The sequence below is a fragment of the Culex pipiens genome, chromosome 3 (genome assembly GCF_016801865.2).
Source record: "Culex pipiens pallens isolate TS chromosome 3, TS_CPP_V2, whole genome shotgun sequence".
Lineage (NCBI taxonomy): Eukaryota > Metazoa > Arthropoda > Insecta > Diptera > Culicidae > Culex > Culex pipiens.
This window is the reverse complement of record NC_068939.1, coordinates 49,175,054-49,461,546: the sequence shown is the minus strand read 5'-3', so window position 1 is coordinate 49,461,546 and position 286,493 is coordinate 49,175,054. Positions and strand designations below refer to the sequence as shown.

The window sequence follows — 286,493 nt, the reverse complement described above, 5'->3', positions numbered from 1 at the left end:
AAGAAACAAATATATGTTTTTATTTAGTTAGCTAAGTTTATAAGCTTTTAATTAAAATACAGATAAATTTTCGCTAAAATTGTTGAAAAGTCAGAATTTTGCCTTAAATTCGTCAACACTAAGGTTTTTAAATAATAATTTAGAATCATCTTGTATTTTAAACTGAATTCGAAGCACGAATCAAAAGTTTTCACATTTTATATGAAATTTATTTTACTGAAAATGCCATTAATTTTGGAGATTTGGAGATATTTATTATCTAAAAACTCATTGTACCTTCTCTTACTAAACATTTTCCGAAGAATCCGAATAAGAATTTAATTTTCCGATTCGAAATCATGTTTATTGAGAAAATCGTGACACTTTGAGAATATTAAAATAATACTATTCATCAACATTTTCTTAATTATACTAACTTTTTTAAACTTATCAAAAGATTATGAAAACTTCTTTTAGTAGTACTTGAAACACTTCTCTACCGCGGTTACGTATTTAATTTGTACTTTTCATTTTGCGGAAAAATCTCAAACCTATCAAAGTCTGATTTATTATTCTGATTTTTTTTCTATTGAAAATCTTCAAAATAAAACCTGATTTTTTTAAATCGTTATTAAGCCAAAACATTTATTTGAAAAATGTAAAAATCATAAAAAAATAAAATGCTACAGAGGGTAATGATTGTCAATTTTGTTAAACTTTGGCCAAAATAGTGATTTTACATTTGGTATTGTTTATAATAGTTTACTTTGCTTAAGATTTAGATTTTTGAATGCAAGTTGTTTGAAAATATCGAAAATTTACATAAAATATGCTTAATGTTTCCAAAAATGCCGTGTAAAAAAAAACTAAAATTAAATATATTGATTTTTATTTTTTTCAATAAATATCATTTCTTCATATTTGTATACTCAACATTTTCAACAGAAACTAATATCTTCTGTCCCTCCCACAGACCCTCGCCCTGCTGGTGCTGGCCGTGGCCATCGTATCCGCCCTACCGGCCGTCCAGGACGAGTCCCTGTTCGGAGGCCCACTCGGTGAGGCGCAAGAGGTGGACATCGTCAACCCCCAGGACCCGCAGTCCTTCATCAAGTGGCGCAAGCTGAAGCGGCTGCTTCTCCTGGGCTAGAACGTCAATTTTTCCCCGCAGCAAATGGACCTCGTTTTTTGTTTGTAAATTTTTATCTCGACTAATTGTTAAGTTTTTTTGTTTTAACTGTGCGCTTTTGCGTCGAAAGTATTATGTATTTAGAAGTAACGAAACGCCCAAAACACCTAACACTAGAACTGATGATGATGCAGTAATTCGTTCCGGAAGCCCGAGCTAATGGGTTCAAATTTTGCGTTCAAAGCAAAATGGAACCCCTCTCGACGATGATGGACGAGCAGGAAGAACAGGCAAAACTGATTGAATAAATGTTATTGTTACACTCAAGAAGTGAAAAAAAACGCTGTTTGTTTGAAATCGACGCCTATCCGAACGAAATAAGTGGATCTAATTGGCATCGTTTAATCAATTTTGCGACTTCATTATGCACGGAGATTTTGTACGAACCAGCCATTGTCGATTTAATATTGTAACCTTTTGCCTAAAAGGGTTTTATAATGAATTTCAAAAGAAAATAAATTTATAAAAAGCTATTTTTAAAAGTGTTTTAAATTTGAACAAAACTGATTTAATCAATTATTTAGCTTTCAAACAAGGTCTTCCCATACTTTTCAACAACCCGGTTGTTTACTCGCTACCACCACCACCACCGCTGACCGTAACGGACTGGGGTTCAAGCATCTAAGGCGGTTTCCCATAAGGTGTCGAACCCAGAGTACGACCGCCTCGGGGCAACCACTCGTCGTCGTGCCGTCTTGGACGATTGAGTTCAACACTGCACACTTGTTTTTGGATTCGGCAGCTTGATTTTTATTGTCTATATACTTTTACTATCTTTGATGTTGTATGTTTTGCCTATTCGAGCTGATGGCGATGCAGCAGCACAAGAAAGATGATTGATCTTCTTAGTGTGTCTGTTATCGAAGACCGGCGAGATTGGGCGCACTTTTTTTGCGGCTCCACCGGCTAAACTGGTCGTTTTTTGGGCCAACTTATTAGTAGGCTTTGCTGTGTGTGACAATCGCCAGCCAAAGACTTTTGCAAAGCTGGTTTGTTTGGTTTTGAATATTAACTCTAGCTGATTTTGACAAAAGATTTTGTTTTGTAGCAAAAAAAAAAGGAGGTTTGAAAATCGCAAATTTAATTTTTAGTACTAAACCTTGAAAAAAAATTAGTAGGTTAGTTTTTGTGCTAATTTTAAGTACAATTTCATTGCCATATTGTTGTATGGTTTGATTTGTGTTTTTTCGACTAATGAATAGTTGATGATCTCTCTATAGTTTGCACTCTAGAACTGAATAGAGAACATTCAAGCAAAGTTTGTTCAAAGACGTGTAAACTCCGGCGATGATTTGACTTAATTGGCGACGTATGGAGATAATTGATTCAAGTCGTTGAACTTTGTTGTGTTAAAACAAACAAGGCACATTTTCAAGTTTGATTTATATTTGTCTTCCTCATTGAGGAAAGGTTTGGTATTGGTTTGTCATATCATTCGGTCCGTCTTGGGATGCAATAAGTCCCTTTTGATTATTGTTTTACATAGAAGAGTACCGTAAAACGTGGTGACTTTGATAGCCGGAGTGACTTTGATAGGTTCGCGATTTTTCCGCAAATGAAGAGTAGGTATAGTTAAGGGGTTACATACATGTAGAAAATCGCAAAATTTCATATTACAGAAAATTTATTGAATCCACTAAAAAGATGATTTTCAATCACTCCTGAAAGTTTCATGAAGATATTACATGATTAAACTGAGTTAGAAACGATTTTAAGCTCAACATTTTGCCGTTCGCAAAGCGATTTTTCAGAGCGTTTTTCTCGAAACACAGAGTTGATTTACGGGTGCCAAGATATCTCGAGATGGGATGAACCAAATTGGCTAAAATTTGGGGTGAAGACTCTCAAGACATATCCCGTGTGCATGACGAAGCCCGATTTTGAAATTAAGCTTTTTTAAAAAATACAAAAATCAAAAACTGACGATTTTTTATATGAAAAACACAAAAATATTTTTATCTTTTTTTAAAATAAGTTTTTTTGAAAATCGGCCTTCGTCATGCACACAGGACCGGTTTAACGAGTCTTCACCAAAATTTTGAGCCGATTTGGTCAAGGCAGTATGGAGATATTGTGGCACCCGTTTTTGGAAACTGATAACTTCAAATAGCTATACCTCGGCAATGATACAACCAAATGTCTTCAAATTTGTTTTGATAATAGATGAAAATGTTTTTTTAATGCCCTGATAATAGATTTTAAATAAAATTAAGTGTGTGTTCACACCAACCTCTGACTTTTTTGTCGATATAGGGGAAATATACCCATTTTAATCACACTAAGCCGTTCGACCAATTCTCATCACTTTTGCATTTTTCCGCTACCAAATCAACATTTTTAGATACATCAACAATGGAGAGTTGCTTGCTCACTTTTATTTGAGCTATTTGTTACTTTGGAACAGTCAAAAACTCTTTATGAAAGCTGTAATTCATGATCAAAGTGCTGATAGGCCGATAATAGAAATAGGCTGAGAAAGGGCATAGTTCCCCTACATGTATGTAACCCCTTAATTAAAATACTTAAAAATGGTTTAGAATCATACTGACTGTGGTAGAGAAGTGTTCAAAGTACCTAAAGAAGAGCTTTCCATTAAATTTTGAAAAGTTTGAAAAGTTAGTTAATTATAGTAAAGAAAATGTTGATGAATAGCATTATTTTAAACTTCTTACAGTGTCATGATTTTCTCTGACTTTGAATGGGAAAACGGAATGCATTTTCTGATTCCCTAGTCAATTTTCCACTAGAAGAAGGTGTTAAACAAGTTTGTAAATAATAAATAATCTAAAGTAATCATCACAACGTCCTTCCTTAACCTGATACAAAGTGTTATACTAACAGGCTATCGTTTCCAATAAATTACAAATTACAAATTACAATAACAATAATATGTGTTTTTGAAACACAATTGGAAAAAATCTCCAAATTCATAAGCGGTTTCAGTTTAAAAAATTTCATGTAAAATATGAAAACAATCAATTATTTAAAAAAGTGCGCTTTCCATAAAATTTTGAAAAGTTTGCTACAATGAGTTCAAGTCAATTTCGCACAACTTTCCAGAGCCAATCTAATTGTTTTACCCATATGCTGACGAGATACAGGCTTGGGATCAAGTGTCCCCGGGGATCAAGTCTCCCCACTCTCCCCTAAGTGCTCTAAACACTGCTGTCCATATTCAGACTGTAGTCCCGATTCACCCCAGATGACGGTACTTAAAAAGTTATGCTTATAAAATTAATTTTGCTCAAATCCGGGAGCAATTCTCTACCAAAACCGGAAATGGATTTTATTTGTATTTTTTGATTTGGCTCAAACTTTGTGGAGGCCTTCCCTATGACTGATGATCCCTATTCTGATCAATTTGGTGTCTTCGCCAAAGTTGTAGGTATTGTTGAGGGCTATAAAAATTTTGCAGATTTTTATATATTTTTTTTTTTTCACGAAAACTCAATTTCCCAAAATACATATTTTTTGATTTTCGAGATTTTTTAAAATGTTTTAGGGGACAAAAACCCGCAACTTTGGAGCCATAGCCATCTGCCGCCGAGTTATGATTTTTTGAAAAATAGTGATTTTTCGAAAAAACGAAATTCATGCAAAAACAAATTTGACGTAATTTTTTTTATGTAAAATTGAATTTCCAATCGAAAAGTACTCTACAGATTTTTTGATAAAGGGCTCCGTTTTCAAGATATAGCCACCGAAAGTTTGATTTTAGCGAAATATTTGCAGTTTTTCGATTTTTAAAAATAGTGACCATGAGTGACCATTTCTAAAAATATTTTTTTTAAAGTTCAGAAAATTTGCTATAAAATTGTCTAAGAGACATTGAAGATTGGACCTCTGGTTGCTGAGATACAGCGGCTTAAAGAAATAGAAACAGGAAAATTGAAGTTTTCTAAGTCTCACCCAAACAACCCACCATTTTCTAATGTCGATATCTCAGCAACTAATGGTCCGATTTTCAATGTTAAAACATGAATCATTCGTGAAATTTTCCGATCATTTCGAAAAAAATATAAAAAAAATAAATCATTTCAAAATTAAATAATTTTTCAATGTTTGGCTCTTTTAAAATGTAAGTCTTAAATTATTTTTTTTTTTTAATATTTTTTTCGAAATTTCACGAATGTTTCATAATTTAACATTGAAAATCGGAACATTAGTTGCTGAGATATCGACATTAGAAAAGAAAACTTCAATTTTCCTGTTTCTTTTTGTTTAAGCCGCTGTATCTCAGCAACCAGAGGTCCAATCTTCAATGTCTCTTTGACAATTTTATAGCAAATTTTCTGAACTTTTCAAAAAAAATATTTTTGGAAATGGTCATTCATGGTCATTATTTTTAAAAATCAAAAAACTGCAAATATTTCGCTAAAATCAAACTTTCGGTGGCTATATCTTGAAAACAGAGCCTTTTATCAAAAAATCTGTAAAGTACTTTTCGATTGGAAATTCAATTTTACATAAAAAAATTACGTCAAATTTGTTTTTGCATGAAATTTTGATTTTTTCCAAAAATCATTATTTTTCAAAAATTCATAACTCGGCGGCAGATTTTTTGACCATGTTTCTCTATGGCTCAAAAGTTGCGGGTTTTTGTCCCCTAAAACATATCAAAAAATCTCGAAAATAAAAAAATACGTATTTTGGGAAATTGAGTTTTTGTGAAAAAAAATGTTAATTAAAAAATCGGCATTTTTCCATGTATTTATTTTTTTCTCAATAGTCCTTAACAATACCTACAACTTTGCCGAAGACAACAAATTGATCAGAAAATTTATTCAAAAGTTACAGATATTCGAATATTTACGTACCATTTTGTATGGACAGCTGCCAAAATTGTATGGAGACTTGTATGGGTGAACCAATGACACAAAATAGCTTCTATGGTCATAGGGAAGGCCCCCACAAAGTTTGAGCCATATCAAAAAATACAAAAAATAAAAATGGTGGAAATCGGCCGATTTCGTAGAGAGTTGCTCAAATACACTTTAAAGAAAGACAACTGAAGATTTTTTCCATTCATCCATGTTAAACATTCTAAACCACTTGAGCTTAGTTTCGGGATCATAACTAAGCTCGACAATAAAAAATAAAACAACAAATAAAACGTTACTAAATCCACCTTTAGGTGGTTGGCGCCTTCCTCACATTTAAAGGGTACTATCCAAAATAGACACAAAATGGCGGTGTTTTCAGTGTTTTATCAGTTTGACTCATTATTCATACCACTAGATTGGGTAGTCAGATCTTCATATTGTAGGGCACTTATGTGCTTACAACTTAGGATAGGGTAGTCCGATCTTCAGTCCAATTCGCGCTCGTTGAAAAGATTTTTTAATTACCTATCCAAAGTAAGGTCGCATGAATGTTAAGAGATAAGATGAGATGATCATGCGATCCGGCCTCCAAAAAGTGCATAAATAGCACTTAAGTGCTTATAGATTTTGATAGGGTTGTCAGATCTTCAATGTCTTGGACGCGTTGGAAAGGTCTTTTAAATACCTTACTGAAAATGTATAGCATAACGGGGTTTCTTACAAAAACCACCCTTTTTACAATCTTCCGAACTTTAGTCAAAATCGTTTTTTTAGCATAACTTTTGAAGTACTTAACTAAACTCCATAATTTTTATGGGACCCCAAGACGGATCGAATGAGACCAAAACGGTCCAAATCGGTTCAGCCAGTGCCGAGATAATCCAGTGCAAATTTTTTTGATCAACATCCCACCACACACATAGACATTTGCTCAGAATTTGATTCTGAGTCGATATGTATACATGAAGGTGGGTCTATGAGGTCAAATTAAAAATTTCGTTTTTCGAGTGATTTTATAGCCTTTCCTCAGTAAGGTGAGGAAGGCAAAAATATGTTGTGATTCAATTATCCGAAGTGATATTTTTTTAAAGGCCTTCGGACTATCGAGTCCGAACCGTTTGTCACTTCCACACCAATCGCTACTGAAAACTCTCTCTTTTGCTCTCCCTCTCACTCGAATCAGGTAGTACAGCGCCACTGCTCAGAGAGCCCGATTGCGCTATGTCGCTCAAAGCTGACTCAAAAAAGTCTGCGTTTGGCTCTGTTTTGATCATTGGATAAATTGTTTAAAATCAATGTTATCAACAACAACATCAAAGACACATTTGACAGCAATTTCCGCCATATTCGCTTGTGACTCGGGTCGACGGACGGAGTAGGAAATCGATTGGCCAAGGAGCTGACAGCTAGCGAATCGAGTGCGATCGTGAATAATTGCATGCTCCATTTGGACAAAATTTCTTCACCGATTTCTAATCTTTGAATCGAAAATCAGAACCCTCGATCGAAATAATCGTGAAAAATTAGGCAAAAAATAATAATTGTAGGTTATAGAACAGACACAATACTACCAGAAACAATCAAAAACAAACAAATTAGAAGTGATTTTTTTTGTTCAAGCAAAAGTTGCTCAAAATGATCTCTTTTTTGAAAGAGAATATTTAAATATTTGAGCATGCGTATGATTTTTTTATGTGACACAATTTTTTTCTGATTTTTAATTTCTGTAAGAAGTGTTCACGAAGTCTGTGGAATAGCATTAGCATAAGCATTAGCAATAAAGGTCGCACAATTCCGGATGGCTGCACAACGCTTATCTTGCTGTTTAACTGTAATTAAACGTATGATAGCACTAGACTCTCATCCGGTTACAATATTCCAACACGGGAGATACCATGTTTTTCTCTTTAGATGAGCGTGTAATACTATCCAGTAATATAAGGGGCTCCTGGCCGGTACCTTGCTAACCTCGGGGATTGGAAGGTATGTTAGTAAACATCTATCTAGAATGCGCAGAGATCTCTACGTCACCTAGTGGTATAGATGTTTGTAGGGAGGTTTTGGACTCAATGTTAGTAAATTGAACGTTTGTTTTTTTAACACCACCACCACCAAAACCATACCATCACCACAAAAAGCCATGCTAGATTTTAATACAAATACATTACAAAACGAACACAACAATAAAACCATCTTCCTGGCCCTGCTGCCCACACGATACTGACGCGCAATAATATTAATTACCACAATGACCCCCCACTGCATGCATGACTTGAATATGAACACGAACATAGCACAAAGAGAACACCACAAAAATCCACCTTCCCATCACCATTACTTGCATGATACTCGTGTTCACGAAGTCTGTGGAATCTTTAAATATTATTTTTGTTATTAGTTTTTTTTTTTCTTTTTCATTCAAGGCTAATGTATATTCCCAAACTCAATTTTGATTCAATCTGGTTACGTTAAGACCAATTCCGGGGGATCCAGGATAAAACAGATACAGTGAATTTCAGGGCTTAGGAGTCAGTATCGGAACCGGTATTGCTGAGGTTTTAGAAGCTGGCGACGGAGTCGAAGTTGTGCCTGAAGCTACGCAGACTACGCAGCTCTGGTTAATTCAATATAAAATTTGTAAAATATGACAACACTAACATCACTATTATTTTTATGGAAGTTTCGGAACATGGTAAATACCAAATACTTTACAAATAGTTTAGCTTTATTTCCATTTGTTTCAGTTTGTACACTAGTAATACTCGAAAAACTAATGTTATGCAATTACTACACACACAATTTATTCTCCTGATTAGCCAAACAGGATCCGTCAACGTGACTAGCTTTGCGCTTGACTTGATACAAATCATAATCATTCTTCGTGCAGCCCAAACCGCTTTCCTCACACGATTCCCTTCTTCGCGCCCGACTTACACACCACGAAATAGGCCGTATTGAGCAGCGTAAAAACGGCCATCCCAAACGCCCCTCCGATGGCGCCGACCACATTCGGCACCGGGTACACCTGCCAGGGACGGTCCCAATCGAGCGGTGCCACCACCGACGCACCCCAAGCGCCCAGAATTACTCCGATGCAGTTATTTTTTAGCAGCGTAAGATAGGAATTCGCCAACGGAGTGCGAAGGTCGAACGCTTCCGAGAAGAAGAGGCGAACTGTGTCGGCATAGCCGATGAACAGGCCGATTGGGAAGACGGTGAGGGTGGTCAAGGTGGCGGCAAGGGACACCGTTTCTTCAAACTGATCGAGCGGCGCTCCCAGAATCAGGCAGATAAATCCGTAGAAGAGCATCGACAGCAGAAGAATGCCCAGCAATCCTCCGACCTCCTTGAGCGGAGTGTTGGCGCCCTTCTTCGCTTGGTACTTACCGGAGGAAGACTTGGACGAGGAGGATGACGACGACGTCGTTCCGGATCGTACCGTGCCATCCAGCTGGAAGGCCTTCCGGACGTACTGCTGCTTGAGCAGTTCGATCACCGGAAGCAGCAGCAGCACGAACGAGGACCAGCAGTGGCCAATGTCGAACAGGCGGTCCGAGTAGATGAGATACGCGAAAAAGGTCGCGTTCAGGGCGATCGATAGGACGCTGACGTTGATGTACAGCTTGGTCGACGGGTTCAGACGGCACCCGTCCGTGGCCGGCATTTTTCTGGGTTGGAAAGGGAGCAAGTTAGTGGAAATTGATTGCTAGTTTATAGAATGACTCACCAGCGGACGATTATTACCTGCAACAGTACAAAATTGTTACAAATTCACTGATAATTCATTGATACTTCATCAAATTGATAAGAATCACACAAACTCATTAAAAACACGAAAACTTCTTGACTTTTTGGAAAATCAAAACAAATCACTCGGGCGGGCAAATGCTTGACAGTTGACCTAATCGAAGCTGATTCAACCGCGGAACCCTTCTGTTTTCATTTTGAGGAGAACTGTCAAAAGTGGGTGACATGAATAATGTTTTGGTTGCGTTTCGAGGAGAGATTTGAATTTTGTTGCTGAAAATCAGTGTAAAATCGTGAAATTAAGTGCAATTTATGGTCACTTATTAGAACGGAAGCTTATTCTACCGTTCTAAGCTCAAGTTTTTAAGGTAACAATGGTTTGAACTGAGATTAAACAAAGTTTTTGATTTCACTTGAGACGAATGAAATTTTTGATTAGGGTACCTTTGCTCATTGTTGACTTATGCTACAGAAGACAAAAACTAGGCACCAGTATCTCGCGTCTGCATTCGAAGTTCAACTTGACAAATTGCTTTAAAAAAAACAATGAAAATTCTTTGTTTCAATACACTCAAACCCCGATGGTTTTACACCAACTGTTGTCGAACTAATGTGGTCACTTTTTAGTTTGACACTCCTTTCATACGGAGTTCACACACACTACCAAACGTTTGTTTTGATAGTGTGAGTAAGCGCCGTGTAAAAAGTGACAGTTCGTCACTTTTTAGTTTGACTTTGTCAAACCAACGGGGTACAAACTAAAAAGTGACCAACCACCGGGGGTATGTGGATACAAAAATTTAGCTATAGCTATATGCTGTTCCGTTAATGATCAGCTGAAATTTAACAATTAATCAAAATTATCAGTGAGAACCAACCATCCGTTCACGATTTAATCCCTAAAACGCCTATTTTATTAGTCAATACCGGCGCCTACTCAAGAAACGAATATCCCAAGCAAGCTTCCCTGTACCGTGCGGTACACGCGGTACACTCGTACCGCGGGTTTGCTTTGCGCCTCCTTTGTTCGGTTTACACCCGTACCCGACTCACACGAGCCGAGGGTAGTTTGGTTCATCGTACCAGCGCACCACGACACTCTCGGCTTGCCCCGTCAGTTTTGAGTCTGGCACTCACCCATGGCATGAACCCAGTGTATGAATCAAGGTGCTTCACTCGATACGAGCCGAGGCACGTGCCGTGGCATGCGCCGGCGTCACCAATCGGGTTCAGGCCGATTGGTGCCGTTCGTTTCATTTGATGATGAACCACCACTGGAGCGTGTGAAGTTCTCGAAGGTTCGTGTGTTTTTAGTGGCCGTTGTTTTGGTTGGGGAGCGTTCTTTGATTACGCTGCTGTGTCCCCTAGCACGGGACTATGTAGGGGAAATATACCGTAAACCGGGGTGACTTTGATAGGATTTCAATTTATTATTGGAATATTTCCCAACTGGAAAGGTATTTCTCAAGATCATTATTTTTAAAAAATGTACTGGGGTAGGCCACACAAAGTCCATGCATTATTTCGGAAAAAAAAAATTCTATAATGTTAAGAAAAATGGTTACGTTAAAAATAATCATTTTAAATTCCGGGGTGACTTTGATAGTCATAGTTTTTCTTGGTAAAATCAGATTAAAGGTGTTCAAACTTTATTTTTACATTAAATGTAGTATCACTATGGTTGCTGATATAGTTTTCAAGAAAAAAATAATCAATGTTTATATTTAGTTAACTAGGTTTTTAAGGTTTTTAACAAAATACATATAAATTTTTGGTAAAATTGTTAAAAAGTCGGAATTTTGTCTGAAATTCGTCAAATCTAGTATTGTTCATAAAATTATCGATTTATATTACATTTTAAACTGAATTCGAAGCACGAATCACAAGTTTTCACTTTTTATATGAAATTGTTGCAATTTCACCTATGATTTGGAGATTTTCGAATTATGTTTCAAAAACACATATTATTTAATATTTACAAAATTAGTTTGCATTCTCGTAATGGAAAATTGTCCAAAGAATCCGAAAATGCATTCCATTTTCCGATTCAAAATCATGTTCATTGAGAAAATTATGACACTTTGAGATGTTTGAAATAATGCCTTTCATCAACATTTTCTAAACAATAGTTAACTAACTTTTTAAACTTTTCAAAATGTTATGAAAAGTTCTTCTAGAGGTACTTTGAGTACTTCTCTACCATGTTCAGTATGATTCCAAACCATTCCGTACGTATTTAATTTGTACTCTTCATTTTGCGGAAAAATCTTAAGACATATAAAAGTCACCCCGGCTGTCAAAGTCACCCCTTTTACGGAACCCATTTTCTCCACACTAACCTTTAGACCTATTATCGTTACTTTTGCAGAGAAACCGAATATTTCCCCTGCATGTTGCTTTTTGAATTGTTAAGGGAAAAATGTAATGCTTTTCTCGTGAGCGGATAAGTTTCCATTTAGATGGTTTTGTAGGGGTCGGCGGGAGATTACGCTACAAAATTTTAATTAAATTTAGTTTTAAGTTTTTACTTTTATGATTTGAGTTTCAAGACTTTCAACTATTCAACTAACCCAGATGGTTTACCACCACTTTCTTCACTTACTACTAAGCGTTTGGCTTGATAGTGAGAGAGAGTGTCATGTAAAAAGTGACAGTTTGTCACTTTTGAGTTTAATTTTTTAAACCAATGGGGTATAAACTAAAACGTGTTGAACGAAAAAGTGACCAACCACCGGGGGTAGAGTGTATGTTAAGTATATCAAGTACAGTCCAGACTCGATTATCCGAAGGGCTTGAAAAAATGTCACTTTGGGTAATCGAATCAACAGTATGATCCCTAAATAACTCTAATGTAAGTTAAGAATTTTTACATCCTAGATCGTGGTCAAAATAGTGGCGATGAAATATTGAGAAATATTTTGGACTACTATACGTAATTGATTATATTATACCATATAAAAGATATATATATATAGATAAAAGATTTTAAATTGTAATTAGTTGGGATACGACGGAAACGGACATGAGGTGCGTGGGATGTTGGAAGGTTAATGATCGGCAGCTGCGTCCGAGATGTCGTGTCTCAAGGAGTCCCTGTTGCGACTCTACACAGCCTTGTACTATTTGTTACCTTGATCATTTACGGACAAATTAAGTTAATATTACTGGAAGGCAGGGTTGTTAAAATATCAAAATATCAGCTCTCAGCAACTACAATTATCCCGCCTAAATATTCATGCCTCAAATACAACTGCTCTTCTCTTTTCATTTAAACTCTCAGCGCCGAACATAGCCGAACACGTTTTCGTGTTTACCCACTCGCGATTGACATTTTCCTTTTCTCTCTCATTTCCGCTTCCACGATCATCCTACCGCAACAGCGTTTAACCACAAAAGCCGCCATAAAAACAATTTCGCAAACGCAGTTTAACGAGAGTTCTCTCATTGCAGTTTTCGGAGATATTGAGAGATTCAGTGGTGAGAGGGCATAGTCGAGGAAAAGGGAAGGAGTGATAGAGAGAGAATGACATCGCTGGGACTCACGAGGCACAAAAAGAGATCTTACAAGCTATTAGGTTTTACTCCGACTCGATTTTTAGGTTAGAAATTTGACAGTTCGGCTGCACTGTTTACATTTTTTGCACGTGTGTCTAAGTAAAAATGTGTGTGCGTGTGCGCTCGTGACGTCACGCTGTAAAACCTAATTAGGTTGTTTATAGGACCTATTAAAAAAACTAGATTTAAGCATAGTGAATAATAAAACATTTTTTTGAATAGTTTTACATACTTCCATAGAATAGAATTTAAGCCAAAAAAAGTAAGGTAACAACTAATCCTTACTTAAAACGAGAACACTAAACTCACTGAAATATTCTAAATTTGAAACTAATGGCTTGATCAGTGGTCAAGGAGGGCTAACTCATTCCATTTTTTCAGTTCAGAGACCATTATAGAGTTTTTTTTTAAATGGACCAATAAACTATTGTCTTTCATATGTTTATAGGATCTAATCAAAAGAAACTTTAGATTTATTTAAAAACAGTCGTAGATCTAAGCTACTACTCATCATGTCAGGGTTGGCATTACTACTAAGCGATTCAAGAAACACTTGGAATGGTAAATAAAAATCCAGAACTACACTGTTGGGGCCAAATCCCCCAACTGGATTGTGCGGGTGGACTGAATTTCGGTTTCCGGGTGATAAAAACACAAGAGGTTCGATTTTCTCACTTTTACTCCAAAAAACTCTAGAAAATTCCGATTTATATTTACACTTGCGCGACGTGTCTCGATCTCGTCCCGAAAGAAACGGATTGAAAATTTTCCACTCTGTCTCTCTCTCTGCGCTTCGGCTCGCGCCGTCTTCTTCCGTTGCATCGTTTCGTGCTGTCATGTTGGTAGCGCCGTCGCTGACAGCGACGCAGGGCTAGACTCACGCACACTGGGCGACAGTTGCACATCCGGGCAAAACATTCGGCGTCGTGCCGAACACACACTTTTATAATTTAAATTGTGTATTTTGTGAAAAAAATGTGTGTGTGTGTGTGTGTGTGTGTGTGTGTGTGTGTGTGTGTGTGTGTGTGTGTGTGTGTGTGTGTCGTTTAGCACTACAAGGACAAACGTACCTTTTACCAGCAGCAACTTATCCAATGTCGAACGCCTAGATAAACAAACCTGCACTGCCCATGATCGCATAAATGTCCCATATGCATTTTCATCACTTTTGAGTTATTGATGCTGTTTGGTTCAAAATCGTGTGCTCTTTCAAAAGAGCACATAACATCCAGTACTTTGTTCTAGAAATCAGGAGGAAATCCAGTTTTTTTTGTGAACGTAGCCTTATGTGTGGGACAAACTTCAAATGCGTTTTTCTCAGTTTGCTGTTTTTGCATATGGGACATTTATGCGAACATGGGCAGTGCAGTTCAATTCACACTCAAACGCTCGGGTAGTCATTTGACCCCTATTTTTTTTCTTAGAAATCTCATAACTGTTGGTAGAATTGACCAATTTGGATGCTTCCGGTTGCAAAAGGTCCAGATTTGTCTATATTTTTAACTGTCAGACGGGGGACAAATATGGTTCACTTTTACCGGAGATATTCCGGATTATGTTGGGGTACCTCGGCCCTCTTATTTGGGGTTTTGGTCAATAGAACAAAAACCATTTTACAGAACATTGCCGGAAATGATGCAAAACTTCAAGGCATCATTCTAATACATCATCCAGCAAAAATAAATGATATGGTTAAGTCCTACGGGGCACCGGAGCCGATTCCAGTTGGGCACCAACTGACATCAGCGCAGTGAACCGTTTCCGGTTGGAACCTGTTCCGGTGCCCGAAGGTCTTGACCATGTCAATTATGTTATTATTCGCTTTGATTTCGCTTCACGAGGCTAATGTAGTATTTTATTTGACAGGTTGACAGGGCTATATAAACAATCACTGCTGATGTCAGAGATTTTGATTATGCTACTTTATTTAAAATCATTATTAAATAGACTTCACTGAAGTAACTCATTTTTGCATTTGCTCATTTTTGGTGGAGAGATAGCTTATTAGGAGTACTTTCAAAATACGCAACAACCCAGAAAGTGACAAAATGTTGCCGTTGAATTATAAAATTTTGCAAACAAAAATTAACAAAATAAACATAACGTGTTTAATAAAAAAATACATAGGGTTTTACGGCCATGTTACTCTACTCCAGTTCTTAATGAATCTTGAGAAAAAATCATCCAATACAAAACATTAAAAAAATATATATTCGGTCTACGCTTCGGTGCTCAAAAGACAGAATGCATCACGTGATTTTCGAATGATCCCCTCTACTCCATTTCGCTAAACCATAGAATAGAGAAAGATAGAATTGCCACTCATTTACCGACTGGGGGACAAAACTGTGCTGCCTAACTGATGCCAGCGGCGAAACGGGAAACTACAACACCCTGCGCATAATACTGCCAAGAATGTGGAGAACTGGTTGGCACATATATATTATTCATTAAAAATGTAAAATGATTTTTAAAAACATGGAAAACAAATCAAAACAATTATGAAAATTCAAGATAAGTTTCTCCTGTCTCGTCAGAGGCGCTGGAGCAGAAATCCCACGTTAGAGGAAGACCATGCCCCGGGGGGCGTAGTGCCAATAGTTTCGTTTTTCGTGTATCCCTTAACTAGGATTTTTTTAATATAAGATTAAATGATTTTTATTTCGCATCAGCATCTTTTTTTTCTAAATTCCAAGATTATGCCAAATAAGTTAACACCCGTTTTCACTTCTCCAAGACATCTGTTTTTCATGTTGACATTTCGTTGTCGTTGTCAAACCAAGTGAAGAACCGAAAGAGGAAAAGACTATTTTGCCGTTCGGAGTGAAGAAAAGTGGTCGTGGTGTTCCAGCTTGAAGATTCTGAGGAAGAAACCCGGCCACGCCGGCAACGGTTCCCGAGTTGTGCTTGACGTCGACGGGCTCCTCCTCTTGCTTGTTGTCCGCCTTGCCTTGCCTGTTGCTTGTTTCGACCATGATTTGCATCAAATTTTCGTCATGGCGCTCGACAGGCGCTTCTCCTTGCGGGTAACGTCCAGCAGGGTGGCGTCCGGGTATTTCTTCAGGAATTTTTCAATCGTGTAGCACTGCGAAATTGCCGAGAACCTTTAAGCAGGCACCCACGAGATTCGCCCGGGCAGGTTAGGCGGAAAGTACTAGAAGTCTTCACCGTGTTCCGGAACGTACGCAGTATGACGCAGTCTTCTTCCGGCTTAAAATCTTGTTTCTCAGTGGCATCTTCTTCACCACTTTGTTCCACTCACTCGGTTCTCGTCGACCAACCTGACCAGCAAAGCCTCCGCACTCCAACTTAAACCGCAATTTGCGCCCAATCCTAACGTTCAACCGCCTTCACTAGTCTCGTCTTTTCACCCGGCTTCCAAGCACCATTTCACATTTTTGATCGCCAACTGAACGTCAACAAGCCTTTTTCCATCTGTCACTGTCAAACAAAACGCACCCTCCAGAATGCACAGGGCAGTTCCATCAAAGTGCACAGTGCGCATTTCGACTGAAGTTCCCCGTTTCGAGTAGTGGTGGCGCTGTCGGCAGTGTCCCTTGACGTTTACAAGGGGGAATCGGCAAGTGGCAATTCTACCTATCTCTATTCTATGGCTAAACATAAACAAAATAGTAGGATATGGTCAAGCTCAAAAAGCTCGGACAAATCTAGAGCAAATTTCGGCCGAAGAGGGGACACGTGCCCCCAGTCCCCTAACCTGTTACCACCAGTGCTAAAAGTGTAAAACATTAGATACAAATCTTTGAGTTATTTTATTGATTTTATGTGAATTTTTAAACATTCCAATTTATTCCAATGCATTTAATAGAAACGAATAATACTCATAGCATAACAAAGCCGAAAAACTTTCTTTTACACCACCCACCATAAAGTGTTACGTAATATTTGAATGAACCAAATGCACAACACAAAAGTTGAAATATGCACAATGCTATTTTATCCAGACAGTTTGAAACGATTTTCCAACAAAAAAAATGTCCTCGCTAAACACTAATATATCTACCTTTTCAACTTTTTCAATAATTTATCCTTCTCAAAACAATTGCACTAACGATCGCGTACGCAAACAGTCTACACAACAACCTAAGCAGGCGACGAAACTTCAACAACTGTGCAACCTAACGGTTTGCTGGCTCGCAGTGACAGTGATTCGGAACGAACCTTGGCTTGTACCGAATGAACGCACCTCGGTACACACGCTGGGTTCATGCCACGGTTGAGTGCCAGACACTAAACCGAGGTGATGAACTGAGTGCCTTGGCACGCTGGTACGATGAACCAAAATACCAATACATAAATGGGTGCAGGTTCGTACCGAAGCTAGAAAACCAAACCCTCGGTGTGCTTTGTCACTGGCGCATGGGAAGCTTGATCCCAAGTTTGATCACATGCTAGAAGAGAACGTGAAGCAACCTTTCTATACTCATACGGTTATCTCCGGACTCAAACCTAAGGTTTTCACCCCAAGATGAACCCATGACTTTCCGCTTATGAGGCAAAACTCGTAACCATTAAGCTACAGGAGGTTGGCTACATAATAATGACAGTTAATTTGCCGAAGTTGCAGTTCTTACTTCGGTAAAATCAAGGGTAAAATTTTATCGAACTGTGCAGAATTTGATTGAAAACCAATAAGCCACTCTTCTTGTAGACTTAAGTGAGAGGAAGGATATTGAAAGACGAGATTTTTTTCTGTGAAAACTTCGTCAACCGATGCAAACATTTTTCAAATTTATGTTGTTTATATTTTCAAACGTATTTCAAACCAAATTCAATTATCATTGTCTATCTTTTCTCCAGAATCCCATAAAGAGCTCTCCACCCTCGCCACCATGATCCACCTCACGGGCCAGAACCTCTCCACCAAGGAGGTCATCCAGAACATTTTCTCCCCCATCGTCGGCTCCATAATCTCCCCCCAGGCGGAGGAACTATGCCAAAAGAACAACCTAACCTTCGTGGAAATGCTGCAGCCCTTTCTGCGTCTCTCCTCGGACGCCCACTTCCGAGACACCGCCGGCACCAGCGTCTCCATCAAGGGCCTCCGCATCAACGTGTGCGACGTCAACTGGCGCCCACCGCAGACCATCCTGGCGAAGAAGATGCTCAACGAGTCCGTCACGTCGGCGGTCGGAGAAAAGGTCAAGGGCGTCAAGCTCGAAGACGGTTCGTTCGTGGACATCCCGACGTCCGAGCCGTGGTTCGAGCAGTGGCGCGAGACGTTTCTGACGGTGCAGTTTCCGTCGGATCACGAGTTTACGCGGCATTTGCTGTGCTCGCTGATTGTGGTGTCGAGCATCGACGTTAATCCGCTCGAGGTGGCCGGCCAGCTGACCAAGAAGATCCAGATGATGCAGAACATTACGCCGCCACGGCTGCCCAAGTGGTTCTCGGCGGACACGTTGAACTGTTACGTGATGCTGCACGACGGGTGCTCGGGGGATATTGGGAAGTAAGTATCCAGGATTTAATAAACATGGTAGTTGTCAGTAGTTGTGTCGACACTAACGCTCACGCCATTTTGGGACTGTCAAAAAATTTCACCTGCATGCCAAGCTCATTCGAGTTATTGTTTATTTAATCAAGTTGACTTAATCCTATACATGGCCATTCGTCACCGGACTCATCCGAGTATTCAGCTTCTTGATATGATGAAGTAATGCTCGTTCTAATGCTGCAAACGCTCTTCGAAATTGCCAACATTCATATGACACTCACGCTCACACAATTTTAAGAAATACTGTCAAAAAATTCAATTGCAAACTCAACAAAAAAAATTGCGGTAATGTTTGCACTAACGCTTCTAACCCTCGTGAAAATGAGCAAAGTACATTTGAAACTCACGATAACATAAAAATTAGTTCTGTCAAAAAATTCAGCAACAATTACATTTCTGGAGTTTTTTTTGAAAAGGACCAATAAACCAAATTTTCAGTTTTTGCTTTTTGGGTGTTTTTTAATACCCCTGACTCAAGGCGGTTCTAAAAACACCCAAAAAGCAAAAACTGGAAATTTGGTTTATTGGACCTTTTCAAAAAAAAAACTCCAGATTTCATCCCCGTAATAATAGTGTAATAACCATGCTAACGCTTCAAACGCTCATGAAAGTTGTGAACGTTGATTTGACACTCGCACCATTTTAGAACTAAGTTTACTATCTTAAATATTCTCCAACATTTTGAACTCATCCCTGCATTCAAATCATTATTAAAACTGTGTAATGCCCGTGCTAACGCTCAAGCACTTGCATTAAAAGTCAGCTTTTTTGATAGAATTTACTGTTAACACGTGCGTTAGTATAATTTCTTGACTTCAAAGTCCATGTTTGGGAAATGCTAACCTTTCAGAGCCCAGCAAGCGTTCGAGGGTCTCAAATCGACGTACGGCGACCACAAGTGCTTCCTGCTGCAGATCAACTCGCATCAGGGCCCCCCGATGGAGTGTCCCGACCCGTGGCTGCGCTATCTGAAGAAACACCAGCGGCCGGAGCTGACCGCGGCGGAGATAGACTCCGCGCCGAAGACGCCCCAGGACATGGGTCCGGTAATGACGATGCCCACGACGGTGCAGAGCGTATCGATAACGCCGGGTGGGAGCAGCACCACGTCGGATAGTCTTTCGGTGTCCGGGATTGTGACAGGGGAGGTGATCGCCCATCCGCTGAGTCCGGTTCAGGAAATGGGCGTTGAGCTGCAGGAGACTTCCAGCTTGACGTCGAGCATTGACAGTTTGTCCCAGCAGACGATCAACCCGAACGTGTGGACGGTTGAGAGTGACGTGGATATTGCGCACGGGACGTTTTTGACGGCTGGGGATTTGGACAACTTGAAGCACTTTGTGCAGGACTTTGCCGTGAGGGCGTTGATTCCGTACGTGGAGAAGTTGGTTGGGGTATTGAACGATTCTATTTCGAATAAGAAGGGCGTTAGTCGGTCATTGCTGAGCGCTACTAAGCGGTGGTTTGTGACGAACAAGCCGGGAACTGGGACCAACCAGAATGCAGTGGTGTACACGAACGAATCGACGGAGCTGCAGACGCGGAAGTTGGGCGATCTGTACTTTATGTTCGGTCATTACTCGCTGGCATTCCAGGCGTATCATCAAGCGAAGCGAGACTTCAACGCGGATTCCGCTTGGCAGTACTACGCTGGAGCGCTGGAAATGGCTGCGCTGGCAGCGTTCATGCAAGGGACGCCAAGCCGGAAGACTTACGACTACATGGAGGAATCGATTGTAACATATTTGAACAGCTGTAAGATGCCTCAGTTTGCAACTCGAGCGACCTTGCTTTCGATCGAGTGCTTGAAGTCTGCCAAACTGTATCAGGAGGCTGCGAAGCAACTCATCCGCATGACCAGTGAAGACTCGGATCTGCGATCGGCACTGCTTTTGGAGCAGGCGGCTTACTGCTACCTGCTTGCGACTCCTCCCCAGTATCGCAAGTACGCCTTCCATTCCGTACTGGCAGGTCATCGATTCTCCAAGTCCGGTCAACGGAAGCATTCCTTCAGGACGTACAAGCAAGCCTACCAGATATTCGAAAACCGCGGCTGGAGCCTAGCTGAAGATCACATCCAGTACACGATCGGTAGACAAGCTATCAACCTGAAGAAGCTGGACGAAGCCAGCAATTGCTTGGCCCATCTACTACGACCTTCCAGCTTACAAAGCGCTACCCAGCAAGCGTTCTTCTTGAAGGACTTCCTCGCCACCCAGAAGGCACTGCTGGGCAAAGGAGAAATCAACGACATCCTCACGATTTCCCTGCCGAAAATAGTCCAAACCATGACGCGCGTTCTCGTAACGTCTCAACCTCCGGTAGCGAACCCACTGTTTATCCCAGCCACCAACATCACGATCGCGTCCGCGCAAATCGAAGAGAACATCTGGAACAAGATGGAGGAGATGCTGGTCCAAACGGCCTCCAAGAAGTCCATCATGATCTTCAAGCCGAGCAAGTCGCTGTTCACGCAGGAATCACCGGCGACGGACAACCCGCGCAGCGTGCACGGCGAACCGGTCGAGATTGCGTTCAACCTGGAGAACACGATCAAGCCACCGATCACGTTCGAGCACATCAACGTGTTGTGGGAATTTAGAAACGAAACGCAGGCTATCTTCTCCAACAAACCTTTGTTTATGGTGAACGAAGTGGGCGCTGAAGAGCGCAAAGAGATCGACAACATCGTGGCGACCACGTCGGTTCCGATCGTACACTTTGGCGAGTACGAAACCAAGACGATCTCGTTGAAGCTGACTCCGCGATGCATCGGGCAGCTTCGCATTCTGGGGATCGTCGGCAAGATTTCATCCAACGCTACCGGAACCACCGATGCTCCCAATCTCTGGGGTAAGCAGCTGTTCGAAGCACTGCCAATTCGTAGCAACGCCAAGGACAACCGCACGGTACAGTTCGATCGCAAGCTCGAGCTCGAAGTTCTTCCCCCGGCTCCAGCTCTCCACGTCAGCTTCTCGCAGTGTCCCACCGAAGTCCTCGCCGGCGAGGTGATCCCGATCAAGATCAACATGACCAACGCGGGTGTTTCCGCGCTAAGCGACATCCTGATCTGCGTCGATAACCCACGGTACGTGCTGATCAACCCGGAAGAGTCCGAAGTTCCGCTTTCGATTAGACGGGATTTGCGTAACTTGGTCAACGAAAACCTCGGCAAGGAGAAGGAAGCTCGCAAGCAGTACGTGTTCCGGGCGTTCCGTGAGTCCGAAGGAAACTTCATCAACCCGAAAGAGACCAAGGTTAGCACCATCTGGCTGCAGGCTCCGTACGTCAAGGGCCAGAAGAGCATCAAGCTGCTGATTTACTACGGAATGCCGGCGGATTACCCGAAGATGAAGTAGGTTCCAACTCATCATCGTGTAGAAATACTCATCCTGATACAATCCCCCTTTCCGTGTAGATACCGCCTCGTTCGACACACCTGGAACTTCAACGTGAACGAGTCCCTGCTGCTGGACGCCAACTGCAACGTCAGTAATCCCGTCACCAACGAGCTCGGCATCGATGTGAACGTGCGCAATTTGAACCAGGTGCACCATCCGCTCATGACGGAGATCACCGTGAACGAGATCGTGCTGTACTGCTCGACGTACTCGCTCAACCCGGCCAAGATTGTTTGTAAGTCTTCCTTTTCGTCATCCCGGTGTAGATGCCCTTAAAAATCTGTTTTCTCTCCATCAAGACATCAAAAACCCCGGCTACCAGAAGCACCTCGTCGAAGGCGTCGGCCTCAAGACGAACGAAACGCTCAGCCTACGCTGCAACCTCCAGAAACGGCCCGAGGACGTCCGCTTCGGCGGCGACATCCGCGAGTACATCAGCGACAAGCTGTCGACCGTCTCAATTCGGGCGCCGGATGCCGAAGCCGTGCGCAGCCTGCCCAACTTCCATGCGATGGACAGCTTCCTGCTCAAGACGGAAACCAAGTACATCCGGGTGTACGAGAGCAGCAACAACGAAGAGTTCAACCAGATCATCTCCAGCCTGGACCGGCACATGACGGTGTGCGTCAACTGGAGCGGCCACATCAACGACAACGGGTCGTCGCGGGACGCGTACGGGCAGCACTTTGTGCAGCTGCGGAATCTCTACGATTCGTGAGTCTTGAAGTTGTGAGTGCTTGCGGAGAAAAGGGAACTGAATTTGGTTTTTCTTTTCCAGCGCCTTCTGTCCACCGTCGGAACGGCAGCAGCAGCAGGTGACGACCTTCACCCACAACGAGGTAGTCTACAGTATCTACGACAACCTGGACGAAGTCATTCCGAAGGCTGATGAAGCACTGGAGGACGGATGGGGAGTTAATAACAAGTTAGTATCTAGGGATTTAACTTGGTAGGTAAACTTGCTTAAATTTTAATATTTTTCAGCTTTGTTGCGCAGCGTTGCTTCCTGGAGGAGAACATGCAAACGGTGGAACTTGTAGCGAGTGCATAATTCTTGAGTAAAACACATTATACCTATAGACTAATCATAATTTATAAGCTAATGCTGATAACTATTGTGATTTTATTTATTCCATAAGCAAAAATAAATGTTTTCTTTAGATGTTATTCCAATAAAATTAAACATTTCGATTTTGAAAATAATACTATGGTAAATTAATACTACAGTAAATTTATGGTTTACATTTCCGTTTTGAAAATATTAATTCTGTCATTCTATAGTCACTACATGACCTACTGATCATCAACAAAATTAACTTGCAATTTCATGAAGTGCAACATGGTTTCTAGCGTGGAACCGTTTTGATGGTACCCTGGAACGCCTGGAACCGGTTCCGGATTTGCGCAGAGCGTAAACTACACTGAGTGGCAGTGCGTGGCCGAATGGTTACGCTGTCCGCTTTGTAAGCAGATGATTCTAGGTTCGATTCCCATCTGCTGCAACCTTCCATCGGATGAGGAAGTAAAATGTCGGTCCCGGCCTTGGTTGTTAGGCCGTTAAGTCATTCCAGGTGTAGGAGTCGTCTCCATGCCATAAGTACAAACAACACACCAAACCAAGCCTACTCCGGTGGAATCGCTGGCGGCGGTTGGACTCGCAATCCAAAGGTCGTCAGTTCAAACACTGGGGTGGAAGGTTCCTTGGAGTAGGAGGAGGTTTGGGTGCTCTCCCCATTCACGCCTTCGGACTCCTAGGTTCGAGCAGAAACTTGCAATAGAGACCACAAAAGACCCGGGGGTCGTTAACCCTCTAACGCCCAGAGCTGTTTGCTTATCGTAAAAATAGTAAATGGCTAAATTTTGGTACAATATTGCAGGAAATACTTTACTTTGACCCATAAACATCAAATTGGTGCAAAAAAGTTGAATTTGAAGTGGTGCACCAGAGCACCATCAGGAAGATGAGCGACTTTTTTTTAAATCACAAAATCTCGCTTTCTTCAAATCTATTGGTTCAGTTGTTTGAAAATGCTTCGAATTGTGTTAAAAACTACTTATTCTTGTCTGTAAGACCATATTTCTGAAGTATGAATTACAAATTCTAAAATCTCTGTATTTTCAGATTTCTTTGATTGGCTCATTCAAAACTCACAAACAACCATTTTCATGAAAAATAAGGAAAATAATAAAACCATCGGTCTAATAACAATGTTTTGTCTTGTTTATGAATAGTCAAAACGTTTATAAACTTTTGTTTTGGTAAAAATAAGCTTTTTCTGTAATTTAGAAAAAAGTGCTCCTAAATATTTAGTTGCTCATATGCCTAGGTGGTGCTCTGGTGCACCAAATGAAAAAGGTTGAAAAACACTCAAAATTGGTCCAAACTCACAATGTTATTCACAGGGGTTCTTGTCCAAGGTTCAAATGATAGCAAAACATTTTTTGTTTCATAAAATTTTGTGTTTGGTAATTTTTACGGGCTTTTGAAAACAGGTCTTATTTATTTCCCTAAAATTTGCCCATTTTTGTTTACATTTCGTACTGTAACTTTGCTTGTGCTTGACCAAATTTGATAAAATTTGGGGAGATGTTAGTATACATTCTACATGAACACCTGCAACTTAAAGCACAATGAAAAGTTGTGTCAGTTCCGAGATATTTGAGTTCAAAGTTTTGGTGCTCTGGAGTAACCATGGGCGGGAGAGGGTTAATGTGGATCGTTTGATTTTGTTTTTTTTTTGTGAACTACACGGACAGCCCGACCATGGTATTTTTAAGAATATTTGCTAAAAATGCTGCTTATTAAATTAACTGCGGCTTTTTGGTAAAAGTAAACGCAAATATGGTGAAATGTACCATGCTTCCACATTGCATGGTAATTGCAATTGCATGGTACCCATTACGAAGTCATTATCATTCTCTCCATATTGGAGGGTTAAAATTACCATACCGCTCACGACATAGTAAAACTGACTGCGTTAGTCAGTCAATCAGGCATGCCAGATTTTGAAGATTTTCGGGCACATCACAAAAATGCAAATGAATTTAACTTGATGGCAAAATAATATTTTACAAATCTGTTTTTGGCAAAAGAAGCAAAACATTGTTATCATTTTCGTGAGTAATTCATTTAATTGAAAATCATCGAATAACATGGCAAAACAATACGTTTGAGCATTGAGCCTGTGCCAGAAAATCTTCAAATGTGGCATCCCTGCAGTCAATCCAAGCACGGAATGTTTTCAGCAAAAATACGTCGGTGTGTGTTCTCAATTTAACCCTACAATATGGTAGCAACTACCATGGTTGGGTTTCAGTGTAGAAACAAAAAAGAGCCTTTTACATGATTTTCCCTGATCGAGGAAAAAATCCGTTTGACAGTTTCTTTTGCAAAGAGGTGAAAATATTTGAGAGGAGGAATTCCAGGAACATTTAAATGTTACCAAAAAAGTATCGCCTGAAGTCTCCATTTCGATGCCAACATTTCAAAAAGCATCATGTACACACCATCCTTTTTGAGAAAAACGCATTTGAATGTTGAGCATCCATTTTCAATTCCCATTTTAATATAAAAGCAAAATAAGATGTTCTAATGATAACAAACGATGAAAAACGTTGCTTTTATTGATACTTGATCATCCAAATTCAATAAAACATTATTTCCGTAATTTTATTTGAGAAAAACAAACATAACTTCTTTTGAAATCACCAACGTCTATATCACCCTGCTGTCATTGAGGGGGACGCTTTGTTATGATTCGTTTTTCTTCGCCGAATGTACATGGCGCTTTTTTCATGATGCTTTTTTTTCGTCACGAGGTTCATGTAGTCTTTTATTTGACAGGTTGACAGGGCTATATAAACAGGGACTGCTGATGGCAGAGATTTTGTTTATGTTACTTTATTTAAAATCATGATTAAACAGACTTTACTGAAGTAACTTTTGCTCATTTTTGGTGGAGAGGTAGCTTATTAGGAGTACTTTCAGAATATGCAATAACCCAGAAAGTGTCAAAATGTGATTCTATGACAATTTCCGGAATTCCATTTCCCGGAATGGACATTATCCGGAATGGACGTTTTCCGGAATGGACGTTATCCGGAATGGACGTTATCCGGAATGGACATTATCCGGAATGGACGTTATCCGGAATGAAATTTCCCGGAATGGACGTTTCCCGGAATGGACATTTTCCGGAAAAATTAGTTTTTTATATATTACCTGATGTGACAATGAATTGGTTTGACCTAGTCACATTTAAGGAACTCGATATTTTGACAACAATATGAATGATAAATACATGAATGATAAAAAAGAAAGTGAAATGCTCGGACACGAACAATAGAAGCAAGCGTTGACTATTGAACCAATACTTTATTACCCACCACGAGATGTAACAATGCAAGGGGCTGGAAACTCTTAGAACTTAACCTAAGTATATTAATAAGTATACTTAAATAATGTTAGTATACTTACGCTCTTCCACCCTAACATGAATCATCTTGTAAAAAAACGTCGGGGTGACGTCTAGAAATGTCACAACTTTTTTTTTGTTTATTTTGGTTTCTGCCAAACCTAACCATCAAATCGACGGAACCGGCAAGTTGAGAAATAGTTCCTCCAGGGCTTGAGAATCATTCTGGAATAAATTAATCGAAAATCCCCTCTTATTCTTCAGGGCAGCGCCAAACTTACATCCGGTTTCAAAGCTCTCCCGGAGTGGTGACTTTCGTTGGCTTGGAGGGGGCTTCTGGCGATTACATTTTGATATTTTTCAATGATATTATCGCAGATTATGCGCGGATACGGGGACTGTGCGGACTCGTTGCGGGAATGATTTTGGTGGAGAAGATTGCGCCAGTTGCACGGAATTATGCATGAAGCGATTGATCACTCAACAGACCGGCAGGCCAGTTCGGTGCTGCCGATAGGAGAGCTTAGAGTACATTATAAGGAGGAATCCGTCGTGGGTTACTGAAGGGGGGGACCTTACTTTTGGGACAAAGTATTTGTAAAAAAGATAAAGGATCTTTACGCGACCGTTTTTTGGAGCAGGGAGGTTTGGGATCAAGTTTTTGATCGTATTTGGACGAGTCGGATGAGGTATCTGCCAAATAGAAAAAACGACAGAACCGGCGGGTTGTGCCAAAATTCTTCAAGGTTTTAGGAAACATTCTAGAATAAATTCTCGATTAACTGGGCTCTTGACCCGGAACCCGCGAGGCAAAAAGCTGCTGCGATTTAGTACCTATAGATAAAATTGTCACAGACCGAGGAATTGCCCTTTTCGGTATTTGAAAAAGGGGATATGCTGTCTGGCTATACAGCTGGGTGATCGAATGGTGGTTCTATTATGTGAACCATGTCGTTTTTATTCAATTTTCAGCTTTAAATCTATGATCAAACTAAAAAAAACTGCCACCTCTTGAAAATTTTAATGCTCAGCCTCGTGCTCAACGTAAACATAAAAACAGGCAAGCAAACGAACGAATTGAACTGTCAAAGCCAAGAAGCGTAACGTTAAGGTGGTCTCATGATTCGAATTTCGTTAGTATATTAACAAGTATATTAAAATAACGTAAGTATACTTAAATTGACTAATTATACTTGGAGTTTCCTGCCCCTTGTAACAATGTAGATGGTATTTTCTTGAGACTTTCCCTTCTTTAAAAATACACGATCTTTCATCAATGTGATAGGATTTCGCGTAAGAGATTTCCCTTCTTGTGTTAATCAGTTGACTATTGTGACTAAATTCTACCAAATTTTATTATAAGGCAGAATGTTTATTTTCAAAGAAGGGAAAACCTCAAGAAATTAAAAATCTTTTCAGAAAATTAATGCATAATGCGTACTTTCTTGAGATTTTCCCTTCTTTAAAAATAAACATTCTGCTTTATAATAAAATTTGGTAGAATTTAGTAACTGATTAACACAAGAAGGGAAATCTCTAACACGAAATCCCATCACATTGATGAAAGAGTGTTCATTTTTTATAGAAGGGAAATCCTCAAGAAAATACACATTATACTTTGATCTTCTGAAAACTTTTTATTTTCTAGAGGTTTTCCTTGGGTTTTCCCTTCTTTGAAAATAAACATTCTTCTGTATAGTTCAGCTTTCTTTAAGGAAAAAAAACTTCTGTATAGTTCAGAGTTTTTTATCGAAAAACTAGGTAAAATTTAGTAGAATCAACAAAAGAAGGGAAAGTTTTTATATTAAATCCCATTACTTTGATGAAAGATCGTGAGAAGGGAAAATCTCAAGAAAATACACGTTATAGGTAGTTTGATTTTCTGAAAAGCTTTTTATTTTCTTGAGGTTTTCCCTTCTTTGAAAATAAACATTCTTCTTTATAGTGCATAGTTCTGTAACGAAAAACTAGGTAAAATTGAGTAGAATTAACAAAAAAGGAAAAATTCTTATAAAAAAATCCATTACTTTGATGAAAGAGTGTTCATTTTCAAAGAAGGGAAACCCTCAAGAAAATACACATTATACTTTGATCTTCTTTCATTTTCTAGAGGGTTTCCCTTCTTTGAAAATAAATATTCTGCCTTATAATAAAATTTGGTAGAATGTAGTCACAAAAGTCAACTGATTAACATAAGAAGGGAAATCTCTAACACGAAATCCCATCACATTGATGAAAGAGTGTTCACTTTTATAGAAAGGAAACCCTCAAGAAAATACACATTATACTTTGATCTTCTGAAAACTTTTTATTTTCTAGAGGTTTTCCCTTCTTTGAAAATAAACATTCTTCTGTATAGTTCAGAGTTCTTTAACGAAAAACTAGGTAAAATTTAGTAGAATCAACAAAAGAAGGGAAAACTCTTATATAAATCCCATTACTTTGATGAAAGATCGTGTATTTTTAAAGAAGGGGAAATCTCAAGAAAGTACGCATTATACATACATTGATTTTCTGTAAAGCTTTTTATTTTCTTGAGGTTTTCCCTTCTTTGAAAATACACATTCTGCCTTATAATAAAATTTGGTAAAATTTAGTCACAAAAGTCAACTGATTAACGAAAGAAGAGAAAATTCTTACATAACATCACATTGAAAGAATGTTAAAAACATCTAGTGTTTGTCTAATATCTATCGATCTACAGTGTTACATAAAGTATTGGTTCAATAGTCGACGTTTGCTTCTATTGTTCGTGTCCGAACATTTCACTTTCTTTTTTATCATTCATATATATTATATTCAATATTGTTGTCAAAATATCAAGTTCCTTAAATATGACTAGGCCAAACCAACGGGGTACAAACTTAATAATTCTTAACCACAAGTAAGCGAGTAGGCAAGATTCCATTTATTGTAAAATCAGGTAATATAAAAAAACTCATTTTTCCAGGAAATGTCCATTCCGGGAAACGTCCATTCCGGGAAATTTCATTCCGGATAACGTCCATTCCGGATAATGTCCATTCCGGATAACGTCCATTCCGGAAAACGTCCATTCCGGATAATGTCCATTCCGGAAAATGTCCATTCCGGGAAATGGAATTCCGGAAATTGTCATACAATCTCAAAATGTACATGATGCTTTTTGAAATTTAACCGTCGATTTAACAAAAAAAAATTCACGCTAGACTGCTGAGATTACGGGGTCAAAAATAAATCGCCAGTGTACCCTCTCGGTTCAAGATGTGCCGCACTGCCGCATGCCTTTCTCAGCAGTTTTCGCAATAATGAAATCATTGTCCAACCAGCCTGGTCTTACTGTACTCGAACGAAATTGATTTTTCTGTTTCTCCCAAAGTCCCAAATTTACACCAAAAAACGGTACTGTCAATCCCGCCTGTTGACCTCACCGCCATACCCGCTTTCCATAATTTTTGACATTTCAATTTTTTCTGACAATCAAATCAGCAGCAGCAATCCAGGCAAGAAAATTTGATAATCCTGCAAATCCGATTCGGCGATTTTATCAGTCGAATCCGTCGAATCAGAAGGTCGGCTGAGCAAGTGTCCACTCGAATCGCTTCCTAATCCGGTGCCCAGTGACTTCCGTCAAACTCGAAGAACGCGATGCCGACAATGCTGGAACGGGACGATAACGAGACCGAATACGAGGTCAACGAGTGGATGCGCTTCGGACTACGGCTCGGAGTGTCCACCGCACTGCATCCCTTCGAGTACGCCAAGGTTCTGATGCAGGTGAGTTGTAAGACCTTCCCGGTGTTGCTAGCTGGTATTGATCGGGGTTTTTCTTTCTATCCAGATTGGCTTCGAGCCGATTGCCCCCGTGCCGGGACGGACCCTGTTCGGGAATCCGACCATGATCCTGCCCAACGTGTTCCAGTATGGTGAGTTGGTGTTTTAAATTACTAGGATTAACATCAATTAATTATGATTTTGTTCCCCAGCGGCCTACATCAAACAGGTGGATGGATTCGCGGGTTGCTTCCGCGGACTGAGTGCGAAGATCCTGGGAAACCTGCTGAGCGCGCACTACAGCGAACGGATCGCTGACGAGCTGGGCTTGGAGGCTTGCGAGGGCAAGCGAGGCAAGAAGAAAGACGACCGCGTCGAGTCGGAACTGGACGACGACGATGACGGGGCCGCGTTGGACGATAAATTCAAGAAGCAGCTGAAGCGCAACCTCGTGGTCCACACGGCCGGCGTGATCATCTCGCAGCCGTTCCACGTCATCTCGATCCGGATGATGGCCCAGTTTGTGGGCCGCGAGCGCATCTACAGCGGGCTGTGGCAATCGATTCGGGAAATTTGGACCCAGGACGGACTGTTTGGGTTCTTCACTGGGTTCGTGCCGCGTTTGCTGTGCGACCTGGGCTGCCTAGTCATCTCCAGCTCGGCCACGTACCTCGCGAGCAAGTACCTGATCCGGGAAGCCGAGGGCCGAGTGTACTTCTCGAGCATCTCGCAGTTTGTCGTGTCGAGCATGTTCTACCCGTATCACGTGGTGTCAACCTGCATGATCGTCAACGGGTCCCGGCTGCGGGCCGGCAGCCTACCGAACATGGAACCGTACCGCGACTGGCGCGATTGCTACGCCAAGCTCAGGGCCGCCGGCAACCACAAGCGGGGCAATTCGCTCTTCTTTAGGTGAGTTTACCCCAGTTTTGACCATACCACACCAACTAAACCATTCAAACCCCTCTCCCAGATACGCGGCGTCTCGTCCCACCAAAATATCCCCGGCCGGTGCCGGATTCGCACCCTATCCGGAACTGAAAAAGTTCTAGAAAACCTCGGCCAATGGAACGCCATTTAGTCAGCGCGAATCGCCAAGCAACAGTAAAACCTCGACCACCTAATTGAGAACTACAATTTGCCGCTTGCAAGCAACAACGGAAAACGGGGAAAGACAGACAACTTCATCTTCGTATTGTGTGTGCGTAAACTACTGTAAGTAACTGTTTTGACTTTAGAAATTTCACTTGTTATCAACTTTACCTGCAAAAAAAACTCTAGAGGTGACCAAAACGTTCGTAAAAGATAAAAAAAAAACACAATCACATACACAGAAAAAGAGGAATATTATAGAATTATGACGAGCACCGGGGGAAGGCGGCAGAGAAAGACAAACAACAAATATTATTACTCAACTTAAACTTAACACACTTGGTGGCATTTTTCGGTCGCATTTGCAACTTATCAAATAGTAATCTATATTATGCACTCTGAACACTGAACGCTCGACTATCTTGGAGAGTTGAAGCTACTTCAGTTTTATGGCTCGAAATGATACACTGTCATACCGTGTAAGGGTGGGTTCTCTTCGTTTTTTTTTTGTCCTCTTATTTTATGCAAACAACAACAACAAGAACAACACTGCTGCTTCAGATTGTCGCATGTAAATACATTTCAATTCAAAAAAGTATCCTAAAAGATAGTTTGATTAGTTTTGTGTTAGGTTTTTGATATCCGAAAGCCTGTTTTGAGCAGTTCATTAGCTGTTCTCAAATTAAAAAAAACCCGATTTAATCCCACCTGGGGTGAGATAGAGCCTTTCTTACTAAAGAATATAACAATAGTAGAACTTCTTCTTTAAATTCATAACAACGACTTTGTTTATTTATAACGTCAGAAAAAAAGAAAGTCTAATGATGAAAGCAAAGTATTATAAATGATATGCTTTTGAAAAGAAATTAAAAACTCAATTTTCACCAAAAGAATATTTGTAATCGTACATATTCTTAATCAAACAAGAGTTTATGACAAACGCGAGCATAGCAAACTTCCCATGCGTCAGTGACAACGCACACCGCGGTTTTGGTTTTCTAGCTTCGGTCGAGCCCTTTTGTGTGTTGGTATTTTGGTTCATCGTACCATCGTACCGAACAAAGCAGGCGTAAAGAAAAACCGAGGTAGGGGAACTATTCCCTTTTTCAGCCTATTTATATTATCGGCCTATCAGCACTTTGCTCATGACTGGTCCAAAGTAATAAATAGCTCAAATAAAAGTGAGCAAACAACTCTCCATTGTTGATACACTTGAAAAAGTTGATTTAATAGCGGAAAACGGCAAAAGTGATGATAATTGGTCGAACGGCTTAGATATAATTAAAATGGGTATATTTCCCCTACAAGTGAACCGCGTGTGCCACACGGTGCAGAGAAGCTCGCCATTCAGCTTCTACACACTAAATCGCGACTACCTTAAGTAGAAAGCCATTGGCGTCACCAGCATTGAAAACTTTGAAAACGATATAAACGATGAAAAGCTTAGAAAGCTCCTATTGGAATCCAATGAACCCTGTTAAATAAACTTACGACAAATGAAGTCTACATTTAGGCGATTTTAGGAGCGCACGGGAAACAAATTGATTGTAGCCGGATGAATGTCCTATGTCACAAAAGTTTTTGCATAAACATTGGACAGTTATGCAAAAAGGCATAGGGCAAAAGAAAACGAAAAGCTACGATATATTACACGTAGTAGGAAACATCGGTAGACAAGCTACTACAAAACGAGTATAAGTCGAGCCACAAAATAGATGCGCCAGCATTCTTGCGCCAGTGTTTGAAGCTCAACTTGACAACTTGTCGACTTGGCGACGAAGCGTCGAATGTCGATGCAGTGTGATTTTTTGACGATTTTTCCGATTAAAATTCATGCTGAATCGACATATTTACGAAGATGAAAATGACGTCCAGCCTTAAAGTAAAACCTATACCTTTCTTTAGTAAGAAAGGCAAAAAGTAAATCGCTCTAAAAATTGATCCGGATTGCCGATAGATGTCAAATTTGTTTCAGATGCTCACTCATGGTCTGTACTATGAATGTAGAAAAAAATTTCGGATAAAATCGGAAATAAAAAGTGTTGGCGAAGGTCACCAGGTGGGCTTTTACCTTTTTTTAGGGATTTTTTTTCTTTTGGTAGGTTAATCAAACGGCTCTAACTCCAGAACCAGATTATGGATCTGGATGAAAATTTGGGAGGTTGTAGAGCTCGAAAAATGCAATTTTTGAGATAAATAAAAGATATGAAAATGAAAAATTTTGACCATATTTTCATTTGAAAACTGTGTATTTTGTTGAAAAGTCTGGCCGCATCCGAAAACAGATGGATATTTCGAAATTCGGTCTCAAAATGACCCTTGTTCAGCACACCAGCTTTCAAATGCACTTTTAACAATCAAAATCGAAAATAGGGGAGCCGAGGATTACGTGACACAAAATTTGGCAAAAATTTTACCACACACGGACATCACTCGAACTCCACGGAATTTATTTTCTCAAAATTCGAGGGTTGGAGATAGACGAGTTCTGTCAAGGTGAATCGATAGAGCGTCGAAAATCGATGCAGTGTGATTTTTTGACGATTTTTCCGATTAAAATTCATGCTGAATCGACATATTTACGAAGATGAAAATGACGTCCAGCCTTAAAGTAAAACCTATACCTTTCTTTAGTAAGAAAGGCAAAAAGTAAATCGCTCTAAAAATTGATCCGGATTGCCGATAGATGTCAAATTTGTTTCAGATGCTCACTCATGGTCTGTACTATGAATGTAGAAAAAAATTTCGGATAAAATCGGAAATAAAAAGTGTTGGCGAAGGTCACCAGGTGGGCTTTTACCTTTTTTTAGGGATTTTTTTTCTTTTGGTAGGTTAATCAAACGGCTCTAACTCCAGAACCAGATTATGGATCTGGATGAAAATTTGGGAGGTTGTAGAGCTCGAAAAATGCAATTTTTGAGATAAATAAAAGATATGAAAATGAAAAATTTTGACCATATTTTCATTTGAAAACTGTGTATTTTGTTGAAAAGTCTGGCCGCATCCGAAAACAGATGGATATTTCGAAATTCGGTCTCAAAATGACCCTTGTTCAGCACACCAGCTTTCAAATGCACTTTTAACAATCAAAATCAAAAATAGGGGAGCCGAGGATTACGTGACACAAAATTTGGCAAAAATTTTACCACACACGGACATCACTCGAACTCCACGGAATTTATTTTCTCAAAATTCGAGGGTTGGAGATAGACGAGTTCTGTCAAGGTGAATCGATAGAGCGTCGAAAATCGATGCAGTGTGATTTTTTGACGATTTTTCCGATTAAAATTCATGCTGAATCGACATATTTACGAAGATGAAAATGACGTCCAGCCTTAAAGTAAAACCTATACCTTTCTTTAGTAAGAAAGGCAAAAAGTAAATCGCTCTAAAAATTGATCCGGATTGCCGATAGATGTCAAATTTGTTTCAGATGCTCACTCATGGTCTGTACTATGAATGTAGAAAAAAATTTCGGATAAAATCGGAAATAAAAAGTGTTGGCGAAGGTCACCAGGTGGGCTTTTACCTTTTTTTAGGGATTTTTTTTCTTTTGGTAGGTTAATCAAACGGCTCTAACTCCAGAACCAGATTATGGATCTGGATGAAAATTTGGGAGGTTGTAGAGCTCGAAAAATGCAATTTTTGAGATAAATAAAAGATATGAAAATGAAAAATTTTGACCATATTTTCATTTGAAAACTGTGTATTTTGTTGAAAAGTCTGGCCGCATCCGAAAACAGATGGATATTTCGAAATTCGGTCTCAAAATGACCCTTGTTCAGCACACCAGCTTTCAAATGCACTTTTAACAATCAAAATCGAAAATAGGGGAGCCGAGGATTACGTGACACAAAATTTGGCAAAAATTTTACCACACACGGACATCACTCGAACTCCACGGAATTTATTTTCTCAAAATTCGAGGGTTGGAGATAGACGAGTTCTGTCAAGGTGAATCGATAGAGCGTCGAAAATCGATGCAGTGTGATTTTTTGACGATTTTTCCGATTAAAATTCATGCTGAATCGACATATTTACGAAGATGAAAATGACGTCCAGCCTTAAAGTAAAACCTATACCTTTCTTTAGTAAGAAAGGCAAAAACATATTGGAGTTGGTATTTTGTTTTGTGATTAGTAAATAGTTCGTGACATTATCATAATTTCACATTCTTGCCCAAAAATGAGGTTATTTTAATCCGCTTGCAAAAATAAATTTTATAGATATGTATCATGATTATTTTTTTTAGATCATGTATCGAAAAAAGACGTGAAACTTAAAAAAACATATTTCCTTTTAATTTGTTCTATGGTAGCACAACTGTTCTTATGTATATAACTGTGTGGACGCAGTGATGCCGCGTGGTGTATTTTTTGTGTTTTTTTTTTGTTTTATTCCTGATTAAGTTCGATTTGTGCGGTGGAGGTTTATGGTCGCGGGCTGTAAATTGAAATTTTATTTCGTCAGTTCTGTGCAAGCAGCGAAGCCGCGTGGCTGTTTTTTGTGTTCTCTTTTGTTTTATTCTTGGCCGAAGGCAATTGCGAGCAGCGAGGCCGCGACGATGCTCTGTCTGTTTTATCTGTTTTGTACTGCTTTTCGGCGTCCATTTTGTTGGTTATTAAGTCTTGTTTTTCATGTTTTTTTTTTGTTTCATTTGTGTCGCTGTAGCGTATAATAATTGAATAATGGCACAAGTAGCGCGCTGGCAGTGGAGACGCGATGTCTTGTTTGCAATTTTTTGTGTGTTTCACTGTTTTTTTATCTGTGTGCTAGAATGGAAACAGGTGTGCGAAAAAAAAGTTAATCATCGTTGATCGGCACAAGAAAAGTTCAATGGCAGCAATGGATGTGATCGGTGGTTTTTTCACGTTGAGTCTAATTAACAATGGGAGTGCGTGATTGTGAAATATTAATTTGGCAATTTTGTGTGTGTGTTAATATTTTATGAGAACATTTATCATTTGTTTAAGAAATCCTTCGTATATCATCGTTGATAGGAAGGCACGGCGTTGCAAAAATTAAAACATATTGCTTATTGCGAGATAAAATCACGTTTCTCCATTTCTGTGAATGACAGGAGATTATTGCCGCCTAACTACCGCAGTGTAAAAATCAGCAAGTTGAACTGAAATTCTGCGTTGATTTGGCTGTCAACTTGATTTGTTTTGAATATTTTCCAAAAAGTCAGCTGAAAACTCAAGGCAATCTTTGACAACAGCCAAAAATTTGTTCTGCGGTTGTCATGCGGCTGTCATGCGACCATTATCTTGCGGTCGTATCACCATAGACTAATTAAAGACTACTCACTCCGAACAAAATTTTCCAAAAAGTATGACTCATAAGCTGTGAACCGCGGGTACAACGTTGAACCGCATATCGGCTCGCCCCTCGTATGACAGATCGACCTGGCAGCGCTGGCTTTTTCGATTTCGTTTTGTGCGCGCGCATCTTGTTTGTGTTGTTTTGCTTTGCAATGAAGGCAGCAAATAAGTCAATCAGCAGTGCAGGGATTTTTGTTTAGCGAGCCAAATCTGTTCAACACGAACACCTTGATCGCCCGCGGCCTCGCCGCTGGATGTGCCAATGCGTGCCCCCATCTCGAATCCGGTTAACACGCTGGACATTGACCGTGCCGGAGTCGACCCACAAGAGGTCAACATTCCGGTCTTTTCCTTTCGGATATTACCAAGGCCACTTACTTCTCCACGCCGCTGCTGCTGGGCAAGAACGGTCTCGAGAAGAACCTTGGTCTGCCCAAGGTGAACGCCAACGAGAAGGAGCTGCTGAAGAAGGCCATTCTGGAGCTGAAGAAAAACATCCAGATGGGCGAGGATTTTGTCAAGAAGAAGTGAATCTATAGATCAAGTTGAAAATATTTGTAACCAACAATTGAAAATAAAATTTGAAGTACATGATAAAAAGTATCCGCGTTTTTGTTTTCTTTGTAGTAAAGTTTATTCTCATTCTACATTCTTGGACTTAGCAGCGGCGCAGGTTTCGGTTCCGTGACGGGGTGGCTTCCTCCAAGTCTCCCTCTACATGGGACAAACTGTGCTGACCTCCGCTAGTAACTTTAAGGATCCGCATGCCCTGCACCTGCTTGCTGACAAGCTGCGTTGTTCGTCTTCCTCTTGCCAGTTCCAAGTTGCTGGTTCGAGCTCATGCCCCCGGGTTCGGAATGCCAGTTCGGGGCAAAGATCTTGGGCGTGTTGAGGTTTTTTAAGTAGGTTCAGTACGTCGAGACCCAGATGGCGTCTGCAAGGACTTTCTTGCCTTTCAGGAAGAAGATCCCGGGTTGAAGAAGTTCAGTCTTGCCCGGGCAGTATCAACCGGAGGCGAGCCACGACTAGATACGCCGCTTTGCTTGGTAAACCCGACGGTGTTCACGTGGTCGTTTTCTGGGAGGATGACGATTAACAGCCCGAAATGATCTCGATCGGGAGCCACTTCTTGCCCTCGATGGTGAGACCCATGTTGCCGTTCGAATCCCGGAATGACCTTCAGGCGTAGGCGCGTCCATCATTCAGCAGACACACGGAATCGCTAGAAATTCGACCACCCTCAGGATCCTCCCCCGGACGATGGTTCACTCTAGATTTATTTTCCGTTTAATTCAAAACAAAAACATAAACATAAACAATAACATTGCGTGAAATTTCATGTCAAATTCAGAGCTGCCAGTTGATGACATTTCGATCTGTCATTTTTGACAGTGAACCGGTCGTGCCGAGGGGTCATAAAAAGGTTGAGTCATGGTTCAGAGCCTACTGTGTAGTCTTTTATTAGTCTATGGTATCACCGCGCGTGAACTCTAATTATTAACGCCCGCAGTAATATTGTGCATGAAAATCATCGTTGATCGAAAGGCATGTGACGTTTGGGTCGTTGAGTTAGTCGCGTTTCAACATTATTTTTATTAGACATCAAAACATGCGAGTTTTTTTTTTTGTGTGTAGAAAAAACCTTCTCATAGCTTCGTTTCTCGGAAGGCTCGACGTTGGGTGTATATGTGGCAACTTGGCATCGAAAACCAATTTCTTATAAAAAAAAATCATCTCCGAAACGGCTGAACCAATTTTAGGGCGCCACGTTTCAATAAAAAATAACGAGCTGAATATTTGAAAAGGTACTATAAATGGGTAATTCTCTACCAACTCACACGAAATCTGGAAAAGTTGCCCCGGCCCCTCCTCGATTTGCGCGAAACTTTCTCCTAAGAGGTACTTTTTGTACCTAATCACGATTCTGAAGTCCGCTTTTGACATCTCGTGACGAAGGGGCGGTACGACCCTTTCCATTTTTGAACATGCGAAAAAAAAGAGGTGTTTTTCAATAACTTGCAGCCTGAAAAGGTGATGAGATAGAAATTTGGTGTCAAAGGGACTTTTATGTGAAATCAACGCCCGATTTGATGGCGTACTCAAATTTCCGAAAAAAAAATAATTTTTCATCGAAAAAAATCAAAAATAGTTTCCAAAATTCTGCAATTTTTCGTTACTTAACTGTAATTTTTTTGGGACATTTCAAGAGAAATTTAATGTACTTTTCGAATCTGCAATATCCCAGACGGATTTTATTTTATTTAGAACTTTTTTTTATTTTAAGATGTCGTATTTTTTCTTACAAACAATTACACATTTTTGATATATTAACATAAGAGATTTGCTTGTAACCATCACAAGCTATCGCAAAAAAAGTAATGAAAAAGTTCATCGTCAATGGCGACACGACACGAACCGCGAACACGAACGACGAAACAAAGAGAAACGCAAAAAATAACTTTTTCAAAACTTTTTTTTTCGTAAAATCGCGATAACTCGTGATGGTAACAAGCAGACTCCTTATTTTTATACATACATTTTTTTGTAATTATCGGCTCTTTGTAGAACATTATTACACTCTTAAAATAACCCTGCAAAGCTAGAAAAAACAAAAAAAATTTAAAATGAAAATTCTGACTCTGATTTTTTTGAAAATAAAAACTGGATTCTTTGATGCGCAGCGTGGAATTGCCTTCCTTCAGAAATTAAAAAAAATCAAGTTAGCACTCTTAAAACAATAAGATGCCAACATTTCAAAAAGCATCATGTACACACCATCCTTTTTGAGAAAAACGCATTTGAATGTTGAGCATCCATTTTCAATTCCCATTTTAATATAAAAGCAAAATAAGATGTTCTAATGATAACAAACGATGAAAAACGTTGCTTTTATTGATACTTGATCATCCAAATTCAATAAAACACTACTTCCGTAATTTTATATGAGAAAAACAAACATAACTTCTTTTGAAATCACCAACGTCTATATCACCCTGCTGTCATTGAGGGGGGCGCTTTGTTATGATTCGTTTTTCGCCGAATGTACATGGCGCTTTTTTCATGATGCTTTTTTTTTCGTCACGAGGTTCATGTAGTCTTTTATTTGACAGGTTGACAGGGCTATATAAACAGGGACTGCTGATGGCAAAGATTTTGTTTATGTTACTTTATATAAAATCATGATTAAACAGACTTTACTGAAGTAACTTTTGCTCATTTTTGGTGGAGAGGTAGCTTATTGGGAGTACTTTCAGAATATGTGTGTGGTGTAGATCACCCTATTGTGGTGTAATTGAGCGCACTCCACTGAGTGCCCCTTTGTCCAGCCCTGCAATGACAGATCAAACCTGATCGGTGAGAGCCACGCACACAGGCAAGAGTTCCGGGCAGACTCTTCCGCCTTCTTCGGCTGACAGTTGGACCAATCGGACGTGAGCCCAAACTCCGCGCAGCGACTAACCTCAGCAGACGATTCCCGATAGGAATGTAGGACCACACATTGGCGACCGTGACGGAGTTGTAATTTTATTTACAACTTCAAGAACCTGTGGGGAATCGTCTGCTGAGGAGGATTTTCATCGATTTTGGTTTTCATGGGTAAGCAAAGTGAGATAACTGTTGAAGTTGTCGGAGAGTGGCGAGAGTTTTTTTGTGTGAAGCAAGTGTGAGTGTGTGGTTGCTTGAAGGTGGATTTGGCGGACCGTCAAAATGTTTGCAAAGTGCGGTGGAGTTTGCGAGCCTTGACAACACAATCGCGTGGGGCACGGTGGGTCAAAAGGGCCCGCCGTGGTAAATAGCCTGGAAGGCCGCGATTAGTTGCAAAAAAGAAAAGAGTCGCGTTGGGCACGGTGGGTCAAATGGGCCCGCCGTGGTAAATAGCCTGGAAGGCCGCGATTAGTTGCAAAAAAGAAAAGAGTCGCGTTGGGCACGGTGGGTCAAATGGGCCCGCCGTGGTAAATAGCCTGGAAGGCCGCGATTAGTTGCAAAAAGGAAAGAGTCGCGTTGGGCACGGTGGGTCAAATGGACCCGCCGTGGTAAATAGCCTGGAAGGCCGCGATTAGTTGCAAAAAAGGAAAGAGTCGCGTTGGGCACGGTGAGTCAAATGGGCCCGCCGTGGTAAATAGCCTGGAAGGCCGCGATTAGTTGCAAAAAGGAAAGAGTCGCGTTAGGCACGGTGGGTCAAATGGACCCGCCGTGGTAAATAGCCTGGAAGGCCGCGATCAGTTGCAAAAAAGAAAAGAGTCGCGTTGGGCACGGTGGGTCAAATGGGCCCGCCGTGGTAAATAGCCTGGAAGGCCGCGATTAGTTGCAAAAAAGAAAAGAGTCGCGTTGGGCACGGTGGGTCAAATGGGCCCGCCGTGGTAAATAGCCTGGAAGGCCGCGATTAGTTGCAAAAAGGAAAGAGTCGCGTTGGGCACGGTGGGTCAAATGGACCCGCCGTGGTAAATAGCCTGGAAGGCCGCGATTAGTTGCAAAAAAGGAAAGAGTCGCGTTGGGCACGGTGGGTCAAATGGGCCCGCCGTGGTAAATAGCCTGGAAGGCCGCGATTAGTTGCAAAAAAGAAAAGAGTCGCGTTGGGCACGGTGGGTCAAATGGGCCCGCCGTGGTAAATAGCCTGGAAGGCCGCGATTAGTTGCAAAAAAGAAAAGAGTCGCGTTGGGCACGGTGGGTCAAAAGGGCCCGCCGTGGTAAATAGCCTGGAAGGCCGCGATTAGTTGCAAAAAGGAAAGAGTCGCGTTGGGCACGGTGGGTCAAAAGGGCCCGCCGTGGTAAATAGCCTGGAAGGCCGCGATTAGTTGCAAAAAAGGAAAGAGTCGCGTTGGGCACGGTGGGTCAAATGGGCCCGCCGTGGTAAATAGCCTGGAAGGCCGCGATTAGTTGCAAAAAGGAAAGAGTCGCGTTGGGCACGGTGGGTCAAATGGACCCGCCGTGGTAAATAGCCTGGAAGGCCGCGATCAGTTGCAAAAAAGAAAAGAGTCGCGTTGGGCACGGTGGGTCAAAAGGGCCCGCCGTGGTAAATAGCCTGGAAGGCCGCGATTAGTTGCAAAAAGGAAAGAGTCGCGTTGGGCACGGTGGGTCAAAAGGGCCCGCCGTGGTAAATAGCCTGGAAGGCCGCGATTAGTTGCAAAAAGGAAAGAGTCGCGTTAGGCACGGTGGGTCAAATGGACCCGCCGTGGTAAATAGCCTGGAAGGCCGCGATCAGTTGCAAAAAAGAAAAGAGTCGCGTTGGGCACGGTGGGTCAAATGGGCCCGCCGTGGTAAATAGCCTGGAAGGCCGCGATTAGTTGCAAAAAAGAAAAGAGTCGCGTTGGGCACGGTGGGTCAAATGGGCCCGCCGTGGTAAATAGCCTGGAAGGCCGCGATTAGTTGCAAAAAGGAAAGAGTCGCGTTGGGCACGGTGGGTCAAATGGACCCGCCGTGGTAAATAGCCTGGAAGGCCGCGATTAGTTGCAAAAAAGGAAAGAGTCGCGTTGGGCACGGTGGGTCAAATGGGCCCGCCGTGGTAAATAGCCTGGAAGGCCGCGATTAGTTGCAAAAAAGAAAAGAGTCGCGTTGGGCACGGTGGGTCAAATGGGCCCGCCGTGGTAAATAGCCTGGAAGGCCGCGATTAGTTGCAAAAAAGAAAAGAGTCGCGTTGGGCACGGTGGGTCAAAAGGGCCCGCCGTGGTAAATAGCCTGGAAGGCCGCGATTAGTTGCAAAAAGGAAAGAGTCGCGTTGGGCACGGTGGGTCAAATGGACCCGCCGTGGTAAATAGCCTGGAAGGCCGCGATTAGTTGCAAAAAAGGAAAGAGTCGCGTTGGGCACGGTGGGTCAAATGGGCCCGCCGTGGTAAATAGCCTGGAAGGCCGCGATTAGTTGCAAAAAGGAAAGAGTCGCGTTAGGCACGGTGGGTCAAATGGACCCGCCGTGGTAAATAGCCTGGAAGGCCGCGATCAGTTGCAAAAAAGAAAAGAGTCGCGTTGGGCACGGTGGGTCAAAAGGGCCCGCCGTGGTAAATAGCCTGGAAGGCCGCGATTAGTTGCAAAAAGGAAAGAGTCGCGTTGGGCACGGTGGGTCAAAAGGGCCCGCCGTGGTAAATAGCCTGGAAGGCCGCGATTAGTTGCAAAAAAGGAAAGAGTCGCGTTGGGCACGGTGGGTCAAATGGGCCCGCCGTGGTAAATAGCCTGGAAGGCCGCGATTAGTTGCAAAAAGGAAAGAGTCGCGTTGGGCACGGTGGGTCAAATGGACCCGCCGTGGTAAATAGCCTGGAAGGCCGCGATCAGTTGCAAAAAAGAAAAGAGTCGCGTTGGGCACGGTGGGTCAAATGGGCCCGCCGTGGTAAATAGCCTGGAAGGCCGCGATTAGTTGCAAAAAAGAAAAGAGTCGCGTTGGGCACGGTGGGTCAAATGGGCCCGCCGTGGTAAATAGCCTGGAAGGCCGCGATTAGTTGCAAAAAGGAAAGAGTCGCGTTGGGCACGGTGGGTCTAATGGGCCCGCCGTGGTAAATAGCCTGGAAGGCCGCGATCAGTTACAAAAAAAGAAAAGAGTCGCGTTGGGCACGGTGGGTCAAATGAACCCGCCGTGGTAAATAGCCTGGAAGGCCGCGATTGATCATAATGGTGAATATAAAAGCTTTGAGTTGATTAATTCCTGTTAAACGAGAGCAGCTCGTCGGATAATAATACATGGAATATATAGAGCAAATCTTATGAGAAGCGAGAAAAGTTACGATTTATTTTTGATAGCAGAAACATACGAACATGTTGTTCAACTTGTTCAAGATGTGTGAGTATGAGGTACCTGTCCGATGGTGCTAAATCTCCAACTGAAAGTCTCATCTTGATGGAGAAAAAGGGCCCGCTGGATTGCCCTGGGAATGTCCGAATTCGCTGAGAACGGAAATTATGGAGATGTACGCAAGACTGCGGTTTCTAGTAGAACGGCTAATCAGAAACCGTAGGTGCAAGAACCTACTAATAGACCGGATTGCAGAGGACCAGCTGGAGCACGTAAAGGACAAGCGGATAATAAAAGATATTTGGGAAACATTTAAGCGCTCCTCCTCCAGTTAGAAGGTTCTACGGGAGTAAAGTGTGGCCGACGTTAAGATGAAACGGAGAATTGACGGAGAACGTCTGCTGGCGCATCCTGGATCGTTCAACGCGCTGGTTACCGATCGAGCCCTTTTGGAGAACGTTAAAAAACGCCTGCTTGACGAGGAGGGAAAAAGACAACCGAGCTTAATAGACGAATCTGGTCTCTCTTCAATTGTCGAAAAAAAGACGGCCAGAGCAACGGAACCGGAAAGAACCAGGAAATAACCACAAAGTCTTTCCATCGTTGGGTGGATGATGCTGTTGAAAGCAATAATAGTGACACAGCGCGTGTCATTTCTATAGATAACGGAAGAGGAAAAATCGAGAAGATTCACGACGCTGATGCAACAAAACACATGGTGTGCGACAAGACGTTGTTTGAAGATCTTCAGTCCTATTAAAAATAATTTCTGTGATCAAGTCCAGCCAAACGCTAGTGACGGATTCAGCCGGAGCTGTTCAGTAAAGACGCAAGTGAACAGTTGTTGAACTAAAAGATGTTGTTGAATTGAATGACGAAAGACAGCTTGCTTAATTCTTGTCAAACTCATTTTATAGGAAAAATAAAGCTGTTTTTTTAATGGAGAAGAGGAGAGATGTGTGGTGTAGATCACCCTATTGTGGTGTAATTGAGCGCACTCCACTGAGTGCCCCTTTGTCCAGCCCTGCAATGACAGATCAAACCTGATCGGTGAGAGCCACGCACACAGGCAAGAGTTCCGGGCAGACTCTTCCGCCTTCTTCGGCTGACAGTTGGACCAATCGGACGTGAGCCCAAACTCCGCGCAGCGACTAACCTCAGCAGACGATTCCCGATAGGAATGTAGGACCACACAATATGCAATAACCCAGAAAGTGTCAAAATGTACATGATGCCTTTTAAAATGTTACCGTCGAATTGTGAACACCAAAAGAATCAATGTAAAAGCCACTTCCTTTCTTCCTTGAGCACTACTTCCACTACAATAAATCTCTTCACACTTCCCCTCAGTAAATCGCCGAAACCTCCGCTGAACCTCATCCCAATCGCACGAACCTCGCTCACACCAATCAAACATCAGCACCTTCTCGTTCAGAAAGAACTTGATCTTCACCGGACTCACAACGTCGTTACACTGGTACCGCACGGCAGCCACATTGGCCGCAAACGGTGTCCACTCGCTGCTCCGAAACTGTCGGTTTCGCATAGCTTCGTAGTTGTCCGATCGCAGCGGGTTGGGATCTTTTTTAGCCCCCAACGCAACCAGGAACAGCTGAATGATCGACTCGTGGCAAAAGTACGCGATGATTGAAGGTTCGCCACCGGCCTGTCCCAAGTGCCGCATCATGTCGGCCATCGTGAAGCACGCTAGGTCACCAGCCCCGGCATAGCCGTGACCACTCTGGTAGTAATACCGCAGGTCTTCCTTGTACTCGAGCACGTTGATCTGCTCCTTGGTGAAGACCGAACACCACGGACTCAATTGGGGAAGGTACCAAGCCTGTTCGAACCTGCAATGGTCCCACATGTCTTCGATCTGGTCTAGGGTCAGGTTGTACGGGAAGCCCAATCGGGTGGAGATGTCCGCGATGGTCTGCTGAAACAGTGCCGATTGCATGAATTTGTCCTGCTCCGAGCCCGGTCCCCGGATCTTTCTCTTGTTCTCATCGTAATCCGGACAGAAAAAGTGCGGTTTCAGCAAAGTGTCCCGTGTGGGTTCTCCTTCCGGATGGACCCGCGCGTACGCCCCATCCCCAAACAGACCTTCGGCAAACGCCCGGAAGCTGGCAACGGTTCGCTGAGTGTTGGTGTACCGAAAGTGGAAGCGATCTTTCCGATAGGGACCGTGGAACAGTGCGCCGAAACGAGTCTTCTCGCGCGTGGCCAAATTTTTCAGCTCGTTCCAACCGCTTTCCGTGAGAAAGCCCTCGTAGTCCGTGGTCATGTTGCTGTCCCAGCGCCAGTGTCGCAGCAGTGCCAGATCGTCCGGGCACATGCGACTGTCGTTGTTGGCGAGAATTGTGTCACGGAGCTAGAAATTGTTTAGAGAATGTAACGAAGGTTTCAACGAGTGCCAACTCACTTTGTTCAAACTTTGAGGCAAGAAGTTGATATACTTGGCACCATGAAGTCTGGTTCCATGACGAGCCAACAGCCAGTACTTGGTAGGGATGCAATCTATAAAACATAGCATTCATGATCGTTCTTCAATATCCGACCTTTACTTTGAGTAGAAGATCATCTTACCAGCTACAAAATAATCCCGGCTTGAGGACGAACCACGGACGACTTCGTAGCCAGTTCTGGTCGCGAAATGGCCCCATTGAGTTCGGTTGTCATCAAGACTGTAGCAATACGCTTCGTCGACACTAGCAGCAGCACCAGACAGTATCCGAACTCCAATCAGAGTGATAACAAGCACGTGGCTCATGGTAAGAAGATTTATGTTTCACTTGCTCGAAGCGCTGCTCTAGTTTGTACTGTAGCTATACCAATTCTTAAAATGTGCAACACCTGTGCAGCCTGCACAAGTTGGAAGAATTCTCAAACCAGTTTGTACTGTTCAGGTTCAGACTAACCGCACCTCGGGGCAAGTCTGTTTTCCATTTGCATTTAACTATCACGCTGATCATTGAACTTGATCGATTTAACATTCCTCAAAAATATCTTCGACAAAAAACCTAATGATTATTTTAAGTTTTTTGAAATTTGAAATCAAAATTAAAAGCAACTTGAAAGCTTAGCTCTGGATTTTTTTGTAACTTGTATGTATTGTTATATTTATTTAGGTAAATCTTTTCGATCAGCTCAGTTAGCAAGCGAGTATCGTGTTAGCAGCAGTGACGGGATGATGAATTTTTGTGGTGTTCTTTTTGTGCTGTATTCGTGATCGTGTTCAGAGTGCATTATTGGCAAAGGGAGCGTGTGGTCGTAAAAATATTCGGAGTGAAAAGTGATTTTTTTGTGTGCCTTTTGTTTCGCTTTTTTGTCGCGAATTGTGTGCTATGACGAGACCACGCGCTTTCCTTACTGAATTATTTGCGTCTTGAGCGTAATTTTCGTGGAATAATTTGTGTTTTATGTGCTTGTGTAATCTTAATTAATTGTTTTGTGATTTTCAAAGCCCTTTCCATATCAACGTTGATCGAAAGGCACGGCGTCGGGTAATGATATGATCGAAAGACGCGCTAACATTTTGGATCGTCGAGATAATAGTGGAGTAAAATAACTGTGTGTGAGTGATTTTGTGTGTTAAATAGAAAGACCTTCCCATAGCATCGTTGCTCGGAAGGCTCGCCGGCGGGTCTGTTATGAAAGTCCTCCCCATAGCGTCGTAGCTCGGGAGGCATCGAAAAGCCAATACCTTATCCTACTAACCCAAAAAAATATTAATCACGTGATGCTTGAAGGAGATGCTGTGGATTCAACGGTCTCAAGCGGTATCAACAAGTATATAGCGAAAAACTATGTGCTTGATGAGTCTGCAACTTCAACTATCGGACTAACATTCCTCCCTTTCGTTGAACTGCAGGCTTCTTGGGAGGGCGCCGGTATTGACTAATAAAGTAGGGATCTTCAGAGGTTAAACAGTGAACGGATGGTTGGCTCCCACTGATCATTTTTGATTCATTGTTTAACTTCAGCTGATCTGTCAATAACGGAGTAGCAGCTCATTGGCAGTCAACCATGCTCATGCTCATGCTCGATCAGCTCAGTAAGCAAGCAGCATTCGGTAAGTGGGCTGAGCCCAGTTAACGAACGAGTACTGTATTTATTTTTAATGTATGTAAAAGGCAATCAACCATTCAAATTTGGCTAAAACGTGGTCGATGAGATTGATTTTGAAATTTTGGTGATAAACTTAAGAAAATTAAAAAAAACGTTACTTAATCCACCTTAAGGTGGTTGGTGCCTTCCTCGCATTCATGTTGTATTTCAGGTTGTATTGCGGATTTCAGAGATTTTGCAACAATCGTGCAAGTTGTAAAAAGCTCTCCAACAAAGTGCACACCTCAAACTACAGCAGAAAAAAACTATCTAAAATTCACACCCTAGTTTGAAACAGTTCTAAAGTAGTCGAAAGCAACAAAGCTCAGTCGAGACACGCACCACTCTAGGCGAGCGGGGGGAAGAAGGGATAGGATTTCAAGTGTGCACATATTTGGTGTGCAGTTATGATTTGCACAGGGGGAGAATTTGGTGCAAAGTGTGCAATACTTACAAATTAATTTAAGAGTTTTTTTTTTAATTTTTTTTATTTTTTTTTCATTTTTCAATTTTTTTATCAACTCTCCAAAATAAAGGAGAAAAGTCTCATGAGTTATATATTTCAGTAAAAAGTTCGTGTAAATATTTGTCGAGACAAAATGATGTATTCAGCAACATAATTAATACAAATTTTTTCCAGAAGAGACGCAGACACTGCTTAAGCAATGTGGCAACCGGGCGATACGCATGCAAGAGGGTGTGGCTGCCAATCCCCCGCGTGGTCTGACCAAAATCCCTACGCATGCTGCGCGACTCTCGCGCGTAAGCAAAAAGACCCGGCCTTTAAGGTTATGCAAAAATCACCCTTTTTTGTAGCTACAAAAAAACTTTTTCTTGGCATAACTTTAAAAGTACTTCACTAAACAGAATGAAATTTAATAGGGTCTTAGGGGACCCCAAAACGAACAGAATAAGGCGGATCCGGCCAAAATCGGTTCAGCCAGTTCTGAGATAATCGTGTGGAAAAAAATCATGTCTACACACATCCCCACAGACATTTGTTCAGAATTTGATTCTGAGTCGATAGGTATACGTGAAGGTATATCTAGGAGTCGTATTTAAGAAGTTCATTTTTCGAGTGATTTTATAGCCTTGCCTCAGTGAGGTGAGGAAGGCAAAAAAACCAAATTCATTCATAAGCTCCTTAAAAACCTTGGGATAACCGCAACATTGGATTTTCGAGGCTTCGGATAATCTAGTTTGGAGGATGGACTGTTATTAGTGCATTTACATTCAACGTCACAAAAAATGTTTTTTTAATGTGTTAAATTTACGGATTTTCATAATTTTTTGATTTCTTAAAACTTTTGGCTCTTGAATTTTGGCTTTTATAAAATTAGTATATGCTTAAATTTCTAAACTTCGGATATGGATTTTGTCTCACTTTGACAAATTTTGTTTTTTTGACAATTTAAACATCAAAATTTTAACTTTTTTTTATTATAAATTACACCTTGTTTTTATTTTTAAAAAAGAAAAGATATAATTTAAAAAAAAAACTCAAAGTTGACCCCAGAGAAAAAATCTTTCAAAACATTGGCACGATCTCATACAACAAATAAAATCGTCAAATACACTTTTGAATAAGGCCGTTGCAAATATTGTTTTGAAGTTTATGTCCCTTGGCTACCAAAGTCGAGTGGGAAGGGGGGTGGGGCTAGAAAATATAAAAATTGAAATTACAAGCCTAGGTTTCAACATTTGGATGAAAAAGGTGTTTTAAAATGCATTTTACACGCGTCCAGTTGCTTTCATGAAAATTAAAAAAGGTTTCCAAAGGAGTTCAAACATGCTAAATTTGATTATAAACATTAACCCTCTACAACCCAACCCCGCCTTTAGACGGGCTTCGATTTAAAAAATCGCCAAAAATCAATTTTTCAACCAATTTTTGATCTTTAAAAAGCATTGGAAAGAAGAACTCTTAAAATTTTAGAAAATTTATGGGTTGGAAGTTTTACTTGTTTTATGTGACTTTGCCAATGTTTTTAAAAATGTCATTTTTTAGGGGTCAACTTTGGCTGTGTTTTTTACTAACATTTCCTATATTTTAAGTAAAAAGAAGTATGCAGTAATTTTTCTAGTGTCCCAGACTATGCCTCTACGCATTTTTTTACAATTTAAATGATAATGGTGCCATTCTATAGCAGAAAATGTGAAAAACAAGCAAAAAATTGAAAAAGTGACTGTAAAAACATGAAAAAAATAGATAGGCAAAATGTAATGATAGGAGGTGGTAGAATAGGCCAAATACTACCAAAAACAAACATAAACTAAACAAGATAAATGCAAATTGAAATACTAAAAATGAAACAAGAAAAACATAAAACAAGAGAAGTAAAGTTTTTCGTAGAACAAAAGTTGCTCAAAATGACCTCCTGAACAAGGGAAAAAAAAATTCTCGAAAAAAAATTTGGGCAGTAGAGGGTTAAATTCCATTAAAATTTTAAAGTTTTTCGAAAAAAAATATTTTTTTTGCACCCTGATTATTCAGGCCGACTTTGAAGGGGGGCGACATAAACTTTAAAAAATATTTGCAACGGCCAATCAAAAATGCTAATTGTGAATTCAAAAATTAAAAAATCAAAGGTTCAAGAAGTAAAACAAATTACAATACAAAAACAAAAAAACAAAAACAAATAAATTTAAGATTGATAAAATCTAGGGGTTTCAGAAATAAAATAAAGCTCGAACACGATTATCAGAATCCATGTCGAAATTTCAATGCGCAAAGTTAAAAAAATATGTGATTTGCAAAATTCTAAATATCACAAATTAAAACATTATTTTATTTTCAAAAATTATTAAATTTAAATTATAGTAAAATTTTTGATTTTAAAATTGTGAAAAAAAATTATGATTCAGAAAATCCTTTTTTATTGAAAAAAACATAAAATTTTAAAAACTGAATTTCTAATAAAACTGTGGAATAAATTTGCATGAACTTGAAAGCTGAAGATTTGTTTGTCAATTTTACTTTTCTCGTCCATTGTAGTGTTGAATCTCAATTTTAAGCTCGGATGAAAATCTTGTCCTAAAGTGCTATTTTCTGTAGAACAGGCTTGAAAAAATATAATATCACCGTGTAAGTTTAAAGATTTTGTTTATTTTATTTCTCTACTATCTATTTAAAGCTAACATTACAATCACTTTCTGGCAATCGCTGCCAAAACAACCGTCAACACTACACTAACCAACATGATAAAGCCTTCACCAACGTTCACCCGTTTCGCCCCACTCCCCCCGCAGTACAGCTTGGCACAGTTTCCCTCGGTGTACCGCTGGTACCTTCGCTGCACCTCGGACCAATCGCACAGCCCAACCTTACACCAATCGAACATAAGGGCCTTCTCGTTCAGGAAGAAGATCACCTTGACGGGTTCACGCGGATCGGTACACTGATAGCGCACGGCAGCCACGTTGGCCGCAAACGGCGTCAACTCACTCGACCGGAACTGGCGGTTCCGCATGGCGTAGTAATTGTCCGCGCGGGGTGCTTCCCGGTCCTGCTTTGCTCCGAGGGCGTTCAGGAAGAGTTGGATTTCCGTTTCGTGGGTGAAGTAGCCGATGACGGTGGGGTTTTCGGGGCGGGCGAGGTGTCGGATCATGTCGGACACGGCGTAACAGGCCAGGTCGGCGGCTTTCGGGTAGCCGTAGCTGTTTTGGTAGTAATAACCGAGGTCTTCCTTGTACTCGAGCACGTTGACCTGCTCCTTGGTGAAGACCGAACACCACGGGCTGTACTCCTGGATGTGCCAGGCTTGCTCGAAGCGACACTGGTCCCACATGGCTTCGACCTGGTCAACGCTGAGGTTGTACTGGAAGCCTAACCGGGTTGAAATGTCTGAGAGAGTCTGCAGGAATAGGGGCGATCGCAGGAACTTGCTCTGCTCGGAGTTGGCGTCCTTGTTGCGGTCCTTGTTGGCGTCGTACGCCGGACAAAAGTCGTACGGCTTCAGCAACGTATCGTCGGCGGGTTCCGGTTCGGGGTTGACATGCACGTACGCCCCATCTCCAAACAGACCGTCGGCGAACGCCCTGAAGCTAGCCTCGGTTCGCTGCGTTTTAGTATGCCTAAACAGGTAGTTCTCGCGGACGTACGGACCGTTGAACACCTCGTAGAAGCGGTCCTGTTCGCGCTTAGCCAAAAACTTCAAATCGTTCCAACCCTGCGCCGTGAGAAACGACTCGTAATCGGTGGTGATGTTGCTGTCCCAGCGCCAGTTACGCAGCAACTCCAAATCATCCAGGCACAAACGACCTACGTCCGGTCGCGTGCGCCGCACGTCGTAGTTATCCAGGATGGAGTCGCGCAACTAAAACAATCAACACTTGTTAAGATCATTAATTTTGAATCATCAACCCCAACTCACATTCTTCAATGTTTGCGGCAGCGCACTGATGGCCTTCTTGCCCGGAAGGCGCGTCCCGTGGCGGCTCAACAGCCAGAACTTGGACGGGCGGCAATCTGCAAATTGGTCAACATTAATTTCATTACGACGTGAGAGATCATGCAAGAACTCACTGGGCACGATGTGCTCCCGGCTGGAGGACGGACCGTGGATGACCTCGTACGCGGTTTTCGTGGCAAAGTGTTTGACCTGGGTGCGATCGCTGTCCTGGCTGTAGCAGTACGTCTCGCAGCATCGTGGTGCAGGGAACTGGGCGGAAACGGTGCTGCAGATCGTCACGAGCAGCAGAGCCCGGGCGACGATGGACGGAGGTAGGGCGGTCATGGTGAGGGTAGAACTATGCGGCGTTTTGATTCTAGAAAAATGAGACATATAAATATTTACAAAAGGACGTTTTTGAGATTTTTCCTTAAATTTATTTCTGGTTAGTTTGCAAAATGTCGTAACAGCCATCGCGATCTCCGACACTTAGGGGCAGGGGGGGCAGAATGGCCCGCCTAAGTAAAATGCGCCAAAAACCATAGAAAAACATGAAAACTTATGAATTCAGTGTACATAGTAGGCTTATGCTTTGGGATGTTCCCTTCAATGTTGTATACTTGGTTGATGAAATTTTTTAGCTTAAAACTATTTTTGAGCCACTTTTAAAAAAAAGTTTTTTCGACTACTTTTCCAGGGTGCGGGGCAGAATGGGCCACCCTGCGGGGCAGAATGGGCCACCTTAGAAAACAAGCCATTTCGTCTAATACAACGTTGAAGGAAGATAAGAAATGACTTAAGGTACCTTTCTAACATAGTTTCCATGAAGTTAGACCACTTTAATAAAAATAGTCGCTTACCAAAACAAACATTTTTGAAAACAGTGTTAATATGTTGAAAAAGGACACTATTTTTACAAATAATCATCAAAACAACTAAAAAATCAACAAATGTTGCATTAAACGTTATTTGTGAAGCTACCAGGAGTGAAATAATCCATTTAATCCAAATTTCATAACTTTTGATTGTTTTTATAAGGCAGGATAAGGGTGGTCCATTCTGCCCCCAAGTGGATTTTAATTTAACACTTCCACCACCAAGCCTCTAAATGATTTGAAGGTTCCGTTGTTGTTTGTATACCTTGGTAGTAACATCTAGTAACGTTATAAGCATTGAGCAAACTTTTTCAAACAATCCAACTTTTCAGAAAGCTTATTTAAAAACCTCGAAATAAACAACATTTGCGTGGTTTTTCTAATAAATTTACATTTTTGCTCATAATTCGAAGAATACAATGAATTCAAACGTCGTTTTCGGTATGGTGAAGTTATTTGACGTCCTTTATAAGACCCTTCCTTACAATTGGTCTAAATCCATTCTAAAGCCCAAATCCAAGGATGGCCCATTCTGCCCCTATTTGATTTTTGCTCTGAAACAAATAAAATTTTCATTGTTTTTCAGTCGGAGCATTTAAAGGACGTGCAAATGAACAATTCAAAGCATTTTTGAATTTGTTAATTCGTAAACGGGAACCGTGGTGTAGGGGTAAGCGTGATTGCCTCGAGACGAGATTTGTCTGATCACGCCTTCCGTTGGACGGGAAGTAAATGTTGGCCTCGGACTAACAAAAAAAAAAGGTTAGGTCGTTAGCTCAGTCCAGGTGTGTAGGAGTCGTCTCCTGTCTCGGTGGAGTCGCTGGTAGGTAATTGCTTTGGCGTTCTCGATTGCGAAATTCCTACTCGAAACTAGGTGTCCGAAGGCTTGATTGTTGAGGCAATTGCAAACCTCTTTTTACACCTTAGCTCCATCCATCCCGGGGTTCAAACTGATGACCTTTGGATTGTTAGTCCAACTGCCTACCAGCGACTCCACCGAGACAGGACCCAGGAAGACGACTCCTACACCTGGACTGAGCTAACGACCTAACCTTTTTAGGTTAGTCCGGGGCCAACATTTACTTCCCGTCCGACGGAAGGCGTGATCAGACAAATCTCGTCTCAAAATTTGCCATCGGGACCTTCTGGGATCGAACCCAGGTCGACTGGGTGAAAGGCAACCACGCTTACCCCTTCACCACAAGTCCCGGACTGTCCATACATAAATGGTACGTAAATATTCTAAAGTCTGTAACTTTTGAAGGATTTTTTTGATTGTTTTGTGTCTTCGACAAAGTTATAGATATTGATGAGGACTGTTAAAAATGGGTACACGGAAAAAAAATCTTGCCGATTTTTTAATTATCTTTTTCTTACAAAAACTCGATTTCTCAAAATTGGTATTTTTTATTTAGTTTTGAGATTTTTTTTTATGTTTTAGGGGACCATAACCCGCAACTTTTGAGCCGTAGAGAAATATGGTCAAAAAATTTGCCAGCAAGCTAAAAATTAAACAAAAATAGTAATTTCTGGAAAAAAAAATAATTCAATTTATTTTTTTTTTTTGCATAAAAAATAAATTTGAAATTGCAATCGAAAAGCATTTTTTCGCCGTCATCTTTTCGAAAACAATAACAAATAACCAAGGTTAATATTTCTAAAGGGCCAAACATTCAATATCACGACTTTACGAGGGTGGTTAAAAAATTGCCTACCTAATTGCCAATGACCTAATTTAGATTATACTTGAAATTTTCGATGTTTCCATACACAATTAAATGTAAATATTTTATTTCTTTGTGTCAAATTGTTTAAAACTTGCTCGTTTTTACTTTTTAAATTATTCCTTTTTAATTATATTTTTTATTTTTTTTATAAATTTTATTTAAACCATAAAATTCTTTTTAAAAAAATTAATTTAAAATCACAAAGAATCATAGAAAAAAAAAATAAACAAAATTAATTAATTTACAAAAAAAAACCAGAAAACCACAAAAAAAATTATGCATTAATTTTTTGATTTTTTTCATGTTTGTCAATTTTAGATTTTCTAGAAATTAAAATGTTTTTTGTTTTATTATTATTCTTAGTTTTAGCAAACTGGCTCCAAGTTTAACTTTGCTACCATTTTGTTATCTTCGTCAAATAAAAAAAAAGAAAAAAAACTTAATTTTCGGGCAATTTATTTACTAGCGTAAAAATGAATCAAAGATCCTGAAATTCAAAATTTATTGGCATTGATTTTTTTTTTAATTTTGAATTTTTCAATTGTTGAAAAACATCTTCAAACTTGCCCCGGCTTGCCCGTACTTATGCGTGAATTTAAAAAAATTGGCGTATGAGTCATTCCAGGTCAACTGGGTACACTTTTGGACTCGACCTTCACCGATTTGGACCAAACTTGGAGGGAACGTTCATCTATCGATAGTTAACAGAAATCCCAAGTTTGGTGCTGATTGGACCATCCCTCTATTTTTGGCACCGCCCTCTTTTTTGACGATTTTCTAAAAAAACTTTTTTTTTCTTTTAATCATAACTTTGCAACTATTTGAGCAAAAGACTTTCTACAGATTGCATTTTATAGAAAATTGCCAAGAAATTCGATAAAAATAAAAAAAAAATCTTTCAAATTCCCCCTGATACTCTATTTTAACGTTTTAAGTATTAAAATTCAGTTTTGACCAATTCCTTATATTTTTATTTTTTTTATTTTATCACCATCGTGTTCCCCGGACAATTTTACATAATAATCAATGTAAACCTCAAACTAAAATGAACTATTGGCGAGAAACAGCGATTTTACTGAAAAAAGTTTGATTTTGCGCAGCACTCGGAAGTACATGGTGTACTTTTCAACAAAAAGGGATGAATCCCGCATAGTCGGGTTAACTTATTTTGGATTTGAATTCATAGGACAGAGTGCTGCGCAAAATCAAACTTGGTCTATCGGTTATCCCCAAAATTTCATAAACAATTTAAATTGAAAGATGCGATCTGTATACAACATTCACAACATCAGATCAGCAACTTTTGGTCTGTAAATTTCGTCTGCTAACTCGTAAGACAACTGATACAGTCGTCATAGTACGTGACTATTGTTTGATTGGGCACTTAGCATATCTCATTGCCACAAAGTGCTTCGCTACTCAACACATCTCGGTTTAGTATTCACCGGTTTCATCTACTTCACTACCATTTCTATCAGACCACAACACTTGAAATTTCATTCATTCGACATTGTAACACAAAATTGCTAGTAACTACAAACTCCACAGAGTTGGCATCGCAATAATTACAGTGCTTAAAACGACGACAACGTCGCGTTCAATTAATCATTGTACGTTCGCTCACCCGGCCCTAGTTTGGAGAAATTTCATTCTCTATTCGCTCAAACCGTACTTTTTTGTTTAATGTGGTCAGGTCACTGACCCGCAAACTCGCACCGGTTGGCGACGGTGGCTGTTTTTTAATTAATTGATAGATTCCTGCATTAAAGCGATTCTTCCTTCCACACTCTTGCTAGATGAACGCAACATCCGTGAGGTCATCTCTCCAGCGACTTAGACATTCCAAACTCACATGCGACGTGAAACCGGTTTCACGAGACGTGGGGTGGGACACGCCCGAACCAAACTGAAGAACTGATACCGTCGTCATCGTGGAAAATGCTTCCCGTGCAACTTTTGCATTGTTTCGCCAGCGAGAAAAGATGACGCGAGTTGAGTTGCTAACTGTTTCGAGTGCGCGCACACTCTCTTTGTAGCAATCTAGCTAAGATCTGAAGTGCGCAACGGAATTACCTGAGCCTCTTCAGCGCTGAGCCGATGACGACGTTTGGGATAACTCGTTTTCCTCCCGGAGCCGCGCTCCACCCCAATCGTAATTTCGGATCAAAACTTTTTTCGCACTACTTCGGGCCGGTCACATTGCGAAAAAAGGTGCTGATTTTGCGTGGGATTTGGAACCTTTGCCGGAACGATCGACGAAGGGTGAGGGCGAAAAGTGAGTGTGTACGATGACCGCGGTGGAAGATTGATGACTGACGACGCGCTGCTCGTCGGATCAGCAGCACTGAGTGTTGAACGCGGTAGAAAGAGCGAATCTTCTCTCGCGCGAGAGAAATCCACAATCAGCTGATTGGGAGAAAAAAAATGGTGTTTCGAAGAGGGAGGCTAAAACGAGCGTATTTTCTTGTTTGAATTTGTTCTGATTTTATTTTATTACGCATAGTAACATTAAGAGTTCGACTGGTTCGACCTGGCTACCAGGTGTAAAATAATTAAGAATGAACGTAAGCGTAAGTTCACCGCACATCAACTACGAATAGTTTATCTAAAACAAAATCGTCGTCAATGGCTTTTTTTAGAGCATGTCTGTGTTTTTAAACGAATAAAAGCTTCTGTGTTCCCCCGTGTGTGTTGGTGTGTGCTTAATTATGTGTCTAGAGCTTAATCAGTCTCTCCTTAGTCGACCTCCTCCATGTGGGAAGCGTCCTCGGCATCGTCCACGAGTGGTGGCGCATCGCCAGCACCTCCGGCCGGCTCGGCGCTGGTCTCCTCGCTGGTGGCGGCCTCATCGTCGTCGATGCCCAGTCCCAGCTTGATCATACGGTAGATGCGGGCCGCGTGCACTCCGGGTTCGTCCAGCGAGAATCCGGACGAGAGCAGGGCAGTCTCGAACAGCAGCACGACCAGATCCTTGACGGCCTTGTCGTTCTTGTCGGCGTCGGCGCGCTGTCGCAGCATGTCGACGATCGCGTGGTCGGGGTTGATTTCCAGGTGCTTCTTGCCGGCCATGTAGCCCATGGCGGACGAGTCACGGAGGGCCTGAGCCTTCATGATACGCTCCATGTTGGCGGACCAACCGTACTGCGAGGTGACGATACAGCAGGGCGAATCGACCAATCGGTTCGACACCATCACCTTCTCGACCTTCTGGTCCAGGACGGACTTCATGACCTTGCACAGGTTCTCGTACTTGGCCTTGTCCTCCTCGAACTTCTTCTTCTCTTCCTCGTCTTCCGGCAGCTCCAGACCTTCCTTGGTGACGGACACCAGCTGCTTGCCCTGGTACTCCTTCAGCTGCTGGATGACGTACTCATCGATGGCCTCAGTCATGTAGATGACCTCGAATCCTCGCTTCTTGACGCGCTCAACGAAGGCCGAGTTCTTGACCTGGTCGATGCTCTCGCCGGTGATGTAGTAAATGTGCTTCTGGTTCTCCTTCATGCGGCCAATGTAGTCACCGAACGAGCAGTACTCATCTCCGGACGCGGACGTGTTGAAACGCAGCAGATCGGCCAGCTTCTGACGGTTCGAGCTGTCCTCGTGCACTCCCAGCTTCAGGTTCTTGCTGAACTGATCGTAGAACTTCTTGTACGTCTCCTTGTCCTCGGACAGTTCCTCGAACAGCTCCAAGCACTTCTTGACCAAGTTCTTGCGGATGACCTTCAGGATCTTGTTCTGCTGCAGCATCTCACGGGAAATGTTCAGCGGCAGATCCTCGGAGTCGACGACGCCCTTCATGAAGTTCAGGTAGTCTGGGATGAGCTCCTCGCAGTTGTCCATGATGAAGACACGGCGCACGTACAGCTTGATGTTGTTCTTCTTCTTCTTGTTCTCGAACAGGTCGAAGGGCATACGACGCGGGACGAACAGCAGCGCACGGAAGTCCAGCTGACCCTCAACGGAGAAGTGCTTCACGGCCAGATGGTCCTCCCAGTCGTTGGTGAGCGACTTGTAGAACTCGCCGTACTCTTCCTGGGAGATGTCGTCGGCGTTGCGAGTCCAGATCGGCTTGGTCTTGTTGAGTTCCTCGTCTTCGGTGTACTTGACCTTCACGGACTTCTTCTTCTTGTCCTTCTTGTCTTCATCGTCCTCAACATCCTCGATCTTGGGCTCGTCCTCCTTCTTCTCCTCGTCCTTCTTGTCCTCCTTCTCCTCGGCCTCATCGTCGCTGACTTCCTGTTCGCGTTCCTTCTCAACGAGCAGCTTGATCGGGTAGCCGATGAACTGCGAGTGCTTGGTGACGATGGCCTTGATCTTGCTCTCCTCCAGGTACTCCAGCTGATCTTCCTTGATGTGCAGGACGATCTTGGTACCACGGCCCAGCGGCTCACCGGGGTCGGTGCGAACCGTGAACGAACCTCCGGCCGACGATTCCCACACGTACTGCTCATCGTCGTTGCTCTTGGACGTGACCACGACCTTGTCCGCGACCAGGTACGCCGAGTAGAAACCCACACCAAACTGACCGATCATGCTGATGTCCGCTCCGGCCTGCAGCGCCTCCATGAAGGCCTTCGTGCCGGACTTGGCGATCGTTCCCAGGTTGTTGACCAGGTCGGCCTTGGTCATGCCGATACCGGTATCGATGATCGTCAGCGTGCCGGCTTCCTTGTTCGGGATCAGCTTGATGAACAGCTCCTTGCCACTGTCCAGTTTTGAGGGATCGGTCAACGACTCGTAGCGGATCTTGTCCAGGGCATCCGAAGAGTTGGAGATCAGTTCTCGCAGGAAGATTTCCTTGTTCGAGTAGAAGGTGTTGATGATCAGCGACATCAGCTGAGCGATCTCAGCCTGGAACGCAAAGGTCTCGGTCTCGACTTCCGGCATCTGGAAATGCATTGAAATTGTTTTTATTAGTCAAAGATTTTTCGTCAAAAAACATTTAAAAATGGCACATCAAAAATTCAGTTTTATTTTTGAATGAAACGTTTGAATAATTCAGTCCTATAAACATATAAAAGAGAATAGTTAAGAAAAAATCTCTAGAATTGAACATTCTAGAAAATCATTAAAATGCAGAAAGGGGAAACCATCGAGAAATTAAAAGTGAGAGTGTGTGCAACATGGAGTTAAACTTTCTATGAAGTTGCTGTGAAGGTTACCATGGCACTTTGAAAAGTTTAACTCCATGTTGCACGCACACACTCTCACTTTTAATTTCTCGATAGCTTTGTGTGTGTGTGTGTGTGTGTGTGTGTGTGTGTGCATGAACCATAAGGTTTACTTCACAGCAAATTTCATGCCGAGTTAAAAAAAAATGATTTCAAATTATTTAAATTTATCAACTGCTAAAAACGCGTAACATTAGTTTTATGTTGAACTAAACTCAATCTAGTGTTCCTGGTACTTCTCCAAATAAGATGCAAGTAGGGAAGCTCTATGCGGCATGGCCTACTGACATTGCGCAATTTCTGCCCTAATTTACCTACATTTGAAAAAAAAAATCCCGATAAAATCAAATTAGCTTGAATGCAATTTAGCCTTGCAATCAATAAGTTGAGAAAAAAGATCAAAATATTGAAAAGCACATTTTCAGCAAACTTTACCAAATTTCCTTTGTCTGGAGAAAAACGTGGTCTTGTCGCGGCGATGACTCGCCGACGAGCCATCTTGAGTTCCCGGAACCAACGGCACGAAAAAAAATAATGCAACTCTCACCTTTAGGCTTTTTCTGCTTTACACACGGGACAGCAAAAACCAAAAAGTCACCACAACCAGCACTTTCCAAAATCACTTTTCACTTTCTTCAAGAAGCTTCTTGAAAAACCTCGAGTTCGGAATCTTCCGGCACGCGCCTCACGTCCTTTCTTGTCAAGCGGTTAAATCAGAATGATAAAACGAGGAGAAGCCGGGCGGAAAAAGTTGCGAAAAGCGAGAGCCGTCGCGAACCGGTTCGAATGAAGAGAGAGCGCGTGAGAGAGAGAGCGAGTGGTGGGGGAAAACCGCGTGTGCGCGGCGCGTTTGCCGGTAGGTTCGGATGGGAAGGTCGAAATTGAGAAGTAGGTCGAAAGGCAGTTGTCAAAGCGATGAATGCCCAAACGTTTTTCCTGAGTTTTTTCGGCATGTTTTCGGCAAGGTTAAAAATATGCAACTCAATCGGAATTCTGAAACAGAATTCAATTCGAAAAGTTTATGTGTTCCGTTTCAAACGCAACAACTGGTTCCGTGTACGTACCGGGAAATTAAGAATTAAAGAATTCTGGAGCAACAGGAGAAAAGGGCGGATAAGGGTTCGTTAAAAAATAACGTCCATGAATAGTGGGTTTGTGACAGCCCATGTTAAAGTTATAGGAAAAGTGCGTGACAGGGGGAGGGGGAGGGGGGGGGGTTCTGAAACCCTAAAATCTCTGGACGTAATATTTGAACAAACCCTAAGCAATTGGACAGTTTGAACTAATTTGCGAATTCCTCGAGAATAACTTTTTCTCAAAACTCGAAGTGTAAACCAATAGCTGGCCTCTCAAGCTACCTTACAACACCGCAGGTTTTGTTAAATCTTTAAATGACTGTTGTCTAGGAATTCACGAAATAGTTCCAGCTGTCATAATACTTATGCGCTCTTTTCAAATGTTGCTTCAGAATTTAAGAATAAAACAAAATAGAATTGAAGAATTTAAGAACTTAAGCATTAAAAAAAAAGTTTAAGACAATGTTTCTCAACCTTTTTCGTTCCATTCTCCCCTTGGTTAATTTTCATGAACTTCATTCCTCCTTAAGGCTGGTATGCTGATCGGAAGGAACGCAAAACTCCATATAAAAAAACGCCCAAGAAACGGTCAAGGAAAGGGTCACGAAAAGATTTTTCTTAAGCGGTACGCAGCTGAAAAGTAACAGAAACGGAAAGATTGCGTTTGACGTTTCTTCGCGCGGTGCTTGTTTGTAATATGTTTTAATGAAAAAATCAAAGAATTGTAATTTTCCTTTTTGATTGCGACTGATAATTACAAACGTTTTAAATAATTTTGTATTGGATATAATAATATTTAAAATTCCCGCCGAATCTCAAAATGCAGAATATTGAAATTAAAAGGACAGATTTAGTTTTTTGGTCGAAATGGAGTAAAAAAAAGAAGTTGTCTTTATAGATGTCGGCCATCGTGTCACCAACTATTTATTGCTAGTACCAACCAGTACTCTGTATTACGAGTCCCCTGCGCTGTCCGATTGATCCACACTCGCGGGACCAAAATTAAGTAATTCAGAGTGAAATTAAACTTGACAATAATCAAACAAATATCTATGTTCTTACTGAAAATACAATAGTAATCTGAAATTTTGAAATCCAACCAAACAACAAATTTAAAAATATGAAAAAAAACAAACATTTCAGAAATTTCAAATAAATTTTTTTTAAATAGTAAAAAAAATTCAACAAAGATCTTAAATTTGGAAATTAAAAATGTGCAGGATTGAATAATAATTTTAATATTTTTTTTTTATAAATTCAATAGCTCAAAAATGTTAAAATTCGGAACGAATGTACAAGTTGAAATTTCAAAAGTTTTAAAAATCGGAAATATAAATACAAAATACGAATTACAAATTTACGAAAAACTCGAAATTATAACAATCAAAAACTCTATTTCTTTCAAACTTAAAAAAATCTAGAATGAAAATTTCAGAATTTAAGAATTTAAGAAATTAAGAATTTAAGAATTCAAGAAAAAAAAATTAAACATTTGTACCCAATTGGGTCCTAAAATGAAGCTTAGATTTGCTGATATTATTGTTTACAGCGATAGGGGACCATAGTTGATCCATTGAAAAAATGTTGTCCTGTCAAATTTTTTTTGCATTAAAATGAAAAAAAAAGTGATCAGAAATGGTTTTTAATCGTGTTTTTTTACCATTGTACATAAAAATTTACATAGGGCTTTAGTACCCAATTTGTACCAGCCTTATTTAATAATTTCCAAATTTCCTGATTTACTAATTTCCTAGTTTCCGAATATCCTAATTTCCGAATATCCTAATTTCCTTATTTCCTAATTTCCTAATTTCCATATTTCCTTATTTCTTAACTTCCTAAACTCCTAATTTCCTAATTTCCTGATTTCCTAACTTCCTTATTTCCTAACTTATAACTTCCTAATTTCCTAGTTTCCTGATATCCTAATTTCCCAATTTTCTAACTTCCTAACTTCCTCACTTCCTAATATCCTAATTTCCTAATTTAATTTCCTAACTTCCTTACTTCCTAATTTCCTAGTTTCCTAATTTTTCCTAATTTCCAAATTTCCTAATTTCTTAATTTCCTTGTTTCCTTATTTCATAATTTCCTAATTTTCTTATTTTCTTTATTTTACTAATTTGCTAATATCATAATTTCCAAATTTCCTAATTCCCTGATTTCCTAATTTTTTTATTTCCTTATTTCATAATTACATATTTTTTTAATTTCCTTATTGCATAATTACATAATTTTTTAATTATAGTTTTTTCTTAATTTTGTTTATAATTGTTGTTAAAAAATTTTGAATAAAAATTTTTAATCTATTTAATTTTAACTTTTGAATATTTTTAATCTTTTTATTTTTTCCTCGAAAGAACCTCAAGCGCGCACACCGTCAATCGCGCTCATACCGAACTGTCAACTTTTCTTGGGGGGGTCACGAAAAGAACACGCAACATTTCTTGACCGCGTTCCTTCCGATCAGCATACCGTACTTTAAATTTGAAACACATTTTTATAAAATTCATAATTTAAGATTTAATGATTATCATAAGACAGAAGTTTCAACAAAAAACAAAAATCATGCAAAACATATAAATATGCAGTTTGTGAAATAAACTACACAATGTAGTTAAAATTGTTAAAACTTTGTTTCAAATATAGTTAAATTATTCTGGCTGTGAAAGAAACGTTTAAAAAGTAAAAAAAATATGATTTGAGCAACAGAATTTTTAATTTCAATGAAATTTTTCAAAGTACTGTTAAATTTAAGAAGAGTTTGTACAACCTCTTAAAAATAGAACAAAAACTAAAAAAAAATTGTAAAAAAAAACATTTTATTTTATAAAAAACAATTTAAGTTTGAAACCCAAAGAATTCTTATTTTAAAAGTTGAAATATTCTTACCAGTTCTATACTTTCAAATAATGTTTCAGACATGGTTTATTTTTGCAAGCTCGTTTAAAGGCATTACATTTCTATTGCATCCTCATTCCCCCCCAAGAGTAACCAATGTCAATTTTTATGTACAACGGTAACTAACACGATCAAAAACCATTTCTGATAACTTTTTTTTTTATTTTAATGCAAAAAAATTGACAAGACAACATTTTTTCGATGGATCAACTATGGTCCCCTTGGAACGAGCTGTCAAGTAGGACCTTTTCTGTCAAGGAGGACCACGAGGTTAATTTTTCAAAATTGATTTAAAAAATCCATTTTAAACTCTTTGTGGTCGTACGCTGTAAACAATAATGTCAGCAATCTAAGCTTTATTTTAGGAACCAATTTAAAAAAACGTGACTTAATCCCCCTTTAGGTGGTTAGTGCCTTCCTCACATTTAAAGAATGCTATCCAAAATAGTCACAAAAGGGCGGTGGTTTTCAGTGTTTTATCAATTTGACTCATTATTCACAACACTAGATTGGGTAGTCAGATCTTCATATTGCAGGGCACTTATGTGCTTACAACTTATGATAGGTTAGTCAGATCTTCAATGTTGGAAAGGTCTTTTGATGACCTATCCAAAGATAGGTCGCATAAGAGATCCGGACAACGGTTTCATCAAAATATCTGAGATCCGGCCTCCATAAAGTGCATAAATAACACTTAAGTGCTTATAACTTTTGATAGGGTTGTCAGATCTTCAATGTCTTGGACGCATTGGACAGGTATTTTGATGACCTATCCAACTATAGGTCGCATGAGAGATCCGGACAACGTTTTCATCAAAATATCTGAGATCCGGCCTCCAAAAAGTGCATAAATAACACTTAAGTGCTTATAACTTTTGATAGGGTTGTCAGATCTTCAATGTCTTGGACGCATTGGACAGGTCTTTTGATGACCTATCCAACGATAGGTTGCATGAGAGATCCGGACAACGTTTTCATCAAAATATCTGAGATCCGGCCTCCAAAAAGTGCATAAATAACACTTAAGTGCTTATAACTTTTGATAGGGTTGTCAGATCTTCAATGTCTTGGACGCATTGGACAGGTCTTTTGATGACCTATCCAACGATAGGTTGCATGAGAGATCCGGACAACGTTTTCATCAAAATATCTGAGATCCGGCCTCCAAAAAGTGCATAAATAACACTTAAGTGCTTATAACTTTTGATAGAGTTGTCAGATCTTCAATGTCTTAGACGCGTTGGAAAGGTCTTTCAAATACCTTTCTGAAAATATATAATATGACGGGGTTTCTTACAAAAACCACCCTTTTTACAATCTTCCGAACTTTAATCAAAATCGTTTTTTCAGCATAACTTTTGAAGTACTTAATTAAACTTTATAATTTTTAATCGAGTGATTTTATAGCCTTTCCTCAGTAAGGTGAGGAAGGCAAAAATAAGAATTTAAGGATTTAGGCATTTAAGAATTTAAGAATTTACTGAATTTACTGAATTTACTGAATTTACGTGGAATTTACAGAATTTACAGAATTTACAAATCTGCTCTGTGTAAAACAAAATGCAAAACAAAATTTCACAAAATATGAGTGTGTTAATAGCCCCATTTTCCCTATTCAATCAACGCCCAAAATGGCTTTTCGACCCTCCCGACCGATACCGAATTCCCCTTCTGCGGAGTCCCGCAGGAGAATCGCCGACCACGAACCGAATCGGTTCACGCCGTCCAGAACATTCTAGAACGTTCTAGAAGTTTCGCGAATTTTCTGCGCGTCTGTTTCCGTCTTCTCCTTCGCTCTCCTGAACAAGCCCTCTCTCTCTTTCTCTCGTCCTAGCCAACGACGAGTGAGCGAAAGGAGTTGGGAAAGCTCGAGAAAGCACTGGATTTTGTTTACATCCGTTTTTATGCGAAAGCTTCGGTGCGCGCGCTTTTCATGAGAGGAGCGCGGGTGGGAAAATTCTGGAAAATTCGAGATTTCTTTAGGAAATTTATGGAAAATTGTAAATGTTTACAAAAAAAATAATGGTTTTTTTTTTTCAATGTCAGATTTTTTTATACGTGCTTTTTAAAACATCTTCTTGACGTCTAAAGTTTTGTGTCATTTTAAAATATTTAACCAAAACAATACAAATATCAGCTGTTTTTGTTGTTTTATGTTGTCAATTTTTTTTATGGTTTGACAACCTTTCGAATGTTTTCGTTAAAAAAGTGCCGTGTTTTTATGTAAATTTAAAGAATAAATTATTTTTCGATGATTAAAAGTGCAAGCAAATAAAATTTCTTCAAACAAACCATGGCCAGCAACGGAAAACGGCCCCACAGCGAACCGGCCCGGAACTTTTCCGCATTCCGGACGTGCGGTCCCATCCGTCGGCAACGGTTGCCCTCGACGGAGGATCCGCTGTCCGATCTGGACTACGATTACGGTTCCTCGTCCGACGATGGCGAATGGTCGACGTCGACGGGATCGGAATCGATGGACATGGACATGTACGACACGGAGGAAGAGGAAATGATGCTGCTCGATGCGTTGGAAGAGGAAGAGGAACTGGAGGAGGAAGAGGCCACGGATGACGAAATGGACTACGTCGATTTCAGCACCGACGAAGAGGACGATTCCGAGTTTGAGGAGGAAATGGACCGGGAATTGGCCCGGGTCGAAATGGAAATGTACAGAAAGCAACAGCGAAAGGTAGAAATATCAAAGAGAAAATTTGCCAAAGCTAAAGCCACTTTTCATTTCTAGAAACTGATCCCGCCGGAAATGATCCCCGACGGAATCGATTCCGACGACGAGGAAGCATGGCAGTTCCTCGAGGACGAGTGGATGTGCGAGCAGGAGCAACTTCTGCTTCTCGAACAGCAGCAGCAAAACGAAGCAAATTCAAAATGCGCCCAAGATCCGGACGTTCCCGATTGGGACGCGCTCGATGCCATCAACCGGCGCTTTCTGATCCGGGGCAACGTGGCCGGCAAACCGTGCACCATGACCAGCTCGGTCGGGGTTCGTCGGGCGCGCATTTCGATGCTCGGAACGATCGTTCCGGCCACGGAGATGCTGCGGAACTTCTTCCGTGATGCTCGGCGGAACGTTGGCGGGGTGAAGGAGAATACCGGGAGGGTGGTGCCGGTGGCATCGAAGAATGTGGCGTCGGTCACCCCTCGGGCGGTGGTTCGGAGTAATGGTTCCGGGGGCCAGCGGAAGGCGCTTTCGGAACGGAATCTGTGAGTTTTTTTTGTGATCGAATGGACAAAATGCTCGAAGCATTGCATTTGTTTTAGTAAGTATTCAAAAGACTGAACTTAAACGAGGTTGATAATTTCTTTAAATACATAAATAGTATGTAACATTGACAAAAAAAGAAGATTTTCTTAGGAAAAACTTGATTAATCCACATGCAAGACCTTTTAATGGTTTCCGGATAATATATCAAAAAGATTTCTTAAAACTCCACAACATCCAAGCAGTCCTAAATCGAAATGATTTAAAATTCCAAGCAAAATGTGCGTTTCTCAAACACCGACGTGAACTTCAAATACCGTCATCAGGGGTGACATTGGGTCTGGGGGTGAGTTTGTCTTACAAAAATGCTAAAATTTATATGATCCAATCTCACCCCCCAGACCCAATGTCACCCCTGATTACGGTACCTAAAATGCATAAGACACATTCCGCCGTGACGTTGCAACGCTTTGACTTTTCTTTTTTCAGTTTTTCGGCTGTAACTCAAAAAATACATTGAAAAGGTACATATGTTATTACAGATTCGGAAAGTACATTAGATGTCCTATAAGAAACAATGTTGAAACATTATTTTAAGCGAATATTCGATTTTTGAGAGGAAAATGTAGCGTGACGTTGCAACGCGTGCCTTTTTCTCAATCCTGACCCAATTCATGTTTCGCCACTAACTCTGCTCTGGTAAACGGCAAATTTGGAGTTCTTCTTCCATTTTTAGTGTAAAATTGGCCAACAAATCGAATGCAATTATTAGTTTTTCGGAAAAATCAAACCTCAATTTTTAAAGACCACATACATTTCGTGACGTTGCAACGCTCTGTTTTGGAAAACAGGGTTTTTCGTTGCGTTGCAACGTCACGAAATTCTAGTTTCAAAATAAATCATAGTTTTTGTTAGTTTTATAATTGTAGATTAAAATTTTATTATAAGACATTAATAGACAGTACAAGGACATGTGAATTGACTGGCCCGCCCATGTTAGACCCCCTCCCCCCCTCCCCCTATACCGCTTTCAAAGTAGCAGTACGATTTACGAAGTTTTCCAAAGCAGTTTCAAACAAATTTTTTTTTGTATTATTCCATTATCACGCAGCACACCACCCCCCCCCCCTCCCCCCCTCCCCACTCTCCCCTTCTCTATCCATGTAATGGGACGTCCTTGCATTACGTAACGGCGTGATATCAAGGAGAAGGGGGGATTCGAGGATTTACAAAAAAAATGTATCGGAAATGTATTACCAGGGGGTGGAAAATGTTTTGTTACGTAATGCAAGAACGCTCCCTTAATATTTTAATGGTTTTGGGCAATTTACAAAACACGTGGAAGTTTTAGAAGGGAGGTAAGGAGCTTCAAGTTTTCAGGAAGGCTGAAATTTATAAATAAAGTGCCCATATCGTTTGTTGATGGCTAAGGGGTGATCTGCAAACAACGTAACTTATTTTGTTGACTTTTGTGCTTTTTAAATTAAATTTGAGGAAATAATAAAACTGTTTAGCTGCGCAACATAACATTTTTAATTGCGAACAACTAAACGTTACATACAACTTATTTAGGCAAGGGTTCGTCCAACAACAAAGTAACAAAAGTTTCTAAAAAAACAATAGAATCACGTGATTTTTTTGTTTATTGAATTTCACTATAATTTGGCCTACATAAGGGTGTGGGATAAAAAAAATCGTTGCGTTGTATTAGAATGAACCCGAAATATCAAAATGATTGAATTTTTAGTTTTCTGTTGGCATAAACAACTCGACGGTAACATTTCAAAAGGTATCATGTACATTTTGACACTTTCTGGGTTATTGCATATTCTGAAAGTACTCCTAATAAGCTACCTCTCCACCAAAAATGAGCAAAAGTTACTTCAGTAAAGTCTGTTTAATCATGATTTCAAATAAAGTAACATAAACAAAATTTCTGCCATCAGCAGTCCCTGTTTATATAGCCCTGTCAACCTGTCAAACAAAAGACTACATAAACCTCGTGACGGAAAAAAAGCAACATGAACAAAGCGCCATGTACATTCGGCGAAGAAAAACGAATCATAACAAAGCGTCCCCCTCAATGACAGCAGGGTGATATAGACGTTGGTGATTTCAAAAGAAGTTATGTTAGTTTTTCTGAAATAAAATTACGGAAATAATGTTTTATTGAATTTGGATGATCAAGTATCAATAAAAGCTACGTTTTTCATCGTTTGTTATCATTAGAACATCTTATTTTGCTTTTATATTAAAATGGGAATTGAAAATGGATGCTCAACATTTAAATGCGTTTTTCTCAAAAAGGATGGTGTGTACATGATGCTTTTTGAAATGTTGGCATCGAACTATCCCTTTTTCGTGACGTTGCAACGCAATAAAATGGTAAACTTACACTAGTTTGAAAAAAAAAACTTAACTTAAGATAAACTGCAAATCCATGACATTTCCGTTTAGAACATCTATAAACCTACAAAATGCAATCAAAAGAATATTTTTTGGATTTTATTTCGTTGAAAACCAGGAGTTTTCAGAAAAATGTTTTAAAACGATGATTTTATCACGAATTGATGCATAACTTAATCAACTTGTACATAATGATATTCAAATGATCAATTAATGAAAACCATGATTTTTGAAGCTTCAAGTAGTCTAGAATCGAGGAAAAATATCCAAATAGCTCATACACGCTTTTCAAAATTTCATCCTAAGAGCATCTCCACCGGTGCGCACATAAATTAGTGACTATTTTGTTCACCCACAGCGCTACTATTTTAGTTTAGTCACCCTTCCCACACCGGTCGTTGATAAAACGGGTTGGTAAAATAGTCACTGCCAACCCCACCGGGGGTGAGTATCAGCTTATTTTGACGTTTCGAAATAAAATTTGTTTTAATTTATTGGCATGACCAATTTGCCAAAATCTTCAAAGCCAAAAGTAATTATTTCCAAAAAAAACTGGATTGATAGTAACCTGGATGGTTCCGGGTTTCCCGGGGGATGTTCCGTTGGAGGGACATTGGCGACTCCTATGAATATGGGCAATATTGGTGTTAAATTTCACGATTTGCAATATCACATATGAAAATAATGAAAATGGACTTTTTTAGTGGACCCGGATGGTTCAGGGTTCCCCGAGGAATGTTCCGTTGGAGGGAGATTGGCAGCACCGTATGAATATGGGCAATATTGGTGTCAAACTTCACAATTTTCAAAATCAAATGTGAAAATTACGAAAACTGACATTTTAAACGGACTGGCCGGAACCCGAATGGTTCCGGGTTTCCCGAAGGGATGTTCCGTTGGAAGGACATTGGCCGCACCGTATCAATATGGCCAATATTGGTGTCAAACTTCTCGATTCTCAAAATCACATATGAAAATTACGAAAACTGACATTTTAAACGGACTGGCCGGAACCCGGATGGTTCCGGGTTCCCCGGAAGATGTTCCGTTGGAGGGACATTGGCGGCTACGATGAATATGGGCAATATAGGTGTTAAATTTCACGATTTTCAAAATCACATATGGAAATCACGAAAAGGGACATTGTGAGTGGACTGGCCACAATCCGAATTGGTCCGGGTTCCCTCGGGGATGTTCCGTTGAGCGGACAATGGCGGCACCGTATGAATATGGGCAATATTGGTGTCAAAATTCACGATTTTCAATATCACATATAAAAATTACGAAAATGAAAATTTTAAACGGACTGGCCACAACCCGAATCGGATGTTCCATTGAGGGGACATTGGCGGCACCGTATAATATGGGCAATATTGGTGTCAAAACTCACGATTTTCAAAACACATGTGAAAATTACCAAAATTGATATTTCAACGAACTGGCCACAACGCGGATGGTTCTAGGTTCCCCGAAGAATGTTCCGTTGGAAGGCCATTGGCCGCACCTTGGGCCGCACCGTATGAATATGGGCAATATTGGTGTCAAACTTCACAATTTTCAAAATCACATGTGAAAATAACGAAAATTGACTTTTTGAGTGAACTGGCCACAACCCAGGTAGTTCCGAGTTCCCCTGGGAAGTTATATGTATATGTTGGTGTCAATCTTCACGGTTTTCAAAATCACCTATCGAAATTACGAAAATGAACATATAAAGTTTATTCGTTGTTTCGTTGAAGGGACCTTATCGGCACAAATAAATAAATAACAAATATTGAAGTTGAAAAGATCCACAATCCACAATTTAAATTAATTCAAAAAATAAATTCCTTCAATGTCCCTTCAACGGAACATCGTCAGGGGAACCCGGAACCATCCGGGTTGTGGCCAGTCTGTTTAAAATGTAAATTTACGGAATTTTCATATGTGATATTGAAAATCGTTAATTTTGATACCAATATTGCCCATATTCATCGGTGTCGCCAATGTCCTTCCAACGGAACATCCCCCAGGGAATCCGGAACCATCCGGGTTGTGGCCAGTTCGTTGAAAATGTCCTTTTTCGTAATTTTCACATGTGATTTTGAAAATCGTGAAGTTTGACACCAATATTGCCCATATTCATACGTGCCGCCAATGTCCGCTCAACGGAACATCTCCGGGGGAACCCGGACCAATTTGGATTGTGACCAGTTCGTTAAAAATGTCCATTTTCGTAATTTTCACAAGTGATTTTGAAAATCGTCAAGTTTGACACCAATATTGCCCATATTCATACGGTGCCGCCAATGTCCGCTCAACGGAACATCCCCGGGGGAACCCGGACCAATTTGGATTGTGGCCAGTTCGTTAAAAATGTCCTTTTCCGTAATTTTCACATGTGATTTTGAAAATCGTGAAGTTTGACACCAATATTGCCCATATTCATACGGTGCCGCCAATGTCCGCACAACGGAACATCCCCGGGGAAACCCGGACCAATTTGGATTGTGGCCAGTTCGTTAAATATGTCCTTTTTCGTAATTTTCACAAGTGATTTTGAAAATCGTGAAGTTTGACACCAATATTGCCCATATTCATACGTGCCGCCAATGTCCGCTCAACGGAACATCCCCGGGGGAACCCGGACCAATTTGGATTGTGGCCAGTTCGTTAAAAATGTCCATTTTCGTAATTTTCACATGTGATTTTGAAAATCGTGAAGTTTGACACCAATATTGCCCATATTCATACGGTGCCGCCAATGTCCGCACAACGGAACATCCCCGGGGAAACCCGGACCAATTTGGATTGTGGCCAGTTCGTTAAATATGTCCTTTTTCGTAATTTTCACATGTGATTTTGAAAATCGTGAAGTTTGATACCAATATTGCCCATATTCATACGGTGCCGCCAATGTCCGCACAACGGAACATCCCCGGGGAAACCCGGACCAATTTGGATTGTGGCCAGTTCGTTAAATATGTCCTTTTTCGTAATTTTCACATGTGATTTTGAAAATCGTGAAGTTTGATACCAATATTGCCCATATTCATACGGTGCCGCCAATGTCCGCACAACGGAACATCCCCGGGGAAACCCGGACCAATTTGGATTGTGGCCAGTTCGTTAAATATGTCCTTTTTCGTAATTTTCACAAGTGATTTTGAAAATCGTGAAGTTTGACACCAATATTGCCCATATTCATACGTGCCGCCAATGTCCGCTCAACGGAACATCCCCGGGGGAACCCGGACCAATTTGGATTGTGGCCAGTTCGTTAAAAATGTCCTTTTTCGTAATTTTCACATGTGATTTTGAAAATCGTGAAGTTTGACACCAATATTGCCCATATTCATACGGTGCCGCCAATGTCCGCACAACGGAACATCCCCGGGGAAACCCGGACCAATTTGGATTGTGGCCAGTTCGTTAAATATGTCCTTTTTCGTAATTTTCACATGTGATTTTGAAAATCGTGAAGTTTGATACCAATATTGCCCATATTCATACGGTGCCGCCAATGTCCGCACAACGGAACATCCCCGGGGAAACCCGGACCAATTTGGATTGTGGCCAGTTCGTTAAATATGTCCTTTTTCGTAATTTTCACATGTGATTTTGAAAATCGTGAAGTTTGATACCAATATTGCCCATATTCATACGGTGCCGCCAATGTCCGCTCAACGGAACATCTCCGGGGGAATCCGGACCAATTTGGATTGTGACCAGTTCGTTAAAAATGTCCTTTTTCGTAATTTTCACAAGTGATTTTGAAAATCGTGAAGTTTGACACCAATATTGCCCATATTCATACGTACCGCCAATGTCCGCTCAACGGAACATCCCCGGGGGAACCCGGACCAATTTGGATTGTGGCCAGTTCGTCAAAAATGTCCTTTTCCGTAATTTTCACATGTGATTTTGAAAATCGTGAAGTTTGACACCAATATTGCCCATATTCATACGGTGCCGCCAATGTCCGCACAACGGAACATCCCCGGGGAAACCCGGACCAATTTGGATTGTGGCCAGTTCGTTAAATATGTCCTTTTTCGTAATTTTCACAAGTGATTTTGAAAATCGTGAAGTTTGACACCAATATTGCCCATATTCATACGTGCCGCCAATGTCCGCTCAACGGAACATCCCCGGGGGAACCCGGACCAATTTGGATTGTGGCCAGTTCGTTAAAAATGTCCTTTTTCGTAATTTTCACATGTGATTTTGAAAATCGTGAAGTTTGACACCAATATTGCCCATATTCATACGGTGCCGCCAATGTCCGCACAACGGAACATCCCCGGGGAAACCCGGACCAATTTGGATTGTGGCCAGTTCGTTAAATATGTCCTTTTTCGTAATTTTCACATGTGATTTTGAAAATCGTGAAGTTTGATACCAATATTGCCCATATTCATACGGTGCCGCCAATGTCCGCACAACGGAACATCCCCGGGGAAACCCGGACCAATTTGGATTGTGGCCAGTTCGTTAAATATGTCCTTTTTCGTAATTTTCACATGTGATTTTGAAAATCGTGAAGTTTGATACCAATATTGCCCATATTCATACGGTGCCGCCAATGTCCGCACAACGGAACATCCCCGGGGAAACCCGGACCAATTTGGATTGTGGCCAGTTCGTTAAATATGTCCTTTTTCGTAATTTTCACATGTGATTTTGAAAATCGTGAAGTTTGATACCAATATTGCCCATATTCATACGGTGCCGCCAATGTCCGCACAACGGAACATCCCCGGGGAAACCCGGACCAATTTGGATTGTGGCCAGTTCGTTAAATATGTCCTTTTTCGTAATTTTCACAAGTGATTTTGAAAATCGTGAAGTTTGACACCAATATTGCCCATATTCATACGTGCCGCCAATGTCCGCTCAACGGAACATCCCCGGGGGAACCCGGACCAATTTGGATTGTGGCCAGTTCGTTAAAAATGTCCTTTTTCGTAATTTTCACATGTGATTTTGAAAATCGTGAAGTTTGACACCAATATTGCCCATATTCATACGGTGCCGCCAATGTCCGCACAACGGAACATCCCCGGGGAAACCCGGACCAATTTGGATTGTGGCCAGTTCGTTAAATATGTCCTTTTTCGTAATTTTCACATGTGATTTTGAAAATCGTGAAGTTTGATACCAATATTGCCCATATTCATACGGTGCCGCCAATGTCCGCACAACGGAACATCCCCGGGGAAACCCGGACCAATTTGGATTGTGGCCAGTTCGTTAAATATGTCCTTTTTCGTAATTTTCACATGTGATTTTGAAAATCGTGAAGTTTGATACCAATATTGCCCATATTCATACGGTGCCGCCAATGTCCGCTCAACGGAACATCTCCGGGGGAATCCGGACCAATTTGGATTGTGACCAGTTCGTTAAAAATGTCCTTTTTCGTAATTTTCACAAGTGATTTTGAAAATCGTGAAGTTTGACACCAATATTGCCCATATTCATACGTACCGCCAATGTCCGCTCAACGGAACATCCCCGGGGGAACCCGGACCAATTTGGATTGTGGCCAGTTCGTCAAAAATGTCCTTTTCCGTAATTTTCACATGTGATTTTGAAAATCGTGAAGTTTGACACCAATATTGCCCATATTCATACGGTGCCGCCAATGTCCGCACAACGGAACATCCCCGGGGAAACCCGGACCAATTTGGATTGTGGCCAGTTCGTTAAATATGTCCTTTTTCGTAATTTTCACAAGTGATTTTGAAAATCGTGAAGTTTGACACCAATATTGCCCATATTCATACGTGCCGCCAATGTCCGCTCAACGGAACATCCCCGGGGGAACCCGGACCAATTTGGATTGTGGCCAGTTCGTTAAAAATGTCCTTTTTCGTAATTTTCACATGTGATTTTGAAAATCGTGAAGTTTGACACCAATATTGCCCATATTCATACGGTGCCGCCAATGTCCGCACAACGGAACATCCCCGGGGAAACCCGGACCAATTTGGATTGTGGCCAGTTCGTTAAATATGTCCTTTTTCGTAATTTTCACATGTGATTTTGAAAATCGTGAAGTTTGATACCAATATTGCCCATATTCATACGGTGCCGCCAATGTCCGCACAACGGAACATCCCCGGGGAAACCCGGACCAATTTGGATTGTGGCCAGTTCGTTAAATATGTCCTTTTTCGTAATTTTCACATGTGATTTTGAAAATCGTGAAGTTTGATACCAATATTGCCCATATTCATACGGTGCCGCCAATGTCCGCACAACGGAACATCCCCGGGGAAACCCGGACCAATTTGGATTGTGGCCAGTTCGTTAAATATGTCCTTTTTCGTAATTTTCACATGTGATTTTGAAAATCGTGAAGTTTGATACCAATATTGCCCATATTCATACGGTGCCGCCAATGTCCGCTCAACGGAACATCCCCGGGGGAATCCGGACCAATTTGGATTGTGGCCAGTTCGTTAAAAATGTCCTTTTCCGTAATTTTCACATGTGATTTTGAAAATCGTGAAGTTTGACACCAATATTGCCCATATTCATACGGTGCCGCCAATGTCCGCTCAACGGAACATCCCCGGGGGAATCCGGACCAATTTGGATTGTGGCCAGTTCGTTAAATATGTCCTTTTCCGTAATTTTCACATGTGATTTTGAAAATCGTGAGTTTGACACCAATATTGCCCATATTCATACGGTGCCGCCAATATCCGCTCAACGGAACATCCCCGGGGGAACCCGGACCAATTCGGATTGTGGCCAGTCCACTCACAATGTCCATTTTCGTGATTTCCACATGTGATTTTGAAAATCGTGAAATTTAACACCAATATTGCCCATATTCATAGGTACCGCCAATATTCTTTCAACGGAACATCCCCCGGGGAACCTGGGCCAATCCGGGTTGTGGCCAGTACAATGAAAATGTTCATCATCAATGTCCAGTTCCATGGAACCATAAAAAGTCAATTCAAAAAAAAAAAAAATCTTGATTCTCCTTTCACTTCAAGCAGATGTCAAATATTTGTGCGCGCTACTAGCGGGCGACTAAATTTGGTCACCCGCTGTTCACCCAGGGTCGAGCTGCTATTTTATGAGCGCGTTTATGAGCGACCGGTGTGGGGAAGAGTGATGGTGGAGCGCTTCCAAATCCTTACTGCGCGCGCCCGGTGGAGATGGTCTAAGGTGTACATTGCCGGAGAATGAGTCATAATAATTTGGAGCTGACAAACATTTACCAGACTTATAGTTTGATTTCTAGATTACTTTTTCAAAACAACCAATAATTTCCGATCCGCAAATTGCAAATTTGTATAAGTGCTAATATAAAAATATTGCGTTACGTAACAGAATTTTTCATCACTTCCCCCAAAACCGAAAAAAAATTCTTTAAAAATTTTCAAATTCAAAAACACTGAAATTTCAGTATTGTGTAATTTAAAATAAAATAAAAATCCTCTATTTTTAAAATTTACAATTCATTCAATTTAAGAATTCTAGAGTTTTTTTTAAAGGTCTTATTATACATATGAAACCTTTAAAAAACTCTAGAATTCTTGAATTCCTAAATTTTTAAGTTCTTCAATTCTTAAATTTTTAAATTTCTAAGTTGTGAAATTCTTTAATTATTTAATACATTAATTCTTTCATTATGTCATTCCTCGCGGCAAGGTTTTCCGTAGGTCTACACTCGAACATGCAACATGGGACAGCATGAATCTTCAGCTGAAGCCGGACGAATGTATTCCGAAATTACAGAATTACAGAATTACAGAATTATGTCATTCTTAAATGCATAAATTCTGAAAAAATCACATTTTAAAATTTTTTAATTACTTGTTTTTTAAAAGATAAAAGTATATCTTGATTGGATTGGAATTTTCTTTTACTAGTACTTGAATTGTTTTTAACAAATTTTGAAATGCCAAAGTTTGAAAAATACCTGATTTTGTAAATTTTCAAAATAATTGAGGGATTAAAATTTGAATATACATTTTTAAAATCATTTTTTGAACTTTAAGGTTTTTTAAATTTTATATTTTTTATATGTAAAATTTTTGAATCTTAAAATTTCTAAAATTTTAAAATACCTTTGGAAAATTTTGATTAAGTGCACCGTTTTTTAGTTATAGTAATTTTAGGTTTAATTATTAGACAAAATTGTCTTTTTTAAATGGTGTCCATCCTTGCCCATCTTTGAAAATAATATATTCGAAAAGGTGAGAATATTCTCTAGAATTTGCTTCTGGACATTGTTGATCCAACCATTGGTTGCTGAGATATAGCCTTGGAATGAATTTTTTGGTCAATTGACCCGCAATTTTCAAACATCATCGATTGAAATATCATATCGACAGTTGATTTGACCAGATTTTCAACGTTAAAAAGTGAAACTAGTGTGAAATTTTCCCAACCTCTTCAATCTTTTTTTCAGATTCAGACGACGCGAAATTTTGTATAGATTATATTTTTAATACAATTTTTAGTGTAAATTACTAAAATTTGCACAATGCATTGTTTAATTGAAAATACTTAATTTTTTAGATTTGTAATACGGCTTTCACGACGCGAAATTTCGTAATGATTCACTGTATAACATTTTTAAAGTGAAATACTAAAATTTTCACTAAAACCGTATAAAGCATTAAAATTTTCTGCCTTTTTTAGGTGTCTGAAAATCTTCAATTTTGCGTTGCGTAACAACGACAAAAATACGCTACGTAACTGTCAAATTATCACAAAATACCGTATTTTTATATTCGTATTTTTATATATATTTTTTGCAATATAGCAATGTAACGTAAAATTTTCTATTTACAGTAGAGACCTAGGTAGAGACTCGATTATCCGAAAGCGTAAATATGGTGATGAAGTATCGAAAAATAAATATTTTGCAAATTAATAGACAATTTACTTTGAAATTTTGACTAAAATTGGGTCACAGAATATGAATTTGACGTTAAAAGTAAGAAAATAAAAAAACGAAAAAAATTGGTTCATGATTCGATTACCCGAAGTCGCATACAAGATCAGATAATCGAGTCTGGACTATATTTTCACTATAGTACAATTTTTAGTGTTAAATATTCAAGACCCAGAAAAATAAGTCACATTTATATCAACATTTATTTCGTAGAAGAAAAAAAAAACAATACATCGTTGCTTATTTGCAAACGAAATTTACTTGCTTTTGTTTATTTACTACAAATTACTAAAAAAAAATCTGAAAAAAAAACTCAAGAGAAAACAACTCTTGCCAAATTAATGTCATTCCATTCATAACATTCTGCAGCGAAAATTCTCGTTCATTCTTACCGCCTTCCCCCATTTCCCAACGTGTTATCTGCACCAAAAAACCGCGCGCGCGAAAGCAGTCCCTTCGACCACGTTCTCTGTTGCCCATTTCCCCTAACAACGCGCGCGCTCACGAAAAATCCCGAAGTTTCTCCCCTTTGCGAATCGGTTCAATCCGCGTGGCTTTGGCTCTCTCTCTCTCTCAGGCACTCTCAGCAACTGCAGTGTAGTCTCAGATTAGGCCGTTTTGCTCTGGAACCTTCTCGAAGCTTCTAGAAACTTCGCGACGTTTCTGCGGGCCGACTTCCGCTTTCTGCCTGCTCACTCTCCTTCGAGAGATGGGCACGTGCGAGAGAGAGGGCATGCGGGCTGATTAGGGTTGTTCCGGGTGCTGGTCGAGAAGCTTCTCGCGGGTGCCGGCAATTTTGTTTGTTGACATAAAAAGAGGGGTTCGGGCCGGGCACGAGCATCATTCGTTTGAAGAAAGCCAGAGAGACAACACATCGAAGTTAGTCCGAGTGCGCGCCTACTAGGAGCTATTCTAAGCTAAAGAGTGCTGCAAATTCTTGAGTGAAAAGTCGATTGAAGAAAGTTCTGTGAACTATTAATTGATAAAAGTGATCAAATTCTTTATTCTTGAGAAGAAAGCAGAAAAAAAGCAAACAAGGTGAGTAGGAAAACTGTTTTTGAAAAAGTGAAAAAAATTTCAGTGAAAAGTGAATGAAAATCATTCTGGAGATGTGACCTTGTTGATTAAAATTGTTCGAATCTATTCTAGAAAATGGGAATTGCTTGCTCGAGTAGTGTTTGCTAGTTTTTCCTGTCATAAATTTCAATTTTAAAATGACTTAATAATGATAATTGTAAAAGTAGCCCAAACGATTTTTTTTGCTGAACTTTATATTAAATTTTAGTTTTATTTCTTCATAAAATCGATTCTAGATTTCACTTGTTAAAATAATTGATTTTTAAATAATTTGATAAGTTATTTTCATACATTTTCATACTACATAGTAGTTCAGTTTGCAACTTTAAACAACACTATCCTTTTTAATTGTTGCGAAACATGCGACATGCAATAATTTGTTCCCATGACAAAACGCGGGAACATCCCACAGAACACTCCAGAAGGGTTGAGTCATCGATTTTTGCTGAATGAATCTAGGAAAAATATCATAACTGAAAAACGTTGCTGGAAAATTAAACTAATTTTCTCCCGCTTTTCTTCCAGATGCCGGAAGTCGAGACCGAGACCTTTGCGTTCCAGGCTGAGATCGCTCAGCTGATGTCGCTGATCATCAACACCTTCTACTCGAACAAGGAAATCTTCCTGCGAGAATTGATCTCCAACTCTTCGGATGCCCTGGATAAGATCCGCTACGAGTCGTTGACCGATCCCTCAAAACTGGACAGTGGCAAGGAGCTGTTCATCAAGCTGATCCCGAACAAGGAAGCCGGCACGCTGACGATCATCGATACCGGTATCGGCATGACCAAGGCCGACCTGGTCAACAACCTGGGAACGATCGCCAAGTCCGGCACGAAGGCCTTCATGGAGGCGCTGCAGGCCGGAGCGGACATCAGCATGATCGGTCAGTTTGGTGTGGGTTTCTACTCGGCGTACCTGGTCGCGGACAAGGTCGTGGTCACGTCCAAGAGCAACGACGATGAGCAGTACGTGTGGGAATCGTCGGCCGGAGGTTCGTTCACGGTTCGCACCGACCCCGGTGAGCCGCTGGGCCGTGGTACCAAGATCGTCCTGCACATCAAGGAAGATCAGCTGGAGTACCTGGAGGAGAGCAAGATCAAGGCCATCGTCACCAAGCACTCGCAGTTCATCGGCTACCCGATCAAGCTGCTCGTTGAGAAGGAACGCGAACAGGAGGTGAGCGACGATGAGGCCGAGGAGAAGGAGGACAAGAAGGACGAGGAGAAGAAGGAGGACGAGCCCAAGATCGAGGATGTTGAGGACGATGAAGACAAGAAGGACAAGAAGAAAAAGTCCGTGAAGGTCAAGTACACCGAAGACGAGGAACTCAACAAGACCAAGCCGATCTGGACTCGCAACGCCGACGACATCTCCCAGGAAGAGTACGGCGAGTTCTACAAGTCGCTCACCAACGACTGGGAGGACCACCTGGCCGTGAAGCACTTCTCCGTTGAGGGTCAGCTGGACTTCCGTGCGCTGCTGTTCGTCCCGCGTCGTATGCCCTTCGACCTGTTCGAGAACAAGAAGAAGAAGAACAACATCAAGCTGTACGTGCGCCGTGTCTTCATCATGGACAACTGCGAGGAGCTCATCCCAGACTACCTGAACTTCATGAAGGGCGTCGTCGACTCCGAGGATCTGCCGCTGAACATTTCCCGTGAGATGCTGCAGCAGAACAAGATCCTGAAGGTCATCCGCAAGAACTTGGTCAAGAAGTGCTTGGAGCTGTTCGAGGAACTGTCCGAGGACAAGGAAACGTACAAGAAGTTCTACGATCAGTTCAGCAAGAACCTGAAGCTGGGAGTGCACGAGGACAGCTCGAACCGACAAAAGCTGGCCGATCTGCTGCGTTTCAATACGTCCGCGTCCGGAGATGAGTACTGCTCGTTCGGTGACTACATTGGCCGCATGAAGGAGAACCAGAAGCACATTTACTACATCACCGGCGAAAGCATCGACCAGGTCAAGAACTCTGCCTTCGTTGAGCGCGTCAAGAAGCGAGGATTCGAGGTGATCTACATGACGGAGGCCATCGATGAGTACGTCATCCAGCAGCTGAAGGAGTACCAGGGCAAGCAGCTGGTGTCCGTCACCAAGGAAGGTCTGGAGCTGCCGGAAGACGAGGAAGAGAAGAAGAAGTTCGAGGAGGACAAGGCCAAGTACGAGAACCTGTGCAAGGTCATGAAGTCCGTCCTGGACCAGAAGGTCGAGAAGGTGATGGTGTCGAACCGATTGGTCGATTCGCCCTGCTGTATCGTCACCTCGCAGTACGGTTGGTCCGCCAACATGGAGCGTATCATGAAGGCTCAGGCCCTCCGTGACTCGTCCGCCATGGGCTACATGGCCGGCAAGAAGCACCTGGAAATCAACCCCGACCACGCGATCATCGATATGCTGAGACAGCGCGCCGACGCCGACAAGAACGACAAGGCCGTCAAGGATCTGGTCGTGCTGCTGTTCGAGACTGCCCTGCTCTCGTCCGGATTCTCGCTGGACGAACCCGGAGTGCACGCGGCCCGCATCTACCGTATGATCAAGCTGGGTCTGGGCATCGACGAGGACGAAGCCATGGCCACGGAGGATGCTGCTGCCCCGGCTACCGAAGGCGGTGATGCTCCGCCACTGGTTGACGATTCCGAGGATGCGTCCCACATGGAGGAGGTCGATTAAACAATTCCTTCGCACCCCCAGTAACTTGAAACTTTCCATCGCCAGCACACGCTAGATTCTACTTGGTTTAAGTTTGATATAGTTAGATCTTCAAATGACGGGTTTTAAAGTTTGCGGGTTTCTAAGCTTTGATTTATTTTTTAATTTTTGTTTCCGCGTTCTAGCGGCTTCAAACAGAAAGAGATGGTACAATTCTGGTCATTTATTAGCGATACACACAAAACCTGTTGTATTTAAAGAGCAAACCCCAAAGCCGCGAAAAGAAATGTTTTGGCGAACGATAAGACCCCTTGAAAATTTCGAACTGATTACCTTTAACGTATGTTTTAAAAATGTATAAAATAAGTAGACCAAATACAAACAATTCAATTCAAATAATGCACCTGCTTTCTTACTTAAAAATTAATATCACACGCAAAATCGATTACTAAAAGAGATTCCGATCAGATGGTCACGAATAAATCGGTTATCTGTGATAATAAATTTGAAGAGGTTCAACGAATGAATGAACTTTTATCATGTTTTTGTCGTTGCAAAACGAATTCATTCTGTTCATTTTGCCATGCGCTCGTGGGGGCATGTCTAAGCTTTGTTCATCATGTTCATGTTCATCCGTTCGTAAGTGTGTATTAGTAACAACAAATCAGTCAACGGTCACATTACACTCCTAACAGTAATTACTCACTAAATGTTTTTAAAGGTGAAACACTTCGAGAAAAATATTTTTAAGTGAACTTACGAAATATCTGGAGTTTTTTTTAAAAAGGTCAAATAAACAAAATTTTCATTTCAAGGCGTTTTCAATAACACCAAAAAAAAAAAATCAAATGCACTCAAACCCCGATGGTTTGACACCAACTGTTGTCAAACGAACGGGATCACTTTTTAGTTTGACACCCCTTTTACACGAAGTTCACACACACTATCAAACGTTTGTTTTGATAGTGTGCGTTAGCGCCGTGTAAAAAGTGACAGTTCGTCACTTTTTAGTTTGACTTTGACCAACCAACGGGGTACAAACTAAAAAAGTGTCAAACGAAAAAGTGACCAACCACCGGGGGTTGAGTGTAGTAGGCTTATGCTTTGGGGTGTTCCCTTCAATGTTATATACTTAGCTGACGAATTTTTTTAGCTTAAAACTGTTTTTGAACCACTTTAAAAAAAAAAGTTTTTTCGACTTTTTTTCCAGGGTGCGGGGCAGAATGGGCCACCTTAGAAAACAAACCATTTTGTCTAATACAACGTTGAAGGGAGATAAGAAATGACTTAAGGTACCTTTCTAACATAGTTTCCATGAAGTTAGACCACTTTAATAAAAATAGTCACTTACCAAAACAAAGATTTTTGAAAATAGTGTTAATATGTTGAAAAATGACACTATTTTTACAAATAATCATCAAAACAACTAAAAAATCAACTAATGTTGCAATAAACGTTATTTGTGAAGCTAACAGGAGTGAAATAATCCATTTAATCCAAATTTCATAACTTTGGATTGTTTTTATAAGGCAGGATAAGGGTGGTCCATTCTGCCCCCAAGTGGATTTTAATTTAACACTTCTACCACCAAGTCTCTAAATGATTTTAAGGTTCCGTTGTTGTTTGTATACCTTGGTAGTAACATCTAGTAACGTTATAAGCATTGAGTAAACTTTTTCAAACAATCCAACTTTTCAGAAAGCTTATTTAAAAACCTCGAAATAAACAACATTTGCGTAGTTTTGTCAATAAATTTACATTTTTGCTCATAATTCGAAAAATACAATGAATTCAAACGTCGTTTTCGGTATGGTGAAGTTATTTGACGTCCTTTATAAGACCCTTGCCTTACAATTGGTCTAAATCCATTCTAACCAAGGGTGGCCCATTCTGCCCCCCTGGTCCATTCTGCCCCCCTGCCCCTAATACACATTTGAAAGTAGCGATGACTATTTTTTCCTGATAAGGTTGTTCTAGAAAACACGCCGTGTATATCAATGTGAGGAAGGCTTCAACCACCTTAGGGTGGATTAAGTCACTTTTTTCTTCTATTTTTGCAAAATTCTGTAAGTCGAGTGGCAACAGTAATGGAAGAAGTTTTATGAGCTTCTTAAATCTAAAATCACTTTTTAAAGAAAATTGATCACATGTCCGGTTCAACAATTATGTTCAACATCTAATGAGTAAAATCTACGCAAAGCTCGTCATTCATTAACAGCATAGAAGTTCATTCAACATAACACTTCAGGTGTGTGTATGCGTGAGATCTCGCGCACTCTGCCGCGAGCCGAGCAGGTGTGTCACGATCATTCATAAAAAAAAGAAAAAAATATTTGTCTGGGGTGTGTTTGCAGCGGAGGAGTACATAAACAAAAGAGCGTGCGTACGGTTTCTATTCACATCATTGTTTGGTCGCTCACAGACTGTGTTTTTCCCATTGTTGGGCGTTTTTCGTTCCGACGTCCAACGTGAAGATCAGGTGGTTGAGGATCGTGATCGATGGACGCGATCCAAGTTTGAGCTTGACTTTTTGGTGACTTCTTCTTTGGAGGATGGTAATTAGAAGGAAAGGGTCTTCGTCATCAGTGGCGTTGCTGGTTGGTGTGGCGATCGTAACCGGTTGTGGGTTGGTGGCTGCGTCGTCCCAACGGGGGTTTTTCTTCGGGTGTTACCAGAGGGATCGGTCTGGTCAGCTGGAGATCATCACCGATCAGTACGATCGCTGCGTGAGCCACTGCGAATCGAACTACTTCAGGTAGGGTGGGGTCATTAACCCTTTTGGGCGATCTTTAAAGTTGATGGTGTCTTTCAGATATGCGGCTTTATCCGATACGCAGTGCATGTGTCTGAATTCGATCCGGACGCGGGTTATTGAAGATAAGGAGTGCGATTTACGATGTCGTCAGAATCCCGATCAGACTTGTGGTGGTGCCAACGCACAGAGCTTTTACGAGACTGGTGTTGAGGTGGCTGGGCCGGTGAAGAATCTTCACCTGACGGATAAGGAAAGTGAGAATACGATCAAGATCGCGTGGAGTGCGCCGGCGCTGGATGGAGTTCCGGTGCTTTCGTACGAGATTGGAGCTCAGGCGTTGACGACCTATGCAAGTTTTCGCCTATACCCGATGAGCTGGACCGTCCACAACAACACGATCGCGTTCGAGCTGTCCAATTTGACGCCCGGAACGCGGTACAACATCACGGTGTCCACGGTGTCGGAGAAGGGTACCGGTGGAATGCAGTGGCTGACGGCACAAACGGAGATCGGGAAGCCCGACCCGGAGCCGGAGGAACCGTTGATACTGCGCCGGCTGGACTCGACGATCCAGATCGAGATACCGAAGGCGACGAACGACAATGGACCGATCAACTACTACCGCGTGGTGGTGCACTACGTGAACGACGATCTGGTTCAGCAGTTTGACGAAACGCTGCTGGACACGTTCCAGCGGTCCAAGGAGAAGGGCGTTCCGTACTATATCGCGGCGGAGGTCACGATGGAGGGTGACTCACTGCTCTTCACCGTCGGCGATGGCAAGTACCACCGGCAGTTCTTCAACCCGCCGATTCCGCCGCGTGCCCACGTCCACATCTCGATCGGCATCGTGAGCATCTTGAACAACGTGTTCAAGGTGCGGTACGCTACGACAACGCACGAACAGCACCAGCACCCGGATCATCACCACGTGAACTCGACGACGGCTCCGGAACGGAACGAGGCGCTGATTACGGTGTTGACGGTGGCTTGTGTGCTGTTTGGAATTGTGTTGCTGGCTAGTATCGTTCTGTATGTGTATTTGAGATATAAAACTCCAGGGAATACGCGTCCGATGAACGATCACCACGAGATGGCGCTGCAGGGACCGATTTTGGAGGTGGAGAACAATGGCTACATGCCGGATATCTACGAGCAGCGAGGATTCGAAGCTGAATTACATGACATTATTGACTCGCTGGAGAGTTGGCAGAAGCACGGTCGGAAGTTTTTGAGCTTGGAGATCAACAACGTGATCGGCTCGGGCAAGTACGGTGACGTTCTGAAGGGAAGACTGCAGCGTGAGGGAGTTGATATGCCGACTCAAGTGCACGTGATATCGGACGATATGGACAAGATTGACCAGATTGCGTTCTTGAACGAGTTCCGGCGGAACATCAAGCTGGAGGACCATCCGAACGTGCTGCAGTTCTACGGAGTTTGCGTCACGCCCGACTGGTGTTACGTGCTGTTTGAGGAAATGCAGACTACGCTGAAGCAGACGCTGCTCAACGCGCGCATTCCGGTCAACGTGAACAGTCCAAAGTTTTCCACGATTTCCGAGGAAATTATCGTCAACATCCTCTGTCTGGTGTGCGACGGAATGCAGTTTCTGGTGGAGAATAATGTAATGACCTTTTCGAACAACCTTCCTCGCCATCCCAATAACAACCCCCCTTCTTCCAGATCATCAACAAGAAGCTGTGCGCCCGCACCGTGTACGTCAACACCAAGTTTGAGGTGAAGGTCAGCGGCTTCGGACCTCCCCTGTACGGCGAAGACAACCAGCAGATCGAAATCACCCGCTGGAACGCACCCGAGGTGATCAAGTTCCAAAACCACACCGTCAAGAGTGACATCTGGTCGTTCGGGCTGCTCATCTGGGAGTGCTGCTGCCTGGGTGCGACCCCCTTCGGAACGACCACGATCGATAACCTGTTCGCGGCGGTCCGCTCCGGAGGTCGGCCCGAGAAGCCCGCCTTCATCTTTGACGATCTGTACCAGATGTGCCTCAACTGTTGGGATCTGGACGCGGGCGATCGGCCCGAGTTTGACGACATCAGCCGGTACCTGCGCCAGACACTGCCCATGCTGCGCTACATGTTGTCCTTCGAGCGGACGCAAAACGCGCAGTTGCCACCGTACTTACCGCATTTGGAGCTGAAGTGACAGTGAAGTGCATTTTTAGACGTGTAAGACTTTGTCCATTCGAACATTGAAGTATTTTGGGAAACTATCCGTCCAATCGAAAGTATTCTTCAGACTGCTAAAACAATCTCTTCTCTCATAGTTTAACATAAGTGCTTACCGTACGATACAAAGCTTGTTGTATTTTTTATAGATATATTACGTAAATGTAGTAAAGTAACATTTTTGAATATAGAATTGTTTTATTGCTCACGACTCATCAATTTCGCCACCTCCAGGCACTTGGCCATACGTAGTACCTTTTTCCAGCACAGCCTTCTCTCCGAGCCACGTAGCCTAGTGGCAACGCTTCCGCCTAGTAAGCGGCAGATCGAGGTTCAAATCCCGGCTCGGACCAACACAACTGGTGATCGTTTCTCTTCTGGATTCGATTGTTTAGTAAAGGGAAGGTAGTGTATCGTCACAAACTGGACCTTATCACGACACCTTAGGGAGGCGACCTATGGAATGTTAACATTAACCTTAACATGTTAACATTAAGTTGAGAATGAAATTGCCACTGAATCCGCTTTGTAAATGCCGGCCCCGATACTCTTCAAGGGTGTTCCCATCAGGAACTGGGAAAGATTTACTTTTTTTTACTTCTCTACAAGTATACAGGGGAAATAATATTATACCCATTTTAAGCCTAATAAGCGGTCGTGTTTGAATGATGCTGGATAATCTGGAGTGTTCCTTGAAATTTACTAAAACCAAGTACACCAATGAGTAGAGCAACTTTTTGTGAACATTTCTGTTTATTTTCACTTCTACTAAAAGTTATTCTATTCCTTTTACAAGCATTTAAAAATATATATTTTCCAAATGAATTCTAATCAGACGAGAATGCATTGGACCACGCCCATTTTTCTATTTTCAGCTAAGTTCTTTTTTATTCCAGCGCTCTTCTGGGTCTGCTTAGTGCTGCCAATTGGGTACTTAAGCCCTATGTCAATTTTTATGTACAACGGTAAAAAACAAGTTTCAAAACCATTTCTGATCACTTTTTTTTTCATTTTAATGCAAAATCAAAATTGACAAGACAACATTTTTTCGATTTTTTTTTATTGGGGTCTCAATATTCTTGTTCGTAAAATCTGTTAGGAAGAGGTTTAAAACTGTTTGATAATGGGGAGGAATAGTTAGTTTTTTGTAACTTTTTCTAGGTTGTTTTATAATTTCAGACTCCAGTTATGTGTAAGCCAGTTTAGGAATGCTATCAGAATTTCTGATTTCAATTGAAGTGGTATACTAACCATTCTGAATTGTCAACAAATCCATAGAGTCTCGATCAATCAATAATGAAATGATATCGGACAAAATTCGTTAATCTGTTGAACTAACGGTTTTCGGATTATGGTTGTATCGACCATTGTTGCGAATCGAGGATCTACTGGAGTTTTGACGATCAAATAGAGCCTAACATTTCAAAAGGACACACAGGTGTGAACAGGATTGTGTCTCTTTCACTCAAATGACAGTTTACGTAAGGTATTGTGGCGCACCGCTCGCGCCTTTCTGGCAGCACTGCCTACTGCAATCAACTGTCATCCTCAACCACGTTTCGACTCGAAAGAAATAAACATTAGTCTGTAGTTATCCTAAAGTAACGCACGCGTTTATTTTATCTCCGGAACCGTCCTCACATTCCGGGATCTCGAATCGTCCCCACATTGGTGACCGCCGACGAGTTAACGTTCCGCTGTCGGTATACAACGCGAAAAGAAAATGTCCACAGAAAACGTCGCCGCAGCTTCCGCCGCCGTCGCAGTCAAACTTCCGGACTTCTGGAAGTCGGATCCGGCGATGTGGTTCGCGCAAGCTGAATCCCAGTTTGTGTTGGCCGGAGTCAACAAAGACGAAACGAAATTCCACCACATCGTTGCTAAAATTGACCAGACCGTGATTTGCCACGTGGCTGACCTGGTCAGGAAGCCTCCTGAGGCGGGGAAGTACGAGGCCATCAAGGAACGTCTCATCGCCCGTTTCGAACTTACGGCGCAAGAGAAAATGGAAAAGCTGCTCGGAACTTGCGACTTGGGCGACCTCCGCCCCACGCACCTCTTGGCTAGGATGCAGGAGCTGGCTTCCGGACTTAAGGTCGACGACTCGCTGCTGAGAATGCTGTTTTTGCAACGACTTCCGGCGAACATGCGTTCAGTACTCAGCATTAACGATGGAAGTCTTTCGAAGCTAGCGGAAATGGGTGATAAAATGGCGGAACTGGTTCCACAAACTTCCGCTGTCAAAACCTCTGCGGAACCAGATTCGCAGGAAAGCCTGGTGGATCAAGTCGCCGCCTTGACAGCCGAGCTGCGACGAATGAAGGCACAACCGGAGCGGCGTCGATCTCGTTCCGCTTCCCGTAAGCGCGATGACGAGAACATCATCTGCTGGTATCATCGCAAGTATGGGAGCCGAGCTGACCGCTGTCGAAGCCCCTGCAAGTTCCACCAGTCAAAAAACTAGCTTCCCGCCCATCTGCAATTGACGAGGTGGGCGGATTAGCAACCAGCCGCCGTCTACAGATTTTTGACAAAACCTCCGGGATCCGGTTCCTCATTGACACTGGCTCCGATGTGTCGATAATACCAGCATCCCGGGCGGAGAAATCTTGTGGACCATCTCCATTCCTACTCCATGCAGCAAACGGAACAACAATACGAACGTACGGGAGCAAGTTCGTGGCCACGGATCTCGGATTACGCCGGAAGCTTTCGTGGAATTTTTTGCGAGCTGACGTGACCTCAGCGATTATCGGCGCAGATTACCTCGCACATTTCGGCCTTCTCGTGGACCTCGGAAACAGACGCCTCATCGATGGAGGTACGAAGCTGCACACTGTTTGTGGATTGACGGAATCCACAGTCTATGGCGTGACAACCATCGCATTTGATCATCCCTTCCGGGATCTTCTTGCAGAATTTCGAGAGATCACTGCCCCGTCCACGATGCGCACCGAGGTACGGCACGATGTGACGCACCACATACAAACCACCGGTCCGCCGGTCGCTTGCAAGCCACGCAGAATGCCGCCGGACAAACTACAAGCCGCCAAGAAGGAGTTCGAGACCATGATGGAGCTCGGGATTTGTCGTCCATCGAACAGCAGCTGGGCAAGCCCACTCCATTGTGTACCGAAGAAGAACGGCGAGTGGCGGTTTGTCGGTGACTACAGGAGCTTGAACCGGATCACCGTGCCAGACCGATACCCCGTGCCACATATTCACGATCTACTCAACAACTTCTTGGGTAAGAAGATTTTCACAACTTTGGACATGGTACGAGCGTATCACTACGTTCCGGTCGAGGAAAAAGACGTGCCCAAGACAGCCGTCATCACACCGTTCGGGCTGTTCGAGTTCACGAAGATGCAGTTCGGTTTGTGCAACGCGAGCCAAACATTTCAGCGCTTTATGCATCGTATCTTCGGTGATCTCGATTTCGTTGTGGTGTTTGTCGACGACATCTGCATCGCCTCGTCCACCGAAGAGGAGCACCGGAAGCACGTGAGGACAGTCTTCGAACGACTCAAGCTGAACGGACTGGTGTTGAACCTGGACAAGTGCAAGTTCGCGCAAACCGACGTGGACTTTCTGGGGTACCATATAAGTGGATCCGGTATACAGCCCCAAGCAGATCGAGTTCAAGCCGTCGTCGACTACGGCCTTCCCACTACGGTGAAGGAATTGCGACGATTCTTAGCGCTGCTGAACGGATACAAGCGTTTTATCCGGGATGCTGTCTCGTTGCAACGGCCGCTGCAAGAACTGGTTCCTGGAAATCGTAAAAACGATACGCGAAAACTGCAGTGGACGTCTGAAGCCGAAACCGCATTCGCGAAGTGCAAAGAGAGTTTGGCAACTGCAGCTCTACTGTGCTACCCGGACTCGTCCAAACGGATGGGTCTAATGATCGACGCGTCGGATACCGCGGCGGGGGCGGTGCTGCAACAGTATGTCGACGAAGCCTGGCAGCCGTTGGGATTCTTCTCGCAGAAGTTTTCGCCCTCCCAGAAGAAGTATTCTGTCTTCGGCCGCGAGCTGACGGCGATGCAGCTGGCCGTGAAGTACTTCCGGCACCTCCTCGAAGGCAGAGATTTCACCATCTACACTAATCATCGCCCGCTCACGTACGCTCTAAACTCAAACTCAAACCACCTCCCACACGAAGAGCGGTACCTGCAGTACATTTCGAGCTTCACTAAAGACATCCGACACATCAGTGGTAAAGACAACTCTGCTGCTGATGCTTTATCCAGAGTCGACGCGATTGCAGCTCCTTCAACGGTGGACTTCGAGCTGCTATCAAAAGCCCAGCAGGACGACCCGGAACTGCAGAAGCTGTTGGCCGATCGAACTTCGTCGATGAATCTACAGCAGAGGGCGTCTTCACATACAGACAAGTCTTTGTATTGTGACGTCTCCGAAGCCGGACACGCTAGGCCGTATGTTCCAGAGAAGCTGAGACTACAAGTTCTTCGCAGCATTCATGGCCTTTCTCACCCGGGCGTTCGAACGACGAGAAAGATGGTCGCTGAAAGATACGTGTGGCCATCAATGAACCGGGACGTCGCCCGATTCGTCAAGTCCTGCAACGATTGTCAGCGATCCAAAATTCATCGCCACACATCTGCTGCCCTCAACGAGTTCGATCTCCCCAAGAGCCGCTTTCGCCACGTACACATCGACCTGGTGGGACCACTGCCGATCTCAAATGGAAACCGGTACCTGCTAACCATGATAGACCGGTACAGCCGTTGGCCTGAGGCAGTACCGTTGCCGGACATGCAAGCGGAAACAGTGGCCAAAGCGTTCTGTGGAGGGTGGATTTCTCGTTTTGGCGTTCCGGAAACAATCACGACGGATCAGGGTCGCCAATTCGAATCCGAGTTGTTTCTGGAATTGACGAGACTTCTTGGTGCTCTTCGGATCCGCACTACGGCATACCATCCCGAAGCTAACGGTCTTATCGAACGCTTCCACCGCACGCTGAAGACATCGCTCACCTGCGTCGACCCGAAACATTGGTGCGAGAAGCTTCCGTTGGTCTTACTCGGTTTACGTACCGCGATCAGGGAAGATATCGATTGCTCTGTCGCCGAGATGACTTATGGACAGCCACTGCGGATTCCCGGTGAGTTTTTGGAACCATCTGCCAAGGAGATGTGCCGCTCGGAATTTGCGAAGCAATTGTGCCGTAGAATGCAGCAAGTCGGTCCAATCCAAAACTCGCACCACGCCAAACGATCCGTTTTCGTTCCAAAAGACCTGCGTAGCTGCAAATTTGTGTTCGTAAGGATCGACGCAGTGAAGCGACCACTTCACCCACCGTATGAAGGACCCTTCCAAGTAATCGAACGGCACGAGAAGTTCATGGATGTCAACATCAACGGACAGAAACGAAGGATTTCCATCGATCGCATCAAGCCTGCTTACGTCTGCAACCAGGAGTCGGACGAAGACGACGGAAGGACGAAAGTTACGCCATCCGGCCACCGGGTTCGGTTCTTGGCGTAACTGAGGGGGACTCTGTGGCGCACCGCTCGCGCCTTTCTGGCAGCACTGCCTACTGCAATCAACTGTCATCCTCAACCACGTTTCGACTCGAAAGAAATAAACATTAGTCTGTAGTTATCCTAAAGTAACGCACGCGTTTATTTTATCTCCGGAACCGTCCTCACATTCCGGGATCTCGAATCGTCCCCACAGTATGATAGGGATACACTCTTGTTTGCAAAGCTTGTGTGCCCTAATGAAATGGAAGGCACGAAATAGTCGTCTTAAGAAACGAGTGTTCAACTTGTAAAATATGAACGTTTCATTCATGTTTATTGTTTTTGGAAGCAGCAAGACAGGTTTAAAAACTAGGTAAAGGAATGTTTGAGATTCAAGTTACTTTCAGACAGTTTAGTTGAGGTTGTTTATTCAAATTAGTTAGTTTTCCTGAAATGAATAATTGGGCATAAATGATAAGTTAAATTGGTCAAAGCATAGACTAAATATATATAGATACGCCACTCCCCTGTTGGGGCTGGCGACACTACCGCCACGCCAAAATTGCACCTGGTGGCAATTCACAGGTACTAATTTTGGGTGTTGCCCTTTAGGAATATCGTCCTAATCAGTTTCAGTTCAATTGGTTCAGTTGCATCGCAGCAACAGTGGTTTTTCAAACATTTTTTAACTGTCAAAACTTCGAGGAAATACGAGACGATTTGCAAATCGTTATTTTTCGTATCTTCCAAAAACCGGACGTATCCGCTCACCGAGGATCATGTCAGGAATTTGCTTATAGCCAGGTCCTGAATCTGCTGCCGCAATCTAGAGAGAGAAAAAAAACAAAACAAGAAGCTCGGCAGCTGTGCCGCAACCATTTCAGCGACGACGGTGCTAGTGAGATCGTCGATCAATTTGTTTGGAGAAAACGGGGGAGTCGTGTTGGGATATAAATGGGACCGATTCCAACTGTGTTGGTCAACGTTTGGTGTGGAGACGTGTCAGCAGGTTAGTAGAATTAAATTCTACAAAAAAAATGGCATATGAAAAAGTTTTATTTTACAGGCCCCCCCAAACAAATCGCTGGGCCAAAAACAAAGAATTTTGACTATTTGGGTAGCTCTGCGGAACAAGTCGGTGATGGAACCTGCACAATCTGTCCTCCAGCTTGGACCGCCTTCAAACATCGTAAACATTCACCTGCAGCCTTTGCCAGCGATTCTTTCGTCTACGTCACGCCTCTGGTGGCGCGCGGGCGGTTTGACGGAGCCCATTTCCTCAAGAACCACGTCGTGAAATAAACCAAAATTAAATGTTTTTATTGCATCATTTTCTATGTAATCAGTTGATAATAAACTATTGGATTTAAAAATCTAGTGTCCTGTACTCCGTCCGTCCAAGGCTGTTCACGCGGCTCCAAGTCACTTCTGGGGTTGGATGGTCAGAAACACCCCTCTGAGACGATGGTGAAAGCTTCATACAACTTCATTTGATATCCACTTGCAGCCAGCGGGATCAGTGCTAGCTTTTTGACAAATATTTAATGGCCTCTTCTCATCTGGAAGAAAGTAAAATTTAGCTTCTAAAACGATGAGCCTCCTGATGCAGTTTTTTAAACCACCTTGCATCAGCAAACATTTCCTCTTAGCGCGGGTTGTTGTTAAATTTACTCACCGGAACCACATTAGAAGAGGCACAATTTTGCTGCGCTTTCGCCATTGTCCACGATCGGCTTGATGTGGGTCACCTCCTGCTCTTGTTGGATCCTTAGGTTTGGATTGCTGTTCGGAATCGTCACTGCTGCTGGCCTGGCCTGGCCTGGCGACGGAGGCCGCGCTCCACTCATTTGATTTGGGAAAAATCCGAGCAAATTACGACCGAAAAACACGCGTTGAACCATGATGGATGACATTTTGTCAAAAACAAACAAAGTTTGCAACGGGCACTTGCAGAGGTTGCTAAGATTTTTCCAAACATTTTAGTACCTGTAACTTGACTGTGGTGGCGCTCGGAGCGCTAAAGGGGTGTCGCCAACTGGATGTATGGAAAAATCCCGAAGTGAGACATCTAGGTAATTAATAATCTATGGTCAAAGTGTACTATTTCATTGGAAGATCTGCTTCTAGTTGTAATGTACGACAAGAGTTCCCTTGACAAGTTAGTTTTCATCTTTCATTTTCCAGTAAATTTATTTGATTTCCTTTAAATTTGAAATACATCATAGGTTCCCTTTGTATAAATCTTAAGTTTTTGATTGAATCATAATTTCAGATTTCCTCTTAATTATTCAGTTTTAAAGTTAGATTAACGTTACTGCTCAAGTCATCCAAGTTCTTACAACTCACACCTACACTAATTTTTTTTCACCTTCCCCCTCCCGATCCCCTATATCTTCCGGTGGTGTTCATTTTGTATGCAATACTAGTTCGGCCACTACCCTTTTTTCCACAAGAAACCGGACTTGGACTGACTTGAGGCCGCGTCCCCCACCTTGCTCCGTAAAACGAAACGAAAACGAAAACGAAAAATCCATTTTAAACTCTTTGTGGTCGTACAAAGGGACATTGTACTCAGAAAAATAAGCTTTATCGCTGTAAACAATAATATCAGCAATATAAGCTTCATTTTAGGCCGCTGCTAGTGTTGTTGGTGCCTTTGCTTCTCGCTCGGTTTTCTTCAGCCTTCCATTGGAATGGGTCGTCAAAAGTCAAACGTCAAAAAACTTGGCGCCTTTGTTTTTTTGATGTTGCTGGTAAGTCATAGCCTAAATTGTATTTTTGGAGCTTTAATCGAGCATCAAACTCTCCATATGATGAAGATAGGAGTTTGATTAGAAAGGGTATATTTCCCCTAACGTAATCATTGACGCAACATGTCTTCTGTAGTCGTATGGAAACCCCCTAATAATTTTATCCAAATCTAAAAAAATCAAATAAAATCCATTACCGGTTTTCGTTGAGATCTGTTCATTTGCAAAGGACTGTGATACAATAAAGCCAACCCCCTCAATTTGTCCCAGCTTTCGCTCCCGTCTGGTTACGTCTGGAAAAAATACTCTATTTGCATATAAATAAATGATTGTAACAATATAAAATTCACTACTAGCACACTACCAACTAGGGAACTACTAAACATCGCCGGAGCGCCGTCGGCCGCGTACGTCGCGTTGCAGCACTGCGCCGCAAAGCTGATCACGTTCGGGTAGTAATGGTTCCAGAATTTGACCGCGCTGAAGCTCATCGTGGTGTGGTCGGACATGTTGAACGATCGATCGATGATCAGCACGCCCGGCTCGTCCATCGTAAACTGATCCCACTTGATGTACACTCCGACCTGCGTTGGGTTGGTGTACTTTGCAAAGTTGGCCCACAGCGTCATGACGATGTCCGCGACGCGTTTGTCCGCGCTGTCCCACTGCATCTGGTCGGCCAGCGCCAGCCAGTACGGAAGACCCCAAAGGAAGATCAGCTCAAAGTTGTGCGGCACGCCCATCCAGTCGGGAATGTCCTTGACGGCGGCTTCCGTTCGGGGCTTGATGTCGAACCGGTACACGTACGTTTCAGCCTGCTGACTCATGTGCATTGCCAGTTCGATCGTCGGTGCCACGTACTTGCGTTCCGTTGCGAACTCAATGTATCGCCTTCTTAAAATCATTGGATCCGTTGTAGCCGGGTATGGTTTGTACTGGTAGTGGACGGCTTCCAGCACGGACTCCATGTTGCCACCGCAAACCGTATCGTTAAACTCCACCTGAGAGAGGTCCATCATTACGGCATCCCCAAGCAACGTCTCAAACATCTCCGCTCCAATCCCGTGCTCCAGCATGTCACCCATAGCCAACTCCAGGCCCTCCTCCATGTCCGTATGGCCAATCAACAGCGGCACCTTCCTCAGCTTGCCCTGGTGCACCAACATCATCGGCAACTCCGGTATAAACGGTGTCGTAATGTTACTCAACCCGCTGTCCACAACCGGACCCCAGTCAACGACCGGTGAATTCTCCGCCAATATCTGCCCTCCAACGCGCCTCAAACAATCAACCAAACTGGACGTCGGCTTCCGAAAACATCCAAACGCCGTCGCAATCTCATCCAACCCCGGTCCATAATAGCTCGGCATCTTGACCATCGAATCCAGCAGCACGCTCCCGGACATGATAATCGCCTTATGGAACATCTCCTCCGTCCACTCCCCCGACGTCAAATGCAACCCCACACAAACTCCGCCCGTCCCATGGCCCACCAACGTCACCGACGCCTCGTTCCCGTTGAACAGCTTGACGTTCCGTTTGATCCACAGCAGCGCCGCCGATTGGTCCATCAGTCCAAAGTTCCCTGGCGCCTCGCCGTCCATCGTCGTCAGGAAGCCAAAGATCCCCAACCGGTACTGCACCGTGATGACGATCAGCTTCTGCTTGAACACCATCTGGAACGGGTTCAGCATAAACGGGGTGTCCCCGTCAAAGTCACCGGTGGGGAACCAAACCAGCACCGAGTATCCCTCGGTTGGCATCGTTGCTGGGGAGAGGAGAAAGAAGGAAAGGGTTACATTAGTGTCTCTTCACGTTGGGTGCAGTTTGATCACGTGACTAAGTCTTATTGTTGGTTTTGGGGATGTAATTAGACCATTCAATGAATTCTTCATCTGGATAATTCAATTAAAGTCTTTCAAGAAGTACTTCAAGAGCACATTTACCGGGCTGTGCGTGTCTAAAATGTAATCATTAGGTAGAATGATTTCTGTGGACATCTACAAAATCAACATCGAATTTCAACTTAATTGATTTTCGTGACTAGCTGACAACTGAATCGGAAGAAAAGGGTCAATAATTAAACTTCAAGTAACTTAATGATTCAATGTGTCGAATGGAAGTCAACGTGACTAAGAACAAGATTAGTATTACTTGATTGATTCACTAACTTGTGAATTAATTAGGATAATTTCCCAATGCTTACTGGACTCGATGGGAAAACAATTTGTAAACTTGTACCGCAAGCATTTTTGTTCAAATTGGTCTTTAAAATAGCATTCCTTTAAAAATATTCCTTATTTTTCTTGCAATGCATGTAGGCCTTGAGCTCATGCGAAAATCAAAAGTTTTTTTTTTATCTTTTGATGGTTGTTATCTGCATAATGGCTTGTATTGCCATGAATTGATTTAGAAGTAAACTTGTTTGGGAACACAATTGTGATTAAAGTAATAAATACCTACTAAAATACTAAAATAAAGGATTTGTTCAAATTCGCATTTCAAGACTAAATGTCTTAAGGTATTTCTTCATCCTACTATTTAAAAAATCAAAATCCTTAAAAAAAACGTGAATTTGACAGTTCAAATCAGTTTCTAAAGCTAGAAACTCTAACTAAAAAGTTAAAAAGTAAATCGTTTTTCTTCTATTGCTGCTTTCAAAGCTGGTTCTATTTACCAAAACAATACAAAAATATAAAACAACCAACCAAATCTATGTTTAACCAAATATACTTAAAATACTTAAGTTACTTAAAATACTTAAAATACTTAAAATAATTAAAATACTTAAAATAATTAAAATACTTAAAATACTTAAAATACTTAAAATACTTAAAATACTTAAAATACTTAAAATACTTAAAATACTTAAAATACTACTTATACATGAAAAAAATCACAAAATTTCAAATTTCAGAATATTCACTAATTTACTAATAAGATTATTTTCAATCACTCCTGAAAGTTTCATGAAGATATTTCGTGACTGAACTGAGTAAGAAACGATTCAAGTTCACATTTTTGCCATGCGCAAAGCGAACTGTCAAACTTTGTGAACGTTTTTCTCTAAACACCAAGTTGATTTACGGGTGCCACGATATCTCGAGATGGGATGGACCAAATTGGCTGAAATTCAGGGTGAAGACTCTCAAGATATATCCCGTGTGCATGACGAAGCCCGATTTTAAAATTTTGCTTTTTTTTTAAATACAAAAATCAAAAATTGACGATTTTTTATATGAAAAACACAAAAATATTTTTATCTTTTTTTAAAATAATCTTTTTGAAAATCGGCCTTCGTCATGCACACAGGACCGGTTTAACGAGTCTTTACCAAAAGCTTTGAGCTGATTTGGTCAAGGCAGTGTTGAGATATCGTGGCACCCGTTTTTTGAAACTGCTAGCTTAAAATAGCTATATCTCGGCAATGGTACATCCAAATGTCTTCATATTTATTTTGTTAATAGATGAAAATGTATATTTAAATGCCCTGCAAAAAGATTTAAAAAAAAGTTTGAATGTGTACTCATACCAACCTCTGACATTTTTGACGATTTACATGTATGTAACCCCTTAAAATACTTAAAATACTTTAAATACGAGCAATTCCATGTCAAATAGGGAATCGGTAGTACCCGACCCTCTCCGATTTCAATGAAACTTTGTAGATATGCTATCCTACGCTTATATAAGCCATTTTTGTGTATATGGAGCCAGTTACACTCGATAATGACATTTGAGAAGGGCGTAAGTGTTTTAAATATTTTTGTATTTCGTAATTTAAATATTGCTGTATCTCGAAGCCGTTGCATCGTATCAAAAAGTGGTCAAAGACAAACTTGTAGGAAATTTGATGGGCTTTCCGAAAAAAATACACTGAAACAAAAAAACACTCCACTTTTATGAGATTTTTTGATTTTTAAGTTTAAAAGTCAAATTTGAAGGTGAGCCCACGATTTTTTTTCGTTCAATTTTTTTGTGAAAATAGCCTAAGATGTTACAAAAAGACTCACGAAAAATGCAGGATGGAGCAACTCACCTAAAAAAAATACAAAAATCATTTACTGAAACTGTTTTTTTGAAAAGTGCTCTAAACGTCAAAATTTTCAAAAACCGAACTTGAGAGTCGATTCTCCAGACAATTTTACATAAAAGTCTTCATATTGACCATTGTCCTAAGTCCAATCCTTGTGAAGTTACAGCGGTTTTAAAAATAAAATTGTTGAAAAAATAGGTTTTTTGATGGTTTTTGGCAATTTCTATATGACAGACTTGATTTTTCAGTCTCAAAAATATTTTTACCGAAAAGCTCGTCCAATTTCCCATAAGTTTGTCTTTGACCACATTTCAATTGGATGTATGGGCTTACAGATATAAGCTAATTTACTATCCAGGTTACTATACTACACTGAAAAAATATTATGTTTTCAGTTATGAGCAATGTAATTAGCTTAAATATTTTAAATTCTTTAAATACCTAAAACACTTAAAATACTTTTAATACTTTAAATACTTTAAATACTTTAAATATTTTAAATATTTTAAATACTTTAAATATTTTAAATACTTAAAATACTTAAAATACTTAAAATACTTTAAATTCTTTAAATACTTTAAATACCTAAAATACTTTAAATACTTCAAATACTTTAAATACTTTAAATACTTTAAATACATTAAATACTTTAAATACTTTAAATACTTTAAATAATTTAAATACTTGAAATACTTGAAATACTTGAAATACTTGACATACTTGAAATATTTTAAATACTTTAAAGTATTTAAATACTTTAAATACTTTAAATACTTTAATTACTTTAAATACTTTATATACTTTAAATACTTTAAATACTTTAAATACTTTAAATACTTTAAATACTTTAAATACTTTAAATACTTTTAATACTTTAAATACTTTAAATACTTTAAATACTTTAAATACTTTAAATACTTTAAATACTTTAAATACTTTAAATACTTTAAATACTTTAAATACTTTAAATACTTGAAATACTTGAAATACTTGAAATACTTGAAATACTTCAAATACTTTAAATACTTGAAATACTTGAAATACTTGAAATACTTGAAATACTTTAAATACTTTAAATACTTGAAATACTTGAAATACTTTAAATACTTGAAATACTTGAAATACTTGAAATACTTGAAATACTTGAAATACTTGAAATACTTGAAATACTTGAAATACTTGAAATACTTTAAATACTTTAAATAATTTAAATACTTTAAATACTTCAAATACTTTAAATACTTTAAATACTTTAAATACTTTAAATACTTGAAATACTTTAAATACCTGAAATAAATGAAATACTTGAAATACTTGAAATACTTGAAATACTTGAAATACTTGAAATACTTGAAATATTTTAAATACTTTAAATACTTTTAATACTTTAAATACTTTAAATACTTTAAATACTTTAAAAACTTTAAAAACTTTAAATACTTTAAATACTTTAAATACTTTGAATACTTTTAATACTTTTAATACTTTAAATACTTGAAATACTTGAAATACTTGAAATACTTGAAATACTTGAAATACTTGAAATACTTGAAATACTTGAAATACTTGAAATACTTGAAATACTTTAAATGCTTTAAATACTTCAAATACTTTAAATACTTTAAATACTTTAAATACTTTAAATACTTTAAATACTTTAAATACTTTAAATACTTGAAATACTTGAAATACTTGAAATACTTGAAATACTTGAAATACTTTAAATACTTGAAATACTTTAAATACTTGAAATACTTGAAATACTTGAAATACTTTAAATACTTTAAATACTTTAAATACTTTAAATACTTTAAATACTTTTAATACTTTTAATACTTCTAATACTTTAAATACTTTAAATATTTTAAAAACTTTAAATACTTTAAATACTTGAAATACTTGAAATACTTGAAATACTTGAAATACTTGAAATACTTGAAATACTTGAAATACTTTAAATACTTTAAATACTTTAAATACTTTAAATACTTTAAATACTTTAAATACTTTAAATACTTGAAATACTTTTAATACTTTTAATACTTTTAATCCTTAAATACTTTTAATACTTTTAATACTTTAAATACTTTAAATACTTTAAATACTTTAAATACTTTAAATACTTTAAATACTTTAAATACTTTAAATACTTTAAATACTTTAAATACTTTAAATACTTTAAATACTTTTAATACTTTTAATACTTTAAATACTTTAAATACTTTAAATACTTTAAATACTTTTAATACTTTTAATACTTTTAATACTTTTGATACTTTTAATACTTTTAATACTTTTAATACTTTTAATAATTTTAATACTTTTAATACTTTTAATACTTTTAATACTTTTAATACTTTTAATACTTTTAATACTTTTAATACTTTTAATACTTTTAATACTTTTAATAATTTTAATACTTTTAATACTTTTAATACTTTTAATTTTTAAATACTTTTAATACTTTTAATACTTTAAATACTTTAAATACTTTAAATACTTTTAATACTTTTAATACTTTTAATACTTTTAATACTTTTAATACTTTTAATACTTTTAATACTTTTAATACTTTTAATACTTTTAATACTTTTAATACTTTTAATAATTTTAATACTTTTAATACTTTTAATACTTTTAATCCTTAAATACTTTTAATACTTTTAATACTTTTAATACTTTTAATACTTTTAATACTTTTAATACTTTTAATACTTTTAATACTTTTAATACTTTTAATACTTTTAATACTTTTAATACTTTTAATACTTTTAATACTTTTAATACTTTCAATACTTTAAATACTTGAAATAATTAAATAAGTACGAAATACCAAGAAAATCCAAGCTGAAGGTGAATTGGGACAGTTTACTTAAATTCATTTCTGGACTTTACAGATTTCTTGCTATAAGCCCAACACTGGTGGATTTTGTTTTAGTCCCTAATATTTTAATTTAAAAATACTATACATCTGCAAATTCAAAAAAACATCAGTTGTCGGTTAATCTAGGAAAAGTATTTTTTTTAAATAACCAATTTTTCACATAAAATATTAAAGAAGCACGAAATACCAAGAAAAGCCGAGTTTCATAGCAACTGGACAGAAAGATAGACTCACGTTTATGTCTAGCGAACTAGCAATCAGGGTCTGCTATTTTACAGATTCGAAATTGGTTAATCTAGCTCAAATTTAAGCTGAAGTTAGCTAATTTTAAATTGTAAATTTTATATGGCTCTCCTTTCCAAGTGACGTTTAAGGTTTACATTTATATGAAATTTATGAAATTTCTTGCACCTTTTTCTACAAAATGCAACTCGAAGTTTTTTTTTGCCTATTTGTTGCCAGCTCAAGTAGTCGTTAGTCACCAAAGATGGACTCTATAGAGAAGTGTTGCATGCCGCACAATTAGATTAGTCACGCAATACTCTAAAGGGCGAGGAGAAGAGTCGCGATTAACCCTCTACAACCCAACCCCGCCTCTAGACGGGCTTCGATTTAAAAAATCGCCTAAAATCAATTTTTCAACCAATTTTTGATCTTCAAAAAGCATTGGAAAGAAGAACTTTTAAAATTTTGGAAAATTTTAGGGTTGGAAGTTTGACTTGTTTTATGTGACTTTGCCAATGTTTTTAAAAATGTCATTTTTTTAGGGGTCAACTTTGGCTGTGTTTTTTACTAACATTTCCTATATTTTAAGTAAAAAGAAGTATGCAGTAATTTTTCTGGTGCCCCAGACTATGCCTCTACGCATTTATTTAGAAGTTAAATGATAATGGTTCCATTGTATAGCAGAAAATGTGAAAAACATGCAAAAAATGGAAAAAGTTACTGTAAAAACATGAGAAAATTAGATAAGCCAAATGTAATGATAGGAGGTGGTAGAGTAGGCCAAGTACTACCAAAAACAAATTTAAACTAAACAAGATAAATGCAAATTAAAATACTAAAAATGAAACAAGAAAAACATAAAACAAGAGAAGTAAAGTTTTTTGTAGAACAAAAGTTGCTCAAAATGACCTCCTGAACACGGGAAAAATAAAAATTTTCGAAAAAAAAAATTTGGGCAGTAGAGGGTTAATGGGTGCAACGGGTTCGTCCGGCAAAACCGCACGGAGCCACGTGACCCGTCATGAAACAGACGACAACCGACGACCGGTGGCGAAAATTATTCAAACTTTTGAGTTCATGCCGAGGGGGGACTCGCGCTGGTGGGTATAACTAAATTTAACAGCTCAATTAAAAACCAATTTGGACGGTTATGTAGCGGTTTAGTGCTCGATTGGGGTGGCTTCTAATTGTGGTGGGGAAATTGAGAACAAAAAATCTACAATTGGGTCACTTTGAAGAAGCTTTAGAAGTTAGAAAAAAAATATGTGTATTATATTATTATAACACAAATCAGAATTGAACTGTTGAAGGAGCAACAGTAACAAAGACTCCAAATTCAACTGGATGTAACGCGCAAAGGAAATCTCCTCACCTCTACACAACAGTTCGCGTCGTTTTGGGTCGCGTGTTTATTTTGTGCCCTATGAAAAATGTAATACAGGGATTCAGTATACATCACAATTTGCATATTGATTTTCGAGGTGAAACAATTTGCTGTATATAAATTTCATTAGCGTTGACTTTCCTTGGCAGTCAGCAAACCATCAGGTAGCAACATTGAAGAAAATCTTCTGATACAGTCAAGGATACAAAGTTTTACTTCGATCGGATAGTTTAGATTGTTCCACGACTTGGGCAAGTTCGAGGAAATCATATCTGACTCCCGAAATGTTCCGTGTGTATAATATTCGCCGAGGTTTTCTGCATAGTTTGTACAAAGTTGCTGCCACGTGATTATGGGAACGATTTTCGGCGAAGGTCCCGTGCTTCTTCATAAATGTCAGGCTGGCTGGTTGGCAGGCAGAATGCGTCGAAGGTCGGACTAGTAGTTTTACTATACGTGGAGTTTTTGGAGAGCAATTTTGCTGCGGAATTATGGCAATTTGTTGCTGCGGAAGGATGCAAGACCTGTACAAGGGGGTTTATGTCCGTGTATGACAATCGACCCTGAAATGATGGCAGCAAAAGTCAAATTGAGACAGCTAAGGGTTTCTGCACGTTTACTATAAATACATGTACACTCAAACCCCGATGGTTTGACACCAACTGTTGTCAAACGAACGGGGTCACTTTTTAGTTTGACACCCCTTTTACACGAATTTCACACACACTATCAAACATTTGTTTTGATAGTGTGCGTTAGCGCCGTGTAAAAAGTGACAGTTCGTCACTTTTTAGTTTGACTTTGACCAACCAACGGGGTACAAACTAAAAAAGTGTCAAACGAAAAAGTGACCAACCACCGGGGGTTGAGTGTAGAAAATTTCTCAAAGTTTTGTGTGAGGAATAAATATTTACGAAAATTTTGATGAATTAGAGCTCACTTATAATAATAAATTGATTATTTGATAAATAATTAAGGCATCTCCAGCGCTGGCTCATGAATGCCGAGATCAAATTTGCAACCTTTAAAAATCTCCGTCATTCCCACCCTAGGGTAGCAAATTTGCCACCGAAACAAGCCCACCGCGGATGGCAAATATGGGTTTTTTTCATTCTTTGCTCTCGTTTACCTCGTTAATTATGCGTTGATTCATGCCTAGAAATGCTAAAAGTTTATAAAACTATTGAAAATTTTGAAGAATTTCATTTTTCGAAAATGTCGAAAGCTCAACAATTTGCTACCCGATTTGATTTCCACCAAATTTGCTCTCGAGTCTCCCACCGCGCGTAGCAAAGCAGGTACCAAATTTGATCTCAAGTTCATCTGTAGAAGAAATATATGTGTCGGTACCTGTCGGGTACTCATTTTCTGATACCCGACAAGTACCGGCAAGCCGGGAGCAAAGATTGAATGCGTGTTTGGAGATTTTTGGACGCTGCTCTGGTTGATGAGAGCAAACATGAACAAAATAAAAATTCCGAAATTTAGAAATAAAAAAAACTAAAAACAAAAAAAAAAAATCTAAAATTCTGAAATTCTCAGATTTTAAAATTATGTTTTTTTTTTAAATTGATGGATTTTCTATCTGTTTTAATTTGTTGACGATTAATTTTGGCTCCTTTTGAATTTTGGCTTTTTCGCTCTTATTTAAACAATATTTCTTAATTTTTGTTTTTTTATTCATTGATTATTTTTTTTTCAATATAAAAAAAAATTAAGATTGTTTTAAAATAATAACGAAAAACCCAAAATTAAAAAGGAAACAAAATTAAAAATAAATCTTCAACAAATTAAAACAGATAGATAATCTATCAATTTAATAAAAAATAATTATAAAATGTATATAGAATTCAAAATTTTAGATTTTTTTTTAAATTTTGTTTTTTTAATTGCATTTAATTTTAAAATCTTTAAATTTTAAAACTTTTCAATTTTGGAATTTTTAAATTTCTGATTTTTAAATTTTTCGAATTTCTGAATTAAAAAAAATTTAAATGGGTAATTCTCTACCAACTCACACGAAATCGGGAAAAGTTGCCCCGACCCCTCTTCGATTTGCGTGAAACTTTGTCCTAAGGGGTAACTTTTGTCCCTGATCACGAATCCGAGGTCCGTTTTTTGATATCTCGTGACGGAGGGGCGGTACGACCCCTTCCATTTTTGAACATGCGAAAAAAGAGGTGTTTTTCAATAATTTGCAGCCTGAAACGGTGATGAGATAGAAATTTGGTGTCAAAGGGACTTTTATGTAAAATTAGACGCCCGATTTGATGGCGTACTCAGAATTCCGAAAAAACGTATTTTTCATCGAAAAAAACACTAAAAAAGTTTTAAAAATTCTCCTATTTTCCGTTACTCGACTGTAAAAAATTTTGGAACATGTCATTTTATGGGAAATTTAATGTACTTTTCGAATCTACATTGTCCCAGAAGGGTAATTTTTTCATTTAGAACAAAATTTTTCATTTTAAAATTTCGTGTTTTTTCCTAACTTTGCAGGGTTATTTTTTAGAGTGTAACAATGTTCTACAAAGTTGTAGAGCAGACAATTACAAAAATTTTGATATATAGACATAAGGGGTTTGCTTATAAACATCACAAGTTATCGCGATTTTACGAAAAAAAAGTTTTGAAAAAGTTACTTTTTGCGTTTCTCTTTGTTTCGTCGTCCGTGTTTGTCGCGGGTGACCATGAACGGCCATGATCGATGACGACCAACTTTTTCAAAACTTTTTTTCGTAAAATCGCGATAACTCGTGATGTTTATAAGCAAACCCCTTATGTCTATATATCAAATTTTTTGTAATTGTCTGCTCTACAACTTTGTAGAACATTGTTACACTCTAAAAAATAACCCTGCAAAGTTAGAAAAAACACGAAATTTTAAAATGAAAAATTTTGTTCTAAATGAAAAAATGACCCTTCTGGGACAATGTAGATTCGAAAAGTACATTAAATTTCCCATAAAATGACATGTTCCAAAATTTTTTACAGTCGAGTAACGGAAAATGGGAAAATTTTTAAAACTTTTTTAGTGTTTTTTTCGATGAAAAATACGTTTTTTCGGAATTCTGAGTACGCCATCCAATCGGGCGTCTAATTTTACATAAAAGTCCCTTTGACACCAAATTTCTATCTCATCACCGTTTCAGGCTGCAAATTATTGAAAAACACCTCTTTTTTCGCATGTTCAAAAATGGAAGGGGTCGTACCGCCCCTCCGTCACGAGATATCAAAAAACGGACCTCGGATTCGTGATCAGGGACAAAAGTTACCCCTTAGGACAAAGTTTCACGCAAATCGAAGAGGGGTCGGGGCAACTGTTGTGTGAGTTGGCGGAGAATTACCCAAATGCAAAAAAATATAAAATATCTTATTACATCTAATTACATCGCCCAGTTGCTTTCGCGAAAAAAAACTGTTCGTCAGACTGTAAATTGGTATTTTATGAAAATAAAAAAAAAATGCTAGATATAATTTTAAACGCAGGAAATGCATTTTAACTGGTTTTCAGTTGATTAAACTTTAATTTTCATCAAAAGTTTGAAGTTTTCCAAAAACAATTTTTTGCCCCTGATTTTTTAGGGCGAAGTTTATGGGGCCCCCGCCATAAATTTTGAAAAATATTTGCAACGGCCTTATATTTTTATTTTTTTAATTTTTTAAATTTTTTTTTTTAATTTTTAAATTTTTTTATTTTTTTTCAAAAAATTTTAGAAATTAAAAAAAATTAAAATTTAATTTTTTTATTTAATTTTTTAAGTTTTTTTAATTTTTCAAATCTTAAAAAAAAATAAACTCTTTGAATTTTTGTAATTTTTTTCCGTGCTTGATTCGATTTTCCGTGCATAATTTCATTTGATGCGGTAGCAAACAGGCTGAATACCGGGAAATCCCGAAGAACTGAGAGCAAATTTGCTACCGCGACAGGTACCGCGGTGGGGTTGACGTCGGGTGCAAATTTGATTTGCTTCGATGTTTGCCACCAGCGCTGGAGATGCACTAAATGTTTATCGATTTTGCTCATATTTGGCGCTTGTGGGGCGAGGTTTTAAAAAAAAATCCATATTCTGGGCACCCTTGTCTTTCTAAATCATTTATTCTCGTTTCTGAAACATTTGTGCGTGCATTTATGACGCCCCTACCCCTTTTCAAAATAGGCAAAATTTTAATATTTGACATAATTTCAATGAATCGATAATAAAATCCTCAAGTTTCACGTCTATTTACGATCCGTGATCTCAAAAATAACAATAAATAATTGCCAGAAAAAATGAAGGACGGTTAAGGCAAAAACTTAAAATAAAATTGAAGAAACCTAATAAAAGTTCAAAGTTTAGGATTTTTATTAAATAAATTTATAGATTTGACGAGATTTTGAGTTTAAAGACATATTTTGGATTTTGTTTTCTTGAAATTTTCGAGGTTTTGTTAAAGTAAAATTAATTTATATTATTGGGTTCAAAAACTGTATTATGTATCATTGAACATCATTGGTAAATTAAGCTTGATAGCGTCAACTGGAGCGAATCGGGACTACAGTCAGAATAGGGACAACAGTATTCAATGCACTTAAAAGTTTGATATTCGGATAACGATGCACTTTTTTTTGCTGTTCTGCATTTGATCTATCCGAAACTAATCAAAAGTATCCAAATATGGTGCAGTAACAAGGCCGAGCCACGTAGCCCAGTGGTAACGCTTCCGCCTCGTAAGCGGTAGATCGTGGTTCAAATCCCGGCTCGGACCAACATAACTGGTGATCTTTTCCCTTCTGGATTCGATTGCTTAGTAATGAAATTGCCACTGAATCCGCTTTGTAAATGCCGGCCCCGATACTCTTCAAGGGTGTTCCCCTCAGGAACAGGGAAAGATTTACTTTACTAACAAGGCTAAAATAGCTGTCCCAATTCGCAACATGCGTCCCGTTTGACAGTCCTGATTTCTTCAAACCACACATATTTTTGTATTTGCTCCATGATTATTTGTTATTTCTGTGCATACAAGGTCAACTGAAGCTCATTCCAAAGTCCATTATTCGTTGGAATTTCGATAACGACAAACTGATTACATTGCATGCCTCCTACAATCTCTAGACCAAAATAGTTCTTCGATATCGAAACGGAAATCGCGAGCCCCGGTCATCAACGACCGAAGAATCCTTCAGCTTGAACTTGACTTCTATTTGACATTCTTTGGCCGGTTCAGCAACATCACTGCGAGGCAGCAGTTCGGCTAATTGTTTTATATAATGTGTCTGAAATACAAAAGGACCAATCCTCCTTCGCCGTGGGATGGCCGAAGAAACCCGCTGACCTTGGACGCGTTGGTTGACCGGACCGAAACTCATTAACGATGTCCTGCGCCGGCCATTTTCGGAACGAAGTCATTTGTACCACGAACGAAAGTGTTGTGTAACACAGGATCCTTTGGAGGGTGATAAATATGCATACTAAAGGTGCCACCTCTCATAAAAATGCTAATGAACGACAAATCACGCCAGAAGCCAGAATTTGAACGAAATTGATGGCCTGAAAAAGCACTTTTGTTTTCTCCTCCCAAACAAGTCCTCTAGCGTTATCCGATCAACTGATGGAAATTCCTGGCCCATTTCAAGTTAGATCCACCTTACAGATAAAGTCAATTAAAGTTGAAAAGTCTTTTCAATGCCAACGGCAGACCACTTCAAGTCTGATCCAATATCCTTTGTTCGACTACAACCGTGTGGGGATCAAGTTCAGCACGCATAAACCGCGGAAAAGTTTGCCTTTTTCAGCAAACTTTCACGCGCCAATTACTGACGGAAAGACTTTTTCAGTATTTAGCCGAGCTGTTTCCGCTGCCACGTGGCTGGCCACGCATCAAAGTTCAAACAACTTATTTCGAGTGCCGCGTGCACTAATCGATGTTCGAAGTTTCTCTCTCCTCAATTCACTTAATAAACTTGTTGAGCCCGTTCCAAAGCATTGGAAGCGGGAAAGGGGGACGGGTATTTTGTAGAAAATTTAAATCGATAAAATTCAAAACGCGGCTACTTTCTATGGCAACTGAAAGTTGGGGTGCCAGCGAAAGTATTATTTTGCACTACAAACCTACATTCGCGTCAAAGTCAGCGCCGCGTGGTGTGAAATTATTTAAAAAAAAGGAACATGGTGGCAGTATTTGGGGTTTTATTTTTGACACGCTACGCACGTGTAATGAACGTGCTGGCGTAATGTTGGTAGTGAGGTTAAGTGGATGTTTTTGTTATTAGCTTGTTAAGGTTCTGGAAGGCATCATTCCAGATCGGCCATTTGGCATCCATGTTTCTTTTAGAAAAACCTTCAAATTTTGATTCAGAATGTTTCAATCAAAAAATGGTTTTCTTCATATTGTTTGTAGAAGCATTTTACATATCGTGATTTTTTTTTTCATTTCAATTTACTATTTCTGGACCCTGAATTCAAAACCATCATCGACCCAAAAGTGAGGGACACTTTCTACGACCTTAAGCATTTTTTAAATGCTTTCTACGGACAATCATCTTTTTAAAATCCATCAGTCAATAATTTAACGTTTAATTTGAATGTATGCAAACTCACCGTGGCAATTTTGAAATTTGAATTCATTACAACTCATTTACAAGCATTTTTAATTTTAAAATGCGTCATCTACATTTTACCTCTTTCTGGATTGTTACATATACTAAATAAAAAAAACTCCGCATACATATTCTAAATGCTTTAAAGGCCAATTCAACAAAAAAATTCAAAGTTTTTAAAATTACAACACACAATTTCAACATTTTAATGGAAAAGTTGCTTGAAAATTCAATTTACACTATTACAAAGCTTTTATTAAAATTTACATCAGCCTTATTTGTTTGGAAACAAATGATTTTACTTGTGCAATCTGTTTTCGAGGTCATAAAAGCGTAAATCGAATAGGGGGCGCGAGAAAGTATTCTATGAATTTATTATGTTTTCTTGCCTAAGCTAAAAAATGTGAAAAAAAAGATGAAGTCTGGAGTTTTTTTTTCAAAGGTCATATAAGCTATTGTGTATCATATATTTATAGGACATATTTTAAAAAAAAACTCTAGAAGTGAGCACCTAAAATTCCTGGATATGACCTTGGAATAGGACACAATATTTTTGGAAAAATATTTAGAAAAAGCCTTTCACAAAATGTTTTAAACAAAATTCGAAATTTCTAGAAAGCCTTAAAGTGCCTTACAAAAATCAACGGCAACATTTTTAATTAAAAGAATCATTAAAAAAACAGCAATCAAATAATCAACGAAAGTGATTTTTTAAGCCTTATACACCCAAAGGAAAAATATAACTCAAAATCTGCAATAGTGGATTTGCTGCAGAAAATGTCACATTTTATAACATTTTTTGCAGCAAGCCCGTAGATCATTTTTGCCCGCGTGTAAACATTTCAGCGATCTGCAGTTCTCACCAACACATATAATGCTGGTGCGTCCCCGAGCAACACTCCAGAAAGAAGGATATGTTAGTGCTCGGTCTCTCACAACTTATCAAGCGTCCATGGCGCTGTGGTAGCGTGTCGGATCAATAACCAAGAAGTTGGTGGTTCAATCCTCATTCTGTAAAGGGTTTTTTTTTTGTGAAATACAGTGAAATACAGCCGTCGGTAATATCGATAATTGTCGGTAACGGGTAAAAATGTCATACCCCTAAATCGCAAAAAATGCATGAGGACAGTTTTCATGCAGATACTTTCATGCCGCCATGCATCACAATCATGCGACCGCCGTTTGGGTGTAGCATAATTCTTCTCTACCAACTCACACGAAATCGGAACGAAATTACACGAAATGGTGTACTTAATATCGAAAAAATACGAGTTATCGCTATTTTACGAAAAAAAGTTTGTCGTCGATGGCCGTTTAAGTCACTCGTGACAGACACGAATGACAAAACAAAGAAAAACCAAAAAAGTAACTTTTTTTAAAAAAAAAACTAGTGAAATCGCGATAATTCGTGATGCTGACAAGCAAACCCCTTTACGTTTATATAACATTTATTTTAATTATCTGCTCTACAACTTTGTACAATATTGTTACACTCTGAAAGAAAACCTGCAAAGTTACAAAAACACATAATTTTAAAATGTAAAAAAGTGTTTAAAATTTAAAAAAATGATCCTTCCGGGATATAACAGATTCAAAAGGTACATTAAATTTCTTTTAAAATTACATGCTCAAATATTTTTACAGGTGAGTAACGTAAAATTGCAGAGTTTGAAAACTTTTTTCGCATTATTTTCGATGAAAAATACGTGTTTCGAGTACGCCATCAAATCGGGCGTCAAATTTTACATAAAAGTCTCTTTGACACCAAATTGCCATGTCATATTCATTTCAGGCAGCAAATTATTGAAAAACACGACTTTTTTCGCATATTCAAAAATGAAAGGGGTCGCACAGCCACGAGATATCGAAAAATGGAGCTCGAATTCGTGATCCGGGACAACTGTTATGTGAGTTGGCGGAGAATGACCCAAATGCTCTCCAATGCAACATAATTTGTTCAAAACTCGTATTCACTTGGTTTTCAAACCTAAAAAACACTAGTTCTGCAACTCGTCCGAGAGCACCGTTCATAACCTGATGATCCGCGCCGCGAAAAAAAAAAAATCCCCGTCATATTAATTCAACGTCCGTTTCCGCCCTCGGCCCCAAGCGAACCGTCGCGACGTCGTCGTCGTCGCTGACTTCCGGCCACTCGGGTGAATTATTATAACCTCGCTCTTGGCTTTCTACCGTGAGGCCATTAGCTTCCCCCGAGAGGGGTTGAAAAAACCACAAAACCCCGTGGTCAAGTCATTTAGTTTTCCGTCTGTTTCGACTTCTCCCTCCACACAAATTTGTGACTTTTCCTGCACCCGGTTGTCGTACTCGCGGGTGAATAAGTGGCCCAGTTAATGAGCCTCCTTGTTCGATGCCTTTAAAATTTGTTACTTAAATAAAGTATGTTTAAGAATAACTGTAAAAAGCACACATTTTTACTGTGCAACATCGTATGCAATTTAGGGTAAACCTGTGACGAAGAAATGGAAAGCAACAAAGGTTTATTGCATCCTTTGGATAGTCCCTGGTCTTCGCCAGGACCAAGGGTAGGTGGGTTAGTTTCTTCAAATTCGCGCATGAAAACTGGGGACTGGTAAATAATGTTTCATTGTTTTTCCGACCATTGAATCACTGAGCTGTGACAGAATGTTGGCTGGTCGGTTGGTTCCAAAGTGAAATATGTTTTCAAAGAAAACTGTGTCAAGCGATTAATCAATGTTGCTTGGGTAGGTCCTCTGCTAATATTTGACTCAATCACACTTTTTTATCACTTTGTAAAGCTTTGGTTCACAATTAATGTAAATCCTTTTTTAAACATTCTTCACAGACAAAAATACAAAAAATATTTTCCTTGGCATGAAACTCTTTCGAAAAATGAACAAAATTTTCAAATCTCCATATAAATTTCCAGAGTTTTTTTTAACGGGTTCCATAAACATATGAAACACAATAGTTTATAAGACCTTTAAAATAACAACTATTTTTTGACAGTCGAAAAAACCGCTCTACACGCAGAAAAATATTTTGTAAAATCAGCCTGTAAAAAAAAAAACGAAGTTGACTTTATAGCTGTCAGCCACTATTGCAAGTATGTACCAACCACTAGTGTCTTCCTTTTTAACTACAAGGACTTCGCCGCCCTGGGCTCCTAAGTGTTTGAGTACGGCACGGAGTGACGGCGTCGGTTACCCATATTTACACAAAAATTTTAGAGCGCCCGCCGCGGGATTCGAACCAGCAACCTCTGGATTGTGAGTCCAGTGCGCGGTCCGATTGATCCACATGGGCGGGACAGCCTGTACGAGAGTTGATTCAACAAAATATTTTGTTGAATATAACCAACAAAATGTTTGCGTTGAATCAACTCTTGACTTTTTTTGTTTTAAATCGCGACAATTTGTTAAATCAAAGCTGACTAAATAAATAATTTCACTGCAGTTTAGGTCACACGAAACAAAATTGCCACTTAAGTGTTGTTTTGAAGTACTACCGCCTGCACAAGAAAAATCAAAACTTCACCACAAAGAAGAAAGAAAACTTCTTCCTCCAAACCACTTAGGGTGTTATTAGTACTTGTATGAAATTTCCCAGTTCGTCGCCACTTCGGCCCAAGATATAATATGACCCAGTTTGGTGGTTTTTGGTGTCACCACACACTTGCCACAGGTTAAAAATTGTTTAATTTTGCAAAAACACGCACATATTCCGGCGGTTTTTTTTTCATTTTTTATCGCGCATGAACTAAATACTATGACCCTTGGGCGAAAGTTTTCCCGGACGCCACCAAACACGTGTTTACCATCAATCATTAAGCTTTAGTCTCAACCCACCCAAAACCCGCAACAGCCTGTAATTTCCGCCAACGGTGGTCGAAATTGCCGGAACCATCCTCGAAGGTGAAAGATTTGAATCTCTGAAGGGGCCAAAAAGGAGGGTCATTACACTTATCAGCAAATTTACGTCGGTGATTATTATGATCAAACAACATTTGTCAAAAAGCACGCTTTACCCTGTATGATAACCTACAAAATTTAGTAATTTTAGTTCCAACAACCTTAAAGGTCAGTGGAGCGCGCGAAATGGCAAACGGAAAACACTAACTAGGTTACAATCAAGCAGGGAAACTTACGTGTGAGTTCCAAACACTTGATTTCCGTTCACCGCGCCTACTTATGTTGTTCACTTTGGCCTCAACTTAAGCTTTACTCCGCTTTACAAAAAAGTGTTGTGATTATAATCTTTGATGTAAGGAATGCGGCAGTGGCTCCCTCCTATATATGGACGATTTTCTCGGTAATTTAAAACTGGCACGAAAAAAAAAGCGCGACTAATCGGGTGGAAAATGTGGAAAACAGTTGCTTGGAATTTCCTTGATGCTTTTTTGCCACGAGATTTCGCTGGAAATTATTTCAAGTGGGGTTTTTTTTTTGTGCAGGCCAGTTTAAATTGCTTAACTCCTCAAGAAATCAATAAAAAAAACAATACTTAAATAATCATCAAATTTCTGTGAAAATCTAAGTGAATTTAACTAATGCACCGACTCATACTGTAGTCCCGATTTGCCCCACTTTTCCCAGAGAATCGCTCACTTTCGTGCTGGAATGCAACGAGTGACACCGAAGATTATCCGTTATGCGTTGCCAAAACATTGAACTCCGGGTTTTTTTTCCCGGGAAAACTTTTACCAAGTTTAGAGCCGAGTTTTTGGCGCGGAAAAGAAGTCACGCAAGAAATAAACAATCGCACAAAGTCATGTACAACAGTCTGGTGTTTTGTGCAGGGGTGGAATTAAGTTTGGGTGATGCAAGCCTTCATGTTATGAATGAGGTCTTTAACCTACATTTCTTCGATGCCACGCGGTATTTTGGCTAGGGCTTGAAGACTGAAACTGTGGTAGGGACTTTATAAGTTGATTTATAGAAACGATTTATTGAACTTATGTCTGATATTCGCTGATATATCTGATATTCCACAAATGAGCTAGTTGCCACAACTGTATTTTGTTCGTTTTAGTAATAATCATGCCAAACTCTACTATCCAACTGTTTAATTTTTTGACAAGTTTTAAATTAAAACTTAATTTAAAATATCGAGCATAATATTCAAAAGATTGATACAAATGCTTTTTACAATATAACAGTTATGCTAATGTGAAAAATTGGTAAAATTTCAATGAATTTATGAAAATAAATTTTGCAATTCTGTATAAAATCCGCCGATTTCGAGCAATATTATTTTTTTGTATTTTTTTTTATTTGGTTCATACTTTTTGGGTGCCTTCTCTACGACCAAAAACCCCATCTTGCCTTTGGTTCACCCATACAAGTTTCTATACAATTTTGGTAGATGTCCATACAAAAATGGTACCGTCACCATGGGCGAATTGGGACAGCTTTTTTAGCCTCATTACTTCACAATATTTGGATATTTTTTTATCTGGTTTCGGATAGAACAGACACAGAACAACAAAAATAGTACATCGGTTTCTAAATTTCAAGCTTTTAAGCTCTCTAAAAACTGCTCTCCATATTCATACTGTAGTCCCGATTCGTCCCAGATGACGGTATGTAAATATTCGAAACTCTTTTGAAGGAATTTTCAGATCGATTTTGCGTTTTCGGAAAAAAATGTTCGTAATACAAATTTAAAAATCCGTAATGCATTTTTTTCAATTATTTTAATGTTTCAATGTGAATTAAGCCGGCAAAACAAATATTTTTTCGAAAAACTTCAAAATTTAAATAAAATTTCAAGTTTAATTAACTGAAAACCAGTTAAAATGCATTTTCCTGCGTTTATAATCATATTTAGCATTTTTTAACCCCTTTGAAAACATTTTAAATTTTCTTGAAATACCAATGTGCAGTCCCACGAAAAGTTAACTTTTTTCACGTTAAAACAATTTCCGTCAATACCTCGATATTTTGAAAATAATGATTTGAAAGTAACTGAACGCGTGTAAAATACACTTTAAAACACTTTTTTCTTCCAAATGTTGAAACCTAGGCTTGTAATTTCAATTTTTATATTAAAAAAATAATAATTTAGGAATTTTGTTGATATTTTGAAATTGTGTCCATCTTTGTCCATTTCCGAAAATATTTCTTGCTAGTGGCTTAGAAATTTCTTTATAACTATCGAAATTGGACAATTAGTTGCTGGCTCGAAAACCGCGACTCATATTTCCAATGTTAAAAAATTAAACATTTGTGAATTTTTTGAACTTGAACTTGAACTCCTTTCACATATTTTTGGATAATTTAAAGATTTCAAAGTATAATATCTAGATTACATTTTCAAAACAAGCAATGCGCCATGGATTTCCTATGCTCAAAGGACCATTTGAAAAAGTAAGCGAGATATAAGAAAGATGGTGGATGGGTGAATGGCTTGCAACTATTTTTATGTTTTGATTTTTGGGATACTTTTTATGATTTCGGGATTTTTTGCAACAGACTACATTTTATTTTTTGATTTTTAAGTGTTTTTGAATACCCCTAACTAAAGGTGGATTCAATAACAAAAAAAGGCAATATAGTTTATTGGACCAAAATCATGCCTACGAACAATCATTTTTTTCCTGACCACATTAGTATCACTATACATCATGAATGAGTTTCATAAATTAATAACGTGATTTCATAAATTCATTCATGGGGAAAATTTACTGCGTAAATTTGCGAACCAAATAAATTTTTCATATTTGCATTAATAAAAAGCATGAACTCGTGACACTTGTGAATTTTGTTCATGTTCATGATAAGAAATCTTGATTAATCAAAAACACTTTTGCACGAACTGTTAAATTTGTTTTTTTTCGGATTCTTCTATCTTTTGTTAATCCTTTATAACCCAACTACGACCCTAGGCGAGCTTCGATCTAAAAAATTGCAAAAAATAACTTTTCAACCAATCCACCAATGTTAACCAGTCATGCGACGTTTCAAACTTCTTGATTTTGGATGGGGACATGAGTTATACACTCCCCTCTTGAAAACATGAAGTTTGATATGTCGCAAGAGTGGTTTCAGGAATTTGCCAAATATGATCTTCGGATGTGGCCACCGGAGAACCTGGGAACCGGTCACCGGAGGTATAAATACATTTTAAGGATACTATCCATCGAAAATCAAGAAGTTTGATACGTCGCATGACTGGTAAACACTGTTTCCTAATGCGGTTCCGGATGTGGCCACCGGAGATCGGTGGAACCGGTTCCGATGGGTCCTATGGTATTTAATATTATTCTAGGATCGTTTTGCATGACTTTTCATGGTAGAAGAAAGCTTATCAGTTCACAATTGGAATAATCTGACACTTTTTCCAAAAATCCGGATCTTCCGGTGGCCAGTACTCCGGCCACCGGTCCGTGCAGTGCGATTTTTCATCGGATTATTGTTCCTGGTGCAAAAACGAAGCTTTTGGTGTATAGCAATCGATGGTTTGCGTGAAATCATGTTGCGGTAATTTTTTGGGCCCTTTTTTCCCACTGTGCAATGTTAGATCTTCAAAAAGCACTAGAAAGAAAAACTTTTGAAATTTTTGAAAATATCAATGTTGAAATTTTGACTAGTTTTCTGCGACTTTGCCAATGTTTTTAAAAATGTATTTTTTTGCTGTGTTTTTTACAATCTTTTCCAATATTTTATGCATAAATAAATATGGAGACTATGAATAAGGAGCGGCCGTGGCTGACTGGTTACGGTGTTCGCTTAGCAAGCGAATGGTTCTGGGTTCGATTCCCATCTGCTCCCATCGAGAAAGTTAAGGACATAGAAATACTTGAAATGCTGAATATGAACGAAAAATCAAAGTTGCTGGAGGCGGGGTTCGAACCCCCGTCCTTTGGATTGGTAAGCAAAAATGCTAACCACTAGGCCATGGCGACTTGGTGAGCCTAGACTGGAATTAGGAATACTGTTGCAACCAACCCGCAATGCCTTTCGAGGTGTATCCTAGGGTTCTACCTCTCCCACTAACATTGAGTCCAAAACCTCCCTACAAACATCTATACCACTAAGGTGACGTAGGGGTCCTTGCGCACTTTAGATAGGTGTTTACTAACGATCCTCCCCATCCCTGAGGATAGCTTGGACCCGGCCTGGACCCCCTTATGCCCTGGGTTGTATTACACACTCATCAAAAGATGAAGACATGGTATCTCCTGTGTTGGATTATTGTTCCGGATGAGGGTCTAATACAACCACACCAAACAGTGGGATAAGCGTTGTGGAGCCTTCCGGTGGTGGGGCGTCCTCCAAATGCTAATGCTAATGCTAATGCTAAATAAATATGGAGACTATGAATCTACGTATTTTTGACGTTTTGTAAAAAAAACGAGCAGAAAAAAATTAAAAAGTGACTGTAAAATCATGAAAAACGGGAAAGGCAAAAGGTGGTAGCCAATTACTACAGGAAAAAAAGAACTAAACATCATGAATGCAAATTAAAATTCTTAAAATTCAACAAGAAAAACATAAAACAGGAGAAATAAAGTTTTTCTTAGAACCAAAGGTTCTCAAGTTGACCTCCTGAACAAGGGAAAAATTAAAATTCATGAATAGAAATTTGGGTTTTAGAGGGTTAATTTCCAAAGTCAATTCCCTTCAGAAGACACTAATTTGATAGAAAATAAAAATAATACGGAATAAATGTTTGAAATCACGTAGCATCAAAAATGTATTCAACATGAATGTTGTCACAAAAAAACCCTTTATATTGCAACATATTTTAATTTCCTTCTATTTTCACTTTACCAGTTTGCTTCACTAATCCAAAATGAAATCTGTAATAGGCTGCCGAACTGTATTGAAAATAAAAATGTTTTGTTTTATTTTTTGAAATTGTGCAATTTTAAGAGGAACACCAAAACTTTACTTTTTTTTACGAGCCCAAACTAATATTGTTACAAAGTCACGTGTTCAACAACTATCCTCGATTATACTCACAGTCCGGCACGTAGATGTTCAGGAACAGACAATCCTCGTCGTACTGCTTTTCTCCTTCGTCAACGGCTCCCGCCTGGATCAGCTCCAGAAACAGCTGGTTATGTCGGCGATGGGTTTCCCGCGGCGAGGGCCAACACTGGGGCCCAAAGGTGGACGCGTTTTTGGTTCCCTCCCAGGCAGGGAGATTGTCCACAACCGGCGGAGTGAACCGCTTCTCGTTGATCGGTGCCTGGGCGTACGGAATTCCGAGGTACGCCACGACCCGTTGAGTTCTAAACATCTTCATGAACGTTCCCATGACCATGCCCTGGCCGGGGATCTCCACCGTTGGCGGGTCGCGGGCACAGGTTGACCGGTGGACGAGGAGCACCAGCGCGAGCAGTCGCACCAGTCGATTCGGGGTCATTGTGCGTCGATGTGCGTCCGGATCCGGGGTCTTGAAACACTTTACACCACCACATGCAGAACAGATTCCGAAAATTGCATTCGTTTGGTTTTCAGGCCATAAACAACCCGGGTAACGGAATCGGCCCAGAAATGGGAACAACGGCACCAGGTAACATAAAACAACACAAACCAGAACGGCGGCACTCCGGACACCCGACTCTTCTTTCTCTGTTGGTATAAATCAAACCACCCAACAAACAAAATGAGACTGGTAACCTATAAAACAATACTGGAGCAGTGTAGTTAATCCTTGTTTTGCGCGCCACGAGAGCCAGAGCACTGGAATCGGCAACCCGAACGGACCGAGCACTGAACGTCGAATGAGGCAGAACCTCGGGCGGGCCGGGAATTCCGACTACAAAAGGACTCTTTGCTCCGTTCTGGGAGGGTTGGAGTGCAACCGTCGACGAAGTCGTCAGCAAACGTCGTGAGTCACGCGATCTCTCTGAAGGTACCTTCTGGGGACCGTTGAGAAGGGTGGTTTTGGTCACTCTGTTCAGATTTTATCCTTATAGATCGTCTAGTAGCAGTAACTAGAGACTTAAACGCCAGAATGTTTGTTTCCAGTTTAAAATTTTACAAAGCAAACTAATTTTGCTTCTGAAATTAAGCAACCTCAAATTGGTTTTTCTAAATCTATCTAAATTTTATTTTCAAAACATTGTAACCTCCAATTCAAACCAACCCCACCCAACGGCCAAATCCGTTTTCGTCGTCGTCGTCGTCCTGTGTGTGATGGCTTGAACTTTTTTTGCGCGGTGCCTCCCCGTGCCAGGATTTGAACCGGCCGCCAGAGTATGGAAAATGGTTGGCCTAGTGTAGTGTACAAGGTGGGCAAGGTGTGGAAATCTTCGTCAGAGTCGTGTCACTGAACGGACTTTTTTTTTGGTTTTTGCTTTTACGTTTTGATTTTGCTGTATGTGTTTGGAAAGTACAGGGAGGAAGAGGATTTTTGAACCGCATTTATTTTTCATACAAACTTTGAAGGAAAACAATTTGGCCCTGGCGGCCTTCTAGTGTCCCCATAAATTGAGAAAGTGCAATAAAATGATTGGTAGGTAATATTTTTAAACCTACCAATCTTTCAATTTTTCAATTTTTCAATCTTTCAATCATTCAATGATTCAATCTTTCAATCTTTCAATCTTTCAATCTTTCAATCTTTCAATCTTTCAATCTTTCAATCTTTCAATCTTTCAATCTTTCAATCTTTCAATCTTTCAATCTTTCAATCTTTCAATCTTTCAATCTTTCAATCTTTCAATCTTTCAATCTTTCAATCTTTCAATCTTTCAATCTTTCAATCTTTCAATCTTTCAATCTTTCAATCTTTCAATCTTTCAATCTTTCAATCTTTCAATTTTTCAATTTTTCAATCTTTCAATCTTTCAATCTTTCAATCTTTCAATCATTTAATCATTTAATCTTTCAATCTAAAAAATAAAATTTGATAAAAACGGTATTTTTTATTATTTTGTTTGACCTGTTCGTTGTAAAGGTAGACCAATTGATGTCATCGTATTGAGCAACTAACTTGGTTTTAAATCGTTAAAAACAGTTTTTTTAGATTCGAATGATCATCGTTGAATGACAAATAGTTCAATGAACACGATATTATGAATTCATGAATAAACATTATAAACACATTGGCATTAATTTTTACCTAAATAAATTAGCTTTTGAAAGTGTCCTAAGAGCAATTCCATGTCAAATAGGGAATCGGTTGTACCGGACCCTCTCCGATTGCAATGAAACTTTGTAGACATGTTATCCTTCGCTTCTGTAAGCCATTTTTGTGTATATAGAGCCAGTTTCACTCGATAATGACATTTGAGAAGGGCGTGAGTGTTTTAAATATTTTTATATTTCATAATTTAAATATTGCTGTATCTCGAAGCCGTTATATTGTTTCAAAAAGTGGTCAAAGACAAACTTGTAGGAAATTTGACGGGCATTTAGAGCACTTCAATAAAACAGTTTCAGTAAATGATTTTTTGTGTTTTTTTAACCCGTATAGGCCTGGGTGAAATTGGAATCACTAAAATGACCATAACTCAGCGAAAACTCAACCAATTTGCATACTTCTTTATTAGTTGGACTCGTTAGAATGTCTATTTTCCGAAAATGACCCGCAGAACCCGGAAATGTTCCGGTGGCCGGAGATATTCCGGTGGGTCACTGGGTCAAATGGGGTCAAAAATGGCAATTTTTGGGACCCGTATAGATTTTCAAACAGAAGTCTTGGAAAAAATACATTTTTTCTTGTTATGATCATTGTTCTACCCACAGACAATGCTAACCATCAATTTTGAACCACCGGAATTGTTCCGGATTGGACGGGTAGGTTCCATACCGCGGGGGAACCGGTCAGGGGGCGGCCAATAATACAAATATTTTTATCATGGCAATATGGGTGTCAAAGTTCACCATTTTCAAAATCTAGCTCATCTAGGATCCCCAAAACCATTTTTGGACCGATCTGGCCACTTTGGGACCGGTTCCCGGTACTCCGGCGAATCCCGGAATACGGCAAATTGCGGAATTATTTCAGAACAATTTTGGACCCAGCAATATGGGTGTCAAAGTTCACCATTTTCAGAATCTAGCTCATCTAGGATCTCCAAAACCATTTTTGGACCGATCTGGCCACTTTGGGACCGGTTCCCGGTACTCCGGCGAATCCCGGAATACGGCAAATTGCGGAATTATTTCAGAACAATTTTGGACCCAGCAATATGGGTGTCAAAGTACACCATTTTCAGAATCTAGCTCATCTAGGATCTCCAAAACCATTTTTGGAACGATCTGGCCACTTTGGGACCGGTTCCCGGTACTCCGGCGAATCCCGGAATACGGCAAATTGCGGAATTATTTCAGAACAATTTTCGACCCAGCAATGTGGGTGTCAATGTTCACCATTTTCAAAATCTAGCTCATCTAGGATCCCCAAAACCATTTTTGGACCGATCTGGCCACTTTGGGACCGGTTCCCGGTACTCCGGCGAAACCCGGAATACGGCAAATTGCGGAATTATTTCAGAACAATTTTCGACCCAGCAATGTGGGTGTCAATGTTCACAATTTTCTAAATACAGCTCATCTAAGATCACCAAAACCATTTTTGGACCGATCTGGCCACTTTGGGACCGGTTCCCGGTACTCCGGCGAAACCCGGAATACGGCAAATTGCGGAATTCTTTCAGATCAATTTTTGACCCAGCAATATGGGTGTCAAAGTTCACCATTTTCAAAATCTAGCTCATCTAGGATCTCCAAAACCATTTTTGGACCGATCTGGCCACTTTGGGACCGGTTCCCGGTACTCCGGCGAAACCCGGAATACGGCAAATTGCGGAATTATTTCAGAACAATGTTGGACCCAGCAATATGGGTGTCAAAGTTCACCATTTTCAAAATCTAGCTCATCTAGGATCCCCAAAACCATTTTTGGACCGATCTGGCCACTTTGTGACCGGTTCCCGGTACTCCGGCGATTCCCGGAATACGGCAAATTGCGGAATTATTTCAGAACAATTTTGGACCCAGCAATGTGGGTGTCAATGTTCACCATTTTCAAAATGAACCTGTCAGTTCAATTGTTCAAAATTTGTGTTGAACTGACTTCATTGTTTGTTTACTTTTTTTATATTTATTTCATAAGGTTTTACGCCGTGCCTTTATTTGACAGCTCGCGTGCAATGTTTACATGTTCTTCGTTGTCGGTTTCGATGTAAAATGTGGAAAACTTTGTCTAAAAATGACAACGCTATCCTCGTACAAGCCATGTAGTTGCGCGAGCAGGAAACCTAGCTTATTTGGCGCGAACCTCCAAACCCAACCCAAAGCAAAATATAAACCTCTTATATGGTGCGAAAATTCTGTTGCGTTGATTGCATCGAACAAAATTGGGTGAGTTGTCGTTAGCGTGTACATTGTGTGGCGCATCAGCTTTTGACAGGTTGCGCTCGTCGCTTCCCAACCCTGCGGACCAGTATCAGTGTTACCAGAATTAAATCGAAAAAAAAATCTGACAAAACTATCTGGGAAAATCTGGCATGCCACTTTCTCATAATTATTGAGCAAAATTGTGTTCAAAAATTGTGCAATTTTACATTTTATTCATTATCGATTACAATATGGATTTTTTAGCAAAGCCTTTATCTTTATCTGGCAACCTGGCAACTGTTCCATTGACGTCTCTTTGGTAAACGCGTGGCAAGACAGAGAGCAAGAGAAAATTTCTCCTTCTTTCCGTTTTATGCTTTAGTTCGTTCTCGCTTGCTCTCGACTTGTTCCTTGGTGATGAGGTTTCATTCTAGATTGAGTTCTTGATTGCGTCTGATCAAAGCATTTTTTTTGACCGAGTGATGGATACAGAAAGTGAGAGTGAACTTGATGATTACAATGAATCTTCTGATGCAGCGACAGTTTCCGATCTACCAAGTGAAGATGATGAATCAAATCAATCTGCAAGGTAATTTTTTGACTAAAAAGTTTTAAAAAATGTGTGAATGAATGTGTGTGTTTTTGTTTTTTCACAGCAGTGGCACTTCCGAGAGCGACGAAGATTTCGTCGCGAGGAACGGAGTAAGATGGCGAAAAAAACCGGATAAGAAAGCTTTTCGCGGTGAATTCGACCAGTGTAATCATGGGTTGACTGATCATTCGAAGGATTTCAAAACGGCCCAGGACGCATTCGAATTGTTTATGTCAGTCGGTATGCTTGGTATAATGGTGAAATACACCAATATGCATGCGAGATCGAAGCGCCGAAAATGGAATGATGTTACGGTACCGGAAATGCGGGCATTCATTGCTGTCCTAATCGGAGCAGGTCGTCTTCATATGAACGACGTCAACACAAACATCCTTTGGAGTTCAGATGACGTTTGGGCACCAAGGTTCTTCAAGTTGGCTATGGCACGCGATCGGTTCAAGGACATCTTCAATTTTTGGCGATTTGATGACCGAAAAACTCGGAAGAGACGTTTCCGAAAATCGAAGAACAAGTTGGAGCCGGTGAGATTGATTTACGACGATTTCGTGAAACGTTGCATCCGTAACTACAATCCTGGCAGCAACCTAACGATTGATGAGCGACTGTGCGTGTTTCGGGGTAAGTAAAAATTCAAAAATTTAAAAATTCAAAAATTCAAAAATTCAAAAATTCAAAAATTCAACAATTCAAAAATTCAAAAATTCAAAAATTCAAAAATTCAAAAATTCAAAAATTCAAAAATTCAAAAATTCAAAAATTCAAAAATTCAAAAATTCAAAAATTCAAAAATTCAAAAATTCAAAAATTCAAAAATTCAAAAATTCAAAAATTCAAAAATTCAAAAATTCAAAAATTCAAAAATTCAAAAATTCAAAAATTCAAAAATTCAAAAATTCAAAAATTCAAAAATTCAAAAATTCAAAAATTCAAAAATTCAAAAATTTAAAAATTCAAAAATTCAAAAATTCAAAAATTCAAAAATTCAAAAATTCAAAAATTCAAAAATTCAAAAATTCAAAAATTCAAAAATTTAAAAATTCAAAAATTCAAAAATTCAAAAATTCAAAAATTCAAAAATTCAAAAATTCAAAAATTCAAAAATTCAAAAATTCAAAAATTCAAAAATTTAAAAATTCAAAAATTCAAAAATTCAAAAATTCAAAAATTCAAAAATTCAAAAATTCAAAAATTCAAAAATTCAAAAAATCAAAAATTCAAAAATTCAAAAATTCAAAAATTCAAAAATTCAAAAATTCAAAATTTCAAAAATTCAAAAATTCAAAAATTCAAAAATTCAAAAATTCAAAAATTCAAAAATTCAAAAATTCAAAAATTCAAAAATTCAAAAATTCAAAAATTCAAAAATTCAAAAATTCAAAAATTCAAAAATTCAAAATTCAAAAATTCAAAAATTCAAAAATTCAAAAATTCAAAAATTCAAAAATTCAAAAATTCAAAAATTCAAAAATTCAAAAATTTAAAAATTCAAAAATTCAAAAATTCAAAAATACAAAAATTCAAAAATTCAAAAATTCAAAAATTCAAAAATTCAAAAATTCAAAAATTCAAAAATTCAAAAATTCAAAAATTCAAAAATTCTAAAATTCAAAAATTCAAAAATTCAAAAATTCAAAAATTCAAAAATTCAAAAATTCAAAAATTCAAAAATTCAAAAATTCAAAAATTCAAAAATTCAAAAATTCAAAAATTCAAAAATTCAAAAATTCAAAAATTCAAAAATTCAAAAATTCAAAAATTCAAAAATTCAAAAATTAAAAATTCAAAAATTCAAAAATTCAAAAATTCAAAAATTCAAAAATTCAAAAATTCAAAAATTAAAAATTCAAAAATTCAAAAATTCAAAAATTCAAAAATTCAAAAATTCAAAAATTCAAAAATTCTAAAATTCAAAAATTCAAAAATTCAAAAATTCAAAAATTCAAAAATTCAAAAATTCAAAAATTCAAAAATTCAAAAATTCAAAAATTCAAAAATTCAAAAATTCAAAAATTCAAAAATTCAAACATTCAAAAATTCAAAAATTTAAAAATTTAAAAAAAATGTTTTGTAAAATAGATTGTTTTGTTTCTCCCTCCAGGTAAATGCCCTTTCAGGGTTTACATGAAATCGAAACCAGGCAAATATGGCATGAAAGTTTGGTGCTGCTCTTGTGTCCATTGTCAGTACATATGCAACTTGCAGGTGTACACAGGAAAAGTCGACAAAAAACCGGAGAAGGGACAGGGCAAGAGAGTGGTACTGGATCTGATGCAGCCATTTACGGGTCTTTGGAGAGAGGTGACTACAGATAATTTCTTCAGCTCTCTCCAACTCTCCGACGACCTGTTCAAGGACAACACCCTTTTCACGGGAACGGTTCGAACGAACAAACCAGATTTGCCGGATAGCTTCGCCAAGTCGGCCAGCCGGGCACCCAACTCGGTACTGGTCGGCTATAACGGCGTAAGCACCCTGACTTCTTTTATCGACGGACACAAAAAAAAGCCGGCCATTGTACTGACATCAACCCTTACCAAAACCACAATCTGCGGCAAAAAACCACCAATCGTGCTTCACTACAACGGGACGAAGGGCGCTGTTGATGCAGGCGATTTCATCACTCGCAAGACGAACTGTGTCCGAAAGACCAGGGTATGGACGAAGAAACTGGTGATGGAACTCCTGAGCGTCGCCTGCTTGAATGCGAGTTGCCTGTACCGGTTGAAGTACCCGGAGCGGTGCAAGGGCAAAAGTTGGAGATCAAATTTTCTGCAACAACTGTGCGACCAGCTCATTCAGGAGAACGTACAGGAACGTGTAAAATCTCAAAGGCTGACAAAGGAGTTACGAGGGCAGCTGAACGCGTTTTCTTCTCGCCAAATGGAAGCGGGCGCAAAACTGTGCAACTGGTGTGGCAAGGAGTCTAGGCCAATCCGTACCTGTTGTATTTGCGCGGAAGCAGTCTGTAAGCAACACTACACTGAGATGGACCTAAAGTTTTGTAGAGAGTGTAAGAAGCAAGGCCTGAAACCAAAGACGACGAACACAAAGATAAGTCGAGTTCGGTGCGAGACGTGCAAAGTGGATCGGAAAACTGAAACGAAATGTGCTCATTGTGAGACTGCCATCTGTGGCGTATGCGGAAAGTCAGCCAAAGTAATGTTGTGCGAAAAATGTTCAAAAGCTTGAGAGAGAGAGAGAGAGAGAGAGAGAGAGAGAGAGAGAGATAGAGATAGAGAGAGAGAGATAGAGATAGAGAGAGAGAGATAGAAAGAGAAAGAGAGTGCGAGCAAGAAAAAGAGTGTGGAAGAAAGAAAGAGAAGGACATAAACAGTGAAAGGGCAACAGAAAAACTGAAAGAATGAAAGAGAAAGAAAAAATAACAAACGAGCGAGCGAGATAGTAAAAGAACAGAACGAATGAGAGACAAAAAAGGAAAGTGAGAGAGAGAGAGAGAGGCCTGAATATCTTCAAACTCAAAAAAATATAAATACATTGGACTAATCATGAACTTTTGATTTCTTAGTAAGTAATCCCATAATTTGCCGTTTTCCGGGTTTCGCCGGAGTACCGGGAACCGGTCCCAAAGTGGCCAGATCGTTCCAAACATGGTTTTGGGGATCCTAGATGAGCTAGATTTTGAAAATGGTGAACTGTGACACCCATATTGCTGGGTCCAAAATTGTTCTGAAATAATTCCGCAATTTGCCGTATTCCGGGTTTCGCCGGAGTACCGGGAACCGGTCCCAAAGTGGCCAGATCGGTCCAAAAATGGTTTTGGGGATCCTAGATGAGCTAGATTTTGAAAATGGTGAACTTTGACACCCATATTGCTGGGTCAAAAATTGATCTGAAAGAATTCCGCAATTTGCCGTATTCCGGGTTTCGCCGGAGTACCGGGAACCGGTCCCAAAGTGGCCAGATCGGTCCAAAAATGGTTTTGGTGATCCTAGATGAGCTGTATTTAGAAAATTGTGAACATTGACACCCACATTGCTGGGTCGAAAATTGTTCTGAAATAATTCCGCAATTTGCCGTATTCCGGGTTTCGCCGGAGTACCGGGAACCGGTCCCAAAGTGGCCAGATCGGTCCAAAAATGGTTTTGGTGATCCTAGATGAGCTGTATTTAGAAAATTGTGAACATTGACACCCACATTGCTGGGTCGAAAATTGTTCTGAAATAATTCCGCAATTTGCCGTATTCCGGGTTTCGCCGGAGTACCGGGAACCGGTCCCAAAGTGGCCAGATCGGTCCAAAAATGGTTTTGGAGATCCTAGATGAGCTAGATTCTGAAAATGGTGTACTTTGACACCCATATTGCTGGGTCCAAAATTGTTCTGAAATAATTCCGCAATTTGCCGTATTCCGGGATTCGCCGGAGTACCGGGAACCGGTCCCAAAGTGGCCAGATCGGTCCAAAAATGGTTTTGGGGATCCTAGATGAGCTAGATTTTGAAAATGGTGAACTTTGACACCCATATTGCCATGATAAAAATATTTGTATTATTGGCCGCCCCCTGACCGGTTCCCCCGCGGTATGGAACCTACCCGTCCAATCCGGAACAATTCCGGTGGTTCAAAATTGATGGTTAGCATTGTCTGTGGGTAGAACAATGATCATAACAAGAAAAAATGTATTTTTTCCAAGATTTCTGTTTGAAAATCTATACGGGTCCCAAAAATTGCCATTTTTGACCCCATTTGACCCAGTGACCCACCGGAATATCTCCGGCCACCGGAACATTTCCGGGTTCTGCGGGTCATTTTCGGAAAATAGACATTCTAACGAGTCCAACTAATAAAGAAGTATGCAAATTGGTTGAGTTTTCGCTGAGTTATGGTCATTTTAGTGATTCCAATTTCACCCAGGCCTATACGGGTTAAATGAGTTGCTCCATCCTGCATTTTTTGTGAGTCTTTTTGTAACATCTTAGGCTATTTTCACAAAAAAAATTGAACGAAAAAAAATCGTGGGCTCACCTTTAAATTTGACTTTTAAACTTAAAATCGAAAAATCTCATAAAAGCGGCGTGATTTTTTCTTTTAGTGTATTTTTTTTCGGAAATCCCGTCAAATTTCCTACAAGTTTGTCATTGACCACTTTTTGATGCAATATTGTTTGATACAATGCAACGGCTTCGAGATACAGCAATATTTATATTATGAAATACAAAAATATTTAAAACACTCACTTACATAAGCGAAGCATAACATGTCTACAAAGATTCTGTTTCTGTTTTGGGCTGGAATTGCTCCTAAGCAATCATTGTTAAAAATCCATGAGACAATATTTATTTGAACCTTAAACAACATAATCTCTAACTTTTTTCCCGCCAGCCAAAAAAAAAAAAACTTAGCTTTTACTAATATTTTAAAATTGTTTCTAAATCAGCTGGTAAACACTAATTTTCAAAAAGTTTGTTTCTTTTTGGAATAAAATGTGTCATTGTTTAAATTTTCAGCATAATATATTAATTTAAAAATATTTGTTGAATTTTTTATTCAGCAATATTATGATGGTCAGCCGAAAATTATTTTTTTAAATAAAGAACATTTTCACCAAAACCAGCATAGATTTGATTCAGATAGAAAATTTGATCCTCAGCAGATAGTTGGAAGAGATCCTAATTGATTTATTACAAAATGTTGACTTGTTCTTTTCAATTTTTGGCTTTAATAGCAAAACAGTGATTAGAAAAAGGTTTTTACTTGGTTGTAAATTAAAATAAACATAGGTCTGACAAATATCTAAAATTTTGAGATAAATAAATTTATTTTTTTAGGATTGTAAAAAAAAGTTTTTAGTTCAGTTTAAAAAATTGTGCACTCCCTGTAGTTCAAAAAATCATTGCACTGAAACTTTCCGGCCACGACCGAACAACGGCCACCAAAGTCTCCGCTGGCGCCTTCGGAGCCACCTTTTTTCGCGTGTTTTCCCCCGTGTAAGAAGCAGATGTGGGAGTATTGGTGTTGTAGTTTTAGTAGTTTCTACTCCAATATATACACAGACGGAAAATTTCGCTGCTTACAGAAGAAGTAAACGGCAGGTCCAAATTAGCATATTTACGATAGGATCACTTTCGAACGAAAAAACAAAGAGGGGGAAAACGAGAGTGAAACTAATACATAGGACCCTATAGGGAGGGTGGTTTTCCGATTTTCTAGAGGGGGTGAAATAGTTTACAAATAATCTATGGGCGAAATTTCAGCAATGTTGGTGACAATAAATAAACGCCACCGGAAAGCGATGTTTAACGACACATTTTTTCTGATTCTTCAATTTTTTTTTTGTTTTAATAATCAGAGATTCGTTTGATCAAAACTAATTGAGCATTAAAAGCCAATTTGTAAAACAAATATTTGATGCATTTTCCAGACAACGCTTGACGTCGCATAGTTGGAAGCGATGTTTACCATTATTAAAAATTAGCACGAACATGTTTCTGTTTGATTTAGAAGCGCCAGCAAACGGGTTGCAGCAGGAAGTGCACAGAGAGTGTCGAACGGAAGGGCCACTTTAGCCCCAGACCAGACCAGACCGTTTGCATATATGTATGTAAGAAGCACGTTTTGCATGAATGGATTTAAGCGAGCGAGTCGAGTCAAGTCGCATGTCGTTTCTTTTTAAAATATTGCGCGTGAAGAAAGGCGTGTGCCTTGCCGGTGAGGTGAGAGGTCATTGTGCTAATTTTTCACCTGACCACGCGGTGCTTTGCTCGATTGCAGAGGGAAATACTCTGCTGTAAAGCCGAGTCTAATGAATTTTATGTTGATTTTCTTTATTGAGACAGTTAAATTTTAACTTGATTTCTAACGAAGTTGGAGTATCAATAATTTTCAATTTAATATTTTTTATAAAGCTAGATCAAATTATGCAATTTATCTGAGAGTGTTTTTTACTCTTTTTCAATAATGATAAACCTATCACTTACAACATAAGAGAATACAAGAGGTGACGACTTTCATTACTGCTAGGATTTCCTATTCATGTTGATATTAATTTTGCTATGCCAACAATACTTTCAACATAATTCCTGCTATAGGTTGTTAGAAATAGTTAGTAATCTTCAGAGCGATTTTAACTTTAGCTACGATTTAAAAAAAAATAACTCTCTAAAGTCCCTGGTACCAGTGCACCAAGAATTTGAGATTGAATTTCTCGGAGATGTGACAATATTTTTTGAACTGCTTCTTTTGCACATGTTTAGGAAACGTAGAAACTAACTTCTGACTAAATTTCATGCTTATTGATGTACAAGAGTACAAGCCGTAAATACCAAGCCGCAGACCAAAACGCAAATCGGGTATAAATGAGAAAATAATTAAACACTGTTTTGCCAGCTTGTATGGCACAACCGACACGAAAGCATTTTAGATGGAACTAAAAACTTGTTTTTGTAAAGTTGATTTTTTGCCGGAACAGATAAAAGTTCCTTATCTTTCTAATAAAGCACTGAATTCCACTCCAAATTTTGAAATGTTTTCGTAGTAAATTAACACTTTTCCAGAGATATTGGGCCAACATTGACCCATTTACTGTTGTTAAAACAGGTGAAATGCTCTGGACGTTAGAGGGTTAATCAACGAAGGTCGACCAGAACGAAAATTGTTGCATCATAAAATTAAATAAATTTTAGGACAACTTTCACAGAAAAAAATGATGGTAATATTCATCAGGAAATGGTGACAGTTTATGTGTCGAAAAAAATGATTAATTTTACCCCAGAAAATGATGAATTTACATCAGTTTTTGATGAATATTCATCAAGTTCACATTTTTACACATTTTTTATGTAATATTACTCAAAAAATGGGTAATATTCAACCTACCAAATTTTCAACATCCCAAAATTCAACTTTTTTTTCTGTGTTGTTTAAGAATCAAGGGTGCTCAAAGTTTGTGAATGACGGGCCAAAATTGAAGCTCACATGAGATTGCTGTTCAAATGAGAAAAAAATGATAAACCTTCAATCTTTAAAAATGAAAAAATCATTTATCGACTTATTTTTTCAGGTATTTTTAGAGGATTTTCGTCATTTAAATATTAGAAAACAAAAAAATGGTTTTGTAAAAAAGCTTCCAATCAATTGGTCAAATTTGATTATTTATACTATATACTATGTTGCAAAATTTCCTTGTATGATTTTTGATAACAGAATGCGTTATTTTTCAAGTTATTATATATGTTATTATTTTGAGTTATTATAACAGCTAATCTGGGTGTTTAAGTAACAAGTTCTGACCTCCTGACAATATCAGAACTTGAACTTTAAGAACCATAAATCATAAATCATGAATATTGGTATTTAAGACATAATCAAATTTCAATTTATTTTTATATTTTATACTTTTGAAACATGTACTGTAGAAGGCCACGCAATGTCCCACAGTGCTTCAGAACAAAGTTACGGTGAAAATTGATATTTTGAAATCTAGGGTGACTATCAAAACTTTGTTTCTTACAAATTCAGATTGAAGGTTGAATTGATGACGTGAAATTGGGTTAAGTGCAGGCAACAATAATTATCTTTTTCCTAAATAGAGTCCATATATGTTTATTATTTTTAAAATTTCATTTTTTTTAACCTTGGAAAAAATTGAATAAAAACGTGTTTCTCAATAAGCCTTTAGTTTTTACTAACGATGAGCAAGTCCGATTTCAAATGCTAAAAATTAAATATATTAGTTTAAGCTAGTTTAATTAATTGAAAATAACTAGACATTATTTTTTCTGTGTTGATTACCATATTTAGCATGTTTGGGCTGGTTCAACAATAATTAGTTTTTTTGTGAAATTCCGATGTACAATACCTAAGACAATACCGCAACAAATTTGTATTCACGAAAAAATGTTTTTAATCAATATTTAGATATTTTGACAACTAATGCAAAACAACTGAACTGGTATAAATGCATTTTAAAGGCTAGTACGCAGATCGGAAGGAAGGGGGTCAAGAACCAGCTTTACGAATAGCAGAACAAAGGAGAGGGAACGATTTCTTGGGGCTTTTCTTCACCCTATCTGGCTTGCTTTCGCTGCCGCTGCTGCCCATTTGAAATTTTTCTTGACCGATTCCTTCCGAAGTCCGTTTACCGCTTAAAACATTTTTCTCGTTCAATTGTTGGAACCATGTTGTTGTAAGTCCAATTTTCAAATCATGTATACAATTTAAAGTTTCTATGTTTTAAGCTCAACTATAACACAACTCGACATTCTAAAGTAGCTGTCAGTAAATGCTTCACTTTCCTCAAGATATGATAAATTTTGGCTCCCTGAACACGTTCAAATTGACATAATATAATTTTAGTGAATTTCCTGCCAATGAATAAAAATGTAATATTGGATATAGATGCTATAGAATTACAAGCAGCACTTTATAATTCCTAATAAAAACGCATGGTGTGCAAAATAGTTCCATAGCATTTATATCCGAAATTTACAATTTTATATATTATCAAGAAATTTACTGAAATTCAAATTTGTCGATGTTCAGGGAGCCCACATTTATCATATCTTGACGAAACTAAAGCATTTACCGAACTTAAAAAATGTAGTGTTATATTATCTAGGAATTTATCATTCAGGATGGTGGCCAATAATGGTAATGGCATTATGAAAAGTTATTTGGCAGGCAATCAATTTTGAAAAGTAACTTTTCAATAGTTTTCTCAACAGTCAATTCAAACACTCACCTGCCACATTCCGATCCCGAGTCCGGCAACCCTAGCCACCGCACATGCGCCCACATCCTTTCGCAGCTGTGACTCTCTGACCCCGAAAAAGGACTTGCTCTCGCTGGTTTGCCACTTTTGCTCCTTCAACTTGTTTGATAATACCACCTCAAGCTCAGACAACGACTTCCTCGGCGGGGACACATTACAGTATATTCCGTTCCGTTTTTAACTCCAAACTCTGGTGTTTTATGTGTTTTTTTAGAATTGTAAAATTTTAGTGGAATTCCGAATTAATGTGCTTCCGTAAAATCGACGGAATTTGAGAAATAGTTGATGCGAGCTGTTTAAATTTCTAATAATACAAAAAATCTTATGTGTCGTCTGTCAAAAGCCTGGAGGTAGGCAATTTCGTGACACCGAAAAGGATTTTAAAGGCAAAACGCCTGAAAGTAGACAGAAACTGTACGAAGAACTCGTTTTGCAATGCAATCTTGACCAAGTGCATAGTGGGTTGTTTGATAAGAACTTGGCTTCGTGAAAATTTGGTGGATCGGAAGAGTGTGTTACATCAGTGCAGTCCGGAAAATTTTGGGAGAACTACTTCCTGCAGCTGCTCGGGTTCTCCAACAGAATGATGCAAAAATGTCAATTATACTAGCAATCGTTCTTATCGGATTTCTGGAAGCTGGTAAAAGGACAACATCTAAACAAAAAGGACTTGAAATTAATTAATTTCCGGTTGACCCACTTCCAGGCTGCTCGCAGTATCTAACCAACACGGTCCACAAGACTCCGGCCGCCGCCGAGAAGCCCAATGACCTCTTCTGTTACTCGTGCAACGCCACGGAGGACGGCGATGCGTGCGCGGATTTGTCCGGAAATAATGCAACCTACGCCAAAAAATGCTTCGCGGACGAGTTTATCTGCATGGTGAGTAATGAGCAATATCCACCCCTTTCCAGCTTCCTATGTGCCTGAAAGGTGTTAACTTTTGTGAACAAAAAAAAAAAAAAAAAACAAAATCGAATTTTAAAAATTACTCAGTGAATTTCAAATTTTTCACAGCTGCCGGGTATTAATTGAAAAAAAAAAACAAAATTAAATAAAATTTTTTTACCTAAAATCATCTTGTTCTGTAGACACGGGAGTGAGAACAACAGTGTGTGTGCACAGGAAAGATATTTTTAGAAATGTCTGACGAGTCCCCAACCCCCTTGGCCTTTGTGTGTGTGCTTCTCACTTGGAACCGCACTTGCAGGAGAGAACAACCTCGAGAACTTTTGTCGCATCCTAACCTACATACAATGTGTGGAAGCATAAATTTAGGGGCAGCGTGTGGCGCAATGTGGTTGGCTTTTGTTGTTTTGTGCGAGCATTTTTCTTGTCTTTTGCTTAATGATGGCTGGAGCGTGACTTTGTAAAGTTATTTATAGCACTCGTAATGTTTTGCCTTCAAAGGACCAAAGGGCGTGAAGAGCCCTTGGGCTGAATGTATTTATTCTATACTGTTGAATGTTTTTTTCTGGCAATTATAACTCTACAATATTTGAGATTACAAATTTCGATTTTAAAGGAGTGCTTTTGATAGCTCAAGGTGGTTTCAAAAACATTCAAAAGGCAAAAAAACAACTTCAGAAATACAAAACATCTTAAAACTTTATTATCTAATCTTGAATTCTGAAAATAAATAAATTAGAGCCTTTGCACTTTTTACTTAAAATTTTGGACCCAAATTCCCAAAAAATCAGAAGGAAAACAATTCAATTAGTTTTTATTAAAAAATAATCAATTTACAATTTCGCAATTCTCATAACCTAATAGAGTGTTGGAGTACCTTTCAACTATGATTTGTACTATAGTTCATTTTGATGTAATTGGATAATCTAACAATTGATTTGCCAAGAGAAGGAAAAATTATTTTAAAAAACATTCCAAAAACACCATTACAGTTACGCTATTATCAAAAAATTGCGTATTTCAATCACGAAAATGTTGGTACCCTAACATGTATAGGTCATCGCTTAAATTTTTTTAGTTATCGCAATTTTAGTGAAAAATCGATTTTTTGCCGTTTTCGTCTTTTTTCAATTTTTTTGCGTGGCGCGTCGAAAACCCCAATTTTAAAATCGTATCTCAAAAAAATTTAAAACATAACTTCACCATTTTTTTATATGTTATCTAAAATTTTCCGAGGAATCAGGTAAAAATATTTTCAGACATAGGCTCTTTGATCCAGACCTTCAAAACAGCATTTTAAGTTTTCATACGACCTTTTAAAATGTTAAGCTATATTTTTGAAACTTCTTATTATTTTTTTCCAAATAGCCAAACTAATCACCTTTGAAAAAAGTGGTTTTTTGCGAAAATCGACGAAAATGGTCATTGTTTTTGGCGTAGGTAGGGTAATGGCCAAACAAAAAAATACGGGTCTAATTATTTTGGCATAGGAACCCCCAGAAAAATTTGGAGCCCGATCGGAGAACTTTTTTTCGAATCATGCTGTTTTCGTGGGGAATTGCTGTAAAGCTGTCACTTTTCAATACAATTACTAAAATTACAGCCCAGACTCGATGAACCGGAGACCTTGGAAAAATTTCACTAAGGATAGTTGAATCTTAGAATAATTGTCCTAAACTTTACTAAAGTGATTTCGAATATTTAAATCCAAGATTGTGGCCAAAATGGTGGTGATAAAATATAGTTTTTTTTTTTTAATTTATGAATCTATAAAATATTCAATTTCACTATAATGGAGTCGCAGAACTTAAAAATGAATCTTTAATAAATTACCGTAGTGCGTACACGGAGAAAAAATAATTCTCAAAATCGTGAACAAGCGTTCATGAAATTCGGAATTACGAACAAAGTGTTCAAATTTCATGGTTCATGGTTTTTCAAAATCGTAGCATGGAATTTGAACACTTTGTTGTGGTTCCGAATTTCATGAACGCTTGTTCACGATTTTGGGAACTCTTTTTTCTCCGTGTAAACTAACCAACTTCCAACTTTTTTTTTCACCCTCCAGGTCAAACAGTTCTCGTACACGACCCACGCCAACAACGCGAACCTGTCGGAACCGAAGCTGTGGTCACTGGAGCGGAAGTGCATCAACACGTGCGAACCGGGCTGTATCGTAATCGGCGAACGGACCAAACTGTTTGCCTGCACCAGCTGCTGCCAGGAATCGCTGTGTAACGTCGGTCGAGCCGGTTCCAGGAGCGTGCTGGGCCAAACCTCTACCGCCGGATGGTCACTGGCTGGGATCCTCGTGGCGACACTGGCGTCGGTTCACCTGCTAGGACTCTAGTCTGGTCCCGGATCGGAGTGTTCAATGTTTAGACTAGACTTGCCAAATTCCCGTTTTTAGGAAAAGAAATCATTTCTTGCCAAATAGTTTGTATAAAAGAAGCCAAACCTTTTTAGAAGTGACTCGTGAAAATTATGTACTTATTCTTACTACAATACACGAAAAGAAACGAATTACAGAAAAATCTGCACATCCAAATACACTAATTAGCGTTTAGGATTTTTCTTATAAAAAATCTAATTCCGTCGAATAAGTTCTCCATGTACAATAAACTAACAAAAGCTATCTATATTATTTTCGACCATTTAATGCAAATTCAATAATCGTACTTTGCACCGAAAATTTTGCTCCGCCGGCTTAAACAAATTGGTAAAAACGTATTCTAAATCAGCGCACTGCTCTATGGATGTTAAAAGCGATCGGTAATATTTTTCTAAATTCCTTAAAAATTCCAAATCTAATATGAATCAAGGGCCAAATACACTGTAAGAAGCGATGCAGAAGTTGGATGATGGATGGGGCGAACGTATCGTTCGTGAAAGTACGACATGCCAGAGAGAGAGAGAGAATAAAAATAACTAGAATAGGTAAACAATGTAATTTTTATGTAATCCATTGGATGCAATAAAGTTTTATTGAAAATACGCAAAAAATCTTTATTTTACTGAAAGAAATTAGGAGGAGAGAATTCGCTTGCTCGTTAATTTAAAATTACCTTGTGGATGTGCCACTTTATAAAATCTTTGCAAAATATTTAATCGAAATCGCTACAAATTAACGCACAAGGTGTCTTCCCCCTGTACACATAACCACACTTTTCACACTGGGCGTCTCTTCTGTCACAGACATCAAAACAAAACCAACGATAAACATACGACGAAACGTCAAACCAACCAGCCAGCTGTCACTCGCGCTCACGACGGTGGACGATCTTTTTCAGACTTTCTCGGTAGCGTAAATTTTTAGATTTACAAAAAAATTCAAATAACCGGCGTCAATTGTCGCTTTTATTTGGTGCTCCTTATTTCAGATACTGCCACCTCCGACCGGGCATTGAAAACGGTGTGTTTCGAGCGCAACCATGGTCGTCACGAAGGATGTTTTTCTGCCGACGGAGGAGGAGCTCACCGTTCCGGAGGTTAATCTTTCCGGGCCGGCCCTGAGAGCCGGTGCCTATCACCTGGGCAAACAGTGCGAGGCGGAGAACAATGTGAGATCTTGGGGTGCGGGTCGCGGGCAAGCGCTTCCAGCGAAATTCGGATTAAAACCGGGTTTACTGGAAGCCAACAATTGTTATATAATTTTTCTAACCTGGCGGTGAACAATAACAAACGGACTGCGTGGGGTGGAATTGTTTGTTTGGAATGAGTTCAAATAAATCTTTTTACACTTTAGGAGTTTATGTTGTGCCGTCAAGAGTTGGACGATCCTCGAGCTTGCCTGAACGAGGGCAAAGCGGTCACCAACTGTGCGCTGGAGTTCTTCCGCAAGATGAAGAAAAATTGCGCCTCAGAGTTTGCCCAGTACGCCAACTGTCTGGACAAGAGCAGTGGCGATCTGAACTTCCAATAGTGAGTATCGGGTGGCAATCAACCAATCTGAAAAAAATCTCACAAATTGTTTTCCAGCTGCCGCAAAACGCAAGGAGTCCTGGACAAGTGCGTGCTGGATAAGATGAACATCGAACGGCCGGACTACGGATACTTTGCCAGAGCGAAGGTACACGCCACCGACCGTCCAGCACCGCCAAAACAAGAAAAGGCCGTCTATCCGGACGCCACCCCGGGTCTGCCGGCAGATTACCCTCGGCCGGATGCCAAGTACGGTTCCCGCTTCCACTGGCTGAACTAATGCGGCCGGTGTTTCAAACAATTGATGCTATGTAGAGAAGAAAACTGCTTGTTTCGCAATATGTCATTAAAACAGTCGGAAATTCATTACTTTGGCGTGTGTGTGAAAGTGAATTTTCTTCGAAGTGACCATCCCAAGACCCATCACAGACCATCAAAACTAGTCGCAGAGAGCTTGGAAATCTTCAAATCGTGCAAAACAAACAGTGAACCCCGCTCAAACGAGCTGTAAGCATTCACCAACGCAAGGTATTTAGATACACTCAACCCCCGGTGGTTGGTCACTTTTTCGTTTGACACTTTTTTAGTTTGTACCCCGTTGGTTGGTCAAAGTCAAACTAAAAAGTGACCCCGTTCGTTTGACAACAGTTGGTGTCAAACCATCGGGGTTTGAGTGTATTACAGGATCGAGGAGTCGAGTAGCTTTTTCAGCGACCCAAATTCCTGCTATTGAAAATTTAGCAATTTCTACTCAGATTCTAATAACTGCTCCCAAACAACTTTGTTGGAAATTAGTCAACTTCGACTTCGGCTTCTCAATATTTAGCGACTCCAAGTCCGGCTTCTCAGAATTTGCCAACTCCGACAAAGGTTCCTTAAAATGTACCCGACTTGATACAGTTTTTCTATTGGTCATTCCCCCTCCAACTTAACAGCATTCGAAATCATTTTTTTCTGATCATTTTCCAATTTGCTGAGGCAAACAAGCAAGATTCCCGATTTTCACCCAAATTGGATCACCTCCTCTAGTCGTAGAAGGTCGATCCAGGAATCATTACGCAGCCCACTTCCGATTAAAATTACCGTGATGCTCAACTGTAAACTTTAGGCTTAATTTTCACATTAAGCTCTATTGAGACGCGAGAGGATGTCGAAACGGACACCGGTTCTGTGAGCGGGATTGTCAAAGTAAACACCTCTTTTCCATTCGCTACATAACTAGAAGTTGATTTCCTAGTTAACCACATGAATATTCCACAATTTAACAATTACCCACATATTCGGTGTCTTTTCCCAACTGACCTGTACAGCTACGTCCGTGCAACCCGCTTGCTCAGTTTTGTTTATGATTCTTCTGATCGATCACCAAGCAACAGCACGGGCATCTGTCAAACAATAACAAACAATACACAAAAAATGTCTTGCTTCTTCGTCGTACGAGAGACGCGCTAAAAATTCTCAATATGTATCATGTTCCGGGAAAAGAATGATATTTGGAGTTTCAAAAATAATGGTCCAATATCTTGTCCAATATACAATTCTTTTTTTTCTTCCTTTTTTTGTGTTTTGGATACCCTTGACTTGCCCTTGACTTAAGGTGGTTATCATGGATACTATCACAAATTATAGATCACTTCTTCTCACTTTTCAATGTTAGGTTTATATTTACCAAATACCTATATAGGAGGGCCGAGGTACCCCAACGGAATCCGGAATATCTCCGGTAAAAATGGACCATTTTTGTCCCTCATCTGACAGTTCAAAATATAGACAAATCTGGTTCTTTTGCAATCGGAAGCATTCAATTTGGTAAATTCTATCAAAAGTTATAAGATTTTTAAGAAAAAAAAATAGGGGTCGAATGACTACCCGAGCGTTTGAGTGTTATCATTATTGCATCGAGAAATCAAACCCCTTCTGTAAAGCAACTGGTTAGAGTTAAACCAGAGAAAAGTGAAATACTCTTTGGTTGAACCATAGAAAAACATACGTAAATCTTTTTCAAAATCCAACAATTCAACGGTCAACAACTCATCACGGCTTTTTTGAATTCATCACAGGTCATTTACATGCGTTGTCTATGTGGTTTATGGAGGTTCCCCAAAAATTAAATGCTAAAGAGTTGCAAAACTACCTAAAACTATTAACTAAACTAGTCAAAGTCTATTTTTTTTTAAAATGATCTAAGGATGCCGTTTTTTTTTCTGAAAAATCCGATGGTAAAATCGCATGCACATCACCTTCGTCAAAATAAACACTTAATATTACACAGCATGTACAATTTTTGCAAACACAAAAAAAAGTTGCAACCGACGGGATTCAAACCCAGCACCAACAGTAAGGACTGGCGCCTTAGTCCACTCGGCCATCAGACCGATGTAAGGATAAACGCATATATGAACTTGACATTTCGGTCAAGTAGGTTTCCCATACTGATAAGCCACATGTTTCAGGGTGTCAAATCACATAAAATTGCATAAAATAGTGCAATATTTATTTTACCCCTAGGCCTTTTCCACGCAGCTGGATTACTACTTTTTTAGCTGTGGTATGATCATACTTCCTTTTTGAGTATTTTCGAGAATGGTGAGAATGAAAATTATTTCAAGCAGAAAAGGACGATTATTTGGCAGCTTAACGGTATGGAACCGTACACTGAGGTGAATCGGGAAAAAGTCTGAATAGGGACAGCAATTTTAAGTGCACTTTAAAAGCTTTAAATTGGGCAAACGACACCACTCAAAAATATCCAAATATTGTGCAGTAGCAAGGCTGAATGATTGAAAATTTTAAAGAATTGATAAAAAAAATAAGCTCATACTAATTCAATAATTCCGAATTTCAGTTTCCGAAAACTGTGTTACTTCCAACTCTACATCTAACGATTAACCATTCTTACAGCAACATACGACCGACGATACGACCTTGCAATCACACCGGCTAAGTTGTTCAAAAACAGTTTTGCATATACCTAAATGCAGACACGGCTCTAGCAGCATCTTAATTCGTATTTCAACCGTCAAGCCATCAACATTACTTAAAAGACACCATCACTATTAGGGTGGCTTGAAGTTGTATGGGAAAATTTCGAAATGGACTAATTCAATCAGAACAGGCATTTTCCGGTCCCATTTGGGCTCCCAAACAACCCCCCAAAATTTGGGAGCGATTGGGTTTGACCCGGCTTTCCGCAAAGCGATTCAAATTTGTATGGAAATTTGTATGGGAAAACCCTCTTTTTTACATTTTAATTTTTATCATTTTCATTTTTCACTCAATTTAAAACCCAACACCGTAGAAGTATAGTCCTGAATGTTCTCTAAAACTTTCCCGAAGAAAGTATGGTCCTATCTTGCTTCTAGAAAAAGATATAGAGTTTTTAAAAGAGGCATTTAAAAAAAAGTGCTGAAAATTATATTTCTTGCCAACACTGCCAGTACTTCGGTAGATATTTCAAAATCTTATTTTTTAACGTAATACGGAAGCAACCTAGCATAATGGTGTCTTAGGAAAAGTTGTTGTATATGAATGTGGCTTTTATTTAAAAATATTGACATGCAGGGTGACACACCTACAGGGTGTCAACCAAGCCTTAACTTCTACTGGTGACCTTTTAGAGCGTTGGTGTCTTAGGAAAAGTTGTTAAGCTACTTATTCCAAGAAATTTTGACATGGTTGGAAGACAGGGTGGCACATCTACAGGGTGTCAACCGATTTTTCGTTTCTATTTAAGACCTTTTTTTTTGGGTGAAAAAGGCCACAAATCGCAAATTAGGTCTGCCACGCAAAAGGAGGCTGAACAAAAATTCGTCAAGTAATTTTTTCACATAAAATTTTCTGGGGAATCGATTGCACATGATTAAAAACACGGTAAAAAAGTTAATATGCTAGTTTGGCAACTTTCTGATAAGTTGTATTTTTCTGTAAATTACTCTATAAAATAAAAGGAAGCTGAATAATGGATTTTTTTTCCTGTAAAAATGTTCAGAACATTGGAGCAATCTCTGAAAAATCGGCCGATTTGGCTTAAACTTTATGGAGGCCTTCCCTATCACCAAAGAAGCCATTTTGTGTTATTGGTTCACCCATACAAATATCCATACACTTTTGGCAGCTGTTCATACAAAAATGGTACGTAAATATTAAAAAATCTGTAAATTTTCAAGAATGTTTTTATTGATTCGGTGTCTTGGACAAAGTTGTAGGTATTGATGAAAGCTATTCAGAAAAAATAGAAACATGCCGTATTTTTTAATCTTTCATATTTTAGTTTTTATTTTAGGTGACAAAACCCCGCATGTTTTAAGCCATTTAGAAGTTTGGATCAAAATTTTTCCAACGAGTTATAATTTTTTTAAATAGTGATTTTTGTAAAAAAAATAAATTTTGTACTTAAAAATTTTTGACTTAATTTTTTATGTTAAATTTAATTTGCAAGATCGGAAACTGTTTTTAATCATGCGCAATCGATTCCCCAGAAAATTTTATGTGAAAATTGACATTTTACGTTATTTTGTTCCTTTCAAGATTTGTGCCCTTTTTCGCCCACTTTACAGTGATCAAAAAGGTCTTAAATAGAAACGAGAAATGGGTTGACACCCTGTAGATGTGCCACCCTGTCTTCCAACCATGTCAAAATTTCTTGGAATAAGTAGCTTAACAACTTTTCCTAAGACAACAACGCATTAAAAGGTCACCAATAGAAGTTAGGGCTTGATTAACACCCTGTAGGTGTGTCACCCTGCATGTCAATATTTTTAAATAAAAGCCACATTCATATACAACAACTTTTCCTAAGACACCATTTTGCTAGGTTGCTTCGGTATTACGTTAAAAAATAAGATTTCGAAATATCAACCGAAGTACAGGCAGTGTTGGCAAGAAATATAATTTTCAGCACTTTTTTTTAAATGCCTCTTTTAAAAACTCTATATCTTTTTCCAGAAGCAAGATAGGACCATACTTTCTTCGGGAAAGTTTTAGAGAACATTCAGGACTATACTTCTACGGTGTTGGGTTTTAAATTGAGTGAAAAATGAAAATTATAATTTCCATACAAATTTGAATCGTTTCGCGGAAAGCCGGGTCAAACCCAATCGCTCCCAAATTTTGGGGGGTTGTTTGGGGGCCCAAATGGGACCGGAAAATGCCTGTTCTGAAAATTCGATCATGTCGAGCCACCCTAATCACTATTCAACCCTAGCACCGGTTTTTTTTTTCCTTTTTGCGCAAATGGTGCGAATTGAGCGCAGAACAACCATCAGAACAAAAACCTCCGATACCATCATCTTGTGAGTGTGAACGAAAATTAACAATCGACAATGCGGCGTTTTTGCGGCATAGTCGCCACCACTTCAGCTGCCAGCAAATATTGTAAAGGTGAATAGACCAAAATCATGCCGACAAACCTGAGAAATCGGTAATAATGCACCGCGTGTAGTGTCTTAAATGCAGCTAGGTCATCGGGGAAAAAACACGAAATGATTAACGAAAAACTGCATGCAGAAACTTGAGCTGTGAATGAAACAAAGAAGCATGACTAAAGAAAAATCAAGTATAAAAGTATCTTTCAAATGGTACCATGACGAGAAGATTTTTAAACGAATGAATGAGTCTACTCGAAAAGTAAATCTAAGAAATCATTGTTTCATTACATAGAATGATTTTTGAACTCCAGCATAAAACATAGTTTCAATTATCTAGTTTGTATTAAGAATTTAACTAAATACAAGAGCAAGGAATCTTACAAGGATATTATAAATCACTGTTCCTTGTGTGAGATTCTTATCTGCAAAAAAAAATATTTCGGGTTTAAAGAAAAAGATAACTGACCTCGTGACCATGCTCGATTAATTCCAGAAATGGATTTACACTCAACCCCCGGTGGCTGGTCACTTTTTCGTTGGTTGGTCAAAGTCAAACTAAAAAGTGACGAACTATCACTTTTTACACGGCGCCCACTGTTAAAATAAATGTTTGGTAGTGTGTGTGAACTCCGTGTAAAAGGGGTGTCAAACTAAAAAGTGACCCCGTTCGTTTGACAACAGTTGGTGTCAAACCATCGGGGTTTGAGTGTATTTGTTTCAAACCTTGTGGTGGTATTCTCTACAAATGAGACATTATGCAACATTGGTTTGTTCATACGACTTTGGCACACTCTCTTTTTTTTGTATTTTGAGGCTGGAAAAATTAATTCTTAATCACTCAAATTTTAACTTGCTTTCGAATATTGGATCATCATACTGCAACAAGGTTGCCACACTCTCTTTGTTTTGGAAAATCGACTTTCCTTTGTATTGTTTCAATGACCAATTTTCCTGCTTTTAATATTTTAAAATTGCAAAAAAAATTAAAAATTTCGAAAATTTGATCCGAAACTGTTTCATTCTCAAAATATTTTTATGGAAAACAAACGGTACAAAATTGCTTTGACGTAAGTAGGGAATGCATGAACCAAGTGTCATGAAAAAAATTCTATAGAATCACTCATATTTATTTTTTTTTACTCATGTTTAAACATTTGAGGAAATACATTATTTTTAAATGTCCACATATCTTAAATTATTTATAAACTTTAAATGATCCTAAACATCAACCATATCAACTCTTAGCAAAATCTCAGATTCAATTTGTGACCCATCAAGTAATCGTCATACATCCATCTCCATAGACAAGCTGAAGTGCAAAAGCTATATCAGGGATCAGCAGCAGCCATAACTTTGAGACTGTATAATATGCAAGGCACACGATATGATACCAACACCATAACGTGACAATCTTGCGGGTGTATTATGGTTATAAAACTACTAAACTTGATTACAGCTTCATCCCCAGAGCTTGACTCGATTTACGTTTGTCTTAAATTAAGCTAGAAAAATTAAAAACAATTCAAGTTTAAATGGTTTTCGTAAAAAATAGAGTTTTTTTCGTCACTCCAAAATATTCCTGTTGGAATCACGTTTTACTAAATTCCCCGCACTTGTTGCTTGCTTTTATATTGAATCAAGTGGCTAAACTCGACAGCTTTTTGTTCGTTTGTTATTGTTCCATATTAAGGTGATGATGCTGATGCTGATGATGATGGGATGGGACGGGATTTGTTCTGTAGGTTGAAAAAAAATCACATAGCTAAGCCTCAAGTTTCAGTGGAGTGTCGCTTATCTGTGTGTGGCTGTGATGAGTGTGCAACAACCACTCTCACATTACTCCCGAAAGAAAAAGGTCCCACCGGAGATGATGATTGTGTCGTGTGCGGATTACGACAAACACGGAGAGTTTCGAAATTTAATTTGAGAGTTGGATTTCGGTTTCATCGATTCTTAATTAACAAACTATTTGAACCATAAGTTGTCTTAAAAATTGCGGAGATGAACAAAAAGACTGAAGCCTAAAAATCTCATGAGTTAAGATAGTTGCAAAAATTGTTAAAAAATAAAAAAAAAGTATGAAAATTGATATTACGAGCCATGGTTTCAACATTTTAAATGAAAAATGGGTTTTAAAACGCACAAAACACCTGTCCCCTTGTTTTGCAATCATTAGTTTGCAAAATATCTAAGTATTGACGAAAATTTTATTTTTTTGCGAATAAAAAGTTTTTGCGGTACTGTACAACGGAATTTCCTACAAATTCAAAAAAAAAAATAAGTTAAAATTAACATGCTAAATATGATTATCAATACAAAATAATTCATTTTAGATCGTTTTCAGTTCATATACCTCTATTTTCAAGGAAATTTAGAAGTTTATAACAAATATTTGTTTGCCCCGTGATTTTTCGGACCAATGTTGAAATATATTTTTACCATTTTACAAATTTTGAAGTTTTGCTTCACGGATCGGAAATATTAATGTCGTGAGGAAAATAAATATTATCATATAATCATTGATATTTTATATATGAAATTTATAAATATGAAAAAATGTCTGCTCTATAACTTTGTACAACATTATAACACCCTTAAAAAATGTCTGCTTTACAACATTATAACACCCTTAAAAAAAGCAAGAGACACAAAAAAACATCTAATTTTAAAATTAAAGTTTTTGAACTGAATGAAAAAACTACCCTTCTGGTTTATTTCAGATTCGAAATAAACATAAAATTTCCCTTCATATGACATGTCCCACGATTTTTGTAATTTTGTTGATGAAAAATATGTTTTTGACAGAAATGTTGAGTACGTAAGGGTTCTAAATCAGCACCATTTACGGAAACAAATAATTGAAAAATGCGTATTTTTCAAATCCAGCGTTTTTTTAAAGGTCTAATAAGTTATTGTGTTTCATAGGACCTTTTTTTAAAAAAAAAACTTTAGAAAGGTTGAAAAATGTAAGGGGTCGTACCGCCCCTCTGTCACGAAAAATCAAAAAAATAATCAAAGAAGGATAGGGGCAACTGCTGTGTAAGTTTGCTGTAATCTCAATGCAACAAATGGCAACAATTGATAATTTAAGCATATTTTTTTTTTATTTTGAAACATTTTTCGATTTTTTTTGGATTAGGTCCTATAAACATATGAAAGACAATAGCTTATAGGACCTTTTCAAAAAAAAACTCTGGATTTTTCGATAAAAATACGTTTATATAAAATTTTATTTTTTTTCTGTTCAATATTTTTAAAATTATGTACAATAGTAACAATATTTTTTAACAGTCCTCATCAAAACCTCAAAATTTTGTACAATCGATCAGAAGATCCGTACATATATTTTAAAATGTTTCTATACTCACTATTTTTGTAAGCATTGTTGCCCAGGATGTTTGCAGATTTGTATGTATGCTAAATGCATTTTTTAGTCTCTTGAAAGTTTTGAACAAAGTTTAAGCAAGAAAGCTAATTTAAAGAAAACAGTTATTTTCGGAGAGAATGGCTCACTATTGGACAATTATAATTATTATAAGGATTAACGTGGAGTTTTGATAATTTTGTATAACTTGAATACAATTGGGAAAGAATACCGAAGAATAAGCTAACAGTCTATCCTGTTTGTGTCGGTTGATGTTTATATTAGAAACGAGCACGATGTACTGTTTGTTTGCACTTCGACTTTAACCATTATACATTGTTTTGCTTGATTTATCGCCTTTAGACTTCAACGACGAAACCTAAAGGCAAGTGACGAACCGAGCAATCGTTTTAACATTTAGAAAAAAATACTTTTGTTCAAAACAAAACATGATTTGCTCAATCGGCTCTTCGAGGCTTTCAAACAATATTTGAAGCAAGTTAGGCTAACTTACAAACTATTCCGCATACAATTCCACCTGCTTCGAACCTTCCAGTGCATTGCCAGCCATTAAAAAAAGGTAAGCTTTCAACAGCCCAACCAGCCAGGCCAGCATCAGCTGTATAGGTGCGTGTATGCGCAGCTAGTGCCACGATCGCGACACCAACGATCGCCGACGATCTTCGTTCGTCAACAGGTCGAGAGCGAGCTACGTTTGTCTGTGTTTTATAGAGATGGAGAGGCGCACACACCAGTAGACTGTACAATTACGACGACAACGTCGCGCGTTCGGATTGTTCGGTCACAGTTCGAGTTGGCTAGTTGGATCATTTTTGATTCGTGCGGTTGTTTGGTCGGTTTTCAGATTAGGTTTGAATAATTCTGTTTTTGATTTGTATTAAATGTTTCCGACCTATCCTATCCCACCTGTGGCGCCATGTTGTTTCCTCTTTCGTACATTCGATTCCAGTTTCCAGAGATCGTCGGCTGGCTTAGCGCTTGGTAGTAGTGGTAGTACGTACCGTGATCATCTGCGCTCCTCCGGAAAACCAGCTCCGATCGGCTCCAGCCGCGTTCGGCCTGGTCAGTGCCAATGTACAGCTGAACGAGTGTGCTTCTTTCCCTCTCTGACGCGTGTGCAAGCAACGACGCAGTTGTTTTGTGAGGTGTTCTTTTTGAGGTTTGTGTGGTTTGTTCGCGTTTCTTGGGTTATTTACTTGTTTTTTTTTTATTCCGTTCCTGTTGCGCTCTCTGTCTATGTCGCAGTGTCTGTGATATTTGTGTTTCAGTGCGCCTGATTGGGCTCGCTAAATTTTGTTCAGTTTTTTTGTTGTTGTTTATTTGGATTGTGCCCTTTTGAAACGTTGTGTGGAATTTAGTGCTATTTTAGTGCTCCCTTTTGTATTGTTAGATTCTGATGTTGCACTTTTGACTTGAATTCGGGATAAATTTGACACTTTTAGGCGTTGTTCGTACACTCTAAAAAACATTAAGCTACTTACTAGTTTGCTGACAAGTTGAGATCTGGGCACAAAAAAGGCACTGATCGAAAGAGCCAGAAAAAGGTACGTGTATTATACGGGGCACAAACGCGAGAACGAAAGGCAAGAAGGTGTGCAGAGTCACCTCTCATGCGAAGCAACAACAACTACTACAAAAGAGTATACTGCATTGAAGGAACAAAAAACCCGATCATTTGTTGTAGGATAAATAGTTGAGAAACTCGCCAAATTAGCAAAGTGCCTTCTCAGGCTCTTGAAATTTGAAGTATTCGCGTGACGTTTAGCCAGGACACCAACCGTTGTATGAAAAATAAAATACTCAGTGTTTCCGTTTCCAGGGTAACCGGGCAGAAATTCGGGAAAGTGAGTACGATCGGTGATTGTGAATGCGTGTGCCGTGCGTGTTGCCTACATTTCGGAAGAAAAGTGCAAGTGAAAGTTTGCCAAAGTCCTTGAAATTGGTGCAATTTGTGCGCAAGATTGTGGATTAAGCCTGAAATATCACCACACACTGTAGCTGTGTAGTAGCGGTGGAACCAGCGCCCCAGTAGAGCCGCAGTTGAGACCCCAACGACGACACACGCACACGTACAGAACAGCGAGCGTGCACACATACAAGCGTAGCAAATTCACGAAGACACGGAAATCGCGCAGGCAAAGCGAGTTTTGCAGTAGGAATACAAAAAAAAAAAACAAGCAGCACTACACAAAGTGCTCAAAGCAGTGACGACGACGTCGTGTGTTTGAAAGTTCGCCAAAGTTAGGTAACGTATATGTCCCCCCTTAACTCCCCCTTCTGTATGGTCACCCCCTCACCCCTTAATTTGTACCTTAAACCTTAAGATTAAGGCCTGAGGCGCTCTCGCGCGCATGTATTTGTGACTTGTGGGGTTATCCCCATTTCTTTCACTGCTGGAAAATTTGTCATCGCGAAAGATCAAGCTGTGGAATGTCAAATTTTACTGCAGAAGTTGCATTCAAAGCTAAAATATAGCTAATTTAGTGCAAATCCCATTCTTCAACTCGTTAAAAAAAACAAGTTTGCAAAGTTTCCATGTGATCATCTGATTTTCCCTCTCGCAAACACCCAGAGAGCTATTTTTATTGTAGTTTTTTTTTCCTGCATCTGATTTTCTACAGCACAATGCAATGTGTGTGCTTACAAGTGCACATTACACACAATTAAGTGCACAATGGGGGCTGTGTGTATACGAAATGGGCAATGAAAGTGTTTGTGCGAGTGTGTTTGTGTGTGTGTGTAGTATGGAAATTGTTTCACTTTCGGAGCCCTTTTGATGCTTCTCGTGGCAGAGTGAAATTGTGGTGGCACGTTTGCTTTTCTGCGTTCAGTTTTTGAGCATTCGACTCTTTTTGTATGAGAGTAATGAACCAAAACCTGAAACTACTTGAAACCAAACAAATCTGTTGTTCGAATCTATGACATTTCCCCGAAACCCACATTCCCGAAGAGAAATTTCCCCGAATTCCACATCTCCGAAAAGACACATCCCCGAAATGTCATTTACCCGAAAATCATCTCCCCGAACAATCCCTTTCCCCGAACGGCCACATCCCCGAATGGCTACTTCCCCTAAAAACCATTTTCCCGAATGGCCACTTCCCCTAATTTTCCACATCCCTGAAAATCATTTTCCCGAATGACCATATCCCCGAACGGCCATTTCCCCGAACGCCACTTCCCCAAACCCGGTCAGACCGGGTTCGGGGAAGTAGCGATCAATGAAGTATCATGTCCACAATTGAACGTTCAAAAAATTCCGAGCTTCACTTGAATTTTGAATATTCAAATTGATGTTAGTACAACAACTGGCCAGAGGGATTTCAGGTCAGAACGTGTTTGACACACGTTCAGGCCCGACTATCGCAAAAAATTGTAATTGTTACTCGGGACATTGGCAACCAAAATCAACCAAACTTCGGGACAATGCACAGAATGGTCAACCAAACAAAACGTGTTTGGCTCTATTTTTCGTTTATTCAAGGCCAAACATTAAAGCGCGTTTTCTCGGAACGTCAAAAAGCGACAAAGGACAAGATAACACAACAACGTCGATTTGATACATTGGTCATTTCGCAAAAAAGGCATTTAGTTGAAAATCAAAATACAGTCCAGACTCGATTATCCGAAGGCCTTGTCAAAAGTTCACTTCGGATAATCGAATAATAAAAAAAAATTTAGTCGTCTTTTTTTTTGGCTGTCGAGTCCCTAAACTACTTTAAAGTGATTTAGTAATTTTAAATCTAAAATGGCGGTGATGAAATATTCAAAAAATGCATTTTGTAATTCAATAATCAACTATTTAGATTTGATTGAAAGGGTTGGTCGCAGAACTCGAATTGGACGTAAAAAAATAAATAAAAAAGTTGTTCATAGCCTTCATCCAGCTAAAATTGATAAAGACAAATCAGTTCAGTTAAACAAAATCTAGAACAAACTGAATCCTGCGCATCGAGTCGTCGCATAAAGCTATCGTTGCTGTTCAATCCTTACCACGTAGATACCGTTTTGAAAAATTGTCCTTTGCTGAAAATCGCCGCTACAAAAAAATACTTTTTTATGGAACGTGGATGATCTCAATACCCCGCACTCATGAAGCGTCCGCGTGGTTTATGGATGGCCTTCTACGGTTTTAATCTTAAAAAACACGTAGGAGAATTTAATATTAACGTCATACTTTTATAAAAAAAAATCCCAAAATAACAATTTAGTTTATATCAAGGTTATCATTCGGGAAAATTGATTTTTCGGTGAAGTAACCATTCGGGTATATGTAAATTCGGGAAAACGACAGTTCGGTAAAATGGCCATTCAGGTAAATGACATTCGGGGATATGGAATTTTCGGGAAAATGATTTTCGGGGATGTGGAATTTTCGGGAAAATGATTTTCGGGGAAGTGGCACTTTCGGGGAAATGATTTTCGGGGATGTGGAATTTTCGGGGAAATGATTTTCGGGGATATGGGATTCGGGAAAGTGGGATTCGGGGATAAGGGATAAAACCTGTTGTTCCCTCCTAATAACATGTTATAAATCCAGAGTTTTTTTTTAAAGGACATATAAGCTATTTTATTTCAAATGTTTACAGGACCTAATCAAAAAAAAAAAAAAACTCTGGATATCAAAGATATAAGAAAACATTAAAATTTAGGTTTAAATGTATCATTCAATCCAGTTGAAAACAGTAACCCTAGGCTAATTTGACAATCATTGTCAAAGGTTTGTTTTGGAAGTTTCAGTAACAATATGGAAGGTGAAAATTCGTCACTCTTTAGATTGACTTTGTCAAACCACCGGGGTTTCACTGTACTGCTCATAAAGGAAAAGTTGTCTCACATGATTTTTTGTCATTTTTGAGTTGTTGTGACAATTTTGTTTTTTTTTCTTTTTTAAAAAGTTTCGGGAAAACAGATAAATTGCTGCATTGTTCTAAAGATTCCAATATAAAACATACAAAACGAAGTTGACCCTATAGCTGTCGGCCACCATTGCTAGTACCAACCACTAGTGTTTTCCTTTTTATCTACAAGGACTTCGCCGCTCTGGGCTCCTAAGTGTATGAAAGTACGGCACGAAGCGACGGCGCCGAATACCCATATTTACACAAAGAATTTTAGAGCGCCCGCCGCGGGATTCGAACCGTCGACCTCTGGAATGTGAGTCCAGTGCGTGGTACGATTGATCCACACGGGCGGGACAAGTTAAAACATATGTTTGGGACAAATCGTCCCATACGATGTGTTCGAACAGAGCTAATTTTTCTAACAGCATTCTAGCAGAAATGTTTACTATTCTAACAGTATTCTGGAAGAACCAGAACCAGAACCAGAACTGAGCCCAGAATAACTCATTATCACTCAATTTATGGTGAAATAGCTTTTAAAAAAACACATGTCGATATTTTCAGCTTCTTTTCTTTCTTTCTTCAGCATTTTTTTTTACTTTAATTTAAATTATTTTATTTGTTTCCTTTGAGACAATAATGTTTTTGATTGCAAGAAGTGTAAATCCTAATCAAAATCTATTCAAAAGTAAGGTTTAACATACTGTTTAAGAAGTATTTAGTTACAACACATGAACGGAAAATAATATTTTTGCTAAACATTTCGGCATTTTGCACTGGCAGCATAGTTCCATAATTTTAAACTTATAGTGTAACGGTTTGATATCGAATATTTCATGATTTAGAGGTCAATCAACGGCCCAAAATAGCTTGCGATGGTACTGTTAGTTAGGAGAATTGTACAACAATTTTATATTTTGATTTGGTTTTTAATGCAAAACTTTCATAGTTTTGTGAGATATTAAGAGAGTTATGTGCGAGAAACTTTTTTATTATTCCCGTGCTCAGGATGTCATTTTGAGCAACTTTTGTTCTAGGAAAAACTTAACTTCTCTTGTTTTATATTTTTCTTGTCTCATTTTTAGTATTTTAATTTGCATTTATCTTGTTAAGTTTATGTTGGTTTCTGATAGTATTTGGCTTACTCTACCATCGTCTATCATTACCTTTTGCCTATCTAGTTTTACCATGTTTTTAAGTCACTTTTTAAATTTTTTGCTTGTTTTTCACATTTTTTACTTTAGAGCGATGCCATTATCATTTTGTATGGTACACTCCAAAAATTACTGCATACTTATTTTCACAAAATATAGGGGAAATATTAGTAAGAAACACCCAAAGACCCCAGAAAAAATGACATTTTCAAAAAACATTGGTAAAGTCACATAAAACAAGTCAAACTTCCAAACAGTCAATTTTCTTAAATTTTAAGAGTTTTTTCATTCCAATGCTTTTTAAAGATCAAAAATTGGATTAAAATTTGATTTTAAGTGAATTTTCAGATCGAAGCCCGTCTAAAGGCGGGACTGGGTTGTAGAGGGTTAAACTTCAAATGCCAATATCTCACTGATGATCCAATTATAAAATGTTGTTCACGGCGGACGAATATTTCTCGTACCAAAATTCTTTTAAACTGTTAGATAAACAGTCATTCGAGTGATTTTTCATCATGTCTTAAACGGTCGTGTTGCCGAATTTGTCTTTTTGTGTTATTTGCACTGTTATTTTGGACAACCACCTGTTTAAATAAAGACTTTGTTCGTCAAAGACTTTGAAAGGTAATGACGCTAATCCGTCCAGAACAATGTAAGCGACTGTTATTTTTGTTTTCTTAGCTTAGACAAATTTTGTTGTTTTGTCGTTGCTCGTTTTATTGATACGACAAGCAAAAATTACATAAACCTCCCAAATGCTTGTTTGTCCGACCAAAACAGAATTGTATTGACGTTGGAGTTATGTGAGTGTTGATTTTTGTTTAAGTATTGATTTTCACCTTTGTATTATGCGATTTCTTATTCTAATATCAACTTTTGAAAAGAACCTCTGAAAAATAAAATTTTCCCCAATATTATTCTAATAATTATAATTAATACAATATTTCGCTCGAAAGCCTCTCTGCACCTTAATAAATGCAAATTTCGTAACCAAAACCCGCCGAAAAGAAAGTCGAAACGCACAACTCAAAAAGTCCTCTGCGCCGCCGTCGCGCAGGTATCGTTGTGTCATATATTCCAAATTTAATCATTTCCTGCAAAACGAGTGGGGACGACCTTTTTGCGCGCGCGCGCACGATGTTTGGTGACCGGCGGGCTCTCGTAACCCACTTGGGTCCGTGTTTGTTTTTTGTTGCTGCGTCTTTTAAAATTGTTTGAATTGGAAGACTAAAGACCCAATGGCCTTTTCAAAGATTAAAAAAAACATAATTGAATTTTTTTTTTTAGTATAATGACGTCATTTAATGAGAAACAAGCAAACAAAGAAGAAAGTGTCAAAAACAGTAAAAAAATGAACTATAGAGTTGGTCATCAAGAGGTTAACAATATTTTTTGTTGTTTTCCTCTGTCGGATGGAACTCCGTTTCGTTTGCCAATTCGTTGCGGTTATCCGTTGATCATTGTTGGTTTTTTGTGGCGGTGTGAAAGTTTTGCGTGTAGGTGTGTGTGTGTGTGTGTATGTGTGTGTGTGTGACTTTTCACTGCATGTGATATCAAAAAACCGTGTTATGAGTTTAGTCGAGCGCTCAGCTGCAAGAAATGCAAACGAGTTGTGATTCATCATCGGATTCAATGGTTTACTGTTTTGTGCCGGTTGAGAAATTGCTGTTGGCAAACCGTACACGAAAATTAATTTGGAACCATTTGGACCATTATTTGTCAATTTGTGCACACCTTTCTCTAATTGACTTTGACGAGTTTTTTGTCATGCCAATTTAATGCCAAAATTAAGTTGGAGACACCTTAACATTATTTTGAACAATCAAGGTTAATGTTTTGAAGATTTTTTAAGTCTTTTTCTTATTTTACTTAGTTCTGCCCTTATATTTCAACCAAAAGAGAGCAATAGACTAAGTGTAAACCAGCAATAATAAATAGCAAATGAAGACTATTTTTCAGACAAACACTGTTTTGCTTGATTTAATCGGATTATTTAGTTTCAATGCTTGTTATTATTCTACGGAACAGTTCAAACAAATTAAATATTTCTGTATTTTCAGTGTTTTGGATGATATCACGTTTTGATTAGACTATTTTTTCAATTTATACTCGTCATCAGTTAGTAAACTAATCCAAGAAGTGCTATTGATACATGAAGAATTGTCTCATTCCTACTCCAATTCCGTAAACTCATCCCCCTAAAAGCAACAAAATCCCACTTTCCAGAAACTTCTCGCCGTGTTATCTGTTTGGCCCCGGCCCGGCCCGTGGTTCGCGGTCTGGTCGTAAACTGATGTGTTTTGTACACAAAACAGTTTCTGAATAATTGCCAACTCGGCATCAGCCGGCCCTGAGTGTGGTCGACTCTGGGGCTCAGCGCGCAAAACTTGTTTTACACCCATTACTGCCGATTCATCTTCGCTGGGTTGACTCTGGTTGACTGGCTCGTTGGTGCGGTGTACTCTGTCTATGTACAGGTATATTGGTATATTGAGTCGACCTGGCCGGGGCTGACCTTGAAAAACTATCAAACATCACGGCAGCCAGCCTGGGGCTGCTGCTGCTCACTGATCGAACAGCGGCCTTTGGGTGATTTGTATTGGAAGCTTATTTGTAGGGGAAATTGAGGTGGCAAGATCATCATAAAATTTGATGATTTTTTTAATCATTAAAAAAAATAAGCACTTAAATAACTATCATCTGCGACTGCGATGTCCCGACCTAAATGCTATAGTTTGCCTGATATTTAATGATGAGATCTGCTCGACGTGGAATCCCTGGCGTTAAGGCCTGCGGGTCTACCGCAGTAACAAGTAAGAGGTCGGCGGTTTTTGACCACGGATCATGCCCGTAAAACATCATTGAGTATGGCAGACTACTTAAATGATATTTTGGAATGCTCTAGGTCATCAGAGGACTCACGGGTTTCAATATCTGGGTCCTTAGAGTTTAGGTATACCGGGCCTACCTCTATAACAAACAAAGGTCGTCGAATTTTGACCCCAGGTCTTTTTCGTATTGCCTCAGTAGACTACTTTACTGCTACAATGGGATATTCTAGGTCATCCGAGGACTCCCTGGAGTTAAGACCTGTTAGTCTACTGCCATAACAAGCAAGAGGTCGTCGATTTTTGCCCCCGAATCATACCCGTATTGCCTCAGAGAGCACGATAGATTACTTTACTAATTTTGGGATGTCCTGGGTCATCCAAAGACTCTCTGGAGTTAATATCTACGTGTCTACCGCGGTGACACGCAAGAGGTCGGGGTTCTATGACCCCGAACCATATTTACAGAGCTTCAGTGGGTATGTTAGAATACTTTGCTAATGTTTTGAGAAGTCCTGGGTCCTCCAAAAAATCTGGTAGACCATAGGTCTCATCTTCACATTTCTTGGATGCCCTAGAACATTACATAAAAACAAGTGTTTGATCCGGAGTTAAAAATCCCCGATCTTTTGCTTGTTATGGTGGTAGACTCGCAGATGACTTCAGGGACTCCTTGGACGACCCAGGACATCCCAACACATTAGCAACGTAGGCTATGGCTTTTTTAAATTTTCTTATTCTTGTGACTATACAAATCCTAAATTAGACTAATTCGAGGGGTTGCTTGTCTGTCACATTACCAAATGAATTTTTCAGTATTTAAACACCGCCATTTTGGCCGCCATCTTGGATTGTGTTTTCCCAGATCACTTCGAGCCAAACATATCATTAGGGCACGAAATCAAAAACCGCGATTCGAGAAAATCGCTGGCAAAAAGTGGACAACTTGTTTCAATTCCTATTTAAAAAGAAAGCTTGACTGGTGGTATTTTTACTGATGATACGATAAAACACATCATAATCCTCATTTCTGCTTTAATGCGTCTTAATTTATGTTGATTTTCGCAATAAAACTCATAATTTTAAAAAAATCTCGTTATTGGGCCCTTTTAACTTTCCAACTGTTGATCATAATGGGCCCTTTCTAAATGCAATTTCGAAGAGAACTGAAAGGGCTTTAAAGCGCTGTCACCTGATTGTTGTTTTTAATGATGTTTATGGGCCTTAGAAATAATGAGAAATTCAGCGGAAATGTTGATAATTGGTGATGTTTTGTGATCGAATGGTGTAGATAAGGTATGTGAAACATAAAAATTCTTGAAAAGTGTACTGAACAGCAGCCGCGGGTCGTATTAAATATTGTATTTCAACGAAGTTTTTTTCTGCAGAAATCCTTGGTGCAACGTAAACCAAACTTTGCTTTGAAGTGAATTAGTGTTAAGAATGTATGAACAGTTCACTTTATAACATAGAAAGTTCCTTAAGGCTAGTATGCAGATCGGAAGGAAAGGGGTCAAGAAACAGCTTTACGAACAGCAGAACAAAGGAGAAGGAGCGATTTCTTGGGGCTTTTCGTCACCCTCTCTGACTTGCTTGTGCTGCCGCTGCTGCCCATTTGATTTTTTTCTTGACCGGTTCCTTCCGAAGTGCGTATACCGCTTTAACCATGAAAAACTAACGATAAAGAAAAGGGCACAATTGAACTTTATTTCTGGTTTGGAGTGAACATTGTTATGTGCCCTTTTGTTTTTGCCTTCCTCACCTCACTGAACAAGGCTATAAAATCACTCGAAAAATGAACTTCTTAAATACGACTTTTAGATATACCTTCACGTATACCTATCGACTCAGAATCAAATTCTGAACAAATGTCTGTGGGGATGTGTGTAGACATGATTATTTTTCCACACGATTATCTCAGAACTGGCTGAACCGATTTTGGCCGGATCCGCCTTATTCTGTTCGTTTTGGGGTCCCCTAAGACCCTATTAAATTTCATTCTGTTTAATGAAGTACTTTTGAAGTTATGCATCATTTTGTCTCGACAAAGATTTACACGAACTTTTTAATTATTTTTTTATAACTCATGAGACTTTTCTCCTTTATTTTGGAGAGTTGGTAAAAAAATAATTGAAAATTGCTGTTCAAGTAAAATCAATAAGGCCGATGCAAATATTTAAAAAAGTTTTTGTCCCTCGGCCCTGGCCGAGGTCAAGGGGGGGGCAAAAAAATAAAAAAATATAAAAATTTAAATAACAAGCCATAGTCTTCACATTTAAATAAAAACAGTGTTTTAAAATACATTTTACACTAGTTCAGTTGTTTTGCAATCATTAGTTTTCAAAAATCTAAGATCTGACAAAAACAAAAATTGTATCGAAAAAAAAGATTTTGCATCGAAAATTTTCAAAAAATCTTGAGATTTTTTAATAAACCCAAACATGCTAAAAATGATTTTAAACGCAGAAGAATGTATTTTAATTTGATTTCAGCTGGTTGCACTTGAATTTTCATTGAAATTTTGAAGTTTATTGTAAAAATATTTTTTTTGCCCCCTGATTTTTCGGGCCAATTTTGAAGGGGGGGGTGACAAAAACTTTTAAAAATATTTGTACCAGCCTAATTATAAAAAATAAATGAAAAAAAAAATTAAAAAAACTCTTAAATTAATTTGTAAATACAACCTAAAATACAACATTAATGCGAGGAAGGCACCAACCACCTTAAGGTGGATTAAGTAACGTTTTTTTTTTATTTTTTCAATAGCAAATTGTTTGCTATCAATCTGATTCTTGGAGGGCATGTAGGGAGTGTACCAATGAATGGAATAGTGGAATAATCCCAAATGTTTACGTTTTGGTTTTGTGCCCTAATGAAATGTTTGGCTCGACTTTTGAGTATTGTCCTAAAATAAGACAACGAAACAAAATAAGAGGCACATCGTATAAGTATTAGTGAGGACTGCAAAACGTTGTCAAATGCTATCATTTGATGCAGCAAGAATAGAATTTCAACTTGTGTAGCATTTCGATCTTGTGGGTGTAGATTAAATTTGTACAATTTTGTCTTTATTGGTTACTTTTTCCACAGATTCTTTTTCTCCTATATTGGACCATCGCTCTATCAGCGCGTCAAACGTATTGCGTCACAAATACAGTGTTAGAGATCCATTCCGTTCAGTTAGTTTGCTGCTGCCGAGGCACTTCTAACAGTCGGAGCACGAGGCCTCGTCGTCGTAGATGTCCATATAGAAGCCTCCTCATATGAATACAATAATGTCCAACCTGTCCATAAAGCCACATTTGCCGGGGACCGGTCTTCTCCGCGCTCGTTGGAGTTCACAGCTTTAGAATTTATATTCTTTTTCAATTACCCGCCCCGATTTCGACAGCACGAAACTTCAACGAACGCGGCCTGGTTGCACCAGCAGCACACCTCTCAGATTGGCCCCTTGAACTCCGCGCGTACATCGCGGAGTTGAGCCGTTGAGTTCAGTTCAGTTCGGCTGAGGTTAATGGTGGCGCTGCTGTTGGTCTGTGGGGCCATTTGGGATGCGTGGAGATGAATTTCGACAGTTAAAATGAGATTTATGCGGTACTTCTAGTCGCTGCAAGACAGGTTCCCAGGCCCAGGTTTTGGGTCACCACCGGGCTTGTGTACTGTGCACGTAGTTGAGGTATGTGTTATGCGGCAACTGCGGAGTTATAACTTCGTCTTTATAGGGTTGTATCAGTGCATTGACGAAGTCGGGGTAGTTAACAACTGTACCGAGATATTGCCAGATTGTTTGAAGTTGAAGATATTCAAATTGTAACGAGCTCTTGCTGTTTAAATACGGCAGAGAAGAAATCTTGAATATTTCAACAAGTGCCCAAACAAATATTTTATAACTTTTTAAACAGCCAAGAGCAAAATTTCTCACTGCAAAATTCTGATGGTACGTTCGTTTGAAGAGCCGGTGCGGCACTGAGTGCCGCACTCGTCGAGTGCCAGTTTTGGTTCAAACGAACGGTCCAGTTTTGCTCTCAGTTTTTATGCTTGTGTGCGTGCGTGGTGTTTTGTTTTGGTTCAAAAAACGTCAGTCAAAATGCGATCGTTGCAAATTGAACGTACCTCCGCGCTGGTATTAATGGTGTATGTCGTATCCTGTCTCAGGAACGATCATTGGAACCCGGAAAGCGGTTCGTAAGAACCTGGAGCTTACTTTTGGTTTGAGATGGCCGTTTTCTAATGAGCTTCAGGTTTACTAGCAAGAGTGTTACCAACGAAATTCCATAAACCTGATGTTCTTCAAATATTCTTTAAATAATAAAGTTAAAAATTAGTCTTATAGAATTTAAAAAAATATATATATTTTTAATGATTATACCAATTTAAAGAAATATATGTCATTAATAAATTTTGGAATTTGAAAAATTTCTATAATTTTATTAAATTTTTACACTGGAAATTCATATTTTTGGTTAAAGTTAGATTTTTGGGATTTTTTTTAATACTGGAATTTAAGAACTTAAAAAAACGGGATTTCAGGAATGTTAGAAGCGAGGTTAAAAGTATTAGAAATTTTAAAATAGTTTAGATTTTTTTGTTATTTTCAAAAATTTAAGAATTCGTGGAATATTTAGATTTTCTGAAATTCCTGGAACTTAAGAATTTTTGGAATTTGAAGATTACAGAAATTCTCAAAATTTATATATCCAGAAATTCCCAAAATTATCAAATTTCAAAAATTGCTTAAATTCTAAAAAAAAAATTCTGAAATTCCGTAAGCATTTAAAGTTTATAAAAATAAACCATAATTTCAAATAATTGAAGAATACAGTAGTTGTTCGGTAACTGGGCTGAGGACGTAGCCCAGTCACCGAATGTTGCTCGTTAACTGGGCTGAACAAAAAATAACGAGGGGACCACCGATGCATAATATTTTCCAGATGAAATATAAAAATAAAAGTTACTCAAATTTATTTACAATGCTTACTTTTCATATTACTTTGATTGTAACTTGAAATTAAACAAAAGTTTGAAAAAAGTTTTTTTTATTATTGAATATGATTTTTGCATCCATTAACCCCTCGGTCATTTTGGTTTGTTTTGGTTTTTTGACGTTTGTCTGCTTTTTAACTGGGCTACGGCCCAGTTATCGAGCGCCCAGTAAAAAAGCAGCCCAGTTAAACAACGCCCAGTTACCGAACAACTACTGTATTTGAAAATGCTAACATATCTAAATTCCAAATTCTTTAAAATCACACATTTTTTTAATTTAAAAAATCCAATTTTTTTTAAATTTCCAAAAGGTTTAAATTAATGAAGATTTTGAAATTCTAATCATTCATAAAACTCTTAAAATTCCAAAAACTACTTCAAAACAATCCAATAAAATACTTGAATACATAAATTCCTAATATTCTAAAATTTAAGACATTTCTTAAATGCCTAAATAACCTAAAATTTCTGAATTCCCGAAAAAATAATTCTTAAAATTCTTAAAACTCCTTAAATTTCAGAAATTCTAGAAAAATCTTAAATTCCAGATTTTTTTTATTTATAATTTCTAAATTTTCTTAAATCTTTTATATGTCATGGAATATCAAAACTACATTAGAAAAAAAAAACTATAATATTCTGAAATTCTTTGATTCCAGAAATCTCTTAAATTCTATTATCCCCAAAAAAAGTACTGCTTAAAATTCCAAGTTGTTTAATTTTTTTAATAAATATATATGAAAATATAAAATCACGCATTTTTTTTTAAATTAAAGAATTCCAGGGGTTCTAAGAGTTAATTTTATTTGAGGTATTTCTGTAATTTTACAAATTTATGATTGTTTTTTTTTAAGAATTTCACATATTTTTCTATTATTTTAGGTATTTCTGGAATCATAGATTATATACAATACCTGGAATTTTGAATATTTCCAGGGCTGAGCTGTAGGTTAGTCGAGGTTAGTCGTCGACTAACAAGTTCATTAGCAAAAAGGTCGCCCTCCTTAAACAGTTTGGCGCCCTTAGCAGGGCCCAAGAGAAACTTCGCATTTTGCAAATTTGCCAAGTTGCCGATTTGTGCTGCGCCTTTTTGAAAAAGATAAAACGCCCCCTCAGGTAGCCCCAGGGCGCCCAAAATGTCATTTTTGCAAATAAAAAAAAAAGAGCCTAAGGGAGATATTTCTGGAACATCGCGAATTATAAGAGTTGATAGAATTTCAGGATTTTCTTAGATATTGTTGAATGCTTGGAATTTTTGGGAATATTAAGAACCTATAAAATTTAAGGAAATTTGTAGAGTTTGAGAATTTTAGGAATTTCTGGAATCTTTGAATTTTAGAATTTTTTTGATTTTTTGGAAGCCTAGGAATTTTAAGAAATCTAGACATTTTAGGAATTAAAAAAATTTCATTTATTTCCTAATATGTACAGGAATTGTAATTGGCTTGGGAATTTGAATAATTTATGTTATTTTAGAATTTAAGAAATTTCTTTTTTTTAATTCATTCAAGAAACTTTAGGATTTATAAATAATCAAAAGCTTAAGGTTTTGTTTTTAATTCAAGGAATTTTAAGAGTTTAAATAATTTTGGATATTGTAAGAATTTTAAGAACCTACATAATTTTAGGATTTTTTTATAATTCTTGGAAATCATGGAATTTTAGGAATGTTAAGAATTTTTTTTTGAAATTTATGTTGAATTGTTTTTTTTACAATTTCCTAATTTTTTTCGAATTATAAATGTTTTATAATATATTATTTTAAAAAAATAATTTTTATAGTTCAATTATTTTGAAAAATTTCTTGATATCTTTAGAATTTCAGAAATGTTAATGGTTTTGGAAATTTTATTAATTTTATAAATATTAGGAGTTTTAGAACAATACGAAATTTCAGAGTTTGAACAATTATCATTTTTTTAAAATGTTCTAGGAAGTATAGGATTTAAAATTATTTTTTTGAGTGAATTTGGATTTTTTTCGTGTTTTTTTTGGAATTTGTAATTATTTGGATTTCCTTTTTTTATTATATTGTAGTTTCTGCAATGCATTTTTGCCTGAATTTTAAAATTAAAGATTTATTTGTAGCGACACATGGTACATATTGCCATCAGATACTATGGAAAACGTCCTGGACGGAACACTTCGCTCAATTAAGTTAAGACAAGTTCATTCCGTTAATCCAACTGCTTTGTCCCGGGACCACATTTGGCTGGTCCAACCCGACTATGTCCACGGCGGGAAAGTTGACTTACTTATCGCAAAATATTTCAAGTATCCAGTCGAATATATTTTCTAAATTTTTTAAATGATCTCTAACATCAAACCATATAATTCAGAAAATACACGAACAGTTTTCCTGATCTTATTGATTCACTGATTCGTTAGAATCGCCGCGAATATCCGTGATTATCAATTGATCTGGAACCTGGAGTGCCGCATGGCAATCGCAGCGGGATGGTTAAGCTTATTCACTACGAAGTTTTTTTTTGTATGGGAAACAGTGGACTTCGCTGTTATTTCAATGTAGAATTTCTCGATTTAAAACGTCGTTCAACAGTGCTTTAACAACGACTTTTTCCTGTAAATTTTACAATGAAAAATGCTGTTCAATAGTGAAATTTAATTTCAGTTAAGAATAAATAAAAACAAGTCATTTTACGCTGAAGTATATATTTTAAAGCAAATTATTTCACAATTTTATTATTAGCACTCGATTCAACTCTTATGGTGGCCCTTGAATCCCAAGTCCAGCTACGGTCTGCCTCGTCCAGCACGGGAAAGGGAATACAAGACGTTTCTTTGACTATTTGAAGATTTGCTTGTCCAACTCACGAATCGGTGTCAGCACCAGTTCCAAAGGGTACTGCTTGCGACGGTTGAAGGACCGATTTGAGCTTGCGCTGCAAGTTGCGGAGGATATCGCGATCATTCATACCTCCGATCCAGGTACAAATCAAACTCGTCATCGTCCAGGGACTTCGTCGTAAACGTCATCCTGACCACGGGCGGCAGCCTTCTTTTCGGCCACCTGGTTCTTGGCCTCGGCGTTTTTTTTTCGAAGAATCTGGAATGTCGAAAGAAACTTCAAACACCTTACTAGCGAAGTAAAAAAATGGGACTCGCCACTTGTCTCCGGTGCAGTGATCTATGGTGAGAGTGTGCTCCAGCAGCCCGTGCGATCCGCTTGGTACGCTTGGTACGTACTCGCCCATCCGCTGCACCACCACGATAATCTTCCGCATCGGCACTTGCCTGATACCCTCGCCCTCCTCCGTCTTGAGCTTCTTCGGGTCCTTGAATGAGAATCGGTCGAAAAGTGCCCCAGCGAAAAGTCCAGTCGTCGTAATAGCTGAGCGGAAGAAAATACAGGAAAATATTTTAATGATTTATTATATTTTACATTCCGGATGGTCACAGAACCGGGAAAACCAATCCGGAAGGTCATCAAGCATCGTCACTCTTACGCAGGGAAACCTTCAGAATGGCCACGGAATCGACAAACCCCATCCGGATGGCCAAAAATCATCCACCCTCTTGCGCAGGGAACCCTTTCCGGATGCTCACAGAACCGGCAAAACCCTTCCGGAAGGCCATGGGGCATCATCACTCTTGCGCAGAGGGATGAATTCGGGATGGCCAGACCATCCCGAAGTCCAAGAAGCATACTCCTTCTTGCTCGGGAAGCCTTATGGAACCGATTCCGTGGTCAATAAAACCGGAACCATGATAAATAAAATGATACTTACTGGAATTTTGATAACCGCAATCCAATTTGTCCAATTTTCACCATTCACACGCGAACAAATCGAAAACAACAACAAAATCAGCTTCTCGTATCATGTTTTGAACGAACAGCTGATTTCGATGTTTACAAACATCGTTTGTTGGTGTGCGAGAAACTCGCACGAAACTAGAAAAAAATCGAGTGCGGCACTCGCACTTTCAGTTCCAAGATGGAGGCAAAACTCGTGCGGCACCAGCGCTAGTTTCTTCAAACAAACACTTTGACAGCTCTGAGTGCGGCACTCAGTGCGGAACTAGCCCTCAAACGAACGTACCATGAGTGTCTGGGAATTTAGAGCGACGACCGGCCACGACCGGTAGACAAGAGAGCGTATGACACGTTGCTGCCGCTACGCGATGTTCGCACGGGCTAAATTATGGCGGGGAGGTTTTTCTCAGCTTTTCCACCCTGCAACGGAAAGTCACGTCATCCGTCGAGAATGCAGCTCTATGATAGTGATCTCGTAAACTGTTGCCCCAGCTGATCATCCCCGGCTGCGGGGATCATGTTGAGGTCGTGCGACAGGAAAGTAGAACTTGAATCTAATTAGTTGATTTGTTAGTATTAATAATTTAGTAGTTGTTTACATTCGATCGAGTCAAGGATGGAAGGAAACATTGCAATTATATAACACAAAATCCGCCATAAAAATGCAGCGTCACCAGCGGAATAAGGTCGAACTACGCGATTGTCATTTTGTCGTGATGATGCTCGCTTATCACACGCTTCATCTAATCAGTTTTCAGTTTTGGATATCAGTGTTACGGATATAAATGTTTTCTTGAATTTCTAAAGTAAATCGAACCATTTTCAGATTCAATCTAGAACTTGAGAAGAACGTGTTGTTTGGCCTCAATTAAAAAAAAATGCACATATTTTACACCCATAACAGTAATCCCAGCACGATATCAGATTGAAGTTTCGGTCACTGGTTATTAACAGAGATGGTTATGCTACATGCTGCTGCTAGTCATTGCACTTATTTGCCGAAAGTCATGCCGCGCTAGCACGGCCAAGCTGCCCATACCTGCCCGAGAGCTTCGAGTGCAGTGGAAAAGTGCAGAAAACCGCATCATGCGATTGCATTTTTGTAAAGTGAGGAATTTATTATCGCTTGTACAATGAATGAACGCGAAGGGGGGTTCAGTCATGTGTTCAGCTCCTCCTCTGAACAGACGCGATGATGCCTCTCGATTTGTTGGGCCACCCATACCTGCAAACACTAACATCAGTGTGTGGAGCGCACCCACACTAGCGCGAGAAGAATGTTTTCAAATTCCTTATTAATCACAGGTGTACTTATGTGAGTACAGAGGAGAGACGTTAAGGTATTTATTACAACAGGCCGCGTGTGGTCGAACGCCCAAATGCAAAACATCCACGATTCCATGCCTTTTAGGAGCACTGTGAACACTGCACGTTGAGTTGTTTCGTGGCTAATCGTAATCTATAGCTGCAACTCTGGACGAGATTTATATGGAACGCATTGCAAGTGCAAGCTAGAATTTTAGCCAGGTAATTTGAACTAAGCGTAGAATGGCTTGTAAATCTGTCTATTCCTCAATAAGTTATTTGTTTGTAATTGTTAAATCGAACAATTGTGTTAAAATCTACACTCAAAGGAACAATCCATGCCGTGCTACCGTTAATGACGTTAAATGTGTCTCGAAAGTTATATATTTTTGTTTGTTTATTTATTTTTGTAAACATAATTATTTCCGCTTGAGTTACTCTATCACTAACTGTCTTGTCTGGTGTTTTTTTTTTAATTTGAGGTTGTTTTAAAAACTAATTTTAATGAAAGTTTGAGCATATTGCTATACTTTCAGCTTATGTTTCAAAATTAAGCTTGAAATTCAAATTTAGCTTTTTGTGTCTCAACTAGCAACTTTTGCAACAAATCATTTTAAAGCAACGTGCTTTGAGCAAAAAAAAAGTTGCAATCAAGATTACTTTTTCATTACCACCGATGAGATTTGAATTTTCTTCGCAGATATGTCCTTTTGAATAAACGCAGTAAATTAGCTCAAATCTATATCACTTTTCGGAAGCTGAGCAGCAGTTTTAAGGCTACAGAAAAACATCTTTAGAACACAGTAATTCTCTAGATTTGCTTAAAATATTTTGTAATTTTTAATTTCAATTTTTTTGATTAGATGAAACTTTGTCCATCGATTCTTTATGTCCAAAAAAGCCATTTTTCATAATTGGTTTCTCCATACAAACTCGGAAGCTGCACATACAAAAGGGCTATGAAAACATCGAAAACCCGCAACTGGAGAAGAAATTTGCAGATCGATTTTGTATCTTCGGCAAAGTTGTAGGTTATGATTAGGACTTTTCAGAAAAATTAGTACATGGAAAAAAGTTCGATTTTGACCAACTCAAAAAAAAAGCAATCTTGACAAACTTTAGCCCCTTCGATTTTTTATCATTTTTATATTGGTTCAAAACTTTAGAAAAAACACTTTAAAGGCCATCGCAAATTTTATTTCAAGTCTCCCCTCTTAAAAATTTCCGTAAAAAATGAGGAGCAAAAAAAATAACTAAATTTGAAATTTCAGTTGAAAAAACTTGTAAAATCTATTGTAAACTGTTAGAAATCATTGTTTAATGCTTATTTATGTTTTTTGCCTTTCTTAGGATTTGCTTTTGGCTCCGACTAAAGATTAAGCTTCGTAATCCGATAAATTCTCGAGAAATATTCATTGAAAAAAAAACTGAAAAAAGTCATGGACGATCGATTTTTTTTTTCAATTTTTTAGGCTTTTTACAAGTTTTAATTTGGGACAACAGATCGATTAAAGAAGGTAAAAGAATAGGTTTTTTTTTCATAAATTCATTAATGTTTTGCAAATTTTTGATAGTAGCATAACTGTAATGATGTATCAAGCTTTTGGGTACTTTTCACCTATACATTTTAAAATCCAGGCTTGAAATTTAGTTTTTTTGACCCTGAAAAGTCATAAAACCTACAACTTTGCCGAACATACCAAATGGATCAGATCACAATCTCTTTTCAATATATTTTCAAAACTTTTGAATTGCTCAATCTTCAAGAGAAAATCAAACTAAATAAAATGAGGATTTCTGAATGTCAACAAATTAGCAATCAATATTTGAAAATGATCTTTCGAGAAAAATATTTCAACTCTGAAATTTAAAATGTTTCTAAAATGTGTTTCACAAATAGGGTATTTGTCCCTATTTTGGGCCTACTAGGCAGAGCGCACTTTTAATTTGATGTATTCTCAAAGGCTGCTATTAGCAGCCTAGTTTGTTATACATGAATAAGAAGGTTTTGTAATGCTTATGCTCTTCCAGTATCAACATGTTGATAAAAACACCTTATATCGCTGTATAAGCACGAAAACCTAAAACACTTTTTGCCCCTATTTTGGGGATATTGCTTCTAGCATACGACCTTCTTTGTGCATATTTTCGGCCTAGTTTCTGATTGGTTGAAATCTCGAAGCACGTGGCGAACTTTTTTGACGTAAATAAGAAAAATAAGGGCAACAGCATTTAATTCCGTCAAGCACCTAATATGGGCATATAAGCACTGTGGTGTTCAGTGATAGCTAGTTTAAAGCTGTTTTGACTGAAATTTAATAAGTATTCAATTCATTTTAAGCCAACGGTCAAGAAGAATCAAACTAATTTAATTTTATTTCAAGGTAACTGAAGCTATTAAGATTTTTAGTTTAGTTTAGTGAGTTTGGTTGTATTGTATCGTAAAGTAGAACTTTGTTTTATTGATCTAATAAATGGAAAATGTGGAAAAATTTACGCAATAATTGTAATTTTCTCGCATATATATGCAAAAGATAGTTATTTTTTTATTTGTCTGGCAAAAAAATAATCTGGGAACAAAATTTATGTATTTATTTCATACGACCTTTTCAAAAACCACACGTAAACAATATTGACAGCGCCTCTGGCGGGGACTTCAGGAAACTGCATGCGTGTCAGATCCCTGGGTTCAGCCCCAGCTCGTACAGTACAGCCGCACAAATTCGGTCGACAAATATGCTAAATCATTGTGATGTTTTAAGCCACAAAAAAACAAGCGACTTCCCGAAGGTTAAGAGGAAAAAGTGAATTATTCTTGCCCACCAAAATGAAGATAATGACAGCACGAATCATTCTCAAGTGGCAGATCCCTGCCAGATTTGGTGAAATGCTCAATTTCGTTGAATTAAGTTTGGTAGACCCAAAATAGGTACTAGGCCCAAAAAAGGGACAAATACCCTATTATTTTTTTTCTTATTTTGTGAAAAACGATAAAAAAAACTATAATTAATGAGTTAATTTTTATTAATGAATCTCTATGTGATATGTATCGTTAATCGCAAAGAATTTAGTTCATGAAACGGGGAACCAGGAAGAAACTGTTCAACTTGTATTGTGCATTATTTGATTTGTGCTCATGAATGTTATACAGATTTTTCTTATTCCCGATGGCATGAACTTAAAACCTCAACCTTTTTTTTTCGTATAACCTTAGATGTCAACAAGAACAAACACTACCTACCTAAATATTCATTAGATTGAGCGGGACTAGCAGTTTATTGACATCTAAATAATCTTAACAACACGAATAATTAATTAGTTTAAGAGAACCTATCACTGTGTAAAATAGTTTTATTGAATCAAGCAAGCACACAAATTGTAACAATTAAAAAGATTTTATCTTACGTTACATGAATAAATAAATAAATAAATAAAATAAATAAATAAACGTTCTAAAATACCTTAGAATCCCAGAACAGCTTCTTATCTCATTATCTCTCTCAAATTTGTCCGGAAATGTGTCAATTTCGGCTTGGGTGCCAGTCGTGGCTGTGATTCCATCTTTTCGCGTTAATTGTTGTATTTTATGCCAGATCCATGACTGAACCGCGAGACCACTGTTGACACCTTTAATCACCGACGCCGTGTGCCAAACAGTAAATATTTATGTAAATTTTCAAGTATATTCCCTTGCTTGCTACCTGCCACCTCGGTCCAAACAAAGAATTGTAAAAAATACACGTTTGCTCAAAGATGAAACCAACCAGCCGGCGAGCGGGTGATCGTAACGTGTGCGGAGATGACGTCGATAAAGACGTTAAGGTGCATTCGAGATCGGCGCGACAATCCGGTGAGGTCGCACGTACGAATGCTAACCATTCTCTTGGAAGCGAATCTATATGGGTATACGATCTTTGTCTCCAGATTTAGGGTGCTTTACCACTCGTTGCACGAAATTCTCATAACTAGCGGATCTTCGATTTGTATTCCAATCAGTTGCTCAACAATTGACAAACTTCCCTTCGTGTAACTGTCCTCACTCTCTGGTGGATGCGATCTTATCAGGATGAGGACCGCTGAAACGTGACCATCTCCAATTGCTTCCACGACGCGTCGTCTGACCACGGTGGACCTGACCGGGTCGTCGTAAATCTCGATACCCAGCCACCGGAGTCGCACAAGGACGCTGCTTCAAACGCTACTGTGCAACAGTCGTTGGTCATTAATTTCCAATCCAATCGTCAACTCCACAAAGGACCATTCATTCACCAGGGGAGATTACAAAACTGTCGTGATCGGGGACTTTCTTTTATAATAAAAACACAGATATTTTGCAATTAACAAACAACACGTCTTATTCCACAGAAATTAACCACAAAACTGATTTGACAATCTTCATTCTCTCTTTCGCCGGCCGCGCGCATCTCGTTGTTTTCTCGCTCGTTGTTCTCTCTCGCAGCTCGCTAGCGCGCTCTCGCACTCAAGCCACAATTAGCTAACAAGGCAATATTCATGAAGGTGCGCACTTTTTGTTGCGCTCTTAACTCTTATTTATGAATTATATCAATCTTATAATAAATACTCATTTAATAATTTATTACATATTCAATCCTGCAACCCATAATCCCTACATTCTCCCTCTTTTCTACTCTCAAGATGACGAATATCAATCATAATTCCTAACAGAAAAATTGCATGAATGCTAAATCAATCTATTTTTTTTTTCAATTTCCTAAAAGATTTTCGTCGGGTTCCTCGACTTTGTTTTCATGCTGATCTAAATACGAAAGCGCAGTCTTCGAAATGTTTCATCTATGTTGTCCAAGACATCCGATCGCAGGAGTTGTAGAAAATGGAATGCGCTGATGAGGTTGAAAATTTAAAACACCTGAAAATATTAGAAATAGAAAAAAAACGAGGAGAAAAACAAAAACCACAAATATTTCTCAAATAAACGCAGGTTTATCAATTTTTTAAGCAATACGAGATTAGTGATTGTTTACCTGATTTTCTTTAAATTTTATGTAATTTAAAATTAAAAAGCAAATTTTACAAACATTGCTGAAACAACACAACACGATTTAAAAAAAATAATAATTCAAATTCAAAAGCAATTTTTATTTTTTTTTACATTTCGAATTAAATGGAATCACATTATTTTTAATTATTATCATTTTGTGAATATGAAATATAAAACAATGTGTTCTAAATTCAAAAATCTAACATGTTGCTGACTTAAATAACAAATGAAGCATAATCCTGGCGTTTTTAAAGTTTTAAATTTATGTGTATCATACAAAAACAAAGAATAAACATTTCTAAAAATATATACAATGTGGTAATTTATTTAACTTATTAAAAAAAAATCTGAAGCAAAAACTATGACAGGCACACACAGATATTGTTTTGACTCAAATTTACACTTTGAATTTATGTGCGCCCGCCACGGAGTTCAAACCAATCTATGGATTATGAGCCCAAGCCCAGTGCCACGTCCGATTGATCCACCAGACGGGACTTGAAGGTAAACATAAACTGATTTTAATATTAAATGCAGACGTGACGAAAAGTATATGTTTATAATTAATACCCAAAAACACCCAAAATGGATCTACAAGCAGGCTTATTCCTTCCTCATTTTCAATATTTTTATCTGTACTTTTCTGTAATTTATTCCCAACCAAGCTGTACAGCTAAAACAAACAACATTTTTTTAAAAAATAAAGGCTAGTATGGAGATCGGAAGGAAAGGGGTCAAGAAACAGCTTCACGAACAGCAGAACAAAGAAGAGGGAGCGTTTTCTTAGGGCTTTTCTTCACCCTATCTGGCTTGCTTTCGCTTCTACTGCTGCCCATTTGAATTTTTTCTTGACCGGTTCCTTCCGATGTGCATACACCGCTTAACATTGTATCAAAAATTACCGCATTTTAACTAATTTTGAAACTGTTAATAAATCATGGCAAAAATTACTAAAATGCAAAATCAGTAATATTTTCGAAGAATTTGTTTTCATCAGTACCGGTACACTTTTATAAAATAAAAAATAGTCCATATTTCAGTTTAAGATGATTTCTTGAAAAGCAATCTCAATAAATGAAGCAAATTGCAAAAATAATATAAATAATTCAATTAATGCTCAAAATGTGCTTTTCTGCACAAAATACATTTTTTTATAAAAAAATAAAATCAAATGATGTTTATTCTTGCCACAAAAGCTTTCTTAAAAAAAAATTACCGATTTAACGATTTTGTTCTGTAAATGCATGGTAGTATCAACATTTTTCAACTTTTATATTAAAAATTTTGAACTTTCTATAAATATTCACTTACGCGATCTTTTAACCAGACAAACGATAGTTTTTACCGAATAGTTTTTTTTTCTCTGTTGTGTCTACTTAATAATATTTTTGTTTATCTTGAAACAAAACATAGTTCAAAAAATATTATTCTAATGAATAAAACAAAATCATGTGGTAAATTGTTGCAATAAAAATAAAATATATAAACTGAAATAAATGCCGTTCCGCTATATTCGATTTCTATTATATGTCAAATTAATTTTCTCTTCAAATTGTATTTATTGTAGCTAAAGGTATGGATTCAAGCACTTTTGATATTACCGTAGATTAGATTATTCAATGTTACATTTAATCATGATCAAAACAATGTTTAGGGTCATTTTATTTATATATACCTTCAAAATGTACTGTGCTTATCAGATAACAACAAAAAACATATTTTAATCAATTATTCTTGTAATGCATAGATGTATAGATTCCAATCTGACTACTTTCTCAAAGGGTTCCAGCTCAGGCGAAACATTTTTCAAACTACCACCGCAGAGGTCTGTCAGGCTCCAACACGGAGGAGACAATATCCTAACCATAAATTCTTTCAAAACGTATCTTGCTTATCTAAAATCAGCTGAAAGATTTTTTAATGTTTTATTTTTAAATATTTTGTTTTATTTTTCTCGTAATGTAAAATGTGTTCAAAGCTACTTTGATATATTACTTGAGTAGATTGTTCACAGAAACTTAATTTTTTTTTTAATCACGATCTTTACGATCCCTGTCAATAATTTCTTTTCTTATTTAAAATTTTAACTTTTTCTTTGCTGATAAACTCCTGTTATGTAATTTGATAAAATTTGGTTTCATAATTAAGTACAATCGATTGAAGAACCCCAAAGTTTCCTTAATTTATTTCAAAATAATGTTTCTCCTTATTGAATTTTGATATATTTACTTTACTAAAATTCTGAAAGTTTTGTTTTTTTTAACTCAATAAAATGATACAGTGTTAAAATATAATTTCTATCGAAATTAATGAATGATTTTGAACTATTTTGATACAAATAACAGATATTGCATTGAAAAATAAAAATAAATATAAATATTTCCTATTTTTTTTTTAAATAATGTTTTTTTTTCGTTGCTCAATTTGTCACTCATACTTCTCAATTCAAAATTAATATTTAAATATTTGTATTATTTTCTCATGTGACGCAACGCTCTCACACTTTAAATTATATTTTAAGCATTTCTGATGATTAATCATTCCTTTATTTATTATTAAAAATTGCATCAAATTAATTATTAAGTGAATTATTTTTCCTTTTTTTAACTAATAATGTATTGTTCATGTTAACGATTACTTAAATTTTTACCTTCCTGTGAAATAATGTTGGGTTTCAAGCAACTTTTGTATCACAGCTGAGTAAATCGATTAAAGTAACAATTAACCATAACAACTATCAATATGGAATACTTAATCATTAACGTCTTTCAATTTAGAGGTTTATATTTCAAGAGAGGACAACTCCAGTGTTAGTTATAGTGACAAGCGTTTTAATCCTATTCGATGAATTTGAAATCATCTTTTTTTCAGGCAGTTCACAGAAATAACGCCAAAATACATATTGCTTTATCTGTGGATACCAAAAAGTGCTCACTTTCACATTTAAATTTATTTATTCATTTTCTTAGGTCAATTTATTTTGTGATGTTAAAGACGGTCCTTAATTGAATGAAAAGATTTGCTGAACAATATATTTTTAAAATCCATAAGGCTCCTTCTGCGAAGTTATTTAAAAAAAATCATCACAAAAGTCTGTCGGGTTCCTTTATCGAGGAGATTGTTATCTGATGCTTTCGCAAAGAACTCCAGTACAGATTATCAATTTTTTTTTTTATCTGATGATGTCAGAGGTCTGTCAGGCTCTAACACAGAGAAGACTTTTTTTCTGACTACCATCGCAGAGGTCTGTCAGGCTCCAACACAGAGGAGACTTTTTTTTCTGACTACCATCGCAGAGGTCTGTCAGGCTCCAACACAGAGGAGACTTTTTTCTGACTACCATCGCAGAGGTCTGTCAGGCTCCAACACAGAGGAGACTTTTTTCTGACTACCATCGCAGAGGTCTGTCAGGCTCCAACACAGAGGAGACTTTTTTTTCTGACTACCATCGCAGAGGTCTGTCAGGCTCCAACACAGAGGAGACTTTTTTTTGACTACCATCGCAGAGGTCTGTCAGGCTCCAACACAGAGGAGACTTTTTTCTGACTACCATCGCAGAGGTCTGTCAGGCTCCAACACAGAGGAGACTTTTTTTCTGACTACCATCGCAGAGGTCTGTCAGCCTCCAGCACAGAAGAGACTTCAAGATTAACTATGACTAATCAATTATAACGGCAAAAAACGTTGCTCAAATCAAATTTCAAAGCAAAACATTGTTTGTCAATTTCTGCATAAATCTATAAAATTTTCATTAGAATTTTAAAACGATAGTTTTCAATTTCCACAGCATCAAGCAACAATCTAATATTGCATCAAATTCACAGTAAAAATTTATCGTCAATAATAACAACAATCAAATCTTCATTCAAATGAGAACTAAAAATTTTTGATTAACCATAAAATTAATAATCAAATTTTGCATCAACTTCAAAACAAAACATTGGTCATCAATTACCATATAAACAATCAAATATTGCGTCAAATTTAAAACTCAAAATTGCCCATCATAAAACAACAATCAAATATTGCATGAAATGTAAAACCGAATAAAAATACCGTTCTATAATAACAATACTCAAATTCAGAAAACAAATCTTGGCCTTCGATTGCCACAACAAAAAGCAAATCTATCATCATATTCAAAATAATAACTGGTTTTCGATTACCACAATATCAATCAAACCTCGTATCTTACTCGAAACAAAATATTGGTTTTCATTTATCGCAAAAATAAGCAAATTTGTCATCTTATCATAACAAAACATTGGTCTTTAATTCCCTCATCAACAATCAAATCTTTCAATCAAAATTAAACCTGTAAATTTTGTAATTTGTGATTTTGTTGGACTTTGCATTAAGTCATTGCCACAACAAGCATATCTTTCATTAAATTTAAAACAAAACTTACAAGAAGCAAATATTTATCTTATTCAAAAATAAACATTGGTCTTCAATTACCAAAGTAACCAGAATCCAATCCAAAATAAAAAATAAAAATAATGATCATGATCATCAATAATAACAACAATCCATAACAATCAAATTTTGCATCAAATTCAAAACAAAACATTGGTCGTCAATTATAATAACAACAATAAAATTCAAACAACAAATTTGATTTCAATTACCAAAACAATAACTAAATTAAAAACAAATTATCTACCTTCAATCGCAAACTAATCCTCCATCAGATTCAAAACGAAATATTGATTTTCAATTTCCACAATCTTGTCAAATCTTTTGTCAAATTATAAACAAAATATTGATTTTTTATCAATCACAAAAATAAGAAAAAAAATTGAAGTCTAATTCGTAACAAAACATTGGAGTTCAATTTCCACAACAACGATTAAACATTGCATCAAATTAAAAACAAAACATTGGTCGTCAATCAAAACAACAACAATCAAATCTAAAGCAAAAATGTGATTGTAAAAAAACAATCAAATTTTGAGCAAATTATTTGCCTTCAAATTCCACCATAAACTTAGAATAAAACATTGGTTTTCAATTATCACAACGAAAAGCCAAATTTACTACTTCAAAACAAAACATTCGTTCCCAATATCACAACAACAAGCAAATCATTCATTAAATTTAAGACCGTCAATTATCGCAGATAGTTTTATGCCTTTTATCAATTTCAAATAACAAGTTCAAGCAAAAATCTACCTGTTTCAAAACACAGGCAAAACAACAAAGCGAAACTTTGGACCTGCATCCTGGCAGGTAAACAAAACTGTTAGATTTCACAACACAACAATTCAAGCAAAACAAATGATCTTTCATGAATCAAAAGGTTCGACTTACCGGACTGTGCCATTGTCGTGATCGGGGACTTTCTTTTATAATAAAAACACAGATATTTTGCAATTAACAAACAACACGTCTTATTCCACAGAAATTAACCACAAAACTGATTTGACAATCTTCATTCTCTCTTTCGCCGGCCGCGCGCATCTCGTTGTTTTCTCGCTCGTTGTTCTCTCTCGCAGCTCGCTAGCGCGCTCTCGCACTCAAGCCACAATTAGCTAACAAGGCAATATTCATGAAGGTGCGCACTTTTTGTTGCGCTCTTAACTCTTATTTATGAATTATATCAATCTTATAATAAATACTCATTTAATAATTTATTACATATTCAATCCTGCAACCCATAATCCCTACAAAAACGTTGCATTTTTCGCTTCAACGCGCGCGCGGGAAGTCTCTTTTATATTGTTTTGACACCGAAAACATTTCACACCATTTCGACCGCGGGTTGACACGGCGGTGTCTCCCCCTTTGACCATCTTGACCCAAGTTCGGGAGATGTGGATAACGTAACCTCAACCTCTCGCGATCAACGTGCGATAAATGCCACTGAACTCACTCTGTCGTCGAACTTCAACCGGGGTTGCCATAATGGCGCCCGGTGGCTTTTGACGTTTCCAAAACAAATCGTTTTATAGCACACACACAATCGAAGGGTGTCAAAACATTTTAAAATTGCGCGGCACATCATTCATCATTCTGTTCCGTCAATCCCGTATAGAATTTGCGATAACCTGTAGGTTTGCCGAAGCGAGCGAATCGATATTACATAATGCCATAAATGCAAAACAGGACGTTGTGCTTGTCAAACTCGTGAGGACAGGCTTTGTGATTAATATATTCGTGCTTTATGGGTGGAGGGAAGTTTTCAAGCGGATTCCGGTTCTGCTGGGTGATGATCTTGCATTGTTTGCAGTGTTTCAAATGCAAGATGATGAAATGCAGTATCAAATTGCAGATTGTAGTCACAACTCAGGAAGTTATGGGCCCTTAAAGGTTCACATACTGAATCTAAGGAATGTGGGATGGAAATTTAAACTATAATGATTGAACGAAACTGTTTATACTGTTTGAGTTACATATTATTTTTATGAAAATACTAACTTTTACATTTTTTCTATTATTTTCAGGTAGGAGAAACGATTCATCACTCATTTAGTAAGTTTTGGAGAAAGATTGTTTGTGTTTGCTGATAGTGCCTGTTAATGGTTTAGAAGAACCGTCCAACAAAAACTATAAAAACTAACTTAATCCACCTATGTGGTTGGTGCCTTCCTCACTCTTTTCCAACAATGGGTGATATGTGATATTATGGGTTTGGATACAAATATGGTCTAATTTCGTCAAGTTCCGGAATACAAAAAAACACACATATCACTCAAGGGCTCATAAGTGGCATCATAAGTGGTCATAGCTTGATACAGGGTTGGCAGATCTTCAATGTTGTGGACTCGTTGGAAAGGTCTCTCGATTACCTTACCAACGTTGGGTCGGATGATGGATCCGGACATCGTTTGCATACATTTAATTGAGATCCGGGTTCAAAAATGTATATAAATATCACTTATGTGATCATAACTCGAGACAGGGTTGCCAGATCATCAATGTTTTAGACTCGTTGGAAAGGTCTTTCGATTACCTTTCCAACGATGGGTCGGATGATGGATCCGGACATTGTTTACATACATTTAGGTGAGATCCGGCTACAAAAAAGTACATAAATATCACTTAAGTGGTCAGAACTCGAGACAGGGTTGCCAGATCTTCAATGTTTTAGACTCGTTGAAAAGGTCTTTCGATTACCTAACCAACGATGGGTCGGATGATGGATCCGGACATTGTTTACATACATTTAGGTGAGATCCGGCTACAAAAAAAGTACATAAATATCACTTAAGTGGTCAGAACTCGAGACAGGGTTGCCAGGTCTTCAATGTTTTAGACTCGTTGGAAAGGTCTTTTGATTACCTTACCAACGATGGGTCGGATGATGGATCCGGACATTGTTTACATACATTTAAGTGAGATCCGGCTACAAAAAAGTACATAAATATCACTTAAGTGGTCAGAACTCGAGACAGGGTTGCCAGATCTTCAATGTTTTAGACTCGTTGGAAAGGTCTTTTGATTACCTTACCAACGATGGGTCGGATGATGGATCCGGACATCGTTTACATACATTTAAGTGAGATCCGGCTACAAAAAAGTACATAAATATCACTTAAGTGGTCAGAACTCGAGACATGGTTGCCAGATCTTCAATGTTTTGGACTCGTTGGAAAGCTCTTTCGATTACCTAACCAACGATGGGTCGGATGATGGATCCGGACATTGTTTACATACATTTAAATGAGATCCGGCTACAAAAAAGTACATAAATATCACTTAAGTGGTTATAACTCGAGACAGGGTTGCTAGATTACCAATGTTTTGGACTTGTTGGAAAAGTCTTTCAATTACCTAACTAACGATGTATAACATGATGATGTTTGGTTCAGTTTACTGCCATTTATTCAACTTCCGAAAATATGCGAAAACACATTTTTATACATAACTTTTGAACTACTTATCGAAACTTCAAACAATTCAATAGCACCGTATGGGACCCTAAACCAAGTCGAATGCGACTGGTTTGGTCAAAATCGGTTCAGCCAGTGCTGAGAAAACTGAGTGACATTATTGGTCACATACACACACACATACCCACACACATACCCACACACATACACACACACATACACACACACATACACACAGACATTTGTTCAGTTTTCGATTCTGAGTCGATATGTATACATCAAGGTGGGTTTTCGAGCTTTAAATAAAAAGTTCAATTTTAGAGCAGGATTATAGCCTTGCCTCAGTGAGGAAGGCAAAATGGTGCACAAAATACTAATCAAAATTTAAAGCAAATTCAAAGCCAAATAAGATCTTTAAAATACTTTGACAACTTCAAAATTATTCCGACAGTCGCCATTATGGCATCGTCTTTGTTCTCTCCAACATTCGCGGTTCTTCGTACTTTGTTGCAAAGCTACAACTCTTTGTTGACTCCATCAACGATGGGCTTTGACAAGAACTTGCTTATCGCGACGGGCTTGCCTGTCAGCTATTTTCATCTCTTTGTGGCGTAGATCTATGTCACGTGGAATACATAAATTACCTTTTACTGTACGTTCTGTACAGTGTAAACCAATTGAGTATTCCCTCCGTGCTCGTGTTGGCTACCTCAGCTGCATTCTAAGTGCATTTCCCGGTGTTATCAATAAACTATTGCATTTTTATCATATTTTCTTTGTTTAGTTGAAAATCTTGACGAATCATTTTCGATTCGTCTAAAACGTCTCTGTCTATACGTAACGAATTTTCCCAAATTTGGCTTACTAGAGAAGCTTTAACCTAGTTTTCGTTGCACCGAACTCCGTTCCAGCCGGCATGATTCGCGTTTCAATTGCTATGCATTAGCATAAATCACATAAAACTCGAGGAGACCCACATTCATCAGAAACGACGACGACGACGTCGGAGCTACCGCCGAGTAGTCTACTGAATATCAATTACTCACTTTTCCAAAGTTACCTCTTGTTATGCTACACAACTAATGTTGTATGCTTGGCGTGTTATGCTCAATTGCATCTCGGTTTATAGCACAGTTGAGCAAAACGTCAACGATTGCCATAAAGACGAGCTAAATTGAAAAAAATCGCGGAAACGTTTCAACTGTCAAGCGTTTTTATAGCGAAGCCGTCATTATGGCGGTATTCCACGTACCGTGCGATGAACAAACAACTTTTGTTTATAAATATTGTCTTTATGTTGCGACTTTGCTCGAATCGCTTGCCGACTGATCTTTCAGAGTTTAAACAACAGCTTGTCGGAAACCTCGACGGGCACGGGAAAATCCCGGACGTTCTAATATTACCTTGAGGCCGATCCCCCTCTACACCGATACTGGGAACGATGACTTGCAGCAAATAGGAAACCCCTTAATTATCGATTTAAAATACCCCTTCGATACCCCGGTGAGCAGCAAATGGTTTTGCGCGATTTCATGGGTCGTCAAAAGTCGTATTTTTGTGCTGCCTTTTTTCACAGCTTACAGATGCAATCACCTAACAAGGGTACTTAAAATTCAATCAGTCAGCAAGACACGGCACACAAAAACATGACTTTCCATATTCGTTTATAGCCCGCGCACGGGAGCCTCATTATCGACAGCCTCAGCCATTATGGCGCTAGAACCTTTTTGACAGGAGCACGCGCGCGATTACGCGAGTTTTTATAGCAAACGCGAGCGCGGCCATGATTACTTGTCACTTCTCGAGGTTCAAAGCGAGGGTCACCGCACGAAATCGGTAGACCGCGCGAATCCTTCGTGCAGTCGTCAAGGTGGGTTCGGTTCAGACATTCACTGAACCGGTGAGTCATGGGTGGCGTATGGATTTGAGGGGCTCCAAGCCGGGGGCTAACCTTGAAATTATGGCTTTGGTTCAGCTGCACCGTGATCGTTTCGTTTAGGAAGTGTCAGACGGTGCAGCGGTAGCGATTTGAGAGGTGATGGTTTGCTGAACATCTTTTCGGAAGTCACCTTTGATTGGATCGGTGGAGGATAGAAGGTCTTTAACAGAATCTTTGTTTCCTGAATTTATTTAACGCAAATTTATAGTATAAGCCGGTTGAAAATTCGAAAATTAGCGAATTAGTTGGATCTAATAACTATGTCTTTACTCGTACGAGATCCTACACAGCTAAAAAAGTAGTAATCCAGCTGCGTGTAAAAGGCCTGGGTGTAAAATAATTTTGCATTATTTTAAGCAATTTAATGTGATTTTACACCCTGAAATATGTAGCCCATTAGTATGGGAATTTCTAGCTCATATATGCGTTTATCCTAACAGCTCTTCATTGGTCTGATGGCCGAGTGGGCTAAGGCGCCAGTCCTTACTGTTGGTGCTGGGTTTGAATCCCGTCGGTTGCAACTTTTTTTTGTGTTTGCAAAAATTGTACATGCAGTGTGTAATATTAAGTGTTTATTTTGACAAAGGTGATGTGCATGCGATTTTACCATCGGATTTTTTGCTGTGTATCGTCAGAAACCAAATGTGAAATTAGAGCCTCAATGCATCACTCAAAAAAATATTCACGTTGAAGTTACGTGAAAAGCTATGTGGTATTTTTCCACTAAAGTTTTCACGTAACTTCTACGAGGCGACCCTAGTAGAAACGGAATTTGCTTGGCCAGATCATTTCACGTCGTTTCTACGTGTTTCACACGTGAAAGCTAAATGAATTAATTGACGATTTTTACGTGTTTGCTGTAGTAAATGTTATATGATTTTTATGGTTTTAGGTGATAATTTTAATAGATTCTTTTTTTGTCGAATAGAAATAAGAAGACATAAAGATGAATTTGCTAAAACTCTTTATATTTATTTACCAAAAGTTTTTTTTTGGGACAATCCCATCGTTTGCTACTAAATTAAAAAGAACGCGGGGCATAACCGTGCTCTCGAGTCGAGTCCCTAGGCCAAGTACAAAATTGCCACAAAATGGCCACGTGTGCTGCTCCAATTCAAGTGCATTGCGCTTGGCCACATCGCTCATGTAGCCGAGCAGGAGGGTGTTCGAGCGAAGCAAACCGAATACGACCGCGAACGTGATCAGATCATGTCCGTGACATCTTCGGTGGCGTCAAACACCATGGTAGAATTGGCCACTACGTAGAATCGGGGGCTGATATTCCATTGACCGCCGGGGGAAAAGATGCTGCTCGCAAGGATCTGCCAGAAAAATATTATAAATTATTAATGAACAAATTCTAACTTAATTCAACTTACCATTCAATTTTCAATCGAATTTTACGGGCAAAAGTCCCACAGCACGTCTTAACCGGACGCAATCAATTTTCATACTAAAATAATCACGTAAAAAAATCGCTAAATGGCGCACCGAATCCCGTTGAAGTAACATTTCAAAACACATAAAAGCTACATGGAAAAGCCTAGTGGAAATATACTATAAGGTTTTTCACGTAACATTAACGTGAAAACATTTTTGGTCCAGAACATTTTCACATTATTTTTACGTGTGTCACGTAAAACGGGTCTTTGGAGGGGAAAATAGGGGTTACGTGATTTTTCACGTAGCATCAACGTGTGGATTATTTTGAGTGGCACGATCAATTTCGATCGACCCCACTCTCCACCACCTCAGATATAAAAGATGTTCTGCGGCAGTGCAACCGTTTAAGTGCTAAATTTCTCCAATAGCCTAGTAATCGTGAGTTGCTAATAAAACGATTACAAAATATGGTGTAACTAAATGCCGCCGTTAAAGATACGAATATCTTACGTAAAAAAATGGAACAATACTTGCTAGTTGAGCTGCAGTTGCTACTGCCTCCAATAGCCTCATAAAACACAGTTATACGGACAATTAACAGTTTATAGTTGCCCAAACTCTGTACACTAACCAGGTCTTCCGCTAGTTCCGACGACTGGTGTAAGAGCGCTTGTTTTTTCCCTGCAACACACTTCCTCCAAATGTCGAACATTGCCGGCCAAGTTTCGCTTTCAATTGTTACGGCCTTTACGACCCCGGCATTAAGCAGTTTGCTTTTCTTACTTTTTTGTTTTGTTTCAAACCTAACCTAGAATTCCTTAAAACCGCACCCCAATTGTCAATCCATAGCCGATGTTCAAAAGCAGGCACAATAACTGTTGCAGCAAGTTCCAGCCAGATTTTCCCACCGTGGCAAATTCTCGTGGGAGGCCAATTTTCCGCACCGGCTGTGGGACACACCGAGACTCAAAACCCGAGGAAAATTTATCAACGCGATTAGCCTAATGTGGCGTGGCGGTTTTAAACAGTTCGCAGCGAAGCTCATTGGTACAGGCTGGCTACCGCCATGCTATTGTTGGTACTTCTCCGCGGTTGTAATGAACTTGTTGGATTATGGCTGGCCGAAACCGAAACGATTGGCTGCGGTTTTTTGTGCAGTTTTACATTAAGATGTAAATCGCCCAATTTTCTATTAGATTGTGGAATAATGCTATTACAGTGATACGCTTATGAGATAAAGATATCAAAAGATTAAATTGAGAGGGCGTTTATGGAAGTGTGTTCGAAACAGGTCGAATCTAAAGCAATTATCACTTGTTTGGCACTATTTTTCAAAGTTGGAAATTTATAAAGTTTTATTGGACAGTTTCGATTGAACCCGGAACCGGATCCTGGATATCACAAACAAATTATCATCAAACTTCGTAAACTTGAAAGATATGACAATCTATGGTCGTGCAGTTATCCCATCCTGGCTACAGACCCTAAGTAGTACTTTGCTAAATCGATCTGGCTGGCAACGTATGGTTTGGGCTTGGCAACACTGGTAAGTTTTGCTGGACGATACGTCAAATTCACTTCGACCAGTCTCCTTATTTAGGGTCTCTAAACCTGGCCCCTCCGGGACAGGATACCGGTGGCCGCTAGGGGACACTTTCAGAATATGCACGGTGTCGTTAATGTTTACGGGTGGCAGCTAGGGGAAATTTCTGGAAAATTGGAAAAAGTACAGATCGTCAAATTGGGAATTTGGGATTTTTGGTGCTTATTTAAGTTTGTCTATCCCACTTGCTTAGTGAGACATTTCACGTTCAGCGTGAGTGAGATAGGCAGCTTGAAAATTTACTACCGTCATCTGGGGCAAATTGGGACAGCTGATTCAGCCTTCACGCAGAAAAATGTTCTGTAGAACCAGCCTGTACGAGGTTTGAATCAACAACATTTTTGTTGAATAAAATCAACGAAAAATTTCGTTAAAACAAACCTTGATTTTTTCAATTCTACAAAAGTCTTTTGTTGTTTTGAAAAAGCTGTTTTGACGTTTAGCGTTGATTCAACAAAAATCATAATTTTCAAATCAACAAATCGTTTTGAGTTGATTACAACATTTCTTGCAATTCCGAAAAACATCCTTCGAATCGATTTATAAGTCGAATGTCCATGTGTTTAGTAAATTCACTGTTCTCATCAAAACAAAATTGAAAAGTATTATGGCATATCTACAATCACTTAGCTTAGAATAGTTTAGTAAAGTAAAATAGAAAAGTTACTAGAGCAGTTCTCTAGGATTTCGGTCATTCGATTTTTTTTGTATTTTTTAATCCGACTGAAACTTTTTTGGTGCCTTCGGTATGCCCAAAGAAGCAAAATGATGTGCACTATTTTTAAAAAATGAAAAACTGCGACTATTTTCAAAAAAGTCACCTAAATATGGATTTAACTTGAAAACGGTGCACTTTATCAAAATTTCACTAAAGTACTTTTTGATTGCAAATTTGATTTTACATCGAAAAATGAAGTTGAAAATTTTTTGCGACCAATTTTTCGATTTTTTGAAAAAATCAGTATTGATTCAAAAACTCATAACTCGCTCAATGATTTTTTGCACAACCTGGAAATTTCTGAAAAGTTGGCATTTTAAACGAAACGAAACTATTGGCACTACGCCCCCCGGGGCATGGCCTTCCTCTAACGTGGGATTTCTGCTCCAGCGCCTCTGACGAGACAGGAGAAACCGGGACCGACGTTTTACTTCACCATCCGATAGAAGCTCAGTGGATAAGGCGGGAATCGAACCCGCGTCTCATAGCATCATCGGGATCGGCAGCCGAAGCCGCTACCCCTGCGCCACGAGACCCACAGTTGGCATTTTATGTCCTCTAAAACATATCAAAAAAAAAAAAAAATTAAAAGTAGTGTTTTTTTTGCAAATCAAGTTTTAGTGACAAAAAGTTAAATAAAAAATCACCAAAATTTTTTTTACCGTGTATCATTTTTTCCAGTGTAGTCCGTATCCATACCTACAACTTTGCCGAAGACACCAAATCGATCAAAAAATTCCTTCAAAAGATACAGATTTTTGAATTTTCACATATCATTTTTGTATGGACAGCTGCCAAATTTGTATGGAAAATTATATGAACAAACTAATGATGCAAAATGGCTTCTTTGGGCATACCGAAGGCACCAAAAAAGTTTCAGTCGGATTAAAAAATACAAAAATTTAAATTGAAGAAAAAAGACCGAATTCGTAGAGAATTACTAACTTATGGCCTATCTACAATCACTTAGCTTAGAAAATTTCACTTAGCTTAGGAATTTGAATCAATGGAAATGAAGCCGAGCTTCTACAATGGAAAAGTAATCAAATTAGAAACTGACGTATGGTTTGAAAAATTTCAAAATCTACGGTAAGATGACGTTTCAATATCAAAGGTAAACAAACAACTGCATAGCAACGTATATCAGCCCAGCAAAATTTCTAAGTTGATTGTGGATGACGGCCGTAAATTGCGTACTTTCCTAAGTAACTTCTTTACTTAGATGTTCTAAGCTAAGTGATTGTAGATAGCCCATTAGAAAAAAAAAATTCTTAGAAAAGTACGCAACTTACGGCATTTATCTACAATCAACTACAGCCCAGACTCGATGATCCGAAGTTTCGATTATCCGAAGTTCGATTATCCGAAGGTTTGTATAGGACTTCGAATAATCGAATCACGAACAAAAAAACTTTTCTTTTGGTTTTTTTTATTTTCTTACTTTTAACATCAAATTCGAGTTCTGCAACCCCATTTTAGTCGAATTTGAATGCTTGATTGCTTATTTAATTAATAATTGCATTTTTTTTTTCAATGTTTCATAACCGCCATTTTGGCCGCTTTCTTGGATTTAAGAATTCTTAATCACTTTAGAGTAGTTAAGGGCTCATACTAAAGCTTAACAATCAAAAATAAGACATTGAAAAAAAATTGTTTTCGTGATTCGATTATTCGAAATGAATTTTGGCCAAGGCCTTCGGATAATCCAGTCTGGACTGTAGTTGAAATATGTCACAATGACTTAAAGATTGAAATCACTTCAAAAAAATAATTGTATTAAACTCTTGGTAGAGTTATGAAGCTTTTAACGTTGCTCACATTTTTTTAAAGCAATCTAAAAAAAATCAGGCCTGAAACTCGAGTTAAGTTTCTAAAATGCTAACATTAAAAACATTACCAACATTAAAAAAATCATGGTAATATTACATTTGGAAAGGGGAACATTTTTTTTATATGAGAAAACGTGTAATTTAACTTCTGAAAATGTGTAATTTTACCACTTTTCTGGTGTAATGTAACTTTTTTAGTCTAAATTGAAGTAAAATTACATCATTGAAGAGGTAATATTCAAATTCTTTCCGAAATTACATCTTGGGACCATCCATAAATAAAGCATTTTTATAAATTTTACGATGTAATTCAATGTTTTAACCAGATTAAACATTGAATTACATCCACAGTTCACACAAACGCAAGACGTATCTTCAACTAAGTTGAGCGCTCCGCTCCTACTATCAACTCAGGAAGTGGTTAATGTAAAAAAAAACACACAAGTGACCACGGTTACATACATCTCTACACTGATTTCCAAGAAGGTTACACGATGCACGAGAAATCCGCCCATCGCTGGACCGCAATCACTGCCCCCGTTGCGAGTGTGTCTTACAGTTTACACTGGTTCACAGAATTAGGTCATAACATGCATCAACTGTTAAAAGGTAGTCTTCTTTCACATCTTATCAGTTTTCTTAGCGTGTCTGCCGGTGTAATCCTTGGACATTAGCAGCAACCATTATCCACTCCATAAATTTATTCCAATTGGTGTTGATCGCCCAGGCTGTATATAATGTAATTGAGCCGTGCGGCACATGATCATAACAAACTGCCCCTCTGCTGGTCACTATGGAGACATGGTCAAGCTGATGCTGCTGCTGGTTTAGTTTCAGTTCCAGAGTGATATAAATCTGGGTCTAGTAATACCCAAGGCAAACAGACGTTAATCTTTTTTAATTCATCCATCAGCTATTTAATAATCGATTTGGTATGTGTGATAACAACTAGATGGCTAGATTTTTGATAGACATGTCCAATTATGTACATCTATTTATCTGTGGAATTACGAAGTATGTTATGACTTAATAAATTTTGTTTAAGAATCTCTAAAAATAGCAGAGAATTTTTGTAAAGTAAAAAGAATTAAACACAAAGTAAACGAAATTTAAACTAAACATTACTAGCAAAGTACTTAATGATGTTAAAAAAAGTGACGAATCTCTGACAGCTGGACAGTTTAGTGTACCACTCTTAAAAGTGGACACGGGACTGTGGCAGTAGTCAGTGGTGAGCCCTGGGTGAAAACCGGAAATTTCATAATTCGTTTCAGTATCACCACAGCAGCAGTAGCAGCATTGATATAATCACAAAATGGGTCTCCCGTGTGCTGTGTGAATGAGCCCGTTGATTAGATTGAGCCGACTTAAGTGTCTGTGTGTGTGTGCCCATATGTGTCCGCGTGTAACGCCGGCACGTGAAGACTTGCTGCTTATGCGCGCCACCCATTTGTCAACGTTTGTGATGATGGGAGAGAAGCAAAAAAAAACTGAGCGAACATGGAACCACCCTCAAAATGCTGACCATTATGTTAGAAGGGGGGTTGGTTGGTTGGAGGAAGTTACATGAGGAGACCCTTACTCGGATCGACATCAGCAAAAAAAAATAGAGGCGCACATTTTGAGGCACGTGAAAAGTGAAATCGCGATGCGTATGGTTTCTGGGGTTGTTGGGGGTGAGGGAAAAGGTTGAAATTTTTTCTATTTTTTTTTCTCTTGCATTGGATCTTTTTTCGAGGTTAGGAGGTACATGTCAATTGGTCACGAGTGATTAATGCGTAATCTTTTTTGTACTCATGCTATTTTTAGAATCGATATTTTTTTCGCATTTTGTTTCAATTTTTTCATTTATTCATTCATCCATATCTTCAATGTGAAAGGCTTAAAATCCGAACCTAGGGGAAAAAGGGGCGATAAGTATTTCGATAGTTTAAACTAGTTTGCAAATTCCAAGATAAAAGTTAAACAACAACTAACATGCAAGCTACCTTTCAACACTTCAGATTTTGTGAAATTATGTCTGGAAATTTGCACAAAAGTTCCAGCTGTCAAAATGCATATGCGCTTTATTCAATTATTGCTCAACGTCATCCCACTGAGAATTTTGGCTCGAGATCAAGCCTGAATCGAGTCGAGGCTCGAGCCAAAATTCTCAGTGGGATGTGTTGGTTAGTCAGCAATTCTCTCACAATTCGATATTCGAATGCCGATATAGTGAAATGTTATTTTTTGTGATTTTCCTGAATTTTTTTGGGGGTTTTTCTATAACTTAAAAAGTTATTTTTATAAATGATTCGCCAATACAAGTTTGCCATACAATTTTGACAGTTGTCCATACAAAAATGGTATGTAATTCTTCAAAAATCCGTTTCTTGAGTAGGAATTTTCTGATCGATTAAGTGTTGATAATGAGTTTTTTTTTAATGGTCATTCATTTAACCTTTATTTTTCATAAGACGAGAGCACGGGAGCCTTTCTTCTGATTTTCAATATTTATTTTAAAAACGAAACATTTGTAAAATTTTCCGCTCTTTTCGATTTTTTTTTTCAAAATATAAAAATCTAGCCTGATGTTTGAAAAGTTTTTTTTTATTATGGATTTACGACCTTTTCAAACAGTAAGGCACACGGAAAACCACGACTTTTTATTTGACATTTAATTGTTAATAATTCAATTCTCAAAATATTTTTTTTTTGTTTCTGAGATTTTTGGTAAACTAATAAAATAATATGATTTCTGCAAAACCTAGAAAATGGTAATAAAAAGTTTTTAAATTCCTTATAGACGCAATGTCAAATTTGCAACCTAAATTGACCTAACACTTATTTTGGTAATGTGTATTGTTTTCAAGTTATAGGCATTTTTGGTTAAAAAAATCGGAACATGTTTTTGAAAAAATCACTTTGAAAATATTCCACTAAGCAAAAAATTCTCTAGAAAAAAAATGTTTAGATACCTGCATTTTTTACTTAAACATATTTTATCGAGGTTTTTAAGCGAAGATGGCGTTCGAATGGTGAACGCCCGAAATGTCAAAATCACGCAGTGGTACCAACATTACGGAAAAAGTGTGCCATGGCATGACAGCCAGATTTTTTTTCTAATTTGGTGCTACTGCGCGATTTTGACATTTCGGGCGTTCACCATCTTCGCTTAAAAACCTGGATAATGTTCGAATCTAGCCTTACATTTGAAAATGTCCAAAATAAATGCATGTTCCGACACAGCCTCGTCAGATAAATGTACCGTAAACCGGGGTGACTTTGATAGGATTTCAATTTGTGTTTGGAATATTTTCCAACAGGTAAGGTTTTTATCAAGATTATTATTTTTAAAACATGTACTGGGGTAGGCCACACAAAGTCCATGCACTACTTTGGAAAAAAAAAGTTTTTTCAATAGTGTTTAAAAAATAGTATTCCGGGGTGACTTTGATAGTCATAGTTTTTCTTGTTAAAATCATATTTTAGATGCTCAAACATTAATTGTACGTTAAATGTACCACCACTAAAGTAGCTGATATAGTTTTTAAGAAAAAAAAAATCAATGTTTATATTTAGGTAACTAATTTATAAGCTTTTTAACAAAATACATATAAATTTTAGGTAAAATTCTTATACAGTCGGAATTTTGCCTGAAATTGTTAAAACTAGTTTTGTTTATGAAATTATCGATTTATTATGCATTTTATACTGAACTCGAAGCACGAATCACAAATTTCACATTTTGCATGAAATTTGTTCAACTTAAATTGCCTATAAATTTGCAGATTATTTTTAATTGTGTTTCAAAAACACATATTATTTATTATTTACAAACTTATTTAACATACTCCTAGTAGAAAATTGTCCAAAGAATCAGAAAATGCATTCCGTTTTCCGATTCAAAATGATGTTCATTGTGATCATCATCATCATCATCATCATCAACATTATCTTAACTATAGTTAACTAACTTTTTAAACCTTTCAAAATTTTATGAAAAGTTATTTTTGAGGTAATTTGAACACTTCTCTACCACGGTCAGCATGATTCTAAACAATTCCGTACGTATTTTAATTGTACTCTTCATTTTGCGGAAAAATCTCAAACCTATCAAAGTCACCCCGGCTATCAAAGTCACCCCGTTTTACGGTACGAAAAAAGCAGAAACAATCGAGTTTTGCAACGAATTGTATACAACTTTTTTCAAATTCATGAAAAAACACCTATTAAAACCTATTTTTTTGTGAACAATTGTTTCCCCGCTTCGGTTTGTCGTTTGTGTATTTTGTTTACTCAAAATCCAAAAAAAGTCTCGAAAAATATTGCTTAAAAATCAATAATATAAAATTTCTCTATTTAAAAAGAAACTAACATTTCTCGAAGAATGTTTCTGAATGCTTGTCGAAATGTACAAGTTCATTATCCGTTCAGCTTTATCGCCACCCGTGGAAGGTTGAGTACAATATTACTTTCAATCAACACATTAGATCGTCAACAATGAAACTTTCCCAGTTGGAGAGTCAGGTACATTCGTTTTTTTAGCATTATGCAGGTATGTGATGGTCAACCGCAGTTCCATTCACCTTCTGCTAATTTTCTAAATTATACTCCACTATCCCTCGACAACGTGGGTACCTTGCAACACTAGTACCCGCACACCTTAATTCGACACTGTATACTGTCATTAACAAAACCCCCTCCATTCGATCATTATCGCTGGAGGACCGCCAACGAAATTTCGCTCACCTCAATTTGATGACACGCGCTCGAAATCGAATTAGTTAGTTCGAGTTTGGAATTCTAAAATTAACCAACCAGGCCTTTTTCGATAATGTCAGTGGCTGCGATGATCGGCCGGGTTGTGCAACAAACCCTCGTTGTCACTTCCGGTTTCCGTTCACGTGAGTTTACGTGTGATATCGGAGGACGCGCAAATATCGCCGACAGTTTAGGGTTTTCGATAGATACAGCTGACAAACGTGGTGTTAGTTTATCTTGGGCCATATTTACACCGGAAAGGAGAAATCTTGATGGCTGAGTAATGGCTTTTATTGGATAATCGCAGCTGCGCGGTCGACCTAACACTGGGCTTAGATTAATAGGGTAGATGAACTTATGTTTGACTTGGCAGTAAGATATTTTTTAACTGTATAAAATTTGACTGAAGTCACTTTTTCGACGAAATACAAAATGTGCAAATGGTGGCCCGTCTTATTTCCGGCTCGTCTTCTCGAAGCTCACTAGAGCTTAAATTATCGTGAAGACAGCCAATGGCGTCCCCGTTGTCGGCTGATTGGTACGATTGTGAGAGCAAGCAGGGTTGTTTGTAGTTTCCTAAAAGTAGAATTAAATCAATATAATCTGACTTGGTTTGAAATTTTTTTGAAAAGGAAACCTACCAGTTAATAAAACAGCGATCAAATGGGAGATGTAACTTTTGGCCAATCGTAGGGTTTCAATTTTGGACAGCTTTCGATTCTTTGGTTCAGTTGGAATTAGTAGCCGGAGGTTGGTGAAGGCCGAGTTGACACTGTGGGTTAAACGTTTTTAAACGATCAGTTTTGATAATATAAAAATAAAAAAAACTTGTACTGTTGCAAATTAAAAATAAAACTTTAATTGTTGATTTGAATTACTTTTTTGAAACCTTCACCTATCTAAAGTCAGCTTTATTAACAATTTGTTGAAGTTTAGAGGGTTAACAATTACAATAACTTTAAACTTTTTTTTTCAAATAAAACTAAAAAAAAACTTGAAGTATTTTTTGAAACGAATTCTATTTTTTAAGACGTAGATGAGAAGATATCTTCATTGAAAGTATATAAAAATTATAATTGAAAAAGACATTACAATTATTTTTTCAAAAAAAAAACCAATAATTAAAATAACAAATTAAAGTCTTTTTTGTGTTTGTTGTCTCAAAACTGCAACAGCTACAAAAAATTAAGAAAAAAGTGTTGCAAAATGCATAACATTTTTAATACGTTTAGTATTATTTTTTCACTTTTTCTTACTTTTTTCTATTTCATAGCTATAACTTTAAATATTTTAGATTAAATTGCGATGTAAAACACTGTTGAAAGGAACACCAAAACTCTGTTATGAGCTTAAATGAACGCATTGTACTTGATTATTCACAAATAAAACCGAATTGAATTGAATTCATATTAATTTTTAAATAACCAGCTCCCTTTTGATGATAACTTTTGTTAAACAGCACACAGAAAAAAGGCATATTTGAATAAACAAAACATTTTGTTGATTTGAAAAAAAAACATTTAGTCATTTTAATAAAAAAACATTTTTGTTGAATCAAAGCAAGTTTTTTTTGTAATAATGAAATACTTTTGTGGAAATTAGAAGATACAAGATAAGATTCAATCCAACATTTTGTTGATTATATTCAACAAAATGTGATCGTACAACATATTTTTCTGCGTGTTCGTAAACACAAAAAAACTGTAATTCTACTAAGTCATGACAGCTTCCACAAACAAAAATGAGATATTTGTAACAAAAATACAGGCTCTAAAATATCAAGTTTTTAAACAAAACCCACCTGTGCGTTCGATATCGCTCTCTGGCGTTCGCTTGCGAACGTTGGCAGTATCCACCGTTGAGGTCACTGGTCAGTTCACCGTAATCTACACCTGCTAACTCTTCGAAGCATCCCGAATCCATTTTTGAACCGATATTTAAACAAAACTTAATCAAGGACTCAATACCAACTTCCAACCAAACTCAACCACACATCCTTTCCGTACTCGAACTCGACACTGACTACTGCAAAGTTCTACATTCCGCCGATGAGAGAACGCGCGGGCGCGAAGAAGATCCTCTACCGCCACTTGTTAAATGAATTAAGTCGTTAATGAGAAGGTCGAGATCCGCTTTGGAGATTTCCAGCTCAGCTCTCAGCTGTTTGCGCTGTGAAGAAATGTGATTCTTCTCTTCCGATCGGCGTAGGCGGTGCCGTTAAGATCGCTGAAGCTTCTTTCGCAGCCTCCTTGGACTGTCTTTGCTGCTGATGTTCTCTGATGCAGCATGCGCCGCCTAAATGGGGCTGAGTCAAGCGATCCGTGAGCTGAGATTTCTCGCAAGTGATGGCACAATTGCAGCGCGAGTTGAATGTTGTATTTGGGTTGTTTTGCTTTCTTTCTTGTTCTCGTTGTTTCGACGCGTCGTCTATTTTGTATGATAATTTATGACCTTCCGTTTTGGGTTCACCACCGAAAAGAGGATACGCAACGAAAACAAACGAGCTAATTTGTGGTACAATGTTTTTGTTTTGACATTGAGCTATGATCCTTGTGGGTCATGTATGAACGTTTTTATTTCAAAATGTTATTCAAGTTTTTTTCCTGTCGTTTTTTTTTTAAACGGTTCACAAAAAGATTTTTTTCCCCATTAATACAATTTATATTTTTAAGCTAAAATAAAACAAGACATAATTCAAGTCCAACTTAGGCTAACTGTAATAAAATTGACTTATGGACTTCGTCGGAGCTCCAGTAGACTCATGAATGGTCCTAACAAAAGCCCGGCTCGCAATTCCTTTGAGAGAGATATTTTTGTTTACCTTTATTGCCAAGTCAAGCCAAGCTGTTGATTGGGTCTGGCCATACAAACCAGGAACCAAGTGTTGAGGCAACGCAACGCAACTGGTGTGAATTGTGTGCATGTGAGTTGTGTACTTAACACACACCGCATGCTATTATTGGATTATGAAAAGGTGTTGACGTATTTCAGTGCTGACAACTTGCGCACCGGGGTCTATTTTGGTCAAATCGCGTTGATTGATGTTTGGTTATTTTTATTGCATATTGTGGACGATTCGACGTATTAGCATATTTTTTTAATTTGGGATTTGATTTACTTACTTACTCTAACCTGAAGAAAAAATACGCTTCTATTGGAAATTAGAGCATTTTCAGAATCGGGATATTTTTAAAAAGTTCACTGTTCTAGTAGAACTGGTTAATAGAATGCGAAAAATTCGATGAAATTAATTGTTACACGTCTCAAAAACAGTAACCTTGAAGGTTGTTTACTTTAGAATCCATACAAAAATTCACAAGTGGCTCTTCAGATCGACCAACAAAGAAAAGTTATTTTTCCTTTATATGGCCTGGGCTGGGAGCAAATTGGAGAATTTTAAGTTTAAATGTGCTGTGACATTTTTTAAAGCTAAGGAAAAGGTTTTCAATGCATTATTTGTTTGTTTGGAACCTATTTAACATGTACACATGCTACATATATCGTAAACAGTCAAAACAGGCCCGATTTCCACCTAATAACAATGTCGCATTTTTTATGGGTTATACTGTACACCGACTTCGCCTTCTGATGATCTAAAGACTCCGACTCTGGTTTTCCAAAAAGGGCTAACCCTAACTTCGAATCCGAATTCGACTTCATGGGATCCTCTCCTGTCCCATTGACAACGAATTACCACAAAAAAACCGATTCAAATATTTTTAAAAACGTAACCCCGTTGAGAAACTACGTTTTTTGCCAATTACTGTACAGTTACTTCATTTTTATTTTTTTTTTAAGAAACAATGTCATCTTGGAATAATATTTTTCCTAATTATTGAGATATTTGTATGCGAATATCTCTACTTGAAATATTAAAATAATTAACTTATGGGAGCGGCCGTGGCTGACTGGTTACGGTGTTCGCTTTGTAAGCGAATGGTTCTGGGTTCGATTCCCATCTGCTCCCAACGAGAAAGTTAAGAACACATAAATTTGAAATGATGACTATGAACGAAAAATCAAAGTCGCCCTAGGCGGGGTTCGATCCTCCGTCTTTTGGATTGGTAAGCAAAAATGCTAACCACTAGGCCATGACGACTTGGTGAGCGTGGACTGTAATTAGGAATACTGTTACAGAGAGCGAGTTGAGGCGCTATAACCACGGCAAATAGTGTCCAGGGCATTCGTGGAAATACAATGTCCCATCCCAGAGGGTCCCGGAGTACCAAACCTTCTTAGCATGGTGCTCCCAACGAATACAACCAAATCTCGGAGCGTATGGTGGTGTGTCCCCACGCTTCTTCCTCCCCTGTCGATTCAGAATTGTGTTGTTGTTCGAACACTCAGTGCTCAAACTCAACCCAATTACGAGGCATCTCTGCGATACGGCTTTACGCAGTAGGCCTGGCCGCTTTAACGCTTGTGATGTTTCAATGCATTCCGATGCAATGGCGCACTGCAAATGTTAATAAATGACAAGAAGAGTGCTAGGCGTCATCTAACCTAAGGCACTCTCCAGGATCCCTTCGAAAGATTGGCTACGCTAGGGTCTGATTAGATTAGATTAGATTAGACACGTCTCAAAAACAGTAACCTTGAAGGTTGTTTACTTTTGAATCCATACAAAAATTCACAAGTGGCTCTTCAGATCGACCAACAAAGAAAAGTCATTTTTCCTTTATATGGACTGGATTGGGAGCAAATTGTAGAATTTTGAGTTTAAATGTGCTGTGACATTTTTTAAAGCTAAGGAAAAGGTTTTCAATGCATTATTTGTTTGTTTGGAACCTATTTAACATGTACACATGCTACATATATCGTAAACAGTCAAAACAGGCCCGATTTCCACCTAATAACAATGTCGCATTTTTTATGGGTTATACTGTACACCGACTTCGCCTTCTGATGATCTAAAGACTCCGACTCTGGTTTTCCAAAAAGGGCTAACCCTAACTTCGAATCCGAATTCGACTTCATGGGATCCTCTCCTGTCCCATTGACAACGAATTACCACAAAAAAACCGATTCAAATATTTTTAAAAACGTAACCCCGTTGAGAAACTACGTTTTTTGCCAATTACTGTACAGTTACTTCATTTTTATTTTTTTAAAAGAAACAATGTCATCTTGGAATAATATTTCTCCTAATTATTGAGATATTTGTATGCGAATATCTCTACTTGAAATAATAAAATAAATAACTTAAAGTATTTTCTTTATTTTTTCAGTTGATCTAAACATTTATTGTGATGAAATTATCGAGCACTTATGGTGATGGCAATGTGTTTAAGTCATGATTTGACAAAGACTTAAAATTTTAGCTTATATCGTGATAAAATTGATGTTAGTTGCTACGGATTATTTGTTGTAAAAAGGAGACGTATATGGGTCATTCCATCTGAAGCGGAACAGCATTTGAAAATTACCCTCTCCGATCCTGCTCAAATTTGGCAGGGCTGTTGATACTATCAAAACATGCAAGAATCCCGAATTTCATCCAATCCGGACCACCCCCTCCATTTTTGTACCTCCCCAAAAAATCGACTTTTTGGCGATTTTTGAGCGAACCTCCTAGTTTCAAACGGCGATAGCTAAGGAACCACAAATGTTAGAAGGTCGGTTTTAGACTCAATTTTGAAGGAAATTGGACGTAGAATCCATTTCCGTGATCAAAATGTTGATTAAATTATTTGTTCTACCTGTATTGCGCAATTGTAAACTTTAATCGGCTGTATCCCAAAACACCCCAACTTATTTTTTATTTGACCTCACCATCGTATTCCCCGGCCAATTTTACATAAGAATCGATTATTTTATTTTTTCGGCTTCTGAAGATCACTCGGACTCTGGCTTTTCAAAACGCACGGGTCCCCACAGACCGTTATTTTAAAAAAATATACCCAAACCAATTATTGGACATGGTTTCTAGAACCAGTTTCAAAATCGACAATTATCGACTAAAATTCCATTTAAACATTTTTAAAATCGATTATAAACTTTTCAGAATACGTTGTTTTACTTTTTAATCTTTTTACAAATTTTGAATTTTGGGACCACAGATCGGTAAAAGACGTTAAAGTTTAGGAAAAAACTATTTGCGGAATTTTTAACCAATCATTCCAGTCACATAGTTTATTTTAATGAACAATTACATCTTGGATTAGTATGACTTCATATAATAGAGATATTTATGATCAATAATTTCTAAAAGTATAGAAAGTAACAATAACTACTATTATATTTTTCGATTTTTTAGTCTATCGAAGTTGACTTTATAGCTGTCGGCCACCATTGCTAGTACCAACCACTAGTGTCTTCCTTTTTAACTACAAGGACTTCGCCGCCCTGGGCTCCTAAGTGTATATACTTTCATACACTTAGGAGCCCAGGGCGGCGAAGTCCTTGTAGTTAAAAAGGAAGACACACACGGAGCGACGGCGCCGAATACCCATATTTACACAAAGAATTTTAGAGCGCCCGCCGCGGGATTCGAACCAGCGACCTCTGGATTGTGAGTCCAGTACGCGGTCCGATTGATCCACACGGGCGGGACGAGTCTATCTGAAAATGTATTATGATTCAATTGTCGAGTCCTTGAGATGTTGTTTATGTATTTTTAGTCATGTAGGTATAGATTTTTTTTTTATAAAATATGTAAAATATAATTCACGGTAAAATTTATGTAAGGTTGTTACGGACTATTCACTATTTACAGGAGACGTACACGCAAGGGTGTCAAACTGCATCCGAACAAAAATCCATATGTCCAATTGTTGCAATTCGCACTATCTTTCTTATAAGAGTTTTAACATTACACAGCATTTTAACGGATTTTGTTGAATATCTCAGGATTTCAATCGAGTTTTGGGGATCTACGAAGGTCAAAAAATGAGGCATTGAAAGCTGTACAAAATGGCGTTCATTACTCATTTGGGCCCTAAATCAACAGTTGACAAGAAGATCACGACGAAATGTAACCAGGAAAAATGTGTAGTTCTTGAAGTAAATAAAATTCAGAAATTCAATTTATAGTAAAACGGAATCGACGTAACACCTTATAATGTGGCCCTCTTAAACCTTGCGGTTTCGTCAACGGATCCACAGGCGTGTATCGTTCTTTTTGCGACAAGACTCCGCCTCCCGGGTCTCCTAAGTGTGAAGGTATGGCACGGGGAGAGGGCACCGAATACCTATATTAACACTTAGAATTTTTTGCGTCCGCCGCGGGATTCGAACCGGCGACCTCTGGATTGTGAGTCCAGTGCGCGGTCCGATTGATCCACACAGGCAGACAGTTTTATAGTTTTCACTGAATTGGATAGTATCCAAAATATTGCACCGTGGATTTTTTGTTGAATAACAAAAAAAAAACAATTTTTCCAAAACAATTACTAACACGGAGATAATGCCATTTATAACCACACTAAAAAAAATGAGTTCGCGTAAACGTGAACGGAGTTCATGCCACCGGGAACCAGGAAGAAAACTGTTCAACTTTTATAGTGCATTGCACCATGAAAGTGAACAGTTTTCTTCCTGGTTCCAGTTGGCATGAACTCCGTTCACGTTTACGCGAACTCATTTTTTTTGAGTGCATATAAGTTCAAAAACTCACTTATTGACACCGATGATGGTAGTCATGGCGGCGAGATCATGGAAAAGAAACGTTCCCTGGGTTTTATTCTTAGAAAAATGAGCTGTGGGGGGATGTTTTCGGTCCCAAGGAATTCCCTAGAATGATAAGCGTTTGTTATTTTGAGCTCTTGCACACCAAATAAATCGAGCTTAGTGGAATTACATAATCGGCTGTTGATTTAAAACATTCTTAACTGTGGACTTTAAAACATTTCTTAGTTTAATTTGTATTTTGTTGACGATTGTGAGCTTCATTGAAAAATATTGAGTTAGTCGCGATACACGTAACTCAACTAAACAGTCGACATCAACCATACACCAGCGCGCGATACAAGATAACGGTGGCCCTGTGCGTTTGTGTGAGCTGTGCTGACTGTTGGCCCGGTCCAGGGCCTCGCGATGATAAGCTGGGGAATGCTGCAGTACCAGGCCAGCAGATCATGTCGCCGTCATTGTTGCAGGAAAGCGGCAAATTCCACTACAACCAGAGACCTAGCTTGAACCTTGTGTTGATCTCCTGCGTAGATCTGGACTTGATGTCTTCATATGACGGTGGAATGAGGACCCGAAGATTCCAACAAAGTAATCAGAATCAGCATTAGCAAACAGAAATTCCGTACAAGATTCAGATTGATCAACCCAGCAAGTCGCTGCTTGATGCTTACGCTTGATTGACTTGATTACAGCGCATTACGCTTTTAGCAAGCAACCAGCCCCAAAGGTATGTCTTGGGCGCAGAAACGCTCTCCAAGAGATGTAGCGTATAAATGAGCTTCCTGTTCCTGTGCCACATTGCTTTCATTCACCTCGAGATGTCTTGAGTTGTCTTTGGCCGCACCGAAGACCTGTTGCTGATGGTTCAACGGCTTAAGCCTGGGACCCGTGCGCTCGACTTAAACCGGTTCGTTACGCTGGGGTCTCTTCAACACCGTCGTGGTGGGAAAAAATGACCCTAGAAGCGGGCACGAGAACCGGTTCAACCGAATTAGGTAACCCCGACGTGACTCCAAGCAGTGTTGAACAGTGTCGCGCACGCGGGTTCGGGATGGCACACGGGGTTTTCGGCCTGTTGGATGGCACGGGTCCGGGTCCGGCCGGCACCCGAACGAACTTGACCCACTTTCAACCCGTGCGCCATGCCTCGTGAGATGTTTTATACATTTCTGTTTTGAATCGGCAGCAGCAGCAGCCGGGTGCAATTTAGCAATTTGTAAACAATATCGGTCGGAGCTTGTTTTCGAGCCGATCGACGGCGGTCTTTGGACGGCGTGGTTGATGAGGAACGGAACGGAGGGATCGAGGCGGGGATCTGTCGATCGCAATCAGCTGAAAGTGCAGCTGTTTTGATTTTGAAGATGAATCACTGGCAGCTGTTTTGGGATGTGCTGAACAAATTGTACGTACGGAATGTAAATATTTTTCCGCAAATTTTATTAAGAAAACGATGACATTCTTATTTGATTCTGAATATAGGATATTCTTCAAGTTATCCATAAATTTACGTGTGCTATAAAGTTAAATTGAAACTAATTTAATTTATGCATTTATTTTGCATGTTTTCAAAAATAAAATTTACAAAAGCCAAATTTATTTCACATCATATATCGTCGAAGTATTTTTTTATATTTTTTTTACAAAATAGAATTTAGTTATGGTATATGGGTAGTTTACAAATACATTTTATAAGGAAAGGGCACTCAAACTAGATGTACAATTGCGTGTTTTCTTTTCTTTGGCTTAAACTCCATAGATCCGAAGGTCAAAGACTCTATACAAAAATGTTATTGGCTTTATACTAAATTTATTATTTGTTCAATTTAAATCTTGGTTTTGTTTATTACAATGTTTTTGCTTTTAGACAATTTGATATCGATATTGTAGGCGTATTCAAAGTTGAATTCTGTTTTGATGCTATTTAAAAACAAAGATGCGATTGCGGAAAAAAACAGTGCACGAGAAGCCCCTTGTCTTCCTCTGATACTTATCGTAAACCATGCGTAGTCACAGTCCTCTTGCATAGAACACACTTCTGCCCAGCCTGGGTCGGTGGCGCCACCTCTGCCCCAAATGTAACACAATACTCTGCTCACGCGCTTAGTCAGTATAGTAGCACTATCAGCACAACCGCACCGGAAGCCCGCCAGTCCCGGACCAGATGCCTAGACATCAGCCAACTGACGACTCTCAATTGAGACTACTCCGCAGTACTTGTTCTGGTGCGCAACACTTGCACTTATCACAACCTTTTTTCTCTGGTTCATTCTACTTTCAGACGTTCGGTTGATCGCACCACACTCAGCGGTTCAGGGTGTCAGTTCGGTTTAGTTCGTTAGGATAGGAACCCACCTCGTAAATCTGGCCGACAGGATTCGGTAGGAGATCCCGATCCCCCCGGTGCAATAAGGACGACGTGACCGACCGGTGATACTGGACCAACACGATGGCGTCCACACTGATGTTCTGGAACAAGCAGAACTCGAACAACAGCAACAACAACAACGGGAGCAGTAACGGCAACGGCAACAGTCACAACGGAAGCGATGCCAAGAACACAAAAAATGGCCGCAACTGGCTGCACGCACCCGACGTGCTCGTCAACGGACACGTGGCCTATCTAGTCAAAGTGAGTACCTTTTTTGGATTATTAAATTAGGACGATTCTGATTTTGTTCAAGGTTTTGTGTCGCTAGGATCTGGCTGGAGTCGATCTAAAGAATTGTGTCCTAAAATTTAGTTTAAGGAAGGGTCCTCAGCAAGCTTCCCATGCGCCAGTGCCAACGCACACCGCGGGTTTGGTTTTCTAGCTTCGGTACGTGCCTGAACCCATTTGTGTATTGGTATCTTGGTACATCGTACCAGCGCACCACGACACTCTCGGCTCGCCCCATCGGTTTTGTGTCTGGCACTCACCCATGGCATGAACCCAGCGTGCCGTGGTACGCGCCGTGGTATTGAACCCGTTTTGTACCGCCAGCGCGTACCACGGCACGTACCTCGGCTCGTAACGAGTGAAGCACCTTGGCTCATATACCGGGTTCATGCCATGGGTGAGTGCCAGACACAAAACCGACGCGGCGAACCGAGAGTGTCGTGGTGCGCTGGTACGATGAACCAAAATACCCTCGGTTCGTGTGAGTCGGGTACGGGTGTAAACCGAACAAAGCAGGCGCAAAGCAAACCCGAGGTGCAAGTGAACCGCGTGTACCGCACGGTGCAGGGAAGCTTGGTCCTCAGCAACCAAGGAATTCCAAAATTGTCAAACTTACGGACCCAATCCTTCAACAATGTGATTGTAAAAACAGTCAAAATGAGTTCTAAATAAACTTGTATCGTTAGTTCCCGTAGCTTTGAAAATACTAAAATCTGCGCTTCTAAAATCTGCGAAAGCTCTGGTTGGTGTGCACTGCTGATTTTGTACAACAATGAATTAGTTTTCTAATCAATTAAAACAAAATGCTTCGTGGTCATTCTTGACAAAATGTTTCTTCATTGTCGTTTTGAAAATTTCGAAATTTTTCGTTAAATTAAAAAAGGTCTCAAAAATGATTGTAGGAGTGTTTTTTGCGTTGTAAATAAAAATTAACATAGGGCTTTAAAAAAATTATAACCTTATTACAACATAAAAAATCTACCTAAATTTACTAAATTTATCAAATTTCTTGAAATAAAAAATGACAAAAGTTAGTTGAAATGATGAAAGTTCGTGCAGTTTTTTTTATAAATAAAGTCGCAGGTTTGCTTTAAAAAAGTGTGTATCTGTCAAGGTATCTGTATAAAAAGCAATTATCAAAAAAATAATTCTGACGTCACGATCTTTTTTTTTTTTTTTTTGACAGAGTTCATGATTGAGATCTTCATCTAGCTTGTATCTCGTCAGCATTTGAGTAAATTGATTGTTTTTTTTTTAATTTGCGAAATTTACTAAACATACAGGGCAACAAAAACCTCATTTTTGAATTTTTTGTTTATTTTGATCTGTGTTGAAAATATTTATTATTATCATCATAAATTTAATCGTGAATAGCTTTGTAGAAATATCAATTAAAATAATGCGAATACAAAATTTAATGTTTTATTAGTGATTTTATAAAGTATTTTGATCAACTTATTATCACAGAAATTACCTTCAGAACCTTTATATACATTTGTTTGTTTTTTTTTCTCTTTATAATGGAAAGGCATGTTTTCTTATCAGCACTTTGACGTTTGATTGCAGTCTGTTAAAGCGAAACTGAAATCAAGTAATAAAAAACGTAATTAAAAAGCTCAAAAAGCAAGTTTCATCAAAGTAAAAAAAACGAAAATTAAAAGATTTTGAAAAAATTATGAACATTTGCAAATTAATGGAAATAGGAACAAATCCTGCCTTCTATCGGATGGGGAAGTAAAACGTCGGTCCATTTGCATAAAAGAGGTTTTGGGTGACTTACCACACATAACCTTCGGACGCCTAGAAATGCGCAGAAACTTGCAACAGAGACCACAAAAGACCCGGGGGTCGTTAAAGTGGATTGCCTTGCTTTTTTTAGGAACAAATTTTTAACCTGGCAAACAAACAAAAATGTCCCATTTCTCTGAACTTATTACCCTTTCGGAGGTAAAGTTGTTTTTATTTATTTCTTAATTTAAACCAAAAAAAAATTAGAGGATGGTAAGAAAATCGACACTATTTGTCCCATGTCAATAAAAAAAGTGTTGATGAAGCATTTATACAAGTACAGTTTTTTACAATCATTAGTTTTCTAAAAATCCGAGTATTGTTTGGCCATTTATACGAACATATGCGAAGTAATGTTATAGCCTCTCGGGACCCTATAAACCTCGCGGCTCGTGGTCATGTCCCTTATGATACCAATGAGTAGTGTCTTTCCTTTTCCTACAGCACAACGCCTTCCAAGCCGCCTCTCTAAATGTGAAGATTTGGCTTGAAAATTGTATGTAATATTACACGCAGAACTTTGTAGCCCAACAGTATGGGAAAAAAACTTGCCAAAATGTCAAGTTACTCAGTGAGAATTTTGGCTCGAGCTTCGGGAAATGTTGGCGTTGATCCTTCCCACTCGGCAAGGGCCTCACACCCGCGCAGGGTAAGGCGCAGTCCTCTCCTTGGGCACTGGGTTTGATGAATCTCGGAAGTTTTTTTTTATTTCTGTGCGAGAGATTTTCTTTGAATTATTTTTTAACTGCTTGTCCCGCCCGTGTGGATCAATCGGACCGCGCACTGGACTCACAATCCGGAGGTCGCTGGTTCGAATCCCGCGGCAGGCGCTCTAAAATTCTTTGTGTAAATATGGGTATTCGGCGCCGTCGCTCCGTGCCATACTTTCATACACTTAGGAGCCCAGGGCGAAGTCCTTGTAGATTAAAAGGAAGACACTAGTGGTTGATACTAGCAATGGTGGCCGACAGCTATAAAGTCAACTTCGTTCGTTTTCAGATCACGTGCTACTGCTTTTAAACAAATTTTGAAAAAAGTACAAGATTATTGTTTTGGTTGCCTAATCTACTTCTATAAGGGAAATTCTCGTATGTTTGGCAAGTTAAACACTCGCTCCTAACTCCATCCAATTTGCTGATTTTCACTATTTAAACAACTAATTTTTGAAAAATTTTGATAGAAACTTGCTTGCTCACTTCTTATTGAGCTGTTTATCACTTGATTTCAGTTGAAAACGCTTTTAATGAACTGTAATTGGATGTCAAAGTGCTGATATGGCAACATTAGAGGCACGCTGGAATTAGATGCTGTTCCCATACATTTTTTTTTCAAGATTTATTATTATTTAAGAAATTACCCCAACACATTGTTTTTAAATGTTTTCCTAACTATTTCCCCAAATAGTTCCTCGGCAGCACGCCGGTCGAGCAAGCCAAGGGCATCGAGGTCGTGAAGGAGGCCATCCGGCGGTTGCAGTTCACCCAGCAGATGAAGAAGGCCGAGGGCGGCAGCAACGTCAAGACGAAGAAGGTCGAAATCACCGTCAGCGTGGACGGCGTGGCGATACAGGTGAGTTCGTTATAGGGTTATTGGAGTGCTTGCTTGGGATTGATCTTAATTTTTGGATTGCGTTTCAGGAACCCCGCACCCAGACGATCCTGCATCAGTTTCCGCTGCACAAAATCTCGTACTGCGCCGACGAGAAGGGCGTGAAAAAGTTCTTCAGCTTCATCGCCAAAACGAGCCCGGCCGGCGGCAGTGGCAACGGTAGCCTGAGTGCGGCCAGTGACGATACGCACTCGTCCCACTCGCGGGACCTGGAGCAGGACGGCCAGCAGCAGCAGCACGAGTGCTTCGTGTTCGTGTCGAGCAAGCTGGCCTCGGACATTACGCTTACGATCGGGCAGGCGTTCGACCTGGCGTACAGGTGAGTACCTACTATTAGGTGCTGTGTTTGGGGTTTTGAGGGTTTCGAACGCTAAGGCTTTTTCTCCCGGCAGACGGTACGTCAGCGACAGTGGCAAGACGGGCGATGCGGGCAAGCTGCAGTCGCAGAACAAACAGCTCGAGAACGCGGTCACCGTGTACCGGCAGCGCTTGCGGGACCTTTCCGAGCTGGTCTCGAAACCGGACCTGGACAAGCTGCTGCTGCGGCTGGGGTTGCGCGACATCTGCGAGATGCCGCCGGCGCTGGAGAACGGGGTGGACCACAGCCACCACCACAACAACAACAACAACCACAGCAATCACATGGCCGCCATGAACGGGAACAAAACGCCCGATTTGGGTAGGAGTTGAAGGGGGGAAGGTTTTGGGATAGGGATTTTAAATTTTGTTTTTACTTTTAGGAATTGATGTCTCGTTACCGAATAACGACGATCAGCTGCTGATCGAAACTTCGCCGAAGCATTTTGCTCCGATTGTGCCACCACGGAACATCCAGAACCAGGTAAGGCGTCACGTGTATTCTCGTTAAAAAGAGATATTGAATCAAATTCCACTCTGTCAACAGATTAACAGCACGCTGGAAGCGTTCAAGCCATCGGTGGGCACCAAGATGGAGGGCCTGCTGCTCAACTCCGACTCGGACTCGGACTTTGACCCGCGCGCGCCGGACAACGACAGCCCGTCCCAGATGGGGCTCGGCGGCAGCAACGGCAACAAGATCAGCAACGACCTGTTCGGGTTCGAGCCGCCGAAGCAGAGCGTCGGCCAGCAGCTGTTCAGCAGCAGCAGCAACAACCACACGAGCTTCACGAACGGCAACAGCGGAATCACGTCCAACGGGTTCGGTGCCCCGACAAGCCCTCCTCCAATGCGTAAGTTAGGTTCAGTGGGGGAGATTGAATACCTAACATTGAACCATTTCCGCTTCTTTTAGTGGCTCCTCCACCACAGAAATCTGCCCCACGAAGGACGACGACCTCAGCGCACCAGAACAATAACAACGTGACCAACGGCAACGGCTACCAGGATCTGTTCGGATCGGCACCCTTCAACCCGCAAACGGCAGGCGTAAGTACACGAACCCCATTGCTCTTCTTCCCTCAAAATATGATCTAGGTTGTCAAAGCATCGAACTAACCAACATCCCGACCTCCAAAAACAAAAGGACACGACCACCTTCGACAGCAGCTCGTTTGACGCGACCGGCCTGTCCGCGAGTTCCTTCTCCGACGAGCTCAAAACCCTGGCGGACAACTCGTCCAAGCTGGACAGCGTGCTGGCGTTGAACAGCAGCCTCTACAAGACGCCCCCACCAGCCAACACTTCGAGCCCGAACGCCAGCGCCGGCTCCAAAACGAACCCCTTCGCGGCCTTCACCGGCCCAGCCGTAGCGAAGCTTCGCAGCGCAAACCCGCTCGGCGCGGCCACCAAACTCAACACCGCCACGTACGACATGTTCCAGAACACGACCGACACGGACCAGCTGACCGGTAGTTGTAGTAGTAGTGGTGTTTCATGCTCGGGGCTTTCCTCATTTGGCACGTCCGCAAACAGCACCAGCACCGCGACCGCGCCAAACTATCATGTCAGTAGCCATCAGCACCAGGTGTCATCGTCGACGACCGCGGCGGCCGACGCGTCCGAAAGCTCCGACGCGTTGTTTCAAGATTTTGCTTTATCGGCCTTTAACGAGTTCAAGAGAGATTTAAGCAATTCGAACCAGCAGCAGCAGCAGCGCCGTGGAGGCGGAGGTGGCGCCGGCGAGAACAATAGCAAGCAGCGCATGTCGTCGACGATGAACCCGGTCACGCATCATCATGCCCCGGCGGCGGGGGGCGGTGCACGTTTGATTCCCGAGAAGGTTTGGCCAGTTTGTGGCGGAGAGTGATCGTCCTACACGTTGTTTGTTCGTTCGTTGATTGTGTTTCTTGTTCGTGCTTCTATTGTGCTCTTCGTTGCAAAGTTGTCATCGTCGTTGTCAGTGTTCTACTATCTGCCTTTATTCATCACTCAGAGCCTAAACTCATACTAAACAATGTATTTTATATCTTTGTTTGAAGTAAATTAAACTTGATCCTTGAAAAATGCCTGAATTAAGTTTTATATAAATAATAAATAGCATTACAAAATTAATTCGTGTTTAATATTAACTTGATAGGCCGCTTTAACCCGAACCGATTAATATTTTTTACTTCCAAACGAGAGTTGCTAAATCCTCTGACCAATTTGACAAAAATACTGCAAATGGCAGTCAGAAGAAGAAGTTTTGGCAACCAATGTTATCTTGGTTCCACCAAACTTGCTGTAGCTCTATTCTTTTTCTTTTTCTCATTTATTTTTTTTCACTAAAAGTTTAATCCCCTAAATTAGTATTTTTGATTTTTTGGATTATTGTATATGTTTTAGGGGACTAACAAAGGGTTTTTTTGTGCGAGAGTTAAGTTAGTACAAATTTAATTTAAATTTTAAATGTTTCACAAAATACTGTATACACTCAACCTCCGGTGGTTAGTAACTTTTTCGTTTGTCACTTTTTTTAGTTTGGTTGGTCAAAGTCAAACTAAAAAGTGACGAACTGCGCTCACGCACACTATCAAAAAAAAACGTTTGGTAGTTTGTGTGAACTCCGTGTAGAAGGGGTGTCAAACTGAAAAGTGACCCCGTTTGTTTGACAACAGTTGGTGTCAAACCATCGGGGTTTGAGTGTACATTATTACAGTTATGCAACTACCGATAATTGGCCAAATTTATCACAAGCTTGTAAAAAAATGTGCAATGTACTAAAGAGTGGTGCAAAATCTGGTACCGGATTTAAACAATAAAAAAGTTTAAAAATTGAATTTACGAGCCATGGATTTCAACATTTGAATGAAAAAAGTGTTTTAAGAGGCAGTATTTGTAAATTCTGCTCGGTTTGTTCTAGAGGTCGTATTGAGGTGCTCCGATTTAGATGAAACTTTCAGGGTTTGTTTGTCTATACATGAGATGAACTCATGCCAAATATGAGCCCTCTACGACAAAGGGAAGTGGGGTAAAACGGGCATTGAAGTTTGAGGTCCAAAACACATGAAAAATCTTAAAATTGCTCGCATTTCCGTAAAACTTCATCGATTCCAGTTCTCTTAGGCCTACAGGGCAAAAATTACCGTTGTAAAATGTTTGTTCTAAAAAAAATCGTAAAACTATGAGAAAAACTGCGATTGGCCAAAAAGTTAATACCGTAGGCTTATAGTCCATGAAATTCCCTAACTTTTGACCTATGGAAGTATGGGTGTTGGAGGCTGTTGCAAAAAGTTATTAAGGTTTTAAAAAAATCCATTTTTAACAGTAATTTGCAAAAGCTATGAAAAAAAGTCAAACCAATCATGGATGTCTATAGCACATTTTAAAGGGCTTCAAAATACCTTTCGAATGCATCTAAGAGAACTGGAATCGATGAAGTTTTACGGAAATGCGAGCAATTTTAAGATTTTTCATGTTTTTTGGACCTCAAACTTCAATGCCCGTTTTACCCCACTTCCCTTAGTCGTAGAGGGCTCATGTTTGGCATGAATTCATCTCATGTATAGACAAACAAACCCTGAAAGTTTCATCCAAATCAGAGCAATTCGATACGACCTGTTTCACATCGGTGAAAAACTCGCTCTTAAAATGCATTATACACCTGCCTAGTTGTTTTGCAATCATTAGTTTCCAAAATATCTTAGTTTTGATGAACATTTTATTTTTCGCGAAAAAAAAGTGTTTGCTGTGCATTGAAATTTCATAAAAATTCAAAATATTTTTAATCCTGCTAAATATGATTATCAATGCAGAAAAATGCATTTAAGATTGTTTTCAGTTGATTTAACTTCTATTTTCATAAAAATTTTGAAGTTTTTTGAAAACATATCTTTTTTGCCCGCTGATTTTTCGGACAAATTTTGAAAGGGTTGGGTAAGAAGGGGATTATTATGCAACTTGCATGAACCTCGGAAATTCCTCCTGGAGGTTGTTGGGGGGACTATTCTGAGTCAGAAAAATCGATTCCCGGAATATTCTGTCGGTGAATACTGATTTTATCTCGATTTGAAGTTAAAAAACCTAATACAGTCGACTCTCTGGTTGTCAATATCCAAGGGACCGTCGAGGAAGAGAATCATCAGTTTACAGAACGATGCAAAATGAAGACTCGATTGAAAATATATTTTTCTTGGTACCCAGCTATGGGAGACAATCATGGCAACGTCCAGCAAACAAAAACAAACTAATGTCAAACACCCTTCAAAGCTTCGTTTCGCCAAGAAAAATGTCTATGCAAGCCATGAGAAAATGAAATTATCGACAACCGGAAGAGATTTTTAAAGCAAACAGAATCCAAGGGACCGTCGAGGAAGAGATCCTTCAAGCAAGAGAAAATATCGAGGAGTAAAGCAAATCGAAGTATGCAGTTTGAAGGGACTGAAGAATTCATCGATAGATAGAGCAATATTGATATCGAGAAGATCGACAGCCAGAGAGTCGACTGTATATCACCTAAAACCTCAAAAATACGTCTAAAATCTCGGTCTAACTCTGGACAAATATGTAATTTTTCATCAAGATATCAATTCTTAGTGCCCAAAATATATTCCTGACATAGTACACCTTTAATCGGTTCAGGAGGTGTAAAATAGTATTATTTCTAAAAAAATATTTTCAATTTGCTCTGGTAAATAAACTGTCATGTTTGAATTCAAAAACTAATTTTGTAGCATTGTTGCAAACAAAATGAAGAACAATTTTGCAGAAAAAAGTATGACATTTCAACAATTTCTATTGTAGTGGGAAAATTATTACCAATTTTCAAAATTCTTCGATATTTAACTTATTCCTGTTATAAACAGCTACTACGATCATACTCAGTAGGATGTAACAAAAAATACTTTTTGGTGGGCATTCAGGGGCTGGTTCTGGTGGGCGTACTGAGTTCAAATCTCAAATAAGAGCTTGATTGAACTTAATTAGGAGCTGTCGCTTTGCATTTGAATTTTGAATGGGATTTAACCAGTAAAAAAAACCTTTTTTTTCAAAAATGTAGATTTTTTAGGCACTTTGGCCACTAAGCGTTTTTTTTTCAACATCATTGGCGTATAGGACAGATCCTTGCGCATGTTTTGGTATATATAAAATTGAATTGAAGCACTCTGGAGCTTAGGCCTTCAAAATTTTGAAATTTTTCGAAAAAACGGCTCAGCAGAAAAGATTGGCGTCACGCCATTTCATTTCGCTCAAAACTTCGATCTATAAAAAAAAAACTCTAGACATGTTTCATGAAGTGCACTGTTTTTAAGTTATTAGAAGTTTGCATATGAGTAATTCTTCGCCAACTCACACTGTGGTTGCCCTGTCCCCTCTTTGCTTTGCGTAAAACTTTGTCCTGATCATGAATTTCGAGCTCCATTTTTCGATATCTACAGCCTGGTATGGAATTTTGGTGTCAAAGGGACTTTTATGTAAAATTGGACGTACGACGTGGACGTACGAATGCAAATAAAACATATTTTTCATCAAAAAATTACAAAAAAATCTGCCATTTTTCGTTTCGATTTTAAATTTTTTTGGGACATGTCATTTCATTGGAAATTTATTGTTCTATTCGAATCTGCAATAACCCAGAAGAGCCATTTTTTCATTTAGAACATTTTTTTTTTCATTTTGAAATTTCGTCTGTCTCTGTTATTATTTGTATTATTATAACAGCTAATCTGGGTGTTTTAATTAGAAGTCCTGACCTCCTAACAATAACAGAACTTAAACATTTTCCAGTTATTTCCATCTGCTCGGGTAATTGAGTGTTATCCCTAAAACAAACGAAGACCTAAAAATGTTGAAATGAACTATAATGTTATACTAATCCACATTTTTTCAGATCGATTGCTGTTGATTTCCAAACTCTTTATTATTCCATCACTGTTTGTCCAAGTTCACTTTGCTGCATCACCGTTTTGTCGCAATTCTGTTGTTTTCCAAAAATCAAACAAATCCAAATTTACTAACCATATGCCTTACTTTTCGCTTGTTTCTTCTTCCAGACCACATCCAAAAACGGCTTATTTAGCTCGGACGATCTGCTGGACACGTTCGACCCGCTGAAGTAGTTGGGGTGTGATCAAGCTCGATCGGTCGCCACCAAGCAGTTGAGTAGCAGTGCTGCATCTTTTGTTTCTTTTTTGGTTTTTGTCACCACCTTGGATATCTTTTTTTTTTTTTTGTTGGAAATTTACAAGTGCTGCCTCTCGGTCAGCCATCGGAAGAGAGAATGAATATCAGTTTTTGTTTTGTTTTGTTTCCATTAAACTCACCACCGCTCCGGTCCTCTTGGTTTTTCCGCGCAATTTTTGGAGAATCTCTAGTGCAGTAAAATGCCTTCGTTAAGTGCATCTTTTTTATCCCAGAGATCTGAATTAAATTAAGTGGAAATACGAAAATATGCGGAAGGATGTTTATGATAATACATTTTTTTTACTAGGGAAAACTATAGAAAACACACACGATTAGAGGAAGTAATATTTGTGTCTAGTAGTTAGTTAGATGTGAATATATTTGTATCAATTATTAATATTTTTTTTCTTGTAATTTGGCATATTTAGAGAGTTAAAGTGCTAATTGGAAGCCAGAATCATGAGCTAAGAATAAAGAAAAGAAAAAATCAACCAGCTGTCCTAACTGTAAGCAAAAGTATTACCGGTCAATAAGGGAAGCAAAAACATAAAAATCTGCAAACAGGCAGGCACAGCCTGAAACATTTTACCCCCTCATAATGTGATAGCGAGTCGATTGAAACATTCCACACGGTTTAAGAAGGAGAAGCACGTGTTGTCTCCATTGGCGGTGTGCACTCTGGCGGAGGCTTGCGTAAACCAGTTGCGCGCTACTTGCCACCAGATGTCACTGCCCCGCTAGATGTTAACGTGCGCTGATGAAATGGTGCTAAAATGCGAGAGTGTGGTTTGAGAGAGAAAGATTTGAAATTGTTGATCCGAATTTCGCGCTGGAAGCATGCAAAAACAAAGCAATAATTATTGTAACTTACAACAATATATGAATTTTAGCGGCGTACGTAAGACAAAATACGTACATCGAAAGATAGTTTTTCTTATGCGTCAACGTAATTAATCGTAACTCGTAACTATCTCTTGTTTCTTTATCCCATCCAAATTGTGAGTGTTTTAAGAGAATTTATCTAATATATAGTTTCGTCCCTGTAACAAATAGAGCAAACAAACAAAAACAGAAACATGCATACAATGGAAGACACAAACTTTTTTTTTCTTTTTGATAGAGGAATATATAAATATATGTATTTAGAATGAATAAAAGTGCGCAATAAACAGCTATTCAAAACTGTATCCCATAATAATTATTTGTAGATTCATTGTTATTCTAGTTATAGTTTGCAAGTGCGATGTGAGGATGATATTGAGACCAATATGATCAATAAATATGAATATAGAACAAATGCGTTGTCGTTTTTATTTTTATCAAAATCCGATACTATCAATAAAACATGCTATCCTTATGAAATGTCGCTTTTTTCGAATTTTTTAATTTCGTATTTTTTGGTTTGGGTGAAACTTTGCCCATGGGAGAATTCATACATACAAAATGGGCATGTGAATACACGAAAATCTATATCTTAAGAAAGGATTTACTGATCTTTTGATGTCCTGGGAAATATTGTATTCTATTCATTCATATTCATTCTAGGAGAATAGGTGCACAGAAAAATATTATTTTTGATATTTTTATTTGAATTTTTATTACAAAAAGCTAAATTTCCAAAAACACTGCACACACAAAACACACACCACATCAAAACTATTCCGGAGCGTTTGGTACGGTATGTCCACGCATTCTTCCTCCCCTATAGACTCTGTGAAATGTGATCCGGTCGCAGAATCCTCTCTACGGTTAGTGCAACGCCACTTTAATGAGTGTAATACAGCAAAAAAAAATACAGTTAAGTAGCGAAAGACGGCAGAATTTTTGAAATTAATTTTTAATTTTACGATGAAAAAAACGATTTTTCGTAATTCTAAGTACACTATCCAATTTTATTTAAAAGTCCCTTAAACATCAAATTTCCATACCATCACCATTTCGGACTGATTATTTTTTTAAAACACGTCTTTTGCCAAAGGTTTTAAAATGGACGAGGTCGTACCACCTCTCCGTCAAAAGATATCGAAAAATGGACCTCGATTTCATGATCACGGCGCAAAATTACCCCTTATGACAAAATTTCACGCAATTCGAATAGTGGTCGGAGCAACATTTTCCGATTTCGTGTGATTAGGCAGAGAAAATATATTTTAAATTTTTATATACGTTTTAGGGGACAAACAAAGACATCTTTTGCACAAAAGTTAAGGATTTGGCAAAATCTGGTACCATACATTTTCGATAAATAAAGGTTTCTAGAGAAAATAAAAAGGGTCAAATTAAATTTCTAAAATCGTTTTAAGATGCAATAATAAATTTTACTTGATTTTACACACATACATAAGTGTTTAACAATTGGAAGCATTTTTTCTTGAAAATTTTCTGCGAAATTGTTCAAATTTTAAAAATTGCAATCTGCGTTCGGCGTGGGTATTTAGTACAAATCCCCAGCACCACAACAATGCATATTCAGGCTTTTTTTTAAATAAAATTATGTTTATTAGGACCTTTTCGGTACTGGGACCAAGTTTTTTATGACAGAAACGTTCAGGCTTTACTTAGGCTTTTACTTTTCCTGCCTTTATATAGTGCTGCTGAAACGGCCTGGAAATCGATGGACTATTGCATTATGTATCTTTTCCAACCGAAATTTTAATTCCAATTTTATTATATTACTAAACTAGAAGCAAACTAGAAGTTTAACTTTTCAGCACATGTACTGAAAAGTAAAACTTTTCGACAAACACACGGATGCCAAACTAACTCGAGGAATAAAACTTTTCACTTAAAAATCCTATTCAATAGTGTCTTCAGAATTGCAAAAAATGTTGTATGAAAATCGTAGCAAAACTCGATTTGTTAAATACTCGTCGTATGTATCCAACTCGCCAGAGCTTCGTAAGATAAATATACGACTCATGCTAAAAAAATCATTAGGCAACGTTGCATAACCTAACGTTGCATAGATGTTAAAACTTGAAAATGGATAAGAATGGTCAAAGTTTTCTAGGAAGTTGTTAAAGATCTACACGATACAAAAAAGGGGGAAATCGAATTTGTTGAATATTTTGCAAATTAAAGAAAACCAAAGTTGGAGTTGGTTTTCGCACATGCGTAACATTTCAATAATTGCTTAAAATCACACAAAAGAATTCAGCAAAAAAAAATTAAGGCGGCATCCTTCAAAAAACGTGGCTCTATCCCCCATCTCCACCCAAAATGCCACCGTGGATCATAAATCAGTTCCGGGTGCACTTTTGCATAAATTATGCTGCGCGGCCCGCGCACAAAAGACGCGCCGAAAAACAACCATTAGTGGTTTATCGTTTCTGTGGGCTCGCCTTTTCGTTCAAAGCTAGTAAATCAAATTCCTTTTCTCGCTTATGAACTCCTCAACTATTGAAAACATCGCCCGGAAGTTTCGGCCTGGCTGGTGACCGCCGCAATCGTCGTGTGGAATTATTTTAATTATAATTTATGGAAAAATAATTTCTACAGCAATTTTCCATGGACCACCAGAGCCAGAAGAACAAACTTTCAGCATTTTGCTTTTCATTGATATATTCCTGCGAGCAAAAGGATCGTCGAGAACGAAAGAGAGAGGGAAATCCAGATTGAGAGGCGTGTCCGGGATCATTAGTTTGGATGATGACAAAGGGAAATTTTATTAGATTGTCCTTTTTTTCGTCCGGGCGTTTGATTTCTACACCCGCATAGTCAACAACCATACAGTCACCATTGGTCGAATGATTTTTCCTAAATGATCTTGATAATACAACAAATAGGGTGCAACCGTACATTTTCCATTCCCCAAACAATCCTACAATTTATTAAATAGGTCGTTAGGTTATGTTACAATACATTTTTACAAGGGATTTTTTTCGTGGATCATAGTCGTACCCTACCCCGAACTGTTCAATTCTCATTTTATGTGAACCGTACCACAAATTAATAAAATATGATTTTAAATGGTGAACTGCTTTACCGACACTTACCGACACCATTTGGAAAGGGAGGAGCCAAAAAATAAACTTTACAAATGTTCTCGGAACTGTAGATTTAACGGGAATGGTAAGTATATGATTATTAATGGTTAGCGTTTTTTTTTTGTAATGTCCGGGATTTGTTACCGCTTGATGATGATGTCTCCTGTTGATTCTTCCGTGGTGCTGCCGCCTTATCTAATTGAGCTATCTCAGTTACATTACGTTTGGCGGTTTAAAATGCATTTTATTATGAAATGTGGCCTCAAAATTTATCGTAAATATATCGTAACATGTATGGTAGAACCATACAAATAAATTATAGACCAATCACATGGTGAACAGTTATCGTTCTGATAAGGGTCAATCATTTGTTTAAATTATTTGGACTTATAAAAATTATCACGAAAATAAATTAGCTTTACATACAAACTATATGGCAAACAGGTATATCGTTCCATGAATTGTTGAACAATGGTTTGAATTGTTGAAACTTAGGAAAATTTTCGCCATAATTCAGTTGTATCGTTCCATGAATTGTTGAACAATGGTTTGAATTGTTGGGACTTAGGAAAATTTTCGCCATAATTCAGGTGTATCATTCCATGAAATGTTGAACAATGGTTTGAATTGTTGGGACTTAGGAAAATTTTCGCCATAATTCAGGTGTATAATTTCATGAAATGTTGAACAATGGTTTGAATTGTTGGGACATAGGAAAATTTTCGCCATAATTCAGGTATATCGTTCCATGAATTGTTGAAATATTATCTGAATTATTCGGACTTAAGATTTTTTTTGCTGTAGTTCATTTGGCTCAATTATACAACACCTGTTTCAAATAATCCTAAGCGTTTGGCGAACAGTTATATCGTTCCATGAATTGTTGTACATTTGTTTGGATTATTGGGACTTAAGAGTTTTTCGCTGAACTTCAAGTTGGAAATACTACGTCGGCTATGGTACCCTTATGTTTTAACAATAGCTGTTCCGAAAAATCCTTACCATATGGCGAAAAGTTATATTTCTCCATGGATTGTTGAACTATTGTTTGAATCATTGGGACTTAAGAAAATTTTCGCCAAAATCCATTTTTGGCTCAATCATACAAAAACTGTTTCAAATAATACCAAACATATGAGGAATAATTATATCGTACCATTAATTGTTGTGCAATTGTTTCAATTATTAGGACTTATGAAATTTAGGAAATTTTCCGCTTAGGTTTCTTTGACTAAATCATACCGAGTATCATAACTTTTATCATACCAGCTACCAGTACTATTATGTTCTAACAATAGCTGTTTCGAATCATCCGAATCGTATGACGAATAGATACCGTTCATTAAATTGTAGAAAAAAAAATCAACCATTCGAATATGTCAAGATAAGTGTAACCATTCGGGAAATAGTACCATTTTAATTTTTTTATATGGTCGTGACATTATATCAACAATATCACAAATGGTAACCATACCAGAAATAATTTTCTTATGATTTCGACAGTTTCACCTTTGGTATCCCGCATAAAAATGTATGATGATTTGCACTGTTAAAACCATCCAATTACAATACATATTACAATATTTATGGTAAGTTTATTGTTGACTTTTTCGAACTTTACTGGAATGGCGATGAAGCTACTATACAATTCATGGTTACAGCTAATTGTAAGGTTTTGTTATTGGAAATGTTATAAATGGAAACAATAAAACTATCGTAAAATGCATGAATATAGCAAATCTTATGGTTTTTGTATTGGAAATCTCATAATGCATTTTTTCCAATTTTTTTGTTACATTACGTTCATTGTAATGTTATAGTTGCGTAGTGTGAACTTTTTTGAACGATTTTTTTAAAATAATTTGAATCATGTAATAAAAGTATTAAAAACGAGTTATATTTTAAAAACAAAACATCACAAACGATTTTGTGAAAAGCTCAAATCAAATCAAACAATTTTAAAAACTTAAGCATTAAAACATTAATTATTTTACTGTTCCCTCACAAAAAAAAATATTAAAATATTAATTTATTAATATATTGATATATTAATATATTAAAATATTCAAATAATAAAATATTGAATTATTAAAATATTAATTTATTAATATATTGATATATTAATCTATAATTTATTAATATATTAAAATATTAAAATATTAATACATTTAAACATTTAAACATTTAAACATTTAAACATTTCAACATTTAAACATTTAAACATTTAAACATTTTAACATTTTAACATTTTAACATTTTAACATTTTAACATTTTAACATTTTAACATTTTAATATTTTAACATTTTAACATTTTAACATTTTAACATTTTAACATTTTAACATTTTAACATTTTAACATTTTAACATTTGAACATTTTAACATTTCAACATTTTAACATTTTAACATTTTAACATTTTAACATTTTAACATTTTAACATTTTAACATTTTAACATTTTAACATTTTAACATTTTAACATTTTAACATTTTAACATTTTAACATTTTAACATTTTAACATTTTAACATTTTAACATTTTAACATTTTAACATTTTAACATTTTAACATTTTAACATTTTAACATTTTAACATTTTAACATTTTAACATTTTAACATTTTAACATTTCAACATTTTAACATTTTAACATTTTAACATTTTAACATTTTAACATTTTAACATTTTAACATTTTAACATTTTAACATTTTAACATTTTAACATTTTAACATTTTAACATTTTAACATTTTAACATTTTAACATTTTAACATTTTAACATTTTAACATTTTAACATTTTAACATTTTAAAATTTTTAACAATTTAACATTTTAACATTTTAACATTTTAACATTTTAACATTTTAACATTTTAACATTTTAACATTTTCACATTTTAACATTTTAACATTTTAACATTTTAACATTTTAACATTTTAAAATTTTAAAATTTTAACATTTTAACATTTTAACATTTTAACATTTTAACATTTTAACATTTTAACATTTTAACATTTTAACATTTGAACATTTTAACATTTGAACATTTTAACATTTTAACATTTTAACATTTTAATATTTTAACATTTTAACATTTTAATATTTTAACATTTTTACTCAAAAAAAGAAAAGGCATAAAATAATAAGGATCCCAAAACGAACACACCATGACACCTGACGTCGTCGCCTGAACCGTACGACGCTCCCAAACGAACGCACCATGGTTGAGCGGGTTGAGCAAGCTGTCAAATTTTTTCACTCGCGATGCGTGTTCGATCCTGTTTTGTTTGGCCGCAGTTTCAAAAGTTTTAATCGAAATGAAATCGCGTGTGCTTGTGAAAAACCAAACTCCCGGCGTCAAATCTGCCGGGTGACTGATCCGGGAGGGAGAAGAAGATTAGTGTCAGCAACTTTTGGTGAGTATTTGGACCGGTGAAGAACATTAATGCGTCCGCAATTTGGGGCAGATTCCGTCGCCATCGTCGTCGTTTGAAGTAGGTACGTGTGTTTTGGTACTTCTTCCGGACCGGTTTGGAAGAAGTTACCAGATGCGTCCGGGATTTGTGCCAGATTCTGTTGTCGTCGTCCTTCCGGACCGGTTTGGATAAAAGTTGCCAGATACGTCCAGGATGTGTGCCAGATTCCGTCGTCGGTCATGTGTGGGTGCGTGTGTTTTTGAACTTCTTCCGGTTCCAAAGAAGTTGGCAATCGCGTCCAAGATTTGTGCATCGTCATCGCCGACGTTTGTAGTGTTTGTGTGTGGTTATGTTTTGGAATTTCTTCCGAAACGGTTTGAAAGAAGTTGCCAGTCGCGTCCGATTGTTTATGCCGCTCACACGTTCCGTCGTCGTCGTTTGAAGTGTATCCAGCCCCATTTTTATAGCCCTCTTAGGAAATACCTTTTTTTTCTATTTTACAGGATCCTCAATCGTCAACGAATCAGAAGAGCTCCGGGATGTAAATATCAGGCGTTTCATGAAATTTGGAGATGGCGGAACCCCTCCTGCAGCAGCAGCAGATGTTTGTCATGGTCTGATGCATTAAGTGATTTGTTTAAATTTTCAAGATTCTTTCCGCAAACGTCAAACCATAAAAATTATTGCCGGATCTTTTCTGGAAGAGATTCGGCACCAGTTTGTACTGATTTGACGTTTGCTGAGGGTGTCGAAAAGTTTGACTAAGTCAACTGCTTGCAAAAAAACAATGGTCTGCTTGGGTAACTTTCTTAAGTTTATTTTGTTATTTTTTTTCTTTTACAGGAGGCATTTGCAACGGTGCGGAGCTATTTGATTACGGGACACGGAAGCTTGATCAACGAAATGAAGAATTCAAAAGTTAAGATATCTTAGATTTTGAAATTTAGCAATTTAAACATTTGAAAATTATACATTTAAATATTTTTTTTCAAAACTTGAAAAAAGAAAATTTAAAAATTTAAAGCAAATTGAAATTCTACAATTTCAAAACTCCCAAATCCTGAAAATACAAAATTAAAAAACGACGGTATAAAAAATTAAATTAGAAACTGTGGGTTCAAAAATTCAAATACAGTCTGCATTTGATTTGATAATTTGAGAAATTTAAAATAAAGGGCTTAAATAAATTTTAAATTTAATAACCAAAGTTTTTGTTTAAATATCTTGAATAAAAGCATTTAAGAATCTCAGAATAAAATCTGAGAATTTTGATCTGGGGGGGTGAATAGAGCGGTTCAAAAGCGGAACCGTTTTGAACTGCAAAGCGGAGCCATTTTACTGTTCGCCAGAAGCAGCAAGTATTGTAATCATTCATTAGGGAAATTATTGTAAAAACCAAATATGGTTTGTTGATTTTCTTTTTCTTTTGATATAGCGAACCTTTTGTAATTATTCTCCGAATCACCATAACCATTACCAGTAAAGTCGTCGTAGAGCCATTCTTTCTCCAATGAACCCACTTCCTACTGGCTATTTCTCCCTTTTCAGTGCTCATCCGGAGGTCGTCTCCAACAATTGATTCCGCCCGAATTGTGGGCACGATTCGCTTTTTCTAGTACAAAACGTTATTTATTAAGACTTGTACTTTGTCTCAAAATGGGCACTGTACTTCTTAGAGCTCTTGCTTACATTTTGTTCCAAACCGACTTCGCAAAACTTCACCCACTTCTGACGCAGTTATTTGTCTTCCGAAAACTTGGAAAAAAATGCGCACAGAAGATTTCAAAACAAATTATTCAAGTGCAAAGAAAAAGTCACGCTTGTGCTCATTCGAAAATCACGTTACGCATTCTCTCGTCTCATCCCCCAGATTTTGATTATTTAAATTAAGATTTTTCTTAACTTAATTGTCTTCTCATTTATTAATACCAGCAAATCAATCCGGAGTCTCCAGTCGACAAAAGGTACCGGCGGACAGACTGAACACACCACGGCATCACCCACCCGAGGGGGAACAGGAACCGGTCTCGATCGAGGGTTTCAAACGGAATCGAAAGCGAAAGAAAACGTCGTGGAAGGATTCCTTTTGGCGATTTGCAAAAAGCTGAAGAAGGCGTTAACAATTCATGAACAAATAAACAAAGTGGTTCAATGTTGAATATAAATAACATACTATGAATAACAATAAAACTACTGTAAAATTTACTTTATTTACTATTTATTTTAATGTCCGAAAATAGTTTTCACAGTAGTATTTAGTGGGGAATAAACCATAAAGAATTATAATTTTACTGTGTAATTCATTGTAATGCTTATTAGTTTTATTGTCCGCATATAGTTTTTACCGCATCATTTACTAGATAAAAAACCATGAAGAACTGTAAATTGACTGTGCAATGCATTGTAATGCTTGCTGTTTTTATTATTAATGTATGATGATTTCTATAGTCAGGACGAGTTTTTGGATGAAAAATGCAACATTAGATTAACAGTAAAATGCGTCGTATTTGGTAAAAAAATGTATGGAAAAATTTCGAAATTTTTATGGTACCGGTGCATAACAACCCCCCTTTTTTATGGTAAAATCCCAAAATACGACGCAAATTATCTTAAAAAACGATGCTGTCTACTGTTAAAACACTGTCAAAATGACAATATATTTTATCGTTTTGTAACGTTAAAATTTACTGTAAGTTCATCAGAAATCTTTATGCGGGATTTGATTATGCGGGACAGCCATTTACTACTGCGCCACGAGTTACAAGAGGGTCCTTTTAACGTGTAATACAGCTATGGTAAGCGATTTTTAAATCGCTTTGATTTGCGTTTTGCTGATTTCATCTTGGGGTTGTTGAATAATCGTTGTTAAACTTGTTTAAATAAACATTCAAGCAATGGAAAAACAAGTATAAGTTATTTGTGCTAATTTGTTGAATTTCGTTTATATCCGATATTTATGAATATCTTTCAAAAAAAAAGAATTTAATAAAACATCATCAATCACTGTCGAAAATAATGTGTCGAAAATAGTTTGTTGCATTTGAATAAATTATAATTCAAACTTCTTATGTCAAACTCAACAGATCTTTACCCCTTCTCACAACCGGAACCCTTTGAAACACGTCACACATATGATACTATCTTTTTAGCCAGAGGGCTAAAACACCCAAAAGGAAACTAAACGGATAATTTGCCACAAATGACTCTTTTCACAGCTCAGGGAAAACGATCATTAGTGGGGACCCTCCGTTTGATGTTTTCACACAGATTTTTTGCTTTCGGAACCGTCCGTGGCAGTCGGTGGTCTTCTCCCCGGGAACCCTCAGATGGTGGACATATGTTCCGGAGTGGAGAAAATACGAAAAAAGGTTGTCCTATTTAGCACATTTGCCGCGCGGCACAAAATATTCGCCGCAATCAATTCAAAACGAAATGTTTTACTTTTTTGGTCCATATAGTTGCACTTTGAGAGAACCGAGAGTCCGAAGGGAAAATTTGCTGTGTTTGCAGAAAAGCGGTGCGAGCATTGGACGGAAAGCAATCTTCTCCAGTATCCGCCCACAAAACTGTGCTGCCAAACTGTCCCTTCGATTTCACCACCCTCGTACAAGTCACCGTCGCAATCCCAGCCAGTGTGTAATTTTATGACCAACGATGGTAAATGTGGAAACCATAAAAAAGATACAGAAACACCAAACAAATAATTTCGTTGCCGCGAGGGTGGAAGTGATAAAAAACGTGACAATGAAAATATTTCCCTTGGTTTTGTCGACACTTTTTAGGGAATTGTGGGTGGTAATTTTCCTCCTCTTAGAAAGGACAAATTTAAACGTAATTGTTTTACTATTACAATAAAAACCAGCATTACTCATAGAAAAAACACTACAATGTATCAAATATTTTGAGTCTTTGAGCGCTTAACCAGAATCCATTCAAAATTCGCCGACAAAGCGCAACAGTTTTTTAATTCATTCCTGGTAATTAAACCGCCACCGACATCCCTTCGTGCATACTGAATTTGCACTAAAATAGAAAGAAAACACTTGTCATTATGCCGCCGCTTTCAATCACAGGTTGTTCTAAATTTTTATTGATCTCCATTCTGCCACCGACCGCTGAAACGCGACTTCGGCTTCGGAGTGCGTCATTCATTCATTCGGCGCACCAACCACCCATTGTCTCCGCTCATTATCAAACAATCGGTCGGTGCTAATGACGATTTAAAAGCTTTTTATCACCGTTGTATGGTCTAATGTTAAACGGTTTTGCCGCCCCCTCACGTGCACTGTTAAAAAAGCTACTCGGAGTAGCTTTCTTCATTTTTCCCAATTTTTATATTCTATTTTCATAAGTTTGTGTATTCCCTAGGGTAGATGTCCCTATTTTGGACCTTCTAAGCAGAGCGCACTGTTAAGTTGATTATAAAAATTAATCAAATGAAAGTAGCGATAAAGCTGGTACATCATCTATTTTTTGGTAAATTACCTTATATCACTTAGCAGCATTAGCCTATTGCTCCGAGGATTGGACCTTCAATGTACCAATGTATGAAGATAATGACAGATAGTATCATTCCCAAATAAAAGATTGCTGAAAGTTGTCGATGAAAAGCACAAATTAGTTAAATTAAGTTTGGTAGGCCCAACTTTGGTACTAGGCCCAATATAGGGACATTGTGTGTTAATTTATGTTTTTAGTCGCTTTTTATTGGGAAAAATCGTTTCGAAATATTATAATCATAACGAAGAATACATCTTTGCTATACTTTTAGACAGGTTAAGACAAGCTGAATATATGACTATTGGTGGCGGTCATTAGACGAATTGTAAAAGTTCATTTTAATCTCTTTTTCTCCAAGATAACTTTAAAATCTGGAAAGAAAAAATCGTAAAAAAAATCAATTAAGATCTGAGTGGAATCCATAATTTCAATTATCCTAAGTAAGTTTAAAAAAGCTTCTGAAAGTTAAATAACTATTTTTTTTTTGTTTTATTTTTTCAACATCAAATTTGATTGCCTGTTAAATTGCTTAATAAATTAAATTAAATCGCTAAGTGTTTTTTTGCAAGAACTTTGGTGAGTCAAGTTTGAGTCGTTTAATTAAGTGGACACTAGAGTGACAAGAAAAAATTAAAATTTTGGAAAATCGTAAGAGATACCCACTATCTCGATTCTTTAGGTAAAAATAAGGCTGGTACAAATTATATTCAAAGTTTTGTCTCCCCCCCATCAAAGTTTACCCGAAAAATCAGGGGGCGAAAAATTTTTTTTTTTAAACTTCAAAACTCTAGTTCAAATTTAAGTGCAATCAGCTGAAATCGATTTAAAACGCATTCCCCTGCGTTTAGAATCATTTTTAGCATGAAAAAAAAATTGAAAATTTTCGATGTTTATCGCACTATCGCAAAAAGTTTTTTTTCGCTAAAATTTTTGTTTCCGACAAATCTTACATTTTTTGAAAATCAATGATTGCAAAACAATTGAACTAGTGTAAAATGCATTTTAAAACAATTTTTCCATGGAAATGTTGAAAGTATGGCATACGTATTTTTTTTTGCCCCCTCCCCCTCGACCACGGCCAGAGCCGAGGGACGAAAACTTTGAAAAATATTTGCATCAGCCTAAGTAACTGTGCGAATTTTGAGCCAAATCGGTTAAGGGTTAAGGGTCGCTTTTTATCGTTAAAGTTTGTATGGGAAAATTCGAAAAAATGTATGGGGAAAATAAATAAAAATTAAATTCTGCCAAAAAGGTGCGTTAAATATGTCGGATCATTGTCAAGTGTGAGATTTTCATGTAAAATTTTATGACAAACAACTTTGTCGAAGACCGCAAAACGATCCGAGATAACCCTGACTAGTTATTAACGATTTAAAGCAGACTTTATTGTATGAACAGATTTTTTTTTGCAAATTTTGCCCAAGGAATCTAATTAGGTGGCATCCCTGAAGTTGATTTTTTATTGTCACCCTAGTGGACACCTTTGTAGCATTTTTCCCAAATTTTCAATATTTTAAGCACTATTTCAAAACCCTTTTTTACATAACTATTAAATCTTAAGTCTTTTGAACAATTCTGACAATTTTTTATTACATATTTTTGTTTATGCTGAAAAATAGCCATTATGCATTCCACTTCGAGTATAATTAATTTTAACATGTTTGAGTTTTAACTGCAAACTTTCGAAAAGTAGAACTTTTCAGCATTTATTTTGAAAAGTGTTTCTATTCGATTCCATTATTTTTGGTAGAACAACAAGGTTGTTTCTTCATTCTAGAATGACAGGAAAAGTAAGTAGATTCACGACGGAATAGCAAAAAAAAATATCTAACTTAGATTTTTGAAAAGTAATGATCGGCTAGAGAGACAAAAATTTTGAAAAATATTTGCCTTAGTTTATATCAACTTTAACAGATTTTTCAAAAATATGTTTTTTTATTGATAATGTTTATGGTTTCAGAAAATTGGGTACTTCTAACATGAAACAGTTATATTTACACTCATGATTTTAAAAATATGCAATAAAATCGATTTGAACAAGCATTAATTGAAAAAAACTATTGCTTAAATACACAGTTTTCTTCATTTTCGAAGGTTTAAATAAATAGGGGTCCATTATTGGAAAAGTTAGATTTTTGTTTGTTCCATATTAATTTGGCTTCTTAATTTGGCTCGAAATTGAGCCGTTCCGGGTTTTAATTTTGTAAACTTCCTTAAATTTACATTATTTCGATTTACTAGAGTGAAATTGAATTGATAAGATGGTTAATTTAATCACAAAAAGAGCTGTGATTTCAAATGTCGAACTGAAAACACTTATTTTGGCCAGAATGACAATTATACGTTAGTCAAAAATTGTTATGAATTATGCTGAACATGTCAAATAAAAGATTTGTAGACAAATAACCACTTGAAATTGTGTTTCTATTAATTTTTGTGTATCAAAACACCTTCAGAGGTTCCACTATAGGAAAGAGGTTCACTAATGGATAATATACTTTAATTGCATTCGCTTTTTCACAAAGCCTTTTTTTCGAATTACCAAATGTTAATTCTAGTTGAGAAAAAATGGAATTATTGTATTTTTATAGTGTATTTCCACAAAACACGTCGTCGGCATCCAGTCTGGCCACAAACGAAACTATTCACATATTGGCCGCCCGGTTTTTCTGCCGAACAAGCTACTAATAATTCCACCTCAAATTTCGATGCGTTTTCGATATTAATTTCAGCCCGCTCATTGTTTTCTACCCGAGAGGTAGGCAGTATGTTCTCGGAAATGCATAACTTCCAAAAGGAATTAAAAATCCATCCAAATCACCTTTATGAGAGCCATTAATCTTGTCCAGACATTTTTCATGCTAATTCAAACAATGTCGATGATTTGGAGAAATCGATAAATGTTTTGAGCAGTACGTGACCGGCAAGTGGCATTAATTGTGCTGGGTTATTCTGCGGTTTGCTTGGGAGTCGAATTCGGTTGGGCTTTAACCACATTCGTTGACGAGTTTTTCAATTGGGATACAACTGCAACGACCTGAAAAATCATTTTTTTTTTATTTTATTTTTTCAAAAGTCATGAGAAATTTAAATTATTATGAAATATGGCTTTGAATATCTCAATTTGTCAAAAACGGTACAGTTGTCACAAATAGTTATGAATGTTAATAAAAATCAAAACACGCAAATTACCATAAATCTCGCCACGCTGTAAAGAGCACATTGTCGTCGCTGTCACTCAAGTGTACGTCTCGGTGAGTGACTGAAGCATAAAAAACGTTACTTAATCCACCTTTAGGTGGTTGGTGCCTTCCTCATATTTATAATGTCAATACATTCAGTAAAAATAGCAACATTCCCCCTTAACATGTTTTACAAATCAACTTTATTACTCATTTCTTTTTATATGGTTCGCAGACCATCAATATTTCTGGCTCATCGGCAAGGTCTGATAAAAAAACCTATCCAACGATAGTTCGCATGGAAGATTCAGACAATATTTTTATCACAATATCTGAAATCAAACCTCTAAAAAGTGTATAAATAACACTGTGTTGTGTCAATAACTTTTAATAGGGTTGTCAGATCCTTGATGTTTTAGGCTCATTTGAAAGGTCTTTCGATTATCTAACTAACGATGGGTCACATGATAGACCCGGACATCATTTTCATTGAAATATCTGAGATCCGGCCTCCAAAAAGTGTATAAATAACACTTAAGTGCTAATAACTTTTGATAGGGTTATCAGATCTTCAATGTTTTGGGCTCATTGGAAAGGTCTTTTTAATACCTTTCTGAAAATGTATAACATGACAGGGTTTCTTACAAAAACCACCCTTTTTACAATCTTCCGGACATACGCCAAAATCGTTTTTTTAGCATAACTTTTGAAGTACTTTACTAAACTTCATAATTTTCAATAGGGACTTATGGGACCCCAAGACGAATCGAATGAGACCAAATCGGTCTAAATCGGTTAAGCCAGTGCTGAGATAATCGAGTGCATATTTTTTGGTGCACAGACCCACATCCCTACACACACACACACACACAGACATTTGCTCAGAATTTGATTCTGAGTCGATAGGTATACGTGAAGGTGGGTCTACGAGGTCAAATTAAGAAGTTCATTTTTCGAGTGATTTTATAGCCTTTCCTCAGTAAGGTGAGGAAGGCAAAACATCCTCCCTCTCAGCAGCAACGACGTTTTATGATGAGCCGTGGACAATTATGCGGCAGGATCTTTGAACGAGGACGCACTCGACGCAAATCGACGCCGCCGTTATCCCTCTGAATGATGGCGTGGTAATTTTCTTCCGCTCGTCCCACCCTTCCTTACTTGGCTCAAATGTAAACGAGCAGAAAACGTGGCTGCTGCTCTATTTGTTAGTGATTTTCCACACAGATTCAGCATACAACATCGTTGTTTGAACAGTGGGACGTTTATGTTTTGGAAAATGATAAACATTTAATACAATTTGTCGTCATCTTAAAATCAAAATAAAATATCTCAGTCAATGTATTTCTTTGAAATTGGGTCAGAAACAACGTGTCAAAATGTCTCTTAAAATCCAGGTCACTTAAAAATATAATATAAAGCTGAATATGCAAACTAAAAAAATATTAAATCTGCCATTTTTTAAATAATGTTTGATATTTTTTATAAAATTAGGGTATACCGTCTATATTTGACTCCATTTCTATGAATTTGTCTAATTTGGCTCCATATGTTTGAATCTAATTTTACTTCTAAGAACTCTCAAAACGTAAATTGGAGTTTCTCTATGTTTTATGTTTCTAGATTTGGCAGAAACTTTGTGAATTGTCATGTTTCAGGTCTTCATGCAATTTTGGCATATTTTTGGTATGCAAAATTCAAAAATCTGTTTGTTGAGAAAGGATTTTCTGTACGCTTTGGTGGTTCTGGGGTTTTGTTAAGTGTCAGAATATTTTTTAACAAACTTTGTTGTGGCTTAAAAGCTAAAAATTTGAGTTTTAATGAAAAAAAAATTAAATACGCTCGAAAAACAGCGAAGTGACACAAAAATTATGAAAAACAAAAAAATGGGCAAGAAATTATAGTTTGTAGAATAGGCCTAAAATACTAATAAAAAAATAAACAAGATCAATGCATAGAAAAAATTATAATGAATTTAGAAAACATAAAAAAACAAAAACTTTTAGGTTGAATTGTTCATTTTCGTTACATTTTGATCAATATTTTCAATTGATAATACTTAAAAAAATACTACAAATGAAAAAAAAATCGAGCGGCTGAGAGTTTATTTTTATTTTTTTAACAGGTGAAAAAAAAGTTTTTTTCAGTGACTTTTACCATATATATAATTTGAATGGAGCATAGTAGTCTATCACACTCACTGAAGCCATGCGGGTATGATCAGTGGTCAAAAACCACCGACATCTTGCTTGTTACGGCGGTAGACTCAACGGTCTTAACTCCAAGGAGTTCTCGGATGACTCAGACCATCTCAATAAGTTGTTGCAACATTGCACTGAAGCCTTCCATACTCACTGAAGCAGTCTGGGTCGGATCTGGTTTCAAAACCTTGAAGTTCCGACTTGTTTCTATGTGATGCCTCTTGCACAAAGGGTTCAAACGGATAAAAACAAAAGAAATCATGTTTCAATCATGCTAAGACATATCAGAACTAATAGATACGCGTCGAATGAAGTCAAGATGAGCAAAATCCATAATAAAATAGAGATTTTATGAATGATTCTAGAAATAGCAAAAATACAATTTTTTGTACATTTTTACCCAAAATGCTCAAACTTCAACAACTTGTAACTTTTGAACCCCGGGGTTTAGAGAGTTGGTCCAGAAGACTTTTTTTCATGTCTCGGCGAGATCTTTCGAAAAAAGTTGATCCCGTTCGTTTACATCCTTGGACCATACAAATTTGCCCATTCTCCTTTAAACTTTTGAAGTTCTGAATTACCACTTTTTTTAATAATTAAAAATAACACTTTCAACGGAAATCCATCTGCAACTAATTAGAAACTGTTATTATATTTACAGCAAATTGAGCACCTTGCGACTTTTAGCATAGGAGGTAGAACCAAACTAAACGAAAAAGTTGTGATACATTATTAGATATTCTAAATAGGTTTTAAGGTACTATAATTTTCTATCCTTTTGTTAATTTTTATGAATATTCCATTTATTTCGCCGATCAAATGGGCTAATAATTGATTTCATAAACATTATTGTTTTAAATAATTAGCTTCATAGAAGAACCATTTTATGGTTCAACAGAATAAGGTCGTTTGTTATTCTAGTTTTATTGGGCATATTATTACAAAGTTTTTTTTTCTGCTTTTAAAATGATGTTTAAAAAAAATGAGTTCAACCCTGATATTTAAAAAGAGTTTGAAGAATTGTTTTCTTTTCAAATGATTTTTTTATCTCTATTGGGCTTATCAATAAAAGTGTTTTTCTACCATTTGAACCTTAATTTCAAAAAATTCAGTTCAATCGTGATCTTAAAAAAAATTTAAACTTATTTATTTACTTTTGTGTATTATGAAATTTTGAAAATATTTATAAGAAAATTCTAAATTCTCTTAAAATACATAATTTCGGATACTGAATGTCTCTTTTAAAGTAATCAAACTATACGTATTTTCTCAAAATAATATTTTATAACAAGGGATGTGTTTTTCGTGCGCTGTTTTTCCATGTTCATATTTTCTGAATAGTCCTAACTTTTTTTGTTAAAAGCCTTACTAAAAATAAACAAGCAAACAATCTGTATTTGAAAAGTATTTATTTAATCGAAATGAGACTATTCCACTGTGCGCAAACTATCCTAACGAGAGAAGAGAGAGCGCAAAACTGGGAAGAAAAATCACCAGAGGAAATATTAATCATAAAAGCCGAGTAAGCGACATCATCGTCATCGTTGCCGTCGTCGTTGGCAAATGCATTCCGTGTTGGTTCCGCCTCTCAAAAATCATAACACGACAAATGAATTAAGAGAGCGGTTCGTTCATTCGTACAAACGGTCCTTGGAGTCGCGTCCTCGTATCGTTAGCCGAAACGGTTGCCACACGGATTAATCGATTCTAAACGACTTCAATCAAAAGTTCGCCAGCTCGCCCGGAATCTACATAATTCAACCCCTAACTTCGGTCGGAGGAAAAGGATACTTTCCATTCATTGTCGGAACATAGGTTCTGAAAACCGTTGTAGCTGCTAAATGGCCGTGTGTCTTGATTTAATGTGATGTACAAATGACACAAGGCATTCCCTCTCCAGGGAACATGAGTTTGAAAGTTGTACTTTAGAAATTCATAAATTTATGATTTTTTATTGGGGTGAGTTGATTAGCAAACTGTTTTAGTCAATTTAAAGAAAAAAATGTTTTTAGCCAAACATATTGCCACTTCAAAAAAACTATCATTTAAAAGCAAACGGCCCTCAATTTAAGACGAAAAAAAGTTACTGGCAATTGTTCAAATGCTCTCAAATTAAGTAATTACTTATTCATCACTCGAGCTTGCTTAAATATGAATTATGAAATCAATTTAGCATTTATAATACTGGTGCCGTTGAAAGACTGACAAACCGCTCGTAAATCAAAACGAAGGCAAATGCGTAAAAACGATTCAATCAATTCAGTTTGCTTCTTCAAAACGACGTGTGATATGAATTCGATTAGATTGAGCCACAGAAGTTTTACAGATATGTATGCGCGGGAATTTATGGTCGGTCAGTCAACAGCAGGCACCGTGGACGTAGGTGATTCATGGTTGACTCTCCGAAGCGATTAAGAAACGAAAAGAGGGGAAAATCGATATACCTACTCCCCCGTTTTTGCAAAAAAAAAAAGCTGAGCGTCAGGTGATCGTGATGATGATATATCGAGTGACAAATCAGTTAAAGTTCGATTGACTTGCGGTGCAATGTAGGGAATTTTAATGCTGAGATATTAAAGTCCGGGAAGAAATGGTTATAAACAAGTAAAATTTTAAGTGAATACCCGAGCAGACGGAAATAACTTGGGAATAACATTTTTTGATATTTTAAAATACTACTATTCAACGTTATGAATGTTTTGTTATAAAATTGTTATTGTAATAACAGACTTATAAATTTTTTAGTTATTCTTCGAACAAATCCTTGTTATTACTTTTTGTTATTTTAACAACTAATCCGATCATCCCAATAACAGTTGGAGGTATTCTTCCATAACAAAAAATGTTATTCCAAAGTTGTTTTGGCTTTCAATCAATATCAGACCAATAACAATTTTTTTTTATGATAACATAAACTGTAAGAAATCCTTATGCAAAAATGGATTTTTCAAGAAGATTCCATAACACTTTCTGTTATTTCAACAGTATTTGTTATTAAAATGGCATGAATTATGTTATTACCGTTTGCCCGGAATCTGCCGTAAGATCTTAAAGCCCTGTGCTGATTTTACCACACAACGAGAAAAGTCATGCCAGAAATCATTCCTGATCACTTTTTTTTTATTTTCATACAAAAAAAAATACTAGTCAACATTTTGTGACTCATCAAAAAGTCCCATTAGAAAAAAAATGCCAAACGAGATACCCGAGCAGACAGAAATATCTTGGGAATAACATTTTTTGATATTTGAAAATAATAGGCCAGTAACAAGATTTGTTGTACGTCGTTATGATTTTTTTTATCTTTGTTATTATTTTTTGTTATTTTAACAACTAATCCGATCATCCCAATAACAGTTGGAGGTATTCTTCCATAACAAAAAATGTTATTCCAAAGTTGTTTTGGCTTTCAATCAATATCAGACCAATAACAAATTTTGCTATGATAACATAAACTGTTATTCAACTCTTATGCAAAAGTTGATTTTTCAAGAAGAATTCATAACACTTTCTGGTATTTTAACAGATTTTAATGAAATGGCATGAATTTAGTTATTACCGTCTGTTCGGGTACTTTCTGTCTTGAAAGGCCAGGATAAAAAAAATTAACTATAAAATCCATTTTAAAAAGTGTGTATTGTACAAAGTGCCATTGTACTTAAAAAAAAGCTTTATTGTTGTGTGTAGCAATATAAACTTTATTTTAGGACCAAATTGTTCTAACAGATCGTCACTTGTGTAATACGCCTTTATACGTCCTTTATCATTCACCTGATTCTTTATATAACTTTTGAAATTCATGAAATGAAATATGTGTTTATTAAATATTATTTATTTGTCACTCATTTTAAATTGAAAACGATTATAAGAAGCAATAATTGAACATCAATTTCAACATTAGATGAACGATGGAATTAACTGTTGTGTCCCTAATTACCCACTTGTCGCATTTATTGGAATCATTTTTCACACACTCAAAAAAATGAGTTCGCGTAAACGTGAACAGAGTTCATGCCACCGGGAACCAGGAAGAAAACTGTTCAACTTTTATAGTGCATTGCACCATGAAAGTGAACAGTTTTCTTCCTGGTTCCCGTTGGCATGAACTCTGTTCACGTTTACGCGAACTAATTTTTTTGAGTGCATGTAATAAATGTAATGAGCAACGCAACTACGCGTTCACAGAATATGTTTTACTCGAGTTTACTCTTTTACCCGATCGATCAAATTTCTGATGAACGTTGTTAAAATATTGCACATTTAGCAAAACATCCGATCGATCATAATTTCGTTCCAAAACCCTTTTCCAAACGCCACAAGCAAAAATGTTTTAAAACGTTACAATCCCAGTCACGGAGGCACACGCCTCCCTCGCCGGCATTTCCGGTGCCGCTGCTGGCTGTGGGCTCTCTCTCTTTTCGAGGAGGGACAATTACGGAGAATCAAACAGATTAGTGGCATTTAAATCTCCCTCAATTCCCGGCTTCCTGATACTTGACACGCCAATAAATTCACACCCGGCTTCTGATGTTCCGGTGCCGCACGACGAGGGATATTGCTGAAAGTGACAAAAGAGGTCCTGAATCACACGTGACGTGCCGTGGAAGAGAGCAAAACCCCCGAAAACGAGGGGCGGACACGTTCATTTGTTGGCTTTAATTTCTGACGGCGCACGGAGGAAAAGTTGGGCCTTTTTGAATTAGACCCAGGCCAGAAAAAAAGGCGTGAGACACCTGGTAATGTAAACCTACGGAACAATTTACGTAGCAGCAAACGGCAAAAAGTCAACCGAGGACGAACCCCGCCGGCGAAGCAGATTTATGTCCTTTTAGAGGGTTTCACAGAGAAATGGAAAAAAGAACAAGGATAATCACAGCTGAAGCTGCTAGGCGCGCAATTTGGCGCGTGAAATTAGCCACTTAGTGACGGTGTTAATTTCTGTTGACTTTTTGGTTTCCCTTCTTGTGCGAGGCCGTTACCTTTAATCGATGGTCCTCTCTAGCCACGTTGGAATGGGTTCTGGGCATGATTCCGTGTTTGGGCAATTGGAACGGTTTTCCTCAAGGAGCGCAACCAATCGGGCAATTGCTTGCGTGACAGACGCCTCTCGAGTGGTAATTATGATTATTGGCAATTGGCACTAATCGGTAATTATTTGTAAGCTGAGACAGCATTTTGGAACAGATGCAATAATCGACTCTCTATGTGTCGATATCGAAGGGATCGTACACAGTGAAAAAAATCATGGTAATATTACATCTGGGAAGGGGTACATCTTTTTTGTCAGAAAAAAAATGTAATTTTACCTCTGAAAATGAGACATTTACAACTATTCTGTTGTAATCTCACTTTTTCATTCTAAATCGAGGTAAAATTACATCATAAAAGAGGTAATATTCAACCTTCAAAATTTACACCTTCCAAATTTACATTATTTTTTACTGTGTACTAAAAATCAATCGTAGTAGGAAGAAATATCGCGAAGTCAGCGATCGGAAACCGGAGCTTCGACTGTAGGTAGGGTTATTATTGCATATAATAAAACATACACAAATCTCTAGAAAAATATTAAACATGAAATATATTTAAATTAATAAATATTTACTGTTTGACCACCCTAATGGACCCACGCCGTGTTATGGTGGTCCAAAAAATTAGCAATTTTTGTCGATTTCTAATCTAATCTAATCTAATCAGACCCTAGCGCAGCTAATCTTTCGAAGGAGAGTGCCTTAGGTTAGATGACGCCTAGCACTCTTCTTGTCATTTATTAACATTTGTAGTGCGCCATTGCATCGGAATGCATTGAAACATCACAAGCATTAAACCGGCCAGGCCTACTGCGTAAAGCCGCATCGCAGAGATGACTCGTAATTGGGTTGAGTTTGAGCACTGAGTGTACGAACAACAACACAATTCTGAATCGACAGGGGAGGAAGAAGCGTGGGGACACACCACCATACGCTCCAAGATTTGGTTGTATTCGTTGGGAGCACCATGCTAAGAAGGTTTGGTACTCCGGGACCCTCTGGGATGGGACATTGTATTTCCACGAATGCCCTGGACACTATTTGCCGTGGTTATAGCGCCACAACCCGCTCTTAGCAATTTTTGTCGATTTCGCAGACAAATTATAACTTCACGCCATTTAACCGATTTTAACTCTCCGATTTACATTGGAAAGGTGATAGCCGTCTATGGATTAGACCATAGACTGTGGTTTGACTTTCAAGGAAAAATCGATTGGAGTTTCAGAAATCTAGCCTAACATTTAAAAAGTATTTTTAAACTTTAAAGTGCATTTTTATGGTGTCGGGGCCTCAAGCAATTTTACGTGACATGTTCACGTAAAATATTCAATATAAAGAGTTATTAAACGGAATTCCGAGATTCGATTTAAAAATAATAAAATCTGAGGTTTCCAACGTGACGCATGCAAAACCTCAGGAAAAACGTAAACCATGACGATGAATAGCGTCGAAATTTTTGCTCGATTCGATTTTAAATTTTATCAACAATTTTCTGTTAACCTTGAATTACCTTCCTTTAGTCTTACTATTGCAATAATGCAATGTTTTACAATTTTCTCATGTTTCATGGAAATTCAAGTTCAAACGTGCAGTTTTCTAACACGAACGTGAAAATTACCCTACTATGCATACCATCATCTGGGGCGAATTGGGACAGTTAAATTTGCCATGTTTAAACACATTTCACGTTGAGAATCGGGAAAAAGGCGATTACGGCCACATCTAGGAACTCGGCTGGTTTGCTAGTTCAGCTAAGACATTTCTTATGCAAAAAAGTCCTGGGAATCGTTTGCAGAGGGTTTCATCATTGGTGGACCACGGGGAATCAAGATATGGCCGGGTTTTTACCGGATCTTTTATTCTGAAACTTGCAATAGAGGCCACAAAAGGGGGTCGATAAAGTGGTTTGTTTTGCTTTTTTTGTAAATACAAGGGCATTGCTCTGAATTTGAAAAATAAAAAAAAACATTAGTAGAATTGGACTTAAGGATGACAATTTTTTTTTAGGTATGGATTTGACTCATCTTATGTTACTGATTGTCTTTACAGTTTTATGCTAATTTTTTTCAAAATCAAAATCAAATTATTCGCTCAACGGCATTGTATTGGCGTTCTCGATTGCGAGATTGCTACTCGAAACTAGGTGTTCGAAGGCTTGATTGTTGAGGCAATAGGGGGATGGCGTCGCTATTTTTAGACCGCATTTTCCACTTTTTCTCATCGAAACCGACTACTTTATCGACTTCATTTTGCTGGGCGAGATAGGACGCCGTCTATTTTTAGACGATGACTCAGCACTTTTACACTCTTGCGCTTAAAAAAAACCAGGTGGCAGCACGATGTAACGCCACGTCCCTATTGCAAACCCCTTTTTACACCTTAGCTTCCATCCATCCCGGGATTCGAACTGACGATCTTTGGATTGTTAGTCCAACTGCCTACCAGCGACTCCACCGAGACAGGACCCAGGGAGACGACTCCTACACCTGGACTGAGCTAACGACCAAACCACGAGGTTAGACCGGGCCAATATTTACTTCCCCATGCCACCGGGACCGTCTGGGATCGAACCCAGGCCGACTGGGTGAGAGGCAATCACTAATTTTTTTTATAAATATCAAATTCCCGAAAGTCTCAATAAAATATCCCGGGAAACGAGAGGCCCAATAATACCCTTTTTCCCGAGAAATTTGGAATTCCCGCTCTTTACCCTCTTCACTGAAATATTGATTCTATCAATATCAATAGCTTTCAATGTACATTTTGCGTGTACCTATTAAATTTTAAAAAGTTTAGAGAAGTAGTTTGGAAGTACCGTCATCTGGGGCGAAATTGGGCGAATTGGGACTGCTGTTAGCCTTGTTACTGTGCAATTTTTGGATATTTTTTGTTAGTTTCATAACAGAAAAATAACAAATTTAAGTTGACTGGCGTAGTCCTCCGTCATTGGAATGAGGAAGGTACGAGAAACATAGCTAGAGGTGGGCAAAACCGCTCTTTTTTAGGAGCCGCTCATTTTCGTTCGCTCATTAAAAAGAGCCGCTCTTTTGAACGGCTCTTTCGCTCTTTTTCAAAATATGGATGAAAAGGATATTTTTAAAGAATTGTGTGATTTTTAAAGCTATTTCACATTGGAATTATATAAATTATTTGAAACAAATTAACTAAAAGCGAGAAGATGTCCTTGAAAACCATAGGTCTTGGCGGTCTCTATGACAACATTTATACTCGAACCTAAAAATTCGAATATTTGAATGACATCCAAACTTAAATCTAGGATTTTTTCCAAAATTGAACTAATGCTGATATTTTATTTAGAGAAAATATTCTGTTAACTCTTTTCTACATTCTGATTTGATCGATAAAGTCTGTAAACACTTAAGTTGATCCGGGCAAGAGGATTTAATTTTTTTCTAAAATCTCTAAGCTATTTAGTAGATTTTTGGTAATAATTTACAAGTTATTATGAAAATATAAGCTTGGAAACTATTAAGTGATCTTTCAATATATATTGATGAGAAAGTTGCTATAGACACCCCAATGAAATATGACGATTCAGCTCTGAAAATATCGGAAAATAGCCCATCTTTAACCTGTCGTTTTTTATCCAAAAGTACTTGAAAAAGTACACCAAGCGATTATTTTTTTATTAGCATTGAAATATTTGAAATTGTATTTCCAATTCTCAACAACAAATTTAACACCACAATTTGTAGAAAATTCAATCGACTATATTTATAACAAGTTTAAAAATTATTCCATCTTGGAACGGTTCTTTCAAAAGACCGGAGTTCAAAAAAGAACCGCGGTTCTTTTTTTGTGAGCCATGGTTCGTTCGCTCTTTTTAATGAACCGGCTCTTTGAGCGGCTCGCTCTTTTTTTGCCCACCTCTAAACATAGCTAATTCTAGTTAGTTTTCTTTTTCACTTCAGTTTAAATTATTTATTTAAGGATTTGAAATTGTTAATAGCTGAGATTATATTTATCTTTTTTAATTTTTTTTTTTCCAAAAAAAAGTATTTAACCTTTAGTGCTTGCTATGTAGCATTTTTCATCGAAAAAACCATCATGAACAAATCTCAAATCTAAAAATAATATGTCGATGCAACACTGGAACGAGAGTTATTAGGATTTTCTTTTCTCATCACAATCAAATAAAACACGAAAAAATACTGTACAATTATAGAATTGGATGTTCTTTATTAAATCCAAGTGGATTTCATTCCACTCATACTCTAACTCCCCTCCCCTGCTCGCTGCCTCTTATTGCTGTCTGTTGTAAATGTCCCCAAAATATGTGTCCATCGCAAAGTGGCACACTCAATTGCACCGTTAATCGGTCTCACATGCACACATGCACAATTCCCAATTACACTAAACTCACAATGATTTGCTTGCATACTGGCGCGGCGATTACGCGCAAATTGAAGTACATCGTTTACTCTAATTTATTAAACCCCTCATCAAACGGCGATTACCAGCTAATGAGGAAATTGCTCGCGTGGTATAATTCTAAACTTAATACACAAATATCTACAATCCGAGAGGGAACCTTAAATCACATGCACTCACTAGAATCTATCACACACTCGCGTGCGCGCATCTCAAAAAGTACCCGCCGGCGGCGGATGAGGTTTCGGTGCTCCAATCACTTTGGCCAGCCCAAACCGCTCGAAGCTGCTCGGTTCCAGTCCGAGATCTTTCCGCAGCTCGGCCTTTGGTCCAACCAGGTTCATCTTCTCCATCTGCTGGTGCTGCGATCGAATCGCGAACCGGTTCACGTGCACCGGAATAGGAACAACAATTTTGGTACCACCACCTCCGGTCCCAGCTCCACCGGGTCCACCTGCTCCTCCGGCGCCCCGATTGGCCAGTCCGTGCGAGTTGAGACCGGCCTTGACCCGTTTCCACTTGGCGCGTCGATTTTGGAACCAGATTTTTACCTATTAGAAAAGAATGCAAGCACAAAATATTTTATTACTCAAATTCGGACCAAATCTACTTGAAATTGTCACCAACCTGGACCTCGCTCAGCTTGAGGCTGGTCGCGATCTGGCTGCGCTCCGTAAGGCTAAGGTATTTTTTGGCATGAAATTCCCGTTCCAGCTCGAGCAGCTGTTCCGAGGTGAAGGCAGTTCGTCGCCGGCGGGACTTGGAGCAGTTGTCGCCAGCGCCGCCGCCCGAGGATTTTGGGTTCGCCTCGTCGTCGGAGCACGCTTCCGAGTCGGATTCATCGAGATCTTGGGGGTAAGAAAAGCATGAGAAAGTTTTAATTTGTGGGAATTTAAAATTTAGATTATGTGTTCAATTGTTTGAGCGATTTATTTCAATTAAAATAAGGCAAATACAATTGTTTTACAAGATGTCGCCTCCCCTTGGCCCTGCACAACAACACAACAATCTTAAGGTCAGAGGAGGAATAATAATGAATGAAATAATTAATTTCTTAAAATATAAATTAATTCCAAAAACAGGTAAAATCGACTGTAAACTTTAACGGTGCACCTCAACCGGAGCCTTTTGCACCAAGATTACTGTTACACACATTTTAGGATCTTCAAAATTACGGACACTATGGATTTATTTTTTTAATCATCCCCTAAAGTACTATCTACAACACATTTTACAACAAAGTTTGACTATTTTTACAATAAGATTGTTGCAGGATTGGGTCCGCAAGTTTGACAATTTTTGAATAAGAATATAACAACTTGCTTGTTTGCTGTGCACCCTTAAGAAAACACGCTTTATAATAAATATGTTCTTTTTTGCCTTTCTTACTAAAGAAAGGTATGGGTTATACTTTTTTGATCAAATGGGGATTTTGAGAGATCTAATAAGCAAAAAAAGGGAGCAGTCTTGGCTGTCTGATTACGATGTACGCTTTGTAAGCGAATGGTTTTGGGTTTGATTCTCATCACCCATCTAGAAAGTTTTAAATTATAGTAATTTTAAAATGATTGTAATCGATGAGTTTACGGCGCATTCGACCCTGTCCTTCGGGGTGAAAATTCAATTCGAGCCAAATATTTCATTTGGGCACAAAACCAAAAACCGCGATTCGAGAAAATCGCTGGCAAAAAGTGGACAACTTGTTTCAATTCCTATTTAAAAAGAAAGCTTGACTAGTGGTATTTTTACTGATGATAGATGAAACACATCATTATCCTCAACTCTGCTTTAATGCTTCTTAATTTATGTTGATTTTCGCAATAAAACTAATAATTAAAAAAAAAATCTCGCTATTGGGCCCTTTTAACTTTCCAACTGTTGTTCATAATGGGCCCTTTCTAAATGCAATTTCGAAGGGAACTGAAAGGGCACTAAAGCGCTGTTACCTGATTGTTGTTTTTAATGATGTTTATGGGCCTTTTTGTTTAGTCAGAAATAATGAGGTATTCAGCCGTAATTTTGATAGTTGGTGAAGTTTTGTGATCGAATGGTGTAGATAAGGTATGTGAAACATAAAAAAATCTTCAAAAGTGTACTAAACAGCAGCCGCGGGCCGTATTAAATATTGTGTTTCGACGAAGTTTTTTTCTGCAGAAATCCTTGGTGAAACGTAAACCAAACTTTGTTTTGAAGTGCATTAGTGTTAAGATTGTAAGAAAAGTTTACTTTATAACATAGAAAGTTCCTTAACCACGAAAAACTTACGAAAAAGAAAAGGGCACAATTGAACTTTTTTTCTGGTTTGGACTGAACATTGTTATGTGCCCTTTTGTGTTTTTGATTTTTTCAATAGGAAATTGTTTGCTATCAATCTGATTCTTGGAGGGCATGTAGGGAGTGGACTAATGAATGGAATAGCGGAATAATCCCAAATGTTTACGTTTTGGTTTTGTGCCCTAATGAAATGTTTGGCTCGAATTAACTTCTGCGATTTATGAACAAATCGTTATTTTCCGAAAACGTTGAAAATAAAGTTTTAAGCATTTTTATTACTGAGCAATAATTATTCTCTGATTCTCCAGACAATGATATTTTTTTATACATATATTTTTAATATGAAACTTTGTGTACACCTTTTCTATGACCAAAAAAGAAATGTTGCGGCATTAGTTCGTATTGAAACTTGCCCAATAGAATTTGTCAGCTGTCATACAAAAAGGCTATTAATCTATTCAAAAAATCTGTATCTGGGGAACGAATTTTCTGATCAAAGACACCAAGTCTTTGACAAAGTTGTAGTGTCAGAAAAAAATGTTAAACTCAAAATAAAATGTATTGACTAAAATAACCACTTCGAAAAATCTGATTTTTGGATATGTTGTAGATAACAAAAATATATCTTTTGAACTATGACACAAAATTCGTTAAGTAGTAAGTAAAGAAGAAAAGTCAAAAGTTTTTTGGACTTCAGATTAGAAAATGTCCTACAAATTTGTTTCAAAAACGTTGAAGAGTGGACCAATGAAAGAAAAGCAAATATCAAAACATAAATCTACCGTTAATTTTCCGTTTCTCGAAAAAATGTTTTAAATCAGTCCTGCACGTTAATCAAATTTTATTATTTTAGAACTTTTTGATACCAAATTTGATTTAACATCTAAAATTGAAGTAAACATTTGTTTGTCCAAGTTAAAACAAAGTTTTTATTTTCTTTAAATTGGCAACACTGCTTAATGATTTTTGGTAAAAAAAAGATGCCATCATTGCATTCTAAGACATATCCAAAAACGGATTATTGAAAATGATTCTTTTGGTCTTTCATTTTTAGTGTGAAATGTCGAATATACAACGAGTAAACTTTTACCTACTTTTATTGAAGCAAACCTGCTACTTTCTTCATGAAACATGTTCTGCATACTGTTTTCTACAAACTGGTAGCATCGATAATGTCTAGAAATGTCATAATGTAATCGGGCAAGAGGATTTCCTAATAAATTTTGGAAATCTTATTGATCTTAATTGATCGAATTAGTGTTTGGTGTATTTTTAGAATTATTTGTGCACGTGATTTTTTTTTTTACAATTTAAATAAAAAAACAAACTGTCTAAATTCGTTGAAAAATTGTGTTATAAAAAAAATCTTTATAAAAATAAACCATCTTCATACCTTTTTTTTTGCTTGCTACCTTTTAAAAAAAAATGTAGATCATAATTTTTACAAGGTTTAAAAAATTAGTTTGAGGGTTTTAATTAAACTTATTCATTACATTAATAACCCAATAAGATTAACTATCCAACACCACGTTCCGAAACGTGCATCAAGGGCGATTAATCTTCATAAACATCCCGTTTTCGTGGGCACATCGAAATTAATTTGCAGGCTCACCAGGGGGGAGAAAAAATTGCATAATTTCCGCCTATTTATACTGTCACTTGCTGGGCTTCCCCCACCTTCGCAGAACACGCACAAAAGTGTTTATCTTGGAAATCTGTTTAGCCACTGATGCCATCCGCCGCCACAACTTCCTCTGGGTTGAATCAACGACAACGACGACGACGACCCCTCTCTGCTAAATGCTTAATTCAATTGACTAAACTTGATAAACCATCATATAGCGGCGTATTTCCCGAGAGGGGGAAAAACAACTTTTTAGCCACATCACTCATAATCGTTCAAGAGTGAATTAGCGAACGCTCAACTGTGAGCTTCGAACGACGGTCGTTCGGGTTCCGGGGACGGAACCGTGGCGTATGATACGTCGTTTGGTCCCGCCGTCGTTTAGCCGGGATTTATTTTTATTGTCACAAATTGGGTGGAAAAGAGAAATGGATTGAGCGAGGGCGGCGAACGGTTATGAATATTTTGTGAGTGTTTTGCGATGGAAAGTAAAAAGTGGAGATTAGAACAATGGCACATTAACTAACAACACTAATTGTGTTTTGATTCAATTAGGATTTTTGGAAAAGTAGAATAAGTCTATTTAAAAACATTAAATTTACAGAACGAAATCAAAAAAGTAATGAACAAACCAGTAATTACAGGGCAGAGAGTCGACTGTAATTGAAAAACTGAATAATCAATTTCTACCGAAAGAAGCATGATAAAGTAACTAAAAAACGTTTAAGAATTTAGTTGTAAGAAAAACTTAGCTTCTTTTGATTTAATAATACGTTTTTATTTTTTTTAATATTGTCAAACCTAAACTGAGAGAAATTGGTTCGATCCTTTTTCCATACATTTCCATACAATTCGCCGATTTTCTTTATTTAAACAGCAAAACATATTGGAGGAAAGGCTTGTACACTTCCCATCAACCCTAAAGTTACAGCGCAACCACGCCTCTAAACGGTTCACTACAATTCACCAAAAATAATTTTTTACTGATTTAGAATCTTCGGCAAAGTAGGTTGAAATTGATTTATTGGATTTTACACAGTAAAAAAAACTTGAAAAACGACGGAGTTTAAAAATGATCTCTTTTGTATGTGATTTCACCTTAATTGTATATGTAAAAAAGGGAAATTACATAGAAACAGATAATGTTAAAAAGATGTCACAAGTGAATGATGTTAAATCTAATTACATATTTTTTTCCTCCAAATCTTTCTTGAATTAGGTATAATTTTATTAGAAACTAATGAAAATAACAACAACGACGTAACATTTTTTTTTTTGTATAGCTTATTTACACATTAATTTGGGTAAACTATATGAAAAGAGGTAAACTTAACATTTCAACACACCGTTTGTTTAAGATTTTACTGTGTATAGGTTCAAAGATAACATATTGTGATAATGAGCAGTTCTCCAGAATCTCGCAAAAAATGGTGTGCTTTTTGATTTGGATGAAACATTGTCCATGGATTCTTTAAGTCCAAATTAGATATTTTGGTTTATCCATACAAATTTTTTCGTTTACTTCTTCGTATGATCGTATGAATTTATATTAAAAATACCATTTTTATTAATTTTAGTATCCATGATAAATTACATAGAATCATAAAGACAAACTTAATGACAAAAAACCGTTTCTAGCACTAATACTAATGCTAAATGTTTTAATTAATTATTGCATAAGAGATTTTGAGAAATCATGCGTAATCGCGCGATGCTACTTCGATAACTTGAATGTAGATAGCACAAGTGATAGTTTGCTTCAGAAATTTGAAGAAAATTTGTTCCTGGTGTCATGTCCGTTCGTCCGTGGTTATAGGGTTATTCGAACAAACGGAGTTTGATTTTTTTTTTCGTTGTCTTGTTTTTGATTGTTGAGTTTTAGTTTGACCCTTAAACTACTCTAAGTGGAAAATATCGAAGATTTAAATCAAAAAGAACTTTTATAATTATTTGATGAAATGCACCGTTTTTAGGTAAGAATTATCATGAAAAAGGAAGAAATATTTGTTTTTATAATAGTGTTCATCTTTGTCAATTTCTGAAAAAAAAATAAGAGCTTGGAAAACTTTATGGACATTGATGATCTGGCCAGCTCAACACGAACTGGCACCATCCAAAACTGAATAGACAGAATTGGAAATTTAAGTGAACTCATGACATAACCGGAGTGCACAGACGAAGCTGGATTTTCAAGTTATTTTTTTTATCAGGAATAGTAGTTTATGCAACAAATTGCAAAACCAAGCAAGAGTCGTACATTTATCGTAGCAACGAGGTTTACCGAGTCAGAGAAATACAGGCAAGTGATGAAAAATCAAATTTTGCAACGAGTTGCATACAATTTTTTTTGCAACTCCAAAATATCACAATTTGAATGGAATTTTAAGTCAAATCGCGCTCACTTTTTCAAAATGTCCTATGTGCATAGGAAAAACATGGCGCATTGGTTGTTTTGAAAAAGTAATCTAGAAATGTCAATTCACCGTTTAAATCAAAACAATATTGAACAGTATTACTTTTCGATACAAGTACTGAAAAGTTTATCTTTAGTTCCCATGCCCATTTCAGTGTTGAAAAGTAGAACTTTACAGTTCTCGAAATTTTTTGATTACGTCCTATGATTCAATTCAACAATTCAGTCAGTTATTTTTCAGCGATGATGTAAAATTTCTTACCTCCACTTTTCCCACACCCCGTCGGCGACATGGACAAACTAATATCGTCACTGTACGATCCATCGTCGTTGCTATCGATTCCACCACCTCCCCCTCTTATCATCCCCTCCTCTTCTCCATCATCGTCCCTGTCAATGTTCAAGTACGACGACTGCCGACTCGAATCCTGCGAGTCCTGCTGCACTGAATCCGGCTGTCCGGCTGTTCCGGTCGCCGCAAGGTCACTATTGAAATTCCTCAGGTATATTCTTCCACTGTTGTTGGTTCCACTTTCCCCGTAAAAGGACCGCCTCACGTTGGCAGCCCCAAAGTACTGTTCCAGGCCATTACCGGCAGACTCCGGCGTCGGATCACTTGGTCCCACTCCCACTCCTGATTTATGAGCGACACGTTGTTTATCACCAGCACTTGAAACAGCAGCACTTCCACCGAGGGCAAACAGTTGGGACAGCTTCTCGTTGGCCGTCTGGGACAGATAGCCGACCCACGGATTGTACAGCGGAAAGTTCGTAAAGGACAGCATCGCGGCCGCGTTGTATCCGGCGGCCAGGTACTGACCCGCGGAATCACCGGGGAACCGCTCCGCCGGAGATTGACTCCGTGTCGCAGTCGTAGTACTGCCCGCGATGAGGTTCTCGATCGAAAACGAGGTATTGCCGAGCCGGGACAGCTTCAACGGTTCCTCCGGCTGGATCAACTCCGTCGTAGCTTTATCCATTTCTTCGCCGGAATCGAACCCATAAACACAAACCCAAGCTACAATGTCCAACCGCAAGTCGTACTCGTACTCTTTGTCGTAGACCGCCGCGCGGAACGTGACTTCGTCGAACCGGTGACACTCTCCAACTGCGGACCAGCCGGCTCGTCTGCTAGTTCCTTCCCTCATTCGCTGTTTCGTCGTCGTCGTTGTGGTTGTGAATGTGTGTACAGATGCGACCTAAACCCCTCCCCTCGGAGGATTGCGTCGGGATGGGTTCGGTTCGGGGTGTGTGGGCCAGAGGGTCTGGCAAACAACATAAAATTTGTTTGTTTTCGCTTATTGCTCGGTAATCGGTCTCACACTTCTTGGCGGCTCTTGAGGGTAAATTTATACATCACTCGGCGTGAAGTTGTCTTTCGGGAGATCTTTGAGATGTGGTACAAAAAGTCTATAAGGGCGTTTAGGGCCAGTGCGATGGGAAATATGAAAAAGTACCTAAAGTAATCAGTTTATTGACTACAAATAATCAGTTTTTTCAGTTTTTTTTAATCAGGGTAAATTGGTTTATTTTGAATATCTTATAAATTATTTGAGTTCGTTTGAGCGATGTTGTGCATCACAATTCTAGAGTAATTTATCAAAAGGTGCAAAAAATCTATAGCACATAAAAAAAAAACGAAGTTGACTTTATAGCTGTCGGCCACCATTGCTAGTACCAACCACTAGTGTCTTCCTTTTTATCTACAAGGACTTCGCCGCCCTGGGCTCCTAAGTGTATGAAAGTATGGCACGGAGCGACGACGCCGAATACCCATATTTACACAAAGAATTTTAGAGCGCCCGCCGCGGGATTCGAACCGGCGACCTCTGGATTGTGAGTCCAGTGCGCGGTCCGATTGATCCACACGGGCGGGACAATAGCACATAAGCCGTTTTGAAAAAATAAATTTGAATTTACAATCCAAACTTATCTGAAGCTAAACTTCGGATAAACAAATCATGAAAAACATTCCTTCTTCTATTTTCGTAGTTTTACAGTCAACTTCGGGTTCAGTGAACCCAAATTAGTCAAATTCGAGTACTTTCATTATGAAATAAATATTGTATACAGTCCATCGCCGCCATGTTGGCTGCCATCCTTGATTTAATTTTTCTTGATAACTTTAGAGCAATTTTGGGGTTATATTTGAGCTAAATTACCTAATATTAATCACCAACACAAATATTTTTTTCGTAATTTCGAAGTGAAATTCTCGCGAAGATTTTGGATAATGGTGTCTGGACAGTACATTAAAATTATTTTTGTAGTCGGATGAAATAGCCTTTTGGGACCCTCAAACCTCGCGGTTAATGGATTTGTTCTTTGTTTGACCAATTTTGTTAGTGGCAATGACTAGTGCAACTATTGCATCTATTAGAGTAAATAAAATTAATTTCAACTGCAGTTTTTTTTATATAAATTAATGCATTGACAACATTGAGAAACAAATAAGAATATTCAAATTTCAAAGAAAATTAATTAAAATATGAAAACTATTTCAAAATGTTTGTAAAAATTCTAAAATCCAAAGCAAACATGACCATAGTTACGACATCTGAAAAAAATAAATAAAAAAATATTTGCCATAAAGTTATAAACTAACAAGCTCTCGTCACAAATAAACAATCAATTACAATTACCGTATTTGCTTCTTCCTAAACTGTAGAGCAAAAATGCATATAACATATGATATATAATCGAAAATTTAAAAATCCTTATCTGTGAAATTTTTCTTTTAAAATTTAACGATAAAAAGTAGGAAAAATTGAGTTTTTCCGTGTGGCTATTTTTTAAAGGAAAGTCCTACAACTTTGCCGGTGACACTGATCAGACATTTTCAAGAAACAGATTGCCTTCCACTTGAAACTGTATGGGGACTTGAATAAATAAAAACATTTAATGCAAAATAACTTCTTATCTAAAAATATTCCAAAATTCCAGATATTATTTTGAAAACAAAAATGTTATTTTGCACAGATGCTGTGACGCCGAATCATTAAAAAACGTTCTGAAAATACCGATTTTTGAATTTCCCTGGTCTACCGTATTGTTTTTGTATGGACAGCTGCCGAAATTGTATGAATTTTTTTATGAACAACTTAATGAAGTTAAATACATTGTTGTGCCATGTAGAAAGTACTCACCCGGGCAGACGGAAATAACTTGGGAATAACATTTGTTGATATTTGAAAATACTAGGCCAATAACATTTTATGTTATTTATAACAAGATTTGTTATTCGTCGTAATTTTTTTTTTGTTATTGGATTGTTATTGTAATAACTGACTAATAAAATTTTAAGTTTTCCTTCGAACAAATCTTTAATATTATTTTTTGTTATTTTAACAACTAATCCTGTCATCCTAATAACAGTTGGAGTTATTTTGCCATAGCAAAAAATGTTATTCCCAAGTTGTTTGGCTTTCAACCAATATCAGACCAATACCAAGTTTTGTTATGATAACATAAACTGTTATTAAACTCTTATTCAAAAATGGATTTTTCAAGAAAAATCCATAACATTTTCTGTTATTTTAACAGTATTTGTTATTGAAATGGCATGAATTTTGTTATTACCGTCTGTTACGCGCAAAATAACTTAAGAGTGTAAGAAACGTTGTAGCGTTCTAAATTTGACAGCTAGTCTCTACAATTTTCTTGTCGCCACTGGCGGAAGTAGTTAACGAAGAGGAGGAGAAGAAGAAATACAAGTAAAAAGCTACTCGCGCGGTTAAGACGTGTTTTTTTATTCCGCAATAAAATCTAGTTAGTAATACAGTCCACGCGTTCCCTTTTCCACTGACCAATCCGAAGAACATTTGGTCCACGTCGAGCCGGATGTGGGATCAGTGGAATTGAAGGACAGTTTCTCGGTTCGTGCGCGAGTCGGGAAAGAATCGACGTGTTCCGCGACGGTTGCGACGGTCGTGGCGCGAGATTCCGCTTGCACGCGCTGCAGCGGATAGTGGTTCCGGAGACTGCGGTTACCGGACGGGAGTTTCTGCGCGGTCGAGTCCGACCGAAAGAAGATTCCGGGTGCTTGCGAGTGCCGGAGAAGTGAAGGTCGGTGTGCAGAAACGTGAAAGAGGCTGGACGGGCGAAAAGTGAAAGTGGAGGTCTAACCTCAAAAATAGGAAGAGCCGGAACTTGCGAGTTCCTGAAAAGTGGAAAGACCTCGCTGGAAGATTCCGATACGGATTGAAGCGAGAAAAAAGTGAGAAAAAGAAGTGCGATTTCGGGTGATGTTTTTACGCTCTGGGCGCGTAAAGAAAGTGTTGTTCCCTTCGCCATCGACGCCATTTTCGACGCCAACGGGTGTGCTGAGTGCGCCGCTTAGTATTTGTGAGCAGAAAGAAGCGGCGGAAAGAAGAAGAAGGGAGCGAGAAATGGCCGAAAGCATCGATGCGTTGGACCAGTGCTGCCAGGCAGCCAAGGCAAAAGTGAGTCGTATTCGGAAGGCGATTTTGGATGCAAAACAGGACCACAAAAAGTTTGCGTACAATGCCCTCAAATTGTATGCGAAGCAAGTCGACGCGGCCTACGATGAGTACAACAGCTTCACGAATCGCATCTACCTCGTCGATCCAAAGAAGAAGCAAGAATTTGAGCCGAAGTTCATCGAATTCGAGGAACTCTACGAGTTCGTCCGGATCGCTCTGAGCGAGATGATGCAGCAGTACGAGGACGCCGAAAAGGCTGCGGCAGAGGTGGCTGCCTTTGAGAGGGAGAAACAACTGCTCGCGCTGAAGTTCCGCAACGATACTGTCGCAGTTACTAACGTCCCAGCGAACCCTGTTCCGTACCAAATTCCACCTTCGTTGCTGTTGCAGCAGACGCCTTTGCCGACCTTTGACGGTCGGTACGACCAGTGGCACAAGTTCAAAGCAAGGTTTTGCGACATTGTGGATCGGTGCACGACGGATTCTCCAGCGACAAAACTCCATTATCTGGACAAGGCGTTGGTCGGAGATGCACAGGGAGTGATTGACGAGCAAACCCTCAACGACAATAACTACGAGGGCGCCTGGAGAATTCTAATCGAGCGGTACGAGAACATCCCAATGGTGGTCCATGGTCACGTCACGAAGCTTCTGAACCTGAAGCCGATGGCTAGGGAGTCATCGCTGGAACTACGGAGGCTGCTGGACGACTGCACGAAGCGTGTGGAATCCCTAGAGTTCCACAAACTAAAGATGGACAAGATGGCTGAGGCCATCGTGATCACGCTGCTGACCTCGAAGCTGGACCCGAGTACCCGACGCAGCTGGGAGGCATCGTGTGACTACGGAAAGCTTCCGGTGTTCAAGGACACGGTGGCATTTTTGCGAAAGCACTCACACGTGTTGGAGCGGTGTGAGCAAAGCAGTACGGTGACAAAACCCAAAGTGGCGGCACTGAGGACCCAGACTCCAACCGTCACAAGTAAGGCGCACTCGGTGACGGTCTCGAAGACGAATGAAGGTTGTGCCGTGTGCGGAGCTACTCACTCAGTCGAAGCTTGTGGCGCATTCAAAAAGCTGATCGTCGAAGAACGATACTCGAAGGCAAAGCAGTTTGGATTGTGCTTCCTATGCCTGAATCGTGGCCATCGCACCAACACTTGCAAGAAGACCGATCTGTGCACAGCTTGCAAGAAGAAGCACCACGCGCTGCTGCATCCTGACGAGAAGAAACTCGATACGCCCGAAGCAGGACGGCGATCGGCGGAGGAGCAGGAGACGAGTTCCAGTTGCCCGAAACCACCGCTGACGGCGGCGAAGTGTTCGATCCCGAACGAACGAACGAAGAGTCTGCAGACGAAGCAGGTGTTGCTGGCGACGGCAGTTGTGTTGGCGTACGACTCCAGTGGCGCCGCGCACAAGTGTCGAGTGCTACTCGACTCCGGAGCGATGGCGAACTTCATGTCAACACGGATGGCGGAACTGCTGCGACTGCGAAAGGAGAGTGCTAACGTCCCGATAGACGGAGTGAACGGGATGAAGACCGTAGTGAAGTACAAAGTGAGTGCTAAAGTGGTATCCAGAACAACCAGTTTCGAGACGACGTTGGAGTACTTGATTGTCCCCCGAGTGACCGGCGCTTTACCAGCGATGAAGATCGATCCGAAGGGCTGGCACATTCCCGAGTCGATGCTGCTGGCCGACCCCAAGTTCTACGAGCCAGCGCGGGTCGATATGCTCGTCGGCGCCGAGCTATTTTTTGACGTGCTCCGAGAAGGTAAACTAAAACTGGCCCCCAATCTACCTCTGCTTCAAGAAAGCCAACTCGGTTGGCTTGTCTCTGGACCTGTGGCCGAAACTGCGGATATCGGCACTGTAAAGGTGTGTCACATTGGGGCACTGGACGATCCTGAGGAGCAACTGACCGAACTGCTGCGGCGGTTCTGGACCATCGACGAGCTCGGAGGTGACGCGTCACCTAAGCCTGAAGACACGTGTGAGTTGAACTTCCTGGAAACTCACCGCAGAACGAACGATGGTCGCTACGTGGTGAAATTGCCGTTCCGCGAGAACGTTGGGGAGCTCGGGGAATCCCGAGAGCAAGCGATGCGGCTACGTCGACTTCATCAACGAGTATCTGGCACTGGGTCACTGCCGAGTGGTGACAAGTGCCGAGTCAACGAACGCAGACGCCTACTACCTTCCGCACCATTGCGTGATCAAGCCGGACAGCTCCACAACAAAATTGCGTGTGGTATTTGACGCCTCAGCGAAGAGCAGCACAGATTTGTCGTTGAACGATGTGATGGAGATCGGACCCACGGTGCAAGACTCGTTGTTCAACATTCTCTTGAGATTTCGCTTGCACAAGTTCGTGTTCACCGCCGATGTCCCGAAAATGTACCGGCAGGTAATAGTCGACGAAGCTCACCGGAAGTATCAACGGATCCTGTGGAGGGACAACGCTGGTCAGCCGATCAAGGAATTGGAGTTGAACAGTCACTTACGGGACAGCAGCAGCACCCTTCTTGGCGACTCGAGCGATTGTACAGCTGGCACGAGATGAGCAGAAAGATTTTCCGGTTGCGAGCAAGGTCGTCGAGGAGTGCTTCTACGTTGATGATGTGCTAACTGGGGCTGACTCACTTCCGGAAGCAAAGGAGCTTCAAAGAGATTTGATCGCGCTGTTAAAGAGAGGAGGGTTCCAGCTCCATAAATGGTGTGCTAACGACGAATCGCTGCTTGAGGATATCCCAGTTGACGCTCAGGAGCAACAGTTCAACCTCGACGATTGCAACGCCAGCGGCGTTGTAAAAACGCTCGGAATCTTGTGGGATCCAGTCGGAGATGAGTTTATGTACCACGTTCAACCCTTCAACGGCTGCTCTGAAGTTCCGACGAAGCAAATGGTTTTGTCTGAAATGTCAAAACTTTTCGATCCTCACGGCCTGCTTGCACCAACCATTCTGATCGCGAAACTCCTGATGCAGCAACTTTGGCAAGCGAATGTGGGATGGAAGGACCCGATTCCGCAGGAGCAGCTTCGAACCTGGAACCGATTTCGATCTGAGCTAAGCTGCCTGAACTCGCTGCGGATCAATCGGCGAATCACTGTTGACGATGCGGTTGATGTGGAGCTGCACGGGTACGCCGACGCGTCCAAGGTGGCGTACGGGTGCTCGATATACCTGAAAAGCTTCAAGCGAGACGGAACGACGGAGATGCAGCTGATTTGCGGAAAGTCGCGTGTCGCGCCAATGAAGGAGCTGCAGCGGAACGAGAAGCAGGATGCAACGCCTGACGAGCAGACGATTCCGCGGCTTGAGCTGTGTGCTGCGTTGTTGCTAGCCGAAATCCTTGAAAAAGTGCGCGAAACCTTAGCAATACCTATCGAAAAGGTTAAGCTCTGGTCCGACTCGAAGATAGTGCTGTGTTGGTTGAAACGAATGAAGCCTGGTACGCCAGTGTTCGTGCAAAATCGTGTGAAGAAGATCCTGAAGCTGTTTCCTGCTCACATGTGGCACTACATCTCGACGCTGCACAACCCTGCGGATTTGGTGTCGCGTGGGGTCTTTCCGGCAGAATTGATCCACTGCGATGGTTGGTGGTTCGGTCCCGTTGAGCACGCTGAACCGTGGCAGCAGAACTGCGAAGCGGAATTGGAACCGGAAGAACACGGGGAACCTCTCCAGGTTGTCGCTGCAGTTCTACCCAACGAGCCGAAGAAACAGCTGGACCCATACGACGTGATTTTGGAACAAAGCGACTATCGCAGACTGCAGCGTGTTTTTGCGCACTTGACTCGCTTCATCTTCAACTGCCGATCGAAGCAAAACAAGGTTGCGCGTAGAACGGGACGACTTGGCGGCCGAGACTTCGGCGAGGCGCAACGAGCAATGGTGAGTGTTGTGCAGCAATTTGTCTACAAGGATGAGATCGATTGCATTCAGAAGAACCGTGCCGTCAAGGGAAAGCTGCGAAACCTGAACCCGATGTACGACAAAGACGACAAGCTGCTCCGGGTCGGCGGTCGTATAAGAAATTCGGATCTGCCCAAAGACCAGAAACACCCAATGATCCTGCCGGAAAACAACCACTTCACGGAGATCCTTATCAAAGCTCTGCATAAGGAACATCTCCACGTTGGACTCAACGGACTGCTTGCGGTCATCCGACGACGGTTCTGGCCAGTAAACGCTAAACGAACCATCCACCGGGTCCTGAAAGGGTGCGTAGACTGCTTCCGGGTGAACCCAACGGACGTCCAGCAGTACATGGGTGACCTGCCGAGCTGCCGAGTGACCGCTTCCCAACCGTTTGCCAGGACTGGAATGGATTACGCCGGACCGTTCTACGTCAAAGTGGGACGTATGAGATCGAAGGTGAAGGTGTACGTGTGTCTTTTTGTGTGCATGGCAATCAAGGCCGTACACCTAGAGTTGGTGGGCTCCCTGACGACGGAAGGATTCCTGGCAGCTCTACAGCGATTTGTGAACCGACGAGGGACGCCGTCCGAACTATATTCTGATAACGGAACAAACTTTCGAGGAGGAAATCGAGAGCTGTCAGAATTAGTCGAGTTGCTGCGATCCCAGATTCTGCAGGAGAAGGTGGATGCATTTTGCCAGCCGAGGGGAATCACCTGGAACTTTAACCCCCCCAAGGCACCCCACCAAGGAGGCATTTGGGAAGCGAACGTGAAATGCATGAAGTCGCACCTGTGCAAGACCTTGACTGAGAGCTACCTGACCTTTGAAGAACTGAACACCTTGCTCATCCAGGTAGAAGGAATCCTCAACTCAAGGCCCCTTGTGCAGCTGACGGACGACCTCTTCGATTACGAAGCACTGAGTCCCGGCCATTTTTTGGTTGGACGAGAATTGACCGCAGTGGCGGAGCCACTGTACGATGATTGGAAGGAGTCGAGTCTGTCCCGATACCAACTGGTTCAGAAACGTATGCAGCACTTTTGGAAGCGATGGTCAAGCGAATACGTCACTGGACTGCAGAAGCGGGGCAAGTGGTACAAGGAACCTGCGCTACTTCGGAAGGGAATGCTAGTGCTCTTGAAGGAAGACAACGTGCCACCGAAGACTTGGAAGCTAGGCCGCATCATCGAAACACATCCAGGGAAGGACGGGATCGTACGTGTGATCACGGTGCGCACAGGCAACGGAGTCTACAAGCGGCCGACGACGCAGGTTGCGGTTCTACCCATAGACGACAACACAGTTCCAGCGGAGTCCCAGGAGTAGTGAGGCCCTTGCCCCACCGGGGGGAGGATGTTACGCGCAAAATAACTTAAGAGTGTAAGAAACGTTGTAGCGTTCTAAATTTGACAGCTAGTCTCTAGAATTTTCTTGTCGCCACTGGCGGAAGTAGTTAACGAAGAGGAGGAGAAGAAGAAATACAAGTAAAAAGCTACTCGCGCGGTTAAGACGTGTTTTTTATTCCGCAATAAATCTAGTTTTCAATACAGTCCACGCGTTCCCTTTTCCACTGACCAATCCGAAGAACACCGTCTGCCCGGGCACAAAATTTTAACGAAGTTAATTAAGTATTTTTGGAAGTTATAGACAATTTTATCCAACTCGAGTTTTATTGAGTTCATTCCAAACATTTTTAATTTTAGATTTTTGTTCAAAAATCTATTGTTGATGGTCTATGGATGAAGAAAATCCCAGTCCCAGTTCCGGTCACAGTCATTAATTTATTCTGGACTGTCATAAATTTATTTGACTTTTTTCATAAAATTTTGGATTAATAACAAGTTATCTTCTGAATAAATTTTGCAGTAGGGGATATAAAACATTCAATATTTGTAGTAATGATCCTATTTAAATGAAGCTAAAAAAAATTTAAAACACCTTTGCAAACGTTGTTTTTAAATAGAGAATCAAAAATATGTTTTATGAAAGCTTAAATTTTAGCAAACTATAATAAAACTATTTCTTTAACCACCTCCGATTTTGTTTATAATTTTTCCCTGTTCTACCCTATTTTTTTACAAGAACATTTCCTGTGCATGAAGCATTCAGTCTGTGCTTTTGCCATTGCTTTCCGAGCGAATGTTGCACATCTCTCACATTATACGTTCAGGTTAGTGCACAAAAAGAAAGTGTCAGGACGAGATGATGCTGATAGCCTTCATGTCAGATAAACCTTCAGAGTGATATCATATTCTTCGAATTTATGGGGTCTATCCACCTAGATGAATTTTTCAACAACACTATAATTGAAATCAAACTTGATGAACAATTTTGCTTAGAATATAAACTAACAAGTATTGGGTCAATCGAAACAGCAGAACTTAACAAATGAAGATATATTTCATAATAAATTTGATTTATTCAGTATGAAGCGAGTAATACTTTACAAAGTGTTATTTCATTCAAGTTGAAAAAATAAATTAAAAATATTATTACAAACAGACGCTGGTACAATACCTTACCCTAAACTTAGTTATCCAAACGTTACAACGAGTTCATAATTGCCAAGCGATTACGCTTACAAACTGTAACTCACATGTCGCTCAATGAAAGCGATTATGTTATCTTCGCTTTTCAACCAATTTGTAACAGTATACAAAAAGCCACTTTTCAAACAGAGAAAGAGAGAGAGAGAGGGCAACCTCAATTTAGTGTACAGCACACGTCTTAATCCAATTATAAAGTCAACGTGGAAAACCTCAACAAACGATCGTCGCTCTAGGGAAAGAGTGAATGAAACAGACGGTTTCAATGGTGGCTTCGGCTCCGCCCCCAAACTCTGCGATTGGTTGACTGAGAGTTTCTCAATGAGCGCATGAGCGTATCGTTTTTGTGTATTTGTGAGCTCTTCGTCCAAGTGCAAAAGATATTTGATTAGGCCAACAAATTGATATTTCATCGAAGGTTAAAAATTACCGTCGAAGAGAACACATTTCAATTAGTGAGTCTAATTAAGCTACACCAGTTGGAGTGGTTCTCAGCAGCTGCGATGACAATGTTTCAATTATTCACAAACGTGTTGGAAAATTTAGTTCACACTAATTGATTGGAAGCAAATTGACAACCCTAATGAAGAGCTGTTTTATTGGAAAAATTACGATTGATGACAAGATGTTTGGTCATTTTATTTTCAAATTTCAGTTTGACATGACAGCTCAAAATTCATCATTCATTCAAATAAAAAATGAAGTGTCGCAACATAAGTTATCATGAATAAACAATAGGGTGGGTACGTTTTTCAAAAAGTTCTCGGATCAAGTTTTAGTATGGTTCCCCTTGTAGGGCATGCCCATAGGGACTTTCATGCCAAATATCAGTTCATTTGGTTGTAAACTGGCTGCGCGCATCAGGGTTAAAGTTTACATGGGAATTACTATGGGAAATAGGAACTTTTTGTTCAAACGCTCCTACAGGTCTGGGAAAATCACGCGCCAACTTCTGGTATGGTCAGGCCTATGGGGAATGGTCTGGAGAACACTTTTCCCGAAGAGAGCATATGGATTCGTTGTCCCTAGACCTGGCGCATCGGCAAACAATCCGATGTCTCCGGAATCAACGGTTTTCCCTGAAAAAGCATCAAATTTTCCTTAGCATGCTATGAAAGCTCGATGAACACCGCGACGCCATACGTCAGGCAGGTACCACGTGGTTGAGAAACGGCTGGAATATTCAATTGCAAACCTTCTTTTAAATAGAAAATGATCATTTTGAGTAATCCTGATATTATTTAGTCGAATTCAGAATCTTTGCATAGCAAATTTGTATTTTTTTGCAAATATTTCAACCACGTGGTAGCTGCCTGACGTATGGCGTCGCGGTGTTCATCGAGCTTTCATAGCATGCTAAGGAAAATTTGATGCTTTTTCAGGGAAAACCGTTGATTTCGGAGACATCGGATTGTTTGCCGATGCGCCAGGTCTAGGGACAACGAATCCATATGCTCTCTTCGGGAAAAGTGTTCTCCAGACCATTCCCCATAGGCCTGACCATACCAGAAGTTGGCGCGTGATTTTCCCAGACCTGTAGGAGCGTTTGAACAAAAAGTTCCAATTTCCCATAGTAATTCCCATGTAAACTTTAACCCTGATGCGCGCAGCCAGTTTACAACCAAATGAGCTGATATTTGGCATGAAAGTCCCTATGGGCATGCCCTACAAGGGGAACCATACTAAAACTTGATCCGAGAACTTTTTGAAAAACGTACCCACCCTAATAAACAATCAACGCTATAAAAAAGTTTATAAATTCATTGTACCCCTTTCTTTTTTCCCCAAAACTGTTGAAAATATTGTTTCAGCCTTTTTTTCTCTATTTTGGCAGGTGTCGAATGTCCATACAATGACAATGGTATGGTATACAACTTTAGGAAAGGATTTTCGAAAATATTTTTAAATATATGTTGATGTATTTTAGAGCTATTCATCCTCAACTATTGAGCTAATGATAAGTATAGACAATATTTATATCAGGCCTGCCCAACCTCCGGCACCATTTCATCTGGCCCGCGACGGCTTTTCAAAATAGTTCGATGACTGGCCCTTTAAGCTGTTTATAAAATATTTAATAAATAAGTTGATAAGCCTGAGATAATTTTTTTCTCAGTATCTAACAATAATTTAATTAGAAGCACTTATTTTTTCAAGCTTTAGCAATCAAATTTTGCTAACTTAAAGTATTGTTTTGATTTTGTTAAAAACTAAAAACTTCTTACAGTTTTGACTGCGTTTTCTTCAAATCGTAGTTTTTTTTTGAGTAACTTTAATACAAAATTCAAGCAATAAAGCTATGATTTTTTTTCAGAACAACTTTTCAACGGTTGAGTTTTTCTTTTAAAAAAATATTTAAAAAATAAGTAAATTAATCATATTCAAAAATTAAAAAAAGGTCGCAAAAAGAGTCAAGAAATCAAGAAGCAAAATTATATGTTTTTATAAACTTCAATATTTTTAAGAAGTGGAAAAAAAATAACGGATAAATAATTATTCAATATATTATGATTATGATTGCAAAACAACAGCTCATTTCTTATAGCTATTTCTTGTAAAAAAACATTTAAACGACCAATAAAATTTTAATGGTTGTTAAAAGTCAATCAAATCAGGATATTCAATTGCAATCGACAAAAACTATTACAATATCATTTTATTTAGCTTATGATAAAAAAAATCAAACAAACACACTTTCGAAAATTATCTTCAAATATCCTTCCTAAAAATTCATATATGAAACTGATTTGCAACTCTAGTGTTTTATATGTTTAAAGGACCCTTTAAAAAAATCTCATTTCCAGCCCGCCACTGCTTTTGAAAAATCAGATCGGCCCATTCGGCCAAAAGGTTGGGCACCCTTGATTGATTTATAGATAGTTACTTTTTTATATATCATATTTTTTCGAAAATATTGTTAGTATTGTCATAAAATTTCCCAAATTTGCAATCAAAGAGTCAAGCAAAAGATACTTAAAAAATTCTGAAAAAGAAGTGTTCAGCATCAGCAGCAGTAGTAAGTTTTGCCAATAAGTTGTTTAAATACCTAGCAGAAATCAGTGATTTGTAATGAAATATGACCAAATCAATAACTCTTAATTTCCCCCCTCCCTTCAAATGAAATTTATCACCGGTTTTCTTGAAAAAAAACATTTGAAAACAATCATGTTTTATGTTTTTGTTTTTCCCCATGTTGGAAAAGGTCAAATATTTTATAGTTCTGTTGCATTAGGTTTTTACATTTAATTTTTAAGGTTTTAATTTTCACTCAATTTTTATATAAATAAATTACGGGAAGAATAAAAAAAAGAGCAGGAATTTTTTTTTTGCTTGATAAATAGAAAATTTAAAAAAAAAATATTTTTCCAACAGTGACTTTCCACATCTTTTAATAAAAACCCTAAAATGTATAAAATCGTGTGGAAAACAAAATCAATATTCTTACAACAATGGCCTAAAGCCGTCGCAGTCAGGATCAAAAAGCTTGGTGATCGGTTTGAAACACGGGCCGAACGTTGGGCACCTCTGCCTTTAGACTGGTTTTGCCTTCCTCACCTTACTGAGGAAAGGCTATAAAATCACTCGAAAAATGAACTTCTTAATTTGACCTCGTAGACCCACCTTCACGTATACCTATCGACTCAGAATCAAATTCTGAGCAAATGTCTGTGTGTGTGTGTGTGTGTGTGTAGGGATGTGGGTCTGTGCACCAAAAAATATGCACTCGGTTATCTCAGCACTGGCTTAACCGATTTGGACCGTTTTGGTCTCATTCGATTCGTCTTGGGGTCCCATAAGTCCCTATTGAAAATTATGAAGTTTAGTAAAGTACTTCAAAAGTTATGCTAAAAAAACGATTTTGGCGTAAGTCCGGAAGATTGTAAAAAGGGTGGTTTTTGTAAGAAACCCTGTCATGTTATACATTTTCAGAAAGGTATTAAAAATACCTTTCCAATGAGCCCAAAACATTGAAGATCTGATAACCCTATCAAAAGTTATTAGCACTTAAGTGTTATTTATACACTTTTTGGAGGCCGGATCTCAGATATTTCAATGAAAATGATGTCCGGGTCCATCATGCGACCCATCGTTAGTTAGATAATCGAAAGACCTTTCAAATGAGCCTAAAACATCAAGGATCTGACAATCTTATCAAAAGTTATTGGCACTTAAGTGTTATTTATACACTTTTTAGGGGCCAGATCTCAGATATTTCAGTAAAAATGATGTCCGGGTCCATCATGCGACCCATCGTTAGTTAGATAATCGAAAGACCTTTAAAATGAGCTTAAAACATCAAGGATCTGACAATCCTATCAAAAGTTATTGGCACTTAAGTGTTATTTATACACTTTTTGGAGGCCGGATCTCAGATATTTCAGTAAAAATGATGTCCGGGTCTATCATGCGACCCATCGTTAGTTAGATAATCGAAAGACCTTTCAAATGAGCCTAAAACATCAAGGATCTGACAACCCTATTAAAAGTTATTGGCACTTAAGTGTTATTTATACACCTTTTAGAGGTTTGATTTCAGATATTGTGATAAAAATATTGTCTGAATCTTCCATGCGAACTATCGTTGGATAGGTTTTTTATCAGACCTTGCCGATGAGCCAGAAATATTGATGGTCTGCGAACCATATCAAAAGAAATGAGTAATAAAGTTGATTTGTTAAACATGTTAAGGGGGAATGTTGCTATTTTTACTGAATGTATTGACTTCATGAATATGAGGAAGGCACCAACCACCTAAAGGTGGATTAAGTAACGTTTTTAACTTAATATTATTAAATACCATATTTTTTTTTTTTGCAAAAAATCCATATTGATTTTGATCTTCAAAAAGTTTTTTAAGGGGTTACATACATGCATAAAAACTCTAAAATTCATATTTCCGATTATTTATTAAATCCTTTCAAAAGATGATATCCCATTACTCCTGAAAGTTTCATAAAGATATTTCATGATTTAAGTGAGTCGAAGACGATTTAAGTTTAAAGTTTTGCTATGCGCAAAGCGAACCGTCAAACTTTGTGAGCGTTTTTCTCAAAACACCGAGTTGATTTGCGGGTGCCACGATATCTCGAGATGGGATGGACCAAATTGGCTGAAATTTTGAGTGAGGACTTTCCAGACTTATCCCGTGTGCATGACGAAGCCCGAAATTGAAATTTCGGTTTTTAAAAAATTATAAAAATCAAAAACTGTTTATTTTTTTATGAAAAACAGAAAAATATTTTTTACTTTTTTTAAAATAAACTTTTGGAGAATCGGCCTTCGTCATGCACACGGGACCCATTTGAGGAGTCTTCACCTTTTTTTTTGTCAAATTGGTCAACGCAGTTTTGAGCTATCGTGGCACCCGTTTTTTGAAACTTCTTACTTAAAATAGCTATATCTCGGCAATGGTACATCCAAATGTCTTCATATTTATTTTGTCAATAGATGAAAATGTATATTTTAATGTCCTGAAAACAAATTTTAAAAAAAGTTTCAGTGTGTGCTCATACCAACCCTTGACATTTTCGCCAATTTACATGTATGTAACCCTAGAGTGTAACAAAAATGACTTTTTGGCGGGTATTCAAGTGTTTGTTCCTATGGGCATGCTAAGCCCAAATCCAAAATATGAGCTTGATTGGACGTAACAGGAGCTGGCGCTCCGCCCTTCAATTTTAAATGGGATTCAACCCGTAAAATAAGATTTTTTCAAAAATGTCACTTTTTGAGGCATTTTGGCCACTGAAGCGTTTATTTTCAACATCATTGGCGTGTAGGCCAGATCCTTGCGCATCTTTTGGTATATATAACATTGAAATTTGGAGCACCCTGGAGCTCGGTACAGACCTTCAAAGTTTGGCATTTTTTCGAAAAATTGACCCCAGCAAAATCAAATGGCGTCTAGGGCGTCGCGAGGTGCGACGCATATCTTTTTTGCCGGGGCCGATTTTTCGAAAAAATGCCAAACTTTGAAGGTCTGTACCGAGCTCCGGGGTGCTCCAAATGTCAATGTTATATATACCAAAAGATGCGCAAGGATCCGGCCTACACGCCAATGATGTTGAAAATAAACGCTTCAGTGGCCAAAATGCATCAAAAAGTGTCATTTTTGAAAAAAATCTTTTTTACGGGTTAAATCCCATTTAAAATTGAAGGGCGGAGCGCCAGCTCCTGTTACGTCCAATCAAGCTCATATTTTGGATTTGGGCTTAGTATGCCCACCGGAACAAACCCTTGAATGCCCGCCAAAAAGTCATTTTTGTTACATCCTAATGCAACCCCTTAATAAATCAAAATTCTATATATGTAAAGGAAAACCATAAAAGACTTAACAACTTAAATTTTCATTATTATGTCTATTTTTGTAATAAGCCATAAGATCCAAAATTTATTGGGTTATTGCAATTCACTAATCCTAATCTAAGCTAAGCTATACGAAGTTACATTTCCACATAAACTTCACGTTATCGATTTCGTCCAGATGTTTCATACACCAATTGCACGAGTCGCCGGAAATTTGAAATGGCCCCCATATCCAAAGGACGTTAATTAAAATTCAGCACTCTCGAATCGATCAAACATTTTCAAGCATTTCTAGGAAGTGGCAGCTCTGATCGTGATTGAACTTTTTAATGTGAAAAGCAGCAAAATCCTGACTTAAGAATGAGGTACCGAGCCTGAATGAATCCGTCCGCCACACATGCGTTTCAGGATGCGGTTGCGTGAAGAAAAAAATCTCAAGACTTCATTAAATGGTGAGAAATTGAATGGAACACAATGTAGACTAGCTGACGGCGGCATTTCGGTTGTTTCTTTCAAGTCTCTTGCTTGCAGTATCTTCACTTCCTTGGACTCCCTATTTAGCATACTAAACCAGGGTGGACATAGACAAGTGAAGAGAGTTATTGAATGAAATTTAGAGGAAAAAAAACAAAGTAAGAAAATATTTAAATACTAACTAAAATTATAACAAAAGAAAAGAAAATAAAAGAAATCAAACAAAGTATATTTAAATAAGCATCCTTATCTGTGACTCTGTGATAAATAAGCATTCACTTAACGTGGCAGTTTCCTCACAGCGACAAATTAATATTCCGCCACGGCGCGGAATGAAATCAAATCGGCAAACCCGGTCTGTCTTTGTGGGACCGTCGTTACGGACCGGGTGGCGCGAAGAATTTTTCCAATTTCGGAAGGAATTTTGTGGTTTGTTGGTTGTGGTGGGTAAAATGTGTTAATCAGTCTCCTCTTTGGACATTTCACGCGTTTTGGATGCTTAACAGATGAAGTTTCAATTTAATTTTAAAGACTTTTATATTTTAGCTAACACAAAATAACTCAAATTTCCTATAAGTAATTCATGCAATAATGCTTTGTTTTTATTTAAAACTGGGATACTTTGTCTGTAAATTCAGTCTCGCATTAACGACCCTCGCATGATACCATTTTTTATGCTAGTCTATAGTTCGAATTAGTCCGTAATTGATATGTATTCCAACAGTAACACGTATTCCACCCCTTTTTGACCACAAATGTGTGTGTTTTTTTTTCGCAGCGTGTTCAACAAAACCCACACACACACTTTCTATTGCGCGCTTATGTCATTTTAATTGGTTACAAATTGGTATTTATATGCGATGAAAGCTATACTTACACCTCAAACCACAACACGGAAAAAGGGGTAGGAACAGTGCTGGGCAATCGATGTTATGTTTGTTGTACCCATCAGACACAGGACGATAATGAATTATCGATAGACAGAGGCAGCCACTTTGTGGTTGCGTTTTCATTGAACATTGGCTCTTTTTTCATGTTTTGTCGGAAAATTCCTGACAGGTGGGCAAGTGGAGCTGAGCTGAGTGTAACTTTCACATCATTTTTTTTACCAGGTCTCGAATCAAGGGCACGTAATGCTCAAATATAAACTACTTAATTAAGTTATATTTTTATTTTGCTTTATTCCAATCGAAAAACAAAATAAAAAAATATTGAATATTTTGTTTTTAAATTATCACAAATCACTAAAACAAATGAAATCTGGAATTCGAAGAATTAAAACTTATGAAGTTGTTTGAACATACACATCTTTAGCTGAAACGATTGGCTCTCGACTTGCGGACTTTCTCCGGAATCATATTATCAACATAAATTTTAACGTACTTTCTAAACTTTATAACTTTCAATAGGGACCGAGTAAGACAAATACCGTCAAAATTTCGATTCAAACCAGAGTTGCCAGGTTGCCAGATACATCTGGGAAAGCCAGATTTTTCAAGTGTCTGTCAGAATAAAGATTAACCCTTCTCTGTGCCAGATATTGACAGATTTTGCCAGATTTGTCATGCCCATTTTGAACAACTTTTTGGTTGAAATCAACGAATTTAATTGAAAGTCAAAAAAATTTAATGTGTATTTCTTAAAGAAAATGCAAATTCATTTTTTTATAGACCAACCAATCAGTTAAACCATCTGAATTCTACAAACTTTTGAATTAATTTATATCCTCCCACTCCTTCACCTTGTTAGTATTTCGTCTGCCAGATTTTTCCAGATTTTTAATCGATACCTTGCCAGATTTTTCGAATTTTGACCTGGTAACCCTGATTCAAACCGTCATTTTTCATAAGCACAATGTAGAAATCGTTAAAATATGTTTACCGATATTTCTTTTTATTTTAGAAATCAATTGAACAGTTCAGAACTCTAGACACAAAGTAAAATTGCTGAACACTGGTTTTGTGAAATTCAAATTTTAGAAAATGCATTGGAACATCCTGCATCGAAAATGCAAAAAGTAAATAATATCCATTTCTTCAATGTTAGGCATTGCCAACAGCAAAAAAATTCTTATGTTTTGGTAAATTGGTGATAATCTACACTTTAATCTAAACAAGGACGACAGTTTTTAAATAACCTAAACTGCCCATGTTCGCATAAATGTCCCATATGCAAAAACAGCAAGCTGAGAAAAACGCTAAACAAGTTTGTCCCACACATAAGGCTACGTGTTAAGTTTTCACGAAAAAACTGGATTTCCTCCTGATTTCTAGAACAAAGTACTGGATGTTATAGGCTCTTTTGAAAGAGCACACGATTTTGAACCAAACTGCATCAATAACTCAAAAGTGATGAAAATGCATATGGGACATTTATGCGATCATGGGCAGTAAATAAAATTTTGTTCTTTGTTGTGCTTTGGATTTTAAATGAACTACAATGTGATTCAAATTAAATTAACTTATATAAGTATATTTCTTTTTTATATGACATGATCAGAAAAGCTTGAAAAATTTCTTAGAAAATATCTTTAAAAAAACAAGAGGCGACAACAAATAAAATAACACCAGCCAATGTAAAATTTAAGATAAGTTTTGAATTTCATGATTTACATAATACAAATTTATGCAACAATTGACAAAAAGAAAAGTTCAGCACGAGTCTTACATTTATCGGATGAATCTCGATTACTTTTTCAAAGTCCTATGTACATAGGAAACTCGGCGCATTTGTTGTTTTGAAAAAGTAATCTAGAAATACGACAAGTGCTGGAAAAAACAAGTTTTACAACAAGTTGCTTACAACATTTTTTGCAATCTCGAATAAACGCCTTTTGAATGAAATTTTTGCAAACATCCATGTGTTTTTTTTTCTGTTTGAGTATTAAGACACTGAATCCTGATTACAAGGACTATTGTATCGTGTAACCCATTTTTACTGTTATTAAGCATTTCCAGATCTATAACACAGTCCCTATTGAGAGGGAAAGTGCTGTTCCATCCAGATGCTGTAAGACCATCTCCACCGGGCGCGCGCAGTAAGGATTTGGAAGCGCTCCACCATCACTCTTCCCCACACCGGTCGCTCATAAACGCGCTCATAAAATAGCAGCTCGACCCTGGGTGAACAGCGGGTGACCAAATTTAGTCGCCCGCTAGTAGCGCGCACAAATATTTGACATCTGCTTGAAGTGAAAGAAGAATCAAGATTTTTTTTTTTGAATTGACTTTTTATGGTTCCATGGAACTGGACATTGATGATGGACATTTTCATTGTACTGGCCACAACCCGGATTGGCCCAGGTTCCCCGGGGGATGTTCCGTTGAAAGGATATTGGCGGTACCTATGAATATGGGCAATATTGGTGTTAAATTTCACGATTTTCAAAATCACATATGGAAATCACGAAAATGGACATTGTGAGTGGACTGGCCACAATCCGAATTGGTCCGGGTTCCCCCGGGGATGTTCCGTTGAGCGGACATTGGCGGCACCGTATGAATATGGGCAATATTGGTGTCAAACTTCACGATTTTCAAAATCACATGTGAAAATTACGAAAATTGACATTTTCAACGAACTGGCCACAACCCGGATGGTTCCGGGTTCCCTGGAGGATGTTCCGTTGGAGGGACATTGGCGGCTCCGTATGAATATGGGCAATATTGGTGTTAAATTTCACGATTTTCAAAATCACATATGGAAATCACGAAAATGGACATTGTGAGTGGACTGGCCACAATCCGAATTGGTCCGGGTTCCCCCGGGGATGTTCCGTTGAGCGGACATTGGCGGCACCGTATGAATATGGGCAATATTGGTGTCAAACTTCACGATTTTCAAAATCACATGTGAAAATTACGAAAATTGACATTTTCAACGAACTGGCCACAACCCGGATGGTTCCGGGTTCCCTGGAGGATGTTCCGTTGGAGGGACATTGGCGGCTCCGTATGAATATGGGCAATATTGGTGTTAAATTTCACGATTTTCAAAATCACATATGGAAATCACGAAAATGGACATTGTGAGTGGACTGGCCACAATCCGAATTGGTCCGGGTTCCCCCGGGGATGTTCCGTTGAGCGGACATTGGCGGCACCGTATGAATATGGGCAATATTGGTGTCAAACTTCACGATTTTCAAAATCACATGTGAAAATTACGAAAATTGACATTTTCAACGAACTGGCCACAACCCGGATGGTTCCGGTTTCCCTGGGGGATGTTCCGTTGGAGGGACATTGGCGGCACCGATGAATATGGGCAATATTGGTGTTAAATTTCACGATTTTCAAAATCACATATGAAAATTACGAAAATGAAATGTTCTAGTGGACTGGCCACGATCCGAATTGGTCCGGATTCTCGCGGGGATGTTCCGTTGAGCGGACATTGGCGGCACCGTATGAATATGAGCAATATTGGTGTCAAACTTCACAATTTTCAAAATCACATGTGAAAATTACGAAAATTTACATTTTGAGTGGACTGGCCACAATCCGAATTGGTCTGGGTTCCCCCGGTGATGTTTCGTTGAGCGGACATTGGCGGCATCGTATAAATATGGGAAATATTTGTGTCAAATTTCACGATTTTCAAAATCACATGTAAAAATTACGAAAATGGACATTTTCAACGAACTGGCCACAACCCGGATGGTTCCGGATTCCCTGGGGGACGTTCCGTTGGAAGGACATTGGCGACACCGATGAATATGGGCAATATTGGTATCAAAATTCACGATTTTCAATATCACATATGAAAATTCTGTAAATTTACATTTTAAACAGACTGGCCACAACCCGGATGGTTCCGGATTCCCCTGACGATGTTCCGTTGAAGGGACATTGAAGGAATTTATTTTTTGAAATAATTTAAATTTTGGATTGTGGATCTTTTCAACTTCAATATTTGTTATTTATTTATTTGTTCCGATAAGGTCCCTTCAACGAAACAACGAATAAACTTTATATGTTCATTTTCGTAATTTCGATAGGTGATTTTGAAAACCGTGAAGTTTGACACCATTATATATAACTTCCCCCGGGGAACTCGGAACTACCTGGGTTGTGGCCAGTTCACTCAAAGAGTTCATTTTCGTAATTTTCACATGTGATATTGAAAATTGTAAAGTTTGACAGCAATATTACCCATATTCATACGGTGCGGCCAATAACCTTCCAACGGAACATTCCTCGGGGAACCCAGAACCATCCGGGTTGTGGCCAGTTCGTTGAAAATGTCCATTTTCGTAATTTTCACATGTGATTTTGAAAATCGTGAAGTTTGACACCAATATTGCCCCATATTATACGGTGCCGCCAATGTCCCCTCAACGGAACATCCGATTCGGGTTGTGGCCAGTCCGTTTAAAATTTTCATTTTCGTAATTTTTATATGTGATATTGAAAATCGTGAATTCTGACACCAATATTGCCCATATTCATACGGTGCCGCCAATGTCCGCTCAACGGAACATCCCCGGGGGAACTCGGACCAATTCGGATTGTGGCCAGTCCACTCACAATGTCCATTTTCGTGATTTTCATATGTGATTTTGAAAATCGTGAAATTTAACACCAATATTGCCCATATTCATCGTAGCCGCCAATGTCCCTCCAACGGAACATCTTCCGGGGAACCCGGAACCATCCGGGTTCCGGCCAGTCCGTTTAAAATGTCAGTATTCGTAATTTTCACATGTGATTTTGAAAATTGTGAAGTTTGACACCAATATTGGCCATATTGATACGGTGCGGCCAATGTCTTTCCAACGGAACATCCCTCGGGGAACCCTAAACCATCCGGGTCCACTAGAAATGTCAATTTTAATAATTTTCATATGTAATATTGCAAATCGTGAAATTTAACACCAATATTGCCCATATTCATAGGAGTCGCCAATGTCCCTCCAACGGAACATCCCCCGGGAAACCCGGAACCATCCGGGTTCCGGCCAGTACGTTTAAAATGTCAGTTTTCGTAATTTTCATATGTGATTTTGAGAATCGTGAAGTTTGACACCAATATTGCCCATATTCATACGGTGCTGCCAATGTCCCTCCAACGGAACATTCCCCGGGGAACCCGGACCAATCCAGGTTACTATCAATCCAGTTTTTTTTTTGGAAATAATTACTTTTGGCTTTGAAGATTTTGGCAAATTGGTCATGCCAATAAATTAAAACAAATTTTATTTCGAAACGTCAAAATAAGCTGATACTCACCCCCGGTGGGGTTGGCAGTGACTATTTTACCAACCCGTTTTATCAACGACCGGTGTGGGAAGGGTGACTAAACTAAAATAGTAGCGCTGTGGGTGAACAAAATAGTCACTCATTTATGTGCGCACCGGTGGAGATGCTCTAAACTCCATTCCTTGTGCCTTGTGCGCTATGTATCGCTAGAACCGCGGTGACAATTTTTTCGTGTCATTTTTCAAGCTCTTCCCAGCAGCTATTATTTGCCGCGCGGGGTCTTGTAAAGACAATTGTCTTTTTGCAGCGCTACTTTTGCGGTGTTCCCTTTGCTCTGATCTGGACAATGCGACTGGACTGCAGTGCAATACCGATCGGCTGGGCATTATTTACATGCGAAGGCACGAGGAATGTATTTTGGGAAAGAGGCGCAAAGGAATATCCCAAGATCGATCACATGCTTGAAGAGCACGTGAAGCAACCGTTTTATACTCATGCGGTTGCTGCTACCTCTGAACTTAAACCTAAGGCTGCCACCCTGAGAAGAACCCATGACTTTCCGCTTATGAGGCGAAACCCGTAACCATTCGGCCACATTGCTCCGGCAGAAGTCTCAGCGGTTAGTCGTGTTTTTTCGCGGTGTGTTTGGTGCGTTTTTCACGGCGATTCCGAGGCGTGTGCGAGCGGACAAGCCCGTTCCGGTGGTTAGAGAGGCCACAATCTGGTCGTCGTGGACACGGCGGCGGTGCAGCAGCGGAAGAGGAACGAGTTCCTGCATCCGAGCAGCAGCAGCAGGAGGAGTGAGCAGCAGCGGCCGCGGAGGCAGCTGAGGCGAGAGACGGTCGTTGGTCGGTGGAATCGGCCCCGGAGAGTCGACTGCGGTCGGCGGACCAGTTTTCGTCCAGGCCAGGTCGGAGACAACCCCGTTGTTTACGTGGCTGGCAGCAGGCAGCACAACAACAACAACAACAAGCGCGCGCAAACGAGCTTCCCGCGCATCCCGCTGCGGGCGGCAGCCAGTGCGGCCAGTTCGGCGGTGAGTGCGAAAGGCGAGTTTTTTGTTTGCTTTTAGTTTTTTTTTTTCTCATAGTTTTTTTTTTCCTGTTAGATTTTTTTTTTCTCATTTCTTCTGCGTTATTTTAGTCTTATTTTTGGTTTTGATTAGTTTTCTTCCGTTTTTTTCCTCAATCATGGATCCGACCGAGTCGGAACACGAGGAATCTGATTTCGATTCAACCATTGATGGTGACGAGGACGTGGAAATGGAGGACTCTGTCTCGGGAGTTCCTTCAAACACCACCAACAGGGACCACTTCCTGAAGGATAAGGATGCTGACGGTAAAGGGGGATCCACGGACGGGTCTAAGAGGAAGAAGCGAAAGCGTCCTAAATCAGATCCGAATCCGGTTCCCCCTCAACCACCGATTCCTCCCTTGACTCCAGACCCGATTCCTCCCTTGACTCCAGAACCGATTCCTCCCAATCCAGATCCAATTCCTCCTAAAACACCGGTGCCGAATCCAGATCCAAATCCCCCCCCGCCCCTGAATCCTCATTCCCAAAAACCGATTCCTCGTCCTCGTCAGTATCAAGAGGGATCGCAAACGGAATGGGTGGTCTTCTTCCGGCCCAAACAGAAGCCGTTAAACTTTGTACAGATCACCAAGGATTTGCAGAAGCACTATCCTGGGGTGGTCGAATGTACCAAGCTGAACAAGAGCAAGCTCCGCGTGATCGTGAACTCCGCGGTGCAAGCTAATCAGATCGTTACTGATCTGCGGTTCAGCATTGAGTACCGTGTTTGGATTCCGGCCCACAAAGTCGAAATCGATGGCGTGGTGACCGATGACAGTCTGTCGCTTGTCGACCTCTCAAGGGCGGTGGGACGCTTCAAGAACCCTAAACTTCCAGCTGTGGAGGTACTCGAGTGCCGGCAACTGGGCAACGTCACCTCCGAGGGTGGCCAGAAGAAGTTCATTCCTTCTGCCTCGTTCCGGGTGACTTTTGCAGGGTCAGCTCTGCCGGACTACATTGAGCTGTACAAGCTTCGGCTTCCAGTTCGATTGTACGTTCCGCGAGTGATGAGCTGCGAAAACTGCCAGCAGTTGGGACACACCAAGACCTACTGCAGCAACAAGAGCAAGTGCTCAAAGTGCGCCGGCCCCCACAAGGACGTGGATTGCCAAAAGCAGGCTGAAAAATGCCTGCTTTGTGGCGGGGAACCGCACAAAACTCGGCAGTGCCCAAAGTACAAGGAGCGCGAGGACAAGATGAAGCGATCCTTGAGGGAACGCTCCAAGAAGTCCTTCGCGGAAATCCTTAGTCAGGTGACCCATCCCAATCGCTTCGCTCCTTTGGCGGACGAAGATTCGGGGGACGAAGAATCCGATGTGGAGGTCCTCTTCCAGAGAGACGAGGAAAGTGACTCTTCCGGGCCAAACCCGAAGCGCAACAAGGCTTCCAAGTCCAGGAAAGCCGCTGGCGGCAAGGGTAAGGAAAGTGACTCGTTGAACTTCGAGGAGGATTTTCCTTTCGGTCCGTCGGGTAAGCCCGCTCCGAAGCCCGCTCCGAAGCCGACACCGAAGCCGGCACCGATTCCTCTCAAACCGCTGAAGCCCGTTCCCAAGCTGCCAAAGATCCCCCTGAAACCGGTTCCTCAACCGAATCCGATCACCGATGCCTTCAAAGGAGTCCTTCCTTTTTCCACAATCGTGGAATGGCTGTGCACTTTTGTGAGTGAACCGACGCGTTTAATCATAAAGCGGTTTGAGCCTCTCGCTAGACACATCGGGAAACAGCTTGCTAGCACGATGCCCCTCTTGTCGTTCATTTCCTTTGATGGGTAATACACCAAAAACGAAAAACGGCATCTCCTTTCTACAATGGAATTGTAGAAGTTTAACCCCCAAGTTAAACGATTTTCAACAATTCGCATTCGAACGGGACTGTGATGTGTTTGCGCTGAGCGAAACGTTTCTTATCGGAGATGAGACGCCAGCTTTCCGGGGGTACAACATCATCACAGAGAGCAGGACAGGGCCAAATAGAGGTGGAGGCGTACTGATTGGGGTCAGGAAATGCCACACTTTTAGAAAGGTCACGCTCCCGAAGCTAGGAGGAATCGAAGCAGTCGCAGTACAGGCCAGGATCAGAGGACTGGACATTTGCATTGTGTCCGTCTATGTTCCCCCACAGGTGTCGTTAACTCGACAAAAGTTGTGGGGTATGCTTGAGCTGTTGCAGGCACCGCGACTGGTTCTGGGTGACTTTAATCTTCACAGCACCGAGTGGGGAAGCCACAAGACAGACCCTCAAGCATATCTGATTCATGAACTGTGCGACGACTTCCAGATGACCCTCCTAAACAGGGACAAGCAAGTTACGCGGATTGCAACACCACCAACGCCAACTTCGTCCGGTACGAAGGCGAGTGCCATCGACTTGTCGCTCTGTTCCAACAGTTTGGCAGTTCTCTGTGACTGGAACGTGCTCCAAGATCCTCGTGGCAGTGATCATTTGCCGATCGCTATTCTGGTTAGCCATGGCCCACAGCAATCGACAACGGTGGAGATGCCTTACGATCTGACGCGAAATATCGACTGGAAACAGTACGCGGAGGCAGTCTCCATTGGAGTTGAGTTGCGAGATGGGTTGGCACCGCTTGAAGAATATGCGTATCTGGCTAATTTGATCTATGACAGTGCGTTACAAGCTCAGACGAAACCCGTCCCGGGACCGTACATCCGAACGCGCCCTCCACTTCCCTGGTGGGACAAGGAGTGTACGGATCTCTCGGCGGCCAGGTCAGAAGCTTATGTGGACTTCTGCAAGTGTGGAATCCGAGCGAACTTCCAAAAGTACAGAGCTCTTGATCGCAGGTACAGTAATACTCTGAAGCGGAAGAAGCGAATGTACTGGCGGGAGTTCGTTGAAGGACTACCAGCAGATACGTCCATGAGCACTCTGTGGCGCGTTGCGAGGGCCATGCGTAGAGGTTCCGTTCCGAACGAGAGTGTGGAAAAATCGGACAAGTGGATATTGGATTTCGCCAAGAAGGTGTGCCCGGACTCGGTGCCGACACAACCATCATTCGACGTTGTTGATGGGAGCGATTCTAATCCTCCCTTCTCGATGGTAGAGCTCTCCATAGCACTATTGACGGGCAACAACACTGCTCCTGGTCCGGACAAGATCAAGTTCAGCTTGCTGAAAAATCTTCCGGACGTCGCCAAGCAGCGTCTGTTGAATCTGTTCAACACGTTCGTGGAGCAGAACATAATTCCACACGAATGGCGACAGGTCCGGGTGGTTGCCATTCAAAAGCCCGGTAAGCCGGCGTCCGACCACAACTCGTATCGTCCAATCAGCTTGCTGTCGTGTCTACGCAAGTTGCTGGAGAAGATGATCCTCGACCGCCTCGAACCATGGATGGAACGAGAGCACTTGCTGTCAGACACGCAGTATGGCTTCCGGAGAGGCAAGGGAACAAGCGACTGTCTAGCCTTGCTGGCCACAGGGATCGACATAGCCCGTGGTAAGAAACAGCAAATGGCTTCTGTCTTTCTAGACATCAAGGGTGCATTCGATTCAGTCTCCATCGATGTGTTGGGAGTAAAGCTGCGGCGGAGCGGTCTCAATCCGACGATGTGCAACTTCCTCATCAACCTGTTGTCAGAAAAACACATGCACTTTGTGCAAGGTGATCTGGCAATCACCCGGATAAGTTACATGGGTTTGGCACAAGGCTCACGCCTTAGCCCATCCATGTATAACTTCTACGTCAGCGACATCGATGATTGCTTGACCGGAGACTGCACCCTTATACAGTACGCAGATGACGCAGTGGTTTCAATCGCTGCCAAGAAGGAAGTCGATCTGCTAGAACCCTTGCAAGATACCCTGAACAACTTGGCCCATTGGGCAGTTGGAAAGGGTATTGAATTCTCTCCGGAGAAGACGGAACTGGTCGTTTTTACGGGGAAGCATGAACCGCCGCAGCTCAATCTTTCTCTCTCGGGAAAGACTATCGAGCAGTCGGACCACTTCATGTACATGGGTACCATCTTCGATCAAAAGGGAACATGGGGGAAGCACATTAACTACCTGAAGCAAAAGTGCCTGCAAAGAACTAATTTTCTGCGCAGTGTCTCTGGCAACCGGTGGGGTGCTCATCCTTCTGACCTGCTTCGACTGTACAAGACAACGATACTCTCGGTGCTGGAATATGGCAGTTTCTGCTTCCAGTCAGCTGCGAAATCACGCTTGTTGGTTCTCCAGCGGATACAGTACCGATGCCTTCGCATTGTCTTGGGATGCATGCACTCAACTCACAACATGACCCTCGAGGTCTTGGCGGGAGTGTTGCCTCTGCGAACTCGTTACTACGAACTGTCTTACCGGTTCCTGATCCGGTGTGATTACAGGAATAAACTGGTAATTGACAATTTTGAAACGTTGCTGAACCTTCACGTTGAGTCTCGGCGCATGCTTCTATATTATGACTTTATGTCATCGTGGGAGTGGAGCCCGAGCACAACGGTACAGCGCACGCCTCCGTTAACCAGCAGCACCCTGATTGGCTTCGACACGTCCATGAAAGCCGATACTCGCGGCATCCCAAACCATCTTCTGCGGGGAGTTGTACCGTCGATCTTCGCATCTAAGTACAACCATGTTCCTCCAAACAACAGATTCTTCACCGATGGCTCCAAGCTCGACGGCTGTACGGGCTTCGGTGTTCATCATGAATCTCATCAGCTGTTCTTTAAGCTGAAGGACCCGAGTTCGGTTTACGTCGCAGAGTTAGCCGCGGTTTACTGCGCACTGCGAATCATCGAGACCATGCCACCTGACCACTACTTCATCTTCACCGATAGCTTTAGCTCTGTTGAGGCTATCCGGTCTCTGAAGCCGACCAGGGAGTCTACGTTTTTCCTCACGGAAATACGTAAGACTTTAAACAACCTGGCGGCTCAGTCATTCAGCATCACGGTGGTATGGGTCCGCGCTCATTGCTCGATTCCGGGTAATGAGAAAGCGGACTTGCTCGCCAAGAAGGGTGCTGAGAGTGGAGACATTTTTGAAAGGCCAATTAGCCTACAAGAATGCTACGGTTTTCCGAGGCAGCGTGCGCTCCTGGATTGGCAAACACAATGGGACGGCGACACCAAAGGACGTTGGATGTATTCCATACGACCTAAGGTGCAAAGAAAAGCCTGGTTCAAGGGAATGGACTTGACGCGTGGATTCATCAGAACGATGTCCCGCCTTATGTCGAACCATTACTCGTCCAAGGCTCATCTTTACCGTATCAACATGAGTGATACGAACTTATGCGACTGTGGGCATGGTTATCAGGACATCGACCATCTCGTATGGGCGTGTCCAGATCACCAGGCTCACAGAATTAAGTTGAAAGATACCCTCAGGGCCCGAGGAAGACCACCAGAAATCCCGATGCGAGACGCGTTATCTCAACTTGACCTTGATGTTCTCTATCCTATCTATCAGTTCCTCTCAGATTCCAAAATATCTATTTAGTTTTCTTCCAGTTAGTTTCTCTTCAGTTAGTTTTCCTCTATTTAGTATAACTCGCCTTCACACAAAGCCGTCGTTTCTGGTTTGCACCGGAAGCAAAGCAAGATCGCCCCAGCAGCTGGACACCGAGTTGCGGCTGAGGACAAAACGCAAAGGCCAGAAGAGCCAACCAAGACCCCTACACAATCCCCCTTCCCTTCCCACGCCTTGTCTTTAACATCAATCCCTTCCCTACTAACCCCGAGTAGGCCGCGGGTAATCGGCTCCCCTCCCACTAACATTTACACACAAGATCCTCTGTAATTATTAAGTTTTTTGTAATTACAAAAGCCGACTCGGTCCTAACCAGGTCCCAGTACCGAAAAGGACCTAATAAAAATAATTTTATGAAAAAAAAAAAAAAAACCATTCGGCCACAGGAGGTTGGCATCCATGTGTTAAATCACCGTTAAAATCAAAAAATAATTTGAAAATTTTACTTATTGATACTGTTGCTACAATGTTAACTTTCACAAAAAAAAACATTTGCAAAAAACATATTTTACAAATTATTTTTAAGTTACTACCGCCAACTAGGAAAAAACAGTCTGAATAGGTAAGGAGATTTTATAGCAATAAATAAAAAAATCGGTGTTCTGTGAAATTGTTTTGTTCTGTTCCTGTTTTAACAAAAGTCATTAAAAACATCATGCAAAAAATGAGTGAATATCTGTCTTAATTCGTTTCATTTGTCCTGATTTGCCCCACATGCCAGTGCCTGATGAAAAATAATTTGATTTGATTTTTTTTCAAGTTTTAAATTATAAATATACGTAGATATCTCAATCTTTTGAAATATATAAAATGAAATAGGAAATATTTAAAGCGCTAGGCATTTTGCAGATCGGTAAACTGAAATTTTAACAGTTTTCCATAATAAACCAAATCAATGCTGATATTAGGCGAATACAAATTAAAATGCTTTAAAATTATTATCGATTCTGAGGTATTCAACTGTTCATATATTTCCACAACCAAATCTGAATTTCCAGACCAAAATTTGTTTTTTTTTTTAATTACGGAAATTCCCGGGACAAATCATAAGCAAATCCCGGGATTCGGGAATTTCCGGTTTTGGAAAAATCCCGGGAATTCCCAGGATGGACGCACTATTAATGAACTCTTCCCTTCCCTTCCCCTCCCTTCAGAAAGTCATCGGGAACCCAGAATTTTAAATTTTTAAACAAATTGAAATGCAGTTTACATTAAATAATTAGAAAGGCGTTTTTCTGCTAATCTATCGTAAAATGTATCGTAAAATGAATAAAATAATAAAAATTCTAATTTATTTTAAAAGTATAGTTTATCCAATAAATAGCTTTAACATTTATTAGAAAATCTATTATTGCTGAGAAATATTGAATTGCAAAAAACATTCACAGCTTTCTGTACGTATTGTAAGCTACGTAATTAAATAAAATACAGCAGGATCGGCAAACAATGCCACATTTAATAACGGAATTATCAGCAAAAGCCCGCAAAAGAATCTGTGAAATAAATGGCTGACACAGGGAAAATCGCTGATATAGCGTAAAAAAATTCATGTAATTTCATCAATGGAATGAGAAAACAGTCAACTTTTGCTATTTTAAGCTAACTTTATCGTCTTTTGACGATGTATCTGCTTCCCGTAAACATTACTAAAATTCCTCAATCCAAAATAGTTTTGCGATAAATTTCAATGCTTTGGTCCCACAAAACTAAAGGGGTAAATTTGTTTTGACAAAACCTTTCAAAAATCTAGGTAATTTATTGTAGAATCAGGTTTTGAAATACAACAAATTTTTATTGAATTGAATTTTAAAAGTTTTTTCCAATATATGTAAAATAAAACCATTTTTCTAAAACATTTATTTCTGCTTCGCTCCACACTTCCCCTCAACAAAATAACTGACGTGGAACCGGGTTTCCCGTCGCTTCGACAACATTTTCCCCCCATTAGCGTGGTGCGTGGTGACAAGTTCACTTAATTACCAAGCTAATTTGATGTAATTCAATTTTACGCACTGCGACTTATCGGATCGAAACACGTGTTAAACAATTATTTGTTTCTGCTTTTTCCTTCACTATTTTTGTTTTGCTCGTGTTGAGCGACGAAGACCGATTCATCAGAGCCGTTCTCGTTAGGTTAATTTAGTGGAAAACCGGCAGGAACGAAGCGGGAAAATTAAACAACAACAACAAGAGCAACAAAAACATTAAGAATGAAACGGGCAAAGGAAAATTTAAATTTTCATCCAATTAATAACCGCCAACGAAGCGTGCCCTCCCCGAGAGCGGGGACATATTCTTAATGGTCTCCTCGTCTCGACACTTCTTGTTCACTTGGCGAATTAACAGACTTTTGATCGTGCGAGCGTCGGTTGAAAAATAAACCGCACTGTGACGGCAATTTGCCACGTTTATCTTTAGCACCGGCTCAATCGTCTCATTACACGCTTTTTAGCGAGGCGCGGAAAAAGCTTCAAGCCGTTAATTGGGTGTTAAGTCGGCCTAACGCGGATCTCTAAATATATCTCGAGCAGGGATGCATTTATCATTAACAAATATAGCCATTTAAATTAAACATGTTAACGCGCTATGAAAGCTGAGCTTTTACTCGGACTGTATTGTATTTGAATTTTGGATACCTACAAAACAAATTTTCACGTCTCCAATATTTAAGTAAAACGTGTAGTTTTCTCTTATCTAACAAAATAACAGACATATATTACAAAAAAAAATGTTGGAATCGAAATCAAATTGGCCAAAATCAGCAACCATCAAACAGAAAAAATGTCATCTGTAGGTTTGGCGATTGATTTTCATCTTCGAAATTTATTTTGAGAACTTGAAAACTTTACAGATTCCACCTTGTGGTGGTTGGGAACATTCTTACACATGCATTGTAATTTTATTAAAATTTTTGCGGGGCTCCAAATTTTTAAAAAATTGCTCCTTAGTACTCAGAACATCAGAAAGTATTTTGATTATCCATCCAACATTTGGTCAATTGAAATTTAAATTTAAATGATAAATAAATACTGACAGTTTTTTTCATCATAAAATCTGAAATACGGCTCTGCCGAGTTGGATATTTCAATAAAACAATTATTGTTTTACCGCTCTATTTTGGCTTCCGTGTGTTGGGTCAACTCAAAAATCAAAACAGTATCGAAAAGTGTTAAAGTTGCACTTTACAGCACTCAAATAAGTGCTATAATTACAGGACAGGAATATATATTTTCAAAACGGAATTGCAAAAAAAACGCATAATTGTCTCATGATTTTGACATTGCGTCATCAAAAAATCTTTTTTGGAGAAAATTTTGAAAAAACATTTTAAAAAACCTACACTATGTATAAACAACGAATGTCCAATAAGGTGCCCAGAAAAAATTACCCCTGCTCCACAAGCGGAAACCCGTTTTTTGGTTGTTTTAAGCAACTGTATAAATTTTGAGCGAAATTGGATGAGATTAACCCATTTATACCCTAGCCCAGGGGTGCCCAACCTTTTGGCCCTGCGGGCCAGATCTAATTTTTTGAAGCAGTGGCGGGCCGGAACTAATGTTCGTAAAAGTTCAAAAAAAATCATAAAATGCTATGCTATGCTTTTAACATTAAATACCCTAATATCATTAACAAAAAAAACATTCAATTTTCGTCGCTGCAATTTTATTTCAAGTTTGAAAAATTAACGGGAGAAGATAAAATTTATTGAATCGAAATTTGGATTCAAATTTTCTTTACGAAAAAACATTTTTTGCGTTGTTGTGCACCTTTATTTAAATATTTTACAAAACATTTCAAAATGGTTTTAAAGACATGAAATGAGCATGAGCATGAGCATGAGCATGAGCATGAGAGACCACCCATGGTTGTCCTTCTCCGTTGCTGAACAGGACCATAATATCCCATCAGCACAACCGGTCACACGCTTCAACGATCAAATGATATTTCCCTTATCAACAGCATGCATGAATGCGCTGAAAAGATAAAACATCACGATCATCAAAACTAGAGCCGGTGCGAATAGGAAACAGTCGTTGGCCACCAACGGCGCCCGCCATGTCAGTTTGTAGATCTCGAGGGAATGGGACGGGAATGTTAGTTAGCACAGGCTGCTACCAAGGGTGGGTTCTATACGATATCCACACCCCCGCGTGTGCCGGAAAACTACTTCTACTTGGGATTTTGTTAGTGGGTAAGGGTAATGGCCAGGATTCAACATAGAGGATGATGATGCGACCCAATAATCAATAAATTTCGTTTAATGGTGTGATGTATTATGCATTCTCAAGGCAAATAGTCGGATTATGCGAATGAGACTATTCCCGGTTATTTGGTGTTGAGTTTAGCATAAATGATTTAATCTTAGACAGCCGGCTGTGGAAAGATAAAACCAACTAAAATGCGAAAACGCGAAACCGCCCGGATCGAAATACACACACAATCGGGGGGACAACAAAGACGGAAACGGCAACGAAAATCCTGCGCGAGGACCGCGACGCACACCGTTCAAATTCTCCAACTCAACTGTCAAACATCCCGAAACCGCCCGGATCGAAATACACACACAATCGGGGGGACAACAAAGACGGAAACGGCAACGAAAATCCTGCGCGAGGACCGCGACGCACACCGTTCAAATTCTCCAACTCAACTGTCAAACATCCCGAAACCGCCCGGATCGAAATACACACACAATCGGGGGGACAACAAAGACGGAAACGGCAACGAAAATCCTGCGCGAGGACCGCGACGCACACCGTTCAAATTCTCCAACTCAACTGTCAAACATCCCGAAACCGCCCGGATCGAAATACACACACAATCGGGGGGACAACAAAGACGGAAACGGCAACGAAAATCCTGCGCGAGGACCGCGACGCACACCGTTCAAATTCTCTAACTCAACTGTCAAACATCCCGAAACCGCCCGGATCGAAATACACACACAATCGGGGGACAACAAAGACGGAAACGGCAACGAAAATCCTGCGCGAGGACCGCGACGCACACCGTTCAAATTCTCCAACTCAACTGTCAAACATCCCGAAACCGCCCGGATCGAAATACACACACAATCGGGGGGACAACAAAGACGGAAACGGCAACGAAAATCCTGCGCAAGGACCGCGACGCACACCGTTCAAATTCTCCAACTCAACTCAATGGTTTTAAAGACATGAAATTTAGAAAAAGTGGAGAAGAATAAATATCTGATAGTTTTTAATTCGCCATTCTTAAATTTTCTTAGAATTATTGAAGTAAATAAAAAAAAATGCTGTCTGATTTCTTGACTCATTTTGAAAGATTTTTAAATATTTCAAAAATATGTACAGCGATTTTTATTTTCGATATGAATAATTTGCTTTTTTGAAGCTTGTTTTCATCAAACTTTATCATTGCTTTTTTGAAGCTTTTTTTCATCAAACTTTAGCATTAAAAAGATGTTCTGAAAAAATATATTATTTTTGCTTACTCATTTATGAAAAATCAATTTCAATCAAAATCTTCAAAAATGTAACAATTCATTTAGAAGTAAAAACAGCCAAAACTAAAAAAAAAAAAAAAAAAAAAAAAAAAAAAAAAAAAAAAAAAAAAAAAAAAAAAAAAAAAAAAAAAAAAAAAAAAAAATTTGAAAACTTTTTCTTACTCTTGTCTATTCCATAGTTATAAGTAATAATTTTTCGATTGAATTACGATGTAAAACACAGCTGAAAGGAACACCAAAACTCTGTTGTGCACCTAAATGAACTCATTGTAACTTGATTATTCACAAATAAAACCGAACTGAATTGAAAAAAAATACAAAGGCAAAATCCTAACAAAACGTAGAATTAGAAACATTTTATGTCAAAAGCAAAAATTAAACAAATAAATGTTTCGTTACAATATCTGAAAATTTGATCTCAAGATTATCTTTTAAATTTGGACATTAAATTTATTTACAATTTATGAACAGCCTTTAGGGTCGGTCAAAGAACTATTTTGAAAAGCTTTCGCGGGCCGGATGAAATGGCTTCACGGGCCGGATCCGGCCCGCGGTCCGGACGTTGGGCAGGCCTGCCTAGCCTAAAGTTGGCGAAAAAAATGTTTTTCATAAAAAATGACTTTTTAAAATTGCTAATAACTTTTCAGGATCGAGTTTAACGGTTTTGGTATGTTCTAAAATGTTGTAGAGCATTAAATTTTCAATAAGAATCTCACTTTTGGGAATGTTTGGATGGGAGTAGCGCACCGTGCAGACCAAACCGTAAGAAACTTGGGTTTTCTATACATTTTTTCGATTTTTCCCATACAAACTTCACCTCCGTGTATCAATAGGTAAATGATGACCGATTTTGCTCATATTTGGCCTAGAGTCCTAAAATAGGTCAAGGAACAATATTCAGCTTGTGGAGCGAGGTTTCGAAAAAAAAGTCCCATATTCTGGGCACCCTAATGTCCAACTAAATTTTATTCAAAAGTTGCTCAGATTTACAGAATTCAATTTTTTTTTGTTTCAAACAAATATTGAAACAATCAAAAAACAGAAAATAAAAAAACAGCTTATGATTAAAAAAATAAATAAAGGGGAATTTTTCGATTTCGAACTGATAATTTTGAAAGAATGTGTAAACATTAAAAACAACTCATTTTTGAAAACTAGAATAAAAATATTAAATAACTGTAAGGTATGGACAAAAATATCGCAGCCAACCGATGTTTTTTTTAAATAATGATCTTTGAGGAAAACTTTGTTTTTTTTTAATCATTATCTTCTTGAAAAAACCATTCGAAGCTTGATTTTCAAGAAAATCATCAATTTCCAAAAATAATTTTTGAAGATAACAAATTTTATTCAATTTTTGTAAGAAAAAAATCTCTTAAAATAACATGTGCCAACCAACAACATTTCTGCGCGGCTCAACTCTAGAGGAAGTATGAAGATTGGAATTCCAAAAATCACTGGAATTTTCAAAAATATTTAAACAGAGCCGAATGGATTTTCTCCAAAGTTTGTATGAGGAATTAGTGCTGTTCGATACTCCCACACAAAGCTTTCGAAATTTCGACTTTGTTTGTGATAGGTGACAGAACACTCCAATCGTCTTCACCACGACAATCTGATTTTGACATTCTACTTTCGTTTTTTTACACACAAACGAATGAGTGTTACGCAAAGTCACTCACACAGTTATCGACCTCCCTCTAGAAATACGTTCGCTCAGAGAACGGTCGTTTGACATTCTACCGAGATTCCGATCATCTCTCCCATGATCGCATTCAGATGGCTTCTGTCACCACGCAGCAAACACAAGGAAGAGAGAGACGAAAAACGAGAGAAAGAGAAAGAGCACGTTGTCTCGTTCGGGCGGCTGCTTGAGTGGTGCTCATTTTTCGTTCGTTTCGTCTTTGTGTTTACGTTCACCGACCGTCGCCAAGCAATGACGAACATGATGGGCGCTGTGCGTGAGTGATCAGATTTTGTTTTCGGAATCGCTGACAGAAAGTTCTTTCAAATATCTAGCAGTCCCATTCAGTGATAAATCCCTTTTCAAGCATCGATCCTGACCAGATAACGTATCCTACTAATCCTATTTCAGATTCCTGGCGCTTGTGGCGTGTAAGCACATCGTAAATAAGCTGCCCTAGTAGCAACAAGCGATACCAACATCCCTGTCCCTTAAATTCTACAAACTGACATGGTGGGCGCCGTTGGTGGCCAACGATTGTTTATTATTCGTATATTTTTTTCTAGATGGCAATCCTTTTCAGCAAGTTCGTACAGACAGAAAAAAGCCAGACTAACCCTGCTTCTGGTCGGCGGTTGAACTCATAATCCAACACGGTCGTCAGTTTGGATCCAAGTTTTCGGACGCCCGGTTTCAAGAAGAAATCTCAATAGAGCCGGCCAAGACCTGTGGATTGTTAGAGCGAATGGTTTCGTGGTTTCTTGTTCTGATAAAAAAAACTGCAGAACCAAATCACACACAATTCAGATTTCAAGATCTAATGAAATTACTTGCAACGATAAATGAGGCTTTCTTTTACGCTCTACCTGCACAATGATCATGTGTTTGTTCATTTTGATTATTAATAAATTATTTATATTCTGTTTAGTCTCCCTCTATTGCATAATAAGTACTGATAAATAAACATAATGGAATACTCACTTTAAGTGACTTAGTTCCGCTCACAGATTATCTCGACCGCGTTCGGCTCCATCAGAATCGGCTCCAAACATCGAAGCACGGCCGAACCAAGAATTTCATCCAATAGCACGTGAATTAAACTAAAAATAAAGATCAATCGTAAATATCTCCTTCAAATATCTACTTAACTAAGGTAACGCACTTTTCATCCGACACAAACCGCCACAAATTCATCTGCAGATAGTGCGCATCGACCTGAATCTGCTGCAGCCCGTACTTGCTGAACGTCCTCAGCCGAACACACTCCAGCAGCGTCTTCAAACAAATCTTAATGATCCCGGTGATGATCGAAACCTTGGAAAACTCCACCGAGCTAAAGATCTCAATCTTCTCCGAAAACAGCCGATGAATGTTCGACACGAAGCTGTTGTCCATCTGCGAGGGCGTGTACGTGGACCACGTGGACCGGTACTGGGACTGCTTCGAGGCGGTCAAGCTAAAGTGCGTCTTGCGGCTGGAATCGCTGCTGGCGGCCGTCCGCATGTCGTTCGTGTCGTACAGCTGCCCCAGCACGTTATCGATCGTGGCCAGCTCCTCGACGACGCGCTTCATGACGGCGCGGACGGAGCGCGGCTCCAGGCAGTTGAGCCAGTCCCGCGTTTCGACGCTTTTGCGCAGCATTTGGGATAGGTTGAGGCCCTGCAGTCGGACGTAGGAATCGAGGAGGTGTTGGGCCGAGTCGCGCATCTCGGCGCACAGTTCCGTCTCGTGGACCAGCGTGGTGCTGTTTTCCGAGTCGATGTCGTACAGCTCGTCCACCAGGGAGATCTGGAGGGGGAAGATTGTTGAATTTTTAGTATTTTAGTATTATTTCAAGTGACTTACCAGCTGATGCACGCCACTCTTGTCCATTTCAAGACACATTTTCGACAGAATCAGCAAAAGCGTTGGCGGACTGGACGAATTGATGTTCCCGAATCCGTTCATGGTGCTGCAAATGTGGCGCAAAAATCCGACCAGCAAACTTTCACGGATTCCCTCGATGCAAGCCGCCCCCTTAGTGTCGGCTTTCAAATTGAAGGACCAATCTGGTTGCAGAAATATGAGCAGATCTTGCAACAGTCCTTTTACCTTCTCCATCGTCGAGACGTACAAGTTGGAAATGAGCTCCTTCAAGCTGGTTTGAGGAGCGGTTTGAGAAGAGTCGGATTTGGCGGAAACCAACGCAAGTCGGATCGAGCTGAGATTATCAGAAAAGTGATCTTTCAGCGATTTCATGTGCGCTTTGCACAGCTGGTAAGCCGCATTGATGATGATGTCGATTCCGGATTTGCCCATGTCCAGCGCTCGACACAACGAACGCATGGCCGTCAGTCGCCGATGCAATCGATCGAGTCCTCGCAGAATGATTTGCGAATCGCCATGACCAATTTCCACCTCGGCACGATCCTGCACCAGTGCCAAATATTCGTCGATGTTCGTATTGACAAAGTTGTTCAAATCTACCCGGGCAACCTGCTCAAAATCATCCGCCTCCTGCTCGATGTGCTTCGTGAGAAACATGTCATTGTACGAGCTAATGACCAACGTAAGATCGTTCAAAAATCCTTCAATCCCCAAATCAATAAACTCAATCATATCGCGATCGGTCTGATCCTGCAGCATAACCAACTGCTCGTGCAACCTCTTCGTAGCGCACTCAAGCATCTCCTTAGCCAACGCCGAAGGCTTCTCATCCAGCTGTAGCAGCAACTCCCCAATCTCAGTCAAAGACTGAGCCGTTTTCCCAGTTTTTACAAACTCCTCCTTCAACAGCTTCTTCAGCCCCTCCAAAATCTGAACACAGTCCTCCTGAATCCCCTGGAACGACGGTTGCTTCCCGTACTGCTGCAGCACCTTCTGGGCGTGCGCGTACTCCTGAACGGCCTGCTGGTAGTTGCCCTCCTCAATCAACGTTTTCAACTTGGCCGGAAGCGACGACAAAAACTGCAACTTCTTCAACAGCTGGTGCTTCCCGGAAAGACGCGTCAGCTGGTTCCGCGTGCCCTGCAGCGTGTCCGTAATCTTCTCGCTAAACTCCGTAATTTCCGCCATGTTCGACATCAGCAGGTTCATCTCCCCTTCCATCGACCGGAAGTCCGTCTTCATCTTGCGGATCGTGTCCGTCGCCGAGATGAATTTGTTGTAATTTTCGTACACCAGCGTTTGCATGTCACTGTGCAGCGTCTGCGTCTGGCGGACGATCGTCGATTCCGTGTCCATGATCTGTTTCAGAGAGCATTCCTGTTTCGGGAGACATTGGTTTACTAGAATCAAAACAAACGAAAGAATACGGGACAAACCTTCAGCAGCTTTTGGAGGTAGCGATCCGGATCAAAGCAGGGACTGTCCATGTCGTACGGGTTGGTAGATTTTTCACTCATATTTAATTACTTGGTTAATTTACAAGATTTTGTTAATTTAGTTAAATTCCTGTTCAAAATTCTTATCATCCGATTTCTCATCAGTGAAAAACGATGACGTTGTCGTTGACAGCTTGTTTGTTTTGATGAGTAGAACCCTACAAAAGTCAATCGAAGAAGTGGAATCGGACGGCCAGGTCGAAAAAATATGCATAAAGCGTTTTTGACATAAAAAAATTAAGACCTGAAAATATTTCTAAAGCAGATTAATAGGGTCCTAAAGCCCTTTGTCAATTTTTATGTACAACGGTAAAAAACACGATTAAAAACCATTTCTGATCACTTCTGATCTGATCTGATCATTTCATTATAATGCAAAAAAAAATATTGACAAGACAACATTTTTTCGATGGATCAACTATAAGGCTTTCTAGTCAGAAATTTACCAACACATTCAAAGTTTGTTTACATTACAGCTGGACGTTTGTTTGCATCAGGTTTCCTATCTCTTTCTAGCAAAAGTTTTTCGTCAGGCGACTTCTAGCTGGTTTTTTTGACTGGCAGCCCGATATGTCAGCCAACATACTTCGCAGGGCTGTGACAGCTCGAGCTCGATCATTGTTTGCATCAGGACACTGTGACGAGGAGTTCGTCATTTTTGGGTTAAATTATATTTTTTTTCACTGGGCCTAGAAAGCCTTATGGTCCCCTTGGAACGAGCTGTCAAGAAGGAACTTTTCTGTCAAGAAGGACCGCGAGGTTAATTTTTCCAAATTGATTTAAAAATCCATTTTAAACTCTTTGTGG

General features: G+C 38.8%; 23 protein-coding genes and 1 long non-coding RNA gene across 31 annotated transcripts in view; 14 read left to right on the top strand and 10 right to left on the bottom strand.

Moving 5' to 3' along the window:
- Window positions 1–1,477, top strand: part of LOC120413263 (uncharacterized) — a 5,515-nt gene extending 4,038 nt beyond the window's left edge. The window contains exon 2 of the mRNA XM_052710454.1: window positions 953–1,477. Within this exon, the coding sequence (XP_052566414.1) occupies window positions 953–1,129 (177 nt within the window). The 3' untranslated portion in view covers window positions 1,130–1,477. The remainder of the gene's footprint in view (window positions 1–952) is intronic.
- A 7,221-nt stretch (window positions 1,478–8,698) lies between these two features.
- LOC120413229 (uncharacterized) lies at window positions 8,699–9,870 on the bottom strand. Of its 2 annotated transcripts, none has more exons than XM_039573956.2 (2): window positions 9,736–9,870; window positions 8,699–9,659 (listed from the first exon to the last, which is right to left on the bottom strand). In XM_039573956.2, exon 2 carries the CDS (start codon window positions 9,653–9,655, stop codon window positions 8,894–8,896), a length of 762 nt encoding a protein of 253 aa, XP_039429890.1. In that variant the 5' UTR covers window positions 9,656–9,659; window positions 9,736–9,870; the 3' UTR covers window positions 8,699–8,893. The 2 variants fall into 2 exon arrangements, with proteins under 2 accessions (XP_039429890.1, XP_039429889.1); XM_039573955.2 differs by having other exon boundaries at window positions 9,719–9,853.
- An 82-nt stretch (window positions 9,871–9,952) lies between these two features.
- On the top strand, window positions 9,953–23,417 carry LOC120413214 (trafficking protein particle complex subunit 8). The gene is made up of 7 exons (XM_039573932.2): window positions 9,953–10,106; window positions 18,115–18,766; window positions 19,662–22,166; window positions 22,230–22,447; window positions 22,512–22,926; window positions 22,991–23,137; window positions 23,197–23,417. The coding sequence occupies exons 2-7, from the start codon at window positions 18,147–18,149 to the stop codon at window positions 23,261–23,263; spliced, it is 3,972 nt and encodes a 1,323-aa protein (XP_039429866.1). The 5' UTR covers window positions 9,953–10,106; window positions 18,115–18,146; the 3' UTR covers window positions 23,264–23,417.
- A 6,658-nt stretch (window positions 23,418–30,075) lies between these two features.
- Window positions 30,076–31,892, top strand: LOC120413226 (mitochondrial carrier homolog 2). Its single transcript, XM_039573952.2, has 4 exons — window positions 30,076–30,383; window positions 30,448–30,532; window positions 30,593–31,292; window positions 31,354–31,892. The coding sequence occupies exons 1-4, from the start codon at window positions 30,255–30,257 to the stop codon at window positions 31,430–31,432; spliced, it is 993 nt and encodes a 330-aa protein (XP_039429886.1). The 5' UTR covers window positions 30,076–30,254; the 3' UTR covers window positions 31,433–31,892.
- Window positions 31,893–37,102: 5,210 nt separating this feature from the next.
- On the top strand, window positions 37,103–37,376 carry LOC120413264 (malate dehydrogenase, mitochondrial-like; the record flags this gene model as incomplete). Its single annotated transcript, XM_039573992.2, has 1 exon — window positions 37,103–37,376. A coding segment is annotated over one exon (225 nt), but the record flags the coding sequence as incomplete, so codon positions are not given.
- Window positions 37,377–44,760: 7,384 nt separating this feature from the next.
- On the bottom strand, window positions 44,761–46,357 carry LOC120413265 (multiple inositol polyphosphate phosphatase 1-like). The gene is made up of 3 exons (XM_039573993.1): window positions 46,101–46,357; window positions 45,937–46,031; window positions 44,761–45,885 (listed from the first exon to the last, which is right to left on the bottom strand). Exons 1-3 carry the CDS (start codon window positions 46,282–46,284, stop codon window positions 44,761–44,763), a joined length of 1,404 nt encoding a protein of 467 aa, XP_039429927.1. The 5' UTR covers window positions 46,285–46,357.
- A 4,350-nt stretch (window positions 46,358–50,707) lies between these two features.
- On the bottom strand, window positions 50,708–52,381 carry LOC120413224 (multiple inositol polyphosphate phosphatase 1-like). Its single transcript, XM_039573950.2, has 3 exons — window positions 52,147–52,381; window positions 51,995–52,089; window positions 50,708–51,937 (listed from the first exon to the last, which is right to left on the bottom strand). The coding sequence occupies exons 1-3, from the start codon at window positions 52,355–52,357 to the stop codon at window positions 50,768–50,770; spliced, it is 1,476 nt and encodes a 491-aa protein (XP_039429884.1). The 5' UTR covers window positions 52,358–52,381; the 3' UTR covers window positions 50,708–50,767.
- Window positions 52,382–57,073: 4,692 nt separating this feature from the next.
- Window positions 57,074–60,493, bottom strand: LOC120413219 (heat shock protein 83-like). Its single transcript, XM_039573945.2, has 2 exons — window positions 60,333–60,493; window positions 57,074–59,501 (listed from the first exon to the last, which is right to left on the bottom strand). The coding sequence occupies exon 2, from the start codon at window positions 59,499–59,501 to the stop codon at window positions 57,351–57,353; it is 2,151 nt and encodes a 716-aa protein (XP_039429879.1). The 5' UTR covers window positions 60,333–60,493; the 3' UTR covers window positions 57,074–57,350.
- A 5,456-nt stretch (window positions 60,494–65,949) lies between these two features.
- On the top strand, window positions 65,950–67,067 carry LOC120413227 (uncharacterized). The gene is made up of 2 exons (XM_039573953.2): window positions 65,950–66,454; window positions 66,509–67,067. The coding sequence occupies exons 1-2, from the start codon at window positions 66,056–66,058 to the stop codon at window positions 66,989–66,991; spliced, it is 882 nt and encodes a 293-aa protein (XP_039429887.1). The 5' UTR covers window positions 65,950–66,055; the 3' UTR covers window positions 66,992–67,067.
- A 12,065-nt stretch (window positions 67,068–79,132) lies between these two features.
- LOC120413220 (heat shock protein 83) lies at window positions 79,133–82,424 on the top strand. Its single transcript, XM_039573946.2, has 2 exons — window positions 79,133–79,334; window positions 79,899–82,424. The coding sequence occupies exon 2, from the start codon at window positions 79,899–79,901 to the stop codon at window positions 82,044–82,046; it is 2,148 nt and encodes a 715-aa protein (XP_039429880.1). The 5' UTR covers window positions 79,133–79,334; the 3' UTR covers window positions 82,047–82,424.
- A 1,897-nt stretch (window positions 82,425–84,321) lies between these two features.
- LOC120413217 (putative inactive tyrosine-protein kinase Wsck) lies at window positions 84,322–87,160 on the top strand. Its single transcript, XM_039573938.2, has 3 exons — window positions 84,322–84,780; window positions 84,838–86,407; window positions 86,467–87,160. Exons 1-3 carry the CDS (start codon window positions 84,578–84,580, stop codon window positions 86,947–86,949), a joined length of 2,256 nt encoding a protein of 751 aa, XP_039429872.1. The 5' UTR covers window positions 84,322–84,577; the 3' UTR covers window positions 86,950–87,160.
- A 1,425-nt stretch (window positions 87,161–88,585) lies between these two features.
- On the bottom strand, window positions 88,586–89,151 carry LOC120413236 (uncharacterized). The gene has a single exon (XM_039573967.2). It carries the CDS (start codon window positions 89,136–89,138, stop codon window positions 88,659–88,661), a length of 480 nt encoding a protein of 159 aa, XP_039429901.1. The 5' UTR covers window positions 89,139–89,151; the 3' UTR covers window positions 88,586–88,658.
- A 4,612-nt stretch (window positions 89,152–93,763) lies between these two features.
- Window positions 93,764–94,547, bottom strand: LOC128093474 (uncharacterized). Its single transcript, XR_008212516.1, has 2 exons — window positions 94,140–94,547; window positions 93,764–94,023 (listed from the first exon to the last, which is right to left on the bottom strand). It is a non-coding gene; the product is annotated as an uncharacterized LOC128093474 (long non-coding RNA).
- A 913-nt stretch (window positions 94,548–95,460) lies between these two features.
- LOC120413221 (neuroligin-4, Y-linked) lies at window positions 95,461–120,057 on the bottom strand. The gene is made up of 2 exons (XM_039573947.2): window positions 119,269–120,057; window positions 95,461–96,982 (listed from the first exon to the last, which is right to left on the bottom strand). Exons 1-2 carry the CDS (start codon window positions 119,672–119,674, stop codon window positions 95,502–95,504), a joined length of 1,887 nt encoding a protein of 628 aa, XP_039429881.1. The 5' UTR covers window positions 119,675–120,057; the 3' UTR covers window positions 95,461–95,501.
- A 6,304-nt stretch (window positions 120,058–126,361) lies between these two features.
- On the top strand, window positions 126,362–127,402 carry LOC120413228 (piggyBac transposable element-derived protein 4-like). The gene has a single exon (XM_052709886.1). The coding sequence runs from the start codon at window positions 126,362–126,364 to the stop codon at window positions 127,400–127,402; it is 1,041 nt and encodes a 346-aa protein (XP_052565846.1).
- Window positions 127,403–134,061: 6,659 nt separating this feature from the next.
- Window positions 134,062–137,762, top strand: LOC120413235 (lymphocyte antigen 6C1). The gene is made up of 3 exons (XM_039573965.2): window positions 134,062–134,579; window positions 134,646–134,821; window positions 136,917–137,762. The coding sequence occupies exons 1-3, from the start codon at window positions 134,534–134,536 to the stop codon at window positions 137,196–137,198; spliced, it is 504 nt and encodes a 167-aa protein (XP_039429899.1). The 5' UTR covers window positions 134,062–134,533; the 3' UTR covers window positions 137,199–137,762.
- Window positions 137,763–138,010: 248 nt separating this feature from the next.
- On the top strand, window positions 138,011–139,138 carry LOC120413234 (NADH dehydrogenase [ubiquinone] 1 alpha subcomplex subunit 8). 2 transcript variants are annotated; one of them, XM_039573963.2, is made up of 4 exons: window positions 138,011–138,147; window positions 138,229–138,408; window positions 138,594–138,769; window positions 138,827–139,138. In XM_039573963.2, exons 2-4 carry the CDS (start codon window positions 138,280–138,282, stop codon window positions 139,047–139,049), a joined length of 528 nt encoding a protein of 175 aa, XP_039429897.1. In that variant the 5' UTR covers window positions 138,011–138,147; window positions 138,229–138,279; the 3' UTR covers window positions 139,050–139,138. The 2 variants fall into 2 exon arrangements, with proteins under 2 accessions (XP_039429897.1, XP_039429898.1); XM_039573964.2 differs by having other exon boundaries at window positions 138,015–138,152.
- Window positions 139,139–148,520: 9,382 nt separating this feature from the next.
- Window positions 148,521–212,976, top strand: LOC120413218 (PTB domain-containing adapter protein ced-6). 5 transcript variants are annotated; one of them, XM_039573940.2, is made up of 12 exons: window positions 148,521–148,679; window positions 149,340–149,765; window positions 177,873–177,900; window positions 201,384–201,734; window positions 204,954–205,118; window positions 205,187–205,476; window positions 205,550–205,836; window positions 205,898–205,998; window positions 206,062–206,368; window positions 206,431–206,564; window positions 206,662–207,357; window positions 211,550–212,976. In XM_039573940.2, the coding sequence occupies exons 4-12, from the start codon at window positions 201,552–201,554 to the stop codon at window positions 211,613–211,615; spliced, it is 2,229 nt and encodes a 742-aa protein (XP_039429874.1). In that variant the 5' UTR covers window positions 148,521–148,679; window positions 149,340–149,765; window positions 177,873–177,900; window positions 201,384–201,551; the 3' UTR covers window positions 211,616–212,976. The 5 variants fall into 5 exon arrangements, with proteins under 5 accessions (XP_039429874.1, XP_039429877.1, XP_039429873.1 ...); XM_039573943.2 differs by lacking the exon at window positions 177,873–177,900 and having other exon boundaries at window positions 206,662–206,986; XM_039573939.2 differs by lacking the exon at window positions 177,873–177,900.
- On the bottom strand, window positions 191,747–194,023 carry LOC120413267 (basic helix-loop-helix transcription factor scleraxis). Its single transcript, XM_039573994.2, has 3 exons — window positions 193,278–194,023; window positions 192,118–192,248; window positions 191,747–192,052 (listed from the first exon to the last, which is right to left on the bottom strand). Exons 1-3 carry the CDS (start codon window positions 193,397–193,399, stop codon window positions 191,886–191,888), a joined length of 420 nt encoding a protein of 139 aa, XP_039429928.2. The 5' UTR covers window positions 193,400–194,023; the 3' UTR covers window positions 191,747–191,885.
- Window positions 212,977–218,638: 5,662 nt separating the features above from the next.
- LOC120413270 (uncharacterized) lies at window positions 218,639–221,798 on the top strand. 2 transcript variants are annotated; one of them, XM_039573999.2, is made up of 4 exons: window positions 218,639–219,075; window positions 219,579–219,689; window positions 219,919–219,993; window positions 221,008–221,798. In XM_039573999.2, the coding sequence occupies exons 1-4, from the start codon at window positions 218,880–218,882 to the stop codon at window positions 221,181–221,183; spliced, it is 558 nt and encodes a 185-aa protein (XP_039429933.1). In that variant the 5' UTR covers window positions 218,639–218,879; the 3' UTR covers window positions 221,184–221,798. The 2 variants fall into 2 exon arrangements, with proteins under 2 accessions (XP_039429933.1, XP_039429934.1); XM_039574000.2 differs by having other exon boundaries at window positions 218,649–219,689.
- Window positions 221,799–238,589: 16,791 nt separating this feature from the next.
- On the bottom strand, window positions 238,590–245,836 carry LOC120413255 (homeobox protein unplugged). The gene is made up of 3 exons (XM_039573984.2): window positions 244,951–245,836; window positions 239,005–239,225; window positions 238,590–238,928 (listed from the first exon to the last, which is right to left on the bottom strand). The coding sequence occupies exons 1-3, from the start codon at window positions 245,834–245,836 to the stop codon at window positions 238,590–238,592; spliced, it is 1,446 nt and encodes a 481-aa protein (XP_039429918.1).
- LOC120413253 (vacuolar protein sorting-associated protein 51 homolog) lies at window positions 239,003–285,829 on the bottom strand. Its single transcript, XM_039573982.2, has 5 exons — window positions 285,627–285,829; window positions 284,170–285,567; window positions 283,487–284,112; window positions 283,306–283,424; window positions 239,003–239,225 (listed from the first exon to the last, which is right to left on the bottom strand). Exons 1-4 carry the CDS (start codon window positions 285,705–285,707, stop codon window positions 283,316–283,318), a joined length of 2,214 nt encoding a protein of 737 aa, XP_039429916.1. The 5' UTR covers window positions 285,708–285,829; the 3' UTR covers window positions 239,003–239,225; window positions 283,306–283,315.
- Window positions 248,279–253,831, top strand: LOC128093365 (uncharacterized). Its single transcript, XM_052709885.1, has 5 exons — window positions 248,279–248,753; window positions 248,825–251,263; window positions 251,406–251,598; window positions 251,645–253,740; window positions 253,808–253,831. The coding sequence occupies exons 2-5, from the start codon at window positions 248,933–248,935 to the stop codon at window positions 253,829–253,831; spliced, it is 4,644 nt and encodes a 1,547-aa protein (XP_052565845.1). The 5' UTR covers window positions 248,279–248,753; window positions 248,825–248,932.
- On the top strand, window positions 253,837–254,385 carry LOC128093364 (uncharacterized). The gene has a single exon (XM_052709884.1). It carries the CDS (start codon window positions 253,837–253,839, stop codon window positions 254,383–254,385), a length of 549 nt encoding a protein of 182 aa, XP_052565844.1.
- Window positions 285,830–286,493: the final 664 nt, after the last annotated feature.

What these genes read in the sequence shown, in the direction of transcription:
- LOC120413229 (XM_039573956.2), bottom strand. Translation starts at nt 9,655, where the DNA reads ATGCCGGCCACGGACGGGTGCCGTCTGAACCCGTCGACCAAGCTGTAC.
- LOC120413214 (XM_039573932.2), top strand. Translation starts at nt 18,147, where the DNA reads ATGATCCACCTCACGGGCCAGAACCTCTCCACCAAGGAGGTCATCCAG. An exon ending in TGCTCGGGGGATATTGGGAA is followed by an intron (nt 18,767 to 19,661) that starts GTAAGTATCCAG and finishes CTAACCTTTCAG; the next exon opens with AGCCCAGCAAGCGTTCGAGG. An exon ending in CAACCCGGCCAAGATTGTTT is followed by an intron (nt 22,448 to 22,511) that starts GTAAGTCTTCCT and finishes CTCTCCATCAAG; the next exon opens with ACATCAAAAACCCCGGCTAC.
- LOC120413226 (XM_039573952.2), top strand. Translation starts at nt 30,255, where the DNA reads ATGCCGACAATGCTGGAACGGGACGATAACGAGACCGAATACGAGGTC. An exon ending in ACGCCAAGGTTCTGATGCAG is followed by an intron (nt 30,384 to 30,447) that starts GTGAGTTGTAAG and finishes CTTTCTATCCAG; the next exon opens with ATTGGCTTCGAGCCGATTGC. An exon ending in GCCCAACGTGTTCCAGTATG is followed by an intron (nt 30,533 to 30,592) that starts GTGAGTTGGTGT and finishes TTTGTTCCCCAG; the next exon opens with CGGCCTACATCAAACAGGTG.
- LOC120413265 (XM_039573993.1), bottom strand. Translation starts at nt 46,284, where the DNA reads ATGAGCCACGTGCTTGTTATCACTCTGATTGGAGTTCGGATACTGTCT. An exon ending in CCGGGATTATTTTGTAGCTG is followed by an intron (nt 46,032 to 46,100) that starts GTAAGATGATCT and finishes TATGTTTTATAG; the next exon opens with ATTGCATCCCTACCAAGTAC. An exon ending in TGCCTCAAAGTTTGAACAAA is followed by an intron (nt 45,886 to 45,936) that starts GTGAGTTGGCAC and finishes AACAATTTCTAG; the next exon opens with CTCCGTGACACAATTCTCGC.
- LOC120413224 (XM_039573950.2), bottom strand. Translation starts at nt 52,357, where the DNA reads ATGACCGCCCTACCTCCGTCCATCGTCGCCCGGGCTCTGCTGCTCGTG. An exon ending in CCGGGAGCACATCGTGCCCA is followed by an intron (nt 52,090 to 52,146) that starts GTGAGTTCTTGC and finishes ACCAATTTGCAG; the next exon opens with ATTGCCGCCCGTCCAAGTTC. An exon ending in TGCCGCAAACATTGAAGAAT is followed by an intron (nt 51,938 to 51,994) that starts GTGAGTTGGGGT and finishes TGATTGTTTTAG; the next exon opens with TTGCGCGACTCCATCCTGGA.
- LOC120413219 (XM_039573945.2), bottom strand. Translation starts at nt 59,501, where the DNA reads ATGCCGGAAGTCGAGACCGAGACCTTTGCGTTCCAGGCTGAGATCGCT.
- LOC120413227 (XM_039573953.2), top strand. Translation starts at nt 66,056, where the DNA reads ATGGCCAGCAACGGAAAACGGCCCCACAGCGAACCGGCCCGGAACTTT. An exon ending in ACAGAAAGCAACAGCGAAAG is followed by an intron (nt 66,455 to 66,508) that starts GTAGAAATATCA and finishes TTTCATTTCTAG; the next exon opens with AAACTGATCCCGCCGGAAAT.
- LOC120413220 (XM_039573946.2), top strand. Translation starts at nt 79,899, where the DNA reads ATGCCGGAAGTCGAGACCGAGACCTTTGCGTTCCAGGCTGAGATCGCT.
- LOC120413217 (XM_039573938.2), top strand. Translation starts at nt 84,578, where the DNA reads ATGGTAATTAGAAGGAAAGGGTCTTCGTCATCAGTGGCGTTGCTGGTT. An exon ending in TGCGAATCGAACTACTTCAG is followed by an intron (nt 84,781 to 84,837) that starts GTAGGGTGGGGT and finishes GGTGTCTTTCAG; the next exon opens with ATATGCGGCTTTATCCGATA. An exon ending in AGTTTCTGGTGGAGAATAAT is followed by an intron (nt 86,408 to 86,466) that starts GTAATGACCTTT and finishes CCCTTCTTCCAG; the next exon opens with ATCATCAACAAGAAGCTGTG.
- LOC120413236 (XM_039573967.2), bottom strand. Translation starts at nt 89,138, where the DNA reads ATGCTGAGTACTGAACGCATGTTCGCCGGAAGTCGTTGCAAAAACAGC.
- LOC120413221 (XM_039573947.2), bottom strand. Translation starts at nt 119,674, where the DNA reads ATGACCCCGAATCGACTGGTGCGACTGCTCGCGCTGGTGCTCCTCGTC. An exon ending in GAACATCTACGTGCCGGACT is followed by an intron (nt 96,983 to 119,268) that starts GTGAGTATAATC and finishes TCCTCTCCCCAG; the next exon opens with CAACGATGCCAACCGAGGGA.
- LOC120413228 (XM_052709886.1), top strand. Translation starts at nt 126,362, where the DNA reads ATGAAAGTTTGGTGCTGCTCTTGTGTCCATTGTCAGTACATATGCAAC.
- LOC120413235 (XM_039573965.2), top strand. Translation starts at nt 134,534, where the DNA reads ATGTCAATTATACTAGCAATCGTTCTTATCGGATTTCTGGAAGCTG. An exon ending in TATCGGATTTCTGGAAGCTG is followed by an intron (nt 134,580 to 134,645) that starts GTAAAAGGACAA and finishes ACCCACTTCCAG; the next exon opens with GCTGCTCGCAGTATCTAACC. An exon ending in CGGACGAGTTTATCTGCATG is followed by an intron (nt 134,822 to 136,916) that starts GTGAGTAATGAG and finishes TTCACCCTCCAG; the next exon opens with GTCAAACAGTTCTCGTACAC.
- LOC120413234 (XM_039573963.2), top strand. Translation starts at nt 138,280, where the DNA reads ATGGTCGTCACGAAGGATGTTTTTCTGCCGACGGAGGAGGAGCTCACC. An exon ending in AGTGCGAGGCGGAGAACAAT is followed by an intron (nt 138,409 to 138,593) that starts GTGAGATCTTGG and finishes TTTACACTTTAG; the next exon opens with GAGTTTATGTTGTGCCGTCA. An exon ending in GGCGATCTGAACTTCCAATA is followed by an intron (nt 138,770 to 138,826) that starts GTGAGTATCGGG and finishes ATTGTTTTCCAG; the next exon opens with CTGCCGCAAAACGCAAGGAG.
- LOC120413267 (XM_039573994.2), bottom strand. Translation starts at nt 193,399, where the DNA reads ATGGATTCGGGATGCTTCGAAGAGTTAGCAGGTGTAGATTACGGTGAA. An exon ending in GAGCGATATCGAACGCACAG is followed by an intron (nt 192,249 to 193,277) that starts GTGGGTTTTGTT and finishes TTTAACCCACAG; the next exon opens with TGTCAACTCGGCCTTCACCA. An exon ending in GATCGCTGTTTTATTAACTG is followed by an intron (nt 192,053 to 192,117) that starts GTAGGTTTCCTT and finishes TTCTACTTTTAG; the next exon opens with GAAACTACAAACAACCCTGC.
- LOC120413218 (XM_039573939.2), top strand. Translation starts at nt 201,552, where the DNA reads ATGGCGTCCACACTGATGTTCTGGAACAAGCAGAACTCGAACAACAGC. An exon ending in TGGACGGCGTGGCGATACAG is followed by an intron (nt 205,119 to 205,186) that starts GTGAGTTCGTTA and finishes ATTGCGTTTCAG; the next exon opens with GAACCCCGCACCCAGACGAT. An exon ending in CACGTTTGATTCCCGAGAAG is followed by an intron (nt 207,358 to 211,549) that starts GTTTGGCCAGTT and finishes TTCTTCTTCCAG; the next exon opens with ACCACATCCAAAAACGGCTT.
- LOC120413270 (XM_039573999.2), top strand. Translation starts at nt 218,880, where the DNA reads ATGGTTGAGCGGGTTGAGCAAGCTGTCAAATTTTTTCACTCGCGATGC. An exon ending in ATTAGTGTCAGCAACTTTTG is followed by an intron (nt 219,076 to 219,578) that starts GTGAGTATTTGG and finishes TCTATTTTACAG; the next exon opens with GATCCTCAATCGTCAACGAA. An exon ending in ACGAAATGAAGAATTCAAAA is followed by an intron (nt 219,994 to 221,007) that starts GTTAAGATATCT and finishes TATTAATACCAG; the next exon opens with CAAATCAATCCGGAGTCTCC.
- LOC120413255 (XM_039573984.2), bottom strand. Translation starts at nt 245,836, where the DNA reads ATGAGGGAAGGAACTAGCAGACGAGCCGGCTGGTCCGCAGTTGGAGAG. An exon ending in GGGGTGTGGGAAAAGTGGAG is followed by an intron (nt 239,226 to 244,950) that starts GTAAGAAATTTT and finishes CTTACCCCCAAG; the next exon opens with ATCTCGATGAATCCGACTCG. An exon ending in TCAAGCTGAGCGAGGTCCAG is followed by an intron (nt 238,929 to 239,004) that starts GTTGGTGACAAT and finishes CTTTTCTAATAG; the next exon opens with GTAAAAATCTGGTTCCAAAA.
- LOC128093365 (XM_052709885.1), top strand. Translation starts at nt 248,933, where the DNA reads ATGTTTTTACGCTCTGGGCGCGTAAAGAAAGTGTTGTTCCCTTCGCCA. An exon ending in CCTGTGGAGGGACAACGCTG is followed by an intron (nt 251,599 to 251,644) that starts GTCAGCCGATCA and finishes CTTACGGGACAG; the next exon opens with CAGCAGCACCCTTCTTGGCG. An exon ending in CCCAGATTCTGCAGGAGAAG is followed by an intron (nt 253,741 to 253,807) that starts GTGGATGCATTT and finishes CACCCCACCAAG; the next exon opens with GAGGCATTTGGGAAGCGAAC.
- LOC128093364 (XM_052709884.1), top strand. Translation starts at nt 253,837, where the DNA reads ATGAAGTCGCACCTGTGCAAGACCTTGACTGAGAGCTACCTGACCTTT.
- LOC120413253 (XM_039573982.2), bottom strand. Translation starts at nt 285,707, where the DNA reads ATGAGTGAAAAATCTACCAACCCGTACGACATGGACAGTCCCTGCTTT. An exon ending in AGAGTGGCGTGCATCAGCTG is followed by an intron (nt 284,113 to 284,169) that starts GTAAGTCACTTG and finishes TTCCCCCTCCAG; the next exon opens with ATCTCCCTGGTGGACGAGCT. An exon ending in CGGTTTGTGTCGGATGAAAA is followed by an intron (nt 283,425 to 283,486) that starts GTGCGTTACCTT and finishes CTTTATTTTTAG; the next exon opens with TTTAATTCACGTGCTATTGG.